General features: G+C 32.6%; 2 protein-coding genes across 2 annotated transcripts; one reads left to right on the forward strand and one right to left on the reverse strand.

Annotated features, from left to right (window-relative positions):
- The first annotated feature begins 32,651 nt into the window (after nt 1–32,651).
- On the forward strand, nt 32,652–69,475 carry LOC129219071 (CTD small phosphatase-like protein 2). The gene is made up of 9 exons (XM_054853390.1): nt 32,652–32,748; nt 38,114–38,206; nt 39,366–39,513; nt 44,871–44,982; nt 45,079–45,165; nt 54,951–55,093; nt 55,764–55,890; nt 60,739–60,834; nt 67,546–69,475. The coding sequence occupies exons 1-9, from the start codon at nt 32,652–32,654 to the stop codon at nt 67,609–67,611; spliced, it is 969 nt and encodes a 322-aa protein (XP_054709365.1). The 3' UTR covers nt 67,612–69,475.
- A 26,233-nt stretch (nt 69,476–95,708) lies between these two features.
- LOC129219309 (chloride channel protein 2-like) lies at nt 95,709–236,895 on the reverse strand. Its single transcript, XM_054853658.1, is given in 28 exon segments — nt 95,709–95,960; nt 102,134–102,220; nt 104,569–104,673; nt 104,789–104,824; nt 108,521–108,568; nt 109,852–109,928; nt 114,905–115,028; nt 116,971–116,980; nt 119,223–119,260; nt 119,262–119,410; nt 122,529–122,665; nt 122,979–123,094; nt 132,197–132,294; nt 140,291–140,401; nt 142,428–142,497; nt 144,073–144,222; nt 149,170–149,254; nt 150,902–151,003; nt 155,969–156,053; nt 159,657–159,782; nt 165,763–165,841; nt 168,637–168,714; nt 170,103–170,236; nt 174,694–174,822; nt 178,427–178,558; nt 182,590–182,740; nt 236,727–236,804; nt 236,806–236,895. Coding segments are annotated over 28 exon segments (2,877 nt in total).
- Between the last annotated feature and the right edge of the window lie 27,230 nt (nt 236,896–264,125).

Genomic DNA, 264,125 nt, shown 5'->3' on the forward strand with positions numbered 1-264,125 from the left:
ATAAAATCCTATGCTAGTGCCCTTGATTTAGTTCAGAAAGGAAACTTTTCAATTGCAGATGATCAAAATATTTGGATTTATCTAACAAAGGACAAAAAATCATATGGGTGCTTAGGAAAGAGGAGTGACATACAAAATTAAACAGTCATTACTGATTGTAATCTGCTCGCTTATATGTTTCATCTAAATTGCTTGTGATTGAAATTATCATGTGCTTCAAGAAGAAAGTGCCAGAATTTTTCTTGTCAATTTTAACCTAGATTTTGTACCTAATGGTCACAGCTTTGCAAAACAAATTGTCCCCATTTCTCGAAACTTATTTTCCAGTCAAATTTTTACCACTGCCCCAGTTACTACACGGTGAACCAGTTAAAAAAAAAAAAAAGAAATGCAATAAATGAAAGTTTCACAAACATTGCTTGTTCCTTGAGGCATTGCCTGCTGGCTCTTCTGTTGCAAGAATATTCTAAAGGTTCTCTTTTGTGCATATTGAGAACCTGTTAAGATTTTTGAAACCATGTTTTTTAAGAGGCAACTGCAGGGGTTCCAAACAATATAACATTTGATTTTGAATTGTGATAATATTGTAATTAAATTGTGCTTTGTTTAATAATTATTTTTTCCATATATTTTCTATTGCATGTCAAAAATTAATTTTTTGTCATTTTTTGAGTTTTTGCCAGTTTCTGCCACAAATGTGGCAGAAATTGGTTTTTGCCATGCCGGTTTCTTCCAATGGTTTTAACCGCCTCGACAGAAACTTGCCTACCCTGCCAGAGAGAGAGAGAAAGATGGAAAATCTTTAAAATTTCTTGTACAATGTATTTAGAAAATTTTAATGTTTCTTTTGTTTTAAATATTTTTTTTTAATGTTCAGTATCCTTCATGAAAACACTAACTTTAATTATGAAAGCTGTATGATAATTTAAAGTTATTGTGCATCAAAGTATTTTATGCTACTTTTCTCACTAAAACTAAAAGTAGGGTAACATCACCAGTAACAGACAGTCATAAGTTGGGATTTAAATAGTAAGCCTTTTAGACGGGTAAAACTGATGTTGCTGTGGTCCATGACTACAGTACAACCATGTAGTGTTATTAGAGAGAATTTTGGGAGCCAGTTCGTATTTACAAGGCAGTGGTGGAAGGTTATGAACAGCCGCCACAAGGTCAGCTGGTGTTTCATGTTCATTTAAATTTAATAAGGTTTTAGTTCTAAAAATAAAGAACTTTTGCACATTTGAAGAGAAAAAGGGAATTTTGCCCATTACTCATCCTTTTCTCATCCTATCTGTTACTGGGTATTATCAGATTTTTCAGTGTCTGTTACTGAGGGTTGAACCTTTTTCGAAATTGATCAAATAAAAATTGAATAAACTAATTCAGAGGATCCAGAAGCAGCCAAATGTTAGATGAGCTGTAGTAGCATGAGAGAAAAATAGTTTAATAAGTCTAAATAGAAAATCCGTAAGTGTCAGCTAATTTTCTCCGACTTTCTACCTTTTCAATTAATTTTAATATTTCATACTCTTTATCAATCTCAAGTTCAACTAACTTTCTTTTTGAAGCCATTTTATGTAAAACTTTTACAAAGAGCAACAAACTGAACTCTCCTAGTTCATAAAGGCAGTTAAAAATGAACTGGAAGAAAATAATTTTTACTTTTTCTACAGACACCTGCTTTCTGTTTTCATCGAACAGAGAGTACAAAAGGCAATCTCAAAAAGAACAACAAAAGAAAAACAAGTTCGGAGAATAAAGAGCAGCATAAGCTTTATTCTGCTGGTTTTATTTAGTTGGTAAAATGCTGGTCGAAAGCATCAAAATTATTCTTGGAAAGCTTTAAAAAATAATGATGATAAAATAAAATAATTTTCTTGTTTTAAAAAAATAAACCAAGTGGTCAGCTTACAAAGGGTTTTTTACAATACTCCAAACCAAATTTGGTGTACATAAGTGGCAGACTTAGATAAAACGAAAAGCTTTCTGCGAACATAAATCCTAACCGGAAAATTTTCTGCAAATAATAATTTTGCCTAACTCACCCTTGAATTAAAAATTAAATTTATATTCAAATATGAAAGAGACAAAAAAAAAAAGTGCTTTAAATCTTTTTTTTTTTTTTTTACAATAACATTGCTTATTTTTCACCAACTGAAGAAAACTGCCAAAACCTTTATTTTTTTTACACAAGTGCTTTAAAAGGCTTTTGGAGAAAGGCTTTAACATAAATAAATTCTGGGATTTTCTTAAAAATTCCCTTCAAAAAAAAAAAAAAAATTTTTTTTTTTTAAATGAACGTTATCAGTTTGAACAAAATTTTCTGCGAAGCCAAAAATTTTCTGCGAACGCCGTTCGCGCGTTCGTCTATATTATGCAAGACTGATAAGTGGTCAAGATAGACAGGTGGTCAAGATAGAGAGGTGGTCAAGTTACATAGGTTTTCCTTCATTATATAAGATAGGTCCAATTCCGTTCCCGACAAAAGCAGTCAACATAGGCAGGTGGTCAACTTAAAAAAGTGGTCAACTTTACATGTTTTACTGAACACTCAAAGACTAATTTAATTACTTTCAAGGACTCTGGTATAAATAAATTTATTTAAAGCACTTTCCAGTCTCTAATCATTCTAAACTTGTAAGAAACTTTCAGTTTTTGTTTTTTCAAAAACTAGATTTCTTATTCCAAGATATCAGCACGGAATCCACTAGTGGCATATACCTCAAAACTCAAATTTTGAATTGGTAGCCAATGGCTACCAGATCCTCACAAAATGGTAGCCAAATCTCAAAAAATGATAGTCAAACTTTATTTTAATTTAAATTATTTAATTTATTTTAATCCGTTTATTTATTTAGTATTTGTGCATATGTCATTGGCGTAGCAAAGAACGTTTCTTATAAAATAATAATTAAAAATAAATAAGTAAATAAAAAATTTTAAAAAAATAAATAAAATAAAATAAAAACGAGCTAAAAATAAAAAAGGAAAAGAGGGTTGAGGAAAAATTTTGGAGGGGGGGGATTGAACTTGGGGGGAACGGGCACCCCTGCCCAGATATTATTTAACACATCTTTTGCAAACTATAATCTGCATTAATTTATCTTTAAGCAAAACACATCAGGATAAAAAAATAAATAAATAAGATTATTATTATTTTTTTTTTCAGCTTTCAAAACTTCTAGAAACATTACAGCTTTCAACCAAAACACGAGTTAGTTCCTTGATAAAGAAAACAACAAAATACCAAAAAAACTTGAACAGAATGTAAAACCGAAACCATTTGCGATTCTACAAAAATATTTTTTTGTTTTTACAAATGCATGCAGAATTTTATAAAAATCGAAGCCAGAGTGTCAGAAAATGAATAAATAAAAGAAAGGTAAACAATATAAAACAAAACGAAAAAAAAAAATAAAAAGTGAAATAAAAGATCCAGCAGAAGAAAAAAAGGGTTTCAGCCGTATTCTTTCTACCTTCTCTAGATGCAGGAATGCCATTTTTTTTATTATTTATGTGTTTTACAAATACGATTGTACTTCTCTTTATTTAGTTTGGAACACACATTTTCCTCTTCTAAATGGTGAAAATGGACAATCTACAACGTGGCGCCATTTTGAAAACGCGGGACGCCATTTTGAAAATTTACCGCGAAACTTAAAAATAACAACTTTTTTAAGGAGAAATAAAGTAAATAAACGGATATGTCTTCTCCAGTAGGTTTTTTATTTTAAAAAGAAAAAAAAAAGGAAAAACTAACAATATGATTAAAACAAAAAATCAAAAATCTTGCAAAAAAACTTTTTTTTCAGCGATATAGTTTTTACCTTGTCTCTGTGCATTTTGACTCAAAGGCGCCATTTTTGTTTATTCATATGTAAACCAAATGTACAAGATTAATTCTTTTTATTTTGGAAAGGACATTTTCGTCTTAACTGGTAAAATAAACAATAACAAAGTGACGCCATTTTGAAAACGCGTAGTTTAAAAACACCGCAAAACGAAGAAATAGCCATTTGTTACGGAGAAATAAAGTTGAAAAATGAATTTAAGATCAAAAAACCGTAATTTACTAAATTGGTGTATGAAATTTGTTAATTTTTACGATCGCGTGTAAAGAAAGCCGAGGTTTTCGAAATAGCAAGTTTTGTAACGAATTTGCCATCGTGATTGCGATTTTTGTTTTTTATTCAGAACAAGAACACATAGCACAATTAGCCACAATTGGACAATACTCCCCCCTTCCCTCCTTCATCCCTAGCGATCCGATAGACAAACTTTTAGTGGACAAAAGAATTTGGGGAAAGGTCATATATCAAGACTATAGGTCAGGGAAGGTTGCATTGGCGAATGGTAGCCACATTGGCGACTGAAGTGAAAATAATGGTCACCAAAATTTGAAAATTGGTCGCATTTGGCGACTGGCGACCGCGAGTTTTGAGCTTTATAGTGGCAGGGCCCTGTGCGGACGACCCTGGAGTCGCCCCTATCCATTAATTACCAGTTGAATACATCTTATTTCAATGCAGAGCAAACTTCTGCCAGAACAGTCTCTAACAGCCAAAATGTCTGCCAGGAACAGTCACAAATGATCGAATTCTAAATGGATAGGGCAGCTTTTTTTCACCGAGACGAACTGAGCTCGAACTCTGACATGGGTCATGGCAATAGTTCACTACTTCTCTTGTGATATATGACAAATCTAAGGATTCGCGCTGAAAGGTAGGTAGAGTAGGGAGTTGTTGGGGAAAAAGTACTATCTCGTGAAATTTTCTCTACATATGATTTTTTTTAAATTGAAAATTTAGATCGCAAGTGTTACATTTTTCACCAGAAAAGTAAAAAAGAAAAGAGCCAAGCGCTTAATTATGCGCCACCCCCCTCCCCGGATACACTGTTGCACGACGAGTTTTTAGTTTTTAAACAGTACAGAAACTGCCCTAGGAAATATCTGGAGAGGTGACGTGGGCTTGCCTGCAAAAGGGACATAGGTTAAAAAGTCAGACCTTCCAGCCTTAAATGAAAGACCACCAAGAGCCAATGGCCCCTTGCTCCCCCCTTCATAAAAATTACTACTGTTACTCCGAACTCCTCCCCCCCTCCCAGGGCGGCTCCTTTGTTTTCGACTAGGCTGGCAAGGCTTCTGTCGGCCCTGCTTAAATATCAAAAATTTAAATTCATTTTAAAGCAATGATTCTTAGAAAAAATAAAATAATAGCTTAAAAACCTAATTGACACGCTCTTGTCCGAGAATGAACTAAAAAGTAAAAAAAAATCTTTAAATGTAAAGTACATTCAACAGGAAGAGGATGCCCCGCAGCGTTACAGCTAAGTATAAATTAGCTTAAAACAATGGGAATAAAAAATTGTCCAAACAATCAACTTTAATATAAAAAAGTGTGGGGTGCTCTCCATTTACATTTTTGCAAGGATTCTGAAAAAATGATAATGTTTAAGCTTGCAATGAGAAATCTAAAACATCTGATATCAAGTACCTCAAACGATTTATGTGATACGATACATTAAGAGTTTGGGTTTTAAAGGTTTTTTTTAATAGTTTATTCACAGTTTTGCTAGATATATTTTCACAAGTTGTTTTTTCTTCGTGAGGGAGCGGGATTTTAACATTTTTCGAAATAAATTGAGCTCGTTACTTAAATTCTATTTTTTCAGGGGAAGGGGTGGCACGGAATTTTCTTTTTTTCTAATCGTAGCAATTATTTTAATCTGATTCTTCCTTAAAGGCATAAATCTTCACGTTCCAAATAAAATTCCGCAAGAATCTTTTGAGGTTGTTGAGTGTCAACGAGCAGGGCGCGGGGCCCTTAGTAATTTAAAATTAAATTGAAATCTCTTCAATAGAATAAATTTTCCCTTGTAAAACAGGGGTGCCCATCTCCCCCAAGAGCAAGAGCACATCCTCCCCTCCCCCAATATCACAAAGAACCCCCCAACTCGGGTGCCCCCCAAAAAAACATACCCCTTAAAACACCCCTCTAAAAACTTCAGTGGCGCAGTGTGCGCCACGATAGCCCCTAAGTTGGCACCACTGTGTAAGACAAATCTTACCTATTAAGGTATTACAATGACCTCATACACACAAGGTTACCATTTAATGGTTGCAAAATCAGTTAAGGCACTTATAGATTATAATTGTAGAAGTTTTTTGTTCTTTTTTTCTAACTGAAAAAATGAAGAAAAAGTATGTAAAAAGTGCAGTTACACGGCAGTTCGTTCAAAAAACTTATTACTACTTACTTTTAACATTGCTGAATAAAGCAGCTTTTCTATGCAGCTCCTCTAGTAGTCTTTGGCTTTGAGCATGAGCTCTAATTAATAATAGGAAAAGTTTCTGTCAACACTCAACTGACAGCAGACGAGTAAGAAAATAGAATCGGACGTTTTCTCCGAAATGTATCAACTCCCCTCTCTCTTTCAGCATTGCTCTCCTGGGCTCTCAATGTCACACTCGGAACAAAACACCCTCATGCAAACTGGACACACCAGGCAGAATTTTATTAGAACACATGATGGTACCACACAGGGGCACAGGGCTGCAAGCACTGCTTAAGCCCCGTACGATGTACTATCAAATGACAACCAGACGTGGCGAGAACTACAGATCCGCGGGCTATAAAGCAATTAGTCCCTTCGATTTTTGACACAAAATAGAATCTTTTTTCTGCGAAACATCTTAACTACGACAGTTGTATCCAGTTGTATCGCTTGTTTCTGTTTCCCCATAAGGGAAAAGTCTTCGTCATTTGACTGCGCTGTTATTAGGAAAAAGTGCCTTAGCTAACTCATCTCATAACTTCATGCCCCCCCCCCCCCGCATATGGCAACAAAATGATTTGAATGAAGACACTTCAAGTGCCTAAAATTGCGCCATCCGACCTTTAATTTCGAAACACCCCCCCCCTCTTCCCTTCTCTCCCAAGGAAAGTTTCTTGAAGCACCACTGTGGCAGTGTACTGAAAATCTGAAAATGTTGCGCGTATTTATGCAGTACTTCTTTTTTCAAACACGGGATGATCGATTTGTAAAATCCCGTTCACGCGGCCCCATTTAGCGATATATTCGTATTTTCCGCATCAAATGCCGCCCGAAAAGAATCTTAGTTTTTTTTTGCGGCCCCATTCATGGTTTTTTAATAGCTGAAAAGTACCGGATGTTTTAGATTTCAGGTATACTGATGTTGCTAGTTATGTTTTAGTTATTTTATTTTTCTTTCAAATTTCAAAGAACCCTGCCGCAGTTTGAAACAGATTAATGTAATACTTCTGCAAAAAGAATTGATTCATGCCTACTCCACTTAACAGATTTTACTAAAAATGTTGGAGTAACTTTTAAAAGTTGTAGCACGTGTTTACACAGTACTTTTTTTTCCTAATAAGGGACGACCGTTATGTAATTGATCCCGCGGCCCCCACTTGGCGATTAATATTCCGCATTTTTCTCAATGATTCTTAGCTGTTTTTCGCGGCCCCATTGATTGTGTATTTTATTTATTTATTTTTTTGGTGACTAGGGCCGCGATAGATAATAAGTACGGGATGTTTTAGATTTCAGGTATACTGATGTTGCTAGATAAAATTTTAGTTATATTTCGTTTTTCTTCTGAATTTCATTTAAGAACCCTCCGCATTTTTTTCCTCTTGCGGTTTTATTCCAAACATTAGAAATTAATAATAACTTAAAATCGGCGCCCCCTTTCTCCAAAAAAGTGGAGGGGTGTCACCCCCCCCCCACACCCCTCTTGCCGATGGCCCTGATTGCACCCACTTCTGTAGCAGCCGCCGATATTTTTTTGCAATGTGATTTTACTGTTTGGAAGTCACTAGTTTGAATTTATCACTATTTTCAACACTTCTTACATTTTATATTCTGTAGTAGCAAACTTACACGTTCTTGCTTTTGCCATGCCCACTCAAAAAATGCAATTCAATTGCATCGAAGTTTGTTTCAATTTCTCGTAAAAACTTTATTATTATATTTATATCTTAAGTTTATCTTATTTTATGAAAGGTTTTAGGAAATAAAGACTTTTCATGAGGCAATTCAATACAGAAATAGGGGAATTCTAATGCTGTAAAAGTGTCCAACATATGCCCACGAAACTGATCCATGAGGCCCACTGCTACGTTCAATGTCAGGAATCCAACACTATGTTCTGGAAATCCTAAACCTATTAATTTATATGCATTTGAAAATGTATAAATTAATTAGTAAACAAGTGCATTTGAATCGGAAGATTTATTTACTTCTGAATGATTTTTTTTTTTTTTTATAAATGTCAGTTTTAGAAACATGAATTTACTGAAGAATGACTTTATTTTAAAGAACCAAAATACTGAGAGGTTGCATGGGTGATTAGATACAGTGTTGACACTAAAAAGCAACTTATAAAGAAATTTATTGAAACTTAGGAATCGTCTCTTTCAACATTTGTCCCCTTCTTTATCATTCTGCCCTTCAAAAAAAAGGAGCATTATATTGCATTTACTATATTTTTACTTTACTTAAATTTATATAAAGAAGACAAATAAGAATAGTTTATAGTTTTTGCAGTGTACGCTGATGTTTTATTAATCACAAACAAGTGCTTCAATGAGGTAGTGGCATTTGCATAGAAGTTTTGCTAATTAATGTTTCCAAAAATTGGCAAGTTTGATATTCTCTTTGTGTATCAAGGTCATAAACATTTTTATAAGTCATGAAAAAGTCGTGAAATTTTTTCATCTGAAAAGAGTATGAACCTTATTATTTCATTTTATGTTTAAATATTGTTTCATGTTGCATAGCACAGGGATTGAAATAGAGCGCGGGATTGCGCGAAACGCGCACAAAATCGGTACATCCCACGCAATGCAAAGGTGCGTTTGGGATCCCCCCTCCCCCCATACATTCTTAAACTTAATAATGAACCCAATACCGGGAAAGCGAAGAAGATAAAAAAAATTTCAAAATCCATTTTTATTTTGGAAAGATGGGAAAAATTTAATGAAGCATCCGTCAATTCAAAGCAGTTCCAGTTACATCAAAGAATTCCGATTCGCTGGCATCAACCGATTCCGATCCACCGACATCATCTGATTCCAATCCGCCGACATCAACCGATTCCGATCCGCCGACATCAACTGATTCTGATTTGCCGCGCCCGTCGAAGCGCGATCCGAAAGCAGTTGGAAACGACAGTTCGTTTTTGAAAGGTATAGGCAGTTTTTTACTTTAACTTTTTGATCGTCAGAAAAAAAGTCTTTGTGCAGTAGAAATATTATTCAAAACAATGGGGACTGAACCCCATTCGGATAATTAGATCCAGAAAATGGTCTATTTAAAAAAATAATTTAGTGTATGTTACTTAGTTGCAAAATATTTTATTAAAAATGAAATAAAATAAAATTGTAAAAATTACTGGATAATTATTTGAAAATGGGGTTGATATTACACTAAAAAAAATATAATTTAAAAATGAATAAATAGAAAAATTAAATAAAAATGAACTATAAAAAAAACTTAAACAAATTTTCAGAACTTAAAAAAATTCTCCCTCAAATTCAAAAAATCCTCCCTGGAATCCGAAGTAAAGGGGGACATTCCCTCCCCCTAGAAATTGAACCCTATTTCAAACCCTGATAACATTTTACATCATGGGCAGTTCTCAAAAGGTGGGAGCAAACACAGACGTCAACTTTGAAGCTTCAACACCAAATAACTTTCATTTTAATTGACTAAAAAAATTTTGAGTTAATTAATAATACTGTATAGAGACAAGAATTGACATAAATTATGGTAAAAATGCTCTTCAAATACCCTTAAAAAATATTTTCTTTGCTGAAAGGCACAATTTTGGACTTTCAAAATGTTAACTGAGCAAATGTACCATAAAAAAAAAACATTTTTTTTTTTAATTATTTCCAAACGTTTCAAAAAAAAAAAAAAAATTAAGGGTATAAATCTCAAACTGAATATTTTTTTGATAATATTTTCGACAAATTAAAAAAATAAAGACAGATTATTTATTGTGTAAAAAATTTTAGAAAAAGGAAGTTGGAAGTTTTATGTATGTCCAAAAGTTACGAACTTGACAATGCTATTATTTGAGTACTAAATATATAATTTATATGTTTTAAAGGTATTTTTCGATCCTCAAAATCAATTGTTAATCATTTTAAAGTGTTTTCATATGTTTTTATACAGTATTTTTGAAGCAGAATCATTTTTCTTAAACATATATGTGAGATGTCTAAATTGCGTTACGATCTAGACGCTGATAATTCTGTCCATTTATTCAGTATTATAATATGATCTTCTGTCTTCTAACCTTTATAGAAAAAGGCTATAATAATGTTAATTTCTTTAATTCGTTGGTATTTTGCACAATGAATACGCTATCCCTTTGCGTTTCAGTGTTACCGTAGGTATAACACCTAAATTTAACCACTTCTCAAGCCCTGGAATTAATAAGTGCATAAAAATTGGATTAAAGTGTTCTTTTAACTCTTTTTTATAACCCTAGATGGCACCACTAGAGAAAATGATCAAAAATAATTAACTATGACATTTTATTTTAAGTCATCGCTTTTCAAAAAAAATTTGGATAATTTTTTCCCGATATAAAACAAATTCTACAAAAATAATTCCAATGCTTTTTCGTTTGCTGTACCCTAAAGTATTTATTGTATACATATTTATAACTTTTAAATCAGAAACAAACTCATAATCACTAAAGAATACTAGGTGTTACACCAGCGGTCACTCTGCGCCAATAGAGCTTTCAAGTAACACTTTTCAGCTCTGCGTTCAGCGACGAACATCTGTGTCTACATTTTCTGTTTCTCTCTTCTTGGGGTAAAAGTGGTCAATTTATAGGGAAAAGCAGGGCTGGTATGTTTTATTTCAAGTGTTGCAAACATGCTATGGGTGTCAGGTATTTTGTTTGGACGTTTTAGAAAGGGATTTTATCATAAGCTCAAGTCATCTTATACAAATACAAAAGTGACGACCAGCAACAGGCTCTGGGCCCAGCTAGACTGGTCCTAGTCAATTTACAATCCCCAGTGAAGATCAATGGCCCTCTTAAAACTGTCTACTCCCCTTGCTCATTACCACCTCTTCCGGTAAGCTGTTCCAAGGTTCCACTACCCTGCTAAAATAATAATTTTTCCTAATATCCATGTTAGCCTGAGATTCAAATAGCTTAAAACAATGACCCCTTGTCCTGTTTTCAGTGCTAAACTTCAGCCCCGTAACATCTTACATTTTAATAAATTTAAACAACTGAATCATGTCCCCTCGGTCTCTTCTTTGCTCAAAACTGTACTTTTTAGCTTCTAAGCCTGGAATTATAATCTAAGTGAGAAAGTCTATTTATTAGCCTTGTAGCACCGTCTTTGAACCCTTTCCAATACATTAATGTCTTTCTTAAGATAAGGAGACCAAAACTGAACAGCATACTCCAAATGAGGTCTTACCAAACTTCTATATAAGGGCAGAAGAACTTCTTTAGATTTGTTTGAAATAGATCTATTGATAACCCAAGCATCTTATTGGCTTTGTTACTAGCAATGCTGCACTGTTGGCTAAACTTTAAATCCTGACTTATTAAGACCCCCAGATCAGTAACTTTGTCTGCCTGACTAATGACTGAACCTTGTAAATAATAACTTGTACACTTATTTCCATGCCCTAAATGTAGCACTTGACATTTCCTAACATTAACAGCCATACCCCATTTATCAGCCCACTCCGTAATATGATCTAGATCCTCTGAGCTGATTTGCTTGTTCTTCATTATATCCAAATTTGGATGATATCCAAAAAAAAATTTGTGAAGTATATGTAATAATTTTGTACAATTTACTGCCAGGGATGAGAGTGGTCAGAGAGCAAAAAGAAGGAAATCCAAGTTTCCTAAAAGGGATACAAATACAAAATACAAATACAAAAGTGATGACCAGCAACAGGCTCTGGGCCCAGCTAGACTGGTCCTAGTCAATTTACAATCCCCGGTGAAGATCAATGGCCCTCTTAAAACTATCTACTCCCCTTGCTCATTACCACCTCTTCCGGTAAGCTATTCCAAGGTTCCACTGCCCTGCTAAAATAATAATTTTTCCTAATATCCATGTTAGCCTGAGATTTAAATAGCTTAAAACAATGACCCCTTGTCCTGTTTTCAGTGCTAAACTTTAGCCCCGTAACATCTTTCGTTTTAATAAATTTAAATAGCTGAATCATGTCCCCTCGGTCTCTTCTTTGCTCAAGACTGTACATTTTTAGCCTTCTAAGCCTGGAATCATAATCTAAGTGGGAAAGTCCACTTATTAGCCTTGTAGCCCGCCTTTGAACCCTTTCCAATACATTGTCTTTCTTAAGATAAGGAGACCAAAACTGAACAGCATACTCCAAATGGGGTCTTACCAAACTTCTATATAAGGGCAGAAGAACTTCTTTAGATTTATTTGAAATAGATCTATTGATAAACCCAAGCATCTTATTGGCTTTGTTGCTAGCAATGCTGCACTGTTGGCTAAACTTTAAATCCTGACTTATTAGGACCCCCAGATCAGTAACTTTGTCTGCCTGACTAATGACTGAACCTTGCAAATAATAACTTGTACACTTATTTCCATGCCCTAAATGTAGCACTTGACATTTCCCAACATTAACAGCCATACCCCATTTATCAGCCCACTCCGTAATATGATCTAGATCCTCATGCAGCTGATTTGCTTGTTCTTCATTTTCTACAGTCCCCATAACTTTGACATCATCAGCAAAACAGTTCATGTTCCCAGAAATATTTTTGTGAATATCGTTCATAAAGACAATGAACCAGGCCCTAACACTGATCCTTGAGGAGCCCCGCTTAAGCCCTCACTCCAATTAGAATAATTTCCCCTTACAACTACTCTTTGTTTCCTTCCGGTCAGCCAATTTTTTACCCAAATGAAAGTTTTCCCTCCTATTCCTATATCAGCTAATTTGCTAAGTAGAGCAACATGCGGTACCTTATCAAAAGCTTTTTGAAAATCAATGTAAACAACATCTACAGGCTTCTTATTGTCCAAAGCCATGGTAACTTTGTCATAGAAATGTAATAAATTAGTTGCACAAGATTTACCTTTCCTAAAACCGTACTGAAAACTAGTCAATAGATTATTAGTTTCTAGAAAATTCACTATCTTAATTTTCATCAATGTTTCAAAAATTTTGCAAACCACCGAAGTTAGACTCACAGGTCTATAATTTCCCGCACTCCCTTTAGACCCTTTCTTGAAGAGCGGTGTAATGTTAGCCAGCTTCCAGTCCTCTGGCACTGTCCCCAAATTATAAGAAGCATTGAAAATGTTTGCGATTACATCTGCTAATTCCTCTGCACATTCAACTAAAATTTTCGGATAAATATTATCTGGCCCCGGAGCCTTAGTCTCTTTAATTTTTTTCAAATGAAGTAAAACGTCATCCCTGGAAAATACAAAGTCCTCAAGCTGTACTATAGCTTGTGTCTTGTTGGTGTCAACTGTTGAGATAGTTATCGTTAAAAACACTCGAAAAAAAGTTATTAAGAACATTAGCAATATCACTATCGTCCTGAATTAAAATTCCGTGCTCATCAACCAGTGGCCCAATATGACTATTTCGAACTTTCCCCGAATTAGCGTATGCAAAAAACCTCTTGGGATTCCTGTTTATGTTATCTGCCAGTCTTTGCTCCAACTCTCTTTTCTGAATCCGTACCAAATACTTAAATTTACGCCTTGCCTTACAATATTGGAGCCTATCTGCACTGTGACCTGTTTCTCTAAACCTATGAAAAGCAGCTTGCTTGTAATTTAGAGCGTCTTTAGTTTCCCTGGAGAACCACATTGGCCAAATTTTAGTGTTGACACCCTTTCTCCTAAAAGGAACATGATCCCTAACCGTATTCGCTAGATTTTCCTTAAACTCTGCCCACTGAAGATTCACATCGCTATTGTCCAATCCAGAAGAAAAAACTGCTTTCAAACTCTGCCGAAGTGCCACAAAGTCAGTATTTCTGAAATTGGGCACAAACCTAAAATTCTCTACTTTGTGCATATCAAATTTAATCCCAAACCTAATACTGTTGTGGTCACTATCTCCAATGTGTTCCCCTACACATAACCCCTGAACAGAGCCTTCCATGTCGCAGAAAACTAGATCTAAAATCGCGTCCTGTCGAGTACCCTGAGTTACAATTTGATCTAAGAAACAGTCACCAATTACTTTCAAAAAATCCTCTTCTCTGCTATTACTATGGTAAAAATTATTCCAATCAATTCCTGGAAAATTAAAATCTCCCATTATGATGACTGACCCCTTGCTAGAAATGTCACTAATAATACTAAACATCTGTTCGTCTTGACCCTGGCTTAAGTTGGGTGGCCTATAAATATTCCCCAAACGTAGTTTTTTGCCCTTATTACTAATCAACTCCATCCAAATCATATCAATCTCATTAGGTTTATCATTAATTACCAATTCATTGCAAATTAAAGTGTCTCTGACATAAAATAAAACCCCACCACCTCTTTTACCTACTCTATCTTGTCTAAACAAATTATACCCAGCAATAGATAATAAATCATCATCACTTTCGGTAGCCCATGTCTCGGTAACTCCAATAATATCCAACCTCTCGTCTATAATTATGCTTTTCAATTCTTCCATCTTGTTCCTAATACTACGAGCATTTGTATAAAAAACCTTAAGTAAGCCCATCTTACTTTTATTTAATGCTGCACGATTGTTTGAATCCCAAGTGTTAAAATCTTTTCTCTTATTAGCCACCCTATTTCCGTTTCTACTAAAATCCCGATAGTTAGTACCCTTTCGAATTCTGCTCCTTAAACCATGCCCCCCATTCCAACTTAGTTTTTTGATTCTGAAGCCTCTAAAACCAAACCACTAACCATTTTGACCCCTGTAGAGCTCAGATGTAGGCCATCCCTAGCAATCCAATCTTGATTACATCTACTCCACACATCAATAAACCTGATACTACGCTTAACGCAAATTTCCTTGAGTACCAGGTTCATACACCTAGCCCGTTGGTTTAACCAACTCCTATGCACTCCATACCTGGGAAGCAAACCAACCACTTGGACATTTGCCGAACAGTTGGTTGCTTTGTCCAACAGGGAATCCCATTCCTTTGTAAACTCATCATTGTTACTATGGCCTACATCGTTAGTTCCCACCCACAAAGTAACTACATCCTCTTTATTAAATACCCCCTTCTTTTCAGCAACCCTATTTACATCTCTCACCCGAGCCCCTGGCAAACAACATCTAGCCACCTTACGTCTAACTCTGCCTATTGAGTTTCCCACCTCACGCACCATTGAATCTCCCGAAATTATACCCTTTGTTTCCCAGTTAGTCGCCTCAGCAATAACTTTCCCCTTTACCTCTGGAATTTTCCCACTATCTAACACACAGCTAATTCCCACATCCTTTTTACTAACTTCCTCCTTTAATTCTGGAATACAGGGGCGTAGCTAAGGGGGGGGTTTTGGGGACAAAACCCCCCCCCCCCGAAAAGTTAGTCTCAAAAAAAAAAAAAAGAGAAAAAGAAGAGAGAGGAGAAAGAAAAAAAAAGAAGAAAAGGGAAAAATTCCAAGCGATTATATATATATATATATATATATATATATATATATTATATATGTATATATATATATATATATATATATATATATATATTATATATGTATATATATATATATATATATATATATATATATATATTATATATGTATATATATATATATATATATATATATATATATATATATATATATATATATATATATATATGTATATATATATATATGTTTATATATATATATATATATATATATATGTTATATATATATATATATATATACATATAATATATATATATATATGTTATATATATATATAAGAAGTAACCCCCCCCGAAAGTCGGGTCTAGCTACGCCACTGCTGGAATATTCCCACTATCTAACACACAGCTAATGCCAACCTCCTTTTTGCTAACTTCCCCCTTTCCCTCTGGAGTGTTTACCCCATCTACACGCCTACAGCCTAATGCTAACTCACCCTCCAAAGTAAGCATCCTAACCCTGATTTCTGAGAGTTCAACACAATTTGTGCAAATGAAATCCTTCTCAGACTCATCCTTCCCCTTAAACAAGCAGAACATCTGACATAGGTCACAAGAAATCCACTTGTCCCCTTTACCACTTTTAACCTCCTTCATTATGCATATAATTCCCATTCTAGCTCAAAATGGTACACTTAAAAAGTCAATACAAAAGTACAAAATTGGAGAAATAATGCTAATTATTAGAATTAGAAAGCATTGGAAGTAAAAGATACAAATATTACTAAATCCTAAGACAAGCAGTAAATTAAAATAAACAAGTTACACCCTAAACAGAGCAGTCAGGCTTAACAAGAAATCAGCACAATTTAGGCTTAGCTACACAGAATAGAAAAACACTTTAAGAAAGCAAGTAAATCAAAAATAAGACTTAAAAGCACAAGAATACTTAATTATATGATAAAATACAATAAAAATACTGAAACTAAAGTAGTAAAATAAACAATTACAGTAAAAAATCACTTATCTCAGGAGCAGCAAAATCACTCCCCAGCAACTGTAGCGCCCTCTAGCGGCGAAATCACTTCACTTAGAGCACTATGTGGTTTTTTTGCTCTTCTCCCTTTTGCGTTTTGATCACCCATTTTACTCAATTCTTTTGATATTATCTGTAGAATTAACATTTTACAACTAATTCTTTTATCCATAAATTTTATTCTAGCATTTTTTAGTAATTACTAATTCTTTTGCAATGGCGCGGAGAGGGGCCAAGCATTTTGGATGCACTGAATGTTCTTTAGGAGCTGCGCTCAGACTCCGAACATACGGTTATTACATGGGGGCTTCCACAGAGGGGCGAGGGAGGACAGCTGTCACCTCCCTTTCAATTGCTTCAAAAATCCCCCCACATTGCTTCAAAAATCTTGGAGGGAGGAGGGGCAATAGACCAGTCCCCTAATTGCCCAAATGATCAGCCAGCCCAGGGGTGCCCTGAATTAAAATTTTTAAGAAGAAGGAAACTCTCAGTTGACCAAATGAAAGTCCAAATTGTCACCGAATAACAATAATTTTGCCGAATCGAACACATATTTCTGCCGAATGATGATATTTTGGCCCAATCGTCAGAAAAAATTTGTCGCATCAGTAAAATTTTGGGAGGTCACAGTGATCTCCCAAGACCTCCTATCATTGCTCCTCTGGGCTTGTCTCTCTTTCCATGTTGAGCTGGCTACGCCCTTGGGACATTAGTAGTGGCAAAGATACCGAGCGATACTTGCCAGAATTAAGTTCTTCACATGATAGTGCTGACCAGAGTGATGGTGCTACGTCAGTGGACAATGATGATTTCTTTGATCTTGCTCAACCAGGCCCCTCTAAGCAGCCCCAAGCTCCCACTTGGATTACAAAACAATTGGAAAAATTCAAAAGACTGCCTGATTTCTCTCATAGTGGGCCTATTGAAAATTTTGAGATTTACCTGAGAAAACCGCTATATTTCACTGTTCCAGGAGATTTTTTCCATTCAATTGACCCTATCCTCCTCGTGGTGCACCCTGGGTTATGCTAAATATGCTACACAGGCGTAAACTTGTGATTTTTCTATTTATTCTTGTTAGATTTTTAATTTAAACTTTCACAAAAAGTGAAAGAATCACTTACTTTGAAAAAAAAAAATTAAAAATAAGTTTTTGCATCATGCAGAATCAATCCTTTTTCGATGTAAACATTGCATCATGTTGTGACGTCAATCGTGAGATCGGTTGCGATAACTCAGTCAAATGAATGAACTTTTGGGTGAATCGAGTCACCAGTTCATTGTATCTTATAACCGCGAGTTTTTCTTAGATTGAGTTACTTTTTGATTGGCAACATATCTTTAACTTTCTTGCATTGGCAACACATCTTGTGTTTTGCATATTCTTAATTTGAAAGCCATGTGAAGACTTTAAATGCTTTGAGCGATCTTTTTCGCTCTCTCTCTCACCTCTCATAGCCATCATGAGTTGAATGTAGTAATTTGCTTAATTTCGTGATGTCTGTCAGTGCTCTTTACTCCTGGCAGGTTTTAATACAATGTGATGTCAATTTTAAAGTTATAAAACGCCTTTAGGCCTATTTAGTGTGTTACGGAAATGCCTTATATTCTATGGAACCAGCATGTTCGTAAATTGAATGTTTCGTTGTATCATAGCGGCTGATATATATATTTATTTTTCAAAATGCATTTTTAAATATCAATGAAGATGTTGTCCTACAACTTAAGAAATCTTTTGAAGATAGTAAATACAGATTTTCCTTGAGGAAAAATGCTCCACGTGTTTTTCATTTTCTTCAACTTCAGGCTGTGGACATGTTTTGCAGGTTCACTTCTACTAGCGGTGTAGTCAGTCTAATTTCACTACACTTAATGCTCACAATTCTAAAATTTACTGTTCATTTACGCGCTTTGCTGCAATACTCGCTTGAACGCACGTTACAGCTCTATCGGCGCAGTGTTACCGTAGGTGTAACACCTATAAAATCAATACGGCATGTGCAATCTTTACCAAATTTTATTTTTGCACTTCTTAGGGCCTAAGTAGACTGCCTATAATTTTTTTGCGGAAATTCCAACTTTAAAAAGTAGTGCGCCCCAAAGGGTTATGCATTGAACATTACATAAATAACAGTAGAAACTCAAGTTATGATCGTAACGAATAGTAAACAAAGGCGGCAAAAATCGCCAAGCAAACCCTGATCGGCGACAACTCACTGCGTACGATAAGCAAAGAGTTACCACAGAGGAATTCAGGTTTTCGCCACCAGGCGGCTTTATCACCTGCGCGGGCAAAATGGATGTTTTTTTTTCGGATTCTGCATAAACCATAACAAAATTTTATTATTTTAAGACCAATATGTGAGGTCATTCATGTAATTCATAAATACTCTATTTTTCATTACAGAGTTAAAAAATAGATAAAATTTTCATTGGAAAAGTTCGAAAACTGAGACTTTCATAATGATGATGTCCAAAATCTGTTACCTACTGGACAACTGTATGTCCAAAATCTGTTACCTACAGACCAATCATTAAATTTGCTATTTATTAATTTTTATAAATACCTGCTGTCTTTCTATGTTTATGTATGATGTTCTAGGTGTACATGCTATGCAATAAAAGCAAAATTGATTTCAAATTCCAAATTTTAAAAGTGGCTCAAAAGTAATGTTTTTGTTCCCACCTTTTGAGAACTACCCTTATATACAGTAAAACCCCTCTAATGTGGACACTAACAGGACTTATTTTCTTTTGTCCACAAATGAGACGCATTTAACAATGTTGTTTGCCTTGGAATTGGGGAATTAAAAATTGCCCGCATAAGAGGAATGTCCGTTAGGAAGGCAAACATAATTTGATATTTCTCAGTGATATAGCTGCTAGATGGATGTATGAAATATTAATTTCGGGCTACTGCCAAGTACCTAACATACTGATCAGGTGTAATATATTTGTAAGCTATCCATAGCATCCCCAATAAAATATTTTTTTCTGCTTAATTTGAAAGTGCTCTCAGATTTATCAATTATTCATTTTTCATAATTTCACGTTAATGATTACTCTAATTAACTTTTTTTGTTCACTAGAATTTGACCTCTGTCATGCCAGTAAAGAGAAGTCAAAAGAAAAGGAATTGTAAATTGAACAAAATCACAAATTCACTTAAATCTGCGCTCAAGATGGGACTAAGTGCTGAAGTATCAAATAATATGATGGTACATGAAATTGACGAAAAAGCATTTACTAATGGCAAAGTAAGATAATTTTTTTCCCCATATGTTGAAATTATATTTCCATGTTTGAAATAGAAGCTTATTTTAGAATCATTTAAAAAAATTCATGCATGTACTATCTCACAGTGAAAAAAACGATTGTACTCATATCATTCTACTTGAAACTGACAAGTAAATATTTCATTTCTTCAGGATACACTACTCAAAGTAATACAGAAGGGGGGGGGGGAATCGCCAATTTGCATATTTTTACCCGAAAGATACAGATTTTAATGTCTAGTAGATGAAAAAGATAACTGACCTTCATCCCCATTTTAGGATTCTGTAACATTTTTTAACTTAAATTTCTTATCATGAAAGGAAAATGATTAGGACATTTTTAAACAGAAATCACCATAATTTTGAATATCTGAGATTTCTTCTGGAAAAAAAAGGTTTTTCACAATATCTTATAAAACGTCTTGTCCATCCTGTTGTTTTGTACACAAGTAGAGCAATTGACTTTCAGGGATCTTGAAAAAGAGCCTCAAACGAGTTTAATTGTCAAAAATTATATGATTGGGATGGGTTGTAGTTTTAGCCCGCCAAAACTGGATTTAACCACCATAGAGCTGACCAAAACTGTATGGTATGAAAGCACACTAATATGTACACACATACAGTTAGTATGCATAAATCATAATGTAACACATTTCAATGCATAGTTAAAATAAATAGGATGTCTATTTATCATAACTAAAATAATTTTAAAAAGTGATTTATTGATTTAATACTTTTCTTATTAACATTAAAAATTGTTCACAACAAAGACAAAGGATACTCATTTATTAGAGATACGAAACAGCCTGCAATATAAACTAATAGCTATTCTTCACAAAACATGTAACATGTATTCAATGAATTAAAAAATAAATAATATTCTTTGATTTAATTTGAAATTCATTTTATGTGCATATAACTAAAATAAGTTAATATATTGTGCTATTTACACTGTTTGAAACACATTTTTAAAGAGTTATGACATATTTCTCATATGAACATATTTCTGCTATTACTAACCTTCTTAAACATGCCCTCATTTATTATTACTTGCTTTGGATGTAAAATTAACTGTTTACTTAATGAATAGTGACTGATCATAGGATTGATTTTTCATATGTCTTTTAATTATGTACTCATTTATTTTGATTTTAAACGAAACTCCAAGTTCGTGTAATTCGGGTTGGCCTAAGTTGGTGTATTACTCTATTACACAGTTTGAAAACTTTTACAGGAGAAAAAAAGCATCGATTTAATTTTTAACCCCCGACACACAAAGGAAGGAGGTTATAAGTTTGACGCGTCTGTGTGTTTGTGTATCTGTCTGTGGCACTCTGGCGCCTTAACCAGGGACCGATTTACACACTTGGGTGCCCTGGGGTACTGACAAATATGGTGCCCCCTCCCCCCCAAAAAAAGAAAGATATGAAGGTAATTTTTGGATATTATTTTGATAGAAAGAAAACTCTAAAATAAATTCCTGATTTTCAGGTAAGAAATTTTTTTTACAGTCGCAGATGGAGAAACTATGATGGTTAAGGTAAATCATAATGTGCTTTCTGCGTTCCTTTGTTTTCTCCTTTGTTTTCTTGTAGTAAATTCTTCTATAATGTCCTTATAACTAAGTTTTACGGTCAAACTCCCTTCTATTGATAATAGAGCTAATGTAGATAATTTACTATTAGAAATGAGAATACTCAAAGGACACTTAGTTCACTTCAAAAGGAACAATAGACTTTGCCAATATCCACTACAATTGGAGATTGGCAAAGTCAAAAACAATTTCAGGGCTGTATCTACATTGACAAAATTATCCATTTACCTAGTTTATGGATTTTTTTTAACTTTTCGGTGATTAAACTTTCTTTTCCAATGATTGAACTAATATGAATAAATTCATCAGGAAAAGATTCCTCCAAATCACAGGATTAAGATTTTTAAAGATCTTTTGCACTTTCTCGAATATTTTGCTTGTCGCATTCAAACAAGCAAGAAAATTTCTTTAATATGCCATCATAGGCTGAGGTCCTGAATTTTAGTTTTGTAATGAAGTTATCACAGATTACATAAAAACAGGAAACTTTGAAACTTTGTTTAGAGTCTAATATGACTTCTTCACATTGTCCATCATAAAACCGTTTTGGAGTTTTTTTCTGTCTTTTTGCACTCTGCCTTTTTGCTCGAAAAAAAAAAAAATGATGACAGAAATTTGGTGCTCCCTTTCCTTTGGTGCCCCGGGCCCGGATTCCGAATGCCCCACCGTAAATCAGTCCCTGGCCTTAACGGATGGACCGATTTTGAAGAAAAAAAAATGTTCGAAAGGAGAGTGATCGAGAGTGTTTTTAGCTAGGTTTGCGTCTTTGGATGACATTAATTAACAAAGATTTTAATTAAAAATCTCTGAAAGTTTTTTCGTTAATTTTTTCAGGGAAAACATATTTAAAAATTTTTAAATTTCATTCCAAAATAAAAAAAAAATTTTTTTGCGTCTGATGGAATGTGTTTGGAACTTCCAAGTTACATAGAATTCGACCTACAGCATTTTTTAAAGCAGATTTTAGTAATGGCAAAGCCTTTATTCACGCAATTGATCACCAAATTCATTGTTGGCCGACAAGGGAATTAAACCATAGACTAATAATAAGAATAGACTGAGCTATGGCAACACTTTTGCTGCTCATAAACCAAACCATGTGACTGGTGGATATCCTAGCAACAGCGGGCGTTGATCGTAGCAGACGATCAACGCCTGCGAGAAATAAAATAAATAGAATTGATGGAACACGGAAGAATGATCTTTTATAGAGTCTGATTTGTAAATTTGTTATTCTATGTTGTAAATATTTTGTTAATATAATGAGTTTTTCGTTTAGATAGTATTATGCGCTTCCTTTTGTCAATTTCAATAACTCTCTGAGCAATTAAAGATGCAAGCGCCGAAAAAGAATCGGCAAACGGTCAGATTTTTTACCTACAATTTCAATTTAAGATACCGATTAGTACATTTTTGCGTTTACGCAAAACGTTTACGCCATTCCGTTTACGCCAACGCTGACGTAGCAGTTCCGAATGAAATAAAAGTTACTGAAAACTGTGATCAAAAACTAATTACTAATGTCAAAGTTATGCATAACTAAAAGAAAAACAGTTCAATCTCTGCACCTGGAAAAAAAATTGTAATGAAAACACATTACGTCTTAAAATACTAGTCTAGTGCCAAACTATAGATAATGTTGCCATCTAGCAACCATGCTGCCAAAGTTTTCGCCAAGCCTCCCACCTGTCACATGATGTATCCATGAACCAATTTTTTCATCAGCAAGTCTGGGAAAGCTTGGTCTACTCTTATTATTAGTCTATGAATTAAACGCAATGATTTAAAATTTTTATCTGTTGCCAGTTTCTATTTGTTAGCAAATAAAATAATTGAAATTGATTTTTAATAGTATAATAAATGGATTTTCAATTTTCCCTCTTGATTCTACAGTTCCGACTGAATCTGAGTTTTTTTTTTTTTTTTTTAATTTTTAATTTTATATGGCTTGTCTCTGTAGTGATGCTGTTTGCGGTTAATCTTTTATGAAAGTGCATTATTTAATTTTTTTTCTAAAAAGTTGTATTTAAGTTTGTCTTATCAGTAGCTAATTGTACTAATGACACTTTTTTGGAACTCGATAAATTTGATTTCGTATGACTCGTGTTTACCACAAATGCATAATAAGTTGAAAAATCAATAATTAAGTAAAATAATTTTGAAAATGTCGAAATATATGTTAAAAATCACAATAGCTATCTTTCTTTGATTTCTACAATAATTATTTGTTACAAACATTATTACATATAAATAGGCTTGCCAGACGTCCCGGTTTGCTCTGGACAGTGCCGGTCGGTTTTTTCACATCCCGTAAAATTTGATTACAGATGACCAAGGAAGTCTAAATATAATTAATCATTTCTGTGTCTCAGAGCCAGACCGTTGTAAGTTCAAATATTGCGATTTTCTGTTTATTAATGCATTGTATGTAGAATCTCAGTCACATGGTAACGTTAAGCCTCTGTAATTACTGACCAATGTTAAAAGAGCGTGCGTCCTACACTTTGCATGTTTCAGACAAATGATTTTCCCATCTCCTGTAAAGTAGCGATTGTGTGAATTACATTAGTCGGGCTTTGAGGTACAGATTTATAACATTGACTTGTAAAATTAATGTTGGATTAATTTGTGAGTATTTTAACAACTAGATTTTAAAAAAAAAGTCTTTTTAAAAACGTCCTAGCCAAAGCAAGGAATTGCTCAAATTTTTATTCCTTGCTCAAAGTTTTTCTTCTTACAAAAGTAACGTAAAAATATTAACGTGTAGGAAATAAAATTTGTTAAAACCTTATTTATTGTGCATTATCATGTCTGGTTTTAAGAATATTTTATAAATTTTGGATCAAAAAATATCCGCAGACAAGCCGGTGACAGAGCTTTTCCCCGAGCACCTTTGGAGAAAGATGATTTGCGGTGTTTACTGTGTTTCTCAGCTGACATTTATCTGAAATCAAATTCTATTTGAATTCAGTCAAAGTATTAATTAATCCTCCCCCCCCCCCCCTACGTTCTCTGATCTTTTTTTGTTTGGCTTTAAAATGTTTGGCGGCCATTTGAAGTTAAAAATGCTATTTTTCACGAAAAATTCCGCTATTTTGTTTGTAAAAAACCAATAAAAAAAATCTCAAACTCAACGTAGAGGGGAGGTTTTTTATATGCAGAATGTGTGTACTAAATTTGAAATGAATCGGTGAGTTCTTTTTAAATGGGAGTAAACACAGACTTTGAAAAAGTGGTTTTGAGAAAAAAAACGCGTTCAAAGCTTTAGAAACTAAAAAGCAGCAATTTCAGCTCCATGGAGTACAGATCAACTTCAATCTCCTCAGCCTATTATTTTTTCATTATTAATTTATACTATATTTAGTTAACCCTACGCAGGCAGTACTGACATTCTGAGCGTCCGCAGCAGTCAGAACTGCTGCATTCTTCGGCATCTGTCGGAGCTACAGTTTGAAGGAGCGGAGACCGAATACTTGATAACTTAAAAAATTTTGCTCGAAACGACTTGAAATGTTGTGAATATATTTTTGAAATGTTTACCTACAAGACGCAGCAAAAAAGAAAAAAAAATCCCTTTTTTGAAACTGCAAAATGCTACCCCCCCCCCTTAAGAGAGACAAGAGGCAATATATTTCATTTTTTGTTATCATATTTTTTTTTAATTAAGGTTTCTGCTTAGATGGAACGTGATTGCCCGACTTACTCTACATTGCTATTTCTGGGGATGCATTAGCTCCATTGTTTATCACTCCGTGATATAGTGAAAAACAGGTTCCTTATTAGAGATTTACGATGTGACTCTGACTATGCAAAACAAGATGCTTTCAATATGCTTGTTTATTTATTTTTTTACAATGAACATTTTTTTGGACATGGGGCTCATAGACACGAGCCCTATACTCTTTTAGTGCCAAAAATTAAGTTAAAAAATGTAAAAACGTTCCCATAAAAAGCAAAAAAAAAAAAACTGGTTTGATGATTTAAAAAAAATATTTCAAGGCGGAATACCCCCATGAGTCTCCGAACTTGCTCCAAATGCTCATGTTTTGAACAGTGTACCTCTCTAGACCCTAGAAGAGAGTTAATGGCTGATATAATATTCTCCTCCCCTCTATATAAAAATAATAAAGATGAAACTTTCGAAAAACGAAAAAAATGGGGGCTACCATTATCAAAAGGTGGCACTTGATTGAGGAAATTAGTGGCTAAATTTGAATTGGGTGGGTCATTTAACATAATAATCAGCAAGAATTATGTCAGAAGCATTTTGAAAGTTTTTTTTTTTTTTTTGCTGCACACTGTAATAAGAGTAGACCGAGCAAGGACAATCTTTTCTTTGCTCACAAACCAAATCATATTACTTACGGCTTTCGTAGCAGACGACGTCTTCCATGTTATTGATTTCTACGAAATCATGTTTGCCAAACTTTGGTTCAGTTGAATTTCTAATTCAAAATAACAAGTGTGAGATGGCACGCTACTGCTGTACGTGTCAAGGGAGGAACTGTCACATTTCACACGTAAGCATTTTATTAATATTGCATTTTACTTAAATGCCTAGTAGTTTTTCTTATTCGAACCGATTGTTTCGCTATGAGGTTTATAATTATTTTTGTTAAATAATAAGTTCAATCAGTTTAATAAAGAGGAATACATTTTTATTCACTATTTTCTTATTTTCTAGCAGTAATTTTAACCTCTGAGAAGTTTAATGCATTTTGGAAACGTTTATTTAAGTGTTAGCAAGTTAGTTTTAGTTTTGGCGACTATTTCCTGCGATTTAAAAGATCATTCTTTTTTCTTTTTAAACTAAAAACAATATTGAAATTGTAAAATTTCTGAAACTGTTAAAATGCATGATTTTCTGAATATTTCAAATTCCCCGTTCACGATGACAACACAATTATTTTGCTTTGACGTTATTTAGCAAATTTCAAACACCAAACTCGTTTTGAAAATCTAATTTAACTCTATCACATTGAAAAAATAAAGTAAAGTGAGAAAACAAATGAATTGTTATTTTACAACAGTGGCATTTTTCTAAATAGGTTATCTAAAATAGATTACACCGTGCAGTTTTCGTAAGCTCGTAGGCACTTTTAAATGTAGAAATTTCTTGAGCATAAGAATCCCTATCGTGCAAAACATTTCTACCTTTATTTGATTTTGCAAACGTCAAAGGCATTTCGCATATCCACAAATATTTTCCAATGCAAGACGAGGTATAATACAGCAAAGAACGTCTGTCGTCAAATGCAACGAAGAGCCCTCTCACTAGTCTTCTTTTGGTGGGAAAAATATAGTTTTCAAAAAAGCGCATGAGCACGTAACGTCAGCTTCTTATTTTCCTCTGCACAGTTTCTATAGCAGGGACGCGCCAAAGCATTAAAATATTGAAACCTTAAATTAACTTTTAGCGATAAGAGAAAACAGAGAAAAAATCTCCCGTAAAAAATTCGAAATTCAGTTTTTAACTTAAAGCGCCAAAAAAACTACAAATGAAATTAAAAATATTTTAGTGACCCCATCTATTAGCTAGCTGGTTAACTAGAGCCGTACTATTGTAGGGAGTTGAAGCAATTCACAAAGGCAATGATGTATGTCTCTTGTTAACTAGTTACTTAATAGATGGCACCAGTAAAACCCTTTCCTAATTCAAAGTATTCAACCAAAATGCTGCTAAAGTTTTAATAAATTGCATAAAATGATAAAAAATCTTAGCATCTCAATTTTGTTTATACGGGAGGTTTTTTCATGGGGGACGTTACTTCCAGGGACTTTTCTTCCGGGGACGTTATTTCCGGGGACGTTTTGCTGGGGACGATTTTTCCTAGAACCGTAGTGATTAATAGATAAATAGGTAGATAGAGAGACTAATATAGAGATAGATAGTAGATATATAGACAGGTAGATAGACTGATAAGATATAGATAGGTGGATAGATATAGATAGGTAGATATATTGATAAGGAGATAATTAGATAGATAGATAAATAGATTGATTAGGATAATAAATTGGTAGATATTTAGATGTACATACATATAAATAGGTAGATAGGTAGATAGAATGTATATAAGTAGATAGATGTATGGATAAAGTACAAATATAGATAGATATAAGTACATATATAGACAGATAGATAAGTAGCTAGATAAATAAATAAGTAGATAGAAAAATAGATAAGTAGATAGATATATAGATAAGATATATAAATAGACATGGAGATAGAGATATATAGATAGAAAAATAGATAAAAAGGTATATTGGGATAGAGATATAAAAAGATAGATGTAGATAGATATATATACATAGTTATATAAATAGATAGATAGATAAATAGATATAGATAGTTATATTGATAGATAGATCTCAAAGAAACTTAGTTTCTTTTTGAATCAAAATTTATCATGTTCATTCACTGGACCAATTAGTGTTCATTTACTGGTTCGAGGTGTTCATTCACTGGGTCGTTGTGCCATTTTTTCTTTAAACACCTAAAAAACACCGGAAGCAATACCATTTAAGTTTCTGCGATTTTTTAGAGATATTTACATAAATCAATTAAAATGTTTTAACTATCACGATCTGTATAGTATGGAATATAAAATTATTAGGATTTTTGAGAAATGAAATTGTGCTTAACTGTTCATTCACTGGTTGGTCTACCCTAACATTTCATTGTTCCTTAATCTATGATATAAGAAAAATTTTTTTGTTAAAAAATCATGTAAAACTTTTTGCAAAAACCATTAAAAATACTAAGCTTTTTTTTTGCACCTAAATATTATACATTTAAATCCATTCCTTTGAGTTATAAATGGAGCTGAAATTAGTTGTCTTAGTAGTGTTCTGAATCTCCTTTCATAACCAAATAAAGTACCGATTACTTCAAAATTTTACTAGACGCTCATTTCACCCTCGATTAGTTAAATTCTAATTAATATTGTATTGCTAACTTAAAGAGTTAAGTAGCATGGAGAGGGCAAAGCTCCTAAGTTGTACACCAACCCACTAAAGACCGGTTTGTGGCAAGCAAAGTGAGCAAGCAGGATGGCGCATCCTTTAGTGTGATGATAAAACCTAATTATTCAAGTGGCTTATTTTTAGCAAGCTCCTTAAATGTTTAATAGATCATAAACATTTAAGGAGCTTTTTCTTGTTCTAGAGAAAGGATATTAGACTGATTGGCAGTTTAAGTTTGGTAATTTTTTCTACGATTTTTGAGAAATTCTCAATTGTTGTTACAAAATATGCTGATGTACATCTTTAAATTGTTTTTCAGTCTCTCCTATTAACAAGCCGTTTAACAAGAAGCTGTTCTAACAAATACAGCAAGAAAAATAATTCTAAGGTAATTATCCTTTTTTGAACTATCAATAATATTAAGATTTTTTTTTGGTATCATATAGTATATTGAAATATTAAGTAACTTTTTTTAGGTAGCAGAAAAAAAGCCAAGACCAATGAAAATTTCAAAGAGGAGAGGAAATGCAGAGATAGTGTTTAAAAACATTAAGTTGGATCAAATTGAAAAAACCATAGTAACAGGTAATTAATAACTTTTTGAAAATGAAATAATTTAGAAGCATTCTAAAACAAGTTTTATTTTCTTCTTGACTTTAAAACATTCCCATTTGTATAAAGTCTTAATTAGGGTGCCAATCCCGTTCCAAACTCAACGTTGCAGGATTGACCTTATTCTTCTGAAAGTTAAAATTGTAATGTAAAATAGAAAAAGTAGAGCTTTGTAGGAAGGACTGCTTTTTTACTTGAATTAGTAGTTTTCTCAAATTCGGTTCACTAGTTTTAGAGTAAAATTGTATTTAGTGTGTAAGAATACAGATTTTACTTCCAATGAAAATGGGGTTCACTGGTTTGTAATGCTGCATATACAGGGAAAACACGGAGTCTTTTCCCCAGAATTGCATGGCAACCCTGGGACATTCCCCTTTCCTATCACCAATTGGGTCAATAGGGCTGTACTAATATTGTGTTACATATTTTTTTTACGCATGGCATCTGACATGTTGCAACTTGTTGTCTGGGAGTTGATGCTTTGTTTTGTGACCTGTAACAGAGCTGCATTTGTTGAGGTTATATGTGTTTGCTTGTTTCATAGTTAAAAAAATTTTCTACAATGCTACAGTGATCTGGTCTTACCATTCTTATACGGGTCATTCTCAGAAAAAGCAAGAATTTTGCTGCTGATTTAAAAAATATATATATCCTCCTCCTAATATGTTAAATACATATTTAAGATTAAGTTAGATCTATCCTAAAGTAATAATGCTATTATAGTGGTTCAGATCAAGCAAGCAGATATTTTAAGTTTTTTAAATTATTTTGTTAGTTCCACATCCATGGACAAACTGTCCACAGATGTGATGTCCACGGATGTAATAAAAACAACCATTTTCTACATTTAAGAACATGTGTTTTTGAAGTTTTGACTTAAAAGTTGAAAAGCAAATATTTTACATTTAATGTTATCAATTCATTCAATTATTTTTTTCTTAACTGGTTAATTTAAATCTGTATGAACCACAGATGTGATGAGTTGATCTTTACTTTTTATAAATCAAGGACAAAAACTTAGTCACAGAAATCTCAAAGCTAGCTCCTGTTTCTGTCCCACTAAACAAAATGACTTCTTGAGAGTTGATCCTTCAACCAATACAGTTTGGTGCCACAACCTGGAAGAATTTATTAGCACTTTCTTTTCTGTCCACAGATGTGACTTATTTCTCTGGTTACAAGCATTAAACTTGCAATTAATTAAACCTTAAAATTAAGTTTAACTTTAAATTTTTGAGAAGTGTCTACTAAATATGTATTTATTAAAAATATAGCTTAAATAGCTAATTTCTTATTTGGTGCATGAATTATAAAACATGGGAACAAAAAAAGATAAGTGGTTACAGTCCACGAATGTGATATATCACATTCTGTGGCCAAAATTTAAGCAAGAAATAAAAAATATTTTTTTTCTCATTTAGCAACTTCATTATATTCCATCAGTTGTATTAAAGTGTTTTATTTACTTGAATTATTTTCTAAATTTTTATTCTTTATAATAAAAACCAGAAACACAAATTCCTGATTTTTCTGAGTGACCCACACACTAAAAGTTATTATAAATCTATAAGTTATAGTTTCTCATCTATCAATGTTAAGTATTTGATTTTTAAGTTGCAGTATATATTCCATCAACGTTAAGCATTTGTTTTTTAAGTTTCAATATGTATTTCGGTACAAATATACAATGCAAACACTTACTTTTAAAATGGAGCATTCAGTTAATTGGAAAAATAAACATAAGACGTTTCATTTTCATTCTACTACCGGCATTTCTAACGGAGGGCAACAACTCAAAATAAATTCCCAATTTGGCTGTGGAGTATTTTTTGTCTTTTTTCAATAATCTTTCAAGCTAATTTTGAAGATGGATTGATTTCTTTTTATCTGAAAATTGCAGATAATTTTCTGTTTGTGAATACTTTTACTGAATTTTATGATTTTATCACATTTGGCAAGGTGCCAAATGCTTTAAGTGGACCTTGTGTTAAGAACTAGCATGGTTATTCTTTTACAATGCCCATTGGAAAATTTTGATTTTGTTGCCTCTCGATTTGTTCAAGGCAACACTATTCAGAAAATGTAAATTCCTAAAAATATTTTCCGTCTTGAACACATCACCAAACTTGCACCCATGACGGTATCAAAGTGCTCAGAACTCTTCGATGTTTCGAGGAACAGAGACTGCACTTTTAGGTGTTGAGAATGAACATAGTACAGGGCTTTGCATTTTCAGTCAGGAATGTATGCCTGAAATTTAAATTTATGCTTTTTTCTGCAGTAAGACTGAGTACTTAACAACAAATAAACAAAATGTTCAGTCCAGTATAAAACAATTTTGATTTTAAGATCAGTTTTTTAAAAAGGTACAGTTATGTTTTTTGTTAATTGTTGTATTAATTAACATTCTGAAGGTAAATTTATAATGTATGAATTTATCTTGCAGAACAATTTTGGTCAAATGCAGACCTAGATAAAATTTAAAACTGTCTGCAAACTCAAATCAGTGCTTAAAAATTTGCTGCCTAAAAACGCTGTACTTTTCTCGAGTCTTACCTCACTGCTGACAGAGAAAATGTAAAGTTGAAAGTGAGTAGAATACTACTAAGCAAACCGAATGTTTTTTCAGCTATATTTACTCCTTTAAAATATTATTAATTGGAGATCAACATGTGTTGCTCATCCAAAAAAAAAAAAAAAAATTTGTTTTAAGAAAAATTTAAATTTTTCTGCAAACGACGTTCCTGTGTTCGTCTATATTATCTTGGTCTGGTCAAATAGTTTCACGTTGCAAAACGTCAAAGTGTTCTGCTTCAGAGAACAAAAGTATCTATTGTCAAAAAAGTCCACAAAAAGCCATTAGAGGAAGGAAAAAATAATTCAGAAAAGGCACAAGGGCTTATTGATGAGTTTTGAAACATTTTGTTTCTTTGCAGGAATGCAGTGGTGGAGGAGTGTAAAAGTACAATAAAATGGAGAGGAATTATCTTCTTTCTTCATACTTTCAGTCCCTATTGCTGGAAATCTTTTCAAAAAAAGCTACTTTTTTTAAACATTTTTATTGATTTTGTAAAAAAGTTTTTCTTTTAAATTTTGTTAAACTAGTGCAAATCGCATTGTTTCTATGAAAGCTTTTTCAGGACGAATTACTATTTCTAAAATGGTAAATGTTCATAGACTAGAGTTTCAAAATTCAAGCATGATGTGTAGTAACTACAGAGAAAGGCAATAATTTGAAAATTTTTACATTACTTTTCTTAAAACCAGGCCCAAACGCACTAGCACATTATTCTATGAAATATATTTCTCATGCTGTGAATTTCTGTGATTAAATTAGTTGTTCCTATTTATTAAATGTTTTTGTTATAACTTTTTGTAATAACACATTAAAAATTCAAGATTTCATTCTTTTTTTTTTAATTCAATGATATATAAATAAAAAATCTGATGAAGTTTAAGATGTTAGGATTTTTTGCTGACATTTCATAATGTAGTTTTTGCTAGTAAGTTATATTATATTGTACATTTTTATGTACTTAATAAATTATTATTGAGATGGTTGCTATTAATAATATTATAGATTCATCAAAGTGTGATATTGCTGATGCTGGTGGAGTCTACATTTTTTCACCTATATACAGGCTTTTAGAAGGTAAGTGTTAAGCTCTGCAAAATATCACAGGGTTTGAAATAAGGTGTGAGATTGCATAAAGTGTACACAAATTAGGAAAATTGCGTACACTTTACAGTGGGACTATGCCCTAGATTTTTTTTTTTTTTTTGAGTTGATGATGAATTATAAGTGGATGGATATGATGAGGTGATAATCTTTTAATATGGCAGCTTAGAGTCCTACTCTTTCATCTAAACAATTGTGAAATGTATTGACACGTTCTGATTAATTATATATTCTCTAGCCTATAATTAAAAACCTAAACTGCAGTAAAAGCCGACTGTATGAAAAACGCGAGAAGTGGTGTACCTATTGCTGATTCCAAGTAAAATGAAACTTGTTTTTGAAAAAAGAATGGAATAAGGAAGCAAAAAATTAGAAGCCTATATTTTACTGAATAAAATCGACAGTTAAAAACTTGTAAAAGTAAAATCAAGATTTAATTTTCCTGCTTTCTAAAATATTTTTGGAGGGAAAATAAAAATATTTTTGGAGGGGAAAATGTGGCAAAAGAAGCTCCCCATTTTTCTCTAAAACCAGGGATTAATTTGAATGTGGGTTCGGTTTCTTTCCTAATCTTTTTCTCTAAAAGTAGGACAATCAACCTATATTCAAGTAGACATGGTAAGTTCTCTGTCAATTCTTTCCTTTAAATAATTTTCTGAGTGTATTTGGTACTTGATATTATGGTTGAGTTATGCATGATTTTTAGTTGCGATGTTTTCAAGCACTTTATTTTGGACACTCTTTTATGATCATGCAGCGTTTGTAGCAGTAAAAATTACTTCTAACATTTACTTTATAAAAAAATGAATAAATAAAAATTGCACCATAAAACTACCCTCTTAACAGTTTAAGGTATTGTTTATAAGTGTCTAAAATGATTGGTTATGTTTATAAAAGTTTTTACACATACCCTTTTCCACAATGTGAAATTTCTACTTACGCGAGGGATCTTGGAACGCATCCCTCCCGTAAGTTGGGACTCGACTGTATTCGGTAGGTGAACCGAATATTCGGTTCAGCCAAATACTTCAGTATTCAGCAACCGAATAGTAAACAAATTTAATGTTCAATAATTGGTAAATGGACAATTTTTTATATGCTGCATAAAAGTTACAATATAGTACCACAGTACAAAGTTAATTCAAATCGTTACTTATTAATTTTACCTCATTAAATGTAATTTTAATACAAAAGAAAGCACTCATATGTTGAATTTAAATTTTGTTGCTTTTGAATTTCTGTTGGATCTTATGACACATTACATTTGACATGACACAGTAACCAGAAAAAGAAAAACCTCATGTTAAGTAGTAATAAATATATAAAGTCAATTTATTATTTGCTTTCTTTTTATATTCATAAAATACACAACAAAGAAAAAGTAAAACACTTGGATATTAAATTTTGCAGTACTTTAATTTCTAAAGTTTTACACCATATGGAATATTAGCTTAGGTTTAAAAACAACCTAATTAAAATTAATCATTGTAATCAAAGTTTAATAATCCTTTGCAATGAATTTCATTCATCATTTTTTTAACACTAGAATTACGATGGTCTTCGTATACCTAGAATAACAGCTGGGATCATTTTAACCCTCTGAAAAGAAATCTGCATAGTACCCCTGCATAATGTAATTTAATTGTGAAAATTTGTTAAAAATGAACCTATTTATATCAAATACAAAGATAAAGAAGATAGAGAATTTAATTACATGTAATGAACAGGGGTCTGGCCAGAGGATATTTGGGTCCGTTAACGGACCTTTCACAAAATCCCGATCAAACAAAACGGACCTTTCACAAAATCCCGATCAAACAAAACGGACCCTTCACAAAATTCTGATAAACAAGATCAGATCTGTCACAAATTGTTTATTGAAAGAGCAAATTTGAAAGCAAAATAATGCATATTTCTGTGTATAAACCGATCATTTTTGGAACCTTTTTTTAAGTCAAATTAGAGGGATCAGCTTATACAAAATTGGCTAATTTTGAAAAAAAAAAAAAAAAGAGAAAAAATCGGCACTCTTGCGATGCTCCTGCAAGCGATAAATAATTGCTACTGCCAAATAAATATAATGGTTGTTTGTTTTATCACAGCTAATTAGCAGCGGTGTTGTAAACTTTTCTGAAAAGGCATTGGTAAGCACTCCCCCCCCCCCCCCCGCTCATGATTTAATAAACAATAATAATATATATCTGCGAAATGAACTTAGAACTGCCAAGGGATAGTAAGGGTGAGGAAAAAATATGATCACTTTAGATAGGGTTACCAACTTCAAAACTAGCACCACTTAGCATCTGGCGTTGAACCTTTATAATGACTTGAATAGAAAATATTCTCATCATTTTGTCGGCTTGTCAATATTTGCGTTTTTACGGTGCGGTGCGATGTTTAATTGTTATTTTGGGAGAAAATGATATGGATTTTGATTTTTCGATGCTAACAAGGATGATTAACTTTCCGATATGAGAATCATATTTTCTTCTTTTTTCAAGCTAACTTCGCTTTATTAGGATTCAAATAAATGAAAATTCTCTTTATTTCTGTTAGAACTCTCATTTCAAGTTTTTAAAGCAAAATTCCATTTTCTGTTATGAGTCAAAAATTAAAATGCTGAATAGATGGTTTATTTTATTTTATTATTATTATTATTTTTGGGAGGGGGGGGGGGGTCAACTGTGTGAACAGATATTAATGATATGTTATCATAGGACTCTAAAATGCAATTTTAAAATAATTTTATCAAAAATATTTCTTTTACAAGCCGTTTTTATACTTTTGATGCCTTCACTTTGAGAATTGCGATCTCTTTGCATCCGCTATAGGAATCCGATTTTTCGAATTTTTGATGATTATTACACTTTGTTAAGAGGTAAACAATTGAAATATCTTTTTATTTTTGTTAAAATCACGGAATTTATAAGTTTTAAACGAAATTCTGTGCTTTTTAAGAGTGTCTTGGGTCAAAAAGTTGAATGATGAACCCTATTCTGAATTTTGTTTTATTTATTTATATTTTTGTTACAATTATTTTAAATATTGTACAGAAACATATCTAGTATAATTTAACATAATGCAGAATGGTAGATAAATATTGATACTTGAAAGAGCGATGCCCCCCCCCCCCCCCCCCCCCCCGCCAAATATCAGAGAAAAAATCCAGAATGATTTTCTCACCATAGAAGAGGAAAACACTCAACTTTAAGTTTAATTGATGCAGTTTGTGCCATCTCTAAATTCTAAAATTTCGTTTTAACAATTTTTTTTTTTTTTTTGCGAAATTTTTTGATTTTTTACAAAATTAATTCTTTTTTCACAAAATTATTTGATTTTTCACAAAAAACAGACCCTGTGAAAAATCCTGGACAGACCCCTGATGAAGTATTTAAAAAAAGTTTAAAATTAACCAGCTCTGTTTCAGTTACATTTCAGAAACTAGTAACTAACGCTCCCTTTTGTGTACAAAAAGATTATAAATGCTTATATTTCTTGCTGTGATATGTTCCAAGAGTCATTTTTGAGTTTCTGCTCTGTTTCTGCACCAGTAAATGTATTTAGATTTCTTTTTTTCTTAAAGGGGCAAAATAACACCTTCCCATGCTTCTAGGTATAATCCTCAAGTTCGGGTTTAAAATTTTTAAAAATCCTTATATTATTACACAGCAAGGTGATTTAGGAAAAGTCAAGAAATTTTTAAGCTTTTTATGAAAGTACCAAAGAGCAGTTAGCAAAACAAGTGTGCTTGGGGTCAAAATGACCCCTCCCCTAATTCTAGTGTTATGATGATACAATTATTTATCAGTTACCGAAGCGATTAACCTAGCAGAAAACCATTTCAATAGTTTGTACTGATATTTTGAGCAACTTTGTTTGTACTTGTATGTAAGGTAAATGCTAGGTTCTTTATTTTTGATATAGAATCTTTTACTATGATTATCAGTTATCACATTATCTCTGAGGAATTTTTTTTAATCTATTTATGCGGAATTTCAGCCAAACATAAAACAAATAAGTATATTTACTATGTTAATTTATTTTTTCTTTTGGACCACCGAATATTGAGTTTGAATTTGTACTGAATGTTTGGTATTCGGCAAAATATGGTATTCTGTGCATCTCTAGTAAATATTAAAAAAAAGTGGTTTCAATGCACCCTTCAGGATGAGTACAAGGCAACTGTACAGTAAAAGCCTATCTCTTTTGCATACTTGTAACCAGACTTTCTTATAAAAATCAATATTTTGAATCTCCAATTAACGGATGAGAGAAGGAATGCCAAATATTTTCTGGATTGTGCCAAATACAAAGTTCTGTTCTTCACGCACTTTTCTTGTTAAATTTCAAATGAATTCTTGAATTTGATACTAAGCAATTATTTTCTTATACTCTTTCTTGTAATTCATCCCTTTCTGATTGGCTATATTAATTTGAACTTGTAAAAGGCACATTAGTGTATCACGCCATTTTAAAACTGAGTTATTTTAACAATAGCATGAAAGCCAAAACAGATCTAAAGAGTCAAAATCCAATGAATCAATTTAAGATTGCAAATTCATACTCTTATCAGAGAATGGTTCATTTTTGTGATGAAAAATTTCTTTTTGTATTGGGTTCGTTTCAGCGTAAGCAATTTTTTTTTTTCTTCTATTTCTTGGGGCGGTATTTTCACCGAAAAAGAATTCCTGGAAAACAAAGGAAAAGGGGAGTGTTAAATGAATCAGAGGTACTTGTTTGGTGTTTCATGGTAGAATCATACTCGGGTCACTTTTAAGTGTTATAAACTTACTGTAACTAGAAAAATATATTATTTTTAAGTATATTATTTGAAAATAACTTAACAATTATAACCAGAAAAGATAAGGGATAAAAAGTAGCCAAGTGTATTTCATTATGTTTTTAACCACTTTACGGGAAGCTTATTTTTTCATGTAAACAAAAATTATAAAGATTGTTTTATTCATTTAAATTGTTAAGATTTTCTGTTCAAATGTTTTCCCACCAAAGGACCCAAATTTCTTTCATTAATGGGTCCCTGGAACCCAGGTTACAGATAGTGGAAAGCAAACACTGAATGTATTTCTGTGGAAGACTTTGTGCTATCAAATGCATGTGATTAGTGTAGTCAGATAAAAATTATACATCAATTAATTATTAGATATGTACATTTATATTGAGACCATTTGGTGCCCTTACCTCTTTGTAGCCCAAACCATTGTTGCTCAATCATGCATTTATATGTATTATAAACTTCACAGTAATTGAGCATAAAATGTTAAATACTGTATGATTTGCATATGAAAAATCAAGACTCATATATATATATTTTTTTTAGATAATGTCACAGAAGAAGAAATTCCTATGTTTAATTTTGAAGATAAAGGAAAAGATGTGAATTTTATTTACGAAAATATAACAGCAATAACAGGTGTGCATTTTTTTATGCCTTTTTGTGCATGCAATGTTACTGCATAATATCGATGCTATTTAAAATTAAAAATACATAAACAGGTTGCAGAATTATATAATTGAATCTTAGTTTTTATTTTTGCCATTACTAAAAATCCTTTAAAATGTATTGTTTGGTGGTCCGTTTTTTTGCCTAGCAGTCTTTTTTTTTTTCAGAATCGGGACCCTTTTTTAGTTTTTTTTTTAAATTTCAGTTTTGTTTTTAATTTCCCCTGTAAACTCTTCTATACGTTTACTTTTTTTCTAAAAAACCATGAATGTGTTCTTTCCACATCACCACAATGATTTGTAAATTTTTAATCAAATTTGAACATTATTTTCTTTTTAATAGTGTTAATTCTGAAGCAAATTTGCTTTATTTTTTGGGCAAAACCTAAAAGAAAATCAATTCTAATTGCTATTATGTATTCATATTTTATGTATTGAATTGTTAAAAACTAAACAAATTTTTTTAAATATGAAATAAAACATGGGCAAAGATGGAAGATTTATCTGTCCTAAATCAAAAACGAGCTTAAAATTTCAATTTTCGATTAAATTGATTTGAGTTTTTTATACTAAATGTAGGCAGCTTTTGTGCATTAATTTGCTAAAAAACTTCACCCAAATGAATATAAATGCAATTATTTCTAGGAGACACTGAAAATTATCTTTAGTGGGCATGTGTCCTGCAATAATTATATACCTGAGAGCCTTCAGTCACAAAAGCTGAGATGGACACAGTGGGCCTTGGCCCCCATAGGCTGTTATACCACTGAGTAGTTACATCTTTGCCTCAGAGCAACAGTAGGATATTTTGGTGTTATTCCTGAGTGTTGCTCTGAGGCAGCAATATATGTTTATATGCAAAAGCAGTTTTTTGTTTCCTTTATTGTATTTGAATTATATATATATATATATATATATATATATATATATATATATATATATATATATATATATACACACAGTATAACCTTAATTTAACGATTGTCAAGAGACTGGAAAAAGTTATTGTTAAATCAAAGAACAATGCAGTTAAATCCAGACTAGTGAAATGTATCATTAAATTGTGAAAATCATTAAATCAGATATCCTTAAATTGAAGTTGTACTGTATAATGTATATAATACTTTTAGAAAAGCCTATTAATGGAGACAAAGAAGATTCTAGTACAAAGGAACAGTTAATTTGCAATGCCATATCTACTCCATTGTTGTATGATGCCAATTATACACCATCTGAAGAGGCTGAAGTGGCAGAAGACTGGGAAGCAACATTTGATCCGTAAGTATTTCAAAACAACATTTAAACTTGTTTCTGACTATTGTTTCTTAGTTTGTATACAATGAAATTAATTTTGCAGTCAAAACCAAAAGAGCTGCAGAATACATAATTAGGCTTTAACTTATGATAAAATTACTGAGTTGATACCTTAGTTAATAATTTTAAGATCTTAATTAGATTCAATTGAAAATACAGTCACTCCTGCTACAACGCGATCCGACTTACGCGAAATGGCTATAACGCGATTTTTTTCACAGTAAAGAATTTTAGACCTAACGCGAATTCTTCACCCGCAACGTGAGAATTTTTGGAAGAGAATCGTGGTATGTAACAGCTTTGTTATTAGCTACAAAAAACTTTTTTTTTTTTGTGTGAATAAACCCTTTAGCATCGATGAGAGCGGAAGTTCCTACACCGTACTAGTGTGAACATCGCTTACACCAAATAACTACGTACTCCTCATTTTCCATTTATTTTTTTCATTCTAAATGCAAAAGATGATGAAATATAATGACATTAAGAGCGCTGTTTCATCTTAAGTTTCTGAAGACAGAAAGAAAAAGAGAAAGTTTTTCCGACAATTAAAGAAAAGCTAAAGCTTCTTGAAAAGCTGAAGCTAAATTAAAAATTGCGTTGAAGGTAGCACAACAGTAAGGTATGAATGAATCAAACAATTAAAAGTCAAGAAAAGGAAATCCATAAAAGTTCATGGAGTAGTATCTTAGTAAAATGCAAAAAATTACGAAAATGGAAGCTGCTCTTGTATTGTTAATTAAAAAAACCAGGAAGAGGGGTGTTGCTATAGTTGGAAACGTTATAAAAGAACTAGTGAAGCAACTGTACTTAAAAATATATTAGAATAACTGTTTGATTACGCAGCATAAATCACCATTCTCTTTAATTTTTTTAAATTATAAATATCATTACTGGATCTACTGTACAGTACAAGTATAGTGCATTTGCATTTCTTACTATATACTGAAGCACGTACCGTAAACTGGTATGTCTTTCTTTCCCATTGATCACTGATTTTGTGCATCGTAGTAGTAATTTGTGATGAATAAAACTTTTTTTTTAAATACAAGTAAACATTCGGTTCCATATGTAATAAACAGTAATGTATAGTTGAGAAATAGTTTTTAACAGTTTGAAGGGGTGTTTACAAGTGTTTAAAAAAATTGGGTACGTTTATAAAAACTTTTACACGTACCTTTTTCCACAACGCGAAATTTCGACTTACGCGAGGAGTCTTGGAACGCATCCCTCGCGTAAGTCGGGACTCTACTGTACCGTTAAATATTAACTTAGACAAAACTAAAATAATTAGAAAAAACTGTATGTCACTTGTATGCTTTATTTTTACAATTCTGAGACAGTATTAAATTAGTCTATTTACTTGAAATGATTCTGCATAAGTGATGTGGATCGGGTAAATACCCAGCGGGTAGGTAAATATTTTTTGGGTATTTACCCAAGGCCTGGGTAAATACCCAAAAACTGGATATTTTACAAAAATATGCAAAAAGTGAATGGGATTTTTTAAAAAAAATCTAAATGTGAAATAATTGTTAAAACTGATAGATATGTATTACACAGTTTATATTATTTTTTATTGAAAGACTTGATGAAATTATGAAAGAAACATATCATGTGAACCAAGGAATCTTTCTTTTCAATGTCATAATTGGAGAAGTATAAGCAATTCAGTGATGAAATTCATGATTTCAAAATTACAATCTAGGTTAGTCATATCCAAAATGAAAAGAAAAAAACGGAAGCATGAGGGAACAATAATTCTTGTTTATTTTTTGTTTATAGTTTAACATGTGGTGCATTTAGCCCAATGTTACTCTGTATTGCATAAACCACTCTTTTTAGTTTGTAATTAAATTTTATGGTTTTTTGACATATCTATTGAATCCTCCACAGCTGATGAGCTCTGGATTCAACCTTTCAAGTTTTTCTATTAAATTGCTGCTTGTATTTTCCTTTTTCTCATCAATATTTTTCGTATAAAATGCTTAAAATTTATTATTTGGCTTGTATACTTTTTATCTTTACTTGGCTTTGCTGTGTTGTGCATCTATGGGCTTTTGGTGTGGTCTTTTCAATATTTTTCACTTTTATTATAATTATATGTATATACAGTCGACTCCCGCTACAACGCGAAATGACTATAATGCGAGTTTTTCGGGAGCAACAAATTTTAGAGCTAAAGAAAATTTCTCGCTCTCACACCCGAAAATATTTGGAAAGGAATTGTCGTGCTAAGTTTCAGCTTTGTTATTCACTACTAAACATTGACTTCGTGAATGTACTTTCATCCTTTCAACATCACTGACTGCGCAAGTTCCCACACACTGCACTGTAAACATAGCTTTATAAGTGTGTATAACCCTCCACTCCTCATTTTTCATTTATTTATTCTAAATATGAAAGGTGATGAAATAGTGTGACACCTAGGTACGCTGTTTCATCTGAAGTTTGAAGATAGAAACAAAAAGCAAAAGTTTGCAACAATTTAAGAAAAGGTATAAAGTTTTTTATGCGCTTGAGCCAAAATAAAGTGAGTTGAAGGTAGCAAGACACTTAAGTGTGAGTCATACGTATAGTATAAAAGTCAAGAGAAGGAAATCCGTATAAGTCCAGAGCTTAGTTTTAATATGCAGCTCGCAGAGTAGTGTTTAACCAAAATACAAACATTATGAAATTGGAATCTGTTCTTGTATTGTAGATTATAGAGACCCTGAAAAAGGGATGTTACCCTAGATGTAAATGTAACGAAAGTAAAATTCAAAGGTACTGTATTTAAAAATATATTAGAATGACGATCAGATTACACAGCATAAATCATCATCTATCTTCAATTTTTAAGTTATAAATGTAACTTATTGTAGCAACTGTATAACTCTTGAACTAAGTTTGGAGGAAATTCCTGCAAAAGATATAGGTAAATAAATAGTAATAATAAATTGAGCAATATTTCTTTACATTTTAATGTCATGCAGGGACATATTACTGGGTTATAAAAGACTAGGACCTTAAAAAATTGACGTTTGCTTTTTTTTTTTTGTAACCAGTTAGGCTTGCAGAATGGCTTTTTATATCTGAAATTTGGCTATCAACATTGATTAGGCATATCCAACACTTTTAATGTGAATATCATATTAGATTGCTAAGTTGTTTCACACAATAATTCTTTAAATATGTGATCAAAATACAATTTTTGGGCAAAAATTTACTGTTTTGTATATGGTTGGTTATATATATACAAAGCGGAATACATACAGAAAAGTATTTTAGTTGAATGTAACTTTTGGAATAAATACCCGGGTAAATACCTATTTTGGGTATTTACCCGGGTATATACCCTGTGTATTTACCCCTAAAAATAAATACCCGGGTATTTTACATCACTATAGCATAATACAACTTTTTCTTCCAACAACATGATATAAAATCTGCTTTTTTTTCTCCCTTAAAACTTTGGCCTTATCTCCTGTTTTTTCTCCTTGTAAGGTTGGCAGGTCTGATACTGTCTTTCATTTTCTAACCCCATTCCTCAGGGTTTAGGTTGTGACCAAGCGATGTCTGTACATGATAATAAACATGAAATTGAGTTGTTGGGCTGCACTTGAAGTATGGTGTAGTGAACTTAAATTTACCACTTTATTTTTTTAACTGATTTAGTAAAGCAAAGATGCCAACAGGTATCTAAGGAATTATCTTTTGTAGGGGCATCATATAAAGTCCTCTAGAAAGCATTTTATTCCATTTCTGCCATCTGCATATGCGAAACATTTTTTTCATAGAATACTTGCATTACATATTGCAAGTCTGGTTGTTTTTCGAGCAAATTCATGACTGCTGATTTTCCTTTCTGAAATATAGCAGATGTTCCATTGCAGCCAGAAAAAGGTTGAAGAAATAAGATAGACTTTTTCAATGGACCTCCTAAACTGTTTAATAAGTCTAGTTTCTGTTCCATCTTACCTTTTCTTTTCTTGAGAGAAAATTTCTCCTTGTTGGGAGGAGTTCTAGCAATTAGAATTACTAAGAGATCAATATCTTCATCTGAGTAGGGGCGATTGTGCGATAGTGAACACTACTTCAACAATGAGAATATCAGCATCATCTTCGGCTAGCTTCAGAGAAATATATTGTTTTTAAAAGCTAAGAAAAGAGATTGACCTATTTTTATCACTTGCATTATTAAGAAATTTACCTTGATTCAAGGTTGCACTCATCGTTTCATCAAAAATATCTGTTAAAGCTGCTTTGTAGCATCACCAAAGTTGTTCCATGGCTTTAACATTATTATGCAAGTCATCATAGCCATTTAACAGGATTGAAGTGCTTTGAGCAAAGGACCGATGAAGAAGAAACCCTCCATCAACAATGTAATGTGCGATTTCAAAATCAGGATGTGTATCCAAGAAGTTAAACTACTGCACAAAGATGGCTTCTTCATTTTCTCATTCGATTTCATTAAAAAAAAGCCAAGGGCTAGCTCAAAACTCAAGCATTCATGACAATCATCATCGGTTCGTTTCAATACACAAATTTGTTGGAACAACAACAATAGATCAATAGACACAGTAATATCATAGATTATGATTTGGCATTAACATCTTGTGGAGAAAGAATTCTACTCGTAGGTGAATATTTCAAATCATGAAAATTTCCCCCTACTTTTTTCCCCATCATGGCTGCGCCAGTTTTTAGAGCATCAGAGCAGTTTATTACTTTTGGATTTCCTGTAATGCCAAGGAAAAAAAGGGAGGGACATCAAATAAAGTTGATTACAACAACTGAGCACAGACTGGTTGTACTCCCCCCCCCCTCCCAATCCTCAAGGTCAAGCAATTAAGATCCCTTTATTTTACTCTCTCAGAAACAAAACTGATACACATTATTCATTATTCCCCAAAAGCAGATGTTTCCCTCCTCAGATCTTTACCCACAACTTTTATTTAGACTTCTCTCACCCGTCTTTTGATACCCAAAACTAAGGGAAGAACACCAAGAGAGTGGGTGATAGAGAGTTCTGTGGCTCTATTTTCTTAAATGCCACTGGAGAAAAATAAATTGCTCTGAATTTTAACGATGCTGGAAAAGTCTAAGTTAGAAATGATATCCATTTTCTCCTAGATTGCTAAGTTCTTTTCAAAATAGGGGGAAACGTACAGCAAAAAGTCAAGGGGGTGGGGGAGAGATAACAAAGCTTTCTGTGAACATAACCTTGAGTTCTTATATTTTCCAAGTAACACCTTTTGTATGGCTAAATTTGTTGGACTAAAAATCATACAATAACAAGTCTGTTACAATCATGTAAAATTTAATATACTTGTTCATAGCTACTTTTTCATCAAACATTTGCCACCACTTACTTCAGAGATGAGAGCTCAAGGACCAGCATTGCCATTAAAGACACGAAGTAGTCCAGAATTTACATTAGTTCTTGATTTGGTATGTATTTTTTCTCTTGTGATGTTTTAAATTTATGCCTAAAATTGAATGAGTGTCTTTTTTAAATTGATTCTTATGGTTGTGACTAAATTATAGGATGAAACTTTAGTACATTGTAGTTTGGATAAATTAACAGACGCTTCATTTACATTTCCTGTTGTATTTCAAGATGTTGAATATGAGGTAAGTACTTTTTTTTTTAAAGAACCAATTCAAGATTTTCATCCACCATAATTTATGTAATAATTTAGTGAAGAGATTATATATGGTAACGGCACCAGTAGCAGGCATGCTTAAGACATCACTCTCATGGTAACTCAATTTTCTGAGCCTTTTAATGCATTTAGATTATTAAAACTTTTTCTCTCATGCAACTACGTATCATCTAACGTTGGGCTGCTTCTAGATCCTCGGAGTTAATTCTATTTTTATTTGCTCTATTTCGAAAAAAGGTCCGACCCCTAGTAACAAATAAAAATGTCATAATACAGCAGTGAAACTTCACTGGAGTGACCACTCTCTGTTCATGAAAAAAGTGGTCGTTAATGGAGGTTGGTTGCTCTTAGAGGTCCTTTTCCAACATGCAAATATAGCACCATAGTTGTTATTTACCTTCTTCTTGCAGTATATTAATCAAAAACATTATGATAAAAATGTTTAAATAAAGAAACTTTTTTTAATTTTAAATTTAAAATATACTTTTTACATGATTTTTCTATTTAAAAACTAACAGCTTTAAAATATGTGAAGAGATTCCTTTGCTTCAGATTCTTTGTTTTTCCTAAAACAACTTTAGTTTCTAGTTTAGTTTTCAGCTGCAAAAATAAATTACTAACATGTCATTATTAGTACAAGATAAGATTATCTATTTCTGTTAGTTTATTGTGCTGACAGCTTTAGTCGTACAGCATCCCTCAACTCCGCATTTTTATCACTTTCATTTTCCTCATCAGATTCTGTGTGCCTGAAAGACAAAAACATCTATTTACCGCTAATTTCCTTTCTGATTTTCTTTTCTTGTGTAAGTTCATGACTTCTACATGTTTCTCGAGTGTTAGAACTTGCTTTTTCAAAATTTTGACTGCGATGCAGTCACTGAAACCAGTTCTTAAACTACTCAAAGGCACGAAAAATAAATTTTGTCCACTCTGATGAAGTAGGAATGCTCGGTTCTAACCCCCTCTCCCATAAGCAACCAAGAAATTCCAAGAAACAACCTTTTAACAAAGTGCTATTCTTTTCAACCTCCCTCGGTGAAAGGCGAATGCTTGATTTGCCTTGAGATTTGCATGTGCCTCCTTAGCTTCCCAAATGTCCGAAAACAATGCCCTCCTTTTTGTGACATTTTTGAGGTTCAAAGCAGAGAGAGCAAGAAAGGAACACGTTTGAACCCAGAGGAGAATATATTTTAATAGCTTATTCTGGTTTCTTTCCACCTTGGTCAACATGAGAACTGGTCTGTGTATGAACTCCACGTTCTATTGTTTTTTCTTTTGTTGTCTCTCTCTTTTCAAGTTTTCTCTGACAAAAATTCCTATATTTTTTAATGCTGAAGTTTACGACTTGCTGGTCATTGTGAGAGGTTTCAATGGTCTTTCCCAGAGGTTTTTTAGCATTAGTCAAATACGGGGGAAAATTAGGGCCTCAGAAAAGTGGTCGTTTATGGAGATAGTCGCTATATAGAGGTGGTCGCTCATAGAAGTTTCACTGTACCGAGTAACTGGTTGAGGAAAGAATGAGTAATGGACAAAATTCCCTTTTTCTTTTCAAAATGTGCAAAAGTTTTTTTTAAGTAACTAAAGCCTTATTAAATTTTAATGAACATGAAACCCTATCTGACATTGTAGTGGCTGTTCATAACCTTCCACCACTGCCTTGTAAATACCAACTGGCCCATAAAATGTATTCTGATAACTCATGGATGATTGTACGGTATTCATGAACCAGAGCAACATCAGTTTTACCTGCCTAAAAGGCTTATTATTTAAATCCAAACTTACAACTGTCTGTTACTGGTACATGTTTCTCCTTTCAATCCAAAATATTACTGAAAAATTGATAATTTTTTTCCTAACCCTTTGAGGTAGAGTATGGACATTTTCTCCATATAAAACTATTATATGGCGACATAATAGTGTGTATGTTAGGTTTTGTGAAAATTGGTGCAGTATATTTTATGTAAATTAATGAGGCATGTGGATCAATAGGATATGATTGATAAGAGATGTAGAACTACAACTATTTTCCAAAAATTGTTTGTTTTATATTTCAACTCAGAAATATTTGGACAGTTAATAATTTCACTTAAATTTAATATTCAACTAAGAAATAATCTTGAATTGAAGTACAGTAGACCCTCGTTTTACGTGGGGGTTACGTTCCGCAGAAATGCTGCATAAATTGAGACCTAATATTAGTGTTAAAACGGGTTTGGTTCCGTAAATAACAAAATACTTCATTCTAGTGATAACTAATTGTGTAATAAGTTTAATGTGTACTTATATCTACTTTTATGCACAACATTGTATAAAGAAAACATAAATTAATTTCGTGTCTTGTTTATAAAGAGGAGCTGGCTATGATAGTCTTTTGGGAGTTATTAAGAATTTTTCTCTGTAGTTCTTTGCAGAGCATTAACGCATCCATGATCACTTGCGTCATTTCCATGATAGAATTTTCCTTCACTAACAAATCAGAAAGATCATTTCTATTGTCTAGGAATGGCTCAAAATTTTCAGTGTGAACGTTTTTGGTTCTGTGTCATCTGTGTCGGTATTCTCGTTGCTTTTGTCCTCCTTGGTCACTCCTAAAAGCTTTTCTTCCAGTGAGTACTGAACTGTGTGAGTTTAATAACTTTACCTCTGAAAAGGTAAAATGTCTCCAGTGGTCCAAGCTGGATTATTATCACGCCAAAATGCAGTTGATTATGCGCAATCTGCAGTCTCAGGAGTTTGGATTTTGAAAGAGGGGAGAATTTTATCTATTTGCATTGCCGCATCCAAAACCGAAATCGAAACTCATCCGCGTAAAATAAAATAAAGATGTCGAACCTTAAACCGCGTAAAATAAACCCGCGTAAAACAAGGGTCTACTGTTGAAGCATGACAGTATGAATGCATTGATTTCAATTGATATATTTTATTTGTGATGTGTTAAAAAAAAAATTCCTGTGCATTTTTTAAACAGTAATTTTTTGTGCTACTATTGAAATTCTGATGTCTCAATAATATGAAAAAAATATAATTTGTAATCTATTTCTATTCGATAATTTATAAAACAACTTTCGAACTTAAGCAAAACATTTTCCCCTATGGTCCTGGACAGTTGTTTTAGTTATACATGTATTAGTGTGACATGAAATTAAGGATGCCTAAAATTAAATACAGCAGAACAATAGTAAACTACTGTAATACAAGCCTATTAACGCATTTTTCTGTTTTATATTTGTCCCCCCCCCCCAAAAAAAAAAATCTTAGCGAAGTTTCAAATTCTAGTACAATTTTTAATATTATACTTGTACTTGATGAAGACAGGTGAATGGAGTACAAATTGGTTCTCCATGTTTTTTAGGAAAAATTAGACATTTATTGGGAAAAGACAGTTCATTGTGCTTTGTTCAAAGTATTATTCATCATCAGAAACTTTCCCGGTTTTTCTAACCGCATGCATATACTGAAGGCTTCATCTTTAGAGGCTATCTACGAATCAATCCTACTTTTGGTACAGTAGAGCGTGCTTAATTGAGCTACCAATTTTTTGTAAAAAATAATTCTAATAAGCAGGACATTCCATTGTTCGAGATCAAAGTGATAAATTACGATAGTTTGGTACATTGAATATTTTGTTACATTAGCTGAAATTTCAGCAAACAGAATCTTCATATGATGTGAAGTGTGTCTTAGGCAGGCCATGTGCTCTCGATCGGAAGGACAGATGTGATTGTGCTCCAGGGAAAAGCCAGATTTCAAGATTACAGTCGAGTCTCGAAAATCCAAGGTGATACCTTGGATTACTGAAAACTCAGAATATTTGGAAAATTCTTAGCAATTGAAACTTTATCCTATTTGACATAAAGACGTGTACCTTTTATGTACAGGGATCTGGCCAGGGGAAATTTGAGTCCGTTAACCCGGACCCTTCACAAAAATCCAATAACCAAAATGGACCCTTTTCAAAATCCCGATAAACCAAAACATTTACACAAACCGTTTATGGAAAGAGCAAATCTTTAAAAGTTAAACTAAGGGAATCAGCTTATACAGGATCTGCTAATTTTGCAAAAAGTAAGAAAAGAAATGGGTACTCTTGTGATGCTCTTGCAAGCGATAAATAACTAATACTGCCAACTAAATATAATGTTTGTTTCTTTCAAAGAAATTAACAGCTGAAAGTCGGTTTTGTTTCAAATAATTTTGCATGTTTGTCTTATCATAGCTGTTTTGCAGCGGTGTTGATATAAACTTATAACTCTGAAAAGGTAGCGTAAGCACTTTTCTCCTTGCTCATTGTTTAAACAACAAAAATAAAAATAATGTATGTCTGCGAAATGAACTTAGAACTGCAAAAGAATAGTAGGAGTGGAGAGAAAATGTGATCGCTTCAGACAGGGTTACCAGTTTTAAAATTATCACCACTTAGCATCTGGCAAACCTTAATAGTGACTTGATTAGAAAATAATTCTTATCATTTTACCAGCTTGGCAATATTTGCGTTTTTACATTGCGATGTTAGAATGTTATTTAGTGGGAGAAAATTATATGGGTTTGAATTTTTGATGATAGCAAGAATGATTAACTTTAATAAACTTTTTTGTTTACCATTTTTATACTTTTGATGCCTTCATTTTGAAAAATGCAATCTGTTTACATCCTATATGAGAATCGTGTTTTATTCTTTTTTCAAGTTAACTTCACTTTATTAGGATGCAAATAATTGAAAAGTTTCTTTATTTCTGTTATAACACTTATTTCAAGTTTTTAAAGTGAAATTCCATTTTATTTTATGAGTCAAAATATGTTGATAAATATTAATGATATGTTTATCATAAGCCTCTACAATGCAATTCTGAAATAATTTTACATGAAATATTTATTTTACAAGCGTTTTTTATACTTTTGATGCATTCACTTTGAGGATTGCTATCTCTTTGCATCCGCTATGGGAACTGGATTTTTTCGAATTTTTGATGTTTAGTACACTTTGTTAAGAAGTAAACAAATAAAATCTCCATTTTTTATTAAAATTACGAAATTAATAAGTTTAAAACAAAACTCTGTGCTCTTTAAGTCTTGGGTGAAAAAGTTAAATGCTGAACCCCTACCTGATTTTTGTAAAAAATTATTTTAAGTGCTATACATATAACACTTCTAGTATAATTTAACATAATGTAGAATGGTATTGGATACTTGAGGGGTGTCCATCTCCCAGAGAGCTATTGCCACTCCCCCTGCCCCCCTCAAATACTAGGAAAACCCTGAATGAAACCCAGAAAAGAGGAAAACACCCAATAAAAAGTTTCAAAAGTTTTCAATTCAAAAGATGCAGTTTGGGCTTTCTCAAAATTTTGAAATTTTGTTTTTACGATTTATTTTTTCACAAAATGAATTAGTTTTTCAAAATTATTTGATTTTTCCCAAGAAACAGACCCTGTGAAAAATCCTAGAGAGACCCCTGTGTACTTCTTTGTACATTGAAAAGAATGTATTGTCTTTACAAAAAAATTATCACTCAAATTTCAACACAAATGTACATTTTAATTATCTCGGAAGGAATTTTAATCGGTTCTTTCATGATGTGTAAACACGCATTTGTGTGAACTTGTAGGCTATTGAAAAGTATATAGTGAAAGTTCCAGAATCCAGTTTGATAAGTTTTATCATGATACTTATGTGTGTGTAAGTACCACGCATATCACCAAAACCATTAATGAGTGAAAATAAAAACTTTGTATAAATGACTCCTAGGTCGTCAAGTTGTGCACTTCTCTTCTTGATTGCAATTGGATATTTCAAAAGCGTGTTTTTTTCATTTCTCGTGGCAAAACAATATTAATTTTAAATATATTATCATATCAAGTTGTTATCTCAAAGGCATCTATTAAACCATCCCTAAAAGTTAATCATTATTTCATGCCACTTGTCGAGCGTTGTTGACACTGACATCTCCACACCTTTTTATCACATTTTTGTATGCTGCTAAGGAAGTTGTACAATTGTAAAAAACTAAAAGACTCACCTTCTAATTTTAATCCAAATTGTTTTTTTTTTTTTTTTTTGCTTCCAAAAAAATGTGCCTTGAATAATAAATAAAGCACCTTGAATTGAACGGAACCTCGACTTCTGACACTTGGATTTTCGAGACTACTGTATTTGCAATCCAAAACTTTCAAAATATTCAATCTTTTGTGAGCCTTTGTATTTGGAATTTATACTGCAATTGAAGCAAGTGTGCAACTTTACCTGTTTTTTAGCGATTCATTTTTATTTTCCCCAGAGTTTCGTTGATCAATTTGTGTATTCAGAAAATGTTTTTTTTTCCTCCAGAAAAATTCATTATTTCGGGGAAAAGCTTTCTTTTGAAAAAATCAGGTGTTAGATTTTGCAGATTAATAGAATTAACTTAAAATTTTCATTTCGAATGCAATAACAATCAACAACTCATTTAATAAAACTCTACTCTTAGAAATTTATTTTTTTGTTTTGAGTATTTATTTTATTAAAACTTGAGATTGTAATTATTATTGTATTTATCTACATTTTTAGTGGAGAATGTCCCCAATTTTGAGCAAATGAGCCATTTGTTCAATATTTTATTTACTGTTTTTAAATTTTTCCCAGTTAAAAGCTTAATCAGTTTTTCTTAAATTGTATTGTGGAAGGGTAGTCGTTGCGTAAACCTTTTGTTAAAAATTCACTTCACTTCAGTTCACTTGAATAACACTTTGCAAAAAAAAAAAAAAAACTTTTTGTTTAGTCAATTCCGACTAATTTTGGGTCGAAAAAAATTAATATGCAAATGAATTTTTTTTTTGTTAGCTTTTGTTTTCAAGACACACAGAAGTCCACATGAGAAAGATGCATAGCAAGCACTCATTGATTTGGAGGTAAATTTTAAAAGAAAAAAAAGATCCTGTGCAATAAATATAGTTGAATAGGTTCTGTTTAGTTAAACTGTTTATTTTTCAGAAAGCAGTGATTGTAAGTAGGTAATTGGTGTAAACACTTCAGTTTCAATTGTTCTGGGACATCAAAGAAGGATCACAGCATGTAATAGTACAGCTGTATTTGGCAAGCATTAACTCAGTTCAATGACCCTGGTATCTGCCTGCCCCCTTTTTCAATACAGACATCAACTAAAGCAATAATTATAAAACATCCTATTTTTCTGCCAACCTCTGAGCTCCCCTCCTGCCTATAAATTTCAAGCATTGACAGTCATGCAGAGGGGAAGACGTCACCTGAACCCTTCACAAATCCACATGGGGGGGGGGGGGGGGCTGCACAGCTCAGTTCGAAAAATGCAAAAAAACAGAAATTTTTCTGTCTGATGCTGCCTCTTCGGGATATTCAAGGTATAATGATAATTATTTCATATTAACCAGTTTTCATCAGTCCCGATAAATTACCAAGTGATTGTTAACAGGAGCAATCAAGTATCTCATGTAACGTGATATTTTATGTGTAGCAACTTCCCGTTAACGAGGTTTGACTGTATTTGCCCAAATATTTTAAGTAAAAATTTCATTGTAGCTATAAAATTGGTAAATTAACTTTTTTAAAAAGAAAATTTATAGATACATTACACTTGCTTTCATGACAAATTTTTGGATTCCTCCTTTTTGCTTTCTGACCCCTCTCATCCCTGTCAATGACTTTTAGAAGAAATGTAGCTAAGCTAGTGGTAAAGCTCTTGCTTTTCTGTTCTCTAGGGGGGGGGGGTAGAAAATGAGTTATACAGTTAAATCTAGCTTTAAGGACCAGAGAAACCATTTCATTGTAGCGACATTTGGTTATACCAAAATTTCTACAACTTCTTGTTAATACAGTAAAACCCCTCCAAACGGACGCCCCTCTTATGCGGACAATTTTTAATTCCCAGTTCCAATGCAAATAACATTATTAAACTCCTGTCCTGTGGACACCTCTATTGCGGACAAAAATTTTTGTCCTGTTTGTGTCTGCATTAGAGGAATTTTACTAAGTTGGTGATCTGAGAATACTTTGCTACTTCTGAATTTTCACTATTATAGTTTTGGCTGTGTTTATGTAACAATGCAGTTTTATTTTGACAATTTTCAGTATTTTTGAACTCTGATCACGATCATGCTTGAAAAAGTCTGTTATGGCGGGGCAGGTAGGGTAGGACTTTCCAATTGAGTATTTCCAAATAGATTTTAAATATATATTAGAGTAAATAGTTTGAAATTAAAACTGGAGAATATCTGACAAAGTATTAAATGTCAGGGGTAGAATTTAAAAAATAAGATCCTGGTCCAATGGCTGCAGAATTTCACTGGTCCATACACACTTTTAATGGTCTATTTTTGTGCTGTAGTTTTAATGAAAAAAGCAAAAAAAAAAAAAAAAACACATGACAAGCAAAGTCAATCAGTAGTAGAAATATACTGCAGGAATATCTTTGTAGCACCAAATACTAATTAGAAATCCTGTTTTTTCTTTTCCTGAAAGAGGCTGATAAGTTGGCCAAAACAATATGTTGTAATGGTGTAGAAGTTTCTAAACATATCTTCTCTTATAAAAAGTGAAACATTGTATACAAAGATGCAAAGTTTGAAAAAATTATTATGCTGAAAGTTTTGGAAAAGAAAACGAGTATAAAACAACACTGTTATAGTCCCATGGACAACTGAAATTAATATTCTGCTATTCTAATAGATGCTTTTCTGATCCCGGACCAACAGACTGCTGTTAATTTAGAGCCCTCAATGTTAAAATGAGTTGCTTTTGTTATATTAGATGCCAGTGATGTGCGGGCCACTCAAGCAAACCAAGCAAAGCTTGAGCACTCCAAAATTAATTTTAATTTTTCATTTGTATGCTTATAATTACAGGAAGTATGAATTATAAATTTTTTCGTTTCTTGACTTACACTGAAAATAAGTTAAAAAAACCTTGTTCGTCACTCAAACGGTGATTTTCCTGGAGCACATATCCCCAGGCAAAGGAAAAAGGAAACCATACTGCAACAAGTCGAACCTAGGCAGGAGGGCAAATGAATGGGTGTTGCCATGACAATACAGCATCACCATGGCTCTTATCTATTGATAAGAGACAGCTGTTAATGCTTCTTCAGATTTGAAACCAAGCAAGCAGTTCCAAGTGTGGAAAGTTTGCATGGTTACCAGATTGGCTTTTTTGTTTTGAAATTGTCTAACTTGAAAAATATCGTCTGGCTTCTTCTTCTAATCATCATTATTATTATTTGCACATTTTTTTAGATTTTGACAGGACAAAAGCGACTTTCTAATCCTGGACTGAATTCGACTGATTGCTCTGATTTTAAAGTGAATCGTTAAATGCCCGGAAAGAGAGAAAAATTAAATGCAATGTTTACTTATAAAACGTCTAAACTTGGTGGTATTTTAGTAGTATTTTATAACGCTGCATATTTTCGTCCCCAATTTCAGTCATTATTTGTTTTTTTAACATGTTGCTATTATGCGTTTCTATTGTATTTTTGTAATTAATCTATTTTTGTTTTACACATTTGTTTTTTCTGCATAAAAAATGTTCTATTCAACAAGGCGTTACTAGAATTATCGTGCTTTACTCAGTAAACACAGATATAGTACAAACAAATATTATAAAGTATAAGTAATAATATGAAGACAATTGGATACATTACATTGCCGCTTGGGGGTCTTGCTTGGGCCATGGCATGTGCTTGGTACGTGCAATGTATTTTAATAATGTTGACATGCTATATTGTGTAAAATACTTTTTATTTAGGTGTTTGTCCGAACACGTCCTTTCATTGTGGAATTTCTTGAAAAGGTTTCAAAGCTGTTTGAAATAATTATATTTACTGCATCAAAGAAAGTATATGCCCAACAGCTGCTAAATTTATTAGATCCTAAAAGGAAGCTGATTAAGTAAGTATCTATTTTTATTTGAAATAAGCAGCATGCAAGCATTTATATTCAAATGAAAATCCCTTTCTATTCCACTCTAAAGACAAATCTACACAGCCATTTTCTTTATTTATCAATTGTAAAGTACTTTGTGCACAGTGCATATTTTTTATTATATTTCTGATACCCTTTTTTTTCTGTGCTGCAGTCTATCACAGTTAAGAGTTTTTACTGTTGATTTCATGATAGCAGTTATTACTTATCACCATTCAAACAAATCTTGACTTGAAAGTGATTAATGCTACAACCTTCGATGCCATTGTAAGATCTCCAAAATTGCAATTACTTTTTTACGAAGCATTAATATTTTCTGTTAAGAGTTAAAGTTCTGTTAAGTTTAAAAGAAGACATTGTTGTGCCTGTGATTTCTTCTTTGTTTCTGTCTTTGCAACTTATTGTAAGGATGTTAATCATTGTTTGTCCCTGGTTATTAAATAGTGGAATTTCATACAAAGTTAATAAGCTTTGTGATCATTTTATGTTCTTTACAGAATGGTATTAGTAAAATAATTTTTGTATTTAATTCAAAATATTCTATTTTAATATTTTCTTTAATCTTAGAAACTATTTTTTAAAGTTCTGAGCTGATGCATTCATAAATTATCAATAAAAAATACATTTACTAAACTAGGTATAGACTATTTAGAGAACATTGTGTTTGTATTGCTGGAAACTATATCAAGGATTTGACTGTTTTGGGAAGAGATCTTGCAAAAACGATCATCATTGACAACTCCCCTCAAGCATTTGGATACCAAGTAAACCTAGCTCATTTTTTAGTTTTAAAACTCAGTTCAAAATATTAAAGTGTTATTTTTTTTTCAAACTATGAGATTTTTGCAAATACACTGCTCAAAACAATTGAAGAATATTGAGGTTTTGGGTTGATTTTAAACCTGGAGAACTTTTTGGATGATTGATACATTATCGACAGGCGTTAATAAACTATTTGAGACAAAAATTACATTTTTATGGCAGGAAAAAATACGTTTCTTCAACTTTTGGGTACAAAAGGGGAAAAGAAACGCAATTTGCGTGTGAGAAAAGCGATAAAAAATTGGAGTTTTCTTAAAAGAAAATCGCTTTTAGTAAGGAGTATGGTAACCCTGGACGGCCAGCAATGTAAAACACCTCTGAGGCATGGAAAATATGAGGTTATTAATGAGGGACTGGGGTATTCTGCTCCACTCCTCCTGAAGCGCTCTTTCCTGTTCTTGGAGAGTTTGGGGAGGTGGTAGTTGTCCAAAAACTCGTTGCCTAGCATGTCCCAAACATGCTCTATTGGGTTCATATCTGGGGAACACGCTGGCCATTCCATTCGTATGATTCCTTCCACCAAAAGAAAATCATTCATCAAGTAAGAACGATGTGGTCTGCAATTTTCGTTCATTAACATGAAATCACTTCCAATTGCTGCAGGGTAAGGGACTACAATAGGTGTGAGGATCTCATCCCTACTTTGGCGACCGGTCAGAGTTCCATTCAGAATGACATGCAGATTGGTGCGCCCATCAATGGAGATGCCAGCGTGCACCATCACACCACCACCAAATCTGACACTTTCGGGCGCGAAAGCTGGATTGTTTCCAGTGTCAAGCTCCCTCCAGATGAAAATATGCCATTATATGGATAAAGACAAGAACGGGACTCGTCAGTGAAAAAAATATTGCTCCATTCATTTCTTCTCCAATTCACATGCTCTGTTACTCACTCCCTGTATCGCGACTGTGTCTCGCAGCTAATCTGACACAGACCATTGGTCGACGAGCATACAGACTTACAGCGTGAAGGCGATTTCGGACAGTTTGTGTCAAAATTGTGGTGCCAATACCCGAGCGAAGGTGTCATTGTAGTGGGATGGCATTCATACTTCGGTGCCTCGGAGCCGTTAAAGCTAAATAACGGTCTTCGTTGAGCGTTGTTGACCGTCTGCGACCTTGCCCTGATCTTCGGCCAGCATTTCCAGTCTCTAAGAACCGTTTCCATCTCATAGAAAGCACACTTTGCAAAACTCCAATAGCTTCTTTTGCCTTGGCTTGTGTTTGGATTCCCTCTAGCCTGACTACCACTTTAGAAGCTTCTGATTCCATTGAATGAGTTCGTTGAGGCATCGCATTCATCAAAACAACGCACTTACTGAATGTTGATCATTATTTTCTGCTTTGTCATACAATAAGTTAAGAGCGAAATCTCATTCGCCGCCACTGAAACGTCGTTTTCGATGTCAAACTCAAAATTTGCATACTGCGATGCTTGAAATTAAGAAGAATTTGCATTTTTAACTCCCTTCTTTGATTCTATGCAAAAAAAAATATTTGCTAATGCCTTTTTTTGTACAAAAACTTACAATATCCTTTAATTGTTTTGAGCAGTGTATTTCTTCCAGAATTAGTTAATGTCTGGTTTAGCTTTTACATTAGAAATTTAATATTTTATTTATTTCAACTTTTTAAACTGTTAGGCATGTCTACTAAAAATAAGTTTATAATCATTTAATTTTTAATTGTAAAAGTGCTTGTAGGTGATAAATATTGTTTTATTTAATTAAAATTTTATCAGAGAAAGTAACTCTTTATTTTCAAAGTATGCTCTACATAGTAAGAGTATAAAATAAAATGTTCATAAAGCACTCATTCACAATTGGCTGAAGATACTTGCAGGAATGGGACAGCTGTGCCAATTTGGCACAGTTGCTCTAAAATGGAATTTTTGCACCATGCTTCTCCAAAAGTTTCATTTTCCAGCCAAATTGCACCTACGTGCCCTAAAAAATCTGAAAAAAGACCCCAAACATATCTTACAATGCTAAATTGGCTAAAACTTCAGGAAAAGTATTGTGTTTTGAGCCTAATCGCTGAAAATTAGTTATTGGTCGAAGCTTTTCATTTTCACTTTATTTCTTAAACCATCTAGTAGTAGAATAATGCAAGGGGGGGGGGGGGGGACTTATCACATATATATATTTTTTCATATTACTGCTGGATAAGATTTACTGCTCTAAAACAGTAGTTTAGAGGTTGTCAAGTTTTTGGCCAGAAGTTAAAAAATGAAAAAAAAAAAAAAAAAATGCATTAAAAACTCCTAGTGCAGGGGTGGAAAATCTGCTCCAATTGCTCTCATTTTAAAATCCTGCTACATTCTTTCTCCCAAAATGATTAAATTTGCCAATTTTGCACCAAAATGGTGATGTGAAAGCTTCGATTTAAAAAACTCGCCAAAGAGTTCCATGTATATGCCAAAGGTAGCCATATTCTGCTTTTGAAACGATGAAAATTGCTGATTTTGCCCATCAGCCTGGAGCTGGAAATAAAAATTGAGTTTCATTTTGAAAACGAGATCTACAGATCGAAAAAATGTCAAAAGGAATGTCTATTTTGTTCAGAAATATTAACTGATCGAAAATTAATCAAAGATCTATTTCATGCTATAGTGTCAGCTTTAGCAAATTTGTCAAAAAATCATGTGTTGTCCTTCTTCAGTGACAGACAAAATGTTATGAAGAGGGAAAAATAAATTACTTAAAATCTATAAAAATAGTTGATATAGGAACATGTTCACTTCATAAAATGCATAATACCTTTGGCCATGCTGTTGCTGCTTTTGATGCAGGACAGAGATGAGATTTTTCCGGCTTTTGCCGGAATCCTGGCTTTTTCTGTTGGCTGTTAAAACCTTTCCCCTTTTTCTTCCTTTTTTTTGCCTCTTTCAGGACTTATTTTTCTCAAAAATCGGAAAAGAATGAAAATTTTTTTAAATTTTCAGTCTCCGATTTCTTATTTATTCTATTTTCCCCCTCCTTGAATCTTCATCTTATGCGATATCTGCCAAAAATGTATGCTTTGGAATCATGCCAACGACGGCAGACACATGCTGTGCCAAAAGTTGTATGCCTCATTTGAGATTTCAATCTTTTTGCATCCTGCAAGTATTTCAATATTTTTCTAAATTATTTAATGATGCCTTTTACTTGTATCAAAAATTTAAAATCATGTTTTGGTTTACTTCCTGCAAATGGTTATGTACAAGTTATGAATTTGTTTAAAAGTTCATGGGAAAGTCAACTGACTATTCCATCTAGTAATTCTTGATAATTGAGGTGTAACATAATCGTTACATTTTTTTCAGCCATGCTGAAGGAGCATGGTGATTTTAAAAATATATAAGAAAATTGAAATACTGCTAGAGGAGGGAATGGTATTTTTTTTATTTGAAGAGTTTTGTTTATTTTCTAAGAAGCAAACTAAAAAATAATTTTATTTGCTGTTTTGATTCCACTTCAAATAAACTGGTTTTTGCTATTTTTGCCAGCTTTTATCAGTTTTTGCTTATGTCTTGGCAAAAATACCTTTTTGCCCACAAAATAACCAACTCTGATTTTTAATTTTGCTCCAAACTTGTCACTATTTTGCTTCAGGATTTCAGCATGTTCCTAAGCACTATTTCTCCTGCTCTAAAATAGTTAGTTTACTTATGTGTTTTGTTTAAAAATTTGTTTCTTTTATTGCTTTATCTTGTGCAAAAATAGCATTTTATGTGCTTCAGTCTGCTCCAAAATAGTAATTTTCCTGCTCAAATGGTATCTATTGTGTCCCATCCCAGCACATGTTTTGGGCCTTCAAGCAGGGCCTGATTTATCTATAGACCCATGAAGCCCGGCTTAGGGTCCCCCAAAAATAAGACTATATAGAAATCTAGCCTAAATTTTTTGGTTAAAGATTTTTAACATCAACAGCAATTTATAAAGTGTATAGCAGGATGTCTTTTAATATTAAAACAGCTATTTTTACTATGTGTATGTATGTGTGTGTTTTTTCTATGTATGTATGCCTGTATCATATGTAATTAGAGAAAAGGTGCACAGTTGCAATTCTACAGCACTTTGGTTAAATGTACTGTTCAGCCCGTGCCCCTGCAGGTACGCCTGGCTTACTGTCCTGAAATTTCTAAATTCGGCCCTGCCTTCAAGATCGCTTTATTCAATGCAAAAAAAAAAAAAAAATTGTAAGCTTTAGGCTGTAAAGTCATCCAAGAAAAGCAACGAGGTGGAACAAGACACCTTATAAGTAGTAAAAATTGGAAAGTAACAAAAAAAGTAACAAAATAAGTTTACCTTGGAGCCAAAATTTATCACACCATTTCCATTTAAAAAAAACTTCTGCAATAAAAAAGCTCAAAACTACTGTTAATAAATTTGCCATTGTAAATGAAACCTCTACTAAATGAATTAGCAGTGTATGGTTGCAATATTATTTACAGTGAAATTGATAGCTTTTAGGATTTGTTAAGATATTTATTGCTTAACATTTTTTTCTTGAAGGGAATTATGTAATAAATTTCGGCTTCAGGTGTAATTTTTATTGTTCTCCTACTTTGCATTTAAAAAGGGATTCCTTGAAATGGGGAAATATGTGTCTGCAATCGATTGCTAATTTTTGCTTTATGAAGGTTGTATTTTATGCTGTTACTTTGCTGCTCAAAAGTGTTTTTCGCTTCTAAAACCATACACAATTCAAAACTTATGTTTTTATTTAATTATTTCTAATTTTTAAAATGGTAAGATTTTATTGCTAGCAGTTGAAAACATACAAATCTATAAAATTTTTTAGTTAGAAAATGGCATCCCTATCGAGAGTTGGTTTGCAAACAAAGCTGATAATGAACTAATGAAGTTAATTCCTTTTCTGGAGAGTTTAGTCTATTTGGTAAGCCTTTTATTCTTCTCATTATTTATACTTTCCTGTTTTTAATTGTTGTGTTAAAAAACACTTTCTTACAAGTTGTAGTGAATTTTGGTATGATTGTAATTATTCTGAAAGCGCAGAAGAATGGAAAACAATAGGGGAAAAAACAACTGCCAACCGTTGGTAGGGATGAGTTCGGGCTCATTTTTGAGAGCCTGGGCCCGCCCGAGCCCGGGTGATATTGTCTCGGACCAAAATCTGAACCCGAAGGAAACTTTCTTGTATCAAAAACCAAGCCTTCTACAGTCTGAAATGATCTCTCTGTTAATGAAAAATAATATTTCATATGTTCTTCATTAACAGAAGTTTTTAAATTTTCTCAAAATACTTCACTTCAAATGCAATACTGTATGACATATTGCAATAGTAATCACAAAAAATCCCTATAAATATGCGTTAATTTATTTTCTGTTTTTTTTTCCAGTTTAATTTTCACATTGATTGAACTGATTTAAATGTTCCTTTCATTTTCTCACAGTAGGAAAATGTTTATTTGCTTTGAATTTGTTTGGCGATCGACGATTGAATATCTTTGCTTGAGTCTGAGCCCACTCGAGTCTGAAACCTATTTTTTGTTCTAGAGCTCAAGCCCACTTTGGGCCCGGGCTGAGCCCGTCTCATCTGTAACTGTTGGTGTATGCAGACTTCCCTCTTTTGGTTGCAAGTTTATGTGAAAAGCTTTCTCATTATCCAAAGTTATTTTCATTTTTCGTATTTTTTTTCGATTTTATTATACATTAACTAAAAAAAAGTATTGCAGGGGCTAGACGGGGGGGGGGGGGGGCTCAAAGGGGGGACATTTGCCGCATGCAATAGCACCACCAGAAGGTGAAAAATAGAGTGTTCATTCAATTTCAATTTAATTTAAATTTTAAAAAAGTTACAAAGACATCATTCATCAAAATGAGTCTGAAAATGAGATCTTAAGATCTAATTTCTGAAAATTTTACATGAGCCGGCCCCCAAACATGTCCTTCTAACATCACCAAAAATTGTCTAAGCTAGTAGTTTTCAAACTAGTTTGGAAATACTTATGGATCCCAAACTTTACCTCTGCCTCACATAACCAAAGAATGTCTAAATTTGCGCTTTTTAAACTAGAATATCGAGAAGTAGTGAGGGTTGTTTCCCTGAACTCCGTAACTTTTCTTTTGTTATGAAGATGACCACTACAATCGCTTTTTTTTTTTTTTTTAAGATTTCAATTCAAAAAAAAATCTATGGGAAAACTGTTGAATTTCTACTGTTTCTAACATCACCAAAGATTGATTAAAGTACATTTTAAAGCCTACAATTTTGAAAAAATGCCGTTAGTTATTCCTCAAGACTTCAATTTTAGTAAATTTTTAACAGAAGGTTCCTGAACCAAAGATTGTCTAAAAAGTGTGTTTTTCAAGTTAGAATGTTGCAAAATTGGATGAACAATCTGAAAGGAAGAGGCAATGTTTGGAAACAGAGGGTTTGTTTTGGAAACAAAACTCTATGGGCAGGGCCCGATGTGAACTTAACAAGGTCCTTAGCTATTTTAGGTTTGGGCCCTTTTGGGAGTTGGAACAACTTTATGTCAAGGCAAAACAAGCTATTTTTTAAATCCCCCCCCACTGCGTATTTTCTATTAATACATAAAAGGCTTACCATTTTTTCTAGCATTCAACAACTTATTACTCTTACTTTGACTGCAGTACATGTACCTTTGAATTTTGGATGGTGGGGGGGGGGGGAAGCTCCGTGAGTGCCCCTGTCCACCAGCGCTGTGCAGGACCACTCCTCAGGTCCTGGGCCTCCTCCAGCAGCACACTCCACTGGCCATTGTTCCTCCTGGGTGGTGACTTCCTTGTCATACACATGTCGGCACTTACACACACCACCTCCACCCAGGAGGAGGGACATGTTCTCAGAGGTTTGTGTGTTTAAGTGTTGTTTTTGTCTAAAAAATATTGTAAAGTTGAGAAGGTGTGGTATCAAAAAAAAAATTTTATTCCAGAAAACAGAAGCCATTTGTCAAACGAAACACCCAACAAGTAGGGCCTTCTCAGAATTCGTGATTGCATCAAACATAGACTGCTTGGCACTGAAAATGCAACACCAAGAAGGAGTGGTCCAGAGCATAAATACGGAAACAGCAGGGAACAATAAGTGGTTTCAATTTTGAACCGATATTCAGATTACAGAATGAGAACAGCGTCAACTCAGTAGGATGTGAGACTACCTCGAACGGCAATGCACGAATAAACACGTGTAGAGACAGAGTCAAAAAGAGTGTGGGTGTTGTCCTGAGGGACGTCTCTTCATTCCCTGTCAACCATTTGCCAAAGTTTATCCTCTGAAGAAGGAACGGACAGAGTTTGCAAACAGCGTCCAATCACATCCCACACGTGTAGGTGTTCAATTGGTAACAGATCGAAAAAGAACGGTGGCCACAGAAGCATCTGTACACCTTGTAGAGCATGTTGGGAGATGTGGTAGGGCATTATCCTGCTGAACATTTAGCAACCCCTGAAGGTAAGAGATTGCCACAGATTGCAGCACATTCTGCATGCACCATTTGGCCGTCACAGTGTCCTGAATACAAATTAGAGGTGATGTAGTATCATATGCGATAGCTCCTCAAACCATGATGCCACGTTGTCGAGCGGTGGTGCGCTCCACATTTGCTGACGGATGAGACCTGTCTCCATGTCCACGCCACACTGTAATCACTGAATTCTAGTGCCAATTTGAGTGAAAACAAAATGTCTTCCATCCCAAAAAGGGCACTTTTTTGTCATTCAACACACATTTTTGAAGTATATGTTTTCTTTGTATTTGTACTCTTCACTAATTTAAAGAAAAAAAAAATCACTGGAATATTACATTGTAGTAATTGGGATTCAATGGCAATTGGAATTTTTTTTGTTTTATTCGAAATGTTTTCTAAACATTTTTGCATGTTTTTCTATAATTTTTCTTATTTTTTTTTTCTCTTTTCATTGAAATTTGTAACATTAGTTGAAAGTTTTGAGTTTTCGAATGGAGATGATTCGGATTTGAGCCCAGTCAGATGAAGGTGATTAAATAAGTACTACTGATATCTCAGGAAGTCCTGCGGGACTGGCTAAAACCTTTGAATAGTTAATAGTTAGAGTTATTGGAAATTCCTTTCCCAGCCATCTCAAGAATAATTTTTATTTATTCATTTATATTTTCAGGAATAGTTCATAATAAATAGCCTATAACACCTATTGTTTGGATAAATTTAATTATCAGTACTACAAAAAATATCTTCACTGAGAATGACTTTTATTACTTCGATAATAGAAGTTTTTTCTGACTGCTTGCATTTTTTAAATGCATCTTAAAACATCATTAAGTTTGTAACCACAGTTCGACTAGTACACATTTTCGAAATTTTCCAGGTACTGCAGTAAAATAGTTACAAAAGCTGATACTTGCTGATGATATGGTAGTAGTAAAAATTCCTCATCGTTATTCAAATAATCTTTCTTTCCACCCAGTCCGCATCAACAAACATAAGTCTCAAAGATTAGCCAGCAATGATATTTTAGGTCATCAGCGACGGCAAAAAGTTGCCCATTGGGCTACTTTTCATGCAACCTTTTAACACTGAGCGCATTAAGGAGCATTATTGTAAATAAATTATCCCCTCATGCTGACTGATAAGTGAAGCAGTGTGTTAAAGGGGAAAAGAACTTTAAATTTCTTATTTTGGCTGCATTTATATGAGTAAAATGAAATCAAAGCTGTTGTGAAAACTTTGATTTGAAAAGAGTACATTCGAGATGAAAGAATATTCAAGTTATAAGGCTTCGACTTATCGAGAGTAGACTGTACTATGAATAACATAGACTACAAGATTATTTTGAGCGTGTAACTCTGGGCGAAAAGAAATTATTTAGTCATTTTATTAAATTAAAAAATGGATATAATGTTGCTATAACATACGAAAAACTTATTTTCATGCAGCAATTATGTAGTGTATATGTTACTGTAAGTGAGAAATTGGTAATTGTATATAATCACCAGTGATTATACACAATCACCAATATATTTGGTAAATGTGATTCATTCAATGTTTTATTAAATTTACTGGTTTATTTTACAATCCCCGACTCGTGACGGGGGAATATTATAAATTTGAACAATTTTGTGGAGTAACGAGGATGTAATTGCAAAAAATTTATATTATTAACACTAAAAATTACTTTGCCTTTAAAATAAGGTTTGATATCGATCAAAACTTACAAAAGTATTTCAATCAAAAACTAATAAAATTGGTGCTACTTTACTTTCATTAAGTATCTTAGAACAAATTAGATAATATCATTAATAATGTAATCTGTAGCATCACTACAGGGGTAGGGGGACAGAAGGTGTGTTCCATCCCATATTACATCAGTTGGGGGGGGGGGGGGGGGCTGCAAAATGGTCCAAGTTTATGAAAAATATATTTATTGCAATTCTGAGAAAACACCTCGAAAAATAGGTCTTGTCAGCACGAAATCAAAAACACAGTAAAACCTCATAAATCTGGATTAATAGGGGATCTTAGTTATCTGTATTAATGAAAGTATGGATTAAAGATAATAAACGTTAAATTGCTCCAAGGTACATAAACAAACTACTGTATGTAGTACAAATTGTATTTTGAATGCAAGGGAATGGAACATGAAACTGAAAAGAGAATTTAAAAAATACATTACAAAAATACAAAATACGGCCTACAAAAATACATTATGATGCTAACTTGCATTTTATTTATGCAGTATGTACATCTAAATGGCTATCCGGATTAATTGAAACTGATTTAATAGGGTCGGAATTAATGAGGGGTTACTGTATTAAACTGAAATTGAAATCTTACTGAAAACTTCAACCTATGTGCAAACGCAGACAAGTGCATCCGACTTTGATACAAAAAGTCAGTGACCTTCGGCAGGTAGAAATTCTATACAGCATAGAAAAAACAAAGTACCTGAGCAAAGCAAGCAAATTTTGGCTAAGTATCGACTTTCATTACATTCCCCAGTATGAGTCAGGGATTATATTAATTCACCCGGTAAATTTCATAAAGATTAGTAAATATTCAATTTATCACATTATTGTTGATAAAAAATACACCAGGGATTATATAAAATCCCTGAATTTATATTATTTACGGTGACATATATATTGTTTGGTACACACTCACCCAATCTTACACATAAATAAAACTGTTGATCGTAGTGTTCAGTTCTTATTGCATCACATGTGAAACAGTGCCCTGAACCCTCCACATTTAAGAAAAAAATTTCATTGCACTTTTCAACTTCATACTGTTCAAAACAACTATTTAAGTGTATTTTAGAAATTATTTAGCTTTTATTTTTTGTTCAGGAATGCTTACTGTAGAAAGTTAAGTGTTCTTCTGAAAAAAACTTATTTTCCTGCTTTAAAAATTAAGAATTTATGCTACAAAATAAATTTTGCAGCATAGGGTGGTTCAAAAAAATACATGTAAAAAAAAGTTTTTCCTTGATAACAGGACACACCTCGATTTTATTAGACCTCCCTCTAACTTCATAAGTATGGGAAGGGGGGGGGGGTTAAAACTACATTGAACTGAAAAAACTATGCTACATATTATAATATACACTGTTATATGCAATAAAATAATTATCTACAAAAACGCGCTGATGTGTGCATCACATGACTTCCTTTTACTCTAATGTCATTTTCTCATTATTGGCAGTTTTAATGTGATTCAATAGTTTACTCTCTAAATATCACCAACAGTGGCCAAATTGAAACCAGATTTTTTAAAAATATATTTAAAAAAAATTTTAATCGCCAAATTTGTCTCCAAGTTGGTGACCAAATTTGGCGACCAAAAGACTGGCGATATATCGCCAAGTGTCCGCCAAATTATTACACCACATGGGTTTACATCGAAATTAACAATGATTTCCCCACAAAAAAAAGGCAAAAGACCACCTTTTGGAGTATCCGAAATGCGAACCAAAAAGGGAGGTGCACAACTAGACCCCCACTAGGAGTCTATATACAAAATTTCAACTTTCTAAGACATTCCGTTCTTGAGTTATGCAACATACATACGTACATACAGACGCCACAAGAAAACTCGTTTTTTCTTGGGAATCATCAAAATGGTTATTAGGCACTTATCCATGTGTAGTTGAGTCGAAAAAAAAACTCAACATTCATTCAGGGGTGAGCAAAATGGAAATTAAGGTTGATTTTTGACTGTGAAAGTTTTTTGAAAATACAATACTTCCTTTTTTGTAAAAGGAAGTAAAAACAGCTGGGGAAATTAAATGTTTCTAAATTTGTGGCATTTTCTATGCTACGGCTAATGTTAAATTAATGGCCTCATTGAGCACCCCTCTTAAAATTTGAGTAAGAAGCTAAAACTTTTACAGCATAATACTATTACTAAAGTCTTAAAAAAAAAAAAAAAAAAAAAAAAAAATAGGGGATGTCCTGGACTCTAGCTAAAAAAAAAGTATTTTGAACCACCCTATTTCATCATTGTACTTCTGTTACCTTAATTTAAACTGACGCTTTTTTGTTCAATCTTCCAGACTTAATTTTTTTCCCCATAATTGTATGTTTACCTTTTTCTGTGTAAATGAGTTTTATACTTTCCAATTTTAAATTTGCCTTTTTAATTTTTAGAATGAAGATGTCAGACCTCATATTCGTAGAAAGTATCATTTATCAAGCTTCTTACCTCCAGATTGAATTTATTCAAGTGTTAACTTAGTTTCAAGTCATTTTTTTTACAATATTCAGATTTTAATGTACAAAACTCATTTTCATTGTATATAGATTATTGTGATGTTTGCATTGCATATATTTTTTAAGAAAATTAATTTAACTGTACAAAAGCTTTTAGCCACCTGTTGTACAATTGCAAAGATTTTGCTAGGATGTTTTAAGTATATAACATGTATAGTTTTAAAATGATAGAAAGTTTTAATATTGAAATAGTTAATCAACATTTTACTTATTGATAAATTTTGTTTTATTAAATCACTTAAATGAATTTTAATTGATAATTTTGTTGATTTTTATGTTTTCGTTATGTTTCTGTGTGCCAGAACTAGACTGTCATATCTAACAAACACCTACATTTTTGATGATCTTGATTCAAATGCCAATCATGTTAAATAAATTGTTTTGTATTTAAATGTAAAAAAAAATGATGCTAACTGGTAATAACAGTCTACATCTAAAGTACAAATTTGTTGTGTTTTTGCTTTAAGAATATTTATGTTCAGAGAGCTAATATGAATGTTTCTCTTTTATTCAGCTATCTTTCATTAGGGGTCATTCCATGTCAAGTGACAAAGGGGTCCGCATTGACCCTCTCTCCAATTTTCATGAAATTTTATTTGGATGTACATATAAAACTATTCTAACCTCTCCCTTACACGCCACACGAATCTGCTAGGAGAAAAACAATTCTCCTAGCAGATGCAAGCTGGTGATGTATGGTTTGAATTTGTAAAAAAGCTATTTTAAGCCTACTTTAGCAGCAAATAATGAAAAATCCACCATGAATAGAGCTTTTGCTATACTACTGGGTTCTTCTACCCCCAAAAGTTGATCAGAATCACCAAATATCAGTCTTGTAACCATCTTAGGTCTCGTGCAATGAACTTGGGCGTTTTTATCGTTTCAGTCGCGACATGAAAAAAAAAGAGACCTTTACGAAACTTTGGGATATTGGCAGAACCATACGACTTATGGAGCTGTAATTTAGCATAGCAAGTTGTAAGTCTTATATGTCCAATAAAAATATTATGAAAATTGGAGAGGGTCGAGTGGGGACCTTGTCTGAATCTGGGACACTTGACATGGAATGACCATTAGTGTGTTTTAAAAACTTTGTTATTAGAAATATTATTGATAAGTGTAAGGCAGAATTGAAATCATTAAGTTTAATGTATTTTAATCTATAACTGCAGAAAAGTCTTTTCGCATGATTTTATGTCTTGTTAGGACTTTTTCTTGATATATCAAGGCAATAAGAACCTGAATAAAAGCAATACGTTTTTCAAGCAGTAGAGTTAAATTAACTAAAATTTAGAGTTTTTATTGGTAATTTTATTCTTTTATGAATTTATAGCGGTTATAATACCTATTATTTATATCTAATGTGTATCAGCATATTAAAATCAGCATTTAACTAAAATCGAGTTGACAGTAAAAACATGCTGGAATTGCTGAAATACTGTTGCTGCTCCTTGTCCTAGCCTTTATTTCAGGTTTCTAGTCAGCAATTCTCTTAATGTGTAGAGTTATATTTGTTCACATGCCTTATGGAGTTGAGATCGGCCTTAGGATTTGGTTGTCTGTACTTCCCATGCAAATACCAGATGCTCATTACAGCTTTCAGAGACTGCAGTTTTATCCTAATTGGGCTCATCTATCTAGAATAAACCATAACAGAGCTGAAGGTGAAAAAATAACCTCTTAATAAGCTCATGCAGGTACTTCAGCAGGTAATATTTCAGCTCACCAGCGGAAGGTCTGCAAACATTGTACAACTCTATCTCAAAAGGTGGTTATAAAAATTATAGTACTTGTATAAAACAACAAAATTCCATCCCAACAGGGGCGTAGCTAAGGGGGGGGGGGTTTGGGGACAAAACCCCCCCCGAAAAGTTAGTCTCAAAAAAAAAAGAGAAAAAAGAAGAGAGAAGAGAAAGAAAAAAAAAGAAGAAAAGGAAAAAATATCCAAGCAATTATACACACACACACACACACATACATATATATATATATATATATATATATATATATATATATACATATATATATATATATAAAAGAAGTAACCCCCCCCCCCCCCCAAAAAGTCGGGTCTAGCTACGCCACTGCATCCCAAAGCCAAAACTAAGGCAGACTTGCAAGCAAATACAAAAAGAAGCTTGTTACATCTTCAGAGACTCCAGATTTGCCCTTGTCTCTCTGGAATAACCATAACAGAACTGAGGAAAAAACATCTTAAAGAAGCAGAGTATATCTTCACACTGATTGTTATGATATTCTAGTATGCCAGCGAGGAGATCTGCAAATGTGGTACAGACCTCACCTTATAAGTGAAAATAAAAGCTAGAGTATAAAGCTATAAGTTACTGCCCAGAACTGGAGCAATAGTATAATTGCAAGCAAATTTTAAATAGCTCGTTGCAGCATCCAGAGACTGCAGTTTTGCCCAAAGTACTTGGAGCTTTGCACCTACAAGTACTTGGAACACTATGTGGTTAAAAAATATTCCAATGAAGTCTAATTGACCTTTGTTCTTACGCAGTTTGTTATGAATGTCATCAGATTTATACCTCTTCCAGGCTTTTAAATTAAATATTTATTGCATTTATGCTTTTGCTTATGTTTATGATAGCAATATTGTTTTCTATGTCATGCAGGGTTGACATGGTTTAAACCAGGCGTGTCCCAACCTTTTTTACTCAAGGGCCCCATTGTGAATTTTTGGAAGCAAGGTGGGCTAACAATTCAGCAATATTTTCAGTTCAGATGGTCTAGTAAACACTATCTCCTCTGACCATGCACCCACATTTAAATATTTTTTTAATATTAATGAAGCTCTCAGCATTTTTTTTTTTTTTTGACCTTTTTTTTTAATGCTTAAAAAAAAGTATATTATCAAATAAAACCTTTTTTTTATCAGTTTGTAAGCTTTGTATGCAGACAATCTATTCAAGTACCAGATGTGAGCCGCGGGTAAGCAGGAGACCCCCAGTTTAAACCGAATAGTTTCTCCCTGAAAATGTTTCCTAAAAAGCTAAAGAATTTTTAAAAGCTGTAAGATGAACTGAGCTTTAAAATTATTTATGCATTTTATTTATTTATTTATGCATTTGTAAAAAGATTTTCAAATTATTTAATATTGTAAATGACATACTTTCAACTGAACAATCCGACGCATTTCAATGGCAATATACATCAGGCAAACAGTTGAACCATTTTCAAAATATTCATACATATACTGTTCTACAGTAAAAAAAAATGATTGTACTCATATTATTCTATTTGCTCTCTAGTCCAGAAAAAAGTAACGTTTGCTTGTAAGTCATGCTATAACATATGCAAAAGAACAGGATATTTTAAAGCTTTGAAATTATCTGAAATTTGATGAAGAGATTAAGTTTTGAATGTTATTAAGGTGTTATTATAAATATTTTTGAAATATAGTCATCCTTCCTTCTTAAAATGAAATGATTAATGCTGCAGTTATACATACTCTTCACACTGAAAAATAATTTTGATTGAAAGTATGTAAAACATCCTTTTTTGTGGCATTTAATTACCAGTACTTTTTAAAAATTCATTACCCTTTGATAATGTTTTGAAGGTAAATTTATAATGTATGAATTTATCTTGCAGAGTAATTTTTGTTAAGTAACTCTGCATTGCAGAACATCACAAAGTATTCTGCTTTGGGGGAAACGGCTGTCCCCTAATCTGTACTTTAAAATTCAGTAGTTTTTTACTCTTAAACAAAAATAATTGGGACCTTTTCAGAGGTAAATCATCATAATTTTGAAATTTGAAGAAAATTAACTGGAAACAAAAATGTTTCAGTTCATTACCAAGGAATAATTTTATGGAAAAATATATTTTTAACAGAAGTGCTTAGACTAGCTAAATGTTTACTTGCAGCCATTTTCTTTTGTTGTTGAAAAGGAGGAGAGAAGTTATATAAACAGTTTATTTATTTATTTTATTAACCGTTTACCCGCCAATGTTCCAAAAATGGAACATCATATTTAACTGAAATTTTTTCCAAGAAATAACGTTAAAATAAACAAGTTTTTTTAATACAGTTTAGTCTTATTTCAAAGTATTTTTTGATTTCCTGCTTGATTGTTAATATATTTTCAATTATTTATTGCGATTTTTCAAAGATGAGTGTTTTTTTAGCTTTTTGCAACTTTTTCTTATAAAATTTACCAAAAATTAGCTTTTTCAGAAAATGTGATGATATTTATTATAGTTGTGAAAAAATACTTCAATGTATGATTTTAAAATGCTTGTAGAAATGTAATGATATTTCCAAAAGGTGTACCCGTTCAAAATAGCATGTTCCGATTTTGGAACATTGGCGCTTTTAGGGAGTCAAATTTCCAAGAAGTAAATCGTTCAACTTCAAAGGGGAGATTTCATTTTTCATAATATATGTTTCTTTTTTCTTCTCATTTTGAATGTACTCTGGTGTAGATGTTGGCAAAACCAAGTTAGTTTATATTTTGAAAGGATATGACGTTTCGTTAGCAAAGAAAATAATAACAGTCTACTGTTTGACGGACTATATGGCTCCGAATCCACACCTGCTCGGACAGCTGCATTGTCACATGATGATAAAAAATAATATTAGTGAGCGTTTTATTCTTCATATTTTAAATGCAGTTCATTAATTCGCTAGCTTTGTTTTCGAGCGAAACGAAATTCTGTTTGACGCATACCAACTGTTCATAAATGTTAAAAAATGTCTGCAAGATTTCTTACTGTAGAACAAGCCGTGGCTTATTTAGAGACATTGTCAGATTCGGATTTGTCAGATGTAGATATATGCCAATTACCTCCTGATTAACCAGGCAATATCACTGAGGAAGAAGACATTCTAGAAGACGAGTTACAACCTATTACACCAGTTGATGTATGTGGACAGGTGGACATTTTTTCCGCCTACTCTCGTCAAAATTTAACAAAAAAATCAGAGGAAGAACAAAGTCTGAAATCATTAGATAATAAAAGTAAAAAGCGAATGAAAACGGAAAAAAAGAAAAAGTTGGAATTATCAGGAAATAAAAGTAGAAAAAGAATGAAAATGGATTTAACTTGGGAGAAGAAAGCTAATTTTCAGAAACTGATTTCGTCAGAAAGTATTGAACCGCTTTTACACGCATTTTCGAAAATAGTGGATTTATCTCCAATTTATTTTTTAAAATTTTACCTTTGCATTATGTTGAACACTTAGCAAATATGACAAACTTGTATGCATTTCAAAAAGGAGAATCAATAGATGTTGACAGAGATGAAATCCTACAATTTTTTGGTTTGCTGCTATTGAGTGGGTACCATTCCGTTCCTTCTGAAGATATGTATTGGAGCAGTGCAGAAGATACATCTGTGCCAATTGTACCAACAGTTATGCCTCGAAATTGTTTTCAAAAAATAAACAACTTTCATTTGATGGACAACTATGAATTAAAACAAAATGACAAACTTGGAAAAGTATATCCTATTTACGAAGAATTGTGTAAAAACCTTCAACAATTTGGTGTATTTCATGAAAAATTGAGCATAGATGAATCTATGGTTCCCTACTACGGTCGGCATTCATGTAAAATGTTTATTAGAGGAAAACCAATAAGAATCTGCTTCAAAATTTGGATGCTGTGCTCTTCAAGTGGATACCCATATCCCATGGAGATTTATTCGGGCAGAAAAGAAGGATCCTTTGATGTGCAATTAGGATCCAGAGTTGTAAATGATCTATTATCAGTTTTGACTGACACGTCTAAGCATGAAGTATACTTTGATAACTTTTTTACATCATATGACTTAATTTCTCAGCTATCAAAAAAAGGTGTACGAGCAACAGGAACAATTCGTGAAAACCGAACTGGCCATTGTCCACTGAAATCCAAAAAAGCCCTTTCTAAAGAAGATAGAGGAAATTTTGACTATCGATCTGATGGATAAGTGTATATGTGCAGCTGGAATGATAATGTAGTGGTTACAGTAGCATCTAATTGGAATACACATGAGCCACTTGCATCTGTAAAACATTACTCAAATGCGCAGAAATGCAAGATAGATGTGCCACAACCTCATCTTATCAAGAGATACAATGAAGGAATAGGGGTGTGGACGTCTTGGATAAACTTTTAGGGAGCTACAGACCTCATTTGAGGAGTAAAAAATGGTGGTGAAATCTTTTTAGTAATGCTCTGAATATTTCAGTTGTAGCTAGTTGGTTACTTCATTGAGAGTTACACGAAGTCAAGATGAAGCATTTAGAGTTCCGAAGAGAAATAACAACTCACCTCCTAAGAAGAAAAGTACGAGTGGAAAGTCATTCGGGGCCTCGTTGTCATTTACATAAACAATCAAGAATGTCTGACGGACATTATATTGTATCTGCATCCCAAGGACGTTGTGTGGTGTGCAAAAAAAAATAAGACTAAGAAATGTTTCCATTGCGACAAACGACTTCACCAGCAATGCTCCCTTTCATATCATGGGCATTAGATATTTCTGTATTAGATTTTCTGAATTCTGGTTTGTACATAAATGCAATTTAAAATATTATTTTTTTCCGTAATAAAGTATGCTAAGATAAAAACCGCATTCAAAATCTCTTAGTTTAAAAAATTCTCTGAAAAAAAATATAAAAAACTTCATGCAAAGCGCCAATGTTCCAAAAATGGAACACACTGAAAAACATAGTAAAAAAATTTTTTCTGGAAATTTATTTTTATTTCTGTATTTACTAGACATAAATAGACATAATTTCAAAAAATTACTAAAATTTGATCTTCCGTCAATAGTTTGTCGGTTAAACGGTTAAAGGCATGTATTTTTATTCAATGTCAAGTACATCATCTGATTTGTTTCATGTTAAAAATATAAATTTTGTGCGTTCTGATGCTGGAATTTAATTTGTTAGTTATTTTAAAAGTATTTTGCTTTGTTTTTTTGTGTTATTAACATCTTGACTGTCAACTACGAGATAACTCGTAGATTGCGTTCTTTTCTAGGATGCCAACTACGAGTTATCTCGTACTTGTTTGGTTGCCATTTTTGTGCAGCTTAAAAATTAAATTCAGAATATATCGGTGCTAATATATCAATGGATGGCTTCTGAAAATAGAACAAAAAAATTAATGCTGGCTTGCACAAACAGAAAGTAGACGAACGCAGACAGATAACAAACAAAAAAATAAATTATAAAAATTAATTCAAATTCAGGAAGTAAAATAATATTTTGTAGTTTGTGGAACTTCTTAAAACAATCTTCCACACAAAAAGGTGGCTTTTCTTTATAGGCTGGACAGAAATAACATGTTTTTTGCCTTTTTTTTTTTTGCTTGGGTACATATTTGACATGGTTTTGTCGGAAGCTGTTTTTTTTTTGGTAGGTGGTTTCATTTTTTATGCGTTATGATAATAACTATGCACTAGACTTAGAGTTTTTAATAATATAATGTGATTAAATCAAACGGTCATTTTAAACCATATTTCTGAAAATTGTTGTGGCAGTCAATGTGTTAATTTACAAATAGGCTTTGAAAGACAGTTTGTTGCTACTGTCAAAAACCGTTACTACATTCTTGGTAACGAACAAGCTTCAAAATTAAGTTGCTTTTATAAGAATTCAAGCAATCACCAAGGATTAAACGATTATGCTGTTAGTTAAAGGCACACAAAACCTAAACAATACAACTGAGTTTCAGAATTTTTAAGTTATATGTGAAAATTTTTAGAAAATCAGTTCACAAAAAGTGCCAACTCAAAAGTGCTTAACTAAGTGTGACTTCGAATACATCCAATATATACATGAGCAAATATTTCTCTTTTATGTTAAATTTATGGAGGGTGAGTCTTTTGAATTGTATGAATTTATTGAAAATGACCCAGAAAGCTATTGTAATAGAGTTGAGTGCAGTCAGTTCATAGTTGGATAGTTCAACTCCAACAAGAAATTATTCATGAATCTCAGAGCAATATTCTATGTATTATGTAGTAATTGATTACTGTTGTATTTGTACTTTGAATTTAAGAAATAGAATTTGTGCATTAAAAAAAATTTTTTTAGTTTTTTTTTTTTTGTTAAAAAAAGAAGGCTTTTTCTTTTTGTTGACCATGGAATGTGTTACAATCATTTTATTACTATCAATACTTATGTTATTTTTAAACTTAATTGTCCGTTAAATCAAAAATACTTGAAAATTTACAAGTACAGTAGAACTTCAATTATCCGAACTCCAACTATTCAAATTGCTCTCATAATTTCAGAAACAAATAATTATGGAAACTTACGGCAGTTTGCAAAATAATGATTCTGTCTTTACACTCTATTGTTCTTCCCTCTGCAAAGTTAATATAGGCACAGCGTGAATATTATTGAGATGATAATTCACTGTCTCGTAGGGCAGTTATATTATTGACTGCTGTTCATCGCACACTTTCATGTAATTAATTAAAATATCTTGTTCTTTTAAAAAAAGTTTCTTTTCTCACACTATCAACACACACGCAGAAGAAAAATTATATATATATATATATATATTCATATATATACATATATATTCCAAAAATCTAACTTTCCTAATAGGGTCCAGTTTCAGTTCATTCGGATAATAGGACTTCTACTGTAATGCATATTGAGACGAATGCTAATTATGTACACTTATTCTAAAAATGTTTATTTTCATTAAATCAAATAATTATCTAAATTGTTACAATTAATGTAAATTCTATGTAGTTGAAAAGATAATAAATCAATACTAAAGTACATGTTAATATTAATAGGCTCTTTTTGTTTTTTTATAAAAAATAAATCCAGAATATAAGAATAGTATTATATTCTAGCAAGGTAATTTCAGTACAAGTTCTAAATAAACAAAGAAAAATACATGAATTACAGTGTTTTTATTTCATAAAATGAAGAATGAAGAGGAACATAGATTGTTATTTGTATGTTAATTATTCTAGTTAATGTTTAATTTTATTGAAACAAAAACTTGTAAACAGAGAAGGTTAAAAAATAAAAAAAAAAATAGGTTCTACAAAAAGAGAGAAAAAAAGAAAACCTGTTGGGGGGGGGGGGGAGTGGGCTTTTTCCCTTAAAAATCTAGTTTTTGCCAACCCTGATGGCATGCGTTTTGTTTTTAAAAAGAGTATGATAGCAGTGTTACATAGCATACAGTGTGCATAGAGGTATTCCTATATTTTCCTATGATTCTGGAAAAATTCCTACTTTCCTATAAATCTTATATTTTTTAGTCCCTTCCTTGCAGTTCCTATTTTTCCCAACCTCAATCTTCAAACACCATGATATCCCTGGAAAACATTTTTTAAATACATGCCAGCACCAATTCGCCGAAAATTACATGCCTTGTTTTGAGATTTCAATCCTTAAGCATTTGAAGTGAAGGTTTCAATTAGTTTTGAAGTTCGTTAGTGTAGTAACAGAGCTACCTTAAGTTGGTCTATTTTATTCTTTACCTTGAATATATAGATTTTAATAGTTAATTTATTTCTTAAGTTGATTTTAGTTGTTGGGCCTAATCAACCAAGAAAATAGGATTTGACACTCATATTCTTGTATTTTGATGAAATATTGGGTGTTTGTTCCTCTTATGTATTTAAGAAGCATGCAGAAGATTTTTGATGAATCTGCTCAAATGGTTTAGGTGTTTCAACCCAGGAGTGTGCAGAGAAATTTTGGGTCCCATCATAAGTGACTTTTACGGGTCTCCCTCCGTCCCTTCACATAGGAGGCATGTTTTTCAAGTAAGTACCGTTTCAAAATGAAAAAAGAACATGTACAGGGTACAGATAGAGCAAAGAAATTAATTGCACAAAAATTTACCTCCCTTATGCTATTTTTTGACATTGCTCCCCGTGGCTTTTCAAACATTTGTTATAGCGTGGTACAGGTGTTTATGTACCTATTCGTAGAAAGTTGCTGCTTGTGTAGTCAACCATGTTGTGCCATCGACCACCAAGGAGAGACTTAAGATGCCAAAAGAAATGAAAGTTGTTGCAAACAATGTCAGGGCAAACCGCAGGATATTCAAAACATACCGGCCGAAGCCCCGTAACAGACCTCATGGTTATCTACACAGGGGTCAACTTTCAATAGGTATGCAAAAACCTGTAACACGCTATGATAAATGCTTGGAAAATCCAAGAGCACCATAAGGGTGGTAGATTTTTGTCCAATAAATGTCTTTGCTCTATCTGTAGTTCTTTTTATGTTTCAAAACAGTACTTACTTTAAAAACGTGTCTCTTATTTCACCCCTCATTTTAAACATCTTGGGCCTACTTCAGGCTCAGGCCCGGGCCAGCAGGTGTCCCTTCTCCCCCCTGTGCACCCCCCTCTTTCAACCTGTTGAAGTTTTTGAGATGTCAATATTTTTCACTATCATATGATAGAACTGCATTTTGTTCTATTTTGGGAAACTAATTGTAGAAGATTCATTAATTACAAACCATCATCTAGTTTTTACAAGCATAATTTGATGCTTTGTTTGAATTTTTTTTTAAAAACTTTTATCAACTTTTGTTATTTTACCGATTAATATACATTAGGTATTATTATCAGTAATTCACCTATTTTTCATGGAAATTACATGATCTAAAAGGGTTTTTTATTCATCGTCTGTTTTTAAATTAAAATAAAAAATATTGTTAATACAAGAATTAAAAAATAAAGTATTTTAAATAAAGCATTAAAAAAGGCACTATTATTTTTAGAACTATTTAATGAATATATTATTGGTAATAACTTTTTTTTTTTCTTTTTTGTAAAGTGCCAAATATAAAAGGAAATAAATTGCTGTTCTTCTGCCTTGAAGTTTAAATGTAAATCCTTTAAAAATAGAGAATATAATGAAACACATGCTTCACAAAAAAAAAAGCTTGCAAGCACATGTTTCTGTTTCTTTTAATAATTTAGTAGGGAGTAAATAAATTTCTTTCTTCATTTTGTATTTGATATTACAGTGGATTTTCTCAATCTGATCTCTCCCTAATGTGAACATCCAGATATTCTGAACACATTTTGGTGGTCTCAGCAAAACTCAATAGGCTTAACATATGCTTACCTCTCTGTACTCAGAACACCTCATAATATCAACACCCCAGTATTATGAATGCTATTTTTAACTCCCTTTATATACTGAACATGTTCTCAGGAATTCCTGTGAACTAAATTGGAAAACCTGAAATACCTTCACAATTTTGTCACAATGAATGAGAACATTTAGAATATAAAGAGAGGAAGAAGAAAGATTATTTGGATATTGTTGCATTACATAAAATCATTGCACTGAGAAATACAAGCCTGAAGTTTCCGCCACTGAACTGCATATTTCCAGAATCCAACCACTGTATCGAGTAGTATTCAAGACCTTTAAAGTATGATTACCTACAAGCAACATGCAGCTAAGAATTACCTGGAAACCTTTTTATAGGCTGTGGGACGAAGGCATAAAAGATGCTTAAAAACATGGTTTCGTTTGCCAACTTTGGGGACTACAAAAAGTGATATTTTTCTGAATCCTTAGTGTCTACAGATGAAAAAAACCCAATGTTCACAAAAAAATTGTCTCATAATTTTTTTACAGACCATTAGAGATACCTGAAAAAGAGCGAAACTGACAAGCAAGAGAAAGACAAATTTTAAATATATAAAAAATATTGTACATGTACATTTAAAATATTATGCATGTACTTTAAAAACATTATGCATGTACATAAAAATATGGTTTTTTTCAAGAAGCAAACTCTTTATTCTGAAGTATCATCGTCAGAATCACTGCATTCATCTATCCTGTTTTTGCGTATAGAGTTATTTTCCTCCTGAGAGTTTATACCACAAACAATCAATAGAGGAAAATTATGTGCATGAACAATTTTACGTCTTGCATGTACTACATCTCTTCGCAGAACACCGAGTTTTCGGGAATGTAGAGGAGACTAGTTTTTGAACATTATCTGATGCAATGGAAATAGTGCTCCATTGTATATCAATACTGCACGCATTTATAGTCCATCCAATGTTCTGATGAACTGGGAGCTTTGATTAAATCAGTGATGCTCAACTACAGCCCGCGAATCAAATCTGCCTGTTGAAGTTGACCCATGTGCCCCCTCGTTGTATTTAGTGTTAAAAAACGAAAAATATATTTTAAAACCTTCGAAAATTGCTAACAATCTACTTTCGGTGTTATGAATTTTGAAATCAAGTAGTCATAAATTGATTTCTGAAACACAGATGCAATAAGATAAGCATGTAGTAAGAATGACAGGAATTTTCGTTTGTAATTGTCTTTCGTTTCCCTTGTTTTCCCATGCTATCTAGAAAAACTTAAAATCATATAAATAAATTTCATTTTTCTTCTGGTCCACGAGATTCCTATTAATGTGAGTTGTGGCCAGCAGGTAAAAAAAAAGATTATCCACCCCTGGATTAAATTATTCAAGCATCAGCAATGAATATTTGCTTGATAGTTAGTGCACAAACGAGGGGATAGGGTAAGAGTCAGAGTCCGGAATTGGTTCTTTTTCACTCCAGCTCCGCAGCCCTGGTAAAAACATTTGCGCTTCATATTCATTTCATTTTGATTCAGTCATATTAATCTCTGATTTTCGTCAATGTTAAGTCTCTGAAATATGGTATTTCTTTATTTAATAATAACTTTCATTTTTATTTCTTGTCACCAAAAATTGAGAATGTATTCAGAATCTACTCCATTTTGTCAATTTTTGGTGACAAAAAATAATTTTTCCCGTTGTCGTTAATGAAAAAAAAAATTAATTGTAGAAAAAATGCCCTTAAAATGGCTAATTAAAAAAAAATCTTTTGAAAAATTTTCTCATCAAGAGCTTTTTCCAACAAAGTTTTTCTTAAACAAATCCACCTTAAAGTTCGCATTTTATATTTGCCTTAAATTTTTCCCGCAAGCTATAATATAAAGTGCTTTGAACTGCTCAAAGTTGAACGAAAAACTATTCAAATCAAAAAATGAAATACCGGAATGAGGTGTCATCAGGGAGATCTTTCAAAAAAAAAGAAAAAAAGTTTGTTTGAATCGAACAATTTGTTTTTTTTTGGGGGGGGGGGCGGGGGCACATAGGTCGATCGAAAGACACATATTTTCCCCATCTCAAACCCCTACTTTCGAATTCGATATTTATTTAATTATTTTATCTTTTTTCTTTTTCATTTTTTTTTTTTTTTTTGTACTAAGCAATATTTTTACGATACTTTAACCTTAGCTCACTAAACCACGTTTTATGTCCTTATTTATTTCATATTACTTTGACGAGAAAGTAGGTCAAAAATGAACTCAAAATATCGTTCGTCTGTAATCAAAAAGCAATGTTATTAAAAAAGGAAAAGATAAAACATCGTGATATGAAAGTGAAATATACTTTTTAATTTTTAATTTATCGTCTGCTAATGTTTAATTTTATAATATTTTTAAACATGTATTGGCATCTGTTAGATTTTTTTATGTTCTTAAGATTTTGTAGGTCAATTATTGCTATTCGGTGATTCATTAATATCTTTTTTGTGAAGTAAAGTGCCTTCTAATTTTTTGTACTTAACAATGTTTATGTGCGCTGGCTCTAGTGTAATAAACGAAACTTGAGAATAAGATCATTCAGAGCTGCGGATTGATACAATTTTTTATTTCCTTTTAGTTACAAAATTACTAAGCAAAAGTAAGTAATTTAAAACGTATTAATACATTTTGCAACGAAAAATTGAGTAAAACAGTAAAATTTCGGCTGAAAAACTGTTTATTAAATTTTTAGATTATAAATATTGTGTTTAATAGCGCCATCTAGAGATGAATTTTTTTGTGTAAGTGCTAACAGTCCACGGAACATAGTTTCTATTTCAATTACTAATTAAAACTTAATGAGACAGTTCCGGCGTGTGAACATTGTATTTTTCTATTGAGTTCATCATTTATAATAGCTTTCAAGCAAGTTCACGTAGTCCTTAAGATTGGTAAACGAACTTGAACGATATTTGCGCTCGGCCCATAGACTATTACTTAAACAATTTGATTATAACACATGCCTTGAACGAGAATACACAATGCAAAAGCAAATTAAAATTATTCTTTTTTTACAGGTATTGTAACGATAACTAATGTATACACTTCTGTTTGTGAAAATTGCAACACCATGAAGGACTTACGCGAGTAAGCTGAAAATTGCAGGAAATGTAAAGTAGGACATGATATGCAAATGATTAGAATTGCAGACGGTAGCGCATGCGTATGTGCTGAGCATCGCCCACTGAATGGAGGATCAAACCAAATATAAATAGACGGCTGTAGTGAGGCGTGTATGATTATTGGTGGTTATATGCTAGAGTAAATGCTAACTGAATTTTTACTATGCCTCTTCGACGAAAGAAAGTGAAATTTGAGCAAATTTCGGAGTTTGAACCGAGCAGAATCGTCGGCCTTCGTGAAGCTGTATTGTCTTATCGTGCAGTAGCCGCTCGTATGCAGCGTAACAGCAGCACAATCATGCGTGTTTGGAAGCAGTGGACGGCGAGGGTCGGACAGCTCGGAAATCCGGGAGTGGACCCCGAAATGTGACGTCAGCTCGCGATGACAGACACCTGGTGCATATGGCGCTGACGGACCGCACAGCTTCTTCTAGACAACCGGCAGCATAGTCAACAACTACAGGTGTTTCATTGTGTGCTTCATCAATTCGGAGACGTCTGCTGCAGCGTGGGCTGCGCGCAAGGATTCCTTTATACAGGATTCCTCTCATGCAAAACTATCATCGCCTGCAGCGCCAATTGACATAGGAGCTGGCGTGCTGATTGACAGCAGGTCGACTTTTCTGACGAATCCCGCTTCAATTTGTGACCATGATGGCCGAATTCGTGTCGGGCGCTATGCCGGTGAACGGCACATTCTGGAGTGCATTATTGAACGCTACCGTGGACGAACACCCAGAGTTATGGTCTGAGGTGCCATAGCATATCATGGACAATCACAATTGCTACGAATTATGGGCAATTTGAACATTACTCGATACATAAATGAAGTTTTACAGCCCCAAGCCTTTACTTTCCTGCAAGGATTACCAGGGGCTGTATTCCAGCAGGATAATGCCCGTCCATATGTCGCCAGGACTGTCAAATTCTACCTTGATTCACAGCAGGTACAGTTTCTTCCTTGGCCTGCATATTCCCCGAATATGTCACTGATTGAACATGTGTGGATTTTCGTTAGGCAGCGTCTGGCTTTGCTTTGACAGAAGAACTTTGGTCGTGCATACAAACAATATGGAATACTCTTCTGCAGGCAGATATTCAAACTTTGTTTCACTCCATACTGCGGCGTGCGGTGGCCACACAAAATACTAATTTCTATCTCTTTTTATTGTTTGTTTGGTTTGAAAATGTAATCATTTATTTGTACCATTACCACTCAACTGTGTATTAAATTTCATTCAACTCTGATGCTTCCTTCATGGTGTTGCAATTTTCACAAACAGGAGTGTATTCTAGAGTTGAATGATGCGTAAAACTTTTTTAATTATAAAAGAAATAAATGCAAGAGTTTAGGTCCTACTGAGGTCAATTGGTCATTGACATATGCCAGGTATAGCTCACTTGGCAAAGTACTGGACATTGTCCATTAACACAACACAATAGAATACAAATGCATACATTTCCAGTCTCCCTATATAATGAACATCCCCCTTAATCTGAACCCTTTTCGTTGGGTTCAGATTAAGGGGGAGTCCTTAAGTTCGTCCATGAGTGTTCAGAATACAGAAGAGTCCACTGTACACCTATTTTTGGAGGGACATTAGAAGTCCTCTCGATCTATGGCTCACACCCGTATGTCTCGGTAGTTTCCGGTTACCTTGTAGAAATTGAAAAGGGAATCTAATATAAAAATTTTAAACAATCTATGATTTGAACATACCTAAGTCCCGGAAAATTTCTCTCTGTAAAAATGACTACTTTTTTTTTTTCAAAAATTCCTATGTTTTTGTCGAATGTCACTTCTATGTCTGGTGTTAATTTATAATATGTAAGAATTTTGGACATTTAATCTGAAAACAAAGGTCTTAAATATTGAAAATAAGAAATACAGTAGTTTTTAAAAATATGTTATTCGCCAACTTCAAAACTAGTTCTTCGCGATTTTCTCGGTGCAAATGATAAAAGACTACAGTTTAGTCAAATTCCTTACAAGCAGTAATTAAAGAAGGAAAAAACCATAACAATACAAAAAAAATATTTTAGCCGCTTTTGACCTATTCTCTCTTCAATCTCTCTCACGCCATGCATATTCATCATACAGATAATTGTGCTACTTCCAGAAAATTCATAATGAATTAAACAGAAATCAGCCTGATCCTGTTTTGCAACAGACACTGTTGCAGTGGCGTAGGAAAGGGGGTGGTCCCCAGGTCCGGACCCCTCCCTTGAAACTAAAAGTACTCCAAGAATGAAAACTAAAGTTATTCCTTTCTGTTTAAAATACTTTTTTTCATCATCTAATCAATTTTATGAATACGTAGGTGATTGTTTATGCGAAAATAATATCAAACTATGATTACTGCTATTTACATTTTCAAATATTAGAGCTAGCTCTTTTTAGGCTGGACAACCTTAGGCTTATTTGAGTCATCCAAAGAATAGGTTACTTTTTCAATTTCTGCTAAAAATTTTAAGTTTTTCAAAGATTAGCCAGCAATGAAATTACAAGTCATCAGCAACTGCAAAAAAGAGCTTAAACGGCTACTTGCTTTGGCTATCTTGTAACACTTTGTGCATTAAGGAGCACTATTGTAAAAAAAAAATATCTTCCTCAAACAAGCTGATAAAAAAAATGTGTTGAAGGGGGGGAAAAACTTTGATTTTCTTATTTTGGCTGTCTTTTTATGCATAAAATGAAAACGAAACTTTCTTAAAAACTAACGACTTAAAAAAGAGGACATTCGAGATATAGAGATAACTTTATATTGAAAACACTTAATTATTTTGGGACTGAATGAAAACTTCGAGATAAAGGAATATTCAAGTTATAAGGCTTTGAAGAGTCAAAATTGCAAACATTAATTTTGCAATGCTGAACTCAAAAAATTCCTATTACTATTATTTTTCAACTGGAAAATTTTGGCTTTAAAAATTTAAATGATTTTATTTTTTTCAAAGTATGAAGTTGAACTATTGACGCAATGAATGAAAAAATTCTTTCAGTGTTAAATAAATAAGAAATAACTAATATAAAACATATTTATTGTTCTTTGTACATATATAGAAGGATGGAAAGAAAAAAAAATTGGAATGTCACAACAAAGAAAAGAACTTCAGGTACAACTGAAGAGCAAGGTTAGAGGTAAATAGCACAATCATTCTGAAAATTCATGATCCCATTAAAAGGAGAGTACAAATTGAATTTATCAACTTAATCAAATAAATTTAAACTTTTAAAGTATAAAATTAAGTTTGAACATATTCTTTTTTTAAAGACATTCTGTTGTACTTCGATGTAGTTTTAGCAAGCAGTTTTTTTCCCTTTCAGAAAATTTTACACAGGGTGAAATTTAAGTTAACATTGAAATACATGCATTTATGCTGCATGAATACACAGGGTGACCCAAAATCGACTTTTTACAACTGAATAACTATTAAACTATTTACAATAAAATGATGCTGTTTGCAAAGAAACTCTCAATCTTTTTTTAAACACTAGTTACATTTTTGATCAAAAGGTGGTATTAAGAAAATTAATGAAATAATATTACAATACAGATCATCTTGATCAATAAAAGTGTTTCAATATTGCAGTTACTTAATGCGCTTTCCATCACTGAGAATTACAACCGTGACACGATGGAAAACACCCGGCACAGAGTAGAAAAGCATTTCAAGGGTACAACTGACACATGGTGGCTGTAGCTTAATTTTAACTTGTTCAAGAAGTGGGTCGATTCCTACACCTACGAGACTTAAAATAGCCCCTACACCGGAAGTCACATGGTGTAAGATCTGGAGAGGGGGAGGGATTGTTCTGGTGGAATTTTCATTTTTTGCAAACATTTTACAGATAAAGATTTATCATGCAAAGACAGTATGGCTAAACACAAAATTTAAAAGATGAAAATCGAAATTCGTTTTGAATTCAGTTTCTTGAATCCTCGTAAATTGCTTGTGCGAAAGCTTTGATCAAAGCAACATTAAAACACATCCTCTGAAGATAATGCATTCTACAAAAAGCTACCTTCAAATCAAAAACATAACCTATTTTCAGTATAAATGAAAATCCTCTTGTTTCGGATCATTCCTATGCAAACTGCATTGTTTTATTGCAAATATTTTAATTATAAGGTTTTGAAAAGTCCAGAGATTTTTGGATCACCCTGTATACCTACTTAGACCAACACTAGAACTACAGTAAGGGTCACCTTGACCATCTATTAATTCCTCTACAAACTTTGTTTTCTTTCATGAAAAGCTGAAATTAAAAAAAAAAATCAACCCTTAACTGCCGCAGTTATATATATGTGTGTATATATATATATATATACAGTAAAACCTCTCTAATGAGGATACTAACGGGACATTTTTTTTTAGCAACAGAGAGGTGTCCGCAGGACAGGGGTTTAATAATGTTATTTGCATTGGAACTGGGAAATTAAAAATTGTCCGCCTGAGGGGTGTCCATTAGGAGGAGTTTTACGGTATATATGCATATATACGCCTTGCTTAGCTCATGCGTTAACTGCTGCAGGTGTATGTATATGCCCATCTAAAATACTACCATTTGCATTGTCAATTTTATCATATTTTCCTTTTTGAGATAGCATTTAAAATTTATTCGCTACCTTCAATTCGGTTTCAATGCTCAACCGTAACCATGCAACTGCTTGAGGCTTGTCAAAAATGAATGGGTAAAGGATTAATATTATAATATCAGGTATGTGCGAATTCCATATTTGGGCAATACATATCATGCATTTCCAAAATTGTCGACAGAGACAAAAAGAAAATCTTCACTTATTACTGAAATTCTTGTTACACAAGTTTAAAATTGATAGTTAACAAATCTCTCCTACTTAATCTTATGCTTATAGCATCCCTACAGAAAAAAAATATTCACTTTCTTTCTTTTCTAAACTTTTAGTCATAGTTTGTTGCAGCTTTTGCATATACATGCATTTTTTCTCTATGAAGCCAGAATGTCTGGAAGCAGGGTACTCAACAAAAAAACTTCAGAATTTTGATTCAATTCTAATTTTTCAAATTTTTACATTGTACTTTTAGAAGTGCTTTGTAATTACAAATTTATAACAATACAACATTTTTTAAAACGTTAATTTCAAAATACTCGGTGCAACAGCCCATGTGGGCCAAGGCCTACTGTGCCCATCTCAGTTTAAGAGACTAAGGGCTTTGCGGTGCAAGCAGATGTTCCGGTTAGGTGGCGGACCAAAGGGGGAACCTATGAGTTTAGTTCTTAAGCACATTTTGTACTCATTTTATCGACCCACAGAATGTATGAGTGAATGTCCTAATTTTGGCAGTTTAGAATCGAGTAAGGCTACTATTGTAAAAAAATTAAAATTTAATATCTCTTTGGCACATCTCATTCTTCTGAAATAAAATTAAAATATTTTAGTAACTGAACTTAGGGTACTAAAACTAAGAGCAAAGGGCGGGGGGGGGGGGGGGGAATTATAAAAAGCATTGTTCAAAATTGAATTTAACATATTTTGTAGCCATTTCATATTGTCTCATTTGGTTAGGGCTGCTGTCTTTCACACAGACGATATGGGATAATCCCCAGCATGGGTCATGTGAAGAACCAGGCCCAGATCTATAAATTTTGGGCCAGCCTGCAACAAAATCTGTAGAGCCCCTTCCCTGAGGTAAGCAGTGTATATTTGCATCATTAACAAGTGCTAGTTTTTTTTTTTTTTCAATTTCTTGGGCCAATCGGCCTTTTAAGGACATGCCGCGAACCCATCTCCCCCGCAGGGTATGCAGATTTGAGCCTGGGAAGAACTTACCACTACTGTGCTATATGGATATCCTAAGGCTTGATGCCAAAAGGTAGGGAATGGATGAAGAAAAGTAAGGTCATGCTTTATTTTACAATTTCAGCAATTTAATAGAGTAGAATTGTCACTAAACATATAGAAGGCAATATGAAATATTTATAACCTTTGTCTATTACTGCACATATTCAGAAAATTGTTTCACAAAATTTTAATTCTTACTATGCACACACATTGTGATAGCAAAAGTTAGTTCACATTGATTAAAATTGAATAAATTATTGAAATTTTATGGGAAACATTAAGCACAACTAAGGCTTTTTCCAATGAGGGTCAGAGTTATCCCTTTATGTAGTTCTGAATGTTTAGAAGATGCTGCAATTCTAATGCTAAAAAACTTACCATTTACAATAAAATATCGATGGTTTAGTAATCTGAATGCATAAATAGAAGAACAGTTTAGATTATTTTAACTTGTACTTCATTATATGGTGGTTACAGTGACATCTTAAAACATTGTATCACTAAGATGTATTTTCTCACATAAAATGATCTTGAAGTACATTTAATGAATTAAGCGAAAAACAAGCATAATTAAAAAATGAATTAAAAGAATAAAAATATAAAAGTAGATTGACTAAAATATTTTCAGGTATTCAGAGCAGCAAACCAAATAAAGAGCTACTCCAAGTACTACAAAGATGTTACAGTTTTGGCACACTTTAAAAGCATCTTTAAATATTAAGAAAAAGGTCTCACAATTGAAACAATGAAGAACTTCACGATGACTAAAAAACATGCAATTTTAAAGTTATATACTTTTCATTTTCAATACACAAGCAAATCTGAATATCACAGAATAATTAAGCTTCTGTCTTAGAAATAAAATGAAAAATTTGTTTTCTTGCTAATATTAATTCATGCCAAATGTTTTTCTACTTCTATATCGATTTGGAATGAACAATGAGTTAATTCCTTACATATACACATACAGTAGAACTCTAATTATCTGAATCAATTGGGACCGAACCCCATTTGGATAATTGGATTTTTCAGTAAAAAATGTCTATTTTACTCATTTTGTGAAAGTAAGCTGAAAATGAAAGAAAAAAAAACTTTTTTAAAGATTTTTATTAATCAGATAAAAAGGTAGCACTTTACATGCTAAGCGAACTAACAAGTGCTGTACATTAGCACATCGCTTGTAAGTACAGTATGTAATATGATATTGTAAATGAAAGTCATTGCTCGCTAAGAATCTTGGTCCAAGTAGGCTGTTGGACAAATTTTAGGGGGTGAAGGATAATAGCGCTCATAGATACAATAATTATTTTGGGAATCACAGTATGTTTTCACCTTAATTTTTTTTCCTGAAATTCTGACAGCATTTTTGATAGTCAGAGTTAAGATAATTGAGTTCTATTGTATGCATAATTGCATATACATATAAATAGAGCACGATCACCTTTAAACTGAACGACCTATATTTTTGCAACCATTTTTTTTGACGCATACTTTTAACAACAAAAAATAGTCAAAATAATATTCAGAGTTAAGATATTAAAAATTTACACACACTGAATTTGTGTGCAGATCCAATGTTCCTACAGCCATATTTAAGGAAATCCTCTATATAAAAAACAATACAAACATAAAAAGTTGAAAATTGTATGACCAGAATCTCTGAGACGTACTCGCCTCAGAGCAACAGTAAAACATCTAAGCCTGAAAACAATAGTAAGCTATCTTTCTGTTGCTCTGAGGAAACAATATCAAACATCACGTTTCGTGACAGATACCATTTTGCGCTTCGTCTTTTGCTTATTTTCAGGGGCCATAAAGCCACTACAAAAGCGGATCTAGAACTTGTCCAAGTGAAGGGAGAATGCATTGCTTGTAACCCGAACTATTGCAAACAGCATTTAGAGCTCTTGAATGTTTAAAAAGAAAAGACTTCTTGTGATTAAAAAGATTTAACTATTCAAAATTATTCAAAGTACAGTGCAACCCAAATTCAAAAATAATAGAAATACTTCCCACTTTTTGGAAAAAAGTTTATTATAACCAAATATAAGTGCAAATTAGGTATTTAAATGAACGTGCCACTTTCCTTAGACCTTAAAGTGTGCATTTCATTTCAAATATACTCAAAAATAATCTTAGACAGAATTATCCAAAAGTTTATAGTGGTGAAGATTTGCATTGAGTCAAAAAATAAGAATATTCAAATTAAAGAAGGGAAAAAACGTGCAAAAAAACAAAAAAATAATCAATACTAGAATGCGTCATTTTTTGCTGGATTCAATGCTTTAATCCTTTCTCACACGGATTCTACCATCTGTTTATATAAATCGTTTCTGACACTGTTTCCGTACGCCTCTTCAATGCAGTTATGAGCTCAATTTTGTTGGCGGGCATCAGGTCTTGAACCGATTTCTTTAGAATTGAAGGTAACACAAAATATGGATTGTATTGAGATTGGTAGAGTTGCCTGACCAGTTTAATACCCAAATTCCTCTTTCTGTTTAAAATCTACGAGTTGATTTAGAGATGTGACACGGAGTAGAATCTTGCTGAACGATAAAATGTGTCACTAAATGTGTAACTGCTGTGCCTCAGATGAAAGTATCATGCAGTATTATTGATAAACAGTGGACGTCATGCATTGTTTTATTTTAAGATAGATATAACTTCCCAATTCCAGCAACACTCATGCACCCACAAACCAAGAAGGATGTATCAAAGTGGAGAGAACGTCTTACACAAGATTTCTCACACGCTTTTCTTTTTAAATGTCCAATCCAAGCACCTTTTTCTGTTTACAGATATTTCAAAAAATGATTCATCACTGAATATAATACTTTTCCAACCTTGTTGCCTCTGTATGAGCTTCTCTTTGCTCAAGGAGAGTATTGCATGTTTTTGCTTCATGTTTATCTTTGGTCCTACTTCGTAGATCTGCAATTAAAACTGCAGTTTATGCAACCGTTCAAGTGTAGTTGGTGTGGATAAGATAGCTATACATTCTGTCCAACACTTATGGACATAAGAAGTATTTTTCAACTATTATTTTGGACAATTTACTTTAATTTGGGTCATCTCTGCCAGGTGTTACACTTTTTCTACCTCGTTTACTTCAGTTACTTTTTAGTTGGTCAGTCCTTCTACATTCCTTTAAAATCTTAAATTCCATAGATTGTAAAACGTTCATTTGAATTGAGTTGGATAGTTTTTATTCTAACTTTAAAAAATAATACAATATGTAACTTCGTTTTTTCCAATTTATCACCTTGACGACCCATTTTGAGCAATAAAAGACTTTTAAAAGAGCGTAAAATTATCCGGGAGCCAAGCTCCATACTTATGACAAACTATAGGTTAACAGAGATGCAAAAATTTTCGCTACTTTTTAAAATTCACATTGAATGAATAGATTGTTCTAATTTTTTGACCCATATAAAAAATCTATTTTCCAATGGATTAATGATCCATAAATTTTTGAAATAATATCTGAAAAGTTGTTTGAATTGATTTACCCATTCATGAATAACAAGTTTTAGTCTTTTTAATTTGCATGCGTCCATTTTTCCCGACTCAGGGACAAGTTTTGTTTAAACAGTTCTGATATTCTATTATTTTGAATTTGAGTTGTATAGCATTTATTTTTCAATATCAGTGATAAAAGAACTTACAATGTTTTTTGACTTTGACGGTTTCATGTCTTTCATGATCATAACTAGTCTAAAAGCATTCTGTTCATCTGTTAGGGTGATATGTCCCATCTCCATTTTTTATGGTTTCTACACTATGAGTTGGAGTTTAGAACTCAAAAATGATTTTCACAAGGGACCAGGGCGATGTAAAGAGATTTAAATTGTGTATTTTTTCACTCTTTTTCTTTGCGTCAGACTTTTAGTATCTTAACTCTGCATAGTTTTGTCAACATTTGCGGATCAGGGAGCAGGTTAGAAGGGTCTCCCCTGGAAATTTTTGAAGTTGAAGTCTAAAAAACCCAAAAATATTTCTGCTATCTTTGGTGATGCAAAGATAAGAAGGATGGAGCTCTCAAAAAAAAAAAAAAAAATCCAAAACTGGTGTCTTAAAAACGCAAACAAACGCTTCTTTAACAAACTTAGAGGTTAAAACTTCTGGGGCTCTCCCGAACATTTTGTGAATCTGAAGCTTAAAAAAAAAAAAAAAAAAAAAATCAGATTATCTTTGGGTGACCCAGCAAATGGGTTCAAGGGGGGGGGGGAGGTTCACCCACCCAATTTTTTTTTAAGGAGATGAAATCCTAAAAAACTTTTTTTGATTTATCTAGGTAACTTCAATTTTCTTTCTAAATTGGAGTCTGAAAAATTTAGTTTTAAGCTATCTTTACTGTTGTGAGGGCAAAGGGGTTCTAGAAAAATCTGGAAACTGGAGCCTGAATAACCTAAATTTAGGTCATCTTTGAAGTTTGAGGGAGGAGTGTATCTGCGGGGTAAGGGGGAGGGGGTCCTCCAGAAATGTTTGAAATTGAAGTCTTAAAATTGCAATTTTAGGCTACCTTTGGTGAAATTAGGATTTAGGTGATGTCTCCGGAAATTTTTTGAGATTGAAATCTAAACTTTGTGGCAATCATTGATGATGAAAAAAGGGAGGGGAGGTTGCCGACATTAGCAGCATGCATTTTGGGTCAATGGTTGTAAATACATAGGTTGGTCTGTTGAAACTTGGACATGCTCTTTATGCTCTGTGATCTGAAATACCACTTGCCTTCGAATGCAACCTGCTTCTTTATTATTGGGGGTACCATTTTTGGAGAGAGAGAAAAACCAAAAAATTAAAAGAAATTATGCATCTCCACCATCACTGATGCACAGCAGCGCACATAGGAATTTTCAAAGGGAAGGGGGTACCAGGATGGAAGGCCCACCATTCTCATATCATACTCCAATATGAATCCAAACACATTCTTTTGATTTTACCAATTGAAAAAATTAAAAAAAATATATTGAACAATTATTTAACCTCAGTTAATAGAAGAAATTTATAATTAACAAATACTTAGTTAAAATATCAGAAAGCACAAGAATGAATGTATTTCTTTTTTTCATAACTTAAAAAAAAAACAGCAAAGCAAAATCATCATTGTAGAACAATTTAGGTTCGCATACAGTTCGATTTTGTAGGGGAGGAAAGAGAGAAAATAATTTTTATTTTTTCATGGATTAAATCTCAAATTATTGTCTTTTGTTTGGAATTATTTTAAGTACAGCACACATAGGATAATAGTTGATCAAATAAATAAAGAAAGAAAGAAACAAAGGGCAATGGAAGGGGTGCAGACCTCCTGGACCCTCCTCTTGTGTGCGCCACTACTGATACATAAAAGACCTTAACAAACCACCAAAAATGTACTTTATCTTGATAGTCAGTCACAAATCATCTTTTACATAGGCAGTTTCATTACAGCTGTTTTTCCCATACCAATTGGTTACTATAGATTGAAAACAATTGATTGAGAGGAAAAAGATGGAAAACTGGCAAAAAAAAAAAAAAAAAAAAAAAAAAAAAATCCTTTTATGGAATAGGTTTCACTATTATTTAGGTTTATAATTCCATCAAAAACCACATGCCTATGATACATACGAGGGACCCAAGGGTGTAAATGAATGGATGTTTACATATGAAAATATATCATATGAAATTTGTGATAGTCTAATAGTCTCTTAGATTTAAGAAACTAAACATTAATTTTGAGGTTTGAGTTTTGTTTAAAAACTAATATAGTTATGACAATTTGGTTCCTTTTCAGTTCAATTAAATTTGAAAAAGATTAACATTAATCAGTATTTGCCTCTTGAAAAACATGTTTCTTTCATCACATAGTCAAAGCTAATGCAATCGCAAGTGTGCTCCATTTTATTAATCTTTTAAATTGTATTGTCATTTTAAGGGGGGGTGGAAATAACGATTTTGCTGGAGGAAAAATGTCGTAATATGTCATATCTATATAGAAGAATGAAATGGATACTCAACTAAAATCTAAAAGTCAATATTTATCCCATTCAAAATTTTTAAAAAATCAAAACAATTTGTTAAAAACATGCGAACTAAAAATTTTTTTATTAAACAAATGTGGTGATTTTTTTAAATGAATATTCTAATGAAATTGAATTCTACTTTCAAGAACAGCTCTGAAAATTATTTTTAGAAAAAAAATTGATTTAAAAAAATGTATGCTTCATGACTATATTGCGAAGTTGCTGTTACCCATTTCATAAAAGTTTTAATAAAAAAATAAACCTTATTTAATCAGCATAAAAATGTTTCTAGTGTAATAGTTTAAAAATATTTTTTACACTGTTAAGTAAATGCCACAGAGGAAGACACATGTATGTTTCCATTAATTATAGATAAGGGTAATGTAATTATTTTGGCACATGTTCATTTTGAAATCAAACTTGAAACAGCATTGAAGGCATTTTAGCATATAAAAGAAGTTATTTTCAAAACGCAAACATTTAAAAACCTCAAATTACAAATGTGATGTTTTATTCTGCTGAACGCGACACTATCAAAAGGTTACAGAATCAAAATTCCTTTAACAAAACATACAAAACACTGAAATGCTTAACAACATAATTAAACAAAGTGCAGTCAAGTACATTAGAAGGTATTAGTTGTATTTGGTATAAAATACAACGGAATGTAACTATAATAAAGAAAAATAGTGGCAAAAAAAGAAACATTTACATTTGTTGCATTACAAAAGGGTAAATAGGAAATTATTTATCACATTTTTGTTTTGAGAGCATACATTTTGATAAGCCATAATTTTAATGTTTTCCGTGAGACTAACACAAGATTAAAGTACACTAATTTAGATCAATAAGGTAAAACTAATTTGGAGAGTTTATCTACCAGTATGAACACATTTATTCATATTTTTATTTGAAGAATATTAACAACGAACTTATTGCTAAATTAAATATATATATAAATATATATATATTTATATATATATAAAAGAATAAACAAAAATATAAGCAATAAGGTTTTAATTTTTGTGAGAAACTAGAGAACGACTTCAGGTAAGAATGAATTGCATTTAATGGAATGAACCAAAAGTTCTATAAACAATCATTTCAGTTACCTATACTTTATGACTCTAATTAGTCTCGTGTATAAAATGAATATTTTTTAAACTTAAATCATATTTTTCGAGTCACTATTTTGCCATTTAGAAACATTTTTTTGCTAAAATGGCTTGTATAAAAAACTGTTTTGATTTATAAAACAAGATTTTTTTTTTCTTGTTTACAAAAAATATCTTTGCCGGTCTCTAGCGCTGCTGATAATTTACCTTACTATGAAAAAGAGGTTTGTTCACAAAACATAAAGTAAGCCAATCTATGCCCTGCTAGATTTTATTTATTTTTTTCTAATAAAATAGCAATGTTAAGCATAAGTTTTCTAGTTAAAATACAGGTATCAGTACTAAAATTATATTAAACACTGCTCTGTTCTGAGGGATCTGTTTTTCATTTTGCATAAACGACATGGTTTTTGGTCTCAAAAATGTGAGCATGGCTAACAAGCATGTGAACAAAAGCAATAAAAAAATCACTGTCTAAGGAATGATAGTGTACAGGGAAGAATATTTTCATGTATGAAAGTTTTCTCCAAGGAACATATTTTTTGAAATTAAGAAACATAGTTTCAAGTCAGTCACTGCACATTGGGTTAAAGATAAAGAAAACACCCATTTGTTAACGAATTATGTACATGTATACATCATCATAATATACTGGACTGCACTTAAGTAGTTCTCCATTAGCTCTTTAAAAAGACTCAACATTACAGTGAAAAATTATCAATACAAAATGTATTACAAACTGAAGTATTAATAAAAAAGACTTCTTATCATTTTTTGTGCAGTTTGTATGAAAGACACAAACATGATGTAAAGAATCATGTAATTTACATCCTGCAGCCAGATAAATGAAAATGTACAACTGTGGCTGAAAATTATACTGGTGATGTTTGACTAGTCCTTCTAATGTTTCTGAAATTAAAAACAAACCTATTACACTCAGGAACTTCTTCTGACTCAGATGCAGTTTCAACTTCTGATGGCGCTTCTGATGCTGCTTCAGATGGTGGTTCTGAGGGATATTCAGAAGCACCATATGAACTATTTAACATACCAGCAGTCTCAAAGTTTGAAGGTGTATTTCGCACAAAATTACCACTTTGCATATTTTCAATAGCTTTTCTTAACTAAAAAATATAAATAAATAATATCTATATGAATACAATGTAGCTATGAAATTCCAACAATAATAATAAGCTACATACATACATACACTATTGACAACTACATATTAACTAAGTTAGTTAACCATTACTAACTACATACACTATTGAAATCAAACTGACAAGTCCTTTACAGGAGAAAAAGAAAAAAGCATTTTTTTTTTAAATTTCTTTCAGAAAAAAAAAGAACGGAAATTATTAGGGGGTTTAATTATGAAAATGAATGAATAATTAACTAATCACTTTCCTTCCAATCCAAACAAATCTTACAAGGTTTAAAGGGCAAATTTTTTAAATAGAATAAATTAATTAGCTAATAATTTTAAATGAATTTTTTCGATCTAATAATCAAATAAAAAAGTCCATAAAGTCAAAAAATAAAGTTCACAATGTAAATTGAAACTCTTCAATATATTAACTTACATTGATTTAACTGTGTTTACTGACCTAAGCTAAAGAAATGCGACAAATAGACCATCATATTTTTGAACTATACCTACTGGCAAAGGTCAATAAAGGAGTTTTATTTTATTCCAAGACATTTTTTTGCAATAGTATTACATAATATTTGTTTCTCATCCACAGAAACATGCTTTTCCGTGGTTGAACCATCACATGTGAGACAACTGAACTACATTTTCCATTACATTTATGTGTATTACAAACTGTTTAGGGCTGAAAGTTAATAAGAAAATTTATTTATCTAATAAAAGTTCTTTACATGTGTGATTTGTTTAGCAAAAAAAAAAAAAAAAAAACGCATATTTTTTAAATTTAGTTTAGCTTACACAGTTTGGACATCAGTTTTTGAGATCACAATTCTAGCAAAATATCTTCCCAATCTATTGTTGCAATTTTTTAAAATACAGTCGACTCTTGATAAAATGCTACTATAAAAAAGAAAAGAAAAAAAGTTTATTTCAACTTTAACACATTGGTTTGCTTATCAGCTTCTACAATGTGGATAATTTACTTATAATAGTCCTCCTTAATGAGCAGTGTTGCAAGATTGCCTGAAAAGTAGATGATCAGGTTACATTTTGCTGTGGCTGACAATCTAAAACTTAACTGAATTGTAGCTGGCTAATCTTTGAGAGATTTAACATTTTGGCAAAAAATGAAAAAAAGGTGCCTTTATTTTCTGGATGACTCAAATAATAGACTTTTAGGACAAAAAGATGTTCAAAAGCAATGCGAACTGAAGTCAAGAGAAAAGAAATTGGGCCTACAACAAAAATACTGATTAAAAACTTCTTTGAGGGCTGTGGTTTCATAAACAGCAATAATGCCATATCTAAAGTTACCAGCAAATGGAATAATTTTAAACTCTTTGTTGATATAGACTGGTGGAAATGAAAGATTTCATTGAAAAAAGTGGAACTACAGTCGAGTCTCGACTTACCCGAGGGATGTGTTTTAAGACCCCTCGCGTAAGTCGAAATTTCATGTTGTGGAAATGGTGTGCATACAAATGTTTTGTAAACATACCTAGTTGTTTTAGGCGTTCCTAAACAGCTCTCAAACTGTTTTAAACCATTTTTTAACTATCTTTTTCCATTTGTTACACAAAGAAGTGAATTTTTACTGTATTTTGAAAAATCTGTATTATTCAACATAAAATATTGTTACAATGCACAAAATCAATGATCAATGTGGGAGAAAGAGACATAAAATAAAACAATGTGGTACATGCGGAGTGTAGTAATAATAAAATACAGTACTATAATAGTATTGTATAGTTAGTAGATACAGTAATTATATTTATAACTTGAAATATGAAGATGATGATTTATTCTGCGTGATCAGATTGTCTTCCACCGACACCGCATGTGTGTCAGAAAACTCGTCAGAAGAAGAGGAAGAACAGGAAAGAGTGATGGATTAATTTTTGCTTTCTGCCTGAAAATTTTTGCATTGTGGGCCAGGAATTCGCCTTATCTCTAAAATTTGTTACTCGTGAAAAACTCGCGTTATGGCCATTTCCCGTAAGTCGAATCGCGTTGTAGCGTGAGTCGACTGTACATGTGAATCTTTTTTCTACAAAGCCACTACGTTCTTTTTGAGCAATCTGTTAGCAGAGAGTCTATTTGTGCATATTTTGATCAAGATAATGACAATGAGACTTTACTACTTCTAATTAATCAAAGGGAACAGATTTTGCAAATACAGTATTACCTTGATTTAACGATTGTCAAGGGACTGGAAAAAGTTATTGTAAAATGAAGGCTATTGTTAAATCGAACAGCATAGACATTCAATGCAGTCAAATCCGAACCAGTAAAATGTATCATTAAATTGAGGAAATCTTTAAATCGGGTATCGTCAAATCAAAGTTATACTGTATTTTACTGCAGTACCTGGAAAATTCCGAAAATAGGGATAAGTCAACGTGTTTAAATTTAATGACTTTATGACTCAAAAAATACCTAAATAAATAAATTAAATTTAAAAAAAATGTAAGCAGTCAAAGATAACTCGATTTTTCCAAGCACAATTTATTTTCAGAAAATAAAATTTTATGTTGTACTAATAATTAATTTTATCTCAACTATAAGTGTGCAGTTTCTAAAATGAAAATTTTTATAAAATAAATATTTCAAATCTATCAATCTATATATACATATGCTAGACTCGATGTCAATTCAATAAGGGCTGTAACATGATGGTCTCAGATTATTTTGAATATAACATATGTTAAAATTCATAAAAAATTAGGAAATACATTTTTTTTTTTGCCCAAAAAATTTCTGGGGTGAGATACAGGCTGCCAAAGATGGCGGTCCTGCCATGATTTCTCTCTTGGGATTTTCGTGAAAATCTTTAAAGTACATTATCTCAGGAATGGTAGAATATATTTTGTTGCGGTTTGTTTTATTTAAAAGAATATTTTTCTTGTTTAAAAACATATGCTACATTTTGAAATATGTGCTTTAGTTTTTTTTCCACATTCTTTTGAAGAAAAGTTTAAAATAATGTTTTTGATTTTTCTCAAATATGTCAATTTCAGAAATTGTTATTTTTTAAATTTATTAGTACCACTGAGCACTACGTTCCCTGAAAAGGAGAGCTTCCTTCTTTTTCGTTTAACAGATTTTAGAGGCATTTGAAAAAATGAAGGTTTTTAAGGAACTTTTTACAAAATTACAGTCCTGAAGATTCGAAAAAAATTTCCGCAACAAGTAACCAGAAAACTCTTAATTAGTTTATATAGCGAAATTTTCATTTTGAGTATGTACCTTATCCAGGAGTTTTATTTTTTATGAAAACTGAAGCGCTATCTCCCGCCGATTCGCTGTATTTCCCCATGCAAACTTTCCGCATAGCGCCGAAAGAATCATTAAGCTAAATGTTCTCACTAAATTTCATATCTTGAATAAAATGGCGACTCAAAATGAAGATTTCACTATATAACTTAATTAAAAGTGTTTTCTGACCACTTGTTGTGAAATTTTTTTTTGAATTTACAGGTCTGCAATTAGGTAAAGAGTTCCTTAAAAACCCTTATTTTCAGAGAATATAGTACTCAGTAGTACTAATAAACAGTAAAAAATAAAAATTTTTGAAATTGACACATTTGAGAAAAGTTAAAAAAACATTATTTTAAACTTTTTTTTTCAAAAGACTGGAAAAAAACCTGAAGCACATCTTTCAAAATGTTGCATATTTTTTTAAACAAGAAAAAATATCCGTTTAAATAAAGCAAACCGTAACAAAATATGTTCTACCATTCCTGAGATAATGTACTTTAAAGATTTTGACGAAAATCCCAAGTGAGAAAGCCTAGGAAATTTTTTTTGGGGCAAAACAAAACAAAAAAAGGATTTCTTAATTTTTTATGAATTTTAACATATTTTAAATTCAAAAAAATCTTAGACCATGTTACAGCCCTTGTTGAATTGACATGGATTCTACCATATATATTATATAAATATATATATACACTGATAAGCCAAAACATTATGACCACCCAGTCAATAACACGTTGTGCCACCTTTGGCCTGCAAAACAGCTTCATCTCATCTTGGCATGGATGCCACAAGCTCTTGGTAGACGTCTGGAGATAGACTGTACCAAATGTTATTGTAGCAGTCATGCAAAGGTTGAGATATCTTGACATGGTGGTGTTTCAGCTCTGAACTGCTTTTCCATGAAATCCCAAATGAACTCCATAGGATTTAAATCCGGTGAGTTTGGTGGCCAGGGCATTCATTGGAATTCTTCATCATGCTGCCGGAACCACTCCAGCACAATTTTAGCCTTTTGACATGAGGTTCTGCTGGAATATGCCATTTCCAGTAGGGGAGACCGATGCCATGTAAGGGTGCACTTGATCTGCCATGATGTTCAGATAATTTACAGCCTTCATGGTATGTTCTACCACAACTAAGTGTCCCAGAGCCTGCCAGGAAAAAGCCCCTCAAATCATAATACCGCCACTACCAGCCTGTTTATGAACAACGGTACAAGACGGGAGCAACTGTTCTCCTGTAAGACAGAGAACCTTGACGCGACCATCCATGTGATGAACAAGAAATCTCAATTCGTCGGACCAGACAACTCTCTTCCAGTCATCCAAGGATCAGTCTCGGTGTTCTCGGGCCCACTGTAGGTGTAGGTGGCGATGATGATTAGTCAATAGAGGTACACGAGTGGGACGTCTGCTGCGCAGTCCCATATCCAACAGTGTCTGTTGAACTGTGTGTTTGGAAACACCTCCACTCGCACCATTGAGCTGTTAGTTGATAAACTGTCTGCCTCCGATTTCGCTTAACCAAGGGGCCTAGTCTCCGACCTCCCGTATCTTTGTTAATGAGTGGCCGTCCAACACCTTTACACCTACTGTTGGTTTCACCGTCTTTTTTTCACTTTGCATAAGTACTAACAACCGACAGATCATAAACAACCTACCAGTCTTGCACTTTCTGAGATACTCGTTTCGAGTCTTCGGGCCATCACAATCTGCCCTTGATCAAATTCGCACAGATGGTTACCCTTTCCCATAAACTTGCAAAAGAAAGTTCTTGAATGAAGCCTTACCTTCTCCAGCCCTCGTTATGTACCAATCCCACCTCATCATGTGTTCTCTATGTCATCCAGACGAGTTCTTTGAAAAAGTTAGCGGTGGTCATAATGTTTTGGCTCTTCCGTGTATGTATGTATATATATATATATATATATATATATATATATATATATATATATATATATGTGTGTGTGTGTGTGTGTGTGTGTGTTTTTCTGCTAAAGAAATCACACATAAATGTCTGACTTCTTAGCACAGAAATTTTGTTCTTTGCAAGTTTATTAATGAAAAATTTCTGATTTTCCAATGAATGGCTCTTTTCCAGGAGAAAAAAGCACCATTTAGACAACAACTAAAATTTTTCTTGAAGCATATTCTAAGCATTAAGTGGATTCCATACACACCACAGAAGATGATATTCTAAAAATTATATACTGAACATTTGAAACATTAGTGTGTTTTCCATACTTTAAAATGTATAGTGAAAAGTTTTAGCATTATTTTTTAAGAATTTCTTTATTTTTGAAAAGAATATTTTAAATCAGACATCATCTTAGCAACCCAAGTTTCTCAGTAAAAAAAACAAGAGAAAAAAAATTAAAGTTCAAAATTTCCAAAATTAATGCTGTTTTAAGGCTACAAAAAAGCTTTATTTGTACCAGCTGCTCATTAAAATTTCCTTCTAGCTCTGAAACAGACATATGCAACTTTTATGCTTTAATGACTTTAGCTTTATCATTTAGTAATTTTTTCACACAGGTCATTTTTATTTTCTTCAACTTTTATCTTTCAATCAGCTCCATGTCAAACCAATTTAAATGAAATATCTGACTAGCAACTTTTACACCTTTCAGGAAAAAAAAAAATACAATGGGATATGTACAATAAAAATACTAAATAATGTTCTTGCATGTCAAGAAAATAAACATAGGGTACTCAGAAACTTAAGATATTTTAAGCATATCATGACATGCAGATTCTATTATTAAAAGAAAATTTCATTCATTACTTTTTGCTTAATTAACAACCTTTCTAGAAATGCCAATAGTGTTTTGAGTTGAAAGAAAGATCATGAAAAATATTTTGAGAAATAAATAAAATAGCAAATGCTTACTTCTTTTAAAGCAACTACTCCAACTAATCTGCCTATTGCAGTTACATATGCATGATTGAGACCAAGCATTGAAAACAAGGAATGTACCTGAAATTGAAAACGAGTTTCAAACAAGGTTTTACATTTTTATAAAACTGCTCATGTGTCAATAAACACAATATAGTACAATTTGGATGTAGGTAATCCTTTATAAATTAAAATAAGTGAAAAGTTTTGCTTTAAAATAGAATAAAAAAGGGAATAAATAATTAAGTCAAAACTGATCATTAATATATACAACATACATTTTTACTGGGATCATTCTTACAGAAAGAGCAATTTTCATTCTTGTCATAATTTAAAAAGGCTTTATGACTAAAACATATTTTTAGGGTTTAAATACTTTAACAAGCTCATAAAAGTAAAATTTGTAAATTTTATTTTTAATTGATTTATGTAAGACAACTGACAATCTATCACTTTTCATATTTTTTAGTAAAAAATATAAATCTAAGCAAACAATAGGTCGCCATTTTTGTAATTAATAATTATTTAAAATTTAGTAGAACAGGGCTGTCCAAGTGGCGGCCCGCCAACACATACTGTGCGGCCTGCCAACTTGTTATTCACCATATTTCTTTTTTTGACATTTTATGGTATCAAGAAGCATTGGAGACTACCATTCTTGGGGTCCCCGAAATTTCCTCTTGATCGCTCTTTTGCTCCTTTCATTGTATTGGGAGAAAAAGGTACAGGACATGTCAAGGTCAAGCAGTCCTACCCTGCATGTTGGTGTTCAAATAATTCCTAGAAATAGTATTGCCTCGCGTTGATGAGGGGGAGACAGGGAGGAAAGAGAGAAACATTTCAGATAAGCAAAACCTGCCTGCAATTGGTTAAAAATAAAGACCCCCCCTCACTGACTCTACCGCCTTTGTTGATTTCGAAAAAGAAATTGGGAATTTGCTCTGGTCACTTCCATGCTTGGGAGCATATACTTATACGAAAGTACTTTTTCGGCGATGAACTTTATCAAGAATCGTCACAGGAGCTCTCTCTCCGACAGTACATTGTTAGATTTTCTTCGGCTGGCAACGACAAACATCAATGTTGACACTCCTGCCCTAGTAAAGAAGGCGGATCAGCCTCAGTTTTCCCATTAAAATTTAAGCAAATTGTTTTATAATCCTTCTGTTTCATTGTTTTATAATTAATGATTCAACTATTAATTGTTATTGTACAAGAGGTTATTGTTCAACTTTTTCAAACTGCAGCCCACCAAGTGATCTGTAAAAGGAGTTCTGGCCAGTGGGCTCTTTGCAGTTGGACAGCCCTGCAGTAGAACATCAAAAATCTGAACCCGCTCCAATGAAGTTTTAATAAATCGGTGATTTAAAAAAAAAAATAAGTTTGTCAGTTTTTCCTTACAGAAATAATTTAACTTTCTTTGGTGAAGTCTATCTATTTTTCAGAAGTTCGTTCAATTTTCCTTGTTTAATTACTGTATAATAGTTCTTTACTGAGTTTTTTCAGCACTGCAAATATTTTTCATTTCTCTATGTTCAGTAAACAATGAGTTATGTTTTTGTTAAATTTTGTTAGAAAATGAATTACATATTGTAGAATTATATGTTATATTGTAAGTTGTGTGCATACATATTGTATTGCCTCTTCATTTGATTAAATGCCAGAGTATTTTTCTAAATAGGATCCATTTTCTTTGTTATTTTTGAAAATTCAAACTACCTATGTCCCTAACTAGTTTGGATTTTTGACGTTCTACTGTGTGGAATAATATATTAAAGAAAAAATAAAAAGATTTTCAATTTAATGTCGTTAAAAGATAATTTCACTCAAATGTTTTTAAGTTTGTCCTTGGTCAGTTGCATCATTTTCCCAGCAATAGTAAATAACCCATGTGAATGGCAATGAAATAAAGAGTAAAAACAAAAGATTTAGGTGTTAACAGCTGCAAATGTAGAACACCATCGCAGTATATTTTCATCTTCAAGTTGTTGAAAATTTTTCTTTGGAATCAATTAAAATTCATTAAATCATGTAATCTTTTTTACAATAGTTCTAGATTCTATTTAGATCTATAAAATTTTCAGCATCAATGTCATGTGATTATGCAGCAAGTTCAAAATTCCTCAATCGCATATTTGACTCCTGCACTCTTAGACATTCCATAAATACCTTTGGAAACAATTTTGTAGCAAATTTCATTAGTTTTCATTTCGAACATATCTTCCCCAACATTTCCCAGATATAGTTGAAAACCTAAAAATAGTTTCCCCCTCTCATCTTTAGCTCCCCTTCCAGGGGAGGGGACTATTAGTACATTTACCTATTAACTACTTCTAACAAAGTCCAGCAGTTATGCACTCTAAAATGTATTCATTATGCATCTGAAGTAACCTGAAAATATAACTTTGGTGGGAAAGTCAATATAATACCTTAATAAGAGAAGTTCTTTCAACTAGCTGAAAAGGAGCAGGATCAATATGACACTTGCTAAAATCAACAGGAACATTTAACTGATCCTCTTCCCATGCTAATTGCTAAAGAAAAAAAACATTTAGACAAAGTTATACTTTTAGAAATGACTTTACAAGTAAAAAAATAAACTAATCAGTCACTTGTGAAGATAAAAATAATTTAAGAAAATTCACTCACTTCTTCTTGTGACATGTCTATAACCCTTTCTTTTGGCTAATAATAAGAAATAAAAATCATTTTATGAAATAATTAGCATATATTCAAAACAAAAACATAGCAGGAATGATTAATGAATTTCATTTAGTTGAAAAAATTCTATATAACTTCAAAAGCAAAAGTATTTGAAATAAAATAAATCTTAGTGTTAGAAACTTATCGAAAATACTCTTACTAACAGACTATAATATAACTGATTATTGCATTAGATTAAGAAGTTGATACCTTATAATAAGCTGAAACTAGTAACCTGCCTCATAATTAAATATTTTACAACAAATTAAGGACAGACAGAATACACAGTATGCATCCCCCCCCCCCCGTCTCTTCAAAAGTATCGATTCAAAAAATTAAAAAAAAAACAAAACCCGCCAGGTCTTCCTGCAATATATTGCAAAAGGAAACCTAACCTTCTCAAAGCCCTATACTTAGTCTCACTCAAACTCAGAAAGCAGCTCAGACAGTCTACTTTGACCCTTTAAACACATTCTTGACTCAAATCTGGCTTATGCTTTAACTTGGACGAAAAATACCACTTACAGAGTTCATTGTGCACTTGAAAAGAAGCGATTGTTTAAAGCAACAGTTTGTACAGTTAATAATCTCGTATAGAAGAAAATTTGAATCAAAATAACCTTTTAGATATGCAAATAAGCCTTCAAAATTACTCTCATCAAAAACAGACTTTTTCAGTGCTGGGATTTCATTTCTGTCAAAGCCATTGATTAAAATTGTATGAACATTTCTTTAGCTTTTTTGTTTGTTTGCAAATGAAGGACATTTAACTATGCAAGTGCAGAGAATCCTCTGATGTAACTGCTAGAATTTGTGAAGTACGTTGAATGATTTTCTTATGACATGCTTTGTATTTCTAGGTCCTTGACACCAATTGCTAGATCCAATTACAGCAGACATAAAATTTATGGCTGAAGCAAAGGTTTATCATCCTGAAGTTGCCAGTTGGATAGACTCCAGCAGCCAGGTTCGTGAAGAAACAAACTGAGGGATGACTGCTATATTGGATTGGAGACACCAGGATCTCACATCCTAACTTCAAAGAACCACAATTAAAATAAAACATAGCTCTTAATTAGATTGGAGACACCAGGAACCTCACATCCTAAACTCAAAGTACCACAATTAAAAGATAAAACATAGCTCTTAATTTATTACATACTGCTGCTACACAGCTCCAAATTTAAAAATCAAAAATCCATTCTCAATCTCTCAATCTGCTGTGCTCTTAGGAGAGTTTCATACGCACAAACACATACAAGTATGGGTGTTAAATCCAACTCTGGTCTCTTAGACATTCTTCACAAGGATGATTTCAGTTTGGAAGTGGATGAGAGCAAGTATCATCTGGGAGTAATCATTTTAGCAGTAGTTGTATTGTCACTCCAACCTTTTCTACTAATTGCATACATGCTTTAGTTATAGACGCTGGAATTTTTTTTCATTTTTTTTTATTTTCAATTTTCTTTGCAATACTTTCTCCAAAACAGGAGGACAAGTGCTACACTTCTTCTGCTTCAACCTTAATACAAATAGTGCTTTACATGATTAACTTTAGCATTTGTTTTACACCTGATATAACAGGCTGGAAGTGGATAAGAAATGGAAGTCAGAGACGAAAATGGTAACTCCTGAGCTTCCTTTAACATTAATTTCAGAGTTACATAGCAAACAGTAAATTTTTCTGAAAGTAAAACTGTTTATTTTAAGTTCACTCAAAAGTGGTTAATATTGACAAACTATTGGGAAATTTAACAGATTGTAGCTAGAAGGAAATTGTTACATTGCTGCTTTAAAACTTTAACAGGGTGAACAAAAATCATGATAGTTTTGAAAAAAAATAAATAAATAAATAAATATGATTTTTTAAAATTAAAATCAGATTTTTTGATTTTAAAAAGGACTTCAGAAACTCAGTTAATAAATAATTTAGATGTATTAATTTAATTCACCTTTGAAGTTGATGTTTTTGAAAATTACAAAACAATTATATTTAAGCATTACTTCATTGCAAAACTTTCATAACGTGATGTAAAACCAATTGAAATAAAATGCATATGCTCAAATTCCATAAAGGTCTTGCATCAAAATTCAAATAAATGTTTTTGTAGTACAATTCGGGCTATAGAGGAAACTTTTTATCAATTTAAAATTTCGAAATTCCAAAAAGGTTTTTTTTTTTTCGATTTTACCTAGTATAAAAGTGCTGGTTCACACTTTCAGAAACAAGTAGGCACAGGTTGCAGTAGTTTAAATTAACTGAAACTTTTTCTTAGGATTGTTTTGATACAGAAGGAAAAAAATAAAATAAGAAGGAATGCAAATAAATAAATAAAGTTTCATTTTTCTGGGACACCCTAGTTCCACATGCTTTAATAACTTTTCAGGAATTCATGGTTGAAGCAATATTAGTTATTCCTTTTTTTCATTTCGTAGAAAGATGCAATCTACAGCATAGGATTTTCTTCACATTCACCTTTTAGCTTAGTGCCTTAAGATTCCCTCATTGTTTACAATAAAAAAAAGAATTTTTGAATATAGTTGCAACTAATTAAAAAAAAAGTAGCGATTAAAATAAAGTTTCCATTGGCCACTAAACTAAAAATTTGAATTTTCGGATTGAGTAAAGAAGAAAGAATTAGAATTTCTAAAAATAATGAAATCGAAATGAGGATAAAAACAATAAGACAAAAATATATATATATGAGGAAGAAAGGTTGCACTAACCAAGAAAAAGGCAGAACATGTGAAAAGTACAATTTTCAAGAGGGTGTCTAAGTTAGGAAATAATTTTAATCTGATTTTTTAAACAATCATTTGATTTAAATCATTATTAAAATCACCTGTTTAAGTCAACTGCTTTAAATTGTTGACACCCTGGATTTCAGGCATAGTTTGATTTTTTCCTTTCACTAATGTTTCAGCACTTTTAGAACTTTCACAAGTTTAGTTTTGATAAAGTTAATGTTTTTTTAATTTCCACCATGATTCAAAAATGATTAGAAATAGGACAAAATTGTCATGGTGTTATATGTTCCCATTACTTAGATCAAATGAAAACATCATTATTTTTACTAGATGTTTTGTTTGAGAGAAAAAGAAATGCCTTTGTATTAATCAAATACAAATTATTGTCAGCACTGGTAATGCATAAGCAGTTAAAAGGGAAAATTTCCTTGCATTAAGTTGAGCTGGCTCAAAACACATTTCATTGTGCAAATGATTTCTTCTACTCATGCTTGCAACTTTGGCTAGCTCCACTGCCACAGAAACTGCTTGAGGACTGAAGCATAGGTCTGACAAGCTCTTTTTTATGACATTGAATTGTGAGCATGGGATAGTGCTCTATGCTAATTTTGGTAGCCTATTTGCATTAGGCATTAAAAACTTTACAGGTATGTGAATTGTATATTTTTTATTCACTGTTTTGCCTGTATGCCGCAAATTTTCGTGAGTATTGCTTATCATTTGAGCAGGGGTATTTTTCTTTTTTCTTTCATTTAATTTAAGTAATCCAACTAATGAGATCCAATAAAAGAATCAGAGAAATCATTTTACTTAGTACTTATGAACAGATTTTATTTTATAAAAAAATTATAGCTGCATGTTGTCTCATGAAATCATTTTTATGAATACTGTAAAGTAATATAGCCTAACTATAGCACAAGATTAACATACCAGCTGAACACGTTTTGGAACATTAGGAGTTGGTGGACCACTGTCAGACTGAAAAGCAAAAAAAAAAAAAAAAAAGAGTTTTACAAATAAGTGAATGAAATACAAATTGGGTAATTATAGAATTAAAAGTATTCTAATGAAATTTTACCCTACACAGGAATTAGTTACATTAAAAATAGATCATAAATTTTTTACTTTTTTCATCCATAAGTTAAAAAAAATTAAATCAAGATAAATTAACATTCAGGATAAAACTAGTTTAAGTAAAATAAAAATTAGCAGATGCCAAACATTTGATATAATTGAAACTGTATTGCATTTCAAATTGTTTTGTAAATAAAAATTTGGCTTTAACATCAAAAGAATTCTAAGTGGAGATATACAAAATCTTAAAAATATTTGTGCACTTCAAAGGAATGCAGATGTCATCAAGAGACCACTGAAAAAACAAAATTTTAGGTATAATTTCTACAGTCTGTTATTTAGTTACAAAAATTATTAGGGCTTAATTTAAAACACAGCTTGAAATGTTATAAGAAAAAGCTTTTGAAGAACTCTTGTACTTTTAGTACATTACAAAAAAAAAAAAAAAAAAAAAAAAAAAACTTTGACTTTATTGTAGGCAAACACTCATCAACTAAGAGGAAATACACTTAAAGAAATACATTTAAAACTAAAATCAATGTTATAAAAAATGAAGACAGTGAAAAAAGAAAACCCAAATTAAGGTTACACAACGTTTGAAAATCAACAATATGCAGTGCAACAAAGAGCTCACTGCTAGAGAATATTTTTATGCTTTTAATTTTGCATTGATAAAGACAATCAGTGAATAAGGCATGAATACTATTATTGTGTATAAAAAAATATATAATAATAATAATAAATATTAGGTGAATAACTCAAAAGCTTTTTCCCAGCAAAAAAAAAAAAAAAATTACATTGATAGTAATAATAACAATAAGTCAGAAGTTATACTACAGTGTGACATTCTTTTTTATTTTTAGCTAAAAGAAAGAAACTACAGAGATAAATATCTTTTTGGCTTATGAAGAAATTATTACAGATTAATTTCCAACAGCGTTTAGCAAAATCAAGCAAAAATTGAAAAATACTTGTACAGTTGCATTTATTCAATTAATAGGAAAAATATTTAAATAGAAAGGTTGAACGTTTAATTCATGAGTATGGATGCATTTTGTACAAAAAAGTACTCAAACCTGAAATGTTACTAAAAAGTCAAAATTATCAAAAAAGTACTAGTGAGAGCTATAAAGTTACATAAGAACTAAATAAAAATCGGTACTAAATTAAAATAAATGAAAATTTACTTTTTCACTGGGATTAGCATCTTGTAATGTAAGAGCCTTACGAAAAATTGCTTCAAATGCTGCTCTCAATCTTGAATCTAAATAACAGAGTCATAGATTAATTTTTAAGTACACTTAAGTCTCAAAATAAATAAATAAATAATAATAATAATAAAATCAATCATAAACATTTTTTTTCATTAACTAAAAGGAAACCTGAAGTGTTTAACTGCACCAGAGTTCAGTTGTAGAGTGAACAACTGAATTTTAGTATACAATGATGAACTTAAGCAGCTGAAACAAATATAAAACATGTATATAAAACTGTATATAAAACATGTTATTCACCTTGATCCATTTTTTACACATTTTATTTTGGGCTAACAATAAAACATCTTTTACTTATTTTAAAAAAATTATCACAGGAAAAACATTAAGTATTGAAAGCAAAAGAAAAAAAAATAATGAAATTGATAAAATGAAACAATGATAAAAAGTAGGACAAACTTAAGGTGGATTACTCAAACTACAATCCCACATTGAAAAATGTTTGGAGTCTTTAACAAGGGTATATATATTTTGAAATGTTTGTTGCAGTTGAATGTTTAAAATAATTCTTTCATACTAATATTGCAACTATTTTATTGATAACTAGGCCAGTATTGGTGGCTAGATGGTTTGGCTTTTAACACAAATTACTTTTTATACAATTCACCTTTTTACAGAATGCCACCTGTGCTGCAGCTTTGGCCAGAGGTATACAAATTTTTCAATCAGTATCTATATCTCTACATTATCCATGAAATAACATCTATTTCTGGGTCTATCTATATATTCACTATCTCAATACTATCAATCTTTGTATATTTTTCTATCTTTATCTGATATATTTATATTTATCAATTTTTGTTTATCTATTAGTTCCCTACATTTATCTATCTATATAATGCTCACGCTATTGTTCCTGGTGTGATGTTTTTAAGCATGTATTTGCACCTTAATCCAAGAAATTTAAAGCTTGGCTCTTAATTTTTATACACAGGGGGTGTGTATATCCCTCGTATAACACGGTTAATTTGTTCCATGTAGTATTGAAACCGTGTTGTAACGAAACGTTTTTATAAATAACTTTTTCACTTATTTTTTAAGCTAATTAATCATGCACTTATTGTAAATCATGTCGATAAATACTGTGTTGTATCACAACGATGTTTCCTGTTATATTGAAACCGTGATATACGAGACTTTGAAATAATGTGAATCAAGGAATGTGTACCATGTTATGTCAAAACCAAGTTTTAAGATTCAAATTTTAGAATAGATGAAATTTTGGCTCAATACAACATACAAATGAAAACTGGCAATCCAAGCATACAACTGCCCACTCATCTAAAACTAAGAGTTGTTATGAATGATACAACTTCATTATTTTACATGCTTCAAATTTAAACTTTTATGCACAACAAGAAAAAACTTTATCAACTTTCTTTACTAACAAGAAAATGCATTCCATCAGAAAACAAATCTGAGCTTTTCTATAGCAATAAAGTTTGTCTGAGCAACAACAACAAAACAAAATATTAAATTCACGAAATAGATTTATTCTTTTTTTTTTGTTTCAACTACATTTTTTATTTATCATTTGCCAAATTTAGCTTATGATTAATCATAATGCTATTTTCTTACAATGCATTGGAAACAAAATAATTTTCATTTTTGTTTTTAAAACATTAATGCGAAGAAAAAAGTATTTAAAATTTACAAGTTAGTATTATACGGGGAAACAAAACTTACGAATTGAAGGCAGAAGATTTTTCATAATAATTTCATAAAAATGAAGTAAAATCATATCAGAGTTATTATCATACATGGTTTATAGCATGTTAGACAAAAATGAAATTCAATATTTTAAAATTCGAGTCATGTCAAAACTGTGTAGTGTTAAATTCAAGTTTTGTACCGAGTAATATCAAAACAGTGTTATAATAATCGCAAATTAGGTACCGTTTGATATTGAAACTGTGATGTAGAAGTACAGTGTTATAGGAGAGACGCCTATATTTGAATACCAGTAACCATTATGTACCTCAACATAAAGTAACAACTTAAAAAAAAAAAAATTCAAAAGTAATGATTGGTGCATAGGTGTGACTTTTTATGTTACACCTGAAACAAGTACAAATCATTATTTTTTAAACAGAAATATTTTTTAAGAATGTTTATACCTTATATTAAGGTAGGGGGTGATTAAAACTAAGCTAACTGTACTCAGAGGCTTATAACTCCGGTTCTACAAGACAGATCCAAATGAAACTTCAAATTAGGTTATGTAGATCATGGAGACAAGATTTACGAGGTGCGGCTAGAAAAAAACCGAACTACCACAGGTGAAACAATAAAACGAATGCAATAAGGCTGAAAGTCGCCTGGCCTGTCACGTGACTCTTGCTCCGCCTACTGCTCGAGTTTCATTTGCCTCCTGCACTCAGTCTGCCCGTGGCGTCTGTTCTAAGTAGTTGACGTTTTGTCTGTGCGTCGGAAAAATGTTGAGTGTACAGAAAGAACAGCGTGCTAACATCAAATTTCTTTTCAAACTTGGAAAATCTGCAAGTGAAACGTTTGTCATGTTGCAACAAGTTTACGGCGATGATTTTTTATCGCGAACACAAGTGTTTGAGTGGTTTAAACGATTTAAAGATGGCCGCGAAGACACAAGTGATGACGCTCGCACTGGCAGACCATTGTCAGCAAAAACTGATGCAAACTTTGAAAAAATTGGTAAACTTGTTCGAGAAGATCGCCGTTTAACAATCAGAGCAATGTCTGAGTTGACAGGAATTGACAAGGAAAGTGTTAGGCAGATTCTTCATGAAAGTTTCAACATGAACAAAGTGTGTGCAAAAATGGTTCCAAAGTGTCTCACAATTGAACAGAAGGAACGCCGAAGAATGATTTGTTCTGACATCCTAGAAAACATTGAAAGAGATCCCACCTTTTTACAAAATGTTATTACTTGTGATGAATCGTGGTTTTTTACTTACGATTTCAAAACCAAACGCCAGTCGATGCATTGGAAATCTCCTGATTCTCCACGACAAAAAAAAGCATGAATGTCAAAATCGAAATTCAAGGCAATGATGATTGTTTTTTTTGATGTTAAAGGGATTGTACACATTGATTGGGTACCAGAGGGACAAACAGTGAATCAGCATTACTACATTAGCGTCCTGACTACCTTACGTGAGCGAGTACGGAGAAAACGGAACGATTTGTGGAAAAAAAGACATGGATCCTGCACCAAGACAATGCCCCAGCTCACAATGCGTTGTCAGTGAACACGTTTTTAGCCAATCACAACATTCCCATCTTAGACCATCCACCCTACTCACCTGATTTGGCCCCCTGTGATTTTTTTCTTTTCCCTAAAGTCAAGTCAGCTTTGAAAGGAACTAGATTTGAGAGTGTTGAAGCAGTAAAAGAAAAAGCGACGGAAGTAATGTATGGACTTACTGAAAATGATCTGCAGCATTGCTATGAACAGTGGAAAATTCGTATGGAGCGGTGTATAGACCGAGGAGGAGAGTACATTGAAGGAGATAACATCAAATTGTAAATAATGGAAAATAAAATTTTTTTATAGCATCAGTTCGGTTTTTTCTAGCCACACCTCGTATTCACAAAAATGTAATTTGAAATTTTGCCCGAACGTGGCGCTTAAATGACATAAACTGAAAAGATAACAATTAAAAATCAAAGAACAACAAACTAGTTTATTAAATTACACTTTTTATGCGCACATCTTGCCCATCAACAAAACGCCTGATAACCCCATTGTCAACGGCTTCATGTGATGTATTAGTAGGGTTGGGAAAAAACATGGTGCATCTAAAGAGTTTGTCCCTCTGAATGCGATACTATAGTTCAAAGGAATCATTCGTCTGAAATGAACCTGTTTCTGAACGTATGCATCAAGAAGCTTGTTTCCAAAGTAAGCGCAATGCTTCAACAGCACAATCTTAAGATAAATTGGCTGTTTAGCCACCATCAAGTGACAAAACAATTGCTCAAACAGCGGAATGAGTAAAGGCTGTGATTCAAGCCAACTTTCCTGATGAATGTTTCGTCTTTATTCTTTCCCGATTGCCTACCCAGAAGGTCACCAGATATGACCCTTGTGACTTTTAGTTGTTTGGGTTCTCTCAAACATTATTTATTAAAAAGGTATAATAATCAAACAGACTTAAAAGCTAGCATCGTGAGCCTTGCTTTGTCTCATCCCTACTGAAATGTTGTGTGAGGCCATGTGTACATGGAGAAAATAAGTGTGTAAATAAATAAAATATTTCATTATTCTTTGATTTTATAACTGTTTTTTTCACTTTTTCTGTCACTAAAGTGTCACCAGGTGGCAAATTTAAATTTTTCTCTTTTTTTTTTTGGTAAAAATCTGGTTTGCATTACATGTATTTGAAGTTTCATCTGGATCTGTCCAATAGAACTGGAGCTATAAGCCTCAGAAGGAAAAAAAGTGAATTGTTTCACATGAGTACTAAACTGGATATCCAAAATGGGGACTTTATTTTTCTACCTCATTTCTTCGTTGAACCAACAACTTCATAATCTGATAGTTAATTATTAGTTCTATAATGAAAATAGTTTGTGAACTAGTTCTATCTTTAAAAGATTTCTTTTTGCAGGCCAAAATTTAATAGCAACCTCAAAAAACTCTTCTTAGCTTCACTTGGAAAGCTTATGCAAAATATCCAAGGATAGGCAGGTCTGTATAAAGATAAAACGTTTTAAGCAAAATATAAACTTTACATTAGTATAATAAAATAACTGCAATAAAATAGGAAACTCCAAGCAAAAAATATTGCCAGCTAAGTTTTCTGCTCTTTTGAAATTATGTTGCAAATATAATTACTTGTTGTAACTATAAATTATAATAATTGTTATTGGAGACACAATAAAAATTACAATTCACACATGAATTCAGTCAGCATGATATTTTTTTTTAAATACAAAAACATGCAAATAACTAGTAAAAAAAAGTGAAATATTTGTATGTACTAACCATGAGCAATACTAGAAGTAATTGTAGAATAAGGGGAATGCATGGGTGAATGTTTTAAAATAGATTTTTTAGGAGATGTAGGCGTCATCGGTGGAGATGGTGGAGGAGAGCCTCTTGATGAAGACTAAAATAAAGTACAATTAAAAAAGATACAGAATTTGTCTAACAATTCAATGCTGTTCTGAAGGTAAAAGCTGAAAACAGTAAAGTAGTTGAATTTATTGTTTCAGAGAGGGCACAAGTCACATTTTTTTTCAAAAAGGAGTTAGCTGTGGTTTTACCATATTTGTATGTAGAGAAATCGACTAGAGTAGCAGGGAAGTCAAGCCTAGCACAACAAAGCCCTTTAATTAGGAGCCACATTTTTCTCTTAGTGCAGAAAAGGCATAAGTCCCGGACTTATGCCCTTTCTGCACTAAATGCGGATGAAGAAATAGTAAGACGCAATGTGAATATATGGCAAGATCATAGAACTAGATTTTTTGGCGCAATGAAATAAAAACAAATAACTCCTTTGATCTAGCATTATTACGGTAATGGTAGGATTATCATTTAGGAGGGTTAGGAGGGATTCAAAATCACAACCTAGGTAGAGATAGGGCAGACAAATATCAGTATGAAATTGGCAAATTTCTCATTAATTTTATTAACACTACATTAGAAATAGCAAAAAAACAAAAAAAAAAACTACACTTTCCATGAGATATATGCTGGTCAAAATAAGAACAACACTGCAGGAGACTTTTTCTAGAAATAACACTGAATAAATTTAACAAGATTGCTGATGACTTTCCTCTGAGAGGACATTTGTTTGTCCTTTGCGACCGGGATTTTGGGGCAGTAAAACGAATGTTAAACAGATATGACAGATTATTACCATGTGAAATTCAACCTCTTATATAGTGAGGAAATTCTGAAATTACACCAAGATTAACCATCAAATCTGTTGAAAACAATGAAATCTGTAAATGCTAAAAGTGGTGCCCTTCATTTTTTAAGAGAACTTTTCTCCCAAATTGAGATTTTGGAAAAAGATTCTACTGGGTGACAAATGTTTTCAATTCTCAGCATTCATAACGTTTAAATATTCGATAGAAAACCAAAGGAATGGTTTCAGACTAGCTATTTTATAGACGGTTTAAGAGCATATAGCAAAGAAACGCTTCTTGGCTGAACTACTTTTGCCAACATTGAGTATAAAAGGAAAATTGTCATATTGTAGAAAGAAATAAGTTATCAAGATGATTATTTAGTGAAAATTTTGAACAGAATCATGCTAATATGTACATAGAATTTGGTACCTAAAACTAGACAAGAGAAAAATAGAAAGAGAAGATTTCCGTGGAGGATGCAATTGATAAATATGAATATATAGTTTTATACACATGTGAAACTTTTGCTTTTTTTTCTCAGTTTGTTAGTTTTTACTTTTTTAAATTCTTTTTACGCCAGACTTTATTGTTTCACAAAAACAAGACGAGAGAAAGAGGAAAATACAAGATCTATTTTCTTAAGATAATGAAATTATGCATACGGACTTCACTAATTATTTTTGTCACTTTGTTATAGTATGTTTTATTATCAGTTTCAAAAAAAAAAACAATTCACTTGATTTACATTTTCAGAACTCTAAGCTAGCCTTTCAGGATATTTATTGTAGAAGTAACATAAGTCAAAGTTTAAAAAAAATAATTAAATTAAATTAATTTTAGTGACAAAAGGAAACATAATTGAAGGTGAGGTAATAATCCTACTTGTGGCTGGATTAGGCACAAAAAAAAAATGTAGAATTTAGTTCATTTATGAATGAAATAATCACTTTTTATTGATTCCAGAAAATTTGCATTAGTTGGACTTATGCCCTTTCTGAAATAATCTATTCAGTTATACATTTCATATTCAGTCACAAATGCTATTGAATGTTTTAAAAGTTTCAAGCACTTTACATATAGGGGCAAAAGATTTTTAGATACTTTAAAATTTCATTATTTTTAATTTGGCATAATTTGACAACAACATTATTTTTATTTATTTATTTTACTATTTTTTTGCAAGTTTATGAAAACATTAGCGAAGCTGCCTATATTTTAGATTGCACATAAAATTAAGTAACTAAGATTTTACATTAAGTGTATAAGAAGAATTGACTGTGTAGAACTAACATGCTTTGCATAATATACACTGTATATTTTAAATTTTCAAGTAAGTAAAAACTTTTCAAAAGATACTTTCACTTTTTGTCCTCTGAGTTCTGTAACATCATGCACTATACAAGAACTCTTGACTTGGCAACCTATCTGCTTAATGACCATTCATATTTACAACCAATCAAGTAGATACAGACAATTACAATAATTTCTCCTCATGACAGTCAGTGGATTATGGTAACATGCGCATTGAGCATAATTATGCATTTACTATGCCCTTTTTCAATCACTCTCATTCTGAGAAGCAGCTGCTGCGTAACCTTGCTATTTCTTTACACAACTGTAACTCTAAAACAGTATAAATGTAGAAAAAAATATAAAAAATTAAAAAAAAAACCAGCACAGAATATCATAAGAAATTTTTGAAGAAAGAAATCTATCGACCTTGAATTGCAAATGAAAAAGTCATACAGGATTAGGAAGTTAGAAACATGATTAAAGGAGAACAAACAAGTGATAATTGAATAGTTACCAGGTTGAGTCAAAAGTTTTTTCATATTTTCCCTGTCCTGGATCGGCAGACCTGAATGTAACATATGCAAATTATAGTTCCTGCGCAGCTGATCTAAAATGGTAGAGTGGAGTTTGATCTTGATAATCCCCATCAGTTGCCGTGATTTCTCGTACCTGTGTAGACATTGCAGTTTCTTGAAATGGCGGATAAGATAGCAATTTGTGTTATTTTGCGTTTCTTCTGGAAAAAAGGTCTGAATGCAAGGGCAGTGGCAAAAGAAATTAATGATGTTGAGGGTCCAGGTTCTGTGAATGAGTGCACTGCTCAAAATTGGTTTAAGCGTTTCAAGGAAGATGATATGACCCTTGAAGAGAAACCAAGATTTGAACAGCCATCTGTTGTCGATAACGAAGTTTTGCTGTAAGCTATCCAACACCAGCCAAGTTCTAGCACACGAGCATTATCATCAGAACTTGGTCCTTCCCAAAGTACCATCAATCAACACCTCCACCAACTAGGGCTCGTGAATAGGTGCTGTCGAGAAGTTCCTCACGAATTGACTCCCTTCCAGCAGCAACGGCGAGTGAACTTCTGCAAAGAACTACTTTCCAACCCCCAAGATCTTCGATTTTGACACAGAATCGTTACTGGAGATAAAAAATGGATCTTTTCCCAAAATCCAGACATGGGAAAACAGTGGCGACATCCTAGCCAGCCCCCAAAACCCATTGTCAAATGGGTCATTTTGAACAGAAGGTCTTGCTGTGCGCGTGGTAGAATTTCGAGGGAGCGGTTCACTTTGAGTTTGTTCCACATGGCCGTGCTGTGAACCCTGACCTCTATATTCAACAACTGCAAAGACTACGACATTCTGAAGGCTCGGTATCCAGCACTAGTCAACAGACAAAGTGCACTCCGGCAACATGACAATGCTCCAGCACACAGAGCCAGATTGACCAAAGATAAACTTCAAGACCTGCAAGGTATTGAAGCTCTTGCCCCATCCAGCGTACAGCCCAGACATTGCCTCCCTCAGATTATCATCTTTTTTGGTCCTTGGCACACTTTCTGTCCGGATGGCAGTTCGCTAATGTGAATGATGTTGAGAGTTTTTTGCATCAAAGTCGCCTGAATGGTACAAGCATGGAATTGAACTTTTGGCAGACAGATGGCACAAAACCATACTTCATAATGGAATTTACTTCGAGGAAATAAATCTTTAGTATTGTGTGACTGTTGTGCATTTCTTTTGTAGGTGAAAATAAGAAAGAACTTTTGATTCAACCTAGTAGAAGCACTAAAGCTTTTAAAAGAAATAGAAGCCAAGAAATGAAGAAAAAAGTTCACATGGGTTAAATGGGTTGGGGGGGGGGATTTGGCTGTCACATAGCAGTACCTTGTTCTTAATGAAAATAAAATACAATCATAAAATTAAGTCTTTTATACAATACATATTGTCATAGAATACACATAAAATTTTCAGACAAAGAAAGATAAAAAAACTAAGCACTTATTTAAGAGAATGGATTGTTATTTTCTTCTTGCTTTAAAGGACTAAGTAACTATCAAAACCACTTTAATGTTAACAAAAAATAAACTTGATTCACACAGAAATAGTTATTACAGCAAGATTCCCATAACTTACCCTAGTTAAAACCCAGCAACTGGAATAACTTCGAATCTAGACATTCTTCTGCTGTTGCTCTTGAGCAGCTTTATAAGTTCCTTCATCTACAGATTGTCTTCGAGCTACTTCTTGAAGACGTCTCTCACGCCCCAAGAGCCTCTCCAGCAATCTCATCAGTTCCATTCTCTCTGAACTGAACCCAGCCAAGATCATAGATTCTAAAATGAATTACATCAAATTAAAGTTGTATTATTTATAACTTGTGACAAGGTAACCCATTAGAATGAAAAATATTTCTGAATACAACAAGAATATCACAAAGTATTTGGTAAGAATTTCACTTCTTTCTACTAAAAAATGTTAGGGTCAGTTGAGGTACAAGAAAACTACAATTTCCAAAGTCTCCAACTTTAGATCCTTCCCTTTCTTCTGAATGGATTGAGACACAGTTTTGATGCATTGTGTTCAACACTAACTGTCCAAAAGTAACTAGGTATAAAAATTTTGATTTTATGATTGATTGTTAGTGAATGAAATCATGTTCCCATTTATCCCAGAAGGGATAAAGATCCAATTACTGTATTTCTATGGGGTACACTGAAACACTCCAAATTTATTTCCTTAGTAGGTTGATGTAGGTAAATAACTGCACTATACCAATCACATTAGAATCTGTAGAAGGTTAGAAAGCAAATTTCACCAAAAGTTTTTAGTAATCTTCTATATGACAAGGCAAACAAGTTGAAACTTAGTTACTTTGTATTTGTAAACCCGCTGGAGGGGAAAATGTAAGATAACTTTAAAAAGTAACTTTTTCAGTGTCATGTTGAAGTCTACAAATCGACTGTGCTTGAAAATGCACAGAACTATCAGCATGTCTTTTATAATTTACTTAGTTTCCACTCATGAACAGTTTAGTTTCAAAAATTACAAGTGTGATAGTAGGGTTTGTTTTCCATTTATCCCATGTTTCCTTTTATCTCAACTGACCCTAAATGTACAGCATGACAAGAAATAACTTGGACACAGTTGATACATTACAATTTTAATGCTAATGAAAATATTACGACCTAACTTCAAAACATATATAAATACATTATTTTGTCTAATATATTTATATATTTTCAAAGTGGCTACCTTTAGCCTTAGTACAGAGCTTTAAACGTACCACAAAAGTTTTGGTTATAGGCCGCAACTCACTTACTAATATTTTATCCCATTCCTTTCATGAGGATTTCACTTGGTAAAAAGTTTATTTTATGGTTAATTAAATACTATGCCTAAATGACTGATGAAAAATTAAAGAATCCTATTGCAGTGGGCACGAGGCAGAATAATAAAAATGTATAGTAAATAATTACGAACCGGTTTTCTTAAGGTTGCGGTTTATTTTTTGCCTGAAGTGTTGTAATCTAACAATGATTCATAATACATTTAGAAATTAAAAATTATTAAAATTTTAGAAATATTCTAATTGACATTAAAAAAAAGGAGAGAGAGGGAGAACATAAAATGACAGGCTAAATGATTCTTTAAAATACCAACAAAAAAACATGATAATTTTGACACTTTTTATGAGAATAAAATCCCTACATTAAGAAACCTGTAGAAATATTTCAGACTAAGAGAACATTTTTTAGGAGGTCAAAGAGGAGTTTTGCCTCTCCCTAAATGAGCGCGAAAATATTTCCTTTCCACACTAGTAATTTCTTAAAACAATCAAGGGGAGAGGAAAAATGTAGATGCATACATTCCTTTCTTTGTGTGTATCATCATTTATTGAGTTTTTTTTTTTTTTTTTTTTGGTTGGTTTGAACTGATGAATTACTAAACGGGTTTTGTGTTAACTTAAGTTTTTAAGTACTTTTTTTTTCTTTAATACCATTTTTAAAAGAACCATTGTAATTGATGCACTACAGTGAATTTTCATTCTATGTTAGTTTCTGTACAGCATTTATGAGGCTATGGCATTTCTTGGAGAAAAATGAGGAACTGGATAACAAGAATGCAAACACCGGATACTTTTTGGTGAGAATATGAAACAAAATCATTTAAATATTTAACCAACCCAAGTAAAATTTTTTTCATTTTTCAAATAGTTGATGTTACAAAGGATTTAAGACTTGAAATTTGAAGAAAAAGGATCTAATACATTATTACCAGATACATTCAATCAGGACTTCCCAAACTTTATAGCCAGCAGACTCCTTTAATGGATCAATGTTCAGTGCGGACCCTCTGTCATTAGATTGTATAGATACACGTTTAGTAAAAAGATAATAGAACTTAATTAAATTAATCATTACTAAGTAGAGGGGAATATCACAATTAAAAAAAAGGTAGGTAGTTTACAAAGCTTAACTTTATTTACACCAAGTTGAACAGACAGAAATCATTAGGTAAAAATTAAAATTCAAAATTGAACTTCGAACTAAGGAAAAAAGTGAAGTTATTTTAACTGACACAATTTTAATATATTAGGTTTAATTGTTGACAGCTGGAGTTAAACATTAGGATCAGCATCTATAGTTGGGGGAAACCTAACATGGCAGCATTGTGAAGACTATGCAAATCCTAATTGCAGCATTACAACAACGGCAGGTTAGGTTTGCCCCAGCAATAGATAATTTCTGGTGTTTTTTTGTTATCCAGCTGAAGCCAAAAATGGAGATACGCACAGACAAAAATTGAAAAAATCTTAGGAGCCAGGTCAAATTTGTAGGATCTAGACAAATTATTTTTTCAGAGTTTGTGAGAAAATTCAGCATAACAGGGTTTCTAACATAATATTGTTCTGAAAGAACCAATTGCCAAGGTATTTCTATTTTAGTCAGACCATCGAGGTAGAGTATCCTGGAAGGTAGATTTCAAGATACAGTTGGAAGGTTGCTCATCAAAAATTCAAATTTGCATGACGACTGACTGCACAGTTTTTTTGAAGCAGATAACAGTTCAACCAACTATGCATGATTTAGCCACGTCGTGCCATGAGATGTCGAGGGCTCAATAGACAACTCCTTACTTTGAAGATGAAAATTCTAGTTTTTAAATGCAAAATTTAAGCATCACTAAATGTTTTAAAACTCTTTTCTTTTTCGAATATCGCCACGGACCCCCTACTAAGGTTCGCCGGAGTCCCAAGGGGTATGCGGACCACAGTTTGGGAATCCCTGCATTAAATAATTCTTGAAGCATACTATCAATCTTCCACATATCAGAAAATGGATGACATTACTTGATATTTTATGAAACAATAACAGCATCCACACTTACAGAAATAATGGTAAAATCTATTTTCATTATTTAAAAGTTTTAAGAAATAAAACAAAATATTACCTGATGATTCAACTAATGGAAAAGATTGTAATCTTTTATTTGCTTTAAGGACACCCTTGATCTCCCTGTAAGTAGCACCTTGCCATACATAAACTATTTCACGCACCATTATGTCGTCTACATACACATTATGAGCTCTAAAAAAAATTAATAAGATACAGTTAAATTAAAAAAAAAAAAAAAACATTCATATGATTTTACTATTGGATTATAAAATTTATCATCTCTGATGTTTTCTCAATTTTTGATCTGTTAATCTTAAGAAAGAAAATTCCATAGAAAAATTAATAATAGAGTATTTCAAAACATTTTATATTAATAAAGATTCAGAGAAATGCATTAAAAAAACTACTTTACAATTCATACTTCAAAAGAGAATATCATAGGCCAGATAAACAAAAATAGCAAAAAAAAAAAAAACAGAAACAATTACTTAATAGAGATACTTACTGTGATGAAGTAGAAATGATGGAAGGAAGATATGGCAATTTTTTTATTTGAATAATACTATCATATATGGAAGGTTGTAAAGATTGAGCAATGGCATTTGCAATTAACACAGCTATCTGAAAATGAAAGAAAAAAACTTAAGATGAAAAATGAAGAGAAGACATTTGTGTATATTACATTCTATCTTCCTTCTTTAATAATGCTACACGCAATAGAAAATATATATTTTATTCTAATCAAAAAAGAAAAATAAGTATTTAATTCCAAAAAGAACAAAACGAGATTGGATAAAATATAAATAACTGGTAATTTTCATCTTCTTACCAAAAAACTCTTAACACTTTCAAGTCTGAGCTATTTCGACTGCATATGTCCCTCCAGACTGGGGTGTTTTGGCGCTTCGCATGATTTTTTTTTAAATACTAGGAAGATGTGTATTTTAGTAATTTTTATTGTATTATATACTTGAAGATGTTTTCTTTTGTAATAAAGGAACAATTTGAATGAATAAAAATAAATGTTTAGTGAGAAATTGTTGAAAAAAGCATGTTTGAAACTAAAAAAAAAAGTTCTGCATAGGAAAACATCATTTTTAACCATAAAAGTTTACCCAGACTAAATTAAAAACTTACCTAAATCTTGAACGAATATCTGAAAATAGGTTTAATTTGTAAATAAACATTATTTAATAAAATTTGCTTTTGTAAGATACATTTCAAAGCACAAAAACTCGAATTTAAACCCTTATTCTATCTCGTTTCATGTGGTTATTTCTGCCTCGTGCTGCCGTCTATATATATTGTTTTTGAACGTAAAAGGTTCGTAGGTAGTATCTAAAAAGGCTAGAAACCTATAGAACTCATACTTTTATAGCTAAGAGGTTAAAAATTTGACTCCAAGAGAATCTCGGGCTTAGTCAACTTCACCCAAAACGGCAACCCGAGTGATGCTCGGGCATAGACCTCAAAGTGTTAATTTTGAAAAAAAATCTTAAAAAATGATTTTTTGCAAAATTTGCCCCCCCCCCCCCCCTCCCAACAAAGGAGCCAAAACTGATGTCACAACAAGATGATAACTCTTCCAATTTCTTGCCAAGTCCTCAACTGAATTGTTAAAATGTCCAGAAAGCAGGAAAAAACTACTACTGCAGCCATTAAGTCAGAGGCCATGGTGATCTAATTGGTAGGGCTTCGGACTCGTAACCGAAGGAGCCCAACCGTTTGAAGATCCTCCATGTTGGTTAATAGTGACTGGGGCATGTCAAATATGTTGTAGTTACTTAGTCCTCCAAGTGAATCAATACCTCTGGAGGTTTGGGGGTTTGAGACCAGGGATTGCACAGCTTCTGGTCTGGTTAAAAAAATTAGAACTGTTTTCAGGGTACCATCCAACCGGTTAAACCGCAAATAGTGGTAGGTACTGGGGACCCTGGAGTGTGTTGTGTGAAGTCTTTACATCAAGTTTGTTAAAAAAAAATTTCCTCTTAAGTTTATTAAAAATTTTAAGACTACTAAATTGTTTGCAAAATCATATCAAATTGAGCTTTACACACACACATACATTATATATGTATACATACAGTGGTGGACAAAAAACTGCACCACTTTCAAAAAGTTACATTTTAAAGCATTCCTTGAGAAATAGGTGAACACTTGATCTGTAACTTCTGCCACATAAAAGGTATGCTTTGTGGGACATTTTTCAATAAAAATAGATCATCCACGGATTTAGGATACCAGCAACAAATTGACGAAACCAAAAAATGTTTTGATCGAAATTCATTGCAAATAGCTGAGAAGGAGCTGTAAATTTCATCAATTAGTTTACTTACTATGTACAATAATTTTATAGATTTACGTGAAAGTATCACTTATATTCACAAACATAAAAGCATTTCTTTCAAAAATATAAATTTTGTTTGCATGGTTTTTGCTCATAATGTGCAGAGTTTTTCATTCTGCTTTACCAAACTTATGGAAAACTTGACAGCATGGAAAAGAATCATTATGCTGAAATTATATACTTACTCCATTTGAAATAAAGTTTTTAAAATTTGATAAAATAGGAACATTTAAAGCAATTAAATCCTCACTGTGCATACACAAAAGATGGTAAAATTAATTACTTTTAAAATTTGGGAGCAGATACAATTTGGAAATTTAAAACAAAATTCCAGTAGAATATCATAAAAACTTTAAAAGATATCGGCAACCTAATGAGCCATTATTCTCAGATAGGCGAGGAATCATAAGGGATCGCTCCCAAATAATCTGTTTCCATCAAAAACCACTGAATAATTGCAGAGAAGTGGTGTATATTTGCTAACGATCACTTACGATTTGTCGCCAATCCAAGAATAATTGCCAATATCTTTTTAAGTTTTTATGATGTTTAACTGAACATTTTTTAACCCAATCCTTGCCCCGGCCGATTAAGGCTGGTCGCAAGAAAATGGTTCCTAACTGCCTTCGACGAACCTGTGTCGTCACGGCATTTCCAGCAGTTTTTGCTTCGGCCAAATATGTGTCGGCAATCCTTCCAGGGCAGAACCCTGTTATTGTGCTTCTCTGTTGGATTCTGGTGCTTTTATGGGAGCGGTAATCAAGGTCTTTTCCTTAGACAAAAGGAGGGATGTAACTTATAGTATTTCACGAAACTTGTTGTAATGTATTTTATTTTACTAAGATATTAACCTTTCAAGTACTCTTGGATGGGACACGTATAATGCTTCAAATAATCAGGCATTATATTTTCATCTTTTCTTGGAAGCTTTGTTTCTTAGCATTCTGCCATTTGAACTCCTGATGAACAAGTGTGAAAATATTTCTTTACACATTTACCAATATTTCTATGCCTGAATAAAGCAAATAAACAGAATTTTTTTTTCTTGTTATCAAAAATCCTCCTTCTTACATAAGCATCCTTCACTAAATTGTTCATAATCCTCAAATTTTATAATTTACTTTACGCAATATTATTTTTTTAATTATCTTACATATCTTAATTTTGTACGAGTATGTTTTTTTTTAAATTATAATGTGTTTACTACGCTTTTTATTTATTTGTATACTATACTATTATTATTTTTTATTATTCATTTATTTTTAAATCATGATATTTTCAAACGTAAATTATAACTTTTTATATTCGTGGCCCCCTTTGATGGATTTTTAGTGATACGGTTTTGAATATTTTTGATTTCACAAACAAAAGTTATGACGACCGCATTGACTATACGTAAAAGTTGACCATGCAAAACATAAAATAGATACGACAGTACAAATGAAATGATAATATCTTGAGTTCTTTTGTTGTGCGCTTTACTCACACGAAATGACATGGGCGGATTTATGGGGGGGCAGAGGGGGGCAATGCTCCCCCAGTTTTGGGAGAACTTTATATAATAATAACACATCATCCAAAAATAAAAAAAATCATTATTTTTTCTTTTTTGAATAGTTCAGAAGAGCATGGGTGGATTTATAGGGGGGCATAGGGGGCAATGCCCCCCAGTTTTGAGAGGACTTTATATAGTTACAACACACCTTCCAAAATCTTAAAACAAAAAAAATCATGACTGTTTTCTTTTTTGAAAAGTTCAGTGAAAATAAAGAGAATAGCGAATGTTCTTTTCTGATGGAAGAAAAGAAAAGGAAAAAAAAAAATTGAACATTAAATACAAATAGTGCAGCTGTCATTGGGGTGCTGAAAATGTGTCTAAATTCACTATTTTGGACAGAAAACCATTTGGGCAAGTGTATGAAAATATAGGCTAAACAAGATATACATTAAGCTGCAACACTTCTCTAATTGACGATTATTTTAACAAATTAGAGCCTAAAAGATAGGAAGGAAAACTCTACCCCCCCCCCATTCGCGCTAACAGAACAATCTACTCGTTATGATTTGTGTCCACATCTAAAGTATATTTGTGCATAATATTTATGTTCTTAGCAGATTAATTGGCTTTTTGAGAGATTCTAAAAATTAGATTTTTCCTTTTTTTTTTTTTTTTTTTTTGAGAGAGAGAGAGAGAGAAATTAAGTTCTATCGCAAACTGAATAAATTTCAGTTATCTTAGTATTCTGATTAATTGAATCTTTTTACCTAGAGGGAAAGTATAATTTTACTTACTTTATAAATACTGTTTAAAAAGTAAAGTAAGTCAGAATCATCTAAGTCTAAGTGAGTCAGTCCTTGTCATTATTGAAATCTAAATAATTGAGTCATGAAAAGTTTTGGAAAAATTTGCTAAAATTTTATAAAAATCTATAAAAACCTAACAAAGATTGGTAAAATCGTAAAAATCCTTTAATCGTAAAAACTGACGAATTTTTGTAAAAATTACAAAAAAAATCAAGCAAAAATCTGCAGGTAAGAGTGAATTACAAACAGGGCTGAATTTGCCTATAAGATAAGCAAGCTATTGCTTAGGGCCCATGCTTTGAAGTGGGTCCCTAACTCCCCAAAAAATTGCATGATTCGTTCCTTAAAAAATGGAAATTGGTTGAAAAAACTAATTTCATTTTTAAGTGCTTGAAAACCTTGAATATTTGGAAACGCGTGCCTACAAACCTTAAATTTTAAAATTTCTAACAAATGGTAGAGGAGGAGGAATGCCAAAATATGTCAAATTCAGCTCCTTGCCACATCCTGCATTAAAAATGTAAAAATCATGGTTCTCACGTTTGTAACATATTACTCGAAATAAATTTTGGTGACTCACATGTTTCATGTCTTGCTATATATTCAATCCCGAATGCAGTATTTTGGAAAGTCTTTCGTACTAATTGCTTTTATCTTACTTCTACTGCATATTGTTAATCTGTTTAGCCCGGAAAAAAAATGATACACTACCTTCAAACCTTTTCATTTTCTGCACTACTTACAATTAAAAAAAAGGTTGTTGTAATGAGAAATCTATAGTTTATTTTTTCTTTCACACATTAAATGGCTGTTTCTTACAAAGTTTGAACAATACTGTATAACTGTATATAATCTAATTATCAATTTCTATGTCTGTCCCATTAACCTTTATGAGGCTTCAAAATGCAGAATTTTATATCCATTTTACAAAATTTCTTCCGGGGGAAAACCCCCGGGACCCCTAAAATTGGAGATATTCTATTTCTCACTTAAAAGGGAGCCCTGCGTCACTTTCTTGATACCGGCCCCCTATCTTAAGGTCAATTCAAAAAGGACAGCATGAAAACACACATTAATGAAAACAATACACAAAAAAGTAAAGCATGGACTTGCATCACAGAAAACAAACAAAAACATGGGGGTGGGGGCTATAAAAATGTTGCTAAAAAAATCTTGCCCCCCCCCCCCAGGAACTCAGTCCTAAATCCGCCTATGCAAAACGAACATCTTTCATTTTAATAAATTTAATCAACTGAATCATGTCCCCTCGGTCTCTTCTTTGCTTAAGATGTACATTTTTAACCTTCTAAGCCTGGAATCATATTCTAAGTGAGAAAGTCCATTTATTAGCCTTGTAGCTCGCCTTTGAACCCTTTCCAATGCTGCACTGTTGGCTAAACTTTAAATCCCGACTTATTAAGACCCCCAGATCAGTAACTTTGTCTGCCTGACTAATGACTGAACCTTGCAAATAATAACTTGTACACTTATTTCCATGCCCTAAATGTAGCACTTGACATTTCCCAACATTAACAGCCATACCCCATTTATCAGCCCACTCCGTAATATGATCTAGATCCTCTTGCAGCTGTTTTGCTTGTTCTTCATTATCTATAGTCCCCATAACTTTGACCTCATCAGCAAAACAATTCATGTTCCCAGAAATATTTTTGTGAATATCGTTCATAAAAACAATGAACAAAATAGGCCCTAACACTGATCCTTGAGGATCCCCGCTTAAAACCTCACTCCAATTAGAGTAATTTCCCCTTACAACTACCCTTTGTTTCCTTCCGGTCAGTCAGTTTTTTACCCAAATGAAAGTTTTCCCTCCTATTCCTATATCAGCTAATTTGCTAAGTAGAGCAACATGCGGTACCTTATCGAAAGCTTTTTGAAAATCAATGTAAACAACATCTACAGGCTTCTTATTGTCCAAAGACAATACGAAGTCCAAAGACAATACGAACATGTTCCGTCATATAAGTATAAAAGCTTGCTTTGAAATTCCTTTCTGATCTAAACTGTTTTGTTGTAAGAAAATAATGTGTAAAGGTTGACCACAAACACTAAAACCTTCTGAACTAACCTGCTCGGATGTTTGCGAAAAGAGCTCCATAGGGAATATAGACCTCCCAGTCGGTCTAGTTATTCCTCTCTCAGCTGGGGACTTTTAGTTGCATGTACAAAAATATCCTTTAGGGAAGTAGGGGATTAGCCGCAAGTTTTGATCTTTTGTAATCATTTGTCTTAAAAATACTTCCAACGCTTGAGCAACTGATGTCTGGGCACTCAGAAGGGATTTAAAAGTCATTGGAGTTCCAATAAAAGAACCGACCAGCAAAGGGATGACTCTGTGTTTATTGGTCATTTTGAAGTGTCACAATATATTAAAAGGCACCGAAGAATACTTTTTATCCTCTTAGAAAATCATTTCCCCAGTTAAAGCGTTTTTGTCCATTCAATTACCTTGCTCACAGGTTGGATCGATCAGTCCATTGTTTGAAGAATAGTTTGTTGAGGCCTTTTGAAAGATAGATCATCTTACATTTAACAGTAAAAGAAAAAAATTATATACTGAGATAAAAGCAAAAAGAAAAATAAATCAATGAAATAATTAGTGTTATGAAAATTATTGCTTTTCCTCCTATCCTCTATTGTTTATTATTTTCCTGTTATGTACTGCGTAAATGTATGAATATTTCAGCACATAATAGAAACCTTGTATTTTATTGCACTATTTAATTCAGTGCCTAAAAACTAAAAAAGCGAAGCGATTTTCAAATGCAAGCTGAAGAGCAAAAATAATATTAAAATCCCAATAGCAAAATGGGGAGAAAAGTGCTATTACAACGTAGCAAAAAGCAACTCCGTTCATTATCTGCAGCATGCGCGTTAAGGGTATTTGGGCTGGTCATGGAATGGGTTAAGAGTTGCCAAATCTTATCTGCCTTAAAACTTAAAATTTTTAGGATTTTTTAATTTTACAAGTTAATATTAAAAATGATTAAGTAACTATCTTATATTATACTTCACACTTAAATATTTTAGACCTTTTTGGTCATTTGTAATCAAATTTATCTTTTACCGGGATGTAAAGCAAAACGGCAGGGACACCGAGATTTGTCTGAAACCTGTTACTGTCCCGGTCAAACCGGGACATCTTGCAAGCCTAGTTAGGACAATTCAAAAGCTTGAGCTTTTTCCACAATAATAAAATAATGAGAGTTGATTTGGTTCCAGTTCATATAAAAGTTTCAGCATTAGACAAAATCTTTTACAACACATTATTAAAGATTTAAAGTCAATCTTTAGTGGTGTGGGTTGAAAGGATAAGATTGACTATCACTGACTTAAAATATCAATAAAAAGTCCTAATATTCAAAAATTAAAGACTAATATTTGACAATAAATAAAGTTTAAAAAGTTCAGAAATAATTTCAAAATTCATTGCTACGTTTTGCTCTGACCGAAATAAGGAAACATATTATGTCATATTTCAAACTGCTACATATATTGGCAATGCTTGTTTGCTTTATACAAAAATAATGATTTTTGATGTGCATATAAGTTTGGCATCTAAATACATTGTTTTTAGTCACATGCGATTCAAAAGTGCCAGTATTTGCAAATGCAGATTCGGCAATAACAAAGCTAACTGCTGTGGTCAGTTATTTAATTATTTAAATCAAATTAATAAAATAAACAAATAAATTGCTTAAGTTAAAAAAAAATAAGGTAATGTTAACATAGCATCCAACTTTAGAATAATGGGAAAATATCAGGAAGGTTCTAAAGAGAAGATTTTAATTAAATGAGAAAAAAATGTGATAGTTTAGTTAACTGGGAATCTTAAATAATAATTCAATTTTTTCAAAGTACTAGATTTGTTGCCAGTTTCATAAAAAGAAAAGAAAAGAAAAGGTCCCCAAAAATAAATTCGGGAAAAAAGTCAAAATTTTGTAGTATATAAATAAAATTGGAGAAACTCTGAAAAACAGAAGCCAGAAAGATTTTTTAATGTACTTTTTCAAAATAAATTACAAAATTCAATGACTAAAGACATTAAATTTTTCAGAGTTTCCAAGCACTTGAAAATAAAACTTTTTTTCAAGCAGTTTTCAAGGTTTTTTAAAAGCATATGAACCATGTTTTTATACCTGACTGAAGGAGTAATATGTAAAGGCAAATGATGCCCATAATCTGCATGCATGCTTGCTAAAATGCCGGCAAGTTTTACTTGAAAGTCCCTGTACATAACGCACTGCAACAATGTATTAGAGCGAATGTCTTACAAATTATTTGGTATTGATTTAAATGAATGTTTATACAGAGCAACTTATATTTACTTACACTATTTGTAAAATTTACAAAAGCATGCACTTGTGGCTTGTACAATAAATGTGGCGCAAAAATGTCCTGATTTTTATTGTTTGATATCATTACAATATTCCATTACAACTGAAATTACAATAACATTACCCTTGCTGATAATGGAAAAATCAATAATACATGATATATTTTTCCCACTGTAAGTTCACGGAAACCCAAAGATTCAAATTACATTTAATTGATACCCCCCCCCCCAACATACCGATTACATTCTAACAGTGCTTTTAATTAAAAGAAATTACACTATGGGCATGCCTACTTGTATTGCATAAAAAATGTACAGTCAAACCTGGTTGCTAAAATCTGCTTTAAATCTTTTAAACAATTTAAACTTCAAGGTATATTTATTCTCCATGTTTAATTACCTCATGATATATAACAAAGTCAATAAATATGTTTTGTTTAGAGAATGAATAAGTACAAAAATTAAAATTTCAACAAATGGATACTTGTTTAAAAAAATGTCTAAATTTACCCCTTTCATCTACTAATCAATCTGCTGTTTTCACAACTATCTTTGTATAGAGAGATTTTATTTGGAACAAAGCACGTAAAATCAACAAGTTTAAAATGAAAATAACTACAATGTTACAGCTTTTTTACTTGATCAAAAAATATGCAAGCAAATGAAGCCATAATAAAGGAAAAATAATGATGTTATAATGCTTGAATGTACTTACTATCACAGGTAATATATGAGACATTTGACCAGTCAATTCAAAAACAATAACAGATGTTGAAACTGTGTGAGTGGCACTACCAGACAATGCAGCAGCCCCTAGAAGATAAAATGAACCCTAAGGATTTTCTCCCTTTTTCACAGTAAGTAAAAAAATGTAAGAACAAACATCTCTGTTTTAATACAATGAAAATACAATTTGAAGCTAAGTTGCTTCGGTATTTTCTTCTTCTTCTTCTTCAAGGATTAGGCATAAAGCCTGTTCCGGCTTCTTGGTCGCCCCACCGCTTCCTGGGACTACCACGGTCTTGTTTACCCCTTGGTCTGTAATAAAAGGCTGCTCTTGGAAGTCTCCCTCGTGCCATACATCGAACATGGTTTTTCCAATCGTTATGATACAGTCAAGTCCCGACTTACGCGAGGGATGCGTTCCAAGACTCCTCGTGTAAGTCGAAATTTCGCGTTGTAGAAAAGGGTATGTATACAAGTTTCTTTTAAACATACCAAATTCTTTTACACACTTATAAACACCCCTCAAACTGCTTTAAAGCATTCCTAAACTATACATTAAAATTTCTTATAATTAAAAACTGTACTTTTACTGTACTTAAAAAAATAAAAAAGCTGCTTCATTCAAGATAAAAAACTGTTAAAATGCACAGTAATCAAAGGCAGCGAAAGACATAAAATAAAACTACGTACGAAAGGTACGTGCATCACTTATACTTATTGTCGTGCTACCATCGAAGTACATTTTAGTTGTTCAAGCATATCAAATATTTTGAACTTTATTTTTTTCTTTGCTAGAAACTTTCTTTTTCTTCCCATCTTTACAAACTTTAGATGAAAAAGTGCACTAAGATTCCGTTTTACTTCACCAACTTTAATATTTAGACAGAAAAACGAAAGAAAGACGCCGAGTGGTTACTTGATGCACTAACAAAGCGATGCGTGGACTAGTATGGTGAAGGGAACTTCCGCTATCAGTGGCAATATGGGGAAAAAATATATTCATGAAATCACTATTTAGGACCCAATAACGAAACCGATACTTTCTTCCAAAAAAATTCGTACTGCGGTTGAGGAATTCGCGTTTATGACGTTATAGTCATTTCGCGTAAGTCGAATCGCGTTGTAGCGGGAGTCGACTGTATTCCGTAATTTTTTCATTGAAGCTGAATATCTGTAATTCCCTTCAAATATTAAGAATTAAAAAAAGAAGAAGAAGAGAAAAAAAGAAAATTAGAAATACATAGAAATAAAGGAACTTTATTTAATAAAGTTAAAGGAATTAACTAATTAATTAATTCCTTTAATAAAGGAACTTTATTTCTGGAACCATGAATTGTTTTGCTGATGATGTAAAATTTATAAAATTGTAGAAAATGAAGGACGAGTAAAATAACTTCAAGAGGATTTAGACCATATGCTAAGACAGTGTAGCCGCCTCCCCCTCCCCTTTGAAAAAGGGCTCACCTCTTAAAAATTGTGAAGCTCTCACCAAATGCAAGAACTCCCCTAAAAAAAGAGAAAAATACCCCTCAAAACAACCCCCCCTAAAAATTTCAATTGTACGGTCTGTGCCATGAACCCCTCCCCTAGGTGGGTATCCCTGTGCTAATTGGGTGGATAAATGGGGTATGGCTAAGGTGACCAGACATTTTTTTCCTCAAAGCGAGACACTTTAGAATCTTAGGCAACAGTATGCTTATTAAAAAAAATACATTTTTTTTGAACAATTTGTGCTTATTATAAATAGAAATGAACAGATTATCAAGAGTATGGTTCCTCAGATTTCAATAGACATACAGTATAACCTAGATTTATCGATTGTCAAGGGACTGAAAAAAGTCATTGCTAAATCAAGGATATAGCTAAATAGAGAAGCTTAGACAGTTAATACAGTCAAATCCAGACCAGTGAAATGTATCACTAAATTGAGGAAATCGTTAAATCGGGTATTGTTAAATTGAATTTATACTGTAATTAGTCAAAAATAGCTGACCTGTGTGAGAACTGCACAACTTTTCCATAATTTTAAAAACTTCAATTATATAAATAAACTTGAATAATTATAAGACATTCTCCACATTTTTACCCACAAAATTGTGAAGGTGACATAATCATAGCTGCCTTGATATTTTTTAAATTTGCCAAGTGTGATTCAGCTAAGTAGGTTAATATTTGCCTAGTATGGTAACAATTTTCAATACACTGATCTACTAATCGCTTGGTTTTATGATAACTTTGATCGATTGGTAACTGTTACTTTTTAACTTATCTAATTACTTGATTGCTCCTCCATATTTTATCAGATGTGCTCAAGTTTATCTTTATCTTTAATTTGTTAGAGTAGGTTACTTTCTTTTAGAAAACGGAGCATTTCCGAGTTCCGACACAATGCAATGGGACAGCAGGACAGGCTGTCTGAAAAGGGGACTGTCCAGTTCAAAACAAGATGTATGGTCCCAATAGGTATGGCAGTTCTTGTTGGGAAATGTCAAGTGTTACACTTAGGCCATGGAAACAAGGGTATAAGTTATTATTTACAGGGTTCGGTCATTAGTCAGGCAGAAAATGTTCTTGATCTTGGTGTCATAACAAATCAGGATTTCAAGTTTAGTTATCAGTGCAGCATTGCAAGTAACAAAGACAACAGAATTCTTTGGTTTATCAATAGATAGATCTGTTTTAAACAAATCTAAGAAGGTTATTCTGCCCTAAAATAGGAGTTTGGTAAGACCTCATTTGGAGTATGCTGTTCATTTTTTGTCTCTTTATCTCAGGAAAGATATTTCTTAATTGGGAAGGGTTCAAAGAAGGGTTACTAGACTAGTAAAAGGACTTTCAGATTTAGATTTTGATACCAGAATTATAAGGCTTAGTATGTATAGCATGGAGCAGAGGAGAGTCAGAGGGGATATGGTTCAGATGTTTAAATTAATCAAAATGAAAGAAGTTAATGGGTTACATTTTTGCATGAAAAGCAGGACGAGGGGTCATTGTATTAAGCGATTCAAATCTCAGGCTAACCTAGAAATAAGGAAAAATTAGTGAAATACCCTTATAACAAACTCCAAGGGACAAAATATTTTCCCCTTGTAACAGAATATTTGTTGTAACGGCATTGTCTCAAAACTTAATTTTTATAAAAGTGTTGATTTTTCAAATCAGCACTCTTATTTAATTAACCTACAGCATTTACCTGCATTACTAATGATCTAAAATATAAGTACAACCCAAATTCAAAATAATAGAATATCTGAACTGATTGAACGAAACTTGTCCCTGTGTCGGGAAAAATGAACGCCTGCAAATTAAAAAGGGTAAAAGATGTTGTTCACAAATGGGTGAATCAATTTCAACAACTTTGCAGATATTACTTTGACAACTTATGGATCATTAACACATTGGAAAATTATATTGATTTTTATATGAGTCAAAAAATAAGAATAATCTATTCATTCAATGTGAATTTAAAAAAGTAGCAAAAATATTTGCATACTTGTTAGCTGGTAGTTTGTCTCAAGTAAGAAGATTGGGCACACGGACAATTTTACGCAATTTTAAAAGCCTTTTATTGCTCAAAATGGGTTGTAAAGGTGATAAATAGAGAAAAAACGAAGTTACGTATTGCATCATTGCTAAAAGTTAGAAAAAAAAACAATCAAACTCAATTCAAATGAAGGTTTTACAATCTAAGGCATGTAAGATTTTTAAGGAATATAGAAGGTTTTACCAACTAAAAAGTAACCGAAGTAAACTAGGTAGAAAAATTGTAACAACTGGCAGAGATGAACCAAAATTAAAGTAAATTGTCCAAAATAATCTTTGAAAAATGAGTCTTACATCAATAAGTGTTAGGAAGAATCTACAGTTATCATGTTCCTGCAAACTACACTTAGATGGTTGCATAAACTGCAGTTGCAATTGCAGATCTACGAAGTAATACCAAAGATAAACATGAAACAGAAACGTGCAGGACTCTCCTGGGGCAAAGAGAAGCTCATACGGGGGCAACAAAGTTGGAAAAATATTATATTCAGGGATGAATCTTTTTTTTTTTAATATCTGTGAATCAAAAAGGTGTTCGGGTTTGGCGTTTAAAAAATAAAGCCTATGAGAAATCCTGTGTAAAATGTTCTCTCATATTTGAGACATCCTTTATGGGGTGTGAGTGCATGAGGGGCTGCTGGAATTGGATGATTGTATGTATCTCAAAATAAAACAATGTGCAACTTCCACTGTTCTTCAATAATACTGCATGATACTTCATCTGAGGCACAGCAGTGACTCATTTCATCTTTCAGCAAGGTTCTTATCCGTGTCACATCTCTAAATCAACACGTAGATTTTAATCAGAAAGAGAAATTTCGGTATTAAACTGGCCAAACAACTCCACCAATCTCAAGCGATCAAGAATTTGTGGTACTGTCAAATCTAAACAAAGCGGTTCAAGACCGGGTGCCCTCCAACAAAATTGAACTAGTTGCCGCATTGGAGAAATTATGGAAACAGTATCAGAAGCGATGAATGTAAATAGGTGGTAGAATCTGTGTGTGTGAAAGGATTAGAGAATTGAATCCAGCAAAATGTGACGCATTCAAATATTGATATTTTATATTTTGAAAATGTTTTTCCCTCTTTAATTTTAATATTCTAATTTTTTGACTCAATGTAAACTCTTATTACTATAAACTTTTGGATTATTCTGTCAAAGATTGATTTTAGTTAACTATATTTGAAATGAAATGTATACTTTAAGGGCTAAGGAAGGTGGCAAATTCTTTTAAATACAGTAAACTCTCGATTATCCGCAGAATAGGGTGGCATGGTAACCGCGGATAAGCGAAAACCGCGGATAATCCGAATAATAGTTAAAAAACGATGTTATTGTATACAAAAGCTAAAAAATATGAATGACACTCACACTTACATTTAAATTTTTGCTAAAAACATTGCTACATTCCATCTACTAACATTGAATGTAAAAAAATATACATATGTAAAAGCTAAAAACGAACAATAACACAATCATAAGTTAAAAAAAACATTTAATGACCGTTGAAAAAAATAGTGAAAGGACCCGCGGATAAACCGACCGCCGATAATCGGGAGTTTACTGTACCTAATTTGAGCTTATATTTAGTTAAACTTTTTCCCGAAAAGTTAAAAGTATTCTATTATTTTGAATTTGGGATGTAAACACATTATTTATTCTGAAAAAACATAGAGAAAAATATTGCACACTGAACTTTTATTCAGTAGTCATCTTCACAAAATGTGTTATTTTGTTATAGAGATTTGGTTCCAGAGGACATTATACAGTAAAATCTCGATTAATCAAGATCTCTGTTAACCAAGTCAATAATGAAGTCGATTTTTTAAAAAAAAACTTTAAATTTAATGTTCAATGAAGAGTTTTCAATTAAAAAATAAGAATATTTTCTAGAAGTTTGTTTCTTAAAAAGCATCTTTTAATATTTAACTAGGCATTTAAAAAAAAAAAAAATACATTTTTTAAAACTTACTACAAGTTATTTTCCATTTTAGTTTTTTAACTGTAAAACATTGCTTTTTACATGGTCATTTTTATCTTTTAAAAATATTTTATTGCATTTTAATAAATACTTTTTAAAAATTTGAGATCCTGAGAGTTTTTTAATACAGAGTTTCTATTAACTGAGATTTCTGACATCCAAGGCAAAACTGGTCCCAATTTGCTCGGATAATCAAGGTTCTACTGTAATAGATTCTAACTTGTGATTGGCATTTACACTGCAAGAAAATTTGAAAACTTGTTGACCCCCTTTCAAATTTATAAAGTGTTTTACGTTTAGTGCACAGAAATTGACTGCACTAGGCTAGACAATGGTTTTTGTAGTCATACATCAACTTACATTACAGCATAAATGGATTTCCATCTTGAATGGTTCTGTTCCGAAAACACAAACGGAGTTTTTACGTTACGATTCGTGAAAATCACTTTTAGTATCCGAAAATAGCATTTAACAAAATAATCTAACTGAAGTTAAGAAAAGCATTTTGTTATAACGAATTTTTGAAAAAAATTGCTTTTTTAAAACGAAATTTTTTATACATTATATTAATGGGTCTTAAAACACGACTGAACGTTTTGTTCGTTGTAACAGATATTTCGTTGTATTGGTATTTGTTGTAACAGGATTTCCCTGAATACTTTAGTAGGGTTGTGGCCACTTGGAACAGCTTACCAGAAGAGGCAGTAATGAGCTAGGGAGTGGATACCTTTAAGATGGCCATTGATCTTCATTGGGTACTAATAAACTGACTAGGATCAGCCTAGCTAGGCACAGAGCCTGTTTCTGGTTGTCACAGTTGTATTTGTATAAAGTAAAGAAAAGTGAGGGAAAAAAAAAGATATTTAAACTATAAAGGAGACCTTATAATTATTAATCATTTTTTTTTCTAACTTAAGGATTTTCACTAATTTTATCTCTTGTATATATTAACTAAAAATCATTAAAAAGTAAATAAATAAATCCTTTTTGTTTCTTTTTTTCACTATCAACAGAAAACTTCAAAATTTGAATCTTTTGAAGCAAAATTAATGAGTTAATATGTTTTTCTTCTGTTTTACTTCACAAAAATTTTGTTACAAAACATCTTTTGTTTTATTTAAAATATTATATTTTACAACTTTAGGGATAAATTTTGCTATGAATTGGTTTTAGAGAACATTTTTTTAAAGAAAATAAATTTATAGAAAAACACACAAAATATAAAACAAGATTTCAGTTTTCTTTTTCAATATTTGTAATTACAAACTCAATTCTATCAATAATTATAATAAGCAGAAAATAATAAACAAACAATTACAAAAAATGTTAAGTTAGTTAATGAATATACGGTGGAACCCCAATTTAACGTTTGTTTCATAGATTATCTAGCTTCTCACGTCATTTTCTGCTGGTCCCTGAAAATCAGGATACTGAAAATTTTAAAGTACTTTGCATTTTACGCAAATTTACTTAATACGTTTTTCTACAAACACATAAGAATCATTTTTTACCTACAGGATGTTTTTTCTTTTTCTGAAGATTTAAAAAATATTTTATTTGCTTTAATAGCTGTTAGATGCCGGGTTGGAATTGTTTCTGATCTATATTATTGTCCTTTGGACACTCGGAGGGAAACTCTTTCAGAAGTCGATAATGCATGTAGTGTCTCATCCCATCATGAATTACTTGGAAACTGAATTTAATGCCCACTTCCGATGATAGTAATAAAGATGATGAAGAAATAATGGAAGATGTCTCCACAGCTAATAAAGCTATTCAAAACTATACTGTTACCAACTTTTATTTACAAATGCTAAATAAGAAGCAAATTGGCAACCAAAAGTAAGAAGCATATTTTTGCGAAAAATTGTCAATACAAAATGTGCTATACATGAAATTAAATCTAAAAACAAAAAATTAATAAGATTACATTTCTTCCCCTAGTTCATGTCTAAAGATCAATTTTTAGACAGGATAGAATTTTAGTCCCTTTCTCAACGTAATGTTTTCCAGCTTGGTATGTCTTTTATCACCAATCCAACATAAACTGTAAAATCAGGTTTCCATTGCATAACACCCAAGAAAAATTAATATTTCATGACAAGTTTAATTAGTATTTGAGAAGATTCATAATAAAAAGTCACAATTTTTCATAAAATGAATTGTGACAACATTTCCTAATAGATTTGATAATATTTTGGCGCAGTTCAGGATTGAAAATTAATATTAACTAAATGAAGAGAACTATAAACAATAACTGATATCACAGGATTTCCTACTTTAAATAGCTACTAACTACAATTAATAATATAAATTTTTCACCAGATTTTTTTTTAAATACAATTTATGTTTCTCTTTGAAGCATAAAATTTAAACCCTCAAAAGAGATTCACTACAGGTTTTAATGAATTCAAATCATAAGAGGAATATTTTCTGTAAATTCAGGTTTCACAATAAAAACTTCAAATAATATGAGCATGCAAATCAAAATAGTAAAATAAAAAATTAGAAAATAAAAGTGCACAAAGTATTAATTAGAACAAATAATATTTTACCTACAACCGCATAGCCTCCAGGTAAAATTTTGAATATATTATCACCCATTCGTATTCCCTCTGGAAACCATGCAGCCATGCACTCTCCAACTAAACGTCCGAATGCTGCACCTTTAAAAACAATACAATGACTTAAATTCATTTAAGTATTTAACTTACAGGAAGATAAAGTAAGGAAACACAGTAATGATGATCAAGTATAAAAAGTAAGGAAACAGATTTTTTTTTAATTTCTTAAATAAATGAACTAAACTTTGTAACTGAACTAAAGTTTTTACTCATGCTTCAAATTATCATTGACTACGTAATTTTTTTAAAAAGAATAAACACAATAAAATAAAAAGAAGAAAACACATTGAGAGAAAAATTAAATGTAGTCATTTCATTATTATGTTTTTTATTTCTTTTACGCATACATGTTTCAAATTTTTAAACAATAATAAAGTTGTTTCAGACTTGACAAAGTGTTACATGCTCACATCTTTTGTAGCGGTAGCATTTGCTCTGCTACAAGCTAAGAGAGAATAAAAACTTGTAAAAAATATTCCAGATTCAGATTGTTCTGCTTTCACCATAATTGAAAGTAATTTTAAAAAATACATATACTTCATTCTGCAGTACAATTGTTGTCAATTATCTTAAAAAGTCCAAAAAAAAAAAAAAATCATTATAATTTCACAAATTTTAAAAAATCAAAATCCAGAAAGGTCACGGTTCCAAGCATTCCAGATTTTGGGTAACATACTGTAATACTCTCTTTTTTTTCAGTGAAAAGTAATTTTCATGCATTAACTTTTTGTTTGTCACAAAAGAGTTGGGTACAACAAAGCTGAAACAAGCAGAATGTCAAAGTTTAACATCGTCCCAGATTGTAGTGCCTTACATACAGTGATGTAATTAGTATGGGGACTCCAGGAGCGGTAATTTATGGTGCCCCCCCCCCCCTTCAAACACAAAAATAAATAATTGAATAAAATAAATGAATAAATAAATAAAAAAGGTTTTAATGTTTTACGTAAACATGAAAACATGAAATTCATAAACACCTACATTGGTGAGTAATGAAATTTTAAGTGGGTTAATGCACAAAAGACACATAAAAACTATGAAAACTTTTTATATAACTTGCCCTTGATGCATATGCACAAGGGCGACTTGAGCTCAAAACAGTAAGGGGGTATATGGAATGGGTGGCCCCTTATTTATTTCAAAAATGAATACCTGCTAACCTCTGCGAAAAAAAATCCAGAAGGTTTTTTTTATCCAGAAGATTTTTAATGTATAATAAAATCAAACGGGACTCTTTTTAAACAATAGCCTACCCTTTTTACATTTAACAAGATAAAATTAGTTATGAATTTCATACAAAATGAACTTACTTTCGTTTAGTAAAAACAACTTGCATAGCCGTATTTAAATGTTCACTCATCTTTAAAAAAGAACACAACATGAACTGAGCGAACAAGCAAAAGCGCGGAAACTGTTCCCCTAGTTTCCCGCCCCGATGCTCCCTTTGATTGGCTTCCAATGAAGTCATGCGCAATACCCGAGTGACGTCATAATCTTGCCTAACGTCTTCTTGTGTGATTCTCCTACGCAACCTCTCCTTGGTTACTTGGCATCAAACATGGTACTGCATTTTGCAAAAGTACCGTTAGCGCCAAAATTGGCGAGATACAATTTTTTTCCAACAAAACATGAAAAATCCGGAAATTTTTGCTCGCAACCGGAAAAATGGAAAAAAACATGAAAATCCGTAAAACTTCCTGGAAATCTGGAAGAGTTGGCAGGTATGAAAACGTATCTTAAACACAGGGCAAGATAATGGGTTTCAGTTTTTTTCGTTTAAGCGAAAGTCACTACTAGGTTTCAGCACTGACAATATGAACCTAATCCTGAGTATAATATTCACTCCATTTTGTGGAGTGGGGAAGAGGGGATTCGGGATTCCCCCTACCTGGTGAAATTTTTCAAATTTGTAGTCTTAAAAGTGCATTTTAGCTTACTATATTTCAAAAACTTGTGATTTCACTTTGAGTGTCTCCTCTCAGACGGGTGATACCCGGGGCGGACCCCCGATAATCGGAAGTTTACTGTATTTCAATGTAAGATAAATTATCATTTTCTCTCACAGTACCTATTCTAAATATGGGAATGAAAACTCCAGCTGGAACGGGAAGAGTAGCACAAACAGTTGTGGTAACAAACTAAAAAAAAAGTACATAGTAATAAATAAATAGATAATAAAAACAATAATAGACAGTTTTTGAGAAAAAAGAATTTAATCACTACAGTTACAGTGCTCAAATTATTAGTTCACGAGATGAATTTCATTTATTTCAGCAAAATGCAAGTAAAAGTGTAAGAAATATTTCCAACAAAAATCAGAAACAAATTTCTTTCTTAAATTGGATAAAGAAAAATGAAATTCTTTGATCAATGTACTCAGGGCCATATTTTTGATGTCAGGTGGGTCAATTGCCCCCCCCCCCCCACCCACCTTTGAAAAATTCATGTTTTTGCATACAAGTGGCTGTGGTTTTTGTTGTTGTCTGATAAAATTTGCATTGAGTTAAGTCACAAGAACCAGTGTTTTTGTTCACGCTTAGTCCCCTCCCCCTTCAAGTGGAAAAATTTAAAATAACATGATTGTTTGTTCTCAATTTACTTTTGAAAAGGAAACGATTTCTTTCTTCGTTGGATCAAAAAGCTTTAGCTTCGGATCAAGACTATTCCAACATTATTGATTCTGTTTACAAAAGGTTGCTTTAACGAAGCCTTCTGAAGATAGCAATGTTTCTGTTTCCAAGTAGTGTGCTTCTACATTGATTACTCAACTAAAATTATGAACAAGATAGAGCAGATTTTTTTTTTTTGGGGGGGGGGGGGTGAGGGGTGGAGAGCTGAGCATATCAAAATTCAAACTTGCCAAAAAATATAGAATCTAAATGGATATAAACAATGACAAAAAAAATAAATAAATAAATAAAAGATTGCAAAAATATAAAAATTCTCATTTATACATGTATTAAAATTATCTATTTATTTTTTGAAAACTTTGGTTTTTATTACTTCCTTTTACAAAAAAAGGAAGTATTGTATTCACAAGAAAATTTTCACCCAAAAATCGGCCTTAATTTCCATTTAGCTCACCTCCAAATGAATGTTGAGTTTTTTTTTTTTTTTTTTCAACCTGACCACACGTGGATATGTGCCTAGGAACGTACAGACACTCAAAATATCCATTTTGATGATCCCGGAGCTAATTACAACGAGTTTTCTTGTGACGTCTGTATGTATGTGTGTATGTATTTCGCATAACTCAAGAACGGAATGTCCTAGAATGTTGAAATTTGGTACGTAGACTCCTAGCGGGGTTTAGTTGTGCACCTTCTTTTTTGGTTGCATTTGGATGCTCCAAAAAGGGTCTTTTGCCCCTTTTTTGAGGGGAAATCATTGCTAATTTCAATGTAAACTCAAATGGTGTTATAATTTGGCAGACACTTGGCGATATATCGCCAGTCTTTTGGTCGCCAAGTTTTGTCACCAACTTGGCGAAAAATTTGGCGATTTTTTAATTTTTTTTTAAAACTTTGGTTTTAATTTGGCCACTGTTGGTGATATATAGAGAGTAAACTATTGAATCATATTAAAACTGGCAATAATGAGAAAATTACATTAAATTGGAGTAAAAGGGAGTCATGTGATGCACACCATCAGCTCGTTTAATATAGCTTACTAGTTATTACCCTATAGATGTTTCGGCACAATCAGATACTTACATTCATGACAATAAAAACAGCAAGATTTATATAAATATTTGTATAATTTGTGGTCCAATGACTGACAATTATTTCATCATCTACTTCAAGATGTGTTCCAGACCAGGTGATGTTACTAAATAATTCATTCATGACTTCATGATTCGTAAGCTACAAAGAAATAAGCATGAAAAATATGTAATAGCTTATAAATAGACTTCATTGACAATAGATTAAACAACTACGTATTCAATTATAGAAAAATAACAATAATGACTAGATATATAAAAAGAAGATATTATTTTAAGTGCTAAATTATCCAAGCTTTGCTTCTGTAAATACAAAAGTTCTAAATACATGCATAACTCACCTTATTATATTTGTACTAACATTCCAGAGACAATAAACATGCATCTATGTGCTCAGCAGATACCTATTCTTCAATCACAGCTCAGAGCAAAGTTCACTGACAAAATTTTACAGGAAATTAACTTTTTTCAGATGCTCACCTATAAGAAGAAACAACAAAACCTTAATTTTGTGTCAAATCAATACTCTGAGCTAGATTAGAAGTATGATAATCTGCTAAACACATAAACTTCGTTGCACTTCATTACATTACAGTACAAACATTTCAAAATCAAACTAAAACATAAACACAAATGTATATCTCTTTAACCCTTCAAAACATAAATAAGCAGATATATCATACATTTTTGAAAATTAAAAGCATAGAACATTGTTTTATTTCAAATATAAAAACAAATTCAAACTGATCAGTAGTATGCATAACTTGCATCAATAAAAAAAATTAGAAAATGATTAGCAATGTATAAATTAATTTTAAATTCCTTTTAAATGAGGGGGGGTTGGCTCTTAGGCAACTCTGGATGTACTGCTAAAAAAACTTTTGAATTTCCAAGTTCAGATAAAAACAAAGCAGAAGTGATAAATTTGAAAGTTATATATGTAATGCATGATATATATATATATATATATATATATATATATATATATATATATATATATATATATATATATATATATATATATATATATATATATATATATATATATATATATAAGATGAATGCTTGAGGAAAAAAATTTGAACTTATACTTTTTTTTACAATTTTAATTCCAATGGCAGATTGGTAAAGACAACAGTAGAAAGATGAGTAAAATGGAAAAAGACAATAATATTGAAACAAACAAGTAAACAATGAAAAAAAAACAGTTTACAGTACTAAGTAATTTGTGTCTAACTTCCCAATGTCTCTCTCAGAAAGATCCAGCATTTAATGCAGAGCCAATGACTCAAATGTGTGGCATTCATTTTCTCATTGGTATTGCACAATTTTCTTGAGCTTTGGAAAATGTTTAATCAATAAAAATGTTTTAATAAAGCATTCTTGACAGTAGTAAGACGAAAGACAACAACTGATTTTTTTCCATGGAGTGACAGAAGACTCAAAATCTCATCAATTCACATTTTTTGCTTATTCCTTTAAGAAACATCTCTTCTGGAAGCTTTTATGTAAAGCCTTTTTTTGACTTTTTGTAGTGCGAAAGGCAATTGTGTTATTACTAAATTCAAGAACATTGTAGACTTTCTTAGCTAGTTTATACATGCAAAAGAGCAAGAACTTTAAACACCTAGAAACATTTCATTTGAAGAACAAATGAAAAAAAATAAATAAAAAATTGAAGAAAATAGATATGCAAAAATTTATCTATAGTAATCAGGCTTTTTTTTGGGGGGAGGGGGGAGTAACACAACAAAGAAATGTCTGCAGCAAAGATACAAGGAAGGAAACTTAACTACAAATATATATACATTACTAAAGACAGAGAAAAAAACTTGAGGGTTATTGAATGCATGTCATTCTACACACATAACATGCAGATGATTTCAATTAGAACAATAATTTGCTAAACAAATTTTGTGGAACTAATAAAATTCATGCATATATACAGGGTGACAAGAAATAACTTGGACACACATGATACATTACAATTTTAATGTTAATAAAAATATTATGATCAAACTTTAAAATAAATATGAATACATTATTTTGTCTCATATATTTACAAATTTTCAAAGTGGCTACTTAATATAGAGCTTTAAACACGTTGCAAAATTTTCGGCTATGGGTCGTAACTCGCTTACTGATGTTTATCCCATTCTTTGCATAAGGATTTCTTTAGGTATACCAATGTTTCATAAGGTTTAGCACACACCCTTGTGTCCAAGACCTTCTTGCATTTTTGAATGGTGTCAACAACCCCAATTTTTAGAGATTTGTGCTAGTGGGAAAACACCTTTTGTTTTCGTTGATCAAGGAATAAAGATTAATCAAGAAATATATCGCATACTCATATTGGATGAAAAGGGTTTGCACCTGAACTAAATGGTGATGAAAATGTTTAAGGTCATAATATTCTTTCCCTTTATATAAAAATATATTTATGAAACATAAAACATTCTTATTATTTCTTCATAAAATTTAAACACTCAATATGACTTTAAGTGCAACAATAGTTTTAAAAAAAAATTATGAAAATATTCAACCAAAATAAAATTAATCCAATGTTTATATATTTTTTAAAGTAATTCTATGAATATCAATACATCTATTTTTTTATTTTGCTTAAAAAAAAAAAACTTTATGCACAAAAAATGTTTAGTGTTTTTAACAAAATGTTAGCCTGCTAATTGTATTTTCACAATTCTATGCTAATATAGTTTTCATTCATGATGAAGTGAAAACCTAGCCAAAGAATTGAAACTCTTATTAGTTGTTACTTGATTTTATGTTGCCTTTGTGTAAATTTTTATTTGTATATGTACTGAGAATAAAATTTTAGTTGTATTTGGCTAAAGAAATTCATGTTTTCAACTTATCATAATCCACTGCAAAAACTGTACATAGCTTTTAAAGCTAACATAAATGGTTTACTTTCCAGAAAAAAAGTGTGCCCTGCTTAGTACTATATAAAACTAATAAGGCATGCACAGGCTGGAGAAACAAAAGTGCAGGTTTAAAATAGGAGAATTTGAAAGCAAAATTTCAAAGAGTTTTGAAAATTAAGTTAAAAAATAATAACAATGTTGACAAATAGCTTGAATCATGTTCAGTCAGCAGAAATGTGTAACATTTTTAATCCCTTAATTTATATTTGAAAAAAAAAGAAAGAAAAAAGTTGCTATTAATTAAGAGAGCAACCTACCTCTCTACTTAACTATTAGAGCATGACTGAAATCCAGTTGTTTAAATATAGCATGAAGTTGAAAAAGAATACAGAAATACACCTTAATTATGTAGTGAAGAAAATGTGGGAAACAAGAAAACATTTTTTTTTTTTGCCTTTATAAGTAAAAAATAATAGTATATTTTTGATTAGCATAATTTATAATACTCACAATTGCCCAATCACAGTTAAAGTCACAAATAAAATCAGATGCAAAGGAATAAGATTTAAGTACATCAACAAAAATGCTCTAAAATAGTTTTCAACATGCAGATAAAGAAAAGTACAGGAATAAAAATGAATGTTGCACAAGATTTGTGTGAATAACATAAAATATATTTTAACCAAAATATCATGTGACATCACTTTGCAATATTTGAGAAAACATTTTATTCATATTTTAAACTGAAAAAATAATTTTATGAGTCAAAACACACGGGTGCTTAACAAGGGGAGAGGGGTTAAGGCCCAAATTGAGCCATAGAAATTTTTACTGGGGTGCTTTTAGGGATATTTTTCTCTTTCGGGACTCTCACGATTGGAGGGTCTTTGAGGTATTTGGCGGTGTGGTGTGCATTGCTCTTGGGGGAGGGGGACACCACTGCAAAACAGAAAATTACAATACTATTGTTCATCTGTTGTAGGTTAATTTTCCTTTCCTTTCTTTTTTTTTTTTTTTTTTTGCACATGTTAGTTATTTATCTAAAACGATTTATCTGCTACTTGTCTTACGTTTAACATATAGTTCAGACATCTGTTTTCTGCCTTCTTCTTAATGCCTTCTCCACTCTCATTTCTTTCTTCGCTTCACACATGAATTCTCATTACTACTGTTTTCAAAATTAGTACACAGTGTAATCAGAACCTGAGTCATTATTTGTGACATCAAACAGCAAATCTGTCAACCAAACTCACAGCAGATAAATACGTAGCTGATTCCTCTTTTCCTATGGAACTATCTGAATTATTATTCAGGGAGTAAGGTCATCTACAATAATGAAAGATGCAGACAGAACCTTTTTATTCAAAATTGTAGCTATAAATGTAAACAGATCAATTTCACATAAAAATGTGTAAATAGCTACTTAACTAAAAAACTTGACACGTAAATGTAAGAGGATAAATAGAACCATGTGCCAGACTTGTGGAAAAGCACTAAGAATGCATTTTTATAAAAAGGTAGGACAGAGCTTTTTTTCATCCTAAGGTTTAAAAAATATGCAGTAACAAACCAATTACTATGCACAACAATCCATCAAAGGTTTTCTACTTATCTCATAACTTGAGAAGATAATTGTAAAAGGAGTGATAAAATTAGATATAACATACATCTTAACTTAGTAAATATATTCATTAAACATCAATCATATGCGATTTTCAAAAAATTGTTTTAGAATTATTTGTGAGTCAGAAATTTGAAAAATTAATACATTTCCTACAATAGTCCACCCTAGATGGGTTGGATAAATTTAAAGAATTTCCCGAATGTTATTAAATTATGTGTAATCAATTATTACACTACTTATACATCTTAAGTACTTTTGAAAAAGTTTGTAAAAAAGAAATAGAAACCCATAAAAAAACATGAAGCAAAGTATTGAAACTCATACCATAAAAAGCATCTTAAAACATGCAACACAAACTTGCAAAGAGCAACATCATTAGATACTCTACATGAAGTTAAAACGTAAGATAAATTTTGCCTTGCGAAATAACTTCCTGAAATTTTTTTAACAATTAAATGAACAAAAAAAAAAAAAAAAAAAAAAAAAACCCACACATAATGATAATTATTGAAAAAAAAGTGAACTTTTTACATTAATAGAGTCAAATGACACTTCACTGATAATTCGAATATTTTCTTACTTCAGCAGCCATAAATTGCCCAAGACCCAGTGGAAAAGTCAGACTAGATATTACAATTGTGATAATAGCTGGATACATAAATCGGCTGAAAGAAAAATAGCAAAATTAGAAGTTTGAGCACATGTAAGGTTTTTTTTTTTTTCTTATTCCAATATTACTCTCAAAATGCTTCTACATATAGCACAAGTATAATCACACTTGAAATAAGCTTCTGTTTCTATTTCTAAACTTTTTACTAGCAGGGATCTGGATAAAAAGACGCATTATTCTTTTTCTTTACAGATAAGTTGCTATTAGAGCTAACTGATCAAATAGTAACAAACATCTAGCTTCATTTGTTTAATGCCAGTTCTTCATAACTATGCATAATGCTGCATTTTGTTGATCGTTACTTTCAGTCAACATCCCAATTTTTTGTTTAAAAAAATAAAGCTTGATTTGTCAAAATTTGACACCAATGGTTCCAATGAAATGGGCCCAACGGATGAAGTAGGAACTACAAGTTGGACCCATTACTTATAAGACACACAAGCAGTAATATTATTTAGATCTTGTGTGAGCAAAACACAGACAGTCATATTTTTTATACAGTAAAGGTTTTAACGTTATCTCTGCAAAAATTTGCGCGAGTACACAAGTTTCACAAAAAATTGCTTGAAGTTTCAAATATTAGGGCTACTAAAAAAAAAAGTAATGAATAAATAAATAAGAAGTAATTCTTACTTATAAGGAATTTACAAAATTGTACACCATGAGCATGGAAACAAGAGTCTAAAATGTATTATACACAATAGAAATTTATTCCAGTTTCCTTATTTCAATAAATTACAGTGTGATCCTAAAATAACAGAACTTTTAGGCGGTAGAATAAAGAAAGTGTGGTATTTCACTTATTCCAGAAAATTGTCACAGGAAGACAGATCAAACAAATATGGTGGGTGATCGAGGATGCAAGTATTGATCTGTTCCCAATCCTGTTGATCCTGTTCTTGAAACTGAAAACTGCAATGAGGGAGCTTTCTATAATGATGCTCCAACCATTCAAACAACATGGCACAGGTGCAAAAGAACATTCCCAAAATCTAATTCAAAAATCTATAGATAAATTGCTTGAACATAGAAAATTTTGTTTGAGTTAAATGGATCAGGATTCTACTGTGAATAAATATTAGCTCTGAAACATATTACAATGTTTACTTTATTCTATCAATAAAAAGTTCGGTTATCTTAAGACCACAGTGCGTATATCCTATTAGACCAGTTTTTTGTACACCAAATGCACAGGAAAATTTATAAATTCATTTACATAAGGATTTTTTTTATAGGGACAATTTCATTAAATATAGGGGAAAAAAACAAGATTTTATATGATACAAAGACACTAAAAGAGCTAATTGTAATTTGACCAGTTCATTCTTTATGTACAGTTTACTATTTGAAATTTACTACAATTTATAAGAGTCAAAATAGAATGCATCAATTCACAATATAAAATAATCATTTTAACAGATGTTACTCTTGAGTCTGAATACTTATGAACATTCACTACATTTTGCTTAAAAAAATATCGTAATAAAGATTAAATTTGTAATTTTTTTTATTTATTTCAACTTAAATCTTGTTTCCATAAATGCATAAAGCAGTCTTATATTAAAACAAAAAGAGAAAAAGTGAAAACTGGAAACTAAAATCCAGACTATCAGCTTTTATTTAAAATGGTCAATCAACTCACTTTCGCTGCAAAAAGGAATTCATTTTCTTGTGCCGTCTGTTAAAATACACAATCTGACGATGAAGCCACACAAATAAAGCACCAGCAAAACCACAAAATGCTCTAAAGACAAATAGAAGTAGTAAACTTTATGTGGCATGATTTTCATCGTAAAATTCAAAAAAATAGCATTCAGTAAGTAACCTACTACACATACCACACAGAAGCAAAATAATCCAAATTACAGCACTACATTTTGTTTTAATTATTTTAACCTGTGCTCACTTGCATACTATATATACTATCACAAAACACTAGACAGAATTGATTGTTTCATCATAGGCGGATTTAGAACTGAGTTCCTGGGGGGGGGGGGGCAGCATTTTTTTTTTTTTAGCATTATCAGTTGTATTGATTACAACTGGCTGGATTTAGACTTAGCTTGCCTCTAAGCTATTTCAGGGTTTGGGTCTCTTTAGTAGTCTGGTCAACTTCTCCATCGGTGGTGGCAAAAAAGGTCATTTTTTAAAAGCCCCCCCCCCCCCCCCCCCATGCATTATACATAAGGTCTAAGGTGGAAAATGGAGTCCCTTTTAAGTAGGGGATAGAATATCTTCAATTTTAGGGGGTCCGGGGGTTTCTCCCCTGGAGGAATTTTTGTAAAATAGATATAAAAATTCTTCATTTTGAAGCCTTAGAAGGGGTAATTGGACTACTAAAATCTCGGAGACAAATAGCAAAACACTCTTTTGCAAATTACGATAATACACAGTAAAAAATGTTTTCGGGTTGACAAATCAATTACAACAGTTCTCAGAGAGAAAAAGCGAGAAAGAATAGAAGATTATGCATTTTTATTTGCTTACTTTGGCTGTCGGTTCAATTCAATCAGCTTTTGATCACGCCTCCAACCCAACAACAAATACGACAATGAATTAAATACAAAATGATCAATAGTAAAAAAATGCTTTAAAAGAAATGGTGTATAGATTTAGAAAATAGGCCCATTTGGACAGTTCATAATTTATACACTTGATAAGAAATAAAGTTGAAGCACACTTTGCTTAGGAATTTCAAAGACTCATCTAATCCGTTTCAAGGACTTGAGAACAGTTAAAATTATTTAAGGCACTTAAATTGGCCTTTCCAATCTCTGAAATTTAGTACTTGATTGTACTGTTTTACAGTATTGTTCTAACTTTGTAAGAAACAACTATTTTAAGCTTGAGGCTTCGGTGGCCAAGCGGTATTGCTCAGCAACTGCTTGCATGCAGAGAGGCACAAGTTCGATTCCCCCCTACTGCCCTGGGTGTTCTTCTGATTTCCTTGTATTGTAATAAATCTGAATTGTGCTATCTGTCATATGTGTCTGAGCAAAAGTCGGACTTCCACCTAAAATGGAGCTCAGTCAAACGGAAGCTGCTCATATTAGCCTCAAAAGTGGATTAACGCCTCTGTTATTCATTACCTTGGATGTTCCAAGGGCCATCAGGAACAACAACAACATTTTAAATTTAAAAGAAAAAAAAACTATTGATTTCTCTTTACAACAACTTTTTATTTTCAATTACAAGTAGTGCAAAAAACGAAAAAAAAATACAAGTAGTGTTTTTTTTCCCTTCTGGGCTAAACAGATTAACAATATGCAGAAGAAGTAAGATAAACTCAAGTAATACAAAATAATTTCCAAAATTACTGCATTCGGGATTAAATAAACAGCAATATATGAAACATGTGAGTCACAAAAATTTATCTCAAGTAATATGCTACAGAAACGTGAGAACCATGATTTTTATATTTTTGATGCAGGATGTGGCAAGGAGCTAAACATGACACATTTCGGCATTTATCTCTCTATCCCCCCCCCCCCATTATTTGCTTTGAATTTTTAAATTTATGGTTTGTATCCACACTTTTCCAAATTTTCAAGGTTTTCAAGCACTTTAAAAGGAATTTATTTTTTCAAGTACTTTTCTTCTTTTCTTTAAAGAACAAATCATGAAATTTTCCGGAGTTGGGGGCCTTCAACAATGCGGGTGCCCTCAACTATAGCTTGTTTAGTTTATAGGTAAATCCAGTTTTTTTTTTTAAATCTTTGTTTTAGTTTCCAATTTGTTAAAACAGTCGTTGATTATTTTAAGTATAGCGGCTGAATACTTATATTTTCTCTCATATATTTGCTCTAATGGTTTTCAATTCAAAGTAGTCGCTTTCAACACATTTCAACAACCCGGTGAAAGCTTCACTCTTTGTAAAACAGTGTACGGTGCCCCCCCCCCCCCCCCCATCAGAAAAGGACAGTCGCTATTCTCTTTATTTTCACTTCTGAACTTTTCAAAAAAAGAAAAAAATCATGGTTTTTTTTCTTTTCACATTCTTGAAAGTCTGTTGTTACCATATATAAAGTTCTCCCAAGACTGGGGGGGGGCATTGCCCCCTCGCCCCCCCCCCCCCCCCCATAAATCCGCCTATGTGTTTCATACATTTTTAATAATGCCAGTTTTCAAGTCCATTACTAGATTGTCAGCTGTGACAATGGCTGAGCAGCTGAAGTATTTAATTAGTGTTTCTTCCTTTCTGTCAAAAGATGAAATGACATATTACGAGGGTCATTTGGAAAGTAAGTTCTATTTTGAAATAAAAAAAGAACAAGTACAGATAGATCAAAGAAATTTATTGCACAAAAATCTATCATCCGTAGGCTATTTTTCGACAGTGCTCCTGGAATTTTCCAAGCATTTGTCATAGCATGGTACAAGTTTTTGAAAACCTATTTGTAAAATAGGTTTTCAAAATATAATAGGTATATTACCACCTATGTAGTCAATCATGAGGACACTTACAGGGCTTTGGTTGGGACGTTTTTAACCATCCTCTCAACAGCCCCGACATCGCTCCCAACAACTTTCATTTGGTTCGGCATCTGAAGTCTTTCCTTGGCAGTCGGTGGTACAAAAGTGAGGATGAGCTCAAAGAACATGTTACCCCATAGTTAACTACACAGGTGGCAACATTCTGCAAGAAGGTTCACAAAAGCCTGTACCACGCTATGGCTAATGCCTGGAAAATTACGGGAGCAATGTTGAAAGCTAATGTGAAGGTGGTAGATTTTCTGTACTTGCTCTTTAATTAACTTCAAAATGGAACTTACTTTAAGAACAAGCCCTTGGAAAGCTGAGACATCGATCTATTCAATGGTGTATAACACATTAGCTCGAAAGTTTGCAAGTTATAAGCAAGTCATTAGGTTAAATAATTTGAGCCACTATCTAATATAACACACAGAGGTTAAAGTGGGACTATTTGCAGATGATATTGAACTCTGGAGCTCAGGTAAAAATATTAAAGACATTGAATCGAGAATTAATAATTCTCCTGCCGCTGTGTCCAGTTTTAACAAAGAATACAAAATTAGTTTTAATCCTCGTAAATCAATTGCCACCTTGTTCACAACCAATAAGCGTTTATGTAATTACCAACCACAACTAAAGCTGGAGGGACAGAATCTAACTTACAAGAAGCACCCCAAATATCTGGGATTTATTTTTGATCAAGATGGCATTAGTAGCAAACATGTTGAACACATTGTTTCAAAAAAAAAAGAAAACAACTAAACATACTTTTATATATTGCGGGTAGCGAATGGGGAACTGATGCAACAACCCTTAGAACAACATAAATGACTTTCGTTCCACCTACTCTTGAGTATGTTTCCGAGTTTATTGTTGGGCTCCAAAACCAACCTTAAGAATATGGCTCCGACAACAAGACCTCCATGTATCTTAACAGCTGGAGTAATCATCAAAGATTAAAGAGAAACAACCCTTTCAGTCTGGCCGCCTCTCTACAGCTACCTAATTGTAAAGTTGAACCCAACTCGCTATAATGCTGCTTGAGTCCTGCAGATAGACTCCCAGGGTGCACTTTCACTTAAGTTCTCTTGCTAAAAAGAAAGAATACATCCCAGAACATCTTTAAAAACTGGTCTTGGAAAACCTAGACCAAATTCCTAACAATGCCCTCAAAATTGTTACAGACAGTAGTAAAATTGACCACCTTGCAGGTAGTGGCATATTTATGCAGACTTCTCATTCCAACTTGACTCTTTCTCATGGTAATCCCGATCACTGCTCCGTCTTCAGAAGTGAATTGATTGCAATACACCTTGAACTAGAAGCTATTCTTTCTGAGGAGGATTATAGTGATTTATGAATCTTGTCTGAAAGCCGTAGTTCTTTCCACCATCTTAGTAATTGGCTTCTTGTTGGGGACAAGACCAGCAAATCCATTCTACTTAAGTTAAAGCTCATTTCTCTTAATCATGATGTTCATTTGCAATGGATACCCTTTCATGTGAACATCCATGGGAATGAAATGGCTGATGATCTTGCTAAGGAGGGTTGCAGGATTCCAACAGCTCCATCCACACCAACCTTTATGGGGTTATACTCTCAAGAAAAATAAAAAAATCTTGGAGGATTGGAAAACCCCCATCTATGATTGGTACAAGGGATCAAAACCGGGTTTGTCCTTTGGCCTCCCAGGTGACAGACGCACCCGGACTGTTCTCTCAAGACTTGCTAGTGGTCACATCAAGTGCCTCACTTTCAACAAGGCAAAGAAAACTTTCACCACCTGCACCAAGAACCTAAGTCATCAGGCTTCTCCAGTTCACATTTTGGATTGCATGGGACTCTCTAGGGAGGATCTCTTTAGCAATCCCCTTTTATTCTTCGACTTCCTTACAATCAACAGGATCCTGGATCTTGTCTGATTCCGTCAGACAGTGAGGATAAGCAAGAACAACACAGTGAAGGGAGGGAAACATTTTTTAAAATAGTGAGATTATGCAATTTTTTAAAAGTTGTTACAAGTAGTAAACAAGAAACTTTTAATAGCTTACAATGGCTTAGTTTGAACACTAAAATGTATGACAGCAAACACTAAAATGTATGACAGCACACACTAAAATGTGATGCTGTTTAACAGTAATAATCATGTAACTTGTAATATCGAGATGAGAAAATACAATATATTGAATCTAACAAGTAGTAAATTACATGATTTAAAACATCATTCATAACTTACCCTATCAAAGCAAATGCTAACAATTCTTGTGGATCAAATGGAAAATCAACAGAGAAATTCGTTTTGAAAAGAGCAGTAATAGTTTCTGAAAAAAAAAAAAGAAATATTTTGAATCATACATTAGTTTATAGTTATTATATATTAGAAATTTTCAACAGTGAAGGCATTATTGCAATTAACTGACAAAGTACAAATATATATACAGTAGACCATTTTACGCGGGGGTTACGTTCCACGGAAATGCCGCGTAAATCAAAACTTAATAGTAGTGTTAAAATAGGGGTTAGGATCCGTAGATAAAAAAAATACTTCATTCTAGTCATGACTAATTGTATAATAAGTATAATGTGTACTTATATCGATTTTTATTCACAACATGTATAAAGAAAACATAAACTAATTTTATGTTCTGTTTATAAAAAGGAGATGGCTATGATAGTCTTTTGGCAGTTATTAAGAAATTTTCTCCGTAATTCTTTGCAGAACATTAACGCATCCATGATCACTTGTGTCATTTCCATGACAGAATCATCCTTCACTAACCAATCAGAAAGATAATTTCTATTGTCTAGGAATGGCTCAAAATTTTCAATGTGAATGTTTTTGGTTGTATGTCACTGAAGTCGGTATCCTCGTTGGTTTCGGACTAAATTGTCACTCATATAAGCTCTTCTTCTAGTGAGTTCTGAAATGCGTGAGCTTAATAATTTTGTTCTGGAAGGAGCTCTGGAAGCAATTGCATAAAATGTCTCCAGGGGGTTATTAGCATACCAAAATGCAGTTTACTATGTGTAATCTGCAATCTTTAGGAGTTTGGATTTTGAAAGAGAGGAAAATGTTATCTGTTTGCATTGCCGCATCCGCGTAAAATAAACTCATGTAAAACAAGGGTCTACTATATATATATATATATATATATATATATATATATATATATATATATATATATATATATATATATATATATATATATATATATAATAACTGTATATTGATTTCAGCAAAAGTCCTCACTTTTGTTGGAATGATACATGGGAAAAAACCCTCAATTTTACACATATGATTTTGTACCATTTTTAAAAAAACATATAATTGATTATTTAAAAAAAAACTGCATTCCTTATAAGAACTTTTACTGAAATTTCAGAGAAAAATAGATAACATTTCACACAAGACTAGGAGAAGTTGATATTTGACTTTTGTACAAGTATTTTATGTTTGAATGACATAGTTCTGCGATGTTGACAGATTTTTGTCTGCATTCTTTCGAAAAAAAACCCAGAAAATTGTGAACAACAAAGATGTAAAAATCTAGACAGGGGAGACAGCTACTCTAAACAGCTTTTATCCATGCCAATGATTGAATGAATCACCTATGGCAAACATATCTAGCTGTCCTAACCACCAGACATGGAACTATTAAAAATTTTACTAGGTAAATACCATACCTTCAGAGAAAAAAAAAAACCTGCAAAAAACAAAACAAAAAAAAAAACTATTTTAATGGTAATAAAAACAAAGGTTGATGAATAATGCACAGCAGGGAATGACTTACGGAGAATAGTCATAAGTCTCATCCTTATGTTTTGTGCTGCATACAGTTAAAATAGTTGAGAATAGGAAACTTCCTACTTTATCACCACCAGTGAACAACATAATGAACAAAATTAGATTTGTAAACTTAACATACTTTCACATTTTGTAAATTTTATTTCAAGATGAGCAATAAATTTACTGTTTTAAATGCATATTATTTTTTGCACATAAGTTTAAAATTTTCTGTATTATGCTTTGTTTTGTCCTCTTTTAGATCTGTTAAAAGTATGATAAGGAAAAATCATATGCTAAAACATAGTTTCACAGTTCCAAAAATGTGCTAGTATTGCAAACTGTGATTTTCCATGTAGGAGAAAATATAAAAATTAGTTAAAAATACAATATTTCAGAGGAAATAATTAAACACATAAAACAAAATAAATAAAACAACTTACGTTTGTGCAAAAACTCAACATCATAAAATCAACAAATAAAAAAAGCAAAATTGCACAAACAGTAGTAAGTTTTATTGCTATTTGTGTAACTTTTATGATTTTGAATATTATTATATGGAACAATTTCATGGAAAAAAGGTTTTTTTTCCTTGTTCAGTGAATGCCAAAAATAAAATAAATAAAATAGCAAACTACTAGAATGGCGCAGCTCTCCCCCCTTCTCCCCACAGCGATTTTGAAGCAAAGAAACACTAATACAGTCGAGTTTTAACTTGCCCGAAGGAACGGTTGTGACCTTCCAAGACCAGTTGTGTTAAGTCAAAATTTCGTGTTGTAGAAAATGGTATATATACAAATTTTTTAGAAACATTCCCAATTCTTTTAAATGCTTATAAACACCCCTCCAATTGCCCTAAACCATTTCTTAACTATATATTATGGTTTCTTGCATATGGAACTGAAATTTTATAGTATTAAAAAAACCTGTTTTATTCAACATAAAATACCGTTCAGATGCACAAAAACAAATGAATGATTAACGGGAGAGAGGGACATAAAAACAGTACTATATGTAGAGTATAATAAAATGCTGCACTATAATCTAATCGATTTTTAAATACAGTTGCATTGCCTTTTCCTTTATTAAGTTTCCATGTATAGTAACAACCTTCTTGTTGGTCTCTTTAATCCACAATACAAGAGCAGCTTCCACTTTCATAATGTTTTATACTTTGCTTAGACCTTACTCACAAGCTTCATTATTGAAAGGAATTTCCGATTTTTTACTGATTTTCTTAAATTTTAACTGTAATCCATTCATGAAATCAATATTTAGTACCGAATAACGAAGCCGATATTCATGCACTGCTACTTCCTTATGAAAAATTTTAGAGTTGAGGGCAAGGAATTTGCATTAGCTCTAAAATTCTTTACTCATGAAAAACACGCTTAATAGTTATTTGGCGTAAGTTGAGTCATGTTGTAGAGCGAGTCGAATGTATAGTTTTGAAAAAAAAAAAAAAAAAAAAAAAATTCAACAAGTAACAAATTTAAAAAAAAAATTCAAATGGTGGCAGAAAAAACTAAGCCTTTTGATTCAATTTGAATAAATATTAATTTAATCTGTATTAAAGGGAAATTTGACATTTGTAGCCATTTTTAAGAAAAATTTACTTGTGAAAGAAGAAACTTAATTTAATATAAAAAGTGCATTCTCATGAAAACAACTATTTAAAGAATCTCCTATAACATGCAGTTGGAGAGCTGAACACTAGTCCTTTCCCCCTTTTTTTTAAGGGAAAGGTGAACCAAAGCACACTTGTTTGGTACTTTTACAATTCATAAAAATATCAATTTTTCTTTGTGTTTTAAAGATATGGTGTTCTTTTATTTTCTCCACTAGAAAATTTTCCCTGTACAATAAACAATTGACTACACACTTTTTCACAGAAGTTTAAATGGAAAAGCCTTTGGTCAATATGCAATTCAGCATTAGCTCTTTCAGGACTACAATTTTCCCGGACTTTTCTCAAATTTTCTGGTAGCTAACCACTCTGAATATGTATAAAAATATATTTCAAACATTACAAGATTCAATTTTTATTGACAAAGAGAAAGGTTGTATCAATATGTACTCGACTTAAAACTTGAATTTGATGAAATAATATTTCTTTAGAAATAAATAACTTTAAACACACCTTCATCCTTAAACCATACAGCAAGTAGGCGCCATACCATAGCTCCACAGCATGCAGCAAAGAACCCTCGCCAATAATTTCTTACAGCAAAAAATACTGATGTTACTTCAATGCTAAACAAAACACCTGAAAAAAAATCAGATAAAATATTACTAATAAGAAATTTTGCACACAAATTTTATTTAATACTTAAAAAAATAAAATAAATAAAATTAAAAAAAACACTGGATAGAATCAATATGATTGGTTCTATTCCCGAAAACCAGAACATAGCCAAAAAACAGATGTTTCACATCTGTGTTGCAACATAGCTGCAGTATGTTGAAACTTGTACTTTGCCAAAAGTAAGTTTATTGACAGTAGTAGCATGCCATAAAGTGCTAATTAATACAGAATTATATGTTGTTATTGTAACATATTTTCTCATGAACTACATCCCATGTAACTGAGCTTTGAATATTTTAATGAATAGTATAAAAATAAACATATACAAAAAAAGAGTTACCTATGCTTTAAATACAATAAAAATTCAGACCAGGGGACAAAAAGTACATTTTTCATTCATGCAGAAATATGCATCATACATAAAAGAATTTTATGCATGAAAATAGTATTTTGGGGATGAGTGTTTTCTAGTTTTATCTTTAATAAATACGTTGAGTCACTAATTTCGACTACTTAGCCCTCTTCTTTTTCTTCTGCACATGAATACGATAGACATCCACATCAGTAAAGAAATAACTGTTGCCTCTTATGCCGATGATATTGCAGTCTGGCACACCTACTCAAATCTCGAAGTCTCACAAAGAGCTCTTAATATCTGTATGAAGGGCATTGAAATTTGGTCCAAACATCTTGAGCTTAAAATTAATCCAGACAAAACAAACCTTTGTGTTTTCTCAACAGACAGGAAAAATAGAAATTTGTTCCATCCTATTTTAAAGCTATTAGGTTCAGAAATTAGACAAACTTCTAACTCCAAGTATCTTGAACTAACTCTAGATGCAGAGTTAAGATTCTCTAAACACCTTGAAAACGTTTCAAATAAAGCACTGAAAAAGCTTAACATTCTCAAAAGACTTTGTGGTGCTTCCTGAGGATCAAGTCCAAAAACTCTCAAGAATACCTACACTTCTATCGTCAGGCCTGTTCTCGAATATGCAGCACCTATATGGGCATCGGCAAGGCCTACTGTTAAAGAAAAGATCGACAATGTTCAATACAGAGTCTCTAAAATCATCATTGGAGCTGTTTCTTCAATGAATAACATCAAAATTGAAAAGGAATGTGGCCTTGCCCCCTTGGAAAGCAGAAGAAAATTAACAACCATTAAATTTACCAACAAAATCCAAACCCTTACTGATCGCAACATCTCAAGTAGAACCTTTGGTGCATGGATTGGAAAGTGTAGATCGAAGAGATCCTCAACCCTCCAATTTGATCATGATGTACGGAATGATATCAATCTCAAATATGAGGCTTTTAAAATTTCTAAAGAGCCTTACAACCTCCTGTGCCCTCTCCCCCAAACTAAAATATTTTTAAATCTCTTATGACCTTGCACCAAGAATGAACCCACAGCAATAATCAAAGAAAAAGACAACCATACCATTGAAAAACTTGCAACCTCAACTCAAGATCTGACGATTGCCTACACAGATGGCTCTTCCAACTCTAATTTGGATAGAGAAGAGCAGGAGTCTTTTTCATCAGACCAGACAGAGCTCAGGAATGCCACGGTATTCCTGTTGGGAAAAATCGCCTTGAACTACACATCCGACTTACGCGAAATGGCTATAACAAGATTTTTTCACTGGTTAAGAATTTTTTTCCAAAGCAAATTCTTTGCCCACAACACGAAAATTTTCCGAAGGGAATCGTGGTGCGTAAGTATTGGCTTTGTTATTGGCTACTAAATTTTTTTTCGTGAATGGACCTTCATCCCTTTAGCCTCACTGAGAGCGGGAAGTTAACACACCGTACTAGTCTGAACATCGCTTATACAAATAACTCTACTCCTCATTTTCTATTTATTTTTTTCATTCTATATGGGAAAGTTGATGAAATATAATGACACCTAAGAGTGCTGTTTTCATTTAAAGTTTGACATGATAGAAGGAAAAAGAGAAAGTTTCTGACAATTAAAGAAAAGCTAAAGATTATGTGCTTGAGCACCTGCAAAATGCGTCGAAGGTAGCACGACAATTAAGTGTGAGTGAATTTTCCATATCTACAATTAAAAAGCAAGAAAAGGAAATCCGTAAAAGTTCACCGAATAGTTTCTAAGCAAAATGCAAAAAATTATGAAAATGGAATCTGCTTTTGTATTGTGAATTTAAGAAACTAGGAAGAGGGGTGGTGCCATAGATGGAAACGTTAAAAGAACTAGTGAAGCTACTGTATTGTGTATTTAAAATTATATGAGAATAACGTTTTGATGACGCAGCATAAATCATCACCATCTGCGGTTTTTTTTAGTTACAAACATCATAACTGGATCTACTGTACAGTATGTGGTCTTTGGTACAGCTATGTTGCATTTGCTTTTCTTACTACATAATGTACGTACCGCAGTGGTTTACAAAAGCACAAAATAAAGAATCGAGAACAGAAAATTAATAATTAATAAATGGAGCCAGTACTCGTCAGCAGTGAAACCTCCATCTATGGTTGAAAAACCAAAATATTTTAAAATAAACTAAGAGAGGAATGTACAAGTTCCAAATATGTACAGAGCATCACAACACTGGGCTACACACACCACATGCAAAAATACAAGCAAATAAACAGTAGCTTATACAGTAGAAGACCGTTATAACGCCGACCTATATAACGCAATTCTCTATAAAACGCACAACTTTTCAGAAGTAAACAATATGTTTTGAAGTTTAAAAAATCCCTCTTTTTTGATTTGCAACCACTAAAATTGTAAGGAAAATCAAATTTTGAAATAGTTTCTCATCTTTCCATTTTAATTCAAAGCTTTTAAGGGAAAATTAGTGCTCACAGTAAACAGAAATTACCAGATGGCTCTTGAAAATGCAGATGTTATGCAAACCCTGAAGCTAGCAGAAGTGCAGGATAATTCACTTTCTTCTGATTGTGAAACATATTTTTTTTGTGAATAACTAATTGTAATATTGGTGCTTTAATACTCATTGCAGATAAAACTCATTCTGAAGTGCTAATATATAGATATATTCTGAATATTAGTTTTCAAAATTTGTGAAATGATCTATATAACGCAAAAACCTGTATAACGCAAAAGCTCTGGTCCCAAGGTGTGCATTATAACAGTCTTCTACTGTATCTAAAACTAAGCTGGGGATTTCGTCTATACCATTAGAAGCCTGAGGGCTACAATAATGGTACTTCACTGGACCCATTACCAGCACATGCAAAAAATAAACAATATCTTACCTAATTTTCCAAGTAGACAAAACAAATCCAGGCCCACATACATAATACCTATTACAGTTGTCAAAAAATAACAAAAAATGCCAAAGAAATAAAAATCATTTCATCCAGTCCAAAATCGAATCCAAGTGCAGGGCCAGTTGTCCGAAGAAATGCACCAAACGTTCATCCATAAACGTGACCCACGTGGCGGTTTCTTTGCTTAGAAATAAGCTTATTGATAATAATTTTCCTATTAATCTAATCACAAATATTTTTTCAAATATTGCCTTTAATCAACACTACTCTTCACTGTAACCATCTTTATCCCCAGACTTATGATATAACCATGAGAAACCAGGCATCTGGGTCGTGTTTATGGATGAACATTTGGTGCATTTCTTCGGAAGACTGGCCTGCACTTGGACGCAATTTCTGACTGGATTAAATGATTTTTTATTTCTTTGGCGTTTCTGTTATTTTTTGACAACTCGAACGGACATTATGTATGTGGGCCTACATTTGTCTTGTCTACTTGGAAAATTAAGTAAGGTATTGTTTATTTTTTGCATATGTTGGTAATGGGTCCAGTGGAGTACCATTATTGTAGCCCTCTGGCTTCTAATAGTATAGACGAAACCCCCAGCTTAGTTTTAGGTATAAGCTACCGTTTATTTCCTTGTATTGTAGCATTTGGTGCATGTAGCCCAGTTGTTGTGATGCTCTGTAGAATTCAGAACTTGTACATTCCTCTCTTAGTTTATTTTAAAATATTTTGGTTTTTCAACCATAGATGAAACTTCTACTGCTATTGAACTTTTTTTTTTTTTTTTTTTTTGTAGTTTTATCGTATTGCCTTAAGAATACCTTAGAAGTTGCTGGGTGATTCTCCAAACACCTGACATTTCACATTCACAAATTTTTTTTTAAATAAAAATGCTTTAAAAAATCTGAAAAAAAAAAAAAAAACATACTCCTTGTTAGGAACTTATTAAGAGAAAATAGAGGGAACTCACTTTAACTATGCTACACCCCTCAAAGCAAAAGTCAAATTTTTTACACATTGACAAGCAGCACCAGGAGTATGACAAAATGAGTTTCATCAAAGGTTATTAAAAATTTAACTTAATAATAACTGTAACCTAAATCAAAAAGTATGTTTATTGCGTGACAAAACAAAAACCTATGCAAAACCTCAGTTAAAGAACACTCCAAAATAGCAAACATCCTTTCAAGTCTTGGTCCGTTAAAAAAGGTTTTTTTCATATTATTTATTCTGAACAGCTTACACTCTAATGACAGACAGTAATTTTAACAAAAAATTTTTTTTTTCAATTGCTATACTAAAATTCTAAACCAACATACTAATGACAATTTTCACATTAAGTTCCATTGTTTGTTATTTCTAATTCTCCAATTTAGAAAAATATTTACATAATTCTACAAAATTGTGCTCTAATTTATCTAAGTCAGAAATTAAGAGCAACTTCATTTACCTATTCAAGCAACATTCAAATTAAAAAATGTATAACCAACAAGGAAAAAAAATAAATGAATAGAATTTTTTGACTGCTACATTTTTTTACTTATTGTTTTCTAAATTCAGCATTTTTTATTTTTAATCATACTCTTGTTTTCTAGCTACTGTATTGGAAATAAATCCTATTGTATTACCGGTGCATCATAAATAATGCCAGGAGAGTAAAAAATTTTTATGCCAGGAAAACTACATTTTTTTGCGCCAGGAAAATGACTTTTTTTTACAGCTTGCCCGTTACAAAATTCTAATGAGAACAGCAGACCAAATCATTTTTACAAAATACTCAAGGAATCCAACAAAATGGTGATAATAAACAGTTTTGTAGTTCACGCATACATTCATGTTCATGTGTACCTAGCATCATTTACCAAATATAATTTAGAAAATAAAAAAAAAAGCTCTGTTTCACTGGACCCCACCTCTCACTGTGCCCCACCCGCCCCAATTTGTAAATAAGATACACTTATGCACAAAAACAACATGTGGAAATAATAATTAAAAGAGAAAAAAACATAAGCGTATCTAACCACCAAAAATACTTAATTTAACGTCAATTTTTACTATCAATAGTTTTCGGGTATGAGTAAATTTAATTCTTGATTTTATGTGTGCACAAAAATCTAAAAAAAAAAAAAAAATGCAACTTCTTGTGAATTTAAAGGAGTTTACTTTGTAAAGACTACTCATGGAAAATGAAGGAAATGATAAAATGATGCTTTGTAAAAACAAGGCAATGAAAAAATTAATTTATACAAACCAAAGGATAAAAATAAAAATGTATTAAAATTGCTTAAAAAATTTTAAAGTTGCCTGCCCCTTTCAAAAATTGGTTCTGTTCCCAAAATGCTTCCATCCTAAAAGAATGAACTTTCCAAAAAAATTAAATTAGATGAAACAACCAGTGAGATAATATTTGAAAGGGGCTCTCATCACCAGATTTTCTTATGAAACTCATTTTTGCATATAAAAAGTAGACCTTTGACATTGAATGGAAGAAACGTTTAAAAGAAAGTTGAAATCCAACAAATGGCAGATTTCCATCGCTGGAAAAATGATTAACTTGATAAACATTTCCTAATTAAAATAGAAAAATTGCTTTTTCTGTTAAATACATATGAATTACATTTAGTAGAAAGAAAGAAATCACAGAATATGCATGCACAATGTTACCTCCAATTGGAGCAGCGAAACTACAAGCAACACCCACAGCGCAAGCAGCAGCAAGCATTTCACTTGTCCGAGATTCATTCTAAAAAATCAATCAATAAATTAATATATACTATTGTTTGCCTCGCGGTCCAAATTTGACTGTATTCAAAACTGAAAATTTGAGAAAACTTACAGAAAATTTCCTGTTTCCAACATCTCTATTTCTACTCTTTTTTTACATGTACTTACAATACTAAACAGTACTAATTTATTCCAATTTTGCTTTTTGTATGTTAATCTCAAAATAAATGAATGAAAAGGGATATTTCGAAAATTGGGATACTGGTATAGTCATCAAATTCTTGGCATGAATAATTTTACTTTGGATACCATGTTGCTTTGTATAACCCTATGCAAATATATATTTCCCGACTCTTAGTTTACGTATGAAAAGGAAAACAATTTCTCGTGCAGGCATTGGTGCCAAAAATTTGATGCCAATGGATAGAGATCACAAATTTCCTAACTATAGAAATCTTCCTGCATAAACTGGACGTAACAATAATAGTACAAGTTAAAAAAATGTTTGCCTTTGTGATTCGTTTATGGTTAAGGGCTAGGCATAAATGATGTCACACTTTTTTTCAACATTTTTGATCCACTTCCCTCTTTGTCACAAAGTTTCACACTGCACCACACCCCCTCCTGTCTTTGGTACATATCACTGTTTTTCATAAACATTCTTATTCAAACAAGGCGTGTTGTCAAATTCTCCCCATTGTGTGTCCCTCTTGTCATTTCTTTCCTCCTACATGTTACAAACTGTTTCAATTTCAAGAACCCCACCTTAAAGAGCAATTTCATTCACGCAGGGCAGCCTCATGTATTCTGATTGATAACCCTAAGCAAACAGATGTTCCTCTACTATTTCTTTATGTATGCAAAGTAAAACTTTTCTCACGCTGATATTGGTGTCGAAAATTTGATGCCAATAGGTAAAGATCACCGATTTCCCAATTATTGAAATCTTCCTGAATGAAATGATACCGCAAAACTAAGTTAATGCGTAAAAATTTATGCATAAACAATAGTCTTTATAAAAAGATTACTTACTCAAGTCAACTTACTCAATATTATTGAGTAAGTAGGCATGACCTTTGCTGTTAAAAAAATAAAATATCAAACTAATCAAATGAACAAATTCTACCAATTTTATCAAAAGTTTCACTTTGTGGTTGTTGGTTTATGGTGATAGCAAATACAGGTATTTAGCAAAATATAGGTAAATTGTGTTTCTTTTTTTTGGGGAGGAGGAGGGGAGAAGATAATTGATTTCAAGCTAAAAGTACCCAATAAAAAAAGAAATAAAAATAATTAAATATTAAAGTTGCAAAAACATAATCAAAAGGGAAAGATTTTGGCTGTAGTTACCTACAACGCCTGAATAATAAAAACAAATGCAAGAGTTTTATTTCTCAACACTCATGGGAGAAATAGCAACATATAATATTGTAACGGATCCGGTGAGACTTCCAACTTTCTTGAAAGGACGACACAGTTCTTGATTAAAAACAGAGAATTTATTTACACTAAGTACAGGAAAGATCGTCAACAACTGCTAAATTAGTCATCAGCAATTAAGCAAATATCACACCACACCGTAAACTCAACGGTTACACACGTATTTACTTCCAAATACGAAAAACAACACAGCGAAATGCCTCGCAATAAACAGAGCTAATACACTCTCAGTTCGAATTCTCAATCAAAACTAACTTTTTATCACGCGGGACGCTTTTATAAACATCGAAAGAAATCTCTCAAATATTCCACAAGATTCCAAACGCTTCTCGAAAATAGTAGACCGTTATCAAATTTTATCAATGAACAAAAAAGAAATAGGGGGTCGTATACTTCAGCCGAATGTATAGGGGCTGTATATTCATTACGGGAAACTATTTACAGGTTATGTTACTACAATAATTATTATTTACAGAATTTGTAACAATATTATTCAGCAATTTCTTCACACTAACTATGTTGCATGAAAAAGCGAATAAAAATGAACTTTCATTAACTTGTAATTGCTTCAAGCTTTTTTTTCTAATCAATTTTGGGGCCTCACGTTTTAGAACTGTATACAGGGGTAAATGTCCTAAAGGGTTGTTTTTACAGGCATTCCAACCTCAAAGCACTATACAGCCATGCTAAGCACAAAAGTTGTATCTGCACTTTTTATCAAAATTGAGTTATGCCCACCAAGTGGTTCTTTGTCACATATTTCACTTAAATAAAATGTTTTACAGTGGGAAATATTTTTTTGAAAAATCTGAAAAGTATCATCGGAATCAAATACATGGAGGTGCAAAACTTTAAATCGGAATTTCTCCTTTTGAACTCAGCTGCAGATACGACTTTTGCGCTTAGCGCAGCAGTATAATGCATTTGTTGTGTAGAAAGAGCAATTTAAAAATTCTATTACAACTAAATATTTCATGCTACCAACAATGAAAAGAGTCAAAGTTAAAAATTATGTATTTGGCTAATTAAAAAACGTGTATAAGATTTTATCTAGTGGATTTAGGTTATTGGACCTCGGACGCTTAGTGAAAAACTTTGTTTAAGGTAGTTTTTTAAGACCTTTCCAACTATATTCAATTCGAAAAACTTGGACCAGCCATTCACATGGAAAGAGCAATTTAGGGTGAAAATGCGTTTGTAATTAATATCTCCATCAATTCACTTCTGACTACTTTTGGAGCTTCTTTTTAAGTTTAAAAAATATATATGGATATTTACAACTTTTTTTTTTAACCATGAAATTACAGCAATGAGTAATAACAAAAGTTTACAACAACACATAAAGAGACCACCAGATAGAAGTAAAAATATTACCTCATATATACCCTTGAATGAAGTGACAAGTTTGCTTAAAAGAGTGGCAACTATGCTAGCCACATGAACAAATGGACCCTGGAAATAAATAGAGAAAATAATTATATATATATATATATATATATATAGTAAAATAGCATGTTTTTTTCAGTCAGTGAAGGTAATTTCATACAATAGATGACCTTGTAATTTTGAAACCGATTCAACATTACTAATTTTCAGTATTTAAATTAAAAAAAGACACAAACCAGCTGTTAGTAAAATTTCATCACTATAAGTATGAAAAAACATAAGATAAGCCATACAGAATGTGCATCTAAAATTTTTTAAAGAAATAACATGATCAAGTCTGTTCAATCATAATGACCCAATGGCATTATAGTAGCGCGTCGGACTCCATATCCGAAGGTTGTGTGTTCACATCACGTCTGGGTCAACTGATTGTGCATTTTTCAACAGTTGACACTAACAATACACAAGCTTTGATACAGCTAGAGGATTTTTTATTTTCCAGGGAGGAGGTTCTATTTCATTTGAAAAAAATCAAAGCAACTAAAACTCCAGGACCAGAGAATATGTATCCCAAAATTTTAGTTGAATGTGCAGAGGATTTAGTGGATGTTATTTTAATTATTTTCAATGCTTCTTATAAATCTGGGACAGTGCCAGAGAACAGGAAGCTGGCTAATATTATGCTGCTCTTCAAGAAAGGGGCTAAAGGTAAAGCAGGGAATTATAGACCTGTATGTCTGACTTCTGTGATTTGTAAGATTTTAGAAACTTTGATCAAAATTAAGATTATGAATTTCTTAGAGACTAATAGTCTGTTGACTAGTTTGAAGTATGGATTCAAGAAAGGTAAATCATGTGCTACTAATTTATTGCATTTCTATGACAAGGTTACCTGGCTTTAGATAACAAAAATTGTGTGGATGTTGTTTGTATTGATTCACTTCATTTCTGCAGCATTGAATGTTTTTAGAGATACCTGACAGTTTGTGAACATAAGATTGCAATAACTGTCAGGAAAATACAGCAATAAACATTCCCCAGTTCAAAATTTACTTTCAATTTACACTAGGTGTGACACATTCAACCTTAAAAATAATATTAAAATGTATTAAAACTACAGTTAAAATGCACTAAAAATTGTTAGAAAAAATGAAAATACATATATTTTCATTTAATTGCATACAACGATGTTTTGGGGGGGAAATAAATTTTGATCATGAAGCATTCTATCAAAATCATTACAGCGAGAAACATAGAAAGGATGTTAATCAACTAGATTGAAAAAAAAAAAAGTGTTTCTGCTGATGATCTTATTAACAAACTTCAAATTAAGCCATAAATAAAATATGAACAGAAAACCTTCATATCCAAAGCAGTTGACTTTTTCCAATGATAGTAGTATTAAAAATAAATGTTAGACATACGTAACATTAAAATTTTACTAGCAAACAAACCTCTTTTCCAATAGGAAGTCCACTTCCTAGTGAACAAGTTAAACCAACAACTTTTGAGACTAATGTCCGAAAAGTGAGATATTCTTTCAAAACAACACCTCGTAAAACAGTCTTCATTTCAGGAATGCCTGATCCTAGAAAATAAACAAGCAAACTACTAGTGATTACTTTTTCTCAATAGTAGGAACAAGTAAAAGAATATAAAATGGAATCATTTGAATTGAAAGCTCATTAGCGTTTGTTGCAACATGTTTCATCATCTGTTAATGTTAATGAACTTTGTCCCTGCTGAGCTGGATAGAATGCTACTGCATTTTTTCGAAAAGCTTTTTCTTGATGAAAATCAAAACAATATTTTTTCTTCAGAATTGCTTCTCAAGCTCTAGTTTTTACAACACAGTGGAGGTTTTGCTTATTAAAAGTTTTTCCAGTATGAGCTTTTCACTCACACTTACAGATTTGGCATGAAATGATCCAAAAATCACAGACGATATGTCCACACTAAGGCAAAAACAAAATTGAAAAAAATAATAATAATAATAATAATAATAACAAATGAAAAACACTCTGGGTGCTTATTCCAAGCTCGAAATTCACCTTGCGAGATTAGTTCTGATCGTCTCACTAGATGGCGCTTTAAGGAAAATCGCAGTCTCGCAGTTTAAATCTCGCAAGTTCGTATTCTAAGCTCCAAAAGAAGGGGAAAAAGTGACTTTTCGCGCCTTTACTTGCGAGTGAAATCTCGACTGCCCCGAAGTAGGTGAGATTATGCGATTTTTGTGATACAATTATGGGAGTTTGTTTTTCTGAAAGGTATTGAATCGAGGAAAACGAATTTGGATAATGCCAATCTTGGAAATGGTTCAGGAAGGGGGGGGGGGGGTAAAATTGCACCAGGGGGGGGCAACTGGTTTTTCTAGTCAATTTGTGATACAATTGCGGGAGTAAGTTTTCTGACAGGTATTTATTGGCAGGAGGATAACAAATAAGGAATTAGGATTTTGCCGGCGCCGAAAATGGTGCAGGGGGCAAGGGGGTCGTAACTGTACAGGGGGAGTGGTTTTCCATTCCATTTTCGTGCCGCAAAAACGGGAGTTAGTTTTCCGCTTGCCAATACATTTCAGAAAAACTAATTTGAATGTTGCGAACACTGAACATGGTGCAGAGGGGGGGGGGGGGTGCAAATGGTTTTTAGTGGAATTTTTTTGATAAAATTACGGGAGTTGGTTTTTCTGAAAGGTATTGGCACGAGGAAAACGAATTAGGATATTGCCAACCCTGAAAATGGTGCAGGGAAAAGGGGGGGGGGTCATATAACTGCACTGAGGGGCAAGTGGTTTTCCGTTCAATTTTTGTGACACTAAAACGGGAGTTTTGCAAAAACATTTTGCAGGGAAGAAGGGGTGGGGGGGGGGCAAAGTGGATTTCGGTGAAATTTTCGTAATAAAACTACGGGAGTTGGTTTTTTCTAAAAGGTATGGTATTGGTACGAAGAAAACGAATTAGGATGTGGCCAACCCCACAAATGGTGCAGGGGGGGTAGAGAGGGGGGGGGGGAGAGTTATAACTGCAAACATAAAATAGGTATATATGCAACATTTCTCGCTTTACAACAAGTTTTCAATGCTTAAAAGACTTAAACCCAGTTTCACAACATTATAATGCACAAATATCCGAATTAAATTGCAGACACGTGTTTTAAATACATTAAGAGCTCCTTTTTCAATGCAAAAGATGTCAGTTTATGAATAAAAATGCATTCTCGGCTAAGGTTCTTTATTTCCATGGATTTCATTTTCTTTTAACCAAATCCGTTGGGTGGGGGGGGGGGGATAGGGGACTTCCATTTTCAAGAAATAATGCATTTGAAAAAATTAAGGAGCTATGAATTTTCTACTCCCCTTTATTGGTTTTGACCGCTTGACGGCCTGCACAAATGCGTCTAGGGCAAATTATATAAAAAGCGTTCATAATTTTTATTTGTCTTTTGTACATTATCCCACTTAAAATTTAGTTGTTTCACAAAAGTACTATTTGTTTCTGAAAATTGTATGAATTTCAAGTTTACACAGAATATACAATCCCCCTTTTTTTGCGTTTAAGGGGGGGGGGGGGGCGGTGACATCACAAATGACCGCCCCGTCTGTCACCCATGCTAGGTACACCACTGACGAATGTAATTTTTTTTTCTGTCTTCTTTTGCTGTAAAACCCTCCTCCCCCTTTTTTCCCCTAAATTCTTTATTTGTTACCTACTGTCATTATTCAATTTCAATTGAATTTAATTTGTAAGAAATTTTTTTTTTCTTTATTGAAATTTGATATTGATTAACTAATTACAAAAAAGTACAAAGCCTGGTAATTTCTGGGAAATTGTTTCCAAAATTTGATTTTCCATTTCGCCCCGATTGCTCCTTTTTTCATTTCTTCTTCAATTTAGAATCTTTCCTTTGGGTTGAACGTTTAAAGTTCTTTATCAGCTGAAGTGAAACGATGATTAAAAAATCTTACTCCCTTTATGAATATTTTTCAATATACATTTACAGAAGCAGAGTATTTATTCATTTTAAACTGATCTTATAACCAAGATTGCTGTTTTGACTTTTTAATCTTGAAGATAAAGATGAAATTATGTAATCATAGTTACAAGTTGCTTGTTTTGAAAAGGAAATCTAAAAAAGTACTGTTTTGAAGATATCTTAAGATTGGGTCTTGGAAAACAATACCTAGAAAAAATGGAATTTGAAAACAGGAATAATGAAGAAATAAAACTTTTTATTTAAGCATATGCTTATTAAATTATAATTTTAAAGAAAAAGAGAAAACAACTGGAATATGTCTTTGATACTGAGATTGTTGCTATAATTACAAGTTACAACTGAGCGGGGGGAAAGGTTGGTTTTTACATTACCAATCCTAATATGGAAGATTGTATACTCTGTTATGACTGCTCTCATCCCCAAAAGCTCAATTAGCCCAACAAACCTTTTACATGTTGCAGGGGTGCCCCTCCCCCCAAATATCGCAAAGACTCCCCCCTACAAAAGCAAGAGCCCCTCCCCAATAAACAAATACCCCTCACCACCACCATCCCCTAAAAAATTCAATAGCGCAGTCAGCGCCATAACCTAGCCCCCCCCCCCCTGCATTTTAGTGTTTTATATTCAATTTGAATTAGCAGATTTTTTCATCAAGACTTTTGGATGCAGCTAAACCTTTCACATTCGACACGAGACACAACAACAACATAATATACAATCCCCGATTACGGACTATTAATATTTCTTCGTCTGCATTTATGACAGTTAGGATTTTTTTTTTTGATATCATGATTTTTTCTAAAGTTATTATTATTATCATTATTTTGATTATAGTTTCTCGGGAAAAATATATTTCATACAAGACGTTCTTACTATTATAGATGGTTTTATATTATAAATCAACAAAATGTACGGTTAATTTTTTTTCTCATGTATGTATTGGCTTTTTTCCCCTCTTCGATTTTTGTTTTAGACACTGTAATATTGAAATACTCGTATGCATAAAATATGACTTACCTTTAGCCCTCGGCTCATTTTTCCTTTGTGTACTATTTTGTAAAATTTTCGGTGAATTTATTTTTATGAATTCTGGATTTGCTTCTAGAAAATCTAAAATTATTTCAATGTGATTCTTTGCAACGTAAAACGTATTCTTTGAAGTATGTGCCATTAGCGTGCCAATCGTCAAAATTCACACCTTATCTTGCACGGATGGAGCAAAACAAAAAGTATCTGCGCCTAAAGACCATTGGTTGGAAGAAATCACGTGCCTCCTCCCCTCCCCCCGCGCCGCCAAAACCGGCGAAAAACTCTTCCTCCCCCATCGCGGCTGGAACTTGGACTCGTTGCCACATCGCAATAACAATTTTTTTACCTCAGAATACCACTTTGCGAGATTTCTCGTCACGTGATCGGCTCTGACGTTACGTTTCGAACTCGAAAGTAGAAAATGTTTGGAATGACCTCCCTGGCCTGGTATTCAGCATTGAAAATAAGAAATATATATGTTTATCTGATCAGTGGCAGTTACAAGGGGAGGGTTTTAGCCGTCCCCTTGTATCTGCCACTGATACAGTGGCGGTAGTACTCTCCCCTCCCCCCCCCCAAGTCGTCGACAACAGCATCCGTTCACATTGTGTTCAAACGCTTCAAGCATAAAACGTAAACAATGGCAACAGTATCTTTACAATTCATTAATTTTTTTAAAGTAAATATTTGAACTACTACTTTGTTTCATTGCTTATGAAATTTATTTGCAATGTTCATCAAAAGTAGGTGCCTTATTCCTGGCCGATTTGGTGCTTTTTATTGTCCTCCAAGCAGTTTCAGAAATCTTTCGTACCCAAAACCGAAGGTTTGTTTATTGGGGGCATTCCCCAGCATGACTCCCCTAAAATTGCTTTCTGTATCCGCCACTGTATCTGGTATCTTTCTAATAACATTATGATATTTAAAAAATCAAGCAAGTTTAAGAAACGTTTACTACATAGATTTCAAAATGGGGAAAATGCAACATAATAGAAGTTGAAAGTGCAAAATTAAACTACTTACCTATTGCTTGGGGTGCAATGATATGAACAAAGCCAGATGAAAAAAGAATCAAAGTGAGAGGGAATGCTATCCACGCCAAGTATTGTAACACTGGATGCCTAGCCAAATCACGATATAACCAGATGCGAGCTACGAAAAAAATCTAAATTTTTATGAAAGAAAAAATTTCACTCACAGCACTAATAAAATCAGGAAATAAATTTGGTTCAAAATAAATAAATAAATAAATAAATAAATAATGGGGGCAGCAAAGAGATGTTATAAGAAAAACGAAATGAAAACTGCATTAAGTAGAGCATCAATTAATTAACTGAACTGTCCAATTAACTAAACCAGCTTTTTTAGCCTACTTCCCCATAAAAGACTTTTAAAAAAAAGAAAAAGAAGGATTAAAACAAAGACAAATCAATAAAAGTTTAAAACTGAAAATGTAGAAGTAGAAAAAGTGATGAGGGGAAAAGTCTGCCAAATTACTCTTATAAAATAACACTTGAGATCACAATCAAATTGAAACACAAAACTTTTTTCTCAGAAAGATCTTCGACAGGACAACCTCATTTCCAAAGGGATTTTTCCCCTTTATTTGAACTATTAAAAAATAATAATAATCAAAAAATAAATAAATAAAAAATAAACATTAGCATAAGAAGGGAAATTTGAAAACAACAAAAACCCAGGGCTGCAGAGTTGGAGGAAAAATGAGTCTCCAACTTCTGGAATTATAAGACCTCTGGATCTACTTCCTGAACCCCAGAACTAGTTTAACTGCCACTATGCAATCCTGGCAGAGCCTGAAGGAAAAATGACCTTAACATTGTAACATTGAATAAACTTAATATTAACAATGGTAGAGTCATTGATTGCGGCAAAGTATAGAGAATAAAAACATTTTATTTTTCATGTGGTTGCAGAAACTTTTATTGCTGATATAAATCATTAATGAGATGAAAAGAAAAAAAAAAACACATTATTTTCATTCAGTAAATTTAAAGAGTTATATAAAAGAAAAGCTGCAAACTTTTTTTTTCCTTCTGAGAAATAATTACTGAGATGCAAAAATCTGAATTTTTATTTTTCAGTTTAATTTTTAATATTAATATTTTTGTTTTGTTTTGTAATGATCAAAGAATAGAGATAAAACAACTTAGCTGTTCTTTTACTTTTATTGGAATGAAACTGTAGCAAGTTATATAAAATTTGCTTGGAACTTCTTTTTATAGTGTGTTACAAATATTTTTTACTTCATTTATTGTAGCTACTTAGTTGTAAAGTGCTATGATCTGAGGCATTTGTTTAGTTTTTAATTTTCCTATTGAAAACATTAATTGCCAAAACTAACTGAAATATATTCCACAACAGATCAAGAGAATGAATTTCAATCTAAATTCAAGTTAGATATGAGTAACAGCCAGAACTACGTGTCTTACTGATGAGCAAGCAAATTTTTAAAATTAATGAAATCAGGTCCGTCATTTGGAATTTTTCCGGTGGGGGGCGGGGGGTCAAATATAATTTTATCAAAAAATGACGCTTCTTTAAGGGTAAAAACATGATTTTTTTTAAGTTGGGAGTAAAGGTAATTTACCCCCACCCATCCACTTAAACAATGACCTGAATGAAGTGCACTGATAAATATTTACAGGGTGACCTCTAATTTAATAAAACATTTTTTAAGGTTTTCATACAAAATTACTTGATAAAAACTGCTTAAAGTTTTCTTGGCTGGAGTGAATATGAAGAAATAACATTTCCGGGCTTATTGGATGTGGTCGAAATGGAAAAGAAAATCCAGCCGTTTCGTCAAGCTCTGCGGCTCACATCATCAGTGGATGTGTTCGATGCGACTGATGGGCTGCTTCGGTGGCTCTGGTATCGAAGCAAACTCTGGTGAACGTCATCTAATCAGGAACCGGCACCCACCGTCAGTTCCAGAACGCCATCCAATCAGGAACTGGCACCCACCAGCAGTTTTTTTAAATACCAGAGTGACCAGAGCAGCTCATCAGTCGCATCGAACTCATCCACTGATGATGTCAGCCGCAGAGCTTAACGAAACGTCTGGAATTTCATTTCCATTTTTACCATGGCCAATAAGCCTAGAAATGTTATTTCTTTTAAAATTACTTGATTTTTTGTAAGTTTACTAGCAAACTATCTCTTACATTTCTAAGCAAAAATTCAACATTATTTTTTTATGTCTCAAGATGTAAGAGAAAATAGATAGGAAATTAAAAGAAATTTATGTCTTACATAAATGATCTAGACACGTTAAAATATAAGTTTCAATAAGAAAACTGGTTTTGGAAAAAATTCATAAATTGGTGTTTTCGGGCTTTAAGCATTTCATAATTTAAACAAAATACAATCATCATGTTTCAAAATTTTCAAAGTTTAATAAAAGTTACAGCTGTAAATTGGTTTTATGTAGAACACCAGTTGAAAAACGAAGATACTACAGCCCAAATAAATGATTTAATGTTTATAAGCAAAAGAAATTTACGAAAGTAATTAACTTTTATTTTACTATGAATAAAATAATATTTAAAAAAACTATAAGCAACAAATGTTTGATTTAAAAAAAAATATTCTTTACAAAAAAAATAAAAATAAAATAAAAGAAAAGGGGGAAAAACTCTACTTTTCTTGGCACACTGCTTAAAAGTACTAATTTACACAAAAATCAGAATGAGAACCATAAAACAAGATGAGAAAAAAAATTTGGACAGTGAAATTTTTTCGAGTTTGAAAATATTATTTAAAAATAATTAAGTAACGGTAAAAATAATGATGATAAATTTGAGACAAAATCGGCTAGCTTATATGCGCGAAATTTAACCCCCTCATTTATTAACTTAGCTATTATGCTCATAGATGGCGCCACTGAAATACTATTCTTAAATGCTAAGTTAATAAAATCAAGTATCAAAAACAATACATAAAGGGTAGAAAAGGTGGAAATTCGAAATAATTTTTTTTTTTTTTTTGTTCCCAAAAAAAAGTATCTATTTCGAAAATTGTATTCTGTTCAGCTTGATTTAAAAATAAAAAAAATCATGTTCCAATACAATGAATTCGCGAATTGCAGTTAGAATATTTGATATGATTATCAAATTAGAAACACTACCCAGAAAAAGAAGGGGGGCGGGGGCGAGGGACGGCGGTGAAGAGTTAATATTAATCATCCCTATCGTCTTTGTCAGAGATTGTATATTTGTCCCAACTGTCAAAAGTATTACTGAGGTAAAGTATTTCAATTTTCTCAACAAAAATATACCAGCAACCAAGTTAAATAAGAAAAAAAAAATCATTTCAGTAAGAAGAAAAATAAATTTAAAAAAAATCCAAAAAGACTACCCTCCCAAAACCACATGGGTACAATTTTATAAAAAATTTTGCTTTGAAAAATGTTTCTGCTTTTTTTTTTTTTTTTAATTTTTTATTATTATTTTTTTAAAATCATATTCAATGTTTATAAGCCTCAAAATTAATTTCAGTGTGAACTTTGACACTTTTCAAATCTAATACTTAAACTGTTTTATTATTCAACGTTAAAATTTACGCATTTTGTTACATAGCCATCAATATAATACTACAGAAAAAAAATATCTAAAATGCAACAGCTTCAAAAATATGCTTATATATCACAATCTGGTTATGATTGAAAATGATGCTTCTTTATATTAGTTGATTGCATGCACAAGTAAAAAAAGCAAAATGCAAAATGGGAACATACTTCTTAAGCATATTGCTATTGCATAATCCATGCCAAAACTAATTAAGGAGGTAAGAATGCCAAGTACAGCAAGAAATACCCAATCTTCACCTAATTTGGCAAATGTGTGATGCCAAAATGCTGTGAAGTACCCTAAAATTATCAAAAATGTATTATCAACAAGCACCACAGATTAATATTTTTTAAACAATGCAATCAGACAGAACACATTCTATAGAATTAAACACAAATTTTAAATAGCTACACTAAATAATTTTACAAAATTAAATTCAAAAATTAGCAATATCATGCAGTGGGTCAAATAGCAATTTAATTTTATGAAATATTATGCGACAGAAAGTTGGCTTTAACATTTTTAGATTGTCCCAATATAAAAGCTGTTAAAAACTAATTGATGAATTACTTATACAGAATATATTTGCAATTTCTCACGTCTGTAATCCAAAAAATTTCCAAGCATTTGCTGTAAACTAAAATCTGTTTCATGAAATAATAACCATCCACATAAAAAACAGAAGTAAAATAAATGTACATAACAAGAAAATCAAAAAATAAAAGTTAAAAAACTGCCCAAAAAAGGAGTCAATTGTAGTTGATCATGAATAACTCGCGTATAAATCGAGCCGCTACTTTCTGTAGTTGATCATGAGTAAATGAATATCGCATAGACTCGTGTATAAATCGAGCCCCTACTTTCGCAAAAAAAAAAAAAAAGGAACGTTTTGTTGTGAATTTTGAAGATAAACGTTATAAAAAGGAGGGAAATGAAATGTAATAAAAAATTCTTATGTCAAGAAACGTCAGATTTTTATTTATTTATTTATTTATTTTCATAAAAAAGGCTTTCTTCTGCGATCGCGATTTTTGTAAACGATCTCAATTTCACGGTTACGATTTCGTTACTTGCAGCTTTTATTTTTAATTAACATGGCGCAGACTGCGCCATTGAAATTTTAGGAGGGATTAGTTGAGGGGTATTTTTCACTTTTTTAGGGGGGATCTTGCTTTTTTTGGGGAGGGGGGCTCTTCTCGATATTTAGGGTGTTTGAGCCCATGCCCTGGGGGGGGGGTATCCCTGTAATTATTAAATTCTGTGCTGTAGACAAATGACATTAATTTTAAAAAATGAGCATTAATTCGCGACTATCGTGAAAATTCACGAATTCGGTAATTTCTGCACTTTTCGTGTAATCGGTCGTTTACTGAAAGTACTAGCCTTTATTTCAAAGTCAGACCAATGAGAATTATAACAGATTGTGTAAGTATTTACCTCTTTAGCGTCTGTTTAAAAGGGGTGGACTAAAATTGGGAAAATGTTCACAGTTTCGAGGTTTTTTCCCCTCAAGAATTGTTTGGGAACATTTCGGAAATTCTGCCCCACGTATAAGTTGATCCCCTGTCTCGATTTATACACGAGTATATAAGGTACTAAATTCCTCCTTATAGTACATGGATTTTGCGAAGTGCTACTATCATCAAGTGCAACATCAGTTTCGGAAAAATTAATTTAAAAGATTTCATACTGAATAATCCTTAAAATCAATTCTACAGTATGCTTGCGTATTTAAAACATTCATTACAGATAACAGCTTTGGAAACATAACAGATCACAAACTAATACATTGAACAACATATAAAAAGCAGAATACAGAAGTGACCAATTAGGCAGTAAAAGAATTAAAAAATAATGTGCGCCATGACTCCATAACTATCATATGTAGTAGAAACACACTACCATCAAAGATTTGGCTCAGCATGTTTTGTATTTCTTTGCTTTAGAAATTAAATTTGACACACAACACACATTTCACAGCTGAATGTAAAAGTCATACGTTAAGAAATGAGGTATGTGTTACATAATTCTATCCCTTAGACAAAAAAGTCCAAAACATTGCCTTTACAAATATAGATCTTTAAATATCTTCACAGCCAAAATCTACAAGTATTTAGAGCAAGTGATTCAAGGGTGTATTTAAGGGTGCAGCTTCCCGGGCCAAACCGGAAATAAATTTGAAACTGCTCGTTGTGAGTAAGGATTTTAATATTTTCGGACTTAAATTTGGAACATTTTCATAATACATGGCTTGACTCCTTCCGAAATAAATTTCTGTAAACGCTCCAGAAGTGATTGAAGGGGGCAACATGTTGAAAATGATCCATTAACCTGCTAATAACTATCATCCAGAAAATGCTGCCATAATGAAAAATTTGAAAAGGAAACACAGAGGATGCATGGAGATTGTAGTATGAAATCTGTCTCTCCCCCCCCCCCCGCTGAAATTTGACGATGAAGTTTGAGATGACTAAGTTTCGAAACATCAATGTATATTTAAGGTTCAGTTACAGAACTTGTCACAGTCACCAAGGCAGTGTTCTCTTTAAAGAAGTAAGAGAACAGTGATGCGAATCGACATGAAACCACATCACAAAATTCTTTTAAGCAAATGTTTTAAATTTCAATAATGCTTAAAATCATAACCAGAACCTAAATTTTACATTTAATTGAGAAGCAAATAAGTTACATTACTTCCTTCCAGTAAAAAACAATTCTTATAAAAACCATTATTTTTTTATTTCATTTTCCCACGCATGAAAAATTTGAAAATTTGATAACAGGGAAATGATATTAAAAATTATTCGCCTAACTTGGAAGACAGTTGCTGAAAGCTCTGAAGGTAAAATTTTCAAACTCTGTTAAGGATGCAAAAATATTGCGCATTTCAAAACATAGATGCTGTAATTAGGGGGGGGGGGAGGAAAAGATCAAAAAGCAAAATCTGATGACGGAAAATGGTGGAGAAAGAAGCGAAATTCAACAGTCGAGATTCAAGAGTTAAATACGATCGATTTCAAGGGCATTTCTGAGCCGCAGATCCAAATAATATAGACAAAGACAATTTATATATATAATTATTTATTAAAACACATTTCTGTATTATACTACACTTTTTTTTGGTGAGTGATGGTGAATGTTGATCGCAAATTTTGAGGTTCCCGCCATTAATAAAACTACAACTGTTGGAAAATTTTGAAAAAAGAAAAAAAAAAACCCTACAATCAAATCGGCATGAGTAGGTAAATAAAAATTCTGAACAAAAAATCGCTTTAGAAGCTAATAGCAACAAAATCAATGTCAACAGTCTGGATGTGAAGACGAGTCCCTTCGGAAAAAGCCAACCCTGAAAGTTATACAAATATATTTACTTTTTAGTACAGTCGGATCCCGCTACAACGCGATCCGACTTACGCAAAATGGCTATAACGCGAGTTTTTCATGAGTAATGAATTTTTTAGTGCGGACACAAATTACTCGCAGACAACATGAACTTTTTCGGAAAAGAGCGGCGGAGAGTAGCCTAAACAACGTTTTGCTTTAGTTTATACAAATAACAGCTCCAATTCTTACCTTTTTTTTTCATTTTACATATGAACGTTGATAAAATACATTCTGAAAACATTCTGATCGCGCTGCATAAACACTTCTTCATTTTTTAAATTACAAATATATTTACTATATCTGTACTGTTAAGTGCTATAATAATGCTGTAGTGTACATACTGTAAGTACCATACTGCTCTATTTTAAGTTTCTCTCCCAATTAATCATTGATTTTGTGCTAAATTACAGAATTTTATGTTAAATAATAACGCTTTTTCTAAAATACAGAAAAGGTCGGTTCTTTGTAAAAGATACTGCAATATATAGTTAATAAATGGTTTGAAACAATATGAGAGGTGTTTACAAACGTCTGAAACAATCTGGTATGCTTATAAAAAAATTACTAAACATACCTTGTTCCACAACGCGAAATCCGACTTACGCGAGGTGTCTTGGAACGCATCCCTCGCGTAAGTCGGGACTCGACTGTATTGTCTTTTTTTTTTCAATTGAAATGCTTTTTTATGAGTCCTCAACAGAAAATGGGGATCCATAAAAAAGCATTATGAGTAAATCTCTCTAAAATGTTACTTATTTAAGCAATTATTTAAACGTAACTTGCGTGTGATTTGCATTTTGTATAGCAGTAGCTGAATCCTCTTCTTAAGATGAGTTGTAGCAACAAGCATTGGCATAAAATATGCAATTATTTACATTTTTAGGAAATACATTTTGAAAATAACCCAGTATCAAATTGAAAAAATACTTAAAATTCTAAATAATACCTGCAAGTCTTCTTTGCCACGCACTACGGTAAGTTTTTAGTTGCTTCTTTCTTATCGTTTCTTCTTTTTTTCTCAATTTTTGTAATGCTTTCAGTCTTCTAGCTTCAGCTTTTGCATAAGCTTCTAAATCTTCCTTGTACTGGCCATACATCTATTAAAAGAACAACATTATTATAACATGCCACACGATACATGACGAACCTAAAAACTAATTTAATGTTTTATAATTATAACTAATTTACTAATGTATTAAAGACATTATGTAGGAGAACATTCAAAGACTAAACAGAAGGCTGTCTTAAGAGAAATTGAAAGATCCTAGAGAATAGCACTCATTCATGAATAAAGAAAAATACAGCAGTGGCATTGCAAAAAGGAATAGTAACAATGTTAACATTATTATGAAGCAGTGAGAAGCAAAGGGATGCATGGAAGTGGCAAAATTAAAAATTTGGAGACAACGAGTACAAATGCAAATATTAGGGGAAACCTCTCCTCTGTCTTGGGGCAAGAGATAGTATTAGTAGCCCACGTAGGTGCTGCTGTACAGCATGGCTTAGAAAAAAAATTCAATGAAAGTCTACCTAGGACGTTACTTTTAAACGCGTTTTACTCAAAACCTGAAAATGTCCACTTACATTCCTTTGCTTCTTACTGCCTCATATATACTCTTTTCCATACTTACAGATTTAGTTGAGGTGTTATACATATAGGGTCGTATATACGGGGGGGGGGACCCTCAGAAGGTCAAACTGTTTTACTTTCCCTATTTTCCCCTTCAACAACATTTCCTTTCAACAATAAAAAAAGAAAAATATCACTTAAAAAAAACTGTTCAACGTCTGTTAGTGCCATTTCTAGCGCAGATACAATTTTCTTCCGGGGCGGGGGAGGAGAGGATTGGTCCTAACAAGTGAGAATTTTTCTTGAGGAGCAATCCTTACATGTATATATTAAAATATTAAGACCTCCATATGACTTAAAACAACAGTTTAGGAGGGAGAGTTCTTATCCTCTGACGGCCCGTTCACACTGGCCAAAAAGCCGGCTCTTTGCAGGTACAGTCATGGGGGGGGGGGGGGGGGGGCGACGACGAAACAATCGCAATTACTCTGCTATTATACGTGCTAGGGAAGAAAAAAAAGTATCAATCGACATTAATTCAAGTCTCCTTGAAAACAATGCAAATGGAATTTTGATAAGGAACTATATACAAAACGAACACCAAGTCTGAATTTTCGAAAAGAAACACCTATTTTTTGCTACATGAAGTGCAGTATTCTAGCATTTAGCTTGCAACTTAGTAGGAAGTATAATTATCTCTACGATCTGCTACTTTTCGCGGTATAGAAGGGTTATTTACTGTATCTGAATCGCTTGTTAAGTTTTTTCAAAACAGAAGCAGCTGCCCACAGTTAATCTACGTTAAGAATTGCTGAGCGCTTAGTTTACCTCCTTTATAATGCCTACACACAGTTTATATCTGAGTCATTGAAATTTATATAGCCCATTTTCTAAATGACCAGGACCCCCCCCCCCCATACACACGCCAAGAAAGTGTAGGAAAAAAGAATTTCTTGTGTAATAATTTATTATTATAAAGTTTTTGCTTTTTTTTTTTTTTTGGAATAATTTTTTGAAAAGCTATAGGGTCCCTTAAACAGCAGCAAATTTTTTAGCATATCATAAAAACTACTGAATATCTTGAGCTTAAAATATGGATAATCCTGTAAAAGCTTTTCTTATTTGTTGATTCATCAAAATAAAAAACGTTTCATATCATATTTTTTAATATTAATATCATAACTCATTTAAAAAAATACAATTCAGAAATAGTAAGTGTCGTATTTATAGTTAATAGTTTGGTTCATACTTTTATATTGAAAAATCTTTGCCGTACCTAAAATTGTTAAAGTATTATAAGCAAAAAACGTTGTAACATTTCGAGACGGTTTTTTCTCAGTTGAATTTTGAAGCAACGGCTGGATCCAATTCAACAAAATTTGGATTACAAAGCTAAATGACGATGCTGATTACAAATATGAGATAAAAAAGAGGGGTTGGCATTAAATCTGTTAAAGTTGATGCTCATTTTAATATGAAGACAACCGTTTAACAACAATAATATTTAAAAAAAAACATAATTAAGTACCGCATATTGTTCCTTAAAAAGTGACACCTTTCATATGCCTCCAGTGCAAATAGTCTTCGACAAAGTCTTATACAAAAGAATGCTCCCCCCCCCCCTCCCGGCTATACTTTAAAACAGCAATAAGAAAATTCTCTGAAAAGGGGAAAACAAGCGGATCATTGCAGGCAGAAGTTGGGATCTACTCTTTTTCAGGCGCAAAGCTGGATAACTAACTCAGAAGATGTAGGGGAAAAGGGGGCTCACATATGAACACGGGGCACATGTGAACATGGTATGCTTTAATTAGATCGTAAACTTCAAGCAAAAAATCTGGAAAAATTCTCAAATAAGAACAGTACTAGTTGTACCTCTAGGACAAATATTTAGAGCAATGAGCCATTTTATATTTCTGTGGTGGCAACTTCTTAGTTTTAGTAGATGTAGAAAACATTTTATCACTGTCTTCTTCACTTGATAAAATTTTTAAAACTAACTGCTAATCTAAATCTAGGTATTACGAACCATTGTATGAACATTCAAGTAAATTTATGACAATGTTTAAATTTTTTTATTAAATTAAAAATTCTTTATTTTTACAAAGTAACTTTAAAGTAGACGATGGGGCACTTGTGAACACAACATCTAGGGGCACAAGTGAACAACAGTTCCCATAGCCGCTCTCCGTAATATTATTATTAGTGTAGAATATTGTGTAAAATGTGTAAATATTTATAATTATTATTTTTCTATAACCAGTTTGTAAATTTATTGTTAATTGTTATTAATAGTATTAAATGTTTATTTATTTATGTTTATTATTTTTTAAATTTTTTTGTTACTAAATAGTTGATGTGTTATATAAAACGAACAGGAAATAAAAAAACACAAAATATTTTCATTTAGGTAAAAATTGAAGTTCAAAATCATTTTGAAATACACTATCAAACAATGTATGAAGCTTAAAAGCAAAATATACACTGCTCGACATTGAAAATGCAACACCAAGAAGGAGTGTTCAGAACTTAATGCAAATTTTAGAGTAGACGTACATCACTGAGTTATGTTAATGATGTGAAATGCGCAGCTCTTCGACGCAGGTAAAGTAAGATATAAGGGAAGGAACTAGCAGAATGGGCAATATTCGTGTCGTTATTTCTGACTGGAGAATTATCGAAGAAATTCTGTTTTTGTCTTGGAGGATACGTTTAGCACGAGAGAATGCCAGGCCGCCGTCAACGAAGGCACTTCCGACAGATCGACAAATATTTAGAGCAATGAGCCATTTTATATTTCTGTGGTGGCAACTTCTTAGTTTTAGTAGATGTAGAAAACATTTTATCACTGTCTTCTCCACTTGATAAAATTTTTAAAACTAACTGCTAATCTAAATCTAGGTATTACGAACCATTGTATGAAATTCAAGTAAATTTATGACAATGTTTAAATTTTTTTATTAAATTAAAAATTCTTTATTTTTACAAAGTAACTTTAAAGTAGACGATGGGGCACTTGTGAACACAACATCTAGGGGCACAAGTGAACAACAGTTCCCATAGCCGCTCTCCGTAATATTATTATTAGTGTAGAATATTGTGTAAAATGTGTAAATATTTATAATTATCATTTTTCTATAACCAGTTTGTAAATTTATTGTTAATTGTTATTAATAGTATTAAATGTTTATTTATTTATGTTTATTATTTTTTAAATTTTTTTGTTACTAAATAGTTGATGTGTTATATAAAACGAACAGGAAATAAAAAAAAACACAAAATATTTTCATTTAGGTAAAAATTGAAGTTCAAAATCATTTTGAAATACACTATCAAACAATGAAGGAAGCTTAAAAGCAAAATATACACTGCTCGACATTGAAAATGCAACACCAAGAAGGAGTGTTCAGAACTTTATGCAAATTTTAGAGTAGACGTACATCACTGAGTTATGTTAATGATGTGGAATGCGCAGCTCTTCGACGCAGGTAAAGTAAGATATAAGGGAAGGAACTAGCAGAATGGGCAATATTCGTGTCGTTATTTCTGACTGGAGAATTATCGAAGAAATTCTGTTTTTGTCTTGGAGGATACGTGTAGCACGAGAGAATGCCAGGCCGCCGTCAACGAAGGCACTTTCGACAGATCGACGATTTTATGAGGGGTATGGTGATCGGACTGAGAAAGGGAGGTTGGTCTGTACGTCAAATCGTAGCTGATACCTACATGGATGCGAGCACGATGCATCGGCTGTGCCGAAGAAGGTTGGAACAACGAAATGTAGCAAGATTGCGAGGTGCAAGGGCAGCCAGTGTGACACCAGAACGCGTGGATCGACGCATCCACTGACAAGCTGTAGCAGACCCACAAGTCACTTGTTCCTCGATTCAGCAGCAGGTGCAAGATACCCTAAATGTTCCCGTGTCAACCAGAACCATTTCCCGTCGTTTGGTCGCACGTGGTCTGCAATCACGGCGTCCGCTAAGAAGACTGCCACTGACCCCACAACATAGCCAGCAGCGTTTAGTATAGTGCCGGACTAGAGCGACGTGGTTGACAGAATGGCGAAATGTCGTGTTCTCAGATGAATCCCGCTTCTGTTTATCCGGTGATAGTCGCCGCATACGTGTGTGGCGTTGACGTGGAGACAGATCTAATCCGGCAATAACTGTGGAACCTCCCACCGCACGACAACGTGGCATAATGGTTTGGAGCGCAATTGCGTACAATTCCATATCACCTCTAGTTCGTATTCGGGGCACTATGACGGCCCAACGATGCTTGGATAATGTGCTGCGGCCGGTGGCAATCCCTTACCTTCAAGGGCTACCTAATGCAATTTTTCAGCAGGATAACGCCCGACCACACAGTGCTCGCATCTGCCAACATGCTCTCCAAGGCACAGATGCTTCCCTGGCCCCCATACTCTCCTGACCTGTCACCAATCGAGCATGTGTGGGATGCGATTGGACGCCGTTTGCGGACTCTGTACCTGCCTCGTTCAGAAGACGAACTGTGGCAAATGGTTGAAAGGGAATGGAGAGCCATCCCTCTGGACACCATCCGCACCCTTATTGACTCTATGCCTAGACGTGTTTCTTCGTGTATCGCTGTCCACAGTGGTCCTACATCCTACTGAGCTGACGCCGTTCTCGCTCTGTATTCTGCCTATCATTTTGAAATTATTATCATTTATTATTCCTTGCTGTCTCTGTCTTTTTTCCAAATTTTATCACTTTCTGAATACTTCTTCTTGGTGTTGCATTTTCAATGTCGAGCAGTGTATGTAGGATAACCATTACATAATAAAAAAATTCTTTGTATTATGTAGTCATATAAGTTTTTTTCTAGTTTAGTCAGTGATCAGAACAGGCTACGAGACTTTAGAATTTGACAGTGAGCAGTTATATATTCGGGAAAAAATATTTTCTTAGTGGAACAATTGAAACTGACGCAGTATAGGTTACAAACACTTCAACGTATTTGTTATTTAGGTATATGTTTCATATTGAAGAATTTTCCTTTAAAATATGATGCGTCTGCATTTTTTACCTGAGTTGATATGTGCCCCTGGCCTGTTCACATGCGCCCCCCTCCAGGCGCACATGTGAACAACTGCAGATGTTTTTTGAAAATACCATAAAGTAAAGAAATAATTTTGTAAAAAATCCTAAAAAAACATCTACGACACAAAGAAAAGCCTTTTTAATCGTGGGGGCACTTTTGCGTTGGGAAATTGATAATATTTTTTGGAAAATAAAGAAATGAAAAAAATTGTTCACATGTACCCCGTTTTCGTACTGGTCAACAACTGAAGGGTGTACAGTGAACGGTTGCTATTAAAAATTTCTACTCACTGTAATAAGCCGAGTCAATGCATTTTCTTTATAAACATGCTCTCACTGCGCTCATACAGTTTCAATGGTGTAAAATGTCCGAGCATGTTATCAGATCATAGAGCTAGGATACAACTAGAGTGCGCGCTTCTTTAGCTGTAAGGTAGAAGCTGGCTGTCAACACAAGAGGAAAGTAGAGCTTAAATAATTTAAGAGGGTAGAATCTTTCCCGCCACATCATAGTGTAGTTGAAGTTACGTGTAAAACTAAGTTTGCGCGCTTTAGACCGTAGCTCATTTCGGTGAGAACGTTACTTTAAGTAGTACAGAGAAAAACATTGAAAAATACATTTGTCACGTAAACTTGAGTACGTTTAATATTTATAAGTACATTTGATATAAAATTAATAAAGGAAGTTAAGTTGAAAAGTAAGTAGGGGAAAAAAATTACAGCCCCGTTCATTCATTTCTAAAATGCGCTGCAACGAAGCTACTATTTTAACTAAGCCCCAATGAAATTGGGCTTAGAAAACGGCCAAACATGGTATCCAGTGCTTCCTAAATAAATAGCAGAAAACGTAGTTCAGAACATTAAAATCCGTCTGTACACAAATAAATAGAAAATTATTCCTCAAAAAGCCCACAAAAATTTTTTTACTGTGAAAAAATAAAAAAGTAAATAATTAAAGAAAAAAACCCCTAAAAATCAAAATATATTTAAAATTGCATAACGGAACACTTTACTTATCACAGGCAGCTCGTACAAGGGGTAACTGCCTCCTCATTTTCAAAAATAAGGGGCCTTTGCCCCTCTACTTTTCAAGGTTCAATATTACGATCGAACGAAAAATGATAAAATTAATTGGTCGATCAACGTGTTTAAAGAACAAAGAATTGACTTTTTTTAGTGTGTGTTATATCTTTCTCATGTTATTATTTCATAAAAACTGAGCTTTGAATTGGAAGTAGTGATGATCCGGATATCCGAGGGAAAAATAAAGATCTGTATCCGTACCCGTATCCGTTACTTTTTTGACGGATCTTAAACGGATCATTTCTATTCTAAAATTTTTTAAATATTTGAATAAAAGATTCTTAAATTCCGTTTCAATAGATTTTATTCCCTATTTAAATTATAAGGTATCATTTCAGAAGCCAATCTGTACCCCCTTCCCTATTTCAAAAAAGAAGTGGAAATAAGTTTTAAAAGTGTGTATCAGTGTGTCTTTTTGTGGCATCGTAGCTCCTAAACAGATGAACCGATTTTGACAGTTCATTTTTCGTTCAAAAGGTGACTTGATCGAAAGTGTTCTTAGCTTGGTCTCGTTTTTGTAGAACTTTAATTATACCGGAGATATTAATTAAAAACCGATTTAATGTTTTTCACAATTATGGTAGTAAAAATTTACCCGTACGTTAAAAATGTTGGCCCTAATTGAAAGAACGAAGTTTTCTGCGTTTGATATTTATTTGAAACTTTCAACTTATATACAGTAGGAGCTATAATCTTGTTAAATTAAATTTTAAATGAAATTCCAAGCTTTTATACGCGTGATTGGTAGCGATTTCATAGTCGGAAGATAAGGAGAAAAAACTCAATGATTTAAAATTTTTACCTGCTGTCAGTATTTGTTAACAAATGTGTGTTCTGACCCGCGAAATTCATCTTAATATGAGGTCGGCTCTCTGGGACTTGTTTTGTTTTTTCTGATTTTTAATTTAATATTAGTTTTCGTTATTGATTTGCGGTTTCTGTTCTTCTTCATTTTTGTTTTTCTCGGCATCCTTTAAAAAAGTGAGACTAGATTCTCTATTTACTGTTTGTAAAGGTGTTCCCGGCTCTGTATTTCGTCGGTCGGAGAAGTTCGGTGGAATGGGTCAGCGCTGCATTTATGCTGAAATAAAATGGGAAAAATTATTTCTAGCCTGTTCAGTAGCAGCTTTACACTCTTGCTCCTACATCTACCGAGTAAGCTAGAAATAATTTTTCACATTCCATCTAAGCATTAATGCAGTGCTGACCCATTCCTTCCAACTCTCCCTCAATTTTAACGGATATTTCTTTAAAGAGTAAATCATTTATTTTTATTATATTTTTGCCACAGTTGACATTTTTTTTTTGAAGAAATTGCCATTATTCTGACGGGAATACCTTCCGTAACAAATTTTACACTTGGATAGTTGAATTGGGTAAAAAAAAATTTGAGATCCGTATCCGCGGATCTTGACACTAATGATCCGGATCCGTATTCGTGGATCTACTTTTTTAACGATCCGGCACATCACTAATTGGAAGGAAGGAGTCGAGCTTTACAGTGACCATCTCCACGATTTTTAGAGGTCGTGTTCCGAATGTTTTAGAAAAGATCATTTAATTAATTATGACGTTAAAATTCAACTGCACAATTAAACAACAAAAAAATCAGCTTCACAGATTCCGCCCACTTAACCTCCCCCCTCCCCATATCTTAGACCTCTTTTAACCCCCTACTGTTTTGGTGTACCAGTTGCCTATCTTCACTTTCATTACACTTTATAAAAATATTTCTCACAATTTATGAAAGCACTGATATTCACAAAACTGTCTGCTGTGGTTTATAATGCGTAAAGAAAAAAAAAGGCATATAAGCCTCAGTGATGACGACCATGAAAATTATGAGTTCATGCGTGTAAAAACAGTTAGATTGAAACATTGAAAGGTATTTCTCAATGACCTTTCTACATTTAACAGTATCTATAGAAATTTTATTGACTTTGTCTTTATTTCATTAAATGCAGAAGAATGTATAAGGAAACTTGTCATATACACGTTCAGAAGTTCGGAATTCATTTTCACTAATGGCTCTCAAAACGTACAGATTTTTCATTTTCTACACATGATGATAGATAAGAGAAATAAAACAGAGATTGAAAAGTCAAAATGCATTTGAAACGCGTTGAAGAACAATAAACATTCCCATTTCAAAACTATACTGTCATGTTATTATTTGCAACAATAAATAAGGAAGAGATTTGGTTTTTAATAACTAAGATCATTAAATCTTTCGAGTTCATCTGATCACAAAAATTCATTTTTAACAACCTTAACATTTAGCTTCATAAGAGTTTCACAGAAAAAAGAATTGAAAAAAAAAGATAGTCTAAAGAAAAAACAGTTCTTTAATCAAAGAAATAATTTATTTTTCAGATCAAAAGTTAGTCGAAGGAAGGACAAAGTTTCACTACTGGAAAAGGTGATAAAAATGTTTATTAACAAGAGACAATAAAGAAATTAATTCTAATAAGGAGCAACAAAAAAAATTAGTTCTTAAACGGGCAGGGATTAGGGTATTATAACACACTGCATATAATAAACTGTTATTTAAGTTCCTAAACAGGTCGATAAAAACGTTTGCTAGCAGTGTGATGGATAGCAAATTGACAAAATAAAATGTTCAAAAAAGTAACAAAGAATCATTTCCTTTTCACATGGATCCACGACTAAATTAAATTTTTGAAAGTAGTAATACAATAAAATTTAGCTTCTCAAACAGACTAGTAGAAAAAGTCAAAATTCACGACATAAATAAAAAATGTATACTGACGCGTTTTCGGAAAAGATTCAACGAAATATTAACATTTTCATTAAAAACACACATTATACGTTTTAATCTGTTTGAAAAAATTAATTCAAAAATAAAACGCAAAACGATTTTCTCAACCAAATAGCGTATAAAATATTTCCTATGTAGAAAAATGAGAACAAGGGGCTAAAACGTTTAGTTTTTTCCTAAAATTTACAAGAGCGCGATATCAACTTGATGATTATTTATAGAACAACGTTTGATGCATAAAAAACTAATTAATACGGAATTATTTCTTATTTGTGAAAATTTTGTAAATCGACCTATTTAAACTATTTTATTTAGCATCAAACAGAGTAGAACAAATGATAAAGACGGCAACTTAACTAAAGTCTAAGAGCAAATGTTAAATTCAAGTTAACTATCAAACGAAGAGTTATAGGGAATCAAATAGTGTTCTCGCGGTGTGTGCAGTCTCACAAACAAGATTGCATATTGTTAGAGTGCACTCTTTTAGATTTAGAAATACCATACTTGTTTAGGACTGCCATCAGTCTCGGTAATCCAGATGCATCCTTTTGGCGCCAGTTGCATTCTAAATGAGGCAATGCGAGACTACTTTGGCAAAGTTGTAATCCACCCATTGAATGGGCGCACTTTCACAGAATCTCACAATTTTGGCAACTGCAGAGAAAGCATGGGTTACACATTCGGAAAACGAACTATATAACATTAAATAAGGTTCAAGCCTCGCGAATAAATCTCAGAAGAGCACTCATATTACACATGGAAGTACAAACAAAGGGGTTCGTGAGAAAGGGTGAGATTCAGATTTTCAAGCATTTCAGGAATTGTCATTTTATGACACCAAAAGCTAAATTATTCAGGTGGAAATAGACATTAAATGTGAAAGTAGAAGAGGTGACAAACAAAGTGCAGGTAACTAGCATACTTTTTAATTAATTGCTTCAGGTATAAATGCAATTCAAAACCATGCCTCATATTAATGCAACAGAAAATAAACTATCATGCGACTATTTGGCAGATTAGAGTGAAAGTAGCTCACAAGGTCGAGATTTTACCCTTCAAGCGGAGGAAAGTCAACACCTAGCTTTACTCAATTTTTATTACGCATCACTAAATGCAATTCTCGTGCACTTTCAACACTTTCTCTAAATTTTATTTTTTCACGTTAAGTGTAACACAACTATCCAAAGCGAAGTCATCATAATCTTCATTTAGAAGGTGAAGTAAAAAAAAAGCAAGCAATTATGTTTCTAAACCAAGTTATGTTTCTAAACAACTTTTTGATGATGATGCAACACAAAAGTGCCATTCAGAAAAAGGAAAACAAAAAATTATGAGCATACATAACTAGGCCAAACGTTCCAAAAAACAAAACTTGTGTTTCAATGTTGTTTTCCGTCAAAACGCAAAACATTAACGCAGTTGACCCTACTCCATGAAAGCGAACCATTGTCACGAGGACATCACAAAATTTAATTATGAAGAAAAATGCTCAAAATACGAGTACAATATTTGGGATGTTTGAAAAATGATAGTGTACTAAAAATTGAAAAGTAAAATTGAATAATAAAGCAAGTTGAAACAGTAGTATCCGATCCTATTAAGACATACAGATCGAGATCTACAACATGGTCGACAAAAGTAACAGATTATTGTAAATACTGTGCAATGAAACGGTAGTAAGCACAACATGGAATGTCAAGAGAGAGAGTTTTAAGGTAATCAGTCAGTGTAAATGTAGAACTTCAAAAACAGTAATGTCGTTTCAGCAGTAATAATAATGTAGCCAGAGTATCGAAGAAAGAAAGGCGGCAATACCTCAATAAAAATCAAACAAATTCCATCATTAAATTTGTAAGAAGCCAACATAAGCATGTTACTATACTGCGTACTCCATTGCTCAGCTGGAAAAGATCTCAATGACGGAGATTTCATCAAGGAAACATGTAAGATGTCCACCTGTGTTCACAAAATAAATAAATAAATAAATAAAAAAATCCATGTTATGACTTAGTGAGTAGAAATGCAACCTAAGTCGAAACAGTTGAACTTAACACGTAGAGCATCAGTTCAAAAAAGACAAAAATAGTTGCAAATATTTTTCGATTTCTCGCTGAAACTACTGATGTGGCATCAAATGCTCGGTTAGCCATTATTGCTAAATAGTTTGATGGTAGTTGTGACAGAAACAATGAGACCTAAACAATTGATATCTCTATGTGTCAGTCACGCCTCCAAATATGGTTCCAAGAAACGTGGGATTCTAGAAATTGTTTACAGAAGCTATTGGACATCCACCTGTACACCCTTTTATTACATTATCCACAAAGGAGGTGTTAAGAAAGAAGACTTATCTTTTCAGCTGAATAGTGAAAAATACAAACAGAATTTAAGGACAAGAGGAACGTTGTGGAAATTTCATATTTACATAGGGGTTAACTTTTGATTAAAAAATATTATAAATGGTTGTAACATATAAATATATTAACTTCCTTCGTTTTACATTCTTAAATAACTTATCGGTTTTTTCGTTACTATGCAAAACAGTCAAATTACAGATGGATGTTTATCAGTTAATAATTGATAGTGTTTTGATAGCTCACTCATTTATAATACCTATTCCCAAAATATGAATCTCAAATTGAAAATTACTCGATTCAAAACTGAATAGAATTAAAAAAAAAAAAAAAAAAATCGCGACAAGATCGAAAACTATTTTGGAAACGCCTTTATATAATAAAGTGTTTAAACTACGAAAATAATTTACATTGAAGGTACAAAACAAGATTCGAGAATCTAAAGATATTTATCAACTGCGCGAGAACATAAAGCAAAACTTGGCGTTTCTTCATTTGGGTGATCAACGATCATGGTTCATGGAGAAACAGCTGGAACTTGGTCCCAAGAAGGTCCCCCCCCCCCCTCCTAATTTTTAATCAACAGTCAAGAAGACCACACTTGGTTCAGAAAAACAGGAGGACGCTTTAGAAAAGTTTTGAACTTTATACAGAAAATATAAAAGGATAGGGAGATATCTTCAAATACTACTCAGTCAAAATCAAGGTATTATTACTTGTTTATCCTTCTGAGAAGCGGGAAAGATCCTTTATGATAGGCTTAGCAAATACCTAACCATTGGAGAAAAAAAAAAGCATTTCTAATCTGAGAAATAAATAATCCTTAAAAACAAATTGTTTTAGAAAAAGTCAAGATCGCTTATTTTTCTCGCTCTATGACCTGGATAAGAAATAGTGGACAACTTTTCCAGATTTCCTTCAAGCATGAACGATTCTTCACGTACGAGGTATTTTTAGAAAAGCATTAGGATTTTATTTATTTTGCTTCGAGTTTCGATTTACTAACACCCTCTGTTTTACGTAATACTACCAAGAATTGAACAATTCGTTGTGCTTCAGATGCTTAGAACAACGCAAGAGTTCTACGCGTTGAATAAGTTCTGCCTCTGGATATCAATATACAGCAAATAAATAGAATCATGCAGTGCTCTAAATACTGCCGTGTGCAGGAAAACGGTAGTAACTGCAATTTTTTCATTTCTTTGCATTTTTGTCATCTATTGTGCTTTAGCTTTATTGTACAAGCTTGTTTAATTTGGTTTCCGCTGAAAAAAAAAAAGCGCGAAAATAACGTCTCATTCATACATTTCCCTACTGTTAGTATTGAATCCAATAAAACGCGTTCTTCAAATATCTCAAAAACTCATTTCTGTAGATAGTGCCATTTACCTGCCCACAGCAAGAATAGTGTTTGTAGTCACACATCCACTCCTACGAATTACAAATTTTTATCCACCATATTACTATGTTTCAGTGGTTCAAGGGGGAAGAAAGAGAGACTTCATTAAATAGTTTCCAATATTAATGGAGGTCGTGATAAGAATCTTGAGCAGCTGAATTTCAAGTTGCAAATGTTCAAGAAGTGTGCCCAATCTCATTCAAACGCAGATGGGATTAGGACCATCTTAGAAATGTGATGAGCCTTCGCTGTGCCCGATTAAGATATTGGGGAGTCCAAAGAAACGCATTTTTTGGGGGGTCTTCTGTAGTCAGACCTTATAAATAAAAATGATCACGAAGATCCTGGGGTGCCGATTTTAGGGGCGTTGAGATGCTCCACCACTCGTTCAAAATAGTTGTTGGAGTATAAAGCATCTTACACCGAATCAGTAGTTGGAAAAACTACATTTTTTTGTAGCGAACTAAAACTACTTTATTACAAATGTAGTTAACTACAACTACTTTTTTCAAAATGTAGCAACTAAAACTACTTTTGAAATGTAGTCGCTACTTTGTTACTTTTCAAAAAGTAAGTAAATAAAGAGCATGCATACACATTAGGGTGTCCCACAAAAAACGTAAGTCGATTTTTCAAGTTGCATATCCTCTTATATTTTTCCTTTTATGTCAAAACAATTGTGCAAAAACATTTCATAATTTGAACAACCACAACCAGTATCGACTTGCATCTGAAAGTGTAAACCAGCACTTGTATGCTACGCCAAATAAAAAAAAAAATTTTTTTTAGAAAATCGAAATTTCTGTTGATAAAACGTTGCTCCTATACCCCACATGTAACACAAAAACATTTATTCAGATTAAAAAACCATTTAGATACTTGTGGCCAAGTGGCCTAAACACTTGGCCAAAATTTTATAATTTTCTTCAAAAAAATGTTTTTTTAAAACTACATACCAATTTAAATAAAATATGAAGCAAAGTGCATTTGCAAGTGAATAATTAAAAAATAATATATTTAAAATGAAAAAAAAAACTTAAAATTTAAAAAATATATATTTCGAGTTCCATGTGGGAGACTTAAATATTGCAAGAGAGTAAAAATTCCTATTTAACGCTTGTTATCAACTCTACTGTTTATAGTATTTCTCAGCTCGATAACTTCTTAAAATTAACGTAACATTTTTAAAAAATATGTATCGAAAAAAAAAATCAATTTTTTGAAGAAAATTATAAATTTTAGGCCAAGCTTAAATTAAAACCATTTAGGTAAAACGGTTTTTTAATTTGAATAAATGTTTTTGTAATGCATGTGAGGGGTATAGGGGCAACGTTTTATCAGCAGAAATTTCGAGATTCTAAAAAAAAGTTTTTTTATTTGGCCTAGCATTGCGAGTGCTGGTTTGCACTTTCAGACGGAAGTCGGCACTGTTTGCCGTTGTTCAAATTACATGAAACTTCTTTTACAATTGCTTTGACGTAAAAGAAAAAATATAAGAGAGACTTGAAAAATTAACTTTCGACTTTTTTGGGACACCCTAATACACACATACAACGTAAGAGCGGTTGAACGAAAAAAGGTTTAGATTGATAAGTTAGCTCAACTGAATATGGAATATTGCTAAGAATTATCTATTATTTCGTTTCTCTTTTTAAAAATATCCGTTATTATAGTCTTATATAACACTGCAATGCTCGTATTTATTGTAAGCCGGCCAGGGCAGTTCAATATCGTCCTCTTCTACAACATTTAAAGTAGCTTCTATGTTCGGAGAATACTGTAAACGCACATATTTTCGCGAGACTTTGCTTTTCGCGTGCCCGTTGTAATTACGAAAATTTAAGCCTCAAGAGATATTTTTGTTTTCCATTTTTGGTCTGTTCATACAAAATTCACGAAATTTTTAGTTCGCGAAATCATCGATGTCTTCATTTTCTCTTTATATTAAAAAAAAAGTAAGGTCAAAGAAATTGTGAAAGGAAGTCGGGTGGGTCTGCGTTCAGCACCTACATCCTTGAAATTTTATACAAAATTACTTAGAGGCCGGTGGTTTGCATCTAGGGTTTTGTTTTTTAAATTTCGAATTAGTTTTTTTGTAATTAATTTTTTAAACTCAAATTTTGCGTAAATTGCCTGTTAAAGGGGGAGGGAGATTACTTGCATACATTAATATTGTATATCGTTGGAAAGGGTGGAATTTTTCCGCTTTCTACGCAATTTGTTTCAATGCTCTAACTTTATTACGGCGGGAGTTATTTGCATTTTAAACTCCATTTTTTTTAGGCTTAGCTGAAATTAGGCACTATTTCTTCATTAAATCTATCAGTAAAAAGTGAAGGACTTGTCCATAGTTTTCTTTTTGACACCACCGGAAAGAGCGGCTTTTTTACTCCAGATCTAACTCGACCTATGGTCGAAAAACTAAGCTTCTATCTCCAAAGGAAAAAAAAATACAAGCCGCTTTAATCAAGTTCGAAAAATCTCAACTCCATTCAAATTATTGATGTGTTGCCATAGTTACGTCTTTTAGATTCGTTTGTTTCTTCTTTCTTATTCACAAATTTTAAGGGTTTCGATTTTAACGAAAAATCTTAGGCTCAACTCAATTCAAGCCCCGAGCTAAAAAGCAAAATATATTACTAGAGACCACGAAAATGAAAGTGACTTTTCAAACGTACAAAACTGCAGTTTTGTAATGCTCATGAGCCCCTTAGCCCTTACAGCTCTGCAAGTTGGTACAAGTTATTTTGAAACCCGGGGAAGGGGTTCTTTTTGTTCTAAAGGGAACTCATAATGTGTTTTTAATCTGTTTCTTTTTAATTGACGATTTAAATCATCAAATAAGAGCGTGAAACAATCTTCGGGGGTTGGTAAACGTCAACGAGCGGGGGGCGGAGCACTCTAGTTGTTGAAATGAAAGCTCTTAGAGTATTGGAACAACAATCTCTTTGAAATCTAAAACGTTCATCCACGGGAAATTCTCGGCAGGCAGAAAAAAAAAAGAGTTACTAATTTGGCGGTTATCGCAAATTCATTACTCTTCTTTTTCAGTCAAGCTCTATTCAATACAAATATTGACGAAATATGAAAATTACGATGGCAAACAAATTAATGGTGTCCAACAGATAGAACGTATGGTGTTTTTATGAGTCTTATTTTTCTTTGCACCCGTTGATGTACTTGTGTAAAATTCGCTCCAGTAAAATTCGTTTGAACGTTTTGATTTTTTATTTAAATTTATTTAAAATTAATTTCCAGAAATCGCTATAAACTACTCTTTTTTGTATCGAACTACTCGCTACAATACTTTTTTTAAAAAGTATTGCACTACACTACAAACTACTAAGAAATGTAGCTACTACAAAAGCGCCGCTACTTGTAGCGCGCTACTTCCAACCACTGCACCGAATTACACTGAAGAAAAAGTAAATCAATACACTGTTAAAACCAGAAATGCCACAGGGGTAAAGAATTCCACCCTAGGGTGAAAAAACGGTGACTCGTGCAACAGAGGCTAGGAAGTGTCCTTAAGGTGCTTTTGGTTCCTCAGTGGGTGAACAACGTTAACTCAAGTGCTAAAAGACCATTCAATAGGAGAGCGACTCGTTGCGCATGCGCCCTGACAACAACTCAAACGACAACTTCAGTTTGAATGGCGAACGAAGGAAGTTGCAACGGAATTTACTTTCACATTGAATGAAGTACAAAACTGAAAATTTCGTGGATTAATCTTCGAAACCTCGCGTAAGTAAAGGCATTTGATCACATTGTACCTCTTAGAGCTTTCGAACATATTTAAAGTGTTTAAAGTATCTTGACAACTGCTTATTGTTCCGTTTACCTTATTAAATATTTAATATCTTGCTATTCATATCCTGCAAAACTGTTACCCCTAAAACTATCTATCAGTACTATCTTGAACAACAACAACATTAAAAATAAAAACTTTAAATCAGCTGATAATTGAATAGCTAATTCCGGAATAAAAATGCATCGACGCGACGTGAGCAGCCTATATACTATTGTATATTTCTTCTCAATGAAATAACTACGTAGTGAAAACGAACAGAGCAGCAAAGGCGGAGGAAAAAAAAAACCGCGTAAAAAGAAATCTCTCTCACTCAGTGTGACTCATGAGTTTCACATCGTGTTTTGGTTAACGTATTTTTCTTAGGCATTATTGCATGAAGCGAATGTAGTTATCTACTCGTTTTTATTTTTAATCTGACGGAAAACTTGACATTGGAAAGAAGGGCTTTTAAATTAGTATTTATCTTGTACGCATAAGGATACTCAAATATTGAATCTTATAATAAGTATTGATATGTTACGCTCGATTAAAATTTTAAGCGTTAATGAAACGCTTTTATTTTCCCATGATTCTAATCTAATTTTACCTAATATTTCTGGTTGTTCCGGCAAATGATTGATAAATACCTTCCCTGTTCATTTTCAGTACGGATCATGCAGTAAAAGTTGTCAACAACATAATAATTACTGAGAAGTCCAAGTGTGAATGCAAGAAAGTTAGTGTACGAACAAATTAAAGTCATGAACACTTCTAAACTATGTTCGAAAGTTGAAATGTGATCAAATGCCTTCGTATATATTAATCAAAATAAATAAAACACAATTGTATTCAAAAACTCACACAACACGGGGCAAAGCAATAAAGGTGCCATTTTTCTCACCTAGGGTACCATCTTTCACCTACGTTGCACGTTAGGTGAAGGGAGCCAGTTTTTCACCCTTGCTAAAGGGGCAATTTCGGCTCTCTTTCGGGTGCCGCTGGTGAACAAGCGTTTCACCCCTGAAAGGTGCCAAACGCAACCTGTAGTTTTAACAGTGTACAGTAAAACATCGTTTTATGTTGCGTCGGAGCGTGGCCCACGTGATAACAGGCCACAAAACTCCTCCCCCCCCCGCTTAGTTACGCCACCAGTCGTCAATCTTTGAATTTGGCGCAAAACTTTGAAAGTAGTGCAGTTTACCAGTAAACAGCAGTAGTGTTGCTTGCTCTGGCTGAAATAGATGAAATAGGAAATATGTAACTTCGAATGCATATTTTTGAGTATAATACTGTTGGATTTATCTCATCCTTTCCTCATACCGGAATGTAGAGGCAATTAAAAATGTATATAATTAAGTCTTGTAACTGTCTGCTGAGGGAAAGTGAGTCAGCGATTTCAGCTTCCGAACAACCTGCTTGCGAAGAAAAAATGGGGCGCTTCATGGAATAAATTTTACAGTTCGGAAGTAAGTACTTTTCTGAGATAAACAATATTTGAAACGGTTAACTTGCAACTTTTTATTTCTTGATTTTTTTCATTCTTGTACACGCATTTATTCGAAATGGATTTTCCAAGCTGACAATATACATATGTCAAAATTTTCTGCAAATATACTTGTTGCTATCAGAAGCATAACGTAACTTATAACGATATTCAGTTAAAATGTAAACAAGTTTATTGAAACAGGCTTTCAACTGAACTAATCTTATATTTTCGGTTTCGATTAAATTGTTTCATACGCTAGCATGTGTTATTTTGATCAAAAAACATTCCTTGATGGGCTTCCGTAGCTCTGTGGTAGAAGATTAGCTTTGAACGCTGGAGGTCGTAGGTTCTATACTCAAACACATTTCCCCCAACTACGCCACTGCAATATTATTCAAACAAGCTGGTTCTGTCCGTAAATTAAAAAATATATATATGGTTTTTTTTTTCACTGTTGTCTTTAAGTTTTATGATATTTATGCACAAATTGTGGTTGAGTTAACTGTATTCATAATTTCTGGGTTTGCGAAAGATTACTTTTGAACAATGGATACACAACGTTTTTGCCAAATGCTCTATGCTTGTTTGTTATGCTTAAAAAGGGCAGAATGTCTTGAACTATATATTTTTTGAACTCCTTGGGTTTTCTGTTAATAAGCTTTCAGGAACTCTGAAACTGTAACATAAATTAAATTAAGGGGCTGTCCATAAAGGATGTTACAAAATTTTGAACAAATCCCCCCCCCCTTGTTACATGTAATGCTGATCAACATGAGCATATTGTTATAAACAACGCGTGATGTCACACTTCTTGTTATCCCCCCTTCCACTCTGTCACAAAACTGTCACACTGAATTCCTAAAACAGCATACTCAGCAAAATGTTGATCTAAATTTAACATATATGAGGTTTTAAGTATTGAAGAAAGTTGCTGAAATGATCTTTCTATGGAAAGTTTTTCGAAAAAGTTTACTTTGTCATCAATTAATGCTTTTTAAAATAATTTTTCAAAAGCCTAAAATGATACTATTAAATCCCCCCCCCCCCCCACACTCACACACAAGAATCATTAGCAGCAGAAAAAGCTGAAAATGGAAAAGTAGCCAAATTCTAAAAAAAGGGCTGCTTAGATATTGAAGACATTTTTAGAGTACAACATACGGTATTCATGATGTTGTATAATTCATTCTTTAATTTACGTTTTTCAAGTTGAATTCCTGTGTAATTTTTTGAGAGTGCCCACCGAAGGGGGGGGGGGGGGTTGGAATCATAGTCTCATAATAATGATAGCCTTTCAACGGCTATAGTTATAAATAACTGTGCCCTTGAAATTTTAAAGGAGATGGGGGAGATGTTTTTGGGGTATTTTTCTTGAAGTTTTCATAATTGATGGGGGTAGGGAGCTGTTTACTTTGGGGGATGGCACCCCAAAGTAAACAGCGCCCTAAGCTAAGTTAACATTAATAATCTGGTATTATGTAGTTTAATTTGATGTTATGTCTTTGAAACATATTGCAGTCATGTTTCCCGTTTACTTAAGTAAAATTTTTTATTTATTTTTTAAAATTTCATTTAATTCTTATTCAAATACAATGGTAAAATTATTTTTTGTTATGATGTAATTGTAAAATGAAAGTTCATTTATTTATTTGAATAATTTTCAAGACTTAATGTTTCAATAAATATACGAGTAGTTAAAATGCGATTAGTTTTTTAAAAAATTTTAAATGAAAAATAAAACTATTTATTTATTATTTCGTTTTAACATGATTGTAAAATAAAATCGTGTTTAGTTATTTGAATACTTGTAAGGCTTATAAATGTTTTTATGTAAAATACTATGAATGAAGCTCAGTGTATTTTTTAATGTATGATTATCGGTTCCTTTTTATGTTTTCAAATGAAAAAGTAGAACTTTTAATGGTGCTAAAATAACAGAAGACAATGATAAATAAACCAAATAGTTGAAACTGACTGGGTATAAAAATAGCTGGTTATGACTAATGATAGTCGGTTGACAGTTATTAATCATTTTTCATTGGTTACGTGTCATCGATGTCAGTATTCTCATTGGTTTCGCACTCTGTCACTTCCAAAAGCTCCTCTTTATTGAGCTCTTAATTGCGTGAGCATAATAACTTGAAATCTGGAAAGAAAGAGTTCTAAAAACCACCAACAAAAAATGTCTCCAGTGATCCTAGCTCGCTTATTAGCATTCTAAAACGCAGTTAATTGCATGTTATCTGCAATCATAGAAATTTGGATTTTAAAGAAGGAAAAAATTTTTCTGTTTGCAGCGCCGCTTCCGCGTAAATTCTAAACTCATTCGCATAAAACAAAACAAAGACTTCAAATCTTAAACCGTGCATAATCAAATGCGCGTAATAAACCCGTGCAAAATGAGGGATTGGGGTTCTACTGTAATAAAAAAATTTTTTAAAAAAATAGAACCGACTTAAAAAAAATTGCTCTAAAAAGGGAAAAATAATTTTATTCTTTAAACACCATCGATAATACTTTTAAACATAATTTTTGAAGTTGGCGCAAAAACAAAAAGTAAAATCCAGTGTAACCATGCTTCGTTCATATTTTTTTCAGAAAATCATCCAAAGTTAGAAACGAAACATTTATATCGTTACTCAAATATGCTGCTATCAATGCATAATGTATGTGGTAGTAAAGAAACCAGGCCTGGTTAAATTTATAGTTGTAGTTGAGTTATGGCTGTGAATGATCTTTTCTATCGTTTTTGCGCGAACTTCAAAAATTATGTTTAAAAGTATTATCGATGGTTTTTAAAGAAAAAAATTATTTTTCCCTTTTTAGAGCAATTTTTTGAAGTCGGTTCTATTTTTTTAAAAAAAAATTTTATTTCATTCTTTTTAGTGCAAATGTATATATTTCAGTAAAAGTAAGAAGTTACCATCATGAAACTTAACCCCTTTTTTTTCCTAAAAATGCTCCATACAAAAAAAAAACTGTAAGCACGTCTTAAACTTTAAGCGATTGGCACTAAAAATGTATGTTTGTCCCTCTCTGGAATTCATTTGTGTGTTAATTTAATTATAACCATTTGAATATCCCTAACTAATTTGCATTTCACAGCATACTAGTTGCTTGTGATTCAGTCCTGTATAGTTGAGGCAAACATAACCTGGTAGTATTGTGAAAGCTGAGCAGATCCTGATCACTGCATCACCTTGCTTCCAGGTTAGCTTTACCACCACTATGGAGCAATGACACTGAAGAAACTTGATGCTTGCTTCCGAGAAGCCTTTTATTCAAAGTTATCATTACAATTACGATTAATGTTACTTTTATATGGCACCAAACTTTTATAACAATGGGTTTCATATTTAATCATTTAATAGGGAAATCGCATGAAATTTACTGTTTTTTGCCCATTACTTTTTTTTAAAGAACAAATATGGTCAAACAAAGTAATGGGACCTAAGTTGAGCCATCCCCTATCCATTAAAAAAAGAATCATCAAAATCGGTTCACTAGGTGAGACGCTGTGAGTGGACAAAAAAAAAAAAAAACATACATACGGTATGAACTGATAACCGCCTCCTTTTTGAAGTCGGTTGGAAATGAGAAAAACTATTCGAGATGAGAAAATTTGCTCTACATTTACATTTTTGCAAGGATACTAAAGAACTTCAAGACGTTAGCTTCAAAGCTAGCATCTTTTACGTTACTTTTGGGACCATTTTTAAAACTTTCTTTTTTTTTTTTTTTTCAATAATTATAAGTTACTTATCTGTATTAAAGAATAAAATTATATTTCATTTTTTCCCCTAAAAACTTGAACCATTTGAGGGGCATTCGTGCTCAAACAGCACGGATTCAAGATCGGATGCAGACAGCACGGATGCTGCAGTGCAAAAATCAAAGTGAAATTGAAATGGTAAAAGTTTGTGAAACTGGTTTAACATTCCAGTCTCGGTTCCCCGGCATTTCCTATCCATCGGAAACCATGCAGGAGGTATATCTGACACCAGCATCCCCACTGTAAACGGGCTAGTGTAATCCTTTGTTTTTTTCGGAAGGTAAAAATGGAAAAGAGTTAAACGGGAAGGCACCAGAAGATCTACTTAATTTATTTATATAAATTATTCATTTTACATCAACTAGATTAAAAGTAAATCCCACTCACAAAATGAGGTCCAGAATGATCCGGATACTTTTTTACATAATGCAGTCATAAATATCCTCTCTAAAAAGCTTACCCAATATATGGATTTAAATAGAAAAAAAAAAAACACCTAATAAATTATTACGAAGGTCATATCTAAATAAATGTAAGTTAAACGAGCCTTTATAAACCTACACGCGCAACATACATTGGAAACCCTCGCATAAGCAAGAAGAAAATGAAAAAGAAGGGCTAATTTTGAATTGGTGATTAATTTTCTGACTCAAAGCCTCTTTCAAAGAGACGTTTGACCGGAAGCGATTTCGAAGGCGAGGTACGGCTTGCAATCATTTTTTGAGAAGTGAAAAAAAAAAAATGTCATTGTTGGGTGCAACCAAAAAACTTATAACAATTAAGTATCGTTTTTACGTCTTTCAATGGATTGACGTGAAATGAAAATGATGTATAGTCGAAACTATGACAAATCACATTGAGTTTTGCACGTTTAAAGATAAATGCAAATTTAAGCAAATATGACAGTTGTAAAGTCCTGATAAAGTATGCTATGAAAATAATAATAATTAGTCTGTAATAGTTTTCTACACTAAAGACAATAATTGAGTTTTTAAGTAAAACTTTTATGAGAAATAAATCATATCTTTTATATCAGGAAAAAATGTTATACCTAGCATCTTTCCATTTATTAATGTGTTTACATCACTAATATGCGCAAATGTATGTGCAGGAATTTAATTAAAAATTATTTTGTAATCGTTTGACATGCTGATTGCCTTTTTACAATAGTTATGGCATTATGAGTTGAATTAAATGCGTGAAAATATTTTTTGCTGGTGTTTTGAAAAACGAAATAAGCTTTTTTTTCTCCCCCTTTATTTGATATTCGTTAGCTGAGATAATTCCTTCCACAATAAAAACCAAGAAAGATAGGCAAGAAGAACTTTTTCGAATTTCAGGGAGGGGAAAACGAAGTACAAGATGTGTTTTGCGATGCAAAAACGATGTATTTTTGCATTAAAACTATAGGAATGAATCGAGACTTGATGAAAACGACGCATAAATGTAAAATGCGTATAATCAAAAGATATATAAACGAAGTTTTACTGTACTTAAAATCTTTACGGACATTATGGACATTTATGAGTGTCAAAACGTTAAAAAATTAAAATAAAAAATGAATAAAACATGAGAAAACCTAAAACAATCTACAACGTTTGTTATTGCTTAGCGTAATGTCTTTTTGTAGTTTTCTGTAGCACGGATGCAAGTGGGTAATTAACCAGTTTCGCATTCTGCATTTTAATGCTCAAAATGAAACATTTCAACCTCCTCAGAGCATATTTTTTGAAAATTTCATTAACAGTGTTATTGTTACTATATTTTTGTATTGTTTTCAACAAACAATACTACTTTTATTCCCCTTATATAATTATTTTGACAAAATGACAGTAGTTTGCAAGATAATTAGCTAATTAACAATAATCGTCTTTCCACGGTTGGAGATTTAGTAAGAAAACGAGCAAAGAAATAATTATTTTTCTTGAACCATTATCTTTGTTCGCAGATATTTGCTAGGGTTTTTCCCAATGCGTGAAAAGACTCCTTGCTACTTTTAGAGTGAAATACACGAAAACAATAAAGACCTTTATCGATGAAAACATACATTCTACAGAGCATGAAGGAATAATACGGCTGCATAGAATTATTAAATAAATATTGAAAAAAAAAATAATAATAATAAAAACCAGCGGAACAGAGTGAGGGTTTATAAGATATAACGTTTAATTGCACAAAAAATTCAGATTACTGCAAACACGTGTTTCGTTTTTGTCGGAGGTCTCTTTTTATCCATAAGCTCCTTTCACTTGCATTGAAAAATACGTTCCGTGTAACACCGAAACACTTGTCTGCAGTAATCTGCAATAAAAAAATGTCATATCTTATTTTACTTTTCATGCACAAAGGTATTTATGCAGCACTTATAGTGACTTAAGGCTTAACCTTGACAATGCTTACATTCTTTGGGGGGGGGGGGGGGTGCAATGAAAAAAGGACGCATAATGGGATTGGATTTAAAACAGAATACCTTCGCAAAGCTATGACAAACGTCATCAACTCAACTGAGCGCCAATCAACCTTCCTTTATCTCAAAAAGAAGTTAAAAAATGCCAATCAAGTCTCAACATATCAGACACACATACATCCCACATTCAGGAACGCTCCGAAAGGAGGACACTGTGACCTCCCGAAAATTTCCTTATTCGGTAAATTTTGTCTGACGATTTTGCAAAATCATCATCATTCGGCGACATTTGGAGTTTCATTGGGCAAAATTTAAAGTTCCATTCGGCAAATTGCCGCCTTCCCAAATATTTAAGTTCCGCACGCCCCTGCCCACAATAACAAGAAATAATTTGACGAACGTGTAACACATTGTTTTTTAGCATAACAAAAGCTCAAACTTTTGATGCATGTAACGATTTAAATTTTTGCTTAGAAATTATCTGTCCCGTCACAAGTTACTACGAACAAAATATTGACTTTCCAGTTGACAACCAGTTACAACCGACGGGAACATGTTGTGGGAAGATGCACAAAATAAAAGACCTAATCCGTAAAAGATATTGTTTTATTGCAGGTATGAGTCCAAATTTATTATTTTATGACAGAACACTATCTAAGACGATGGATGGACTTGGGACTCGCGACTCAAAGCAGTCTACAGGTTCTCGTTTGATGCGATACTTCTGACAAGGAGAGATGTTGAGTAAATACTTGTGAAGAATAAACACGGGTTTATCTAAGAAGCTGTTTTCGCAAGATCCCCCATGAGAGAACTGTTTCGTTCATTATCAAAGTTTTAGGGATGGTTAAATACTTTAAATGTGAAAGCATGCAAAAATAAGAAACATGAGCAAATAATGTATCTTTATAACTTATATTATTATTATGTTACATTTTTATAAGATATTTTCATGAAATTTCAAACAATCATATTTGAATGCACATTTGAACGTTGCGGTGCATAAATCATATGATGAATGTAGTTCATGTCACAAAATTGCTTGCGTGATCAGCCACTTCCGTCTCAAGTGTACTCGAGATCAGCACATAATCTTGTGTATGGAAAAATATCTGACTAACTGATTTTAAAGGATTAAAATACGTCCAACATTTTAAAAAGATAGTGCTCAAAAGTTCAAAAATACGCAGGGTGTCTCAGTTAAATGTTTCATAATTCCGAAGAGGGGTAGGATACATCCTGACGACTAGCAATCATGTAGTAATGCGGGATCGGAAATGCTTTTCCTACCCCTATAAATTTGAGATATACCAGGGAAATTGGAGGCTGTTCGGAGGTGAGGCAAAATCCACTTTTTGTTCCAGGACTACCCCACCGTTTCATTTGAAGCACAACATAAAATAAATGTGCGTTAAACAAATCATTCCTTGATATGTCATTGTTCATCTTCGTCTTACAAACAATCATTTTCGGGAGCTGGCTAACTGTTTTCAAAACGGTGAAAAGTACTTTTTCTGGGTGTACCAGCACACACACACACACAAACAAACAAACAAATCTACAAAGGCTTGTCAAAACTCTCGACTAGTTTTTATCGAATATAACCGTACGTTGAGTATGGCTTACATAACCGATCGAAAGAGAAAGAGACTTGAAAGATATGAATTAAAAGTATTCTACAGAAAAAGAATACCGTAGTTATATTTCTTGCATTATAACGATGTTGTAAGGCATATGTTGAATGACAAGGGAAAAAAAATCTAGTAACAACCATGAGGAAATCGAAAAAAATTGACTTGACGTTCAACACATTCTCTCATACATGAAAAACACCGTCAGCTCAGTCATTCCATCCAGGACTGCAGTTTCGTGCTTATTAGCACTCATCATTGAACCGAACCATTGCTTCGGTCACTTGTCTGGTTAGTGCTAATTCTAATTTATCTACCAGTTTGTTTGACACTCTTGGTTTCCTTAAGAGGTTTTCCACCTTCAGCTCAGGCACTTCCTATTCCGGATCTGATGATTACTAATACGCACGAAACTGCAGTCCTTGGATGGAATGACTGAGCTGGCGGTGTATTTCACATATTTCTGCCTTGGTCCTGGTCTATATAGGGCAAAAACTTACTGAAAACACTCTCTCATGTCGAGAAATTCTCGTAAAGAACACACACACATTTCTTTTTACAAAAACTTTAGCCTTGCATAACATTCTTACCGACTGATAAAGTTCGTTAAAAGAGAAAGGAAAAAGAAAAAACATTGTAGCCGATAAAATACAATGTTTCGAAATTTAGTAGAACTAAAAATTGTTAAAGGGTGGATATCGGGAAAAAGTGCTAACTTAATACGCAGATAAATTTCCTAAACACACCCTTCCAGCTAAAAGAAAAAAAAAACCTCCCCAGTAAATTTCGCCTCACATTCGATCCATGACACTTTTCAGGTTTTACTTGACAATGGAACTATTTTTATTGCTTCAAAATCAGATCGGTAACGAGTGCCACGTTCAAATCACGATCTTCAAAAACATCCCCTAAAACAGAGTTTCTTAAAATGTGTTCCGCGGAACCCCAGGGTTCCATGGAGATCATTCAAGGGTTCCACTAAACTTGCTGAAGAAATATGACGAATGCTTTACCTCTAGCGAAGTGCTGTTGCATGATATGAGTGAAACTTTCAGAGGTGTTAAAATATTATTTTGGTATTTTAAATTTTAAAAGCACAAGATAAGTTTGCTTTACCGAACAGATTCTATTTTAATGAAGAAAAAAAAAAGAAATGCGAAATTGTAGCAGTACACGAATGTGGTTTACGGTGGCTTATGAAGTCACCGTATGAAGGATGTGTGTTTACGAAGAAATATGAAACTGTAAAGCGAACCAAAAAAAAAAAAAAAAACTTGTTCATTAAAGAAAGCAAAAGAGTTGGTTTCAAAATTTTTCAGAAACGTAAAACGCGATCATACGTCTCGAATTTCCCCAACAGTCCAGAATTTTCAATCCTGGTTCCGATTTTTACAACTGGATTTTTGAACCCGAAAATCAGTAGCGCTATTGACTAGTGATGCAAATGCTGTAATTGAGCACTATGAACAATTTTTGAACTAGTGATAAGACACAACAAAAACTACATTTTAACGGTATATCGACAGTCAAAATTAATTGTGAGGGAAAATGTAGACTTTTATTAGGAACTTAAAAAAGAAATATGTTCGATGTATAGGTTTCAGAGCTATAATAAGCTCCTTCATCAAAATAACTTGGAAGAGGTAACAAATTACAATTATTTTGTTTAAAAATGAATACTTAGTTTTGATTTATTCTTTACTAAACAACTATTATGAATCACTATTAAATATATACAGATCAATTACTTTCATCACACTAAAAATTATTAAAAAATTTATCTGTAAAAACAAAATAATAATAAATACTTAAAAAAAATATTTAAAAAAAAAAAAAGGTAAAAGTATACATACAGCCCAAATTTTGAACTTGAAATCAGGTCACCTTATGTATATTGGAAAAAATATACATTTCAATTATTTCAATTTTTATACTTTCTCATTCAACCTTCAAAAAGACTTGAGAGAGAGAGAGAAACGGGTACTCTCATAATCTTAAACTATAACTTTTCAAAAAAAAAAACCTTTAGTGCATTCTTTAACTTTGTCGCGTAACGTTTTATTTTTAATTTTAGGAATAGTAGGAAAACTACATTCAAATCTTTACTTTTAAAATAAATGCATTTTAAAGATAACTTTTAATTTATTAAAAATGCTAACAATTCCTCCTGAATTGTGAAAGAAGAAATTCTAGACCGTAAAACTTCATGACATAAGAGGTAAAGACTCAATCATCGGTAGAAAAAAAATAATCGTAATTTTTAAAACTTTTGAATATAAAAACTCAACATGGAGTACTTTCTTGTAATACTGTCGTTAATAATTTCAATTAATAATAATATAATAAAAAATGCCTCCGATTTTTTAAAATTAAATAGCAATAAATATTAACCTACAACATCATTAAAATAATTTTTCAGTCCATCCACATACGACAAATGTTCAGTTACGAGTAGTATGCATGAATATTAAAATCTAAGTTCCTTACGAAATGATTGATGAGTAAGAACAGGTGTTTGACATCATTTGGCCGGCAATGATCTAATTTCACATCGATGTAATTATAGTATGAAAACTTACAAAACTTCTTTAGAACATTATCGAACATGTCTTTAAAAAATGTTATGAATATTAATGACATCACAGCACAGGTGTCCTCCGTCGTTAGACGAGTTTCGTAAAATAGTTCTTTCAGATACCGTTATTATCATTTCAAATTAAGAATGCGTGTAATTCATCCAACGTATGGAACTAAACAACGACGTAATTCGCTCATAGAGTAATATAAACATTAAGAAATAACAACTTTAAAATTTTAGCATAATCGCATTAGTGTGTAATTATAGTAATGTTATAACATCCTTGAGAAGATTTAACTATTACTGAGTTCACATGAAGTACGCAATCAATATCATTTACATGCTTAATTTATATTTTTCATTTATCAAATGCATAGAATAGGTACATCCGTAGAGAAACACCGCTTTTTTATACTTATTTTATTATTATTATTATTTTTTAACGCCATTCAGATTTTGTAAAGCAGGGGAATATGGGGTAAAAGTGAAATGGTGAAATATTTATTCTGCTTTTAGAGTCGCCTATCTAGTAATATTTTAACTGTATAGTAACACATGCCATCTATTCCGGTCAAGAAAAAATTACCTCTTAAAATCAAAGAATATGATAATACAAGCAATTTTCAAAAATCGATATTGCAATATTTTGTTGCAAGTAAAAAATTATTAATGGTACTCAGGGGCGTGCACAGGGGGGGGGGAGAAAAGGGACACCTGTTGGCCCAATATTTTTAAAACTAGGCGTGAAATATAGGGGTAAACAATATGGAGGAGGGGGGGCTGAAAAGTCGTTTGTGCCGGGCCCCAAAATTTCTGTGCACGCCCCTGTTGGTACTATTAAATGATAAAGTATTCGATACTAAAATTTAAAATATTAATTGATACCTACTAATATTCGGAACAGTATTTATTTGTTTAATATTAAGCCTATTTGTATTTTAAATGGTTTGTACAACTAGTCAAGTGAATGCGGGCCAAAGTGGATGGGGCAAAGGGAAATAGTTCATTTCATTTACTTATTCAGTCTTTCATCAAATCACTTAAGTATTCATTTATTAATTACTTCATTTAATAATTCCCTTATATTTTTTTATTCATTCACTTATTTTCTTATTCATTCCTTAATTTATTCACTTATTTTTCTTAAATATTAACTTAATTATTTATTTTATGTATTCGTTTATTGTTTCATATTCTTTTCATTTGTTCATTCAAACTTTTATTCACTGATTTATTTGATTAAAAATATCTTTAATAATCGAACAGAAAATATTTCATTAGAAAAATATTTTATTTTTCACTTTTCCCCATGAAAAAAAAAGTGAAAATTCTCCACCTTTTTCTGGAGCTACAAATTTACTGCCAAAAATAAAAAAATAGTGTTTCAAAGCAAGTTTTATTGCAAACTATATTGTTTTTTTTATATACCGTAATTTTCAGAACAAATTTCCAATTTGTTTTATTTTGAAAAAAGTAAGTTACCTGAACTATTTCACTTTGCCCCACATTCCCCTATTTCAATTATATCTTCTACTGATAAAAGTCAAATCCCGTTAAAATAAACTTCAAGGGACAGCAAATTTCGTTCGTTTTATTTCGTTGCAACGGACCTTTCGTCGTATTAGTATTCGCTGAAGCGAGATTTTATTTGATTTGAAATAGCTCCTTTGCACGGGCTACCTCGAATAAGGCGTCATTCCCCGGCAGAGAAAAGAAGTGCACAGGTATGACACATGTCCAACACTCGCTCTTAGTAAATAAGCAGAAATTAAGTTTAAAATGCTCATTATAATGAGGAGAAAAAAACTTGAAAGTATCCATTATAATTAGGACCACAGTCCGTAAAAATCCCTATTTAAGGACAGGTCCCAAAAAACTCCCACTGAAGTATGGACAGAAATCTGGATCCAAGAGGTTCCGCGATACCAGGCAGAAAACCTCTACCCTACATCATAGCTGTCCTCGGTTTGGGGTCAAAACTTCGCCGGACAAAACGTCGCGGCCGAAACTTCGCGTGGACAAAACTTCGAGTGGTCAAAACTTCGCGTGGTCAAAACTTCGCGTAGACAAAACTTCGCGTGGACAAAACTTCGCGCGGTCAGCTTCGCTGATTCATAACTTTGTGACTTCGCCAATCCAGAACTTCGCGTGGGTAGAACTTCGCGCATTCATAACAATGAAATTCAATAAACATATCATGGAAACTTAGCTAAAAAGTAAAAATGTTATCTTTTTTTTGGCGGGGGGGTGTTATCGTTTAATGATTTCCAGGAACGCATAAGACACACTCTATATAAAGAACTTAATTTTTCATAATGAATTACTTGATTGCAAGTTAATTGTGCAAATCCTAAATGAATTTAAGTATAGCAAGTTAATGAAGTAATAAATTGATACAGATTTGAAGTTTAAATAAAGATTAATTTATCACTTTTTCGAAAACGTGGAATTGGTTTTATAATAACAATTTAATGTTCTATAGCTAACTAACTGAAAAATTTTGATGAGTCGGAATTCCTTTCCCCCCTGTCAAAGTCACACTGAACACTCCATGCAACTTGTGTCTAAACAATAATCAAGGTCATTTAGGTTGCAAAAATAATTGCGGAAATAGTTTCTGCTGATTTCGTTTTGATTGAGCAATACAGGGTGGTCATTCCAAGCTCGTCAGCTTACGAGATCGAGATTCTCGTTCACGTGATCGGTTGTGACGTAGAAATGTCGCAAAGTAGTATTCTAAACTACTCGAATCTAGCCGCAAGCTAAGTTCCGCGCGAAGTTTTGTCCACGCGAAGTTTTGGCCGCGAAGTATTGTCCGGCGAAGTTTCGGCCGCGAAGTTTTGACCCATTACCGCTATCCTCTTCGGAAAAAATTAAGTAAACCAAGAAAATTGATCGGTAACGAACGGTGTGAAACGAAGAGCAACTTTTTGTATTGTTACAAATATTACATACACGACAGCTGTTCCCAGTTTGTACGTGTTTCTATTTTAACCCTTCACTGCATTTTGTATCAAATTTGATACATAATTTATTTTTTCCGTTAAAAAATATTTGAAAACATTTCAGCATTTTGTTCACGTTGTATCATTTTAGAAACATAAATGATAGACTAAAAAAAACTTTATTTATGTCATTTTAAGCGGTTACATGGCAGCACCAGTATTATGATGCATCTTTAGTATTTAGTTATTCAATTTCTGATACACGTGGTGACATATTAATTCTGTTTTAGTATTTAAAAGGAGTCTTGCATATTGGATAGTCCCCAAAATTGCTTTCATAGGTATGTAACATTGATAATTTACTCATCAAAACGCTTGTAATTACTTTCTGAAAAATATAGTAGTGATTTTAACATTATGTATAAAAAATGATACAATGTGTAATAACATCACTTTTTTAGAAAATGACGAAAAAACCGATTTTTGACTCAAAAGGAAATAGAAGAGTTGATGAACAAAGCCTGGAGTGATGCAAGGGAAGAATTTCAGGTTATGCTTATACATTTGAGATTTATTCTGGTCAAGAGAATGTTCAAATGGCTAACGAACCTGATTTAGGGCCAAGTTCAAATGTTGTTGTTAGGCTTTGCAGAGACGTTGGGAGAAATCAGAACTTCAAAATATATTTCGACAATTATTACACATCATTGAAGCTTATATCTTACTTAGCCAAAGAAGGAATTCATTCTTTGGGCACTATTAGGCGAAACAGAATAACTATAATTGTATTTTGCCCACGGTAAAAGAGGTGATAGGAAATGAGAGAGGTTACAGTTGTGAAAATGTTGCAGCTGTGGATAGTAGCGAAGTCTCAATCGTCATATGGAGAGACAATAAAGTAGTTACTTTAGCCTCCTCGTTTTGTGGACAACTACCATTGTGTACAGTTGAAAGGTTCGACAAGAAACAGAAGAAAAGGATTCCTATAAATTGCCCAGCAATCATTTCCCAATACAATAAACACATGGGAGGTGTTGACCTGTTAGACAGCTTTTTAGGTCGACATCATATTAAGATGAGAAGCAAAAAATGGTACTTTAGATGATTTTACCCTTTACTTGATTTAACTGTAGTTAATGCGTGGATTTTGTACCAACGAATGACAAAAATTAGACGCAACGAAGATGAAATCAAAAACTTGTCCTTATGGAAATTTCGTGAGCAAGTAGCAGAGGTACTTTGTAAGCAAGGGGTAAATAACCCTAATAAACGTGGTCGACCTTCTACGAGCACTAGTGATGAAATACGCAAAAAAAGCAAGAAGGCATCGGCATCCTACGTGCCACCCTGTGATGTCCGCACAGATGGTATTGGACATTTACCGATAATTGTGGACCATAGGCAACGTGCAAGTACCCGAAATGTGGAAAATTATCATCTGTGAAATGCGATAAATGTGGGTATTTCTTTGCTTGAATAAGAACAATAATTGTTTTAGAAATTTTCATGTTTAAAATAATGTTATTATTTTACGTTTATACACGTTGTATCAAATATGATACATTAAAAAATGTCATTATTTTACGTTTGTACACGTTGTATCAAATTTGATACATTAATTAAATTTAATTTAATGAAAGTAATATTTAACTTGGATTTTTTTGAATATTTTTCTGTTGTTTTATATGATCATACATTGCTAAAAATATTTTTTATTCGAAAAAAAAAAGTCGTGCATTAAAGGGTTAAATTTTTGTTCCGCTCTATAATCGCAAAACTTCGCTTTTAATCGCAACCTTGTAAAATTTTATAACCAAGATGTTTGTGAGTGCCTTTTGTCGGATGTCTTTTCATCCATAAGCTCATTATTTTTTGCATTGAAAAAGGCGTTCCCTGTAACGCCGAAACACGTGTCTGCTGTAATTTGCAAATTTGTGCTTCTCCTAACGTTGTTTGTCTTACATTACTGTTTAGCACAAAGGTATTTATTTATCTTAATATTAAGGTGTATTCGACTGGTAATTTTTACCCATTCATTAGAACATTTTTCCATAGATAATTATTGTTTTTGCCATCTTATTTATTTCCACGATAACGACTCGTTCAAGTGTTTGAGAGGTAAAATTTCTAGTTGCATTAATGCAATTTTATTCCATTATTTTGAAATTGATTTTATATAAAAAAAAAAAAAAAAAAAAAAAAAAACAGAGCAGGGTCTCCAAAACTTTTCCGAGTTGCGGCATCTTTTGAAAAGTTGGAATTTTCCCACTGCGCCGTAGTCTTTCTATTATCTATCTACATATATATTGATATCATGGACACTTGGGGTGCCGCGGATGACAGTTTGGGAACTCCTGGAGTAGAGGACAAAATCAAGGTTTTAAATTACTCTAAATTTGAAGGATTTATGTTCAATAACTACAACATTCTCAAAAAGTTATCATATGCTATGATTAGTTGTTAGTTTTGTAGTCTAAATTAATCGAGATAAAGTTTGAATTTTTCTTCTAATCCGGGACATTTCAAAGATGTGCCAGCAGTATTTAACTATACTGTTTATACTCGACTGCGCACCAACTATGTTGACTCACTTGTGACAGTATAGACCTCCATGTCCAAATAATAGTTTTTAAAGCTAAATTCCAGCTGAAATTTAATTATGCATTATTTAAAAGATTTTGTTTATAAGTCAATAATTTTACAAATAAGTAATTTTTTTAAGTAAAAATAAACAAATACATAAAAGGTAGGATTAATCAAGTTGGAATTAAAACAAATCATATCAATCTATACTTCTAGTCCGGCAAACTTAAATAATTTTTAAAAGCAAATGAAACAACGTTAAAACCACAAATGTGCAAGAGCACTGCAGACATGTGTTTCTGTATTACAAGAAACATCTTTTTCAGTGCATAAAATGTGAGTTGATGAATGTAAAAAAATCAGATATTTGTCGGATGTCTTTAAATCCGTAAGCTCACATTTTGTGCATTGAAAAAAGCATTCCTTGTAATGCCAAAACACGTGTCTGCAGTGTTCCTGCACATTTGTGCTTTTAACGTTGTTTTATTTTTTAAGAAAAGGTATTTTTATGCTCCTTATAAATAATTTTGGAAGTGGCAAAAATCCATTTAATAATATAAACATTTCATATTTTCTGTACTTGCCTTTTTTGACCCATTTTTAATAAATAAGTTTCACCAACTTTGGGGCATTAAAATATAAGATTTACTCCATTGAAGCATAACAAACTTCATTTTATTCTCAAATTTTGAATTTTACTTGTAAATTTGAATTGTAAATGATTGCAGTATATTATATGCCTGCCTTTTTTTTATTAATTGTAAAATCTGTCTTGAACGATATTTAATTTTTTATAACTACTCGGTATTGGCTGAGTACCTGATCAAAATTTGGCCGAGTACCGAGTACTCGGGAAATTGGCCGGGTAAGCCGAGTACCGAGTAGTTACCGAGTACTCGGTACGTCTCTAGTATTTTGAATAACCATGTTTGGAAATCAAGTTTACTTCGTGAAAATATCACTAGGTAGCCGTAATCTAAATCTTGAAAGCAAATACAAAACATTTCTTTTTTTTCTTATCAAAGCTAATTTTTCTTTTGTTATCACTTGACGGAAATAACCAGTTGAAAATATTATCAAGAAGCAACTAGATAAATATCGAGCTCCATTTTCCTTATCGGCTTCCAAGAAAAGAGCCCTTCCGGCAAAAATAAAACTAGTTCATATCGCAAATTTGCTCACGGTCATAAAAACACAAAATTTTCAGGTAAAGCGTTTATGAGTGTCATCCAGAATGTACCTCAAGTTTACTGTCTCAAAAGTCTGATACACTTACACTCATAAAAACTCGCTTGATATTATTTTAATTTTACACTCAGTAAATATACACAGTACGGCTATCAAGGGCGCAAGATCTAGATTTGTGGGGTTACTAAGATATTGTAAATGCAGCTGATAAATCACGACGTTAATCAGAAACGATAAATTTTGTCAGAAAAAAAGGCGGAAGGAAAATAAATAAACGTGCTGCAAAAGTAATAAATTAATATAACAAGACCCCAACATTTTGTACTATTGAAATCTCACACGAAAGCTCAACAGGACTCAGGCTGAGTATTCCTGGTTTAACAACTTTATATATTTGAAAATTTTATTGAATCAGAAAACTTGCAGAACTAAAACTCAAAAACAAAAAAGGGTTTTCCGCATATCTTTTTACTGTTTTGAATTGTATATAATTTTAATCAAATTTTTCCTGTTTTTATAAAATAAAGTAATTTATTTTTATTTTTATTTTCATGACTTTCATTGCGTTGAAAAGGTAACGGTTGGCAGGAAAAAAGAATAATGACTCAATTCCATTAAGGAACAGTCAAGAAATTCACCATCTTAACGAAAACATTAAATAGAAAAATTTTAATTAACACTGGATTAAACTAATGTTAGGGTTGTAAGTGCTGTCAGCAACACTGCCGTGCTAAGAGCAAAAGTATCTGCAACTGAGTTAAAAAGGTGAAATTGACGCTTAAAGTTGTGTGCCTCCATGTATTTGATTTGGATTCAACTTTTACAGAATTTTTTATAAAATGTTTCCCATACACAAATGACTAATAAAACGTTGTATGTAAGTGAAATAAGTGACAAAAAACCACCTGGTGACCGTAACTTAATTTTGATGAAAAGTGCAGATACGACTTTTGTGTTTAGCACGGCGGAATACATCTGTTAGAGGAATTCAAAGCTTAGGGGGGGGGGAATAATAAATTAATAAATGTCTAATGTTACTCATTTTTTTTTTCTTTTTTATTTCCATGAGAACACGTAGGATCGCTTTAATTATCGAGGAATATTTAATATCAAAAAAAAAAAGAGAGAGAGAGAAAAGAAGGGGAAAAAGAAAAGACATGACACAGGAGATATTTTAAAAACTTGGAACGCAGCAGAATAAAAACAGGTACGTTAAGCGGTACTTAAATTCATAACATTTAATAAACACATCTACACTGGACTCTTATTAGCCTTTCACTGGAATAAGAACTGTGCGTTTGAGTTAATTTATCGAATCAAAATGCATAAAATCTTAAGATGCACAATCTTACGTGACTGCACAACAACTTTCGCTTCGGTTTAATTAACCATTGAAATTCTTCGTCAAATAGGAAGAACATTTCAAACTCTCGAAGGAAAATATTTGGGACATAAGTACAATTGACAATAGCGGCGATGCTTGCTAAATGTACCGTAAGAGAACGTCATTAGTAAGATGCAAGTCTGTTTTTCCGATTCGTTTTGTCTCCAGCACTTGGCAATGCCCACGTGACGCACCGCTGTCAAGATAGGAATAAGTATTCTCTATTTGGCACGCCAACAGTTCCCTCTTTACTACCCTTTTACAAGCTCATACCCTGGCATACACTTGGAAGAGAAGGATTTAATGTCCGATACAATCACAAAGCATTGATAATGAGGGGTCTTTTTTCCATTCGAAATACGGCCATTCGTTTAAATCAGTAGGCTTTTTTAAAATTTATTTTATTTATTTATTTATTTATTTTTTACCCAAGGACTTCAACCTCATTTTTAGCTGAATCTCTCGTGCCAGAGCCAAAACAAATGTAAAATTTAAACATTTTTTTTTTATTTTTTTTAATTTTCCACCATTTCTAGATAGCATGGGAAAACACAGAAAACAAATGAAAATTACAAATTAAATTTTTTTTTTTTAATCATTACAGTAGTCCCTCGTCACTTCGCGCTTCATTTTTCGCGGCTTCACAACATCTCGGTTTTTACAAATTTAAGTTTTAGTCTTTTCTAATGAACTCTTGTTAACTCTTTGTTTCAAAGGAGTGACAATATATTGCTTTTTAAGTAAGGCAAGTCCTTCTGAGGAGCTATAGTAGAGTCAGTGGAGAGCGGTGAGGCGTTTTTATGATTTATACAAACGCTGAATTTCGACCGTTAAAAACTTATTGGGGAGGGTATATCACTGTTAGCAGTATTATTTCAAAAGAATAAATATATTTATGAATGATGTTTAAATACTACTTGCCGTTCATACTGTAAGCATTACCTTCAATGGGGAAAAGGGAGGGTCGTAGAGATACAGTCATTTGCACTTATTCATCACCGAAATAAGTTGCACTATTTTCATAGGTTGGTGGTTGTGTGTTAAGAACTGTGTTTGCGTAGTTTAATGAATGCCTAGTAATAATAATGTTACATTTATAACGGGCAGTACTAGTGTAGGTGTAATTGTGACTAAAAGGTGTTGCTTCAGGTCTAGATGGTTTTAATTATGTTAAAAAACGCAATAAAAAGGTCAAAAATAAGTTTCCTAAGCTCTAAGAAAGTATTCGATTTATAAGTAAATAATAATTCGCGGAAATTAAACTGTCTGGAACGGGTTTATTATGATAAACGAGACTTGACAGGCATAATTTATCAATAAGAAGTTTCGATCTGTCTTTTTGATACCAAAATCAAAATATTTGGCACCAAATTTGCAGCTACACCGAATGAAGATGATCGGTTGTTTTGGAAGTTTTCGGAACATAGCTTTTGGTTCCTTATATTGAACAAAGCAACTGGCCACATGGATCAGCTTCGAGGCCACATACGGCCTACGAGCAGTAGGCTAGGCTGTACTGGTTTAAATTATACCGAAATTGAGAAATTAACTGCAAATTTGAATCAAAATCGAATGCTACCCATCGATGCAAAATAAATCTTCCTACACACTAGGCGGCTAGTTCAATCAAATTTTTGAAAAAGTTGCCTGTCAACTAGTTGACAGGCGTTTTTCGTTGTGTTCATACAAGGTAACTTAGTTGAATCAGATTTCCTTCTTGAAAGAAAAGGGTGCATTAAAAAAATAATAATGATTTCATGTCCCACACCACTGGACTAAGCCGAATTTATTCGAACAGCTGCACCACCTACGCTGTTAAAACTTGTTGACTTGACCAATTTACTTGTGTGTGGAGTGAACACTTGGCAATGTCCTGTTAATTGATTCAACTCACCGGGATGGAGAATAGCAGCGGCATATGCGCCTGGCGTGCCTTTCGAGTTGACTGCCGTCTGAAGGATGCCGGCGATTCTTTCACTTTTTACCTGGTTGCACTTCCTAATAACCGCTCGCTCGAAAGTTACTTCAAACCGAGCAGTGCTCCTGTAGCCTTAACATAGTACTAAACAAATATTTCTAACTTCCTCGTTAAATCCAGGATCTCGTTAAATCAGCACTTGTTATAAGCGAGCTCGACCGTATCCACCTCCCTACTTTAGTTCAACTTTCAAAAAAAAGAATGGAAAAGAAAAACAAAGAAAAAAAAGGGAAAAGAACCAGCACAACTAGTATGTTTTCAAAATATTATAAAGTACATTGATTTCCATAAAAACGATTCAAGTACATAGTATTCCCGTCCTTCGTAAGGCTATGCCATAACTTCATTAAGCTACAAGTTTAAATTCATTCCGTTTTTTTAGGGGTGGGGTGGGGGGTTGAATCGAACGTAATTTCGCACTAATTTTGGTACTTCTAGCTCAAATTCTGATACTCGCAAAATCATACATTTAAGTAAGAGCAATAATAATAATTGTCATCGGATTGGTAAAAAAAAACTCAAAATGCTTTAGTTCAAATCCAAAAATCATGTCATACTCGTTTTCATGATTCGTCACATGTAGTCGTTTCCCCCATTTTCACAAAGTGTAATACTTCCCCTGACCCCTCCCCTCCCCTTCCTCTTCTCACGTGTCACGCTGTTTTTCAAAGCATATTCACGTAAAAATTGTGATATCACATTTCTCGTCACCCTCTCCCCCCATGGCACAAACTGTCACAATTTCATGACCCGCCTCAAAGCGTGACATCATTTGTGGACAACCCCTCATAAAGTATATTGATAGGCATAATTTAAGCTAAAAGAGATCACATAAAAAGAGTACGTATTTATAGCCCAGCTATAATTAGTCGGAAAAATAACTTGTTTGAACTAAAATAGAAATATATATATAATTCACCGAACGTTGACACGGTAAATTAATCGCGCATTAACCACTGATTGGGCAAGCTAAAAATATTCTTGACGCGAATGATTTGAATGGTACAATATCCACCTGCCGAATGGCAAAGATGGGGCAACATACAGAGAGAAATTAAATGACGTCATGTAAATGACACTTCAAAAATAAAGAAAAGGTAGGTTTTTGTTTTGAATGACTGCTGGAAAAATATAGAATTATTTATTGGTTCGTCAACATTAAAGAAGTAAGTAATTTAAAAATATTTTCGGAAGACAAATTATAAAGGGAGCAATAAAATGTCGAGCAAATACCCAAGAAGACTCTGGACAAGGTATAAACTAGGATACATATCTATAACTCATGTACATAAAAATGGCTCCCTGTATGTATGTATGTATTGCGTGTGTGTTTGTTCTTAATACAAATCCAGTTTATGTCAGGGTTTTCCCCAAATTTAGCACAGAGGTCCTTTCATGCACAGGAATTCACATAGGTTTTTTTTCCCGCCATTATGGGGGGGGGGCTCATAGAGGGTTATAAATTGCTCTCTTTCGCGCATGCGCAGTGAAAATTAGTTGCTTTAAATGTTCAAATTTCATCAAATTTTCAAAATTTTTATTTCAAATGTTAGCACATATAATGATTCTTCTCTACGCTGTCACGTTTTCTGAAAGTTTGGTAAGCTTGGAGGGAATACTCTGCATGTTATGAACCAAAAACATGCGAAAAACTTGGTATTTTTAAAAGAATTGCTTATATCTTCGTGAGTATGTGATACTTTCACAAAAATCTATAAAATTATTGTATATATTAAGTAAACTAATTGTTGAAATTAACAGCCATTTCAATTTCCCAGCTATTTACGCTGAAGAGTGATCCAAAACTTTTTTGGTTTCTTCAACTTTTCGCTGGTCTAACGGCATGGGGGATACAATTTTTATTGAAAATTGTTAGCTGAAGCATGCCTTTTCTGCGTCAAAAGTTACAGAACAATTGGTCCCTTATTTCCGGAAAACGTGAATTTTCACAAGTGATGCAGTTTTTTTTTTTTTTTTTTGTCCGTCACTGTTTCAATGAGCTCATCTGCTTGCTTACGCTTGTGTCACCACTTAACTTTTCAGTATCACTGTCATTTCACTCACTTTCTACTGCATTATGTGCACTTTACACCGGATTAGTAGGAGAAATTACTTCCATCTTACAAAATATCGTGCACTGCAGAAAATTCTTGCAACTGAATCTGCGCGGCAATGAAATCATTTCAAGAAATTCGGTCGGACAAAAGTGACCTCATAAGCGGTTGCGGTGTCAAAATCTGACCATATATCCGATAATTCAAAGCATAAAATTCTTGTTCAATTAACCAGAACTTAAGAAAAGCGACCTTACATGCGGGGAAACCTTATATCAAGATCTGACTGTATATAAGTTATAAATAATCTAAGTATCAAAAGATAGTTTTTTTTAAATTTAAATCAAACTGATTCATTTTTAATTTAGGCATACAGTCATAGAGTCGCTTAAAGGCCATTATCTAAACAATTTCCCCTAGATTAGGTAAAACAGACAGAAATTTCACCCTTTATTATTATTATTATTATAATATTTTTTGTTTTAGACTATTTTTGAGGGACATTAAGCCATCATTTCAGTTTTTCCTTTATTCATGTACATATTTTTAATATTTAATAGAATAGCAGGTACAATTCAGAAATATTTTATTGTGTTACTGAAATAAAAAATTATGAATAATTTACGGTAATACGACTTTTTAGCGAAATTTAGAAACGCGATAACTAGAGCATTGTTCCATAGTTAGTATTAAATTCATCAACATACAGTGCAATAACTTTTATCTAAACCTTTTAGAAACTAATGTGGAAAAGTGGGAAACTCCATTTCCCATTTAAGTATTAAGCCTATAGCAGACGGTGTTTGTATGCAGCAAGTGATCCTAAGAAGATTTCGCAATATTAAAACTGCCAACCTGCCATTTGCAAATGATCGACAATGAATTTAAAGCGCAAAAAGAAGAAAAGATTTCAATGTTCGTCACGTGATTGATCGATGCGGAAGTTTCCCCGCGATTTCAAAGTGTGACACTAATTCTGTTAATTTTTACTCTGTGGTCACAACACAAAGTATCAATTCTTAGACAACTAATTCCGATACTCTCCTTAGACATCGGGTGCATGCATGAAAAATGAACACAGGTACCCCCATATTAGAAGGTACTGTCATAATTGGTGACTTTACCATAGATGAAAAACTTTAAAATCTTTCAAACTTAGGAACGAAAAATTGAGCAAGAGCGCAGCACAAAACACTTCTGTTGAAATTCAATCAGAACCAAGTATCTGACAAAAAGGATGAACTTTACACAGAAGTTGAGCCTACTTCAAAAATTTCCTTTTAAAAGAAAGGACAATTAAATGGTTTCAAAACTAAGAACAAGTCTCGTCTGTCTCTACTCTACTAAATATAAACATGACTTGATTTGTAATGCAAATCGTGAAAGAAATAAATCGACGTGGGTTCAGAGAGAATGAACTTTTCATCGATATATCAGAGAGATACAGGATGTTAGGTAGGCTCAAAGAAAAACGCCCTTCCTGTAAAGTCCCCGATGCAATTACAATTTGGTTCTCAGTTCTAAGCGTAATAAAAATAAACGATCGTTGCAAAATAAATTTAATGCAAATTGAATAACTAAAGACATACAAGTTAGGCTAAACAGTAAATGGAACTATTGTATGCCAGGGAATTGCACGCAGGATGAAGTAAGATACTCGAAGTGTTGACTAGTACACAAAGAAACATCATGAAGTTTTGCATTCAAATTAAAACAACAGCAATGCAAATTTTAAAAAAGAGTTTTTTAAAAAGAAATAAACACCTCACATAATTTCATTCAACGCGGAAAAGTTAACTTGGTGCTAGCAGCAAGTTCTTTCAGTATTATGTCGTTTTCAAATACATTCTTCACTCTTAAACATTGAAAATGCCTAGCTCTTATATGATGAAAGTAGAAGGCGCGTCAGTAGTTAAATAGGATTATCGAAACCAAATTTTCACAACCGATTGAAACTTTCAATTTCAAAAAAAGTCATGCAGAGTGATTTTATAATGATTCACGTTCAAAGACGTGTGAAATACAACCACTTATAGCAAATGTGAGAGCCAGCATGCTTGAAATGACGGAAATTGTTTTATCGGTGCGTAAGTAGCTGAACTTCATTAGTCATTATTTTGCACACGCTGTTCGTCATTTTAATGAATTGACCACTGAACCAGCAGTACGGCCATTTCTCAGAGGTGACTCTGGAGCCAGTTTTTATTACGGCAACGCCCGGTCGCACACCGCAAGCACTACTTTACACAGCATATGTAGTCTGAACTGAACGTGTTTCGAGTCATCAGCGTCTGCAGACTTGTCTCCAGTTAAGCAGCTCTACGCCTTAATGGTTAACGCGCTCAAGTAAATTCAGCACGACAAAATATTTAATTTTATTGACAGCAAGCCTAGATGTGCAAACACCCTGTATTTTACCCCTCTTCATCTTTTATCATTTGCACATCATTAACACAACTAATCATCTTGCAATTTTGAATGTATTGAAATCTCCTCTCCCCGGTGTTGCAATATCAGTGTTAAGAAAAGCAGTAAAAATGAAGAAAAAAATAATTTAAATAATAATAATAAAAAATCCGTAAACTAAGAATTTATAATTACTTTCTTGAAACTTAGAAAATTATGAAGATCGGAGGTTATAAAAATATGCTGTGCAACATATACAGCCTAAATGAAGTATCGATTTTTTTAAAAACATCGGTATTTTTTACACGTGAAACCTCAAATTCATCGTAATTGATGGAATCAATGTATAATATGACAATCTACATATTATTTGATAACTGTTCAAAATACGAACTCAGCTACTTTACCATGTGTTTCAACGCAAAAGCATAAAGTGAAAATCACTCCTTCATAAGCAATAACCAACTAAATCAATATGTGAAAGATTTATTTATTAAGCTGCAATCCTAAATTCCATACAAAAAGAAAAAAAAAAAAAACAATCTTTTATTTCAAAAGTTAAAAATGGATTCAATTTACTTTTTAAAAAAGCGTGTAATTATTTTCTAATAATACAATAAGTTTTACATACTTTACAATAAGTTTTTACCAGTTTCCAGAAACTTCTTGAAACAAAATTGGGATTCCTTAAAGTTAGAAACAAGGTTTCAAAAGAAAATATCATAAAATCAATAAAATTGAGATCTTATAGATCAATATTCTCTATAACTTGCAAAGGGGGAGGAACAAAAATACGGTAAGCACAAAAGTCGGATTTTAAAACTTTCTGGGTATCTCCTTTATAACTCAGATTTCCGATTAAGAATTCAGAACTAAATTTCTAAATTAATTGAATGACATTAATTTGTGCGAAGTTTATCTGTGAATTTCCTAACATAGAATGTCCGCTAATAAGAGGTAAACACATTGAGGTCCGGACTCAAAAGAACAGTGATCAGAAAAAAAAATCCTTTATTAGAAAAATTCCCTTTCTGGAAATGCCCCGTAACTACTGTTATTGAGTCGATATTAAAATATGAAGCAAAAGACGAAACCTTTGCCATGAAACTCCTTAAACGAAAGTATTCTTACAAAAAGATATAAGTAATTAGTATGGTGTTTAAAAATTACTTATTTCTTTCTATTTAAAAAAAAGTTCAATTGGCAACCCGGAATGAACCGTTTATATTTTTATGGCCAACCAAAGCAAAACTATACAACCATCAAACATAAGTGTTTTTTTTTTTATATGAAGAACAAAATTGAAGATTATAATTATTAACCAAGACAAAACAAGATTTCAAGTAAGAGAATGTGGGGTAAAGTTATATAGCGTGGCAAAATTAAATGGTAAAATATTTTACTCTGTTTGCGACGCAATTATCTGACAGTATTTTAACTATGTATATTATTAAACATGTTGCTGATTCCAGTCAAAAAAAAAAAAAAAAGTTACTTCTGAAGATCAAGGCACATGATAATACAAGCCATTTTCAAAATTTGATACTGTACTACTGTTAGGTATAAAAAAACTTTAATTACATAAAATGAGAAAATTCTTGTTATTACCATTGCAAAAATATTAAGACCTACGACTGATGTTCTGTGCAGTATTTATTTTTTAAATATTAAGCATGTTTTGATTTTAATTATGCAGTGAAATTTGACAAGTGTAAATGGGGCAAAGTGGAATAGTAAATTTATTTCATCTATTTATTCATTCAGGCATTTATTCATAGACATATTCCATTAATTCATTTTATTAATGAATACTTAAACATTCATTTCTTTATTCATTCACGCTTTTTTTTGCATCAGTCACTAATTAATTCATTTAGTTCATTAATTATTTTTATTCATCCATTGGTTCGTTTATTTTTTAGTCATTCATTATTTCATTTATTAACTTAACTTAGTCAATCGTTTTGAACAAACAAATAGAAAATATTTCTGCATTAGAAAAAGATTATAAACACCATTTTTATTTAAAGGTGCAAATTTACTGCCAGAAATGAAAAATAACATTTCAATGTTCTCTTTTTATGTACTGTAACTTTCAAAATTAATTTTCCTATCTGTTCATTTTGAAAACTAATTTATTTTAACGTTTTCCACATTGCCCTACATTCCCCTACTTGACAGACTGATAAGAAAAAGAAACGAAAAATGCGAGGGGCTGCAATCGAAAAAGTCTTTGAACTCAATTTTCGAATTGAGGCAACGATGTACTTCCTCTTGAAGGTCGAGAAATTCCTTGTCTTATTTTATGATAAAGGGGGAAAAAAACGGATATAAGTTAATCTAAAACAGAGCGAGAAAAACGGACAGCTCATGGTTCCATTCTGAATTCCGATGCACGTGAGAGAACTCAATACGGGGATTGAAGAAACGGACGTCTGGTATTTGTCAATATAATTTAGACAACAAACAGCCAAACATGAGAAACAAATGTCAACAAAGAAGGACATAAAAGTAAAAACTGACTAACGGCTCCAATTACTGATAATATGCTGAAAACAAGCACAAGCTCCAAAATCATGTCCTAGTGAAACGAAAAAACAACTGCTTCATGAACTTTCCACGAAATGTCCTTTAATAGTCTTTTAATAGATTATAGATCAAAAGTAATGTCAAATAAGTAAATAGTATAAAATCAGAGTACAGTTGGCTCTTTGTTTAACGACGCTTCTATTTAACGACTTTCTCTACTTAAAGACGGCTTTTCACGGTACCAGATGGTCCAAAAGCATTCTATTTAAGGACGATTTCTACTTAAGGACGATTTTTTGTGGTCCCTTGAAAGTCGTTAAACAGAGAGCCAACTGTATGTACTGAATTTTTTTTCAAAGGTATGAAGGTATTTGTAAATTTTACGGCTTTCTCGCCAGAAATAAAGAGGTCCAATGTGTCCCATGTGTAACAGCTATATTTGATGTAAAAAATAGTAACTGAAAAAGGTAATGACGATTTTTTTTTTCCCCTCTCTCTTAAGAAACTAGAGAAGTAGGATATTTTCAATCGGGCAACTAATTCAAACTTTTAAAACGAAACAGTCCAAATAATTATAAAAATGTTAGCAAAAACTCAGTCTAGTTGTCCCACATGTGACGGGAAAATTTCTGGGTAAAAAAAAAATCTTATACTTAGCCGTTTCTTTGTGTCAAAATCACACACACACACACACACACACACAGAGAGAGAGAGAGAGAGAGAGAGAGAGAGAGACTCTTACCAAAAAGTAAAGAAAGTAAAATAATAATAACAATAAAATCAATTTATTTACATATGGAAGAATAGATTGGAGGCAGACAGTTAATAAAACTTCCCAAACATTCTATTCTTTTATAATGAAACTTTAATTTCCAAAGAGTCTAGACAACAGAAATAGTAGAATTAGCATTTTGACAACGATGTTTGTAACAAAAATCCCTTTTATCAGGCACCGTAATATGTTATGATGTTTATTTGATTCCGATAGCACAGCTGGAACTGTTTTTAAACACATGTCATATGAATTGCTCAATAGCCTTGCTGAATAAATTTGATGTATTAGCTAATCCTGTTAATACTATTTTTAACAATCATTGACTTATCAAGTTTTACAATAAATGTGACCAAGACCGTTTGGGTTTTTAATAGAGGTTTTGGGTTTTAGGGATTGTGTTTGAAATTCTTTGGTTTTGGATCAGACCCGTCATTTTGAATCTTTCAGGGGGGGGGGGTATACTCAATACAAATTTCATCAGAAAACAACCGAAACTACGCCCACTTTTATATAAAAACACTTAATTTTTCAAAGCCAGAGGAGAAGACCCCCTAAATAACGGGTCTCTTAGGGATTTTACTAATGAAAAAAATCCATTTATTAAATATTTTGACGACAAAACAGAATATTTTCTGTTAAGGGGTCACAGTACCTTTCAAGCAATTTTTTTCAATTTAAGTAAATTATATTTTTCGTTGAAACCATAACATGCTTACTTACTTTATAATGAATTATTTATTTTAAAAAATTTAAAATATTGATTACTTTTTTTTAAAATATTCAAAACATTTGGGAAAATTTCAATTTTTAAAAATCCCTAAGGCTTTTTTGTTTTTAAACTAATATAAAAAAAGCTTTTTGCTAAACGATCACAATCATCATCTCTAAAAATCTGTGCATTTATTTGCTTTTGTATTTACTAGAAAATTTTCTTTGATCAATTACGTAAAAAATCGTAATTTTTTTTCAAAAAAATTTGGTTTTTAAAGGTATAACATGCTCTAAACATTTGAGTAATTTATAAAATGCGTATCCAATGCACAGTTTTGTTAAATATATTATCCCAATTGCAAAAAGTATTACTTTAAAGCTGTATCTTTAATAGAAAAAAATCCTTAGGGATTCTTATGACACGAAAACACAAAAAAAAAAAAAAAAAAAAACGATCATCGAGAAAAATCAAGTTAAAGTTTTCTTTTTGCATAAGAACACATTGCGAGCATGATCTAAAACCACTCATAACTTTTTCAATATTTGAACTAAAGCAATGAAACTTTTCCCCTGGGTTTGGACTAGTGTTTAGTTTCGAAATAATCAAGAATTTTTTTTATCGTTTGGTCAGTTTTGAGGTACTGTAACCCCTTAAGCATAATTTGTAGGCGAATCTGTCTAGAATGGTGGTTTCTTTCATGTACATGCTGAGACTAAAAAACCTGCTGCGGGAAGGAAAAAAAAATCTTTCTAGCATTAATTTTTCTTTTTATATCCTAAATCTATTCTGCCTATATGTCTTTTACCATCTGTATAATTACATCAAGTCAAAACCAGGGCTACCGGGGCTTGGATTTTTTATGGAGGCCTTCCGTACTTGAGATGTTGCTCGAAACTCGTGGGTTTATTCATGAAATTATTAAATATTATATCAAAAAAAAAAAAAAAAAAAATCACTAAGACATACTCTTTTGACAAAGCTATCTAGAATGCACCTGCATAAAATTGTTAAAAAGATTGCGTAAGTTAAAAAAACGTTTAAAAAAAACTTCACTCCAGCCTTGGCTGTAATTTTTCTTAGTTGTACAACTTTCCAACCTATCTTGTACTACCTGTATAATTGTATAAAGTCAAGACATCAACAAAACGTTTCTTTTTTTTTCATTATTATTTTATTTATTTATTATTATTTTTTTTTAAAAATGCACATTGGTTTTGCAGTAGACGATTTAAAAAATTCTTCTGAAGAAATAATTATTGAGAGATCAATTTTAGTATTTATTATACCACTTTTACACTTTATCATTGAAAGATTTATAACTGTCCAGCTTCAATAGAAGCAATTACAAAAATTTAAATAAGAATTCTTATTTACATGATTTTAGGTTTTCTTCCTCGCTCTTGAGAATTTCATGAGCTCAATTTCGGTTTTTGCGAAGAATCTCAATGGTTTGACATTTAAAAAACTTTTTTTTTTCTTTGCAGCAGCAGCAGATTGGTAGTAGAAAATTGTCACCATTCTTTAAAAAATAATTATTGAAAGATCAATTTTAGAATATTATAATATTTTAAGATTGCAAATTGACGATCAACTACAATAGTAGCAACTACGAAAAAATGCATAAATTTTCAGAATTATTAGTTGCATGATCATATGTTTCCTTGGCTAGATGTTGGAAATTGTATGAGCCCAATCTTGTAATTTATACACGCTACTATGGTTTGGCGCAACCGACCCGCAAATATTAAAATATGATCCCCCCCCCCCCTTTTTTTAGAACTCTATTTTTGCATCGGCAATAGTTGAACTGATTAAAAAGACAAAGGCTAAAACAAGTAGAATGTAAGGAAGTGCGTTTTAATAGAATAAAAACAGAAAGTTAAGAATTCAGAAGTTTTTCACGAAATGTGTGGCAAAATATGAATAACTGCTAAGTAAAGAAAATAAAATAAACGCGTTGAAATAGAGATAATAAACAAAACTAAAACGAGTGACGCAAAACACGTTACATAAATAAACATTTAAAAGAAATAGGGATACAAAGATTTCAGGACTGTAACACAGTATTAGCAATGGAAAAAAATGTACTTTACAGCACAATAATAAGTTGTAAAATGTTAATAAATAATGCAACATATTTTTACTTAGTACCTTTGAATAAAGAACTTCCACCGTTAGTTTACACAAATGGCATTCATTGCTTAAGTCATATTTGTATCACAATAGGCGCTTGGCATTAAAGGTAAGTTTATTAGTCATAAAATCCAGCAACATTTATCGAGAAAGGAATAACTAACTAGACATGCTTTAAAGTACAGCTGGGCTTCTTGACAATTACGCTTACAAATTTTCAGACATAATTGATCTAAACATATTTTACATCATCGAAATACCTTTCAAAACCAATGGTGATCCGCACATCGTTTGCGCCACATTTTCAAAATATTAAAATATTTTATACACGAATTTTACTTCTTAAAGTGAAAAAAAAAGAGGTTTTTCAACTAAGTTTTCACTCTGCAAAAAACAGACGATTTTGCATAATCGAAAATAAAACTCGCGCTCTTTTATTACCCAAGTCTACTATTCAATTCAATACCCCCCCCCCCCCCCAAAAAAAAAAAAAAAAAATATTGCAGTTTTTACGCATGGACCAACTCGGGCAAAATCAAGGTGACAGCGAAGTGGAGAGATGCCATGACGATGGATAAAATTGAAATTAAAGAAATAAAAATACATATTACCAATAAATGGTACATATCAGTTTGACACATCAAAGTAAGATGTCACAGGTAAGATAGTAGTTTATTTTCATTTATTAATGTGCTTTTAATTAGTGTCTTTTGCGATACAGACAATACAGGGTGTCCGAAAAGTCCTTGGCACATTTAAAAAATTCATAGAAAACCAACAAATTGTCGTATGAATTTGCGGTTTGCACCATAATACTTCACAGGTTCAAGAGTTTTTATAACATCGAAAATAAAAATGAAAAGGGGAAATGGATTGAGCATTTTGTAATTTTTGTTACTAATGTCACGCGAAAACAAAATTTCAAGTTTTGTCATAAAATAAACTATTATTAATTTCCTATCAAATAATGGTTTTAAAATTTTGGTTGAAATTATTGATTTCACATTTTAAAAAAAGGCTTTTTTTAAAAATGTTTTAACTTAACTCAACGTTGATCAAGTTGATACACAAATAAACAAAAGAATTTCCTTCCTTTTATTTTTTTTTTTTTTTTTGGTAATTTTCAAGCATTTCTTGAAAAAGGAAAAACACTTTAAAATTTTATAGATAAATTATTACACGTATCAACTTGAGTTAAACAATGCCATTACGTTAACTCGAATATGGAAGAAAGAGTTTCTCCCACGTACGTAGGTCAACTCAGCCAAGTCTGTTACTTCCTTATATCTGTACCTCAGAGCCAGACTAACGTGAGTCCAAAAATTGCTGTTTATAGGTGCATTGTATGTAAAATTCTATTCCGCATCGAGCCATATGAACGTAATCCTAAAAAAAAAAAAGAAATTCTTTGTAATAATTTGCCAGTGTTAAAAGAGCGCGAGTCCATTCCTTTGTATGCACCAGGCGACCGTTTTTCCGCTCTCCTGTAAAGTAGCGAACTTGTGACTTACGTTTGTCTGGCTCTGAGGTACAGATATAAGACTCTTACTTCTGGCACATACGCAAACGATAATTTTAAGTCCCTGTATCAACTTAACTACATATTATCTGGACCCGGCCTCCCCTATACTGCACAAGAAAAATTGTCAAATAGAATACCTCTGTATTTAAAGCGCAGAAGATACAAAAACCTGCAATTCATGCATTAAGGAGTAAAGGTTCTTAGCGCAATATCAATATCTTCCCTTCTCAAGCGCAACTCAATGAGACCCAGTTATAGATTATTTCATACTGTCTGAAGAATATCAACATAATCTCTGAATTTCAATCAATGTAATCAAAACTTTAAGTTATATAACCTTAAATCGACTTGAGTAACAGAGTTTATATCATGGATTTTCCACAAGCAAAAAATTAGTGATGAAAGTAATCAAGAGAGAGTTTCAACTTCAGTTTGTATTCAGTTCTTGTTAACTATATATCAGGGTTGGGTTTTGGACAGTCCGAAACTGGTTTAGGACAGGTGGTTTTTACCGTCCAAAACTGTCTAAAACTGTCCGAAATTGTCCAAAAGTATGCTGAAGCTAATCGGGTGTAATCTAATCAATTCGTACTTACGGCAATATTCGTAATGCACAAATAAAAATATTAATAAGTTTTAATCAGAATTTGGTAATATTTTTCTCTGAAATGTTCATTTAAAAAATATTTTACTCAAGAAAAATTGCCAATATCCCCATTACAAAAAAAACTTATTTATGTAACAGGTGGGAGTGTTATGAAAAGAAATTCACATCACTACCAAGACAACTAATTTCAGTTCTTTTTATAACTCATAGGAATGTTATTAATTATAATATTTAGGTGCAAAAAAAAAGCTTAATTTTTAAAATGGTTTCTGCATATTCTTATATAAATCATATATTAAAGAACAGTAAATTGATGGTTTAATATATGCACTTATATTTTTTAACTTGTGCAATTTCTTCTTTTAATTCATATTTTTAACGTAATACATTCTGTAACTACAATAAACAAAAATTATAGTAGCTTGACAATTTTTAGAAACAAATTATTTTCATTTTCCTAAAGTAGTTTAGTGGTAGTTTAGTTTTAGATCCATCTCACCATAGTCAAGAGAAGAAAATCTTCACTAAGTTATAAGTTGAAAAAGACTCAAACATATATTTTTTCTTTCAGTTCAAAAATTGTCATTTCTTGCATTTTAGTCAATTATTCACTATATTTTGAACACTTTAATTTGCACACATGCATAAATGTCGAAAATTTTGGTTATTATTATGGAAAAAAAAACCTTGCGCAAGAATTGAAATTTTTAATGAAGTATTCAACTTTTTAACTAGATAAGAATCAGCAGTATAAATAAGTCATATATATTTATACTTAAAGGTTCACATTGAATAAATATCCAATATAAAACATAACTTTGACTCATTTTAATCTGTTTTTTAAATTTTCTCACAAAATAGTTTCTCTAAAAACATAGTTTTGGACACTTTCGGACAGTTTTGGACACAAGGGTTTTGGACAGGACGGTAAAAACCACGGTAATTACTATGGTTTTTAAACCATAGGACAAAACTTCCCGTTTGAAAATCCATTCTTAACTGTATTTTTGAAATGAACCTACACAACATTCCATGCTATGAGACTGGCTACAAACAGAAGCACTTGATTTGAAAATAACACATTAAGCTGCCAAGAGCTCACAATCAACTAAAATAGAAAACGGTCTCTAGCTATTTAACAATAATAATAGGGGTGCCTCCTCAAATGTTACGGAAAACTCCAGAACGAGATCTCTCCCAAAAAAATGAGATCAAAAACTCGCGAACAATCACCCCCCCCCCTCCTTAAAAACGCCAGTGGTGCAGTCTGCGCGACGGACACCCCCTCCCTTAGTGAGGCCCCCGATAATACAGCGAATGTATTAGCGCTAGGAATTGATCTCACTAAAAAGAAGGATTCAATGAGATGATTTTAGATAGCAGGCAAACAGGCAAATTAAAAAGAGAAGCTTTAAACTAATTGTCATTGAAGAAAATGAGGTCGCAAAAGACAATACCACAAATAGGGCTACATTCATCAAAAAATGAACTAGTACAAGGATAAAATGGGGAAGAGTAAAGATGGGATATAAATGCTAGGGATGTGAGAGGGTATACTTCAGCCATAATAAAACTCAACCTTTTGAAGAGTAAAATTCTCAACAACAAAAGTAAACATTTATGAATTAATATTAGCACTCTAACTAAAATGATCTAGAAGAATTGTAAGAACAAGAACACAGAGGAGATGTGCAAAAAACAGGCAAAAGGGTGGATGTGTTCCAGTCATAATAAAGCTTAACAGAAAAAAAAAATTATAAAATTTTTAGCAAAAAAAAAGTAAAAAGGCAAAAATTAAAAATAGCACACCAAAATTAAATATGAAATTATTGCAAGGATCAAATAAACAAGAACACAGAGGGAGTGTGAAAGATACGGGAAGAGGTGGGTGTGTACTTCCGACAGAATGAAATTGAACTGAAATTTTTTTTAAAAAAAATTATAAAATCCTCAGCAGCAAAATTGAAAGTGCAAGAATTAAAAATAGCACCTTGCAATAAAATTTGAATAAGTGCGGGGATGAAAGGAGCAAGAATACAAATGGGATACGAAAGACACGGGAAGGAGTAGATGTATTTCAACCATAATAAAATTTAACTGAAATTTAAAATAATATATATGTCTCAACAACAAAAGTGAATATGTAATAAATAAAATTAGCACACTGCAATTACATTAAGATAAACAAATGCTGACAGTAAAGTCAAGATTTTGTTTTTGATTTAAAAAGCATTTTTCCAATTACAAGTTTTATGTTTAAATTTTTCACATGAACAAATCTATTTTTAACTCCAAAACAAATCAACTTGAAAAATTGCAAATTTTAACAATGCAAAAAATGTTCTAACTTACGCTATCTTCCAAAAACACATTTTTCTGCATTATTCCACTTTAAAAGCAGACAACAATGACTAATTTTTGCAGTAATAATAACTATCCAGTTCGAAGTGTTCGTAAGAGCACGGTCTACCGAATCCAGCCGAGTTCCATTGTCTAACTTTAACAGCTTTAAACTGAGCATGAGTTACCTTCACCTTTGAAGCAACGTAGTAAGCAAGCAACTGTCGAAAACTTTTTTCATTGCTCAAGGAGAGAATGTGTACCCAACACAAAGCCCGGTGCCAGAAAATGCCGAGCTAAAGTCGGAGTCCACTAATTATTCGGGTGCTCCGCTGACAATAGAACGGGTGACGACCACATACAAGCCCCGAGGAAGGTTCTTACACTTCTCACGTTCATGTAAATAGTCAGTCGAAAATAAAGTCGATTATTGCTCATTATCGAATATTGGCATGTTCAATAAGGTCAGATGGCAAAAATTTTTAGGATCTAAGACCACGGTTGATAATGAAGTAAATTAAAAGCAAGAATAAATAAATAAGGCATAAGCAAAAGCAGTCAGGTTTTGCAAAACTATGCTTTTGCATTCGAATCATAACTCGGAAGCGCGCCTTAAAACTTCGCTAAACAATGTTTAGTTCAGAATAAGTTCAGCAGTTTATCCCTGGAGTTGAAATTGACATCGATCCAAAAATGATAAAAATATCCTCTCTGTTTCTAACATCTAACAACGGGTCGGAAGATTTGGAGCGCAGTGCATAAGAAGATTTTACCGTTCCTTGTTTTCAGTTAAGCGTTACAAATTAAAAAATAATTTCACTAAATCTAAAGTTTAAATGTTTAGAATAAGTTGCTCAAGTGTCACGATGACTAGAGCTCCAGAGGTAGGGCTGCCCCGCCTTCTGTCGCCCTCTATGAAAATCAGAAGAAATAAATCATTTCAATATTAATTCTATAATAGACTTTCAAAGAATGACAACTATGGAAGCAGCACGGGAAACACCGGCAAGGCTCCCTCAGCTAAAAACGGTAAGAAATAACTTCAGAGAAATTTTTTTGTACAACGATGAAAGTATAACTTGCATATTAAATGTTCGAAAATTACTTCGGCATTGCATGATTATAAATAATTGCATAAACATATGACACCCAAATTTAAAACAACGCAGCAGTTTGGTTATTGCACATAATTATTGTGGTGTCATATTTATTCTACCTTATACAGTTTACACAATAAATCAAATTGTTCTTAGCAATAGTAAATTTAAGGTTTCAAAAGGTTATGCAACTATGTAATTATTCATAATTTTCACTTCAAGTAAATTTCCTGTTGTATATTTTGAACCAATTTTTTACTCTTGTTTCCTTTATTTTTACTTCTGATTCGGTTTTGAAAAAAATAACCTAAATTTACACTTCAAGTTAATTTCCCGCTGTAAATTTTGAACCAATTTTTGCTTCCTTTATTTTTACTTCTAATTCAGTTTGGGGAAAAAATAGCCAAAATTTAAGCATTTTATTTATTTATTTTACTGCACTATGGAAACCAGAGTTCAAATATTTTTCGTCTTAGCAGAAAGATAACCTATAATGATCCAAAAATTAAAAGGCTCCAAACTCCAAACTATTTTAAGTTTTGATACGTATGATGTATCATATTGAAGAAGGTCTCCGTGAAAGTAGGAGCAAACGTAAGTTTTCAAGACTAGTTAGTCCTTTTACAACTTACAAGCAAAACTATTTTATGAGAAAGCAAATATCATATTTTGTTTCACATAGACATGAGAATATCGGGGAATAATTTCTGATAAAATATGAAACGAATTTATTCTGAAAAATCCTGATTTAGTAGTTCTTTGTGGAAAACCTGAAATTCCAAAGTTGTCATGGTCTCTCTTAAATTGTTTGTGAAGCAAAAATATTTGGCATGGAGACTTTTTAAGGGTAATGGAGTACTTTTAGAGCGAAAAAAAATGGATTTTATTCTCGATGCCCCTAATGCATGTTACCGTGAAAGTCCGAAATCTAATAAAGGCCGACATTAGCCGGTGAATATCAACATTCACATACTGAAGGCATCAGCGAAAGAATATTTCTCGTGACTGATGACTGGTGAAAGTCGACACTTTCACGAGTGATACGGTCTTTCACAATTACATATATACTAAATATTAATACCAATCGCATATTAATTCTGTTTTTTTTTTGGTCGTTGCAAGCATTTGGTTAACGATATAATTAGTTCACAGCTACTCAAATAAAAGTGCTATTGATTTTATTAAAATAAATTAGAAACTTGTTTTTTTAGTCCTTTTATACTTTTTAAAAAGGGCGCAAAGGAAGTAGAAAGTGAGAACATGCCTACAAACAAATCCTGAAATAACAATCTTAATTCATTACTAAGACTGTTTTGGCAGAATAATTTGATTTAATTGCTTTGTAGGAAGTTCTAACTGACTGCAGCATATCTGCCATCAATCAAGTCATTATGACTGTCACATATTTTATCTCACAAATAAAAGGAGCAGTCATCACAACATTCCATTTGGATGAGGCCAGTTTCGAGCTCTGATAAGACCGTATATGGATTGACTACTATTTCCATTTGGATATTATATAGGAAATAATAAGCTTGTTCAGGAATGTATTTTTCACCTGAAGTTTTCTTGAAAATGTAATGAAAATCATATAATAATTGCAAATTACAGTGCAAATTCGAGATAAGGAACATTATGTCTTTAAAGCTTAACTGAACTTTTACGGCTCTTTAAACGATCTTAAAAGTCATTTACAATTTGCGTAACTATTTTCAATAACATAACTAATTTCCAATCAGTACACTGGCAAATATTTACATTAGCGATATTATTATATTTTTGTATGATATAAAGTAATACTTAGACTAGTTTTTAACACGTCTATCTAAAAACACAATAAATGTAGAACTATGACCTTAAGATCTGTTCGTGCGGCCTCTTCGCATAAACGCAGATTTATGCGGTACTTCAGCGCAAAAAACAAATTCCCCATCCCTACTCTATACCAGCCTTACTCAAAAATGGGGCACTCGTACATTGGTGCACTTGTGAAAGTTCTAAGAGAACGCAGCGAGTCTAATGAGTGACAACTAGTACCTCACAGGCGCTTAAATGACAAATAATTCGTCGATCAAAATCTAAATTTCTTCCAAATTATGCGTTATAGCGGTCACGACTGCACGTGAAAAGGTGTTTATTTTCAGCACTTGGATGGCTGCTTACTCATGGTAGCATCTATTTTACTTTGCTCTATTTATTTATTTTTTTTAAACGTTATTTAGTAGAAGAGTTTGCTTTGTGTGCGTTTTGTCGTTCATTTCTATTGTATTAGTATTGTTGCTATTGTTATTTATTTATTCATTTTATTATATTAATTTATCAAATTATTCGCCCTACAATTAAAGAGGGGAAGTTTCTACAAGTAGGGATGGACCACCTAGCAGAGTTGGGCAAATTTTTATTGTATGGGCAATTAAAGATTAACAATTGATTAATCGATAAACGTAACCACAACAACTAACAATTAATCAGTTGTAATTGCGAAAAGTTACAATTAACAATTGATTATTTGTTAATTGTAGTTTACTACAGTTAACAATTATTTCATTGTTAATTGCAGTTTGCTACAGTTAACAATTAATTAATTGTTAATTGCAGTTTACTACAATTAACAATTGTCACTTGTTTTGTGAATTTTAATTAAAACTAACTTTTAAAAAAAATTCTGGTTTTGTATAATATACTGTGTTGTATGATATACTGACAGGTCTAATTGGAACGTGGACGCTGGATGGATACCAATTACTATCGAACTATTTAAATGCACATGTTAGCAACAAATAAAAGATCAATGCACAACAATAAATTTATTAAGAGCAATAAATTACTTACTGCAACATATGACTTTTCTCAAAAAATCTTATGGCTCCAGCAAAATTTCTTCAAAAAAGGTATATTTCAATTAAAAATTGAAAAATATATTTTTCCGTACAAACATTTACGTGTGGAAAAAGCTTGCCAACACGACACTAGTTCACGTGGCGAGCGAGCAATCAGCACTGAACGAAAATACGAAATCGAATAATACTTTGGGCTTTGTACAATGCGCTGAACCTATTGATACGTAAAGTTAATTGTTAGTTTTAATCGTTTCATAAAACAATTAAAAAAATAAGTTGCAATTATTTTAATTGTAAGAAACGATTAACGTACATTAATCCAATTAAATTAATTGCAAAGTGCAATTAATAGTTAAATTGTAATTTATTTAATTGCAATTTATTTAACTGCAATTAATTTAATTGCAATTACTTTTTCAATCAATTAACAAGGTAATTGAAAAAATTATTGATTAATGCCCAACACTGCCCCACCTAGTATAGTGCCTACGAATCTTTAAGGAAAACTTGAGGCGTAACATTTTGAGAGCCTTTGTAACTAAACAAAGGTAATTTTTTCATTATTTAAAATATGACACACATTCAGATGCCGCAGGTCATGATAACTAACGAAATTTAGATGGAAACAAATGACCAAGGGTCACTTGAAATTTGAATTAACTCATATTAACCATCTCTTTTTTTAATTTTTTTAATTTGACTATTCAGCACAAAGCCTCAGTTCGCGATAAATAACGGAAAACAGATGATATTTCTTCAGTTAAATACAAATGTAAGGTGTTGCGCTCCAAATAACTATGAAGTATATATTTCATAAAAAATTAATTAGCAAAACTAATTAGAATAACTATAATCGATTTAAAATGTAACGGTTCTTCTTTAGCTAATTCATAACTTAAAAGTTTTTACTGAGCCAAAAAGTAATAATTGAACAGTTTCCGGAAATCTTCAAAATTTAATTGTATTCTGTTAATGTAGACTCCATGTTATTCATAAAGTCCATGCAATGAAACAAGGATCTAGCACACTTGAGCATTTTTATGGTGTTCTGTGCAACAAGTGAAGTGATACGTTTCTTAAAATGGAATAGTCTTTAGCAAATTCAATGAAAAGGCTTCAAATAAGGTTTTACAAAAAAAAAATAAATAAATAAATAAATAAATAAAAATAAAATAAAAAGAAGAATAAGAAAAACAAAAAACAATACACAACATCTAGCATCCAGCCCCTGGTATTAATTTGAATTTTGATGTCTTAAATTCAATTTTTTTTTAATTTTTTTTTTCCCGCAATCACATTGCAATAGGACATTGTGTAAAGTTGAGAGAGTAAGATATAAATGAAGTTGATTCCGCTGGGCATGGGCGTCACCGTTCAGGAGGAGGTTCAGCTCGCGGAGGCCGGTGGACAGGACAGTGCTATTCGTGGAAACCCAGAACAAGAAGAGTCTGCATTTTAACATTGAAAAATAAAATCAAAGGAACATCAACTCCGGTCAAGTGAGAGCAATAAGTAACTCGTGACCCACTGCATTTTAACATAGAAAAATAAAATCAAAGGAACATCAACTCTGGTCAAGTGAGAGCAATAATTAACTCGTGACCCAGAACAAGAAGAGTCTGCATTTTAACACAGAAAACTAAAATCAAAGGAACATCAACTCCGGTCAAGTGAGAGCAATAAGTAACTCGTGACCCACTGCATTTTAACATAGAAAAATAAAATCAAAGGAACATCAACTCTGGTCAAGTGAGAGCAATAATTAACTCGTGACCCAGAACAAGAAGAGTCTGCATTTTAACACAGAAAACTAAAATCAAAGGAACATCAACTCCGGTCAAGTGAGAGCAATAAGTAACTCGTGACCCACTGCATTTTAACATAGAAAAATAAAATCAAAGGAACATCAACTCTGGTCAAGTGAGAGCAATAATTAACTCGTGACCCAGAACAAGAAGAGTCTGCATTTTAACACAGAAAACTAAAATCAAAGGAACATCAACTCCGGTCAAGTGAGAGCAATAAGTAACTCGTGACCCACTGCATTTTAACATAAAAAAATAAAATCAAAGGAACATCAACTCCGGTCAAGTGAGAACAATAAGTAACTCGTGATTACCCCACCCCCCAGAAAAGAAAAAAAAAAAAAAAGAAAAACAGACAGACAGAAAAGAAAAGAAAAAGAGAAAAGTTGTAGTTTCAATTTTGATCGCAAAGATCGATGCCAGACAGCAAATCGAAATTTGCAATGTATGAGATACAAAACAGGCTTCTGAAATAAATTGCATGAAGAAAAACAGATGTTGCTAGAGGAAAATATTTCCGGTCTCGTAAGACGAGAAAAACTTTTAAGACTGAAAAAAAAAAAAAAGAACTGAATGTTTGCTTGGAAAAGACACTCTAATTGAGAAAATTGTTATCTCCCAACAATGAAACATAACACGGATGTACTAAACACGCTCATACCAAGACAAATAAGTTTCTTGCGATTTAAAACGCGCAGCAACTTTTTTAAAAATACATAAAATAAACTAAGTGAACACGAAAGTGGAATAATTTTACACCGTCTTCACATTTTTTAGTCGACTTATTTTATTTTATAACATAATTTAATTTTGTAATTTAAAATTATGAGAGAGGAGAAAAATAATACATATATGTATTATATTCAATTCAAAGAATAAAACAATAAGTGAAACACTAGGTTTGCGAATAGAGAGCTTACGAATAGATACACACGATATGCATTGTAATAAACATGTTTCAGCAGGGTGGTTACGTAATATGAGAATGATCAAAGAATACAAAGGCAAATGATGAATAAGTGGCATTGAAAATCGTAATATTAAATAGTACAAAAATATTTTTGAAGAAAAATACGTGTAAATAAATTTAAAATAAAACATAATTTATTTTAAACTAAAATAAAGAAATAAATAATCAAATACATTTTTTTCATCACTTAAAAAAACATACCGCAATAAAAATTCAATAACCATCGAAAATTCTTATCAAAAACTAAATAACATTGGATCGTTCAAATTTAATGAATAATTAATGTAATACCTATATTAACATAATGTTTCAAAAATGCAATATTTAACGAAAAAAAATAAACACTTTTTATTAGCAGATAAAATGCAAACGAAAAACTTATTTTAATCAATTGAAAAAATCTGTGGGACAAAAAAAATCTCAAAAAAACTATAATTAAAGAACAATTCTAGATTTTCCTCATTTTCGCCATAAATACTTGTGCAAAACTATACAGAAATAATAACAAGTACAAAGAATATCTAATCGGAAACAAAGTGACAAAAAGAAATACGGTATTTCTATGTACCAAACGAGCTGATCTGTGCATCACAGGACTTCCTTTTACTCAAATTTAATGTGATTTTCTCATTATTTGCAGTTTTAATGTGATTCAACAGTTTACTCTCTAAATATCACCAACAGTGGCCAAATTGAAACCAGATTTAAAAAAAAAAATTAATTTGAATTTTTGGCATCTTGAATTCAAATTATGTTTTTCGCAATCACGAGCGTGTGTGTTTGTGTAGGCGCATGTGCGTGGGTGCGTAAGTGTATGTACGCATGTGTGTGAGTGAGTGTCGTGTACGTGCGTGTGCGTGTTGGTGGTTGTGTGTGTGTGTGTGTGTAGGCGTTCGTGTGTATGTGTAGGCGTTCGTGTGTGTGTAGGCGTTCGTGTGTGTGTGTGTAGGCGTTCGTGTGTGTGTGTGTAGGCGTTCGTGTGTGTGTGTGTAGGCGTTCGTGTGTGTGTGTAGGCGTTCGTGTGTGTGTGTGTGTAGGCGTTCGTGTGTGTGTGTGTGTAGGCGTTCGTGTGTGTGTGTAGGCGTTCGTGTGTGTGTGTGTGTAGGCGTTCGTGTGTGTGTAGGCGTTCGTGTGTGTGTGTAGGCGTTCGTGTGTGTGTGTGCAGGCGTTCGTGTGTGTGTGTAGGCGTTCGTGTGTGTGTGTGTGTAGGCGTTCGTGTGTGTGTGTGTGTAGGCGTTCGTGTGTGTGTGTGTAGGCGTTCGTGTGTGTGTGCAGGCGTTCGTGTGTTTGTGTGTGTAGGCGTTCGTGTGTGTGTGTGTAGGCGTTCGTGTGTGTGTGTAGGCGTTCGTGTGTGTGTGTGTGTAGGCGTTCGTGTGTGTGTGTGTGTAGGCGTTCGTGTGTGTGTGTAGGCGTTCGTGTGTGTGTGTGTGTAGGCGTTCGTGTGTGTGTAGGCGTTCGTGTGTGTGTGTGTAGGCGTTCGTGTGTGTGTGTGTAGGCGTTCGTGTGTGTGTGCAGGCGTTCGTGTGTTTGTGTGTGTAGGCGTTCGTGTGTGTGTGTGTAGGCGTTCGTGTGTGTGTGTGTGTAGGCGTTCGTGTGTGTGTGTGTGTAGGCGTTCGTGTGTGTGTGCAGGCGTTCGTGTGTGTGTGTGTGTGTAGGCGTTCGTGTGTGTGTGCAGGCGTTCGTGTGTGTGTGCAGGCGTTCGTGTGTGTGTGCAGGCGTTCGTGTGTGTGTGTATGTAGGCATGTGTTTGTGTCTGTGTGCAGGCATGCGTGTGTAGGACATGGACGCCACCGCCCAGCAAAAGTAGATTCCGGGGGACAGTGGTCAGGACCAGCCGCTCCGCCGCCGGTGGACGGTGGTGCTGCAGCCCTGGTCCAAGCTCAAAAAGGAACCGGAACATCAAGGACGGTCAAGTGAGAACAATAAGCAATCGTGATTGCTCAAAAAAAACCCTGCCAAATTTGTTTCCAAGTTGGCGACAAAACATGGCGACCAAAAGACTAGCGATATATCACCAAGTGTCTGCCAAATTTTAACACTACTTGAGTTTACATCGAAATTAACAATGATTCCCCCCCCCCCCAAAGGGCAATAGAAACACCCGAATGCAACCAAAAGGGGAGATGCATCACTAGACCCCACTAGGAGTCTACGTACCAAATTTCAACTTTCTAGGACATTCCGTTCTTGAGTTATGTAACATACATACACACATACGCACATACATACATACGTACATACAGACGTCACGAGAAAACTCGTTGTAATTAACTCGGGAATCGTCAAAATGGTTATTTCGCGTGTCTATACGTTCTTAGACACTTATCCACGTGTGGTCGAGTCGAAAAAAAAAACTCGACATTCATTCGGGGGTGAGCAAAATGCCTTAAGCGGCCTGTATGTGCGTATGTATCTCGCATAACTCAAAAACGGTATGTCCTAGAAAGTTGAAATTTGGTACGTAGACTCCTAGTGGGGTCTAGTTGTGCACCTTCCTTTTTGGTTGCATTCGGATGTTCCTAAGGGGGTCTTTTGCCCCTTTTGGGGGGGGGGGAATATCATTGTTAATTTCGATGTAAACTCAAGTGGTGTTATAATTTGCCGGACAAATTATAACACTACTTGAGCGATATATCGCCAGTCTTTTGGTCGCTAAGTTTTGTCGCCAACTTGGCGATAAATTTGGGGGTTTTTTTTTTTTAATTTGGCTTCAATTTGGCCACTGTTGGTGATATTTAGAAAGTAAACTATTGAATCACATTAAAATTACCAATAATGGAGAAATGACATTAAATTGGAGTAAAAGGAAGTCATGTGATGCACATATCAGCTCGTTTGTAAAAGGAAGTAAAAAGCAGACGATTATACTGCCGTGTGAAGGTAAAGGGCAGTAATTGCAAATTTTTCATTTTTTTGCATTTTCGTCATCTATTGTACGTTATCTTTATTGTACAAGCTCGCTTATTTTGGTTTCCACTGAAAAAATTGCGCGAAAAAGACGTCTAACTCCAACATTTCCCCATTGTTAGTATTGAATCTAAAACGCGTTTCTTCAAATATCTCGAAAACTCATTTCTGCAGATACTGCCGTTTACCTGCACACGGCAGTACAGCCATTGTCAGAGACTTGGCTCAATAAGTAAATTTTCATGAACTTAATTCATCAAGCGTTATAAAAATAGTCAGCGTTGGCTTTAGCAAAGCCTGAAAATAAAAAAAAATGGATTTTTGGGACTTTTGTAGTATTTCATTACTGCACCCACTAAAAAAAAAGTCAGAGATCTGGTAAAATGATTTCTTCAGAAAATTCCTAATATTTTAGGACTTGTCTTGACTTCTAACAATCAGCTATTTTTAGAGCAGCATGCATATAAACAGAGCTCAATTTTCATGGCAGCTCAGTTTCTCGACGTCTTTGCAATTTTATGTGAGTTTTTACATATTGGACCGATTTCATGTGATTTGCATATGAAAGTATGTCCTGAAGATCATAGGGAGATTGCTCTTCTTTTGTTAGAAATTAAACACACAAACCTGCACACAAACATAATACGTTTGGCTAAAGGATGGTTTTCATAAAGGAGCAGAACGTTACTCAAGGTGAAAAGAAAACAATAAGCAATCTTTGATTGCTTAACATGAATATGTTGATAATCTTCAAACATTTTCGACTATTAATAAATGCAGCAGACATCTGATGTATTCATTAATAGTCGATCTGATTGAAAAAAAAAACTACTTTAAATACTATCATGTGGCTTACAAAATGTACTCTTCGACTCTTAAAAAGCATGCAAAACCACCAGACAAGTCTAAATTCTATTTTATTTCGACGCCGTTTTAATATCAGCCCATGTTAGGTAGAAAAATTCGAATTATACATTTGAGGCAGTGAGAAGCAAAGAGAAGTAAGTGGCAAAATTAAAAATTTGGAGATAACAAGTACAAATGGTAAGTGAACCTCTCCTCTGTCTTGGGGCAAGAGATAGTACAAGTGGCCCTGGTAGGTGCTCTTTCACAGCATGATTTAGAAAAACTTATCAATGAAAGCCTACCTAGAACGTTAACTTTAAACGTGTTTTGCACAAAACTTGAAAATATCCACTTATATCCCTTTGCTTCTCACTGCCTAATTTGTCATCAAATGAATTGTGCTGACAAAGTTTAAGCATACATATTGAAGTGCGAGCAAATGGCATACGTAACTAGGATCAACAAAGCTGGGCCTGTTGCTGGTCGTCACATTTGACGAGCCACGGGAAAGTATAATCATAGTTCTTTTTTTTTTTATTTTGAGAAAATCAGATTTTTACGGGAACTGCTAGATTATTACAAATAATTTTCAGCTATAATAACAATCTGGCAAGAAAGATCATAGTCACTGAGTTATAACAGGAAAAAGTTTGAAGCTAAATTGCAAGACTTCAATGGACTTCAAAGTTTAAAAAATGCAATACTGGAATTATTGTGTGAGGAGACTATGATCCTTCTTCCCCATGGCCCTTCATTTGCATTCATATTTGTAAATAAAAAAACTCGTTTTTTATTCATCTTCCCTACGAAAATAATACTAAATTGTTAACACTTCCCAACACATTATAGTGTTCTAACACTATATGCTAAAAGACAGGGTGTTCTAAGGCAAGTAGAAAAGTACAAGTGTCCAGAAAATTGAAATGAATCGAACATTTTTCATATTGCATGAATTTCTATAGATAATTCAATATCAATTGTTTAATTGCAAGTTGACATTTCAATTGTATTTTAAAATTCATGTAATGGTGCATTGAGAAGAACAAAATGTTTTATGAAATTACAAGACTGGCTAACTGTCAAACCTTGAAAGGGGTACCAGGGGAAGGGACAAACACCATGTCGATGTTTTTCGTGCATCTAGATCTTCACTAGCTTAAAATTGAAGTTTTAAATCTAAAATAAAAGCAAACTATGTTGATTCGAAATGGTTGAGGCAAAATTTTCTAACATCTAAATGTCAAGAGAAAGAGAGAGGATTTAAAATTAAAAAAAAAGAAAAGAGAATTAAACTCAGGAAAAAACAAAACCTCTCTCATGAAAGTCTCCAAGTCTATTTTAGAAGACAAATTTTGGGTCCAAGGGCTAAAAAAAAAGGCTTAGTGACAGATTTGCTTTGGTTGGAACTGTTAATGGCTAAAATACGACTTATTTCAGGTCTGGCGTAAAAACGAAGTACAATAGAATGCCACGGCTAGGGAGACAAAAGAAAGCACTACATGCTGCCAATTTTGCATCACGTGCTAAAAAAAGTCAAACTACCACTAACACAAGAAACAAAATTAACTATTTTCCTTCCGCTGCCCAAAGATCGCATACCCATGCATAAAAACTATCAACTATCACAACAAATTTCATTCATTTAATCATTCATGCGACTATAATTTTTTTGGGGGGAGAAGTCAGAACAAAAAACCTCCACCCACACAAGAAAAGAAAAAAAGTCGACTTGAACACAATGCATGAACGTATGTTAAATCTACACTCATGAGAAAGTTTCCCTTTTAATGAAAAAAAAAAAGAATTCTAGAGTGTTCGTTAAAACTACTGCAATAACTGACGCAGTAATTTGATTGTCGAAATTCAGCCAAGTTTGGAGGGAGACAAAATTAGAGATATTGCAATACAACCGCTGATCAAGATACACAGAATGAACAAAAATAAATCATGGAATGCACAAAACCTTACTCACTCTCAGTTCATCAAAAGTACTCATACAACTCATAAAGTTTGTCAGTTAAGAAAAAGTTAATTTTTTTCCCTCCTCAGAAAATCTTAGCTTTGGAATGAATTTCTCTATTTTTGCGAAGCAATTTTTAATTTCAAATTAAATAATTAATTCTATATTTGCAAGCAAACGGGAGTTCCGGTGCCCTCTACTAGGAAATTTGTCCTAAAAACCAAATTTACGTATTGTTCGTCAGTTTTTTCCCCCTGCCTTTTTTTTAATGGAAATCTAAAAAAAAAATAAATAAATAAATAAATAAAAAAAGGCTGTGCATGTGTGTGTGTTTGTTTCAAATACAAATCCACAGTTTACGTCGGATATTTGCCAAATTTGACATAGAGGTCCTTTGATATGCTCAGGAATTCACAAAAAAAAGGGGGGAAGGGGGTTCATCTCCCTATTGGTGCCCCCTCCCCTCCTTCATAGGGAAGTTTTCCTTATACAAATTCACAATTAAGTGAGATCTTTGCTAAATTTGACACAGAGGTCATTTGATGCTCAGGAGGCGAAACAACCCTTACGGGAGGTTTTCGGCAGAAAATCGGTGAAACAGACTATTAACGCGTATTAATAGCAATTACTGATATTATTTTTAGAATTTTAAAAAATCCAAAGAGGTCTAAATTTAAATTTGAGTTATAAAATTGCTCTTTTTTACACGTTGAAGGCCAATTTAAAATTACTGTTTTTTTTTATTTATTTAACCCTGACTGTCGAATATGCGTCACTTGACGCAACTTTTATTCTCAGGGTACAATGTGCAACGTCGAGCAACGCAGCTAGTACATCCATAAAATATTCCTCCCATTGATTCAGAAAATAATAATAGAGTACCTTCGTTTCATTTACTGTTACGCAAAATGCGGCTACATTTTGGGGTTTCCAATCAAAACCTTTTTTTTTTTCTAATTTAATTGCTCGATATGTTAAAGTAAAATACCATGGGGCAATTCCATGGTGTCGGACGCAAAAAATGAAGAAAAATTTTTCAGTTTTAATTCCATTTACCAAATATAAACTGTTCCAAAATATTCAAATTTATTTACAAGATACTTACTACATCCCACTGAATAAAAAATCATGTTAGTTTAACAAAATAGATCCCTAAAGTATAAATTTAAAAAATTTAAAGAGTTGGTGTCGGACGTAAATACACAAATAGTAAAATTGATGGTTCGCTTAAAAATTATTAAAAGTCTGTGAATTGGCTTACATTTTAATTTTAAAAACAGCATAATTGTAAAGTATACTTAGGATTGAAGCATATTTCACAGTTTTCAAATGATATTATAAAGAATAAAATTATTTAAAAAATATTTTTAGCTTGGTATCCGGACGTAAATTGTTCATATTGGACGTAAACTATTGCTCTTAAATGTAAATAAATAACAATGATTACAGTTATAAATATGTAAATTATAGGTTACATATACTGAAACAAAATTTACCAAGTAAATTCAAAAGTAGGGTTGATTAAGGGAAGTGGGACACTGGGATAAGTGGGTCACCCCCAAAAACTGAAATATCCATATGGATTTTATACTTTTTTACATTGATCATGTCATGGTTCATCACAGTGGTTAGCTTTGCATATATTTGGGTTACGTGGATTTTTTTTTCTATGTCAGAGAACTTAGTCAAAAAAAAAAAAAAAAAATCTAAAAAATATTTTTTGGGGAGTTTAAGCAGCATTTTTCAAAGAAGTGTTTCTCGGTTAGCATTTATTATTTTATGATCATTAAACATTTATGTACAGTTTAACTTAAAGTGCATACTGCAATCAGAATTTGAGTAAAATGTGATTAAAAACTGTTTTAGAGGAGGGGCCCTACTTACCCCGTAAAATTTCGCTATAAGAGGTCCCCACACTATGGGGTAAGTGGTTCCCCCCATAACAGTGAGAATTTGAAAATCAAAAGCAACTCTGATGAAATATTTGTATTAGTGAAATACAAGACAACTTACAAAAGCTGGTGATTAGTTATTTGGGAAACTTACCTGAAAGAAAACCATCAAGATTTATATGGGTTGAATGTTGATAATAGTTCTTCCTCAGCCAACTTTACATAGACGCAGTCTTTTAGTGTTTCCAATTTCTTTTTCCACTTATAGTTTTGGCAAATTTGCCAAAATTGATCTTAATCAACTGTATTACATTCATTCAACACACCTTTTCTCAAAAGGCGTCCTACTTACCCCTATCAACCCTAAATGTATATACAATAAATTCACCAGGTTGTTTTTTATGCATGTTTCACTTTAACTTTGAAATTAAAGGAAAAAAAAAGGAGGAACACAGTTGAAAACATATGTTGTTTAAAGGAATGTAACAGTGTCAGACGTAAATGGTGTCGGACGTAAAAACTTTTTACGTCCGACACCTAGATTTTAGTAAAAAATATTCACTTGTTACAAAATGAAAATAAGTTACATCAAAGAGATTGAAATTCTTACTTTGTACCCAAAAATACATGCATGTAGCTTTAAAATTATTGGCTCAGTATAATTAACCGCGCATTTTGGTGTCGGACGTAAAAAACTAAATGTACCCCAGAGGAATTCTTTTACAAATCAAAATGAATTATATTTTGACACATTTTTGCAACATCACCATAATATTAGTATGTATTTTTTGGAAAAAACAGAATTTCTTCGAGAGTCACCAAATACGGTTTGAAAATATTCAAGATGTTGACCTTAGTTTAACCTCCTGTAACTTATTTATAACTGAAGTGATCAAATTTTAGACAGACATTTCAAAATACACAACTCTTTACCTTTACAATGACACCTCATTTGTTTAGAAATTTCAATTTTGAAAATTTGATCATCTAGTTGACCTTATCATGGAATTGCCCCATGGGGATTTTTCGAGATCCCTCTAGGTCTATTAAAAAATAAAGAACTCAAATCGGTTTGTCTCATGAAAAGCTATGGTAAGTGAAGAGAGAAAAAAAGAAACCAGAGACTTAAAAAAAAAAAAAAAAAAAAAAAATCTGCTAACGTGTGTAATGCGACAAAAAGTTGGGGATTACTCCTTTTTTGTGAGGGGGTAGGAGGGAATCTAAATTAAGAATAAGTCGATTTAAAAAAATAATAATAAACATTTTGAATTTCACTTCTTAGCCCGTTAACATTACTAAATTATATTGACAAATTACTTTATACGATTTAATTATAATTTATTTTCTTGTCCATTCAGTATTTTAAAAATACTTTTAATATAAAAGTAACATCGATATATTTGATCAAAACTTTCAGTTCTGCTCTTCCTTCTATAAATAAACTAAAATAGCTAAAAACAAATTTAATGAATTATAAATAAAAATTTAATTTATGCTTAATTCCCCTTCTCGATAGACAAGAATATATAACCATTTTCAAATTTAGTTAGACAAATTAGAAAGCCGATTTTCAAATTCTCAAATCGATGAAACTTAACTACGAATATGTCAGACGTTGAAAAAAAAAAAAAAAAAGGTTTAAGTTTCCTTTTTAAAAGCATTTCATTTCATACCAAACTGAAGTCTAAAAAAGGTCATAACAAACACTGTTAAACGAGAGAGAGAGAGAGAAAATGCTTCCTCTTTTCACTTCCTATAAGTGACACTATTTCAAGTCGCAATTTTTCGATAGCAATAAACGAAGACGAGCAGTTTGATATTTTGCTCAAGGAAGCATCGTGACAAAACGAGATGGAAATAGTGACTTAAATATCCGTCCTTACACATATTTTACTTGTTAAGTCTTAGAATACAATGGAGGATAAATTTCTTATATGTGTCTCGGAATACACGTTTTATGTTTACACAGTAATTCACATACAAATAATGCTTATCAGTACGTTTAGTTTCGCCTTTTATGGAGTAGAATACATTCTTTTTGAAAAATATGCTATAGTTGAAGCATTTGACAATGCATTTCAACTCAACTGGAACCGATTGCTGCGGACAGTTCAAAGCAGTATTGAAGAGCGAATAAACGAAACTAAAATTTAATTGCATTCCTAGCTCCTAAAAATAAACATTAAATGTTAGAGCTAACTAATTTTCACATGGTTTGCGTTTATTTTTCAGAAAATTTATACCTATCTATATCTCTAGCTAATACCCATTGTTTTATAATACGGACATGTAATTTTGAACATTTTTGGAAATATTCGACATTAAACTAAAGGTAATTTCCGGCGTACTTTTACTTTCCAATAAATGAAAACGTAAAACGTTGGAATAGAATATTTTAGTTCGAACCATTAGAAATTATTGGATCCACCTTTTAAATTGAAGTCAAGATCAAAATGTGCAACACGTTCAAGAGAGTAAAATGTGCAGCAGCTGTCTTTTCATCCAACTTTTCTTCTTTATAAACCATAGCTACATTGCCTGGAGTTGCAGGGTCTTCCTCAAAAATAAAATTTGTGTCAAGTGACGCATGTTCAGCAATCAGACACAAAAAAAAAAAATCTTATCAATGTGTAGAAAAGAGCAATCTTATGACTTGAAATTTAAATTTAGACCTGTGGAGATTTTTTTAAAGGTCCAAAACTTCAGTCATTTTAGTATATTAACCAGCATCAGGCGCGATCTTTCCACGTTGGCAGCAGCATTCCGAAAATTTCAGAAAAATATTTTAAAACTTAGATAAAAGTAATTATAAAACTAACGTGCGTCAACTTATCAGAATTTTGCCTATCTTTTGTGTTCCACAAAAGCTATTGAAACTGGCAGAAAGCGCAGACGAAAAAAACAAAAAAAAAAAAAAAAACATTAAACTAAACCCATAATTCTTTTTGAATGTATAAAAAAAAAATTTTCACTCATTTTTCCACAAATAACTATGATAACGAAACAAACGATATTTTATTAAGATAAGAAACAATTCTGTAAAAAAAATCTTCAAGCTTGTTATTTATTACTTTGCTTCACGAAAAAATCGCCCGCTAACAGAAATTCAACTTGATTTAATTTCAATTGGGTGAGCAGAAACCGTAGACAATACGTTAAAATTGAAGATAAGACTCGTTTTAGAATATGTAATCAACTTTAAATGAAGAATTAGGGTGTGAGCTAATGACAGCTTTATTGAAATTAGCTTTTTAAGGGCTTTAACATGCTGCAAAAATCCAAAAAATACGCCTTTTTTTTCGATGAGATACTCGCAAATTTATGATTTTCTTTAAAATCGGAATACAAATCTTGGAATACAGTCAACTCTCGCTACAACACGATTCGACTTACGCGAAAGGGCTATAACGCGAATTTTTCACGAGCAACGAATTTTAGAGCTAACGCGAATTCCTCGTCGAGAACATGAATTTTTTTGGAAGAAAGTATCGACTTCGTTATTGGCTACTAAATATTGATTTCGTGAATGTTATTGCATCCCTTTAAGCACCACTGACAGCGTAAGTTCTCACACCAAACTAGTCTTACGCATTGCGTTGTTAGTTCATCAAATAACCACTCAGCATCTTTCATTTATTTATTTTTTTACATTCTATTTATTAAAGTTGATGAAATATACTAACACCCATAGGCGGATTTAGACAGAAATATTTGGGGGTGCAACAATAACAGGGATCTGAGGGGGGGGGGGAATTCCCGGAATAACAAGACAGTGGCGAAATCAGAAAATAATCTTAGGGCGGGACACACTTTTAAGTCTAAAAAACGCGATGTAAACCATATTTAGTAAGATTAGGGGATGGGCAATTCTTAACATTTCAAACTGCAGAAAAAGTCTTAAACGAAATTCGATATTAGAAGCAATGGGTGAATTTAGCTACTGGTTTGGAATGGGATTCACGCCCCAGAAAAAATTTGAAATAGTAGTTTTGAAAACGCAGTTTTACAGTTCTTGGTAATATTTTTGAGGCAAGAAAGGTACGTGTGACTCCAAGGCTATTTTTAGAAATTTTAGTCTTATAAATGTGATTATAGTCCATATTTATAGTTTAGGTTATGAATGAGACTCATAGACTGTCTCCAATCGATTTTTTGAAAAGCAGATAGAAATACGTAACCGCCTCCCCTCCCCTACGCTACCTCTTTAACTTTTCATAACTGAAGTTCCAAAAATACTACGGAGGACAATTTTTGATGCTGTTACCGGACGGGGTGTTCTGGAGCTCTCCCCTGGAAAATTTTCGAAATTGAAGTCCTAAAAATGAAGTTCTTCTGCAATAATCCATGGTATTAAAAAAAAAGGATTCTCCCACTTAAATATTTCGAAATAGTAGTTTTCAAAACCAAAATATTAACACTCTTTGATGATAATAGAGAAAGGGGGGGTCAGAGGCCCTTGTTCGAATATTTTCCAAAATTAAAGTCTTAAACACATGAGTGTAAGACGATATTTGGTAACGTTAGGGACACTGCAGTTTTTCAAAACTGAAGCTCCAAACACGAAATTTTAAACGATTTTCGATGTATTTAGGTGATTAGAAGATCTTCCTTGGAAATTTTGCGAAAGTGAAGCCCAAGAAACGAAATTTGAGGTACTCTGTAATAACTTTAACTGGAGAAAGGGCTTTGGAGAAGAAATTTAGGGGACTAATAGAAAAAAAGAAAACGAAATAGGGAAAAATAAAAAAAGGGGGGGGGAGGGAGAGATATGAAAGAAAGAGGATTGTGCGAGAGGGCACACAATTCGCCGCCAATAATCTGCAGCTGTTGAAAAATTTATATGTCAATATATTTCTTTTTGAAAGAGAAATTAAGATTTTTTCCCAACATTCTTTTTTTTTTTCGTAAAATAACTGAGTTTTCCCCAAAATGAGACCTTTTCTTCTCTTCAATAATAATTTTATTTTTTTCAAATGGATAAAATTACTTTAATTCTTAATATGAGCACAGTTATGTTTTTCTTGCACTAGTGACGTGTGGTGATACACTGGATTCAAGTAAATTTACTAGTATAGCAGCTATGAATTTTTTCCCCCAACTGCGTTTCTGAGTGAAATATACTAATTTTTTTTCAAAACCCAACCAAAAATTTTGGGGGTGCGGCGCACCCCCTGGCACCCCCGTAAATCCGCCTATGCTAACACCTTAGCGCGCTGTTTCATCCAAAGTTTGAAGATGGGAAGAAAAAGAAAGTTACTGCCAAAAAAAGAAAAAAAAGGTTAAGACTCGATATGCTTGAACAACTACAAAACGTCGACGGTAGGAACGATAATCAATATGAATGAATCTTCCATACTTACAATTAAAAGTCGAAACAAAAAGATATCCGTAAAAGTACAGAACTTTGTTTCAATACTGAAGCTTGCAGAGTAATGTTCTAAGCATAGTAAATATGGATTATGAAAATAGAAGCTGCTCTTGTACTGTGGGTTAAAGAGATCAGGAAGAGGGGCTGTTGCCATAAATGGAAGCGTTATAAAAGAAAAGAGGAAGTAATCGTATTTTAAAAACATGTATTAGAAAAGAATAACGACCTGAGCATGGAAAATAAATCATCACCATCTTTATTTTTCAACTCATGAATATTATTACTATATCTATTATACATTACTATTGTAGCACAGAATTTTATTATTACTACATGGTGTGCGTGCCGTGTTGTTATGTCTTCCCCTACCATTGATCATTCATTTTAGATCCTTAAATATTTTTTTTAATAAAACGACTTTTTTTTTATTTTTTAAAAAAAGTAAAAGTTCAGTTCCTTATGTAAGAAACTGTAATGTATAGTTGAGGGATGCTTTAAAGCAGTTTAAAGGGTGTTTAAATGTGTCCAAAAGAAGTTGGTATGTTTCTAAAAAAATTGTAATACGTACATTTTTCTACAACGCGAAATTTCGACTTACGCGAGGAGTCTTGGAACGCATCCCTCGCGTAAGTTGGGACTCGACTGTACTATTTTTCGCGATGAAAGGTACCCTATGTTCTATTCTGCAGTCTGCACCCTGACAACGTTTATACAAAATTTTATGATGATCAGTTTAGTTAAGGCGTGAAAACGTTACAAAACAGTTAACTCACTTAAGCATTTATAATATGAGAAGTATTATAAGATGATATCTTTGATCAACAAGTTAAAAAAATAAACCGAATTGAAAATGCAATCAGCCGAAAAAGGAAACCTTCAAGACAAACAGAGAATTGAAAATATATGAAGCAACATGAAAGATGTTGTCAAAACAAAATGAAAATAACAAACTTGTGCGATTATGGAAAAACCTCACGTCCAGTAATACAAAAAAGCCGTCGCTATAACAATGCTATCGTTTTGCACTGACGTAGATTGTGATGCATTCAAGGTTTTTAGGAAAAAAACTTCAAGGAATAGCTCCAAAAATACTTGTGAACAAAATTATGAATACAGTCGAGTCCCGACTTACGCGAGGGATGCGTTCCAAGATTCCTCGCGTAAGTTGAAATTTCGCGTTGTGGAAAAATATATGCATACAATTTTTTTAAAGCATACCAAATACTTTTAGCTACTTATAAACACCCCTCAAACTGCTCTAAAGCATTCCTTAACCATTACAGTTTCTTTCATAAAGGACTGAACTTTTAAAAAATAAAAAACTTTTATTTTATTTAAAAAATAAAAAACTGTTATTCAACATGAAATACTTAAGATGCACAAAATGAATGACCAATGGGAATAAAAGCTATAAAATAAAACAACACGGTATGCACTGCATGCAGTAAAATTAAAATGATGCACAAAATAGTATTGTACAGTGGATACAGTAGCAATATTTACGGGTTAAAAAATGAGGATGCTAGTGATGATTTATGCTCCAAGATCAGATCGTTATTCTTATCTAATACATTTTTAAATACGCTTCACCTTTTATTTAAAACGTTTCAATTTGTGGCTACATCTCCTCTACCCGATCTTTTTATTAATCCACAATGCAAGAGCGCGCGTAGCTTCCATTTTCATAATTTTTACTTTGCTAGACTGCTCTGCAAGCTTCAATATTGAAACTAAGTTCTTAACTTTTCCGGACATCTTTTTGTTTTGACTTTTAATTGTACGTATGGAAGATTCACTCATACTTATTGTCGCGCTACCTTCGACGCTTTGTAATTGTTCAAGAATATCGAGAATCTTAGCCTTTTTAAATTTTTTTATCAGAAACTTCCTTTTTCTTCACATTTTCAAACTTTAGATGAAGGTGACACTAAGGTGCCATTATGGTTATTTGATGCACTAGACTAGTTTGGCGTTGGAACTTTGGCTGTCAGTGATGCGTAAAGGGACGTAATAACATTCACGAAATCAATATTTAGTAGCCAATAACGAAGCTGATACTTCCTTCTAAAAAAAAATCATGTTGTGGGCGATAAACTCGCGTTAGCTCTAAAATTCTTTACTCGTGAAAAATTCGCGTTATAGCCGTTTTGCGTAAGTAGGAACGCGTTGTAGCGGGAGTCGACTGTATCTAGAATTTTATGGCATACTTCTCTGTGAAAACAACAACAATTACGAAAATATAACTAAAACTAAGACCGTAAAAATAAAATTAAGCTAAAAATTATAAAAACAAAACTAATTACTTATTTATGCACAAAAACGAAACTGAATCAAAGGAAAATGCCCTAAATATTCAATTTCGGCCATGCCTACCGGAACCCAATCATCGATTTTTTTAGGATCTCAAGTCAAAAAAAAAAAAAAGTAACAAAATTTTTAAAAAGCTTAAATTAGAAAGGCTACGTGTCAACTTAGCATAAAATGCTTACACACAGCTTTTGTAATAGGAGAGGGTGGCCCAACGCGGGTAGGCCTTCGTACGGCCCCCCATGGCGTGTAAGCAGCGATACATATGTATGTCGTGTTTACCCGAACACCCAGTTTTTACCAGTCCCAGTGAAGCAGCAGTGAAGCGGCAAATCGCAACCAGGCTTAAAATAAAGAAATATACATTTCTAAAAAAAATGAAGTTTTGTAACTTGTGATTAGTTGAAGACCAGCTTTTTTTTTTTATTGTCAATAATATTACGTTATTCTGACCCCATCCACCTACAAACTACAATGGTCACTTTGTTTGTTTATTTTTTTTTAATTTAAGGTTATAATTACCTGAAATAAAAAACGTGCCGCCGTCGGACAAAGCGGGTATAGGATTTCATGATATGTTTATTTATAATTTCCTGGCACATGCGCTGACTTAGATTTTCTATTTCAATAGCATAAGTATGACTTTAAAAAATTATTTTTTAGGATGGCAATTAATTAGTCTATTAATTTAATTAGTTATTTCTTTATGATTTATAAACAAAGGTGCTGACTTTAAATTGGATAAGTACAACTTTTTCATACTTTTTTTTTACAATGGCAGGTAGTTAGTCAATTATTTTTATCATTTATAACTTCATATTTGATTGGCAAATGTACGAAATCACCATTAGTTAAGCTTACCCGCTTTGGGCCCCCTGGTACGGCAAAGTGGGTTTTTCAAGTGTTTGTAATGTTTGATAATAAATAAATATTGGTTTTAAAAAACTATCACTTTTAATTTTGAAGTTCAAGAACCCTGCTAGGAAATAAAACCGAAATTGTTGCGATAAAAATCCAAAAACTACAATTTTCGAGCGTTCTTCGAATACCTACCTGCTTTGGGCACCCTCCCTATTACAGTATAACTATGATAAAATGTTGTTTGAATTGTTTATACCAGGGTTGTCCAACTGCAAAGAGCCCACGGGCCAGAATTCCGGTCACTGATCACCTGGCGGGTCACAGTTTGAAAAAGGGGAACAATAACCCCTTACCTCTTATACAATTACAATTAATAGTTGAACTAGAATTATAAAACAATGAAAAAGAAGGATTACAAAACAATTTGCTTAAATTTTAATGAGAAAACTGAGGCCGATCCGCGTTCTTTACAAGGGCAGGAATGTCAACATCGATATTTGTCGTTGCCAGCAGAAGGTCTATCAATGAACTGTCGGAGAGAGAGCTCTTGTGACGATTCTTGATACAGTTCACCGCCGAAAAAGCACTTTCGCATAAATATATGCTCCCAAACATGGAAGTGACGAGAACAAATTCTCAATTTCTTTTTCGAAATCAACAAAGGCTGTAGAGTCAGTGAGGGGGTCTTTATTTTTAATCAATTGCAGGCAGGTTTTCTTATCTGAAATGCTTGTCTTCCCTCCCTGTCTCCGCCCGTCAACGCGAGGCAATACTATTTCTAGGAATTTGTTTGAACACCAGCGTGCAGGGTAGGACTGCTTGACCTTGACCTGTAGATGTCCTGTACCTTTTTCTCCCAATATAATGAAAGGAGTAAGAGAACGATCAAGAGGAAATTTCGGGGAACCCGGCTTGACCAAGAATGGTAGTCACAGATACTTCTTGATACCATAAAATGTCGAAAAAAGAAAAGCTAATTAAGAAGTTCACGGGCCGCCAGTTGGAAAGCCCTGGTTTATACTGAAACATTCATTGTTTGCTGCTTAAAACAATCAACCCACTGTGATAAGTTTTCATTAATATTCTTAAAGAATATCTTAAACAATGTTAAAAATTTCTGGAAGAATCGTAAAAACATGACAATAAATTAACGAAATTATATGAAACTATCGACAAAAACGGAAACGCTTACATTATAATGAGAATCTTACAATTAATTGGAGAAATTATTACTCTTAATTAGAGAAGTACTAAAATTAGAACAAGGGCAACCTGCGGCTCAGTATGGTTATTGAGTATTTTCATAATGCTGGAAAATTAGCTGCAATATTGCCATTCGCACAAAAATTTTAATAATCCCATAGGTACATAAACGTGCGCTGCAATCAGGCCCGACGCGAGGCCATGTCAGCCTAGTCGAAAACTAGAGGCCCGGACCTTGGGGGCGGGGGGGGGGGGGCGGGGCAGGCGACACTGTAGCAAAAAAGTAAAGAATGAAAGAAGAAAAAAAAAAGAAAGAAAAAAGTGGGGGGGGGGGAGTGGGAACCTCCGAATAAGAGAAAACGTAAAGATTAAGTTTAATTTACTCTTTTGGTATTCATTATTGTGGCATTTAAAATAGAGTTAATTGTTTTCTTGTTAGCAGTTTTTGATTTTTTTTTCTTTCTTTTCGCTCCTTTTTTTTCTTTTTTTTTTGGGGGGGGGGCGGCGACATAACTGACAAGGGGCCCGCCTTGGTTCTCTTCAGCTCTGGCTGCAAATCGCATGAAAGTGCTATTTAGCCCCCCCCCCCCCCCAATACTTCTGCGCATGTCAGAAAGTACGAATTCACTTATGAATTTGGCATCTTGACAATTTTCGGACATTTGCCGTATTTTTCGCAAAGCTATATGTCCTAATAAAGCTTGGTTTAAATAATTAGGCTTATTGTAATATATATTTATAATACTCATTGTCATGTAAAAAAAAACCGCTTTGTTTTTACAATAAATACTGTTTTACAGCAAATAAAAATTATAGTATGTCTTCTAACACTAGCGATGTGTGCACAAATATTTGTCACCATGAATATGCTATAGATACTTATGAAATAAATAGATTACTGCATCTCAAAAAAAAGGGGGGGGGGGGGGCTCTTATCTCCGAAAGGTCGACGACCTCAAGAAAAAAAAGAAACAAAGTATTATCCTAAGCTAAAAACTTCTATATACATAATAATGTTTTTTGTATAATTACAAAAACTTGATACGAGATCGCCGAATTTCCTTTAATAAATGTAGCAGGTAAACACATTACTATTGTTGATTAAACAGAGCGGAAAAGGAGGAAAATGACAGTTATTCAAGCAAAAACGAATGAAACGCTGCCCTAGATGTGTACGTTTTCTTACTTTCGAAAGAAATTGAGATGAAGAATTATCACAAAACTTCTCTCGATGCTACAAAGAGGGGGAGGGGTTCTGTTGAAGAAACATTTTTATATTCATTACAATATATCAATTAATGTATGTGCAAAAATAAGATTAAATCGAACGACAAAATAAAGAAATTGCACTCGTTTCTAAGTTTATTTTCCTTGTAAAACCGAACTTTATGGAGTCATAGAATGCGTGCACAAGTTCCGATACATGTTGAAATTATATTCTTATTTGAACAAGAAAATCATTGAAACAAATTATAGCATCATAACCTACGTACGTACTCCCCCCACCCTTTTGGGGGGGGGGGGCGATGCCTTTTTTTTTTCCTCTAGTTTTTATCGACAGGTTTTTCTACATCGATAGTTTAATAGATAAAAGTTTAATCGATAGTCTGAAATAAAAGTTTTTTTTTTTTTTTTTTAGCGTAGCTCCATTTTTTTTTTGCACTTAAGAACCGTTTTGTAGTAACTCCAAAACACCTGTATGCTATTTACTTCGCAAATTTCTGATGAATGTTGAACTTTTTAAAGCATACCTAGAAGGTCATCTTGTTAGACTAGTAGAACGTAGAACTTATTACTAGGAAAAAAAAACAAAAAGCAGAATAAATAGCATTTTCAACTGACCTTTGCCCTCAAAACCATGAGTGAGCCACCAAAATATTTGCTATCATGCACCTACTATCAAGTAGTATCCACATTTCAAAGAATTGGCTTAATTCACTCATTGTTTTTGAAGCAAAGCAATCATATATTTAGCTCTCTTTTTTTCACGACATTAAACTTTGACCTCCTCTCGACGGCCAACAAGTCAAACTTGAGAGGAACGAAGCTTCACTTTTATCACAATACTAGTAAAATATCCTGAAAGTTTCAGGAAAATTGAACATGTCAACTATCACGCCCCCATTCACTTTGTCCAGCTTTAAAAAAAATGACTCTTAAGACAATCCATCTAACATGTTTGCATTATTTTTCTTTTCCATCAAAAAAAAAAATTAATAAAAATTTTTTTATTAAAAAGTTTCTCGACGTTTTATTGCTTGTATAGTGCACTCGCGATAACTTGAATATTCCTGTATCTCAAAGCATTCATTAGTTCTAAAACTCTTAAGAAGGCTGAAGGAATCCTGCATAAGTTGAATGTTATTGCCAGTCCCTTGAGACTTCGATTTATTGAGAGTTGACAGTATTTAGAATTTTGTATGTATGAGAAGGTTGGCACAAAATGTTTTCAATGATTAGGACATCTTTGAGTCTTTATCTGGCCTTAGGTAACCTAATGCAAAATAACAATTTTTCTCTAATTAACTAGATGCCATAATGAGGTATTTGGTATGCAATTTTCTCCCTATTTAGTCTTCAGCACAGCTAATGCTATGAAATGAAAGTTGAATATATTTCATTGATGAAACGGGGACAGGCTCACAAGTTAGGATCAAAAAATGTGTTTCTGAAGAAGCATCAGTGATATCAATGAAATTAAATTGTGTCATTAGAACAAAAAGTGAAATTAGGCACTAAGAGACCTAGTTTTATCAAGGCCGATCTTATAGTGTTGGCTGTCCAAGTGCAAAAGCCTAATGTACGCCCCACCCGTCTAATCTTGAAAATTTTTCATATATTGACTAATATTTTGTCATTATAAACTCATCTGCCTGTATAAAAGTTTCAAAAAAAAAAATGCAAATAATATTTGAAGTAAAAAACTTTATTTTTTGGGGCTGGTTATAACAAAACCAAAAAAATTACCAAAATGTCAAACAAAATCATTACCAATAAAATAAAAATGGAGATTACATGGATTGAAATGAAAAACAACAGCATTTACTTGGAAAATAGAATTTAATTTAAAAAAAAGTACAAGAATAAAAATGTCCTGAAATAAAAAGTACATAAATCAGTCTGTCTATACAAAGACTACTTGATAATTATCAATAAAACAGCTTCTAAGGCTTTCTGAGAAGTAAATTTGTCAGCAACTTCAATTAAATGAATTATTTCAGAAGTTTTGGATTCAATACAGGTGATGGCGAAATCTAAAAGCCTTGCAGCCTCCTAAGCTTCATATAAACTCTCAAGTAAATTTTAATAAATGCTTAATTTATTAAAACAGAGAAACACATGAGAACGTCTTTTC

The sequence above is a fragment of the Uloborus diversus genome, chromosome 3 (assembly GCF_026930045.1).
Source record: "Uloborus diversus isolate 005 chromosome 3, Udiv.v.3.1, whole genome shotgun sequence".
Taxonomy (NCBI): Eukaryota; Metazoa; Arthropoda; class Arachnida; order Araneae; family Uloboridae; genus Uloborus; species Uloborus diversus.

Excerpts from the sequence above, each read along its gene's own strand:
- LOC129219071 (XM_054853390.1), top strand. The coding sequence starts at position 32,652 with ATGGTTGCTATTAATAATATTATAGATTCATCAAAGTGTGATATTGCT. Across the intron at positions 39,514-44,870 it reads TGGGAAGCAACATTTGATCC|CTACTTTTTCATCAAACATT; the intron begins GTAAGTATTTCA and ends ACTTGTTCATAG. Across the intron at positions 60,835-67,545 it reads TGGAGAGTTTAGTCTATTTG|AATGAAGATGTCAGACCTCA; the intron begins GTAAGCCTTTTA and ends TTTAATTTTTAG.